At 34.0% G+C, this 249259-nt stretch overlaps 2 protein-coding genes across 9 annotated transcripts; both read left to right on the forward strand.

Moving 5' to 3' along the window:
• The first annotated feature begins 12650 nt into the window (after positions 1-12650).
• Positions 12651-230411, forward strand: LOC119640631. 8 transcript variants are annotated; one of them, XM_038038807.1, is made up of 4 exons: positions 14124-14529; positions 14632-14702; positions 153478-153573; positions 225196-230411. In XM_038038807.1, the coding sequence occupies exon 4, from the start codon at positions 226813-226815 to the stop codon at positions 229771-229773; it is 2961 nt and encodes a 986-aa protein (XP_037894735.1). In that variant the 5' UTR covers positions 14124-14529; positions 14632-14702; positions 153478-153573; positions 225196-226812; the 3' UTR covers positions 229774-230411. The 8 variants fall into 8 exon arrangements, 7 of the variants coding, with proteins under 7 accessions (XP_037894734.1, XP_037894735.1, XP_037894733.1 ...); XM_038038808.1 differs by lacking the exons at positions 14124-14529; positions 14632-14702 and adding exons at positions 107403-107622; positions 204471-204551; XM_038038806.1 differs by lacking the exons at positions 14124-14529; positions 14632-14702 and adding an exon at positions 12651-13276.
• LOC119640632 (E3 ubiquitin-protein ligase RNF220-like) lies at positions 180695-182555 on the forward strand. Its single transcript, XM_038038811.1, has 2 exons — positions 180695-181030; positions 181489-182555. Exon 2 carries the CDS (start codon positions 181756-181758, stop codon positions 182464-182466), a length of 711 nt encoding a protein of 236 aa, XP_037894739.1. The 5' UTR covers positions 180695-181030; positions 181489-181755; the 3' UTR covers positions 182467-182555.
• Positions 230412-249259: the final 18848 nt, after the last annotated feature.

Consider the following 249259-nt stretch of genomic DNA (forward strand, 5'->3'; position numbering starts at 1 on the left):
ATGGTCAGTGAGAAGAAATAGATAGTAGTGGCCGCAGACTGTGAGGACTATGTGCGACCGGTAGGTATTACGTCTTTATCAATCGCGCATTCAATATAGTTATGGCAGCACATCAATCGTAACTAATGTATAGTCTACCGCTTTAAGGATTGAAGCCTGGATATGCCTTTTCTTAACTTCAAAAAAATAAATAAATGTATGATGAAATTTAATTAAGCGCTCGTCTTGAATCGATATCGAGCACTCATCTAGAACCATTAACTCAAGGAGAAACGGAAAAGGAACCTCATCACGCCCTGCATAATTATTGTAAAAACACACTCTACTACTCTAATGTTTTTAAAATTTTTCTTCTTATTTTTACATTTTATGCTTTTTTATTTATTTATTGCCGTGGGTTCAAATCGCAAGTGCGGTAGAGTTTTTAATAAAGCCGGAAGCCTTAGACGCCAGTGCTTTAAGACTTTAATTTTAGAATTCAGTCTCTGGCTAAATTGATAATAATGACAATAGTAATACTAAAATAGTAATATTTTTTTTTTTTTTTTTTTCAAGTTTTTCAACGTCTAAGGCACATGCGCACACGTGTAACCGTCCAAACAGGATGAACGAGTAAAACGTTTGTTTTAAAGAAAAAAGAAAATAAATAAATGAAATAATTAATGCCCGCAAATGCGACTTAACTCAACCATATCTCATTCATTTATATCTTCACATAAATTAAAGCATAACGTAAATAATTAAAATATAAGAAAAAAAATTAACGGTCGTTGTTATGAAACATTACAGCTTTACTGTTCACACATACCACAACACATATACATAGATATGCAACTAAAAAAAAAAAAAAAAACCGGGAAACACAAAATAATAAAAATTTTAAAACTTTTTTTGCTTTAATCTAAAAATGTCATTGCGTTCTTCTGGTGTTCAAGACTTTAAATGCATGTGAGTAACGTATTTTAGATTTTTAGGTTTAAGTGTGTATCATTTGCTCGAATTACTCAATAAAAGAAAAAATAATACATAAAAATATTGTATATAGCTTTTATTGAACTTTCCGATACTCATAACTTGCTTACATATTGCACAGAGGAGTGACCCTTCTCCCGTCGAAATGTGAAGTAATTTTCTTTGAATATATGTTTCTTAACTTTTAACCCCCTTTCTTAAGATTTATTTATTTATACTTTAATGAAAGATAAGTAGGAGGTCCTGCCATTCCATGTATTTTATACGTTTCAATTCCATTCGGAGCATAGGGTTAGGCAATAAATTAAGAAAGAAAAAAAAGAGAGACAGCAAAAAAAGCCACGAAAAAATCCAATTGCTCCAAGCAAGTTATGCTTGGATTTAATAGATTTATATGCGACAGCTTAAATTCCGCTAAGTATAGCTTGAACTGCCTCTTATGCTACGCGTAAATAATGCAGCTAGGTTGAGGAAACCAGTTAGAATGGTCAATATCGGAGGAGTTTTTCTTCCGATTCTTGCTTTCCTATTCAAAGTTGAGTAAGTCGTGGTAAAAATTACTCCCCGACACAACTTAAATGTACTACGTTAAACCATCAAAAGATGCGATGAAGTTACATCTGACTTTATAAGGATTAATGAAAAATTTACAATTTTCATTCGCTGGATTATGTGAGTATATAAATAGATTCGGGTGAATATAATGAACCTCTGGGTGAACCTCATAAATCAGCAAATAAATATTGTTTTTCTTACACACCTTTGAAAATCACCAAGTTGACCTTTGAAGAGATCGAATTTCACTTATGTCTTGCAAGCTTTCATCTGATATGTATATGCAGTGATATTTGTCACTCGCTTAAGTTCTTTGTGTGAAAGCGCTTAATAACATTTATTTATTGTCAGTGTGTTTTTCCTTTTTTCTATGTTCATGTGCTTTGCTGAAATCAGCATTTGATTTAATGATTTGCATTTTTTTTTTTTTTTGGTTTCGTGGTGGTTATGCGTGTTTGCGGTTAAAGTTTTTTAGTTTAATTTAATTTCGTGTTAATTTTGCAAAACTTTTAATTTATACTTTTACAGCGATTACCTTCCGATATAGTAATTAATTTTATTATTCAAAGTATACGTAGGGGACACCACATTTTATAATCGCTACCGAAAAACGAGGGTGTAATGAGTTTGGTATTCTGGCAATCTTACGGCCACCAGTTAATGATATGTTAGTATAATTTATATATAGAAGTAGTAGTTACCTGGATTCGCCTTTCGTTGGATAGCCAGTGGGCGCAAAGTGCATAATAACGGCAAGCGAAAGCGAAAGTTTTAAAAAATTCTCCGATACCGCACATAAACTACTGGAACTAAGAAGAAGGGACCTGCGAGCGATTTTCGCCATAATTGCCTTAGGTGTCGCCTAAGAAGCATAGGTATCTTACCGATTAATGCAGATACTGCCGTAGCGAGACAAGCGAAACGTCCACTCAAATCCTATGTGAATGCGAAGTCATCTGCAGAATAGTACACCAAATGTTTGGTGAATACGCACACAATACTAATAATAACACCGGGATTCGTGAACACAAATTACTTAGTTTCCATTTGTATTTTGTGATTAGCATACAATCATTTATATATCTGCGCGTCCCTCCCCATTTTAAAGTTTCGAAGTTTACCATTTAAGCAAAGAATAGGACAAGTTGGGAAAGTATTCTGTATTTCAATTTTTTTTTTGTTTTTTTGCGACACACAACTCACTTTAGATGATTGCTACTTTGCGGTTACTTTACGACCATTAGCATTACTTCATTTCGCATGAGTGTCACAACATTGCGAAGTTGAGATTTCGAATTTATCTTATCAGTACGTTTAAGAATGCCTTTTCTTTAGAAGAGTACCGCTCATCTTAGCTGAGTGAACGTTGCACATCGGGTTGGTGAAGTGTTACAACATAGCCCAGGAAATTATTATTTTCATGGTCAGTTCTTGCATAATTGACAGCAATATGCCAATAGGTGTTCCAGTGCGAGCGAAGGAATCGAATTTGGCAAACTGAAGTTCTCTGAAAGGCGTCCTTGATGCAAGCGTTGGTATTTAGTTGAACTCTTTTTTGTATTTCAACGTTTACACTGCTTCAAATCACCTTAATCAACGAGAGTCTCTCATTCGAGCCCATATATATTTATATATACACACTGACTGTTAAATTGTAGACATCAAAGTTTTAATCATAAGTCATTTGTGATGGCTTTCTTATGCCTCTCTATCTTTATATAAAGCAATATTTTAAAGCGATACTTCTTTTAAAAGAATTTTTCATTAAACACACACTTTACAAAAAAGTACTCTTTCAGTAAAATGGAACGTCCTATACCACGTCAAAATATGGCGCTTAGTAAGTAAACTGATTGGAACAGAATAAGATTTCTCGAGCTTAGACCAAAACAATTTGCAGAATGAACACAAAAATACGTTTTAAAGTCAAAAAAATTGATTCAAAACAATTTATAATCGCCACTTTTGTGCATGAAGCCATTCTGAATAATGCATATATTCGCACAAATCTTGGTTTATACCAGAAATGATGTAGACATATATAAATTTATAAATTTATATTATTTGCATTTGTTATGATATTAATAGCAGACTTTATTTATACATAGCATATATTCATAACAAACTGTCGTCGACTCTCTCAATGCCCATTTGACAAATGCATCCCGTTAGCGTATATATTTTTGCTTTGTCCGTTTTATAGTAAAATAAAAATTGTGTATAATTTTCAGTGAAGTATGTAGTAGAAAGAAGCTTGTTGTCCAGACATATTTGGAAGCAAAATGAAATAAAAGCAAATTTATTTTTATTTTTATAAAAACACTAAAGGCTGCGATTGTTTGGATAGCGACGGCCGGAGAAGCACGTTGCACTCGCCATAAAGTCAATGCATTATTCAGTAGTACAGAATTCGACATCGGTTTAACTATGCCTATTGCCCATCCATTCATGTTTGTCTGCTTGTTCACTGAATAGTTGCGATCACAAAATTTAAGACAAAAGGATGAAATTTGAGATGGACAATCGTAGTTGTTGGGCACAGATCTGGTGCGGCAGGGATACAGCATTACAACTTTTAGTTCGTAAAAGATATCTTCCTCTAGGTACGACTGCAAATCGCGTATAGAGAGGTCAGTTCGATGATCTCACTGATGAACTCGCCTCACGTCCGGATTTAATAAAATATTTTTAAATTTTACTGAACTGGTCTGAGGTGGTGGGTATCGTATAGTCGCCTTAGAACGTGTACAATTTTTTTTATTTGTTTTGTTTAGATTGGTGGCGCGCAATAGCATTTAATAAAATGGAAAACTCGTGTTTATAGAAGCTTTTAATGAAGACAATCGAAACAATTGACACTAATTAAAAACGTATGTATATGCATTAGTTTTAACAAAAATTTATTTATTCATTAAGAAAAAATAATTAATATCTCTTACAACAACCAAAAATGCAATAAATCGGAGACACAAAAGCGAAATTAATTTTTGTTGATTACTGTTAAATAACTAAGCATACACACAACGTAATAAAGGTAACGGTTTAGTGTCATACTTATGCATAGTATCTCTCAACCTGTTACAAGTGCAATGGCTTTGTCAAGTTTTTGTTTTTAATTAAAGTTATAGTTATAAAGTTGTCGCCGCGACAACTAACTATGGAATCTGAATATGATTTACAAACCAACTCAATAGTGTATATATAATATATATATGTGTATCCAGCGAAAAAAAAATTAAACTAAGAATAACAGTTCGCTTATGCTTGTGTGTAGGAACGTGCAAATTAAATGTCTCTCTCAAACCTTAAAATATACCGCTTTAGTTGCTTGTTAATCCTAGTCGGACCACGCTGTGCCTCACTATACGTCACTTGCGAACTTTGAACTTAAATTTGATTATTTCCTATCGCATTCTCCAACATTTTTTTACTTCGCTTTAAGTTAACAAGTAACACTAAAAAAAAAAAAAACAATATTTATAAATTTGAAGTTTCTCGTGAAATCGAAGCTAAACTTCTTCACAGAATGTGTTTTATTATACCACGATGTGACTTATGGTCACTCAGTTAGAAAGGAATCGCATAATGTAATGACGCAATAGCGAACAAATTTTGGAAGAGAGACACGTTGAGCGTTGCACAATACTACATTTGATAATATTTTTACGAGCCATCAACTGAATCAAAGCTTATGCAGAACTTGCATTAAAAAATAAGTTTTGTTTCATCTCTTGAAGACTTTTGCTTTCTTATATAATGGAATTTGAAATCAAAAAATATATAGCTTGTATATAACATTCTATGTCCGAATAAATAAATAAATTTAAACTATAATAATATTTTAAATGTGCCCAAGGTTCCGACAAATGATGGAGGGTCACATCGTGATAAAAAAAATTAACATGATAAAGTAATAGTTGAATGTGAAATTGATTCATCGAACTGTTTAGCCACCACCCGTTGACTTAAAAACACAATTTAGACCCAATTCGGCTTTGCAACGCTCTGAAGTTTTACGAGCTTTGACATATTGAACACGCAATTGACGAGATACAAGTTTAGACAGAGAAAACTTTCATTATTTCAAATTTGTATCAGAAAAACTAACGAAACAAACAATAATTATGGCTCACTTTCATACCCTACAATAGTTGTGTTGTACAGGATATAGTAACCGTGGTGTATATAATACGCAGAAGGGCTTAAGATAGACCCACCTTTTATCATAGATCATAGACTGTCTGTCCGTCTGCCCGTCTTCTTTTCTTGTCTTCAACATCCAAGGCGAATTTTGTTGATATATATTAATCTAATTTAGTATACCGACGTGGTTTGACCTAAGGACGAGTGCTATTGAAATTAGCTTGGATTCGACCACATTTCATAGAAAATCGTATTTTGCAGAATCGTTATATGGCTAACTGTATTAGGAGAAATGGTTTAGGGTTTTTAATAGTGGCCCGTGCAAGGGACTTTTAAAAATGAATTCCTTAGTTGGCCGGTCACCCAATTTCCCCAAAGATGTTTAAATCCTAGGAGAGATGTAAGATAAGCAGATAGGAACGTTATATTCGTTGTGGAACGACTATCGATTATATCTTTATTAAAGCAATTATTAACTTTTCTTAGTGTTTTGTTTTTGTTGAGCTTGTTAACTGGCTTAAAGGATCTTATTTAGATCACTGCTGTATATGTCCCTATGTTATATACATTATACTAAGACGATATCTATCCATGTCAATTCGTGTTCAAGCTATAGATCGCAATTTTGACTTATTTTGATCAAATTTGGTACACTGATGTGTTTCGACCCAAGGGCAAGTGCTAGTGAAAACGGTATGGTGAGGTCCAATTCTTCGGTCGCTCCTCTTGTGAAGCCCTATTTCGAAAAGTTGTTATATGGAAAAAATTGCAATTGACCCGTAATGCTAGTTTGACATTAAAAAAAATTAACTATGATGAATTTTAAAATACGTACGCCAATTTATGAACAACCTCTCTTACGGGAAGTAAACCTTCATTTGGAAAGAAGTGTAATTTTTAGTACACAGTTCCATATAAAATCATTGTATAATTTTGTATTCTATGGCAAAAATATGAATTGTGTTGAACAATGTGGTGTAGGGTATTTAATTGCGGCCTAGCCCGACTATAATGTTTTCACTTGTGCTTTCTAAATAATTGTCTCCAAGCCTTAGAGTTTTCAATTACGAGCTGACACTTTGGTCTTACATTTTCGCCTGTTCCTTCAGTTGTCTCAAACACGAATGTTATTCGTCTATATATGTGTCGTATATCTGAAAAGTCACTGTTCAATTAATTAATTAATGGTTAGCCCTGTCCCACTATAGGGTTTTCACTTGTTTTTTATTTAACTTCAACCGACCGTAGGAAGTTTATTACTTCTGTCGGAAAGTGTGTACATAACGTATTCTTTACGGTTACCAATTCACCATTCATCATATTATACACATTTATTTGCCATCTGCGATCTACTGACCATTATCAACTATCGATGTATTTAACAAATGTATTTTAATTTGAGAAATTTGAGAAGAAAAAATTATTAAATATATTGTTATGCAATTTTTATAATCACTTAAGCATACTTCATAATATGTTATATAGCTAGTTGTTTGAGGTATAAACACAGATTGACTTAGCAAAAAAAAAAAATCCGATTAGCTTACGCGCGCAATGTTAATTGAAAAAGAAATTTCGTGATATCTTTGGAGAAATGGTTGAAAAATAGGGCAAATTTTTCTTAAATACGAAGCAATAGTAAATATATAATTCCCGTAATTTCATAGTTATAAGATTGAAAGCATCGGTATAATAATCAATCATAAAAAGCATTAAATGTAAATAATCAATCATAGCGTAGAAAATGTTATAAAGCATAAACCAAGTATTCTCTCTGCTTCATTGTATTAACATTTTGTGAATGAGAAAAAAGATCTTCAATAACGTTTTCCTTTGTAAGGAGGATTTTGTTAGGGTGCCGAGGGTTATCAACTGTCTTAAGATGGCCTTCCGACTCTATACGTTAGGAAAGCCTTAGAGAGTTCTTTTTCTTTCCTTTCATTCGCTTAACAATAGCAATAAATTATTTCCCTTTAATAGAATTTGAAACACACAATAAATGAAGTCATTTAACTACGTTCTCTTGTTAACCCGTCCTAGCTTCCCTGCAGTCTATAGCATATATTTATATGTAAGTAAAAGACTTTATATTACCTCATTATTCATTTAAGCAAGTCATTCATATGTTAGAGATTGCATTTGCATACATATGTACATACGTACGTAGATATGTATAGATTCTGTAGACAACAAAGCCTTCAATTTGCTACAAGGGCTGTCTGTATGCTCTGTATGTGAAGCAACTACATCATCATCAACGTCATTATGCAGAAAAACATCCATATGCATGGGCGCAAGGGCAAATCGAAATTTATTGAAAACTCAAGCATCCATATATGTGTGTGTATATATGTATATATATGTATATAAGTATATGTATATGCATATATTCTCTTTAATTTGTACATATATTAAATAAGCTTACCATGTAAGGACATATGTGAATATATTGGTTAACCCTTAACAGCCAGCACACTGCCAAAATCCAATTTCCTATTTTTTGTTGTGGTTTTCCATACGTCTTCTTTTCGCTTCTCACTTTAATTTTCTCTTTGCTCATTCGATTTTCTTTTACTCTATTTTATACATATATACGTGTATAAACATTTCTTCATCTTAACCACATTTGTTTTTCTTTTCTTTGCCTCGTTATAAGGCCAGCCTGAGGTAGGCATTAAGAAGATAAAATAAAAGACAACAACAACAATAACTATAAATTAAACCCAAGAACAAGAACGTATTTATGTACAGTTGGTGCAATACCTGAGTTACTCTACGTTGAAATCTTTAAACCTTCAGTGAGTAGCCTGAACTGAAAACAAAATTATTATAAAGACAGTCATGGTTTTCTGAAAACGTAGTTTTTCGAAATCTTATTTTCTTGAATGAAGCAAGATGCTATAAGAAAAAATTGGAAAATTTTCCTTGAAATTCTTTGTATACGTATTATCATATTGGTGTTGGTGGTTATAAACTTTACGAACGGTAAAAATTATTGGCTCACCTTCGGTTTTATTCTTTATAGGAAGCAATATACTTTTGTATACAATTCTGCCATAGAATATTTATGCAATCTCTTATAGCTGGGTATATATTTATATATGTTTATATGTATATATGCATATAGCATATAAGCAATTTTCGATTCCATTTACAATATGACCCCATTGCGGTTGTCATTGTTGCAACTAATTGTAAAACGACAAGGCATCGAAGGCGAAAGGCAAAATGGAAGAGTAAGAAAAAGAAAAATGGGGAAAAAGAAAAAAATTAAAAAGCTGAATACGAAATGAAAATGCATTAATAAATAGCCTTTGGCTTGCATGTGAACATCAACTAAGAAAATGTCGTTACTTCAAAAAAAAAAAAAAAAAGAACGAGGAACATTGGTTAAGATATGTTTGTTTTTATGTGGTATAAACAAATATGTTTTATAAGAAATTTATGTCAACCACAAGCCTACACCATTTTACATAAATATATATATTTATATATATATATATACATAAACATGGCCAGACAAAGAGGAATATTTTTCCTCTTTTTCTCGTATAACATTAAAGTAAGCATATGCCAAACGAAACGAATGCATACTTCCCAGCCTTGTGTGGCATTCGCTCACTATTGTGTAATAGCATTGTTTGTTCATCTTTGCACTTTTTTTTGTTTTTTAAACAAATTTACTTTTTTTTTTTTTTTTTTTTTTTTTTTTTTTTTTTTTGCATTATAAGATTTAAAAATTATTTTCAAAATTAATTTTGTTATGCCTTTTCGTAATTGGTGTGGTATGTGTAATATATAGAGTAACTTAAGATTGTAATGTTTATGAATGTGTGTGAACCTGCTACGTTAAAAACCTGAAGTTATATAGGCTTGTGCTTTTTTATTCTTCGTCTTATACGAACGTGAAAGTAACTACAAAACTTTTTAATGAGAAATTTTCCTTTTCTTCGCTTTTGATGAGGAATTTTGTCACGTTGTCAAGCACAAGCTCATGTTGACACAAGAAAAGTCTTTAATAAACTGCAATTTTGTGTCATGAAATCATATATGCATACATCTCATCAGTTATGAATTAGCATTCTGTGGGAAAAATAAGTGAAAGTAAGTTTCTTCTATTTCAATAAATTTCATCGCTTCATCGCTTTCATCATATATTCTTCGCATTTTCAGTAAAGTGTCGGACCTGCAGCGTTTATGGTTCATTTTGCATTCGCTCCAAATATTCCCCTTGAAAAGTGACATTTAGCTTTGTAAAGAATAAGAAGCACACAATGACAGACAGATATCATAAAAGGATAATGCTTGGTCGATGACATTGGTTGAGTTTTAAATAAAAAACTCTTTCTTAATAACAGGTTTGTAGTTTGGTGTATTACGGCACATCTCAATATATCATTTAAAATTTTATGCAAATGGCATATCTCTAGAATTCGTTTGACAGTTTGCCATCGTTATCATCTTGCTCTGGTTGCTGTTAATAAACGTCAACATTGTAAAAATAAAGATGATTCAAGTTTTGATTGTGTGACGACGTGAAGATTATAAATGATCACATCGCAACGAACAGCACAATGCTGTTAATAAACGGCACTTGAACACATACTTTTGTATAACCTCATAATCATTCATGATAATCACTTCACCTCAGATCCATAGCGAAGCGTCCCTCTATGTCAGTTTTATTTGGCATTGTTTTCATTTATTTATTTAGCTAATCGAACCGATAGTCTTAGCTGCTAGTGCTCACCTTATTTTCATCCAAGAATTTACTTAATATAATCTCAAATATTCCTTAACCCTTCTTGGCTTAAATGCTCAAAAATCGGGTAAATTGAAGGCAGTATTACATTTAGAGAAGTAGCGATAGCAGCTGCTTTTCTGAACTACTGAATGATAACATTACAAATTTATTTGTTTTATAAATGCTAAATTTTAATAATAATATTGCTAATCACAATAGCAAGACAAAAAAAGGCAAGAAGTATGAGCGGATATGATTTGAAAATGCCGAAGTGGCATAGAGACAATAGATTATATTGTTGCCGGATACTCAACACTAACCAATACGGAATATCTAAACAAACACAACCAAGTATGCAAAATAGTCCGTCAAACATTGGCGGAGAAACACAATATACAAATATTTTTAGTCCCCTGTTACAAATACCAGTCGGCGCCGGAGAAAGCTATCAGACAGACAGGTTATGACTGACTGACCAATCAACGCCAATAAGCTATATATGCTGTCGTACTAACTTGGCAGGACAAGACGATCGCCGTTATAGATTCTCTGCTTACACGAAACGTAAAAACAACTAGCTCCCATAAGTTTACCAAATATACGGAGCTGGCGCGAAAGACAACAGTTGTATGCAATGTAGGAAAAGGTAACCTAACCCTTATCGTGATGTCATGCCAAAAACTCCAATAAAAAGCCTAAAGCACTACAGAAAGCGGTAATGCTCTCCATAGCGAATTTTACGCGCTGATTTCTGCAACACTAATAAATAGAGTTGCCACAAGATAGAATAAATGAATCTCAGAAGCATTAAGATTCGAAATTGTAAACCAACTGACTTTGGGTGTAATACATGCGGCTATGTCCAAGCTGAGGAATGTAAAAACCCAATAGTAATAATATAATAATGCGATATTAACGGACTAATAGTAATAGTTATAAAGATGACTTAACTTAGCGAATTGGGGAAAGAAACGAAAAAAAACCAGAGTAAATCGTGGTAGCGTCTGTCTTCCTGGAATGACGTATCATAAGATTACAAAATTTCTCGGGTTAGTTATTGAAAATATAACTAATTGTGGATATTAACAAATTCAATTTGTTTTTGCTATGGATGTTTATCGTCGAAATGCACGGCATAAAGTTTATTTCTAGCCTTTGTTTTGTTGCTGAAAGCATTAAGGCGTACGTGCGTGCGTGCATATGATATGCGACAATTTCATTGCCAAATACAAATGAAAGTTGTTTGCAGTTGAAAAAGAAAACACTTCAGCTCTTTAGTTAAGGCTAAAGACTTTTGCAGGCGTACGCTCAGGACGGCATGGACAAATAAGAACATTAGAAAATCACGAACAACTAACACTTTTCGAATTAATATAGCAAAGCAGTGAAGATGGAAATGAGTGAGAAAAACAGCATTGTGGTGCAGGAGGAGAAGATGGTGGGACCGTTTGGTTCACAATTTTAATCTTTACACTTAAGGCACTAAAAAGGCATCGAGCATAAAGCCAACCCATGCTTACACAAAAGTATAAGTAAAAGTATAAGCATTGCATGCGTTCGTACGATTTTCTTTTCTTTCACTTAGCAATAAACAATGCAAAATAATAATGTCGTTTGTGTGAGAGCATATGCGAGGGAGTACCCTACAGAAATTTCTGTATATATGCTTATTTTTCAGTTAAATACGTTGAAAAGTGGAACAAACAGTTGGCAGGTGTAGTTAATTGAAAAACTTTTTCTTTAAGCTAATTAAAAGTTGTTTTTTCTTCCTCTTTTTTTTGTTATTTTCAATTAATGCGAAATAAGAAATAATTGTTGATGAAGTAAAAATTACATATGAATATAATTAAGTGGAGAGTAAGAGAGAGAGAACGGAAAAGGAAATAATGTAAATAAGTGCAGAAAATATTATCGCATTTAATTGTATGCGCTCGCAATTGTAGATTAATTATGTTTTTTTCTTTTTTTTTTTCTATAAAATGTTCATAAATTATGAAAGAAGCATAACTGTCTGCTAAGGAAACGAAGGCAATGATAACTTTTGCAGTTGACTCGGTGTGCTGTGAAACTGAACTAAAGTTGTTTAAAGTTGTTTCATATTGATGATGGTTTGAAATTAACAACAATTAAAATCGTTTAGGAAACGCAAACATTTTGTCTCCAAAACCAAAAGAAGATGTTAGTCTCCTGCATAGGACGGATCTTACATACCCTGCGCATGTACTCTAAGTCCTTGTTCTTTTTTTTCTTTGTTATTTACGTATATAACAGCTTATAAAGGAGTCTATTCATCAGAAAATATTTATCCGCGACACTAAGCTAAAAGAAGAGTAAATGAAGACACAATGCGCTAATCGAGCAGAGCCTTTCGCGAAACCCGATTAATTGATGAGTTGGCTAAGAGACTTACTCTCTCCCGTCTTTGAAACGTCTTTGCGCCTGTTGTTGTAGTACAGCATCTCCAATTTTTCGTTCAGTTAAGTAAAGATCGTCGAATTTCTTAAGCAACTTTTTTGGGAATCCTAAAAGCTATGTAGCTTTTTCCATCATTCTTTCGACATGTTGCGAACCGAAGGCAACATCTACATCTTTCAAAGTCGACATGTTATCAAGAACGCATTCACCAATATACTAATAAGCAGGTAACGTACCGTTGGTCGAGTGGCTATCTCGTTCAGATTTGTTTGCAAGGGTCTACTTCTCCAATGAAATCTAATGAATACAACATTTTAACTATCAACCTGCTTGTCACCCACTTGGAAACTGTGCAGTAGAAATATAAAGCATAACACGCACAATGTTAATTAAATGCGAAGAATGAAAGTGAGGAATGAGAATTACGCGCCTGCAACTAGCTATAAAGTAAGTAAGCCTTTTACACTTTTACGTATATTTATTTATTGATTTACTTAATTAAATTCCGCTACAGAACAAATCATTAGCCAATTGTAGGCTAAAAAATAACTTAATATGTAGTGTAACGAAGAAAAATAAATAAAAATAAATGTGAGGTCAACATATAATATACACCGAAATTTATTCAAGCCCTAAATTAAAATACTACGGTACATGTTGATGAATGAGTATGTGCTTATTTATAGATTATTAATAGTAACAAATGAGAAACAATCAAATACAGAGGAGCATTTTAATTCAATTTACTCGTATCTGGGCAAGACTCGAAAATTTTTAGCAATTAGTTATGCAACATAATGCTTTTGACCTTATTAACGGACCAAGCGGATAGACCAAGTAAGTGGTAATGATCGTTGAACATTTTACGGATTTCCCGAAACAGACTAAATAACCCATAATTGTACGGCATTGCGGTATCTGCAAGAGCACAAAATATTTTGAGACCCCATTGGATTGGATATTTTCTGAGACATAAATCAAAAACGGGAATAACGTATCTATGGATAATATGATATGTGATGTTCAAAATATCATGTAAGCAATCTCTGTCTAAAACATGGCATAAATATTTGGTAGCAACTTATTAAGTGTTCCACATTTAGCAAAATATTTTGCAATTGTATGAGGTGATCGTTACCAGTGATGTGTACTATGGTCATAAGTGGAATATAACATTTTTACTACTTTCAACGTTTCATTTTGTTATTTACTTAAAAAGGGTGAAGGGAGGGAGTAATAATATTTTAGTATTTATTTCCTATTGTTTTTCTATAATTTCTACATATATACGCTCCCTATTATACTCAGATTTTTCAATATTTTTTATGTTTATGAAACCATTCATTACTCTTTACTCAGTGTATTTCATTACTTTATTCACCCTCCATATGTGTTTTACCATAACGATTTTACTCACTATTTAACTCAATGTCCGTGAAATGTCCTTCACGGTAAGCCCTATGAATTTTCATGCATTGAAACAGAGGGAAAAGTTTTAATTTAATCTCTGCTTTTTATTGTTATTACTTATTTCATTTCATTTGTGTTTTGTGTATTGGCTGCCTTTACGGTTGCAAGTATGGCTGCCGCTGGTAAAGAGTTAGGTACACCAAAAGTATATATAGGAAGGAAGTCAATTGCAGATATGTTCCCTTTCCTTTTAACACACTATAAAAATGTACCTTCACTTTGGAAAATAAGTAAGTTTGTTCCGCACAATGATATTAAGTTTCAAAAGCAGTAGACAGATAGGCGTTTTTGGATTAATTTTCCTCTAAAATCTTATAAACTTGTCAATACAGATAATTGCTGGATTTACAGACAATTGGAGGATGTGCAATCAACCCCTTTTAGTGTCCAGAAAAGAAAACAGGTAAGAAAACTATATTCAAATCTTCATACTCTATTATGTTGGGTGGGCGTGGTTGGCTTTTCTATTTTTGCGGAGTAAAATTGCAAATTCATATCGTGTGTCTCAAGTTGTTATCTTCTTCTAACGTATAGGTGGGCCGACAGACATGTTTAGACCGATTCCTGTTTTGATAGTTATAAATAATAAATAAATAATAAATATGCTTTATGGGATCTCTGGAGGGTCTGGAGCGGGTGTTACAAACGTTTTGACAAAATGAATTTCGTTTACGTTAACTTGCATTGGGTGCCATTTATACCTTTAACGTATGTAGATTCCTAAAAAGGAGGCTGCATTTATTATGGTGAAATAGGCATTAGTCTGTGTTGCTACATCATCAACGTTTATGCTTTTTTCTTTAGCATTTCATTCTTCGAATTTTGGAACTAGTCGGAACAAGCAGTTAAATCGGGGCAATAGAGCAGGTGTTTCAGTAGCTTCCAATTCGGCTAAGCTTCTTTTATGGGTTGGACGGTTGTCTGATAGTGATTTGAACTTATAGCTCTTCCTAGTCATTGGTGCCGGGCATTGTGGTATCGATAACATCAAGAAAGTAAAGTTAATGCAGTGACAGATAGCAGCGTAGTCTTTAAGGCACCGCCAATTATTAATTAATTAACAGTATATGTCAAGATATATTCAGTCATGTTGAGGTAGTCTGATTGCTCGATATGTAGCCTTTGGCACACAGTTTCGTAAACACGAAATTGCTTTAATATACTTATTTTTTATGGCGCGAAGTATAACCATAAAAGCTTTAAATTCGTTTTTAATTATTATCCGTTGTTTAAATTATAAACTCAGAGTTTTAATAACACAAAAATTTAGCATTGGCCCAACTTTTAGGGCTTAAAGCAGAGTCCATTATTTGCAGTTAGGCCGTGGTTAATGTAAAAGCACTTAATTCTTTAGCGGGAACAGCTGAGCAACGCTTTCTTAAATTTAATGAATGAAAGAATTCGTTACTAAGTGAGCGGCAAGTATCATCTTTTCATTAAATGCGTAAAGGGAACTCTTTTCTATAAGTGCTTTGTCATGGATGGGTTACGTCAGGTTTCGCTTTATAAAAAGTATTTACAGCTTTCAAAAGATTTAAGGTTGCGATGTCGCACATTTAACCAATGTCATGGCTGACCGTGGGTTATAGACTTGCACTGCTTCGATTGTAAAGCAAAAGGATACGTGGTTAAGATAAAGAGTGATCGTGTTATAATGATGCTAACACTTGCAAGAAACGTTCTAAAAGAGGTTTTCAACACGCGCGGCGATGTGATTGTAATTTTGCCTGTGAAATAATTCATCAATGATCGGCAATTTGCGATTTACGAAATGTGTACGATTGCGTTTCATAAATATTTGATATAGAGTGGCTTCACAATAAGAAGCCCATAAGACTTTTTGGCTGCCAACACCGTTTCCATTAGATTAACAGGATGATCCCCACTTACCTGTACTTAATCAAGACATCCCCTTTTGTTCTTGAAGATCCATGAGATATTACTTCTTTCTGATGACATTTTTTTTCGCGGAGTAGATTTCAAATTAGCTCTTGAAAGTAAATGAAAATCATGTGAGATAATAAATGACCAAGTGGGTAAATACGATATCAACATCTTAGCATAGAAAACGCACGTGTATTGTAAAAAACTGATAAGAAACATTTAACAGGAAGTACTGCACTTGACTAGCTGTCCATTTTTCTGCCCGTCTGACGATTGGTAGGTGCCACGGCTTTAAAAGTCCTTCCCTTTTTGCCTCGGAACATTCCTCCACTCGTATTTTTCGCATTAGTGTGCGAACCAGCATTGCTTGATAAGAGCACGCCCTGTCAATGCACACAAGTGATAAACGAAAGGATTCATGTCTGGGGAAGCAGCCGCTTGGGCTAGCTTTTTCCAATTGAGTGCGTCCAACACGTCGTGAACCGGTTTTCAAACATAGATGGATGGACGGATGACAGGTGAAAAAGGGATCTCGAGTCTCTTTTCTTGACATTCTGCATGTTTTTTAACAATAAGCGGTTCATATGCGGGGATCCATCTACGAATTTTTGCACCTAAAGTTTTCAAAATAGATGCGGTTTTCGTGTTCAGTAACGATATGATTCAAAAAATCTTTTCTTCTGCACCGTTCCGGAAAAGAAGCAGTGTTGCGGGCGAATGCTTTTCTTTTTGCCACAAAGCTCGTCATGTTTAACGCTGTGCCAAACAATGTGGTTGCATGACACTGTATGTATCGCTGCGAGGTGCTAAACCTGGGTCAATTGTTAAAAAGAGAATAGAGCCAAAGTCGCTTTATGTCTGTAACGACATTGGCAATTAAGCCCATCTTGTTTACGTGATTGGTAATTTCAGTCGGGGTGTATTCTATTTTTCCTGCTTGTTATTTTTTGCGAAAATCTAAAAAATTTTGTACCGTCTATACAAATGATTTATATCCAGGATGTGATTATAAAAAACTTCTTCTCCAACATATGGTTTCTGATTCCTCTTTGATTGTGTTGGCGATAATGTTTTTAAAAAGTTGTTTTGATTGCCAGAATTTTTAATTCTAATCGGATTTGCATACAAATTCAAGTTTAATGGTGATTTTAATGGTTTTCTCTATTCTTCTTCTCGTCTCCGTATCTTACTTTTCTTCGTAAATATCTCTTTGAAAATTTAAAAACAAATTTCTTACAATTTTTTTATTCAACAAAAAAAAAAAAGAAAAAACATAAAATTGAAAGTTTGAAAATTATTTTTATGAAGGAATAGATTAAAATTTCTCTACCATTGTTCACGATGTCATCATCGGTCATCATTGAAATACTGACTTCTTTTGGATCTAATTTAATATTAATTGTTATGGTCCGGGGAGAAAAGACTTTTTAACTTATTCGTTTTTCCTTGAATTTTCATAAAAAACACATTCTAAGTAAATTAAAAAATTGGTTCGGCGATTAAATGAAAACCAAGTAAAAACCCTATAGTGAGTCACGGGTCAATCAATATCCTTCACCACCCCACAATTGTTCATGTCCCGACTTTTCAAAGCACGTCTTTATCGAAACATCTCGAAACTTGCGTCCTGCAGGTTGAACGTAAGAAAACAATCTAACAAGCTGTTGTTGTCGTTGCTCGGGTTCGAGAAGCAGATTAAAGAAAGAACTTATTTTCTTTTGCTAACTTTTCCACTACTTTTTCTCATTGCTAGCTGCACACTGCACCCCTTAACAAGCATTTGCGCATAGACGAAGAGCCTCAGCCTTGGTCAACGTGTATGAGGTTTTTCTTCAGATTAACCTACCATCCGCTTTTCTCTTGTTATGATTATGAATATATTCCAAAACTTTCCTATAACATATAGCTTTTGAAAAATGTTGTAAATGATCAAATTTTCGCCAGCGATGAGGATGCCAGTAAAGCCAAAAGAAATGTCAAGCGTTAAGATTTTAACGGTTAGCATATATTTTCAAGTAAATATTGAACTAAATGAAAAATACTTAAAGCAGCGAGAAAGTCATTAAATGCTTTTTTTTATTTATGTTTTTTCCTTAACTTGGCTACTAAATTCTCAACTTTGCCATGCTTGTTGTGATTGTAGAGACATATAAGCACACAGTGTTGTTTGTTTAAATGGCGTCTGTGTTGGCGATGTTGATTTTGGTGATTCTTTGTTCTCTGGTACTTCAAGGGCTGATATCGTGTCAGACCGACACTCATGCAAACACCAGCTCTTATATACACTTATTGTATTGAATTTCTTTTCGTGTATGCTTTCAAGAACACACATCCGTACTAATATGCGATCATATGTTTATATATTTGTGTGTAGTGCTCAGTTGTATACTTTTTGATTGAAAATTCAATTAAATGCTTCGATAATTGATTTTAACGTTTACAAGATGGAATAAAAATGCAATTATTTCGTTGAAAATCAAACTTTGTATTCTCTGGTCTTTTTTATTCTCTCGTTTCTCGCATCTATGTTCATCTGTACGTTGTTGTTATATTGTCATTCAACGCCCCTTAATAGTAATGTTGTCTGCATATGCGATATGTATGAGGACATCAGGTGTTTTGTCGAACTTTCTCATTTTATATCAGCTTCAATAAGTTTTTAAATGACTTTAAATAATTTGTTGTTTATTTATTAAAAGAATTGTTTCTTATATCAACTCAATCAATATTATTGTGTTAAGCATACTACATACAGCAATGTGCGTAATGTATGACTTGTATGCAAAATTAATTAAATCATTACAAAGTAAATAAATGATCAAAAAGATGAAAATTGATTAACTGTGCATATTAGACTTTCATGGTCATCATTATTATTATGCACGAGACTCACAATGAGTCGATGCAAGATTCCTGCCCGATGCTATTCTTACAACTGCTAAGGTCGCGTAGAGTGAGGCAGAAAGTCGAAATCAGGTATTTCTGAACCAGTTTTGTCGTCCAAGCTAAAAAGCCAATCCATCCACCCAGAGATATGCTCACAATAACAAGGAATTGGTTAAACTAAACCAAAAGAGCAAATATGTTTTTTATCCTTAGCTGACGATAACGATTTAAATATTTTATAAATATTTTCCAAAACCTTATAAGTTTTTTAAACTTGCATCTTGTGATTTGATTTTTATTATTATTATTATTATTATTATTAATTTCGCCAGAGAAATAAATTCTAAGACTAAACTCTTAAAAGCATTAGCATCTAAGGCTATCGGCTTTTATTAAAAACTCTACCGCACTTGAGATTCGAACCCACGACCATTGATTTGCTAGTCGAGATTCCTCGCCTTCGGCTACTCAGGCGGATGATTTGATTTTCACTCGTCGTTCTCATTATCGAAATATTGCTGCACGAAAAGCTAATATTATTGTATTCAGAATATAAACGCAATTGTCCTCAAAAGTATTCTCCAGAGACATTATAGGTCAATCAGATCTTCTCAGTCCTTTTATTCGCCAATATGTTGCTGGAATTTTCAAATGTGCGACATAGCTCCTCAGTAGTTACTCAATTAAGTTAATATGCCTGCAGACGTTCTCGCAATAGCGAAAACTTAATACAACCGCACAAAAGAAGCAAAAAATTGAGTGCCAGGTTCTGTTTAGTCAATAAAAAACTTGGCGGTTTCTGTTTGATTGGATGTTGTTTTCATCATTTTTCACTTGTAAGAAAAAAAATTGGAGGTATTAGCTCTCAGTTCATTTCAGTTCATGATTTTTCTCATGAATTCGCTCTCTTTTAATTTCCGGTTCTATGATGTTATTATTTTAGAAGCCAACTACTTTCAAAAGCTACACTATTCTTATTATAATATAATATATTTATTACAGTTTCCCTTTCGTTTGGTCCTTATTATCAATTTTACTTTCCCTTATGTTGGCTGAGCGTTCTATGGCACTGTTTAGAATGGATATCAGCCCGTCAGTACAAGAGGAGACATAAGTAACTCTCTGATTGCCTTTTAGTACCCATCAGCCGGAAGTTGCGTACTTTGTCCCCTTTCATCGCATGAGATCTGCTCTCCCCTTGCTGATGGACAAACACTGCTACCATAGACTACCCTTATATTGTAATGTGAGGTATTGTTTCGTCCAACATATGTTCCCCTTGCTTCGGGACTGCTATTGCCAGTCATAAACATTGGTTTCGAGAGGTGATATTTTATTCATAAGTGAGAGCTTTTGTCGTTCATTACTAATATTTTTAAGAAGTAATAAGTCTGGTCCCTGCTGTCGGATTCCTGGACTCATTATTTCGTGGATGCATTGTTTTTTTTATTTTTTTTGCTTGAGCTGACGGGCATTCAAAATTCTTTTGAAAACGAATTTTTTAAAATTGTGTTTAGTTTAGACATTACTAGTAATTTATTATTAAATATATATGTGTTTTTTTTACGTAATTGATTGTGTTTAAAACCTATTTCATGCATGGTTGACCAAAAATGTCTACCATTTTACTACTTTTAAGGTGATTATAAGTTATTATGATCATAGAAAATAGATTTAATTCTTCTTACATTTTAGCAATAAGTTTTTTCTCTTGCATTTTAAAAGTAGCCAGCAAAAGAAACTGTTTATTCTTATTAAAAAAATTGTATTTTATTTATTTTTTGAAACAAATGGCGGCAAATAAAAAGAGATTATGTATATTTGGACTGTGAAGTTGAGCGTTTTATGGTATGCTTGAAATACGCATAATTAATTAGATGGACGTGAGTGCATTATGAAGTGGACTCACTATAGTGCGACAACGACTTATATTCTTAGGATGACAATGCTGCACTGATGCTGACAATGCATACAAAATGTTTTACAAAGTTTAATTCAAACCCAAAGTTACACTTGAGACGCGTAGACTTACTTTTCGAAAAAACACTTTCAAATGTATTCCTTTTTTTGACTCGGAAGTCAAGTGTCTAAGATAATTAAATTATCACAAACAGTGAATATGTGGTAGACAAATGCTCTGCGCGCAACGCAATACATTCTTATAAATATATTATTTGAAATTATTTAATTTTTTTAATTCCTTCATTTTTATTTTATTAAAGGATCTTTCAAGGTCTCTTCAAATTGCGTTTGCTCCCTTGATATTAGCCGCTGTCCATGCTGTTTTCGAGATTTCAACTTTTCAAAGATCGTAATTTAATAGTAGACACTTCGTTAACATATTAAGTTAGGAAAATTGATTATCAAGATTCGTTTCACCAAAAGACAGAGTAGAGAACAACTGAAAGTCTTCTACACTTAATCAACTTTGCAGGGTGTTCTCACGCCTGTAGGCCGCAAATGCTTACTGAACGAAGGGTATACGAATATGTATGAGCGTGCCAGACCAATATCCGTCCCAATGTCATTGATTAGACGTTATTTTCAAAAAGTTAGTAATCTACTAAAAGTCAAAATTGAGTTGATGTGAGGATTAAAGCGAAACGAACTGGTGTGCAGCGTAATTTTCTTAGCCGGCCCCTAGAACGTGCGGGGACGAATAGTTTTTTCCATGACGAGTTGGCCTTAGGAATCATCTTTTATTAAAAGACTTTGCTAATATGCAAAGCTGCACTAAGCCGATTAGCAAAAATCTAGATGAGGGTACCACATATGCGCAATATAGCACGCACCAGATTAATGAATCGATTTAATGAAAACAAAACTTGTTGAGATGCGTTCTCAAAGGTAAATCCTTTTCTTATTACCAGGCAGAAAAACGTTTTCATTAATTATACCAATTTTTCTCAATAAATGCCTTTTTCAAGTGGAAGAGTCACTAAAACGCATGCAAATACCTATTGCATGTACATCTGTAAAGAATAATCTGTGCGAAATGTAAAAGAAACAATGTGTCTGTTCGCAGATAATAATTTTTTTTTTTTAAATACTTCCACAATATTCAGTCTAACAAAACATGAAAGCAATTTTAAAAATTCTCTTTGCGCGACTTATGGAGTATTTTGGAATTTGCATGTTTGAACGCGAATAAAATTCGTTTATGGTTGTATGGAATTAGATGTAAAATATTTAATCACTTATTTCTTAAATAACGTTGTTGCATGTACCTTACCCCGTTTATTATCAATAGTTAGACCAAATTATTAAACATAGTTATATAATTTTAAATAAGCTTTATTTTGCGCAGTTTAATTTATTGAAGAAGCTATTTAAAAAAAAAAGATAACTTTGTTGTGGAACATTTCGGCACGAATTGCTTGCATTTCCATCCGAGCAAGAGGATATCGGAATCAGAATAGCCCAATTCAATATTGTTGTAGAGTTGTTAGCACAACATCTTACGCAATGTTAAGAATTTTTGAGAGAAAATCTTCGATTTGCATGTAGGGCATATTATTTATTATAAATAGGCTTGCGACATTACGTCTTGATACTTTAAATAAACTGGGAAAGCGCAATGAAGTCCATCTAAAAGAGGCATCTAAGAGTTTGGCTTCCGAACACAACGAAAGGGCCGACTATTTAGCTACACAAAACCATTCTGCGCCGAGACTATGAAAAACTTTGTACCAGAATGAATGGAGAAAAAAGTCCGCAAACGATTGGAAGCACAATGCTAGATAACCATAAAGAAACAAAATTATAGGCTTCTGTAGAACAGCCCATACGTTACTAGAACGCCTGACGTACGACCGACAATCGATTAGTGGCATTAACATGGAATACTATACCTTTAGATATTTATTGCTTATGAATATATCAGACATCGGTTCGTGTAAATTCTGCGAAGACACGATCTATCGTCATTGAAACTATCTACCACATTCTGTGGGAATATACGGTTTTCTGCAGAATCGGAGATTACGGTGTTTGGCAAATAATTTATAACGCCAGATGCATTATTATTATTATTCTCCGGGCCAAATAAGATGGGAAATTTGCAAGAATCCTTGAACTTTAAGGCTTGAGCGGAACACAGTAAATCCTATACATTGTGGTACGGACTGTGTAAGAATAATAATAGCAAAACTTATAATAACATATAACGATGTGATGAAAACACTACTTACCCTAAACTAATCTAGTTAAACGCCTGGACAGCTTCTCATTGATCATGTACTCAAGTTCTTCTTTTCATTGCACGCAAAGAACAAATTTCCCATAAAATTTGCACCGTACGTTATGATTATGATGGAAGCCATTTCTATCATTAAAACGTGTTTTTATACAAAAACACAATATACCCTTACATTATACCGAGAACAATTGAACAACACATTTAAAAAGGTGTTTAAAAAAAGCCTGTTCTCGAAACACTGAGTACAATAACTTTATTTCGAATTTTTGTTTAAATTTTATATCTATATCTATATCTATCTTATCATTACACCACCGTCAGTCCAAAGAAAGAAATCGTTCCTGTATGGGATAAGTAGTTTAAACGCTAAAGTTATTAGTTATTGAGATAAGAAGTATTAAGTTCCATACGTTATCAGGTTGAGAACGTACGCATTCATTGTTATTTAAGCACTGAGTTTGCCAAATGACTCGTTTTTCATATTTGTTTTTCGATTCAGTCGTGCAACAGATCGTTTATAAAAGTTAGAGTTGGAAAATTTTGTGTCCCTCTGCGAAAGCTACGATCGCCCTAGGGATTCCGTGTTCGGAGTCCATTTAGCCCTGCGCATTTCCTAGGAAGGGGACACGGATAAAATAGCTAATATAGAAAACAGGTTCATAAGATTTCTGTTCTTAATTGACAGATCAACTTTAAAAAAGTCATGGCTTGTACATAATCATTCCGATAATAGGCGAAAAATTAAAACTCTAAAATTTTGACATATATTTTACGGTAAGGCTGCATAAGCATTACTGAGGATGATCTCAAATTTTAGTGAAAACTGAGCTTGATGAGTCAACAAATATAATCTCAATAAGCCGCACAAATGTCCTTACCTAAAACCTGATACAAAGATATCCTTGGTCTAACCAAAAGGACAAAGTACAACTCGTCTTCATTTAGCCAAATATTTTACAACTGTAAGGTACTGTGAGTAAGGTGGTGCGTAAAAAAAATTCGCTCTGAGAGGAACGCCACGCTCTTATTTCTTCTCAGTTAGTGTGTTTTTTTTTTTTATTTTAAATTTTTTATGGTTTTTAATTTTTAAAATTTCCTTTTTTTCAAAAGATTATTAAATTTTTTTATTAAAAGCAATTCATTTGACGCAACATTTGTGTATAATTAACTTGGGCATGCCTTCATAATCACCATAGAATAAAGTTGTAGTAATTTTGTAATAACACTTATGCCATCAAAAAATATTGATTACCTGCATTAAAACACACATACCTTAGAACATGGATGTATAGGTCTCCGATTAGCATAGAATTTGAAATTAATTGTATGTTGTTTATCTCTATACCATGTGCTTGCGTTTTCTATTACATTCGTCAAATTTCAAGAAGAAGCAAAGTGAATGGAATCGTTTACCCGTAATAAGCGTAGAGAGTTGTAATACAACTACACTTATTATGTTTTTCCCATAGACAAGCTCATATTCGCATTCGTATCGATTGTTCAATGAAATTTATAGATTTTCAAAAAAAATGGTCTGCGATCTATACGTTAGCTGTCTGAAATTTCGCAAAATCCTAAAATATGATGTCAACGTCACCGAAAACAAAAGCATGCACATTGTTGGGGAGAAATGGGATTTATTCATTTTATTTTGTGTACGTACTTGAGGTAGTCGATCTCCACGGTGAAATCGAGCATACTATCGTTGCTTACTCCTTGTTATCGTGTTGTACGGCCTACTTCGTAGTTCGTAGTTGTAAATGTTAGTGTTAAAAGTATGACTCTCAGTTTCCTTGTTGTTAGAAGTAAATTAGTAAAAATGTATGTCTCTTTGGGTTCTTATATATTTATTGTAGTCAAATGTCTGCATCATCTGCAATTTTATTCACGCGCGCTTCTTCCGTTGCTTATTAAAGATGATATTTACCTTATACTGGCTCTGAAACGAGATGGAGGACGTCCGAAAACCGCTGTAAAGGCAACGTAGATACGTTAGATTGTTTTTTTTTTTTTTTTTTTGCTGTTGTTCATAATGCTCATATTTAATATAATTTAATTTCTTCTCCTTCGCCGTTGAGAGCGAAGGCATATGCAAAGAAGAAGATGGAAAATGCTTTTCTGCTTGTAGATCATAAAGACCTCCATCGCTTGCCTTTCATTGCTACGGAAAAAACTTCACTCATAATTTACCAACGCGGTTAATTAAATTCAATTTTTCTCATCATCATTTTCTTACAATACCATGTGTCCTTCACGCAGCTTATATTAAAATGCAAATGGTAATTAAAAGGAAATAAAAAAGAGAAAGAAAATCACAAGAACAATAAATTCTGAAATAGAAAGCGCAAAAGTTTTATAAAAATTTTTACCGGCTATGAATGGTACAGCAAAGGAAAATAATGATCCTTTCATTTAAATGAAGACAAAATTAATACCAAATGTTTATTAAACAACACAAAACCCTGCTTGCTAAAGATCTGAAGTCACCATGCGAAAATAGACTACAGTCAAGTCAGCTATAGCGCGCTAATTTTATAACGCGGAGCAAAAATTACGACACCTCTCCTATAACGCGGTACTCTTATAATGCGGTTTCCGTTCAATAAGGTTTAATCAAATTAATTGGTTTAACAAGATGATAAAATTAATGATAATGAATCATTCCTCAACCTCTCGCGTATTGAAAAGTTTTAACAAGACCCAATCGCTTGGCGATCTAATAAAATAGCCGCAATGATTGGTTTTATGATAGTTTAATCCCGGTGGTGACAAACTATACCATATAAGAAAATCTGTACTTTTAAGTTCTACTGTTTCTTTCTACAACACGGGATAGAACAATCCAAATATAAAAATTGTTCTCCGTCATTTACACACATTTACACACTTTGAACTAAGAACTGATCGGAATTTCGAAAATATACTACGCACATCACGTGGAAGAAATTCTCCATTTTAGATTGTATTACAACCGTATCATTAGGTTGCGGGGAAATTAAACCATCAGAACTTAGCACATGTTGGAAAAGTCTTTTGCCTCAAATGATTCCAGCAAGAAACGATATTTTACTCCTACTTGCAGAAATACTAAACATAGCTTCTCGTTTAAGCGCCAAAGGCTTTGGAATAAACCATCAACATATAGAAGAACTACTTTAGGAGGAAATCTTAGATGAGGGAGATTTGATGGAATTAGTTGATGCATCTAAGTCAAATGCATTGGTAGCCGAAACTAGGGAAATCGAATGGGTGCGAAAACTGAATTTGTATGACTTAAAAAAAGGGTGAAATACGGTTAAAGAATTAGCACATATTTCAGCGGAAAGTTTAAAAGAGGGTTAAAAAACTGCTTAGATATTTGAGTATAGTTTAAAAAAAGCTAGGATTCGTCAGATGGGCAAGTCATTTGGCCTATTAAAAGACGAAGACTTAGGTTGCTCCTTTTGGAAAGCGAGAATATGTGATAAAAGCATGTAACACACATGAAATTTTGTTATCCAATTTTCATTTCCTTGGTTTTGCTAGAAAACAGATTTTTAGCTTAGCTCTAGTTTGATTTTTTTTATCATTTCCTTGTATGAACTCTTCGATTCAGTGAAGATAACTTTGTTGCTCTTAGCATATTACCTTTATTTTCGTATTTTTAAAATTTTTTCCACAACCGCAACTTAGCGCTCTGAGAACGTAATTTTACTTACTTACGAGTTTCTCTCGACGCCGTTCTCATATAACGTAACGTACGAACCAATGTGCACATTAAGTCTGAGTTAATCGCGCTAGGAGGGTTGATTAGAGCTTTAGCTGAATGGTCGAAGTATTGATTGATCGATCGTCCATGTCCTCAAGAAGTGGAAATTACCGGTAAAATATACTGTTTTTTTTGCAATTTTCAATGAGGATGAGCAACTTCAAGAACTTTTAGCTGTGATGACAAAGTTTCACCCAATATTATATCACTTGTTGAATATTTAATTAATACTAATGCGACCATAATGTAAAGTGTTCTTCCTTCCCGAATATAAATTTTTATGTTAAAAAACATAATATAATATGATGCGCCGAAAAGCGGAACCTTCGCTTCTGCGCTTGGTTCAAGTTAAAATAAATCTCACCTTGTGAACCAATCTCATCAAGAACGTTTGTCTCTTGCACCTTATGAACCAATGGGTCGTTCTGTTCCTTGGGAAAATATGCAAAGATTGCAAAGTTAGCCAAGAGATCATAAAACGTTGAATTTTGACTAGAAGATCATTAAGAATTTGCCAGAAATGTTTGCAGATATGGGAAAACATTAAGAGCAGCGCTAAGTATTAATTGTTCTAATGCCTTGAGTGTCTACATGTAGCAACAAATCGTGGCATTTCGAGCATATGACGTCTTTCTATTTCTCGCCTTGCAGGAGAATTATTTGCCCCCTTCTAAAACGCCAGCTAACAACTGCTTATTTGTGATTTGTCGTATCACGAAAATTGGTCCCAGTGAAGGAAAAAGTAAAAAGTATCGTGTAGAGGAATATTTTGAAAACGAAAACGTTTTTTCTTTTGCTACAGAGTTGATACAGGTTTTGTGTGCACACATGAATGCAGCACATGAAAAAAACGTAAACGAACAACTTTTTTTTAAACTTACTGATTATTCTTAAATTCACCACGCGGCAGTAAACAGTTGATTGTGATGTATTCAAGTGTCCGAGTATCGGATTTTGCATGTTCCTCTAAACTTGCCTCTAACAGACTGTCGCCAAGAGCGGAAGGACTTAAGAGCTATTTCATGCTTTAAAGTCATAAGCATCGTGTTGCTTATCAGATCTTCACCGTATATGCAAATTTTTCTAGCTGCCACCTTGGCACTATTGCCTTTTTCAAAATCCCATATCACGAATATGGATTTTTTTAAATTTATTTTAGGGATTACACACAGCAAACAGCTTAACAAAACGTGCACCACACAGGAAGGTCGCAAGACTAATTGAATCCTTAAGTTGTTAGCCTTATCTCGTCTATCTCGATTACGTAAAGTAGATACCTTCAATGGCTAGCTATTGCTAGGTCGAACACAGTTTAGAAAGACGGACGGGCGGACAGACAAGCGGAATAATCAAAAGTGGACCTGTCTACACCACTTTTCCGACCACTTCCCGTGTAACACCTTATTTTGGAAAGTCGTTGTATAAATGATTATATTAAGGGAAATTGTATAGGGTATTTAATGGTGCGCCCTGTTCCACCACAGTGGTTTAACTTCTTTTTCTATAGAATACTTAATAGTTTCAACAAATTTTTTATAGTTTTATTAGTTTGATTAATTACTGTTGCTCACTTAATGCAAGTAGTAAGTACTTCTGAACGCTTGGAAGGCAGCCTGAGTCTGTCGTAAATCGTGACATAATGACTATAGACGAAGAATTTATGTTGTTACAAGTTCAATTAGGACAATAGCAAAGTTAACAGTCAGTATAACTTACATAAGATGGTAAAAAAATTCCAAAAAGGTTACGTCGAATCTTTTGATACCTCCTCTTTCCTCCTCTTTTGTCGTAACAACAGAAAAAAAAAACAACTGATATCCTTCCCTCCTTTATTGAAAAGCCTTGGCTTGGTTTTAACTGCATTCGATTCTATTAGAAATTAACACATTTACAAACTTATATTCAAGCTCGAGAAGACTGTGAAAAGTCGATTCAGAAAGTTGCACGGAGTCGTGAAGAGAAAACTAAAAGCAGAACTAACCATTTCAAATCGTAAGCTATCTTTGTATATCTCTGGATAGGGCTCTTGACTGTGTATTAATCAATGTTACAAACGATTTAACAATTCTCATCTCCATGATGGAGTGCAGATATCTATTGCTTTATTAAATGCCATTTATAATAATTAAATAAATATTTTGAAACCATTTCTCATATTTATTGTTTTCTTTATTATTATAACCAATTTCTAACAATAATTGTGTAAAAACGGTTTGTTTTTTTTTTTTTTTTAGAATTTTAATTACATTTTACTAATTTGTTAAGGGATTTGTTGACATTAATATTGTTTTTAGTGAAACATAACATAAGCTTGTTATTTTTATTTACATGTTTTATTATAAACGTTGTCATTACCCAAACAGACAAATAACAGCTTAAACAAATTGACACAAAGCGTTGAACAATTTCAATGGAGTTAGTAAAACGGGGGTGGTTGCTAGGCAAAGGTAATGGTGTTTATTAGTGTATGGCTTATATACTAAATTAAATGCTTTTTGAAAACGGTTTCATTTACTATGATTTCAGAGAAATATTTAAAAGTTAATCAACGATTAAGCTGAGAGAGTTACCACTCTAAGAGCTGATCGCCTAACATGTCCTCTGCATGTTTCTAGAATTCTCCAAAAGACTTTTGGCCGCACGTATTCCTTGTTGAAAGGAAGGAAGGAAAGATCAAATATTTGCAACACATAAAAATACCATTGGAAGCTAAATAATGTCCACATTTCCCTGATCAATGGATAAAGGCTTTTAGATTAACCCGTCGAAGTACATCTTTTTCTTAAAGTCATGTACGTTATTTAATAGGTTTGCATAAATAAAGTAGATGACCTTAATTGCTTGTCACGAAAGTCACGTTGACACATAAATGTGATGTATGCACTTGACTACGCCGTTTTCTAAGAGACGGAGTAAGTTGTTCCATATGGCATAAACCGTGACCCCTTCATTTAAAAGTACTATCTATATACTAACTGGATCTGTAAAGACTATCACACTAAAGCACGAACATATTTTGATGATAAACGAAGAATACGACGCGATAACTAAAGGCGAAACAACTATGATTGAAAGAATAGGTAAACCATTAACATCGATGATAAAGCTGAATATCCATGGCGGCGCCGGTTTGGAGTCAGCTGGGATGGCGTGGTGTTTTATGATTTGTTCCAACTAAAGGAAACCACAACCAAGAAATGCCATTCATAATATCTGGTGTAACTGATATCATGAGTTTTCACTACGGAAATGTGCAGTTCCACATAGTGTAAATCCCAAGAACCGTTAGCTACGGTAACGCGAGTTGGGTTGTTCTCCACGCCGTTATCAGCAGGCACTACTCATTCGGATTAACAAAGATTACTATCGTTGATTGGGCAGGCACTACTCATTCAGATTAACACCAAGTTTACGATCGTTGATTTAGGGCTTCCACTTTTATAGCGATAACCAAAAATTGGGCCCTGTGGTAAATACCCTCAAAAATCCAATTGCGCTTCCCGCGCTGAATTCGTAATATTTCTTAAAGGTAAAAGTAGTACCAAACGAGGACTTCACAATGCTGCCGAAAAGCAAAAACGGCAGAAGCAAGCTTAAATACCTAATACCTATATAAAGTGAACTACAATTTGATGCAAATAGATTGCAATCTAAAAGACCAGGGAGTGCTGAAAATTATCGTTTGAATAATTGACATTAATTTTTTTTGATTATGAAAGTAGTTTTGAACTTTTGTGGTTTGGCTTTAGCTGATTCAAATCAAATATTCAATTCTCGGTTGTTGTGGACATGCAGATATATTTTACAAAAGTAGAGTCAACTCTTTCTTCTTCCACGAAAACAATCTCCAACCATTTATTTAAGAAGTATGGTCGACAGATAAAGAAATGGCCGGTCTTCGTGTCGACAGATCATCTTTATGCGCATTTAATGTCATCCGGTCACGTCGTATAGCCAACCTTGAAATAGAAGCAAATAAAAAGTTGACAGTTCACATTAAAATAACTACAGTTGATTAATATATATATATATATATATATATATATATATATGCTACGTTTCTATTATAGAAATATAAACGAGAAGGAAATTCCAAACAGTGAGAACTTTTTGCAACAGAAGAAAAAGGAAAGCAAATTGAAACATGGTGGGATTTTCATATTTATGGTATAAAATTGAAGGGTGCAACGTATGGTTTTTTGTGGCCCGCACCTTTACTTTCGTGAACTTTTTAAACTGCATTTGCTTTCATTCCTTCTTTTGCTACGTGTTTTTAGTGGCATAGCTAGCAGAAGTAAAACGAAACGCACAGAAATAGAGTAAGTAAGAGGAGGGAGAGACTAAAAAACACATTGACTTGAAGTATGCGCCTAAGGAATGGAAGATACTGAAGATAAGAATATTTGTCGCGTACGGAGAAACTGAAGAGTTTGAAAGGAAAAGAGCTTGAATAGCTTAGATAAGGAAAAGTGCTCGATTTCATGACAATGAATTCCTGATCACTCTGATATAGTAATGTAAACGAAGGAAAGAGATTTGAGCCCGTATCAACGTCTATAGTACACTACAGAGCTTTATTAATTATATCATGCAATGCAAGTACTTGGAATCGTTTACTAATATAAATAATATAAATAATTCTCAGCCAGTCTGTTTGCAATTGGATACAAATAATGGCTTTTAGATGCTCGTCATCGCATGTTATTATATCGCATAAAACAAAGTTAACAGGTTAGTGCGAACTTTGTAGCATTGCAGACGATTGCAGTTGGTATTTTCACTCAATCAGCAACTCTTGAATGTCCCTTGTTTTTCTTATGATAAATATATATTTATATTGCAGGTGCGACTCTGAATCGATTTAAGTTTGTTTGGCCTGTCCGTGCGTCTATATTCTTTTTGTTGTGTTCAGCATACAAGCCACAACTCTTGAGATATTTTGCCGGAATTTGATATGCTAGCGGATTTTGGCTCAAGGACGGACATTATTGAAAATAGCTCGGATCGGATCACTTCTTCGATCACCTCCCTCATTACGCCTTGGTCACATAAATAACTGTATTAAGCGAAGTGGGGTATTGTGAGAGTAGACTGTGGCTTACCATTGTGTTTTTACTTGTTTTTACATCTGAAGCCATGCCTTCGTTGTTTATGTGTACATCGGTTTTCCTAATTGTACTTTTGCAATGATAGAAGAGAATGCTGAATGCAATTTCTGCTGTTCGTTGTCATAATCAGAGAGTTGTTGCCTATAATTTCCGCAAACATTTTTACCGCCCAACGACTGACAATGCTTAGACGACATTCTTGATTAACAGCTTGGTGCGATGGAAGGTAGTGATAATGTAGTATATCAAAATAAGCACAAAGGCTAGGGCGGAATTACTTCTACACCTGACAGACACCCGGCGAGTATCAAGAGCAGAAATCGACCGATGCCAAATACACTTATAGTATACCATCAAATATTGCATCCTACGTTAGTATGTCAAATTCGCACTAAAACAGCAATTAGTTTCAACAGCAATCAAGTGATTTATGAAAAGCCACTAGGATATCAAATATATTGATGACTCACTCATACGCTCATAGCTAAGAAACTAATAAGTCCGAAATTAGTTATTTTGTATTCATTTTGCTCGAAGGTGTGAAAACATTTCGTTTGATTATTTTGGACATATTTAAAGTTAATAAGGACTCAACGTACATTTAATTGAAACTGATGCTTGTTTCAGCTCCCGCTTCAAAACATAAACAAAATAACGCCACAATGCGTTTTTTGGACGCGCGAACACAATTAGGTTAGGCATTATTATTATTATTTTTCTCCAAGTTATATGTAATATAAGTAACAACATTACTCTTGGGCAAGGTCGATAATTAAATACACTTCGCCTAGTACACGAAATCGTTTGTTTTGTTAACAATGTACCAAAAATTACACATTATTTTCATGCAAAAGCATACTTTTCATAAAAAGACGCATATTGGAGCATGTTCAAAACATCATTGGGTGAGGTCATACGATCCAAATTTGGTAACTTAATTTACTTCCCGAAAACCTAACCATTATACTCTCTCTTCACATAAGGGCTTGCTTTTCATGATAATCCTTATATTAGTTAGTGTCCAAAAAAATAGACCTACGTGATCCAAATTCCTTATTGTTAATTTTTTTGCTAAATTGCTGCTATGGACCGATTCTTGTCGTAAAATATCAAAAATAAAATCTAATTCTGAAGGAATTACTATTATAAGGAATCTTATATGGAGTGGGGTCCAAGAAATATGTCCATATGTTTGGTCCACTTAATTTTTATATTAAATTACTATTTTGATAAAATTTTCACCATAAAACGTGAACAATTATGCCTTTTTGGCAGGTAGGATTGTGAATATCCTCAGAATTCTTATATGCGATTGTATCCGTAAAATAGAGCTACGAGGTTCAAATTCGGTCAGGTTGATTTCTTTCTTAATTTACAATTGCCGAACAATTTTCGCCCTTAAATATTGAAAAATTAGACATTTTCATCTAATAAAGATTCAGATGATCTAGAAAGAGTTGAATGAAGGTGTTTCAAAAAATGGACCCAACAGAACCAAATTGTTCACATCAATTTAAAATGTTAAAATACTACCACTTAGCGACCTCTGTGGAGAAGTTTTGAAAATTGGGTTTTTTTTTATTATAACGATTTTTGAAAATAAGGTGATTTATGGGGAATAGTTGCAATATCTTCCACTTTTTAAAAAGCGTGAAAAGCGTATACTTGAATAAGTATTACTTGCTTATTGGTAATGACGTCGGCAACAAAAAAGCCCGAACTAAGAATCGCAGGGTGATAAGCAAATATGGAAGCTAACCATCCAGTGAAACCTTTATTCGGTATATAAAATAAGCACGAACCTTGGTCATAAACTTCACTGATTATAATGGAATGGAAGCTAGACGAACGCCATTACACGTTAGAGTTTCAAAAATTTTTGTATGGTTTTAGCAATTCCAATAGAAAAATGTTGACGAAGTGTTCTAAAGATGAGTCGGTCCATCCTGCCAAGCTTAATAGAAATCTGTCCCAAGTTCGAGGGAAACCCTTTCAGCAACACATTCTTTAAGGGCCAATTGAAGTCTAGATGACAAAAATGAAACTGATCTATAATACAATATCTTAAAAAATGTTTCGGCATCTTTTGAAATTCCCTCGAGGTTGTGAATAACAATGATCCGCTGCACAGTAATTTCTTGGTTATTAACTTTTGCGTTTATTCTTTGACTGTTCATCACTTGTTTATTTAATAGAAAGAAATTATTTGAATTTTAGCCCTAACTTCCTGGCAATCATTCAAGGTACATATGCTCGCATTCAATAATAAATATGAAGGAAAAGTCAGAAGAGCGACCACAAATAGTATCCTAAGCGCAAGTATGTGTGTGGTTGTGTGTGTGTGTGTGTGTATGTGTATGTGTTATTACTAAAAATACACACATGCTTCGAAAGCTTACTTCTGACCTTAATTGATATAAATTACATGAAAAGTGATTTTAGTTTCTTACACAAATTGGCAACAATACCGAGCATTTCAAATATTTATACATTTACGTATATGGCAGGATACGGAAAAAAATTTATGATAAAATGAAGGCAACTTGTCTAACAATTTTGGCAATAAATTTTCTATGCAAAAGTTTACTCGAATGCAAACATTCACACGTACCATCACTCAAGATTCATGTACATCATAAGTATTCGAGGTAAGGACACATAAAAGCACTTTGATATGCATTACTTTTTAAATAGCATCGAAATTGTCAATGTTGGCAAGAAAATTTTTCATGGAAAAGAGTTTGATTAGTTTACAATATATATATAATATTTATCTACATAAAAAATTGTGCTATGTGTATGGACATGCATACATATATAGAGATAGATGGTTGTTTTTTCATGCTTTCCTTTGTACGTTTCTTATAATGTAGATAAGTTATGGGAAAGAAAAGCAACGAAACATATTGTGAGTTCATAGTAAATTGACAAAATGCATAATGTATTTACAGTGAAAACTTACCCAAGCCATAGTTCCAACACAATTGACAATTGTGTAAGGCTAATCATGTGTATATTCGTTTTCCATTGTATGCTACATTGTATATGTACAAATAAATGATACAAATGCTTTACCATTGAAATAATTGTTTCACTTTATATTGCTTTTAAAAGTGTAGTGAACGACAAAAGAAGCATTTCTATATTATATATATATGTATATACATATATATATATATGTATACCTATCTTTATACTCAATTTACAAATCATTTGTAATTGAAAATATATGTATGTGCATAATAGCCTGTTTGTGTGCAATTTGTTTTGCCACTCTCTTGTTCATTCATTGTAAGCCTTTTCTAATAAAACTCAAATTCAATTGATATTAGTTTAGTGAGACGGACTAACGCTTTGCCTTACAATACGATTGAATTGGATAGACCGCCAAATTGTTAATATTGATGCATAGTTTAATATTTGTATGCAACTTCTGTTTTCATAATTTCCCTCACTTATGACAATTTTCACATTTTCGCAAAGAGTAACACTGCAAGCGAAATCCCGAAACAATGCCAATATACTAATAAAAGCTAAAACAAAAAAAAAAACGCTTTTGGAAAAGTCTCTAGTGGGTTTAATAAAGTAATATCCGATAGTCGTTCTACACTGATTATAGCTTGCCTACCTGCTTGTTTTATATCTCTCCTAGCGTTTAAATATCTTTGGGTAAATGTTTAACTGGCCAACTGAGAAATTCATTTTTGAAACTCCCTTACACCTTAGATAATGAAAACCAAGCGAATGTGACAAAACAAGTAAAAACCTTATATAAGCACAGACGGACCGACAACCTTGGATCAATTCAGTAAGTGAAGCTGAAGCGGTCGGTATAATCAAGTCCTTCTGGGTTTTGCACACGATCTCCATACACTCCTGCATATAATACATCGCAAGTGGTGCATGGCATAACTAAGAATTCATGTTTGGAAGAGGTTGTGTTATAGAATATTGTAAAAAATAATAAAAATCAAAACAGGAAAAAATGTTCTAGAAAAGACCAGAAAAAAAAAGAACTAAAACCTCTAGACACTAATATTGTATAAATTGGATATGCGTGGCTGGTTTTGTTTTAGTTTATGGGTAAAGAGCAAAAAACACGTAAAGCAAAAGTATTCTCAGTTTATTCTCATTATTGGTGCGTCTTTTGATCCATCATTTTCAAATCCTTTTGCAAATTTCATGTATGTGAACGGGGGTATGTCTACTACAGATATTACACCCTCGGTCATTAGGACAAATGAACAGACGGTTGTGAATTTGATGTTGGTCCAAAATGTATATACTTTATGGGGTCTCTCAAGCTTCCTTCTGGATGCTGCCAAAATAAACGAGGTTTGACAAGATGAATTTACTCCCATCCATCGGGGTATTATGCTAATAACTTACAGTGTTTGTGAAACTTCCCCACGTTTTGTAAACATAAGAAATAAGAAAGAAAAAAAGACACAAAAACTGTTATATCTGGGGACTTCAAAAAAAAATGCAAAAAAGCGGCATTGAACTTTGAAAAACAAAGGAAACTTGTTTTGCATAATTTGCGGAAAAACGAGAGAATTTGAAAAAAAATACGAGTAAGCAAAGAATAATTGGACTACCACAATAAAGCAACCAAACACAGTCAATATGCAAAATGTTTTTTGTTTGTCTTCGTATTAATTGAGATAAGATTAATTTTAAGTAGTTTTAGTAGATTAATACAAGCAATAAACCAAATTTGTGTGTAGATTAGTAGGTGGCTTACAAATGATGTTGCTGTAAGCCATAGGTGTTATGACGATGCGAAACAGTAATTTTTGACGCGCGTGTCATTAGCGTCTTTGCCCGTACAGACTTTCCAATGCATATCGTTATGTGTTTTATTTTAATCCTTTTATTTTTTTATTGTCATAAATGCAAATAAAGACAACATGAATATAGGGTTGAGAATCCACAACCTTATTAATCTTACATAGCTGTGGCACTATAAAAGAAATGTTGACCGAATATTGATGCACATTAATGATACGCAAGCTTTTATTTTAATTCAAATCTTCATAGTTCTTGTTAAATAGTATCCTATACAAATTTATTACTGAAGTCAAGTTGTTTATAGCGTTCGTAATCAAATACAATAAAAGTTCCTTATGCGCGGGGGATACGTTCCATAAAAATGCCGAGAATACAGAAACCGTGAATACGGAATAGTAATTTATATGAGATTAGAGGGAATACAGTCAAAATAAAAAACAATCAAAAATATACAAAAATTAATTAAATTGAAGTTATTGAACATTTTGCTTAATTATCTTAAGGCTTAGGCAGTGGTTTGAAGAATTTTGTAAGTTTCTCTTGCTTAGCAGTTTTTAAAAGCAGGAGTCGCATTAGCAATTCGCCTCTTAAAATTGCCTCTCAATGTTCATAAACAAATCGCCAAGCTCATTTGCCATTCTTAAACCCTCATGCGTCAAATTTCTTCCTGCATTCCATAACATTCATATCGGGATTACATTCCATATTATCCAATATGATTTTGAAGGTTCGTCTAATGTAATAGAGCTTAAAGGTCTGGATTATTCCTTGGCCCATAGATTGGAGGAAAGTCGGCGTGTTGGGAGGTAAAAATGGCGCTTTTATGTTTGGATGCATAGTTTCAAGTTCGCGGGGATGACCTGGTGCATTCTCCAAAACTAGAAGTGCTTTAAAGTTTAAATTCTGGTTTTTAAATAAGTTTCAAGTTCAGAAACAAAACCATTCCGGAACCAGTCACAAAAAATCCGTGAATAAAGAAATTTATACCCGCGAATATGAGAATTGGGTCGCATTTTTTAAACCGCGAATAGTGAAACCGCGAATAAAGGAAGCGCGAATAATGAACTTTGACTGTACACCCTTTCTCACTTAAATATCGGCTACAAAAAGGCGACAAAAGGTTTTGACAACCATATCTTGCGATCGATCGAGTATAACGCTCCAGAAAGTCCATGAGTTGTGCACAATATTTATTGGAAAATATTTTATCTATATCTTTTACTCTGCCCGCCTTACCTTTCGCTACTGAAGAGTGATTTAAGAGAACAAATCTGATGCCAAATTATTATTTTTTTTTTGCATTCCACTCTCTGGTTAAGCCTAAAATTCAACGAAATGATTACATGGATTCTTTCGTAATTTTCTTTGCGCTCCTTAACTTTCCAAACTTTGCTAATAGTTTTAAATTTATTCTGGCACTTTCTTTTATTCAAAATGTAAGCGCCCAATTTAAAAATCAAAAACGATCCAAATCAGGCCAAAAGTCCCTTCACAATGCTAGCTGGTAATCAAATTTTGCAATATGGGTTCATTGCATCTGTGTAGTTGAACGTACCGCGTTGTCTTGCTGGAGTGAAAATCATGTGAACAAAATATTTTGTATAAAGCACAATGCAAATGCATTAATTGAGTGCAGCGCGTTATAGGAAAATAGAATTACTTATGAGAGATGCTGTCAAACGTAATTAAATTACGTATTCAAATTTCTTATATCCGTCTAGTGCGTATCGAGGGTAACGAAAGTGCGCTACGTTTTGCAACCAAACACCATGCTTACACTGTATGATAAATACATTGCTAGAAAATTTAACAGAAGCTGATGAAGGACTCAGAAGGTTCTGATCGATGCAAAAAATGTCCGTTTTGCTCTAATTTGCATGTAGGCACCTTCCGGTGTAATAAAACGCCTGCACAAACTACAATCCACAGACGACATGCCTGTAACACCACCAACGAAGTAAGAGCGAAAGAAGAAAAAGGCAATCACCCTAAGGGCTGGTGAAAGCAATTCATTTATGCTCCTTCAGCTTAAGCTACATAAAATCGTTTAAAGCGTTTAAAGGGTTGATGAAAAAGCTCCCGAGTCATAAAAACTCAATATATTGGTTGAGCGACACGAAGCAATTAAGCGATATGTCTTTGTCTTCTTCGAATGTTAGCTGTTAAATGAAAATGTTGGATTGAACTTGTTTTCAATTTTTTTTTCATTTTGTGTAATTTTGGAATATATCAATAACACCTGCTTTAGTTCGCACTCACAAATCCCTCTTAAATATTGCTAGTTGCTATCTTCTATTGTGTCAATGAAATTGTTTCATTTCAAATATTGGGTTTTATTTTTATTCCTTTTGCATACTTAAAGGCAGCTGTTAACAGCATTGAACCAACAGCATCTTTTTCTCCTTCTCTTGATGTCTTGTTTCTCTCTTTTATGCAAATCAACGTCTCTTCTACATATATACGTAAAGAATGCTTTGTTGATTTTTCTAAATTGATTTTTAAATTTTTTGTTGTTTTTTCTTCTTTTTTTTTTGGTATCTTCGCTTGAACGTTTTTTAACTTTAGACATAAGTATGTAGTTTGAAATCAAATAAAATATATTTTAATGACAAGCTTTTTTGTTTAGTTTAAAATTGAGACAGCAAGGCGCTGATCTGCTTAATGTTCGGATCTTTTGAAGGAATACAAATGGGTTGCCAAGAGGCAAACTTCGATCAACTTATTGTATTTCACCAATAACCTCGAAACTACTTTCTTGCTAATCCTTTAAAATAGTATGACACTTAAATTAATCTAAACCTAAACCATGTTATGATCTAAAGAAGAAAAAAAAGTTTTATAGAGAGAAGAAAATAATAACAATTCTTAACCTCTTTCGATTTCCATCAAATTCTTAAACTTTATTCCATTTTTAATGCTTCGTTCTTTTCATTTGCTTATTCCTCTACATACATTTCTTGCTCTCTTTAAAAAAATGTATGGGTTAGACCACGCGAGGGGCTTAACTCGCCTTTTTCGATTAAAGAATTTTGCAAGATTTTTGGTCTCTTTATTCACGACAGTCTGGTTATTTTTATTCTCAACGAATTACAATAATTAAGATGTTAACCATTTATGTAGGTTTAGTTCTAACATAGGATAGCATGCTTGCATTGCTTGGCCATAACTTTACAAATTGCGACACGTCCGTCTGAAATCAGTGCTGAATTGCAGGCGCGGCCCAGATTTTACTTAACATGTTATGCGACTGAAGAATGTCAACTTGTTTGCTTCTATGAATGATGTATTAGTTAGAAGAAGACTTCGGCTTCTTTAGCTGACAAATTGTTTCCTGGCGGTTAGAGTTGTATAATCTTTGAATCATAGGCCAGCGAGCTTCATCCGCTAAAGTGTTTGAATGACTTATTCTGCAATGGTCAAGCTTTCCTCCTTGTATAGGCAATGCATAATTGGAGTCTTCGAAAACGTCATCCGAGACACTCTCATACGTTTTTTTCTTTTTCCTATATACTATATACGTAATTTTATTATTCATTAGTGGTCAGAAGCTTTGGTGGTTTTCATTTCCCTGCATAAAGTGAACAAAGCGTTTCTTCCATGCAAAGCTATTTTATCTTTACCGATAATATCGAATTCGGATTGGCGTTCTCCTCAACTTTGTCATTTATCCAAATTGAGGCTAATCCAAAACTAATGTTGATAATCGCAAACCCTTCTGGCATTCATTTATCATGACATTATGATTTTCCACCAAGCTAGACACCTCTTACGCAATCTTCGTTGTTTACTGTAGAAACACGCAACTCCCGCAAAGCATTGCAAACGCATCAGTTCTGTTAACCAAAAAAATATTTCGTAAGAAAAGAACTCAATTGTTAGTCCCATCTGTTGGAGATCCGCATCAAAAACTATACGAACACTAGTTGCAGCATGTAAAGTGAAGACATTTACGAAAAAATTTTTGCCAGTGAGTACATTCGACGATCTCTTCGTCGATCATATGGGGCTATGATCTTTATGCTTCCATCAGCGCGATGAGGGAGTCTACGAGCATTTTCAAGAGGTGTAAGGGATTGTTTGTCAATTCGTGGATCGAATTGAACTTTAACAAGGGGGCAATTGAGCTGTACTCGCAATAAAATATTCCAAGTTCGCTGCAGCAAACAACAACTTCTGACCAATTTGTAACCAACCTAAAAAGCACATTAGGGTCATGTAACAGTTTTGTCTTTATATCTGATTAGAAATAGACAGTTCCAGATAACAATTTAATCACCTTTGGGTTCAATCGCCAATAAAGTGTCATATTTATTGAAAGCGGTTGAAAGCGCAAGCGGTCTGAAATCAAAGCTACCGTCAAAACCAGTATTTTATTTCAAGTTCAATAACGCACACGTTGTTAACTTTAAACGTCCCTGTTAATAAGTTGAAATCTCTTCTGTTCCTTATAGTAGAATTGATAAGTCATTCCTATTATTCAAATACGAATACTACGGACTGTAAGCAAAATCAAGTAAAGGAAGATTTTTCCTCACAAAGCATCAAGTTTGACAGTAAGTACAACCATGTCGATAAAGTGGTGCGCCAATGATTATGGTCGGCTAAATTCTTTTTAATTGATATTAATATTAACCGTTTCTTTCAGTTCTTCTTTTAAAAATAATAAAAAAAAAAATCTTTATAATTACACTGCTCCACAAATTTAAACCTTTTGCTGAATCTAACGTCAAAGCTATGTTTTTTCCGCTGAACACGTCTTTCTGTTGGTTGCTACTTATTATCTTTAACTTTAACAAAAGAATATTACATGATTTACGCCAATCTTCGTACGTTTTTCGATATACCTCCCGTAGTTTAGGTCTTGCGCGTTTCGTTTCGTTATGCAGCAGCAGTTAGCGAGGACGTCCATTTCCCTTCCTATCCACTTTTTAAGATCTTAACGAATTCGCTCGCCGCGTCACTTAGTGCACCACTAATTATTGCTACCTTTCGATTAGAAGTCCAAGCAGTCTTTTCATTACCTTGAAGTATGGAATAGAACATTTGGACATCTTCCCCAAGGTTGCTGATTAGAGGGCCAACTAAAATTTTTTAATTAATATTCGCATCGCTGACTGCGGAAAATTTCTCTTAGGCTTCGCTTCTTTTGTTTAAAGCTGTAACACAGTTTTTTGTAAGGTCCATTTTTATATGAAGCCGAGCCAGAGTGACCTTATTTGAGGCTGCCAATAATACGTTGATGATTTTCTTTTTTCCTGCTTAAAGAGAGGCTCTGCCGAGTTTGACTGTCCCACGTGACAGGGCAAGTAGCAAATACTTCTTATTTATATATCATTATTGGCAAGCGATTTTTATGATCCTTACCTTTTCTGTTGATGGCGGCAGTTGAAAAAGATAAGGTGTACACTACTAGTAATCAGTGCATATCTGATTATGTGTATTAAGCGTTTTTATGAACCGAAACATCAATCAGGATAACAAAGTTATTAGATGCGTCCGTTTTGATTACAGATACATATAATCAGTAGACCTTTGCTGTGCGATGTCTTTTTTGTCCCACCATCTCTTAGTAATTTGGCCTTCGGTTTATAAAAATATAAAAACTCACAAAATCTGTATTCGTCTCAAAAGGCTATAGATTTCGGAGGAAATGAATGATACCACTACATTTCAACGGCTGAATATATAACGATATGTAGAAGGAAACTAAAACCTCAATCACACCTTTCTGTTTACCTATTCAAACGCTTTCACGTGCTTTTGACAAAGATTTTTATTTCAATATGACCATTCATTCAATTGGTGTCGTTTGTACGTGTGACACGATCACAGGCAGAAAGATTTTGAGCTAGAGAAAGAGATAGGAAGCGATCGCCTTTCCCGATTGAGCACTCATTGTGGCTACGATCAAGCGTCTACTACACAGAAGATTCCATCCGTCAACAGCAACTTGATAGTGCCGATTATTATCTATTCGGCTATGCGGTTGCCAAGGACCCGAATATTCCTTCGACTGTTCATTCACTAGCTGCCGTTAAGAACGTTTAAAGCAATCACAAATAGACTGCAATTTGAATTTTTTTGATATAATAGTTCCCACTGATATTTTTTATTTAAAACAACATCTCCTTAGGAAATTTTTTAGTTTTTCTAGACTTTATGTGGCAACTAAAACTGAAAGTGAAACACTTTGACTAAAATACAAAACAAGAATTATTGGATTGAAAATAGTGTGCCAAATTGCTCTGTAATACCTACGCTATAAAGAGAGTGCAGTCACTTTAATGGGTCTAGGGTCATCATTAAATACTGTGCGCTACCGCCCAGTTTTTCGAAAACGGTCGAAAAGTGATCCGATCCATACTGTTTTCAATAGTGTTCACAATATTCACAATAGTGTGTGTAGGCCAAAACACGTTATTGTATCAAATTTCATTCACATATTTTAAAAATTGCTTGTAGGTCTTGTAGGTTGAATCCAAGAAAACCAAACAGATTGACGGACAGACAAGTTTAGATCGATACCTAAGGTGATTCTGAACCAATCGAAAGGTAGATCTACCTTAAGTCCTACTGGGTGCTGCGTACGTTCGCAAAAACATAATACACCCTTTTACCACTAGTTTTATAGGATATAAAAATAATAATAGTACAAACGAACAAATAGTAACAATAAAGAAAAAAATAGCTTCAACAAATTTAGAGTAGCATTAATACTTCAATTCGTAAAGTTTTTATGGAAAAAGGCAAACATACATTTATGTACATAACTATACCACAGATGCTATTCAAGAACTTCTTGAACCAGAAAGTTATAGATGGAAATTGACCAATAATAAAATATTTTTCATAGCCACCTCCAGAAGATTAGGGTAAGTCATAGTCATTTACCACAAAAGTCCAGCAAAGATCTTACAAAATATTTGTGCTTTTCCCGTATTACATGTGTTTATCTGTAATATATTACAAGGGCTCGTCCGTCTGCTATCTTTAAAATTTTTAGGCGCATGAATTGAGCTAGCACTCCTGTGTGTGGTACGTATGTTAGAGTTCAAACGCAGACGTTACAAAGGTATCCAAGCAATAATCAAGAGTTAAAAAATCTCTAATTGACAGAATATTCTTGCACAAGCCCTCTACTACTACCCTATTTGTACTAAGAATATTCTTAGCGTAAATATGCGACGGGCTCTAACAAAAACTCGCCTTCAACTTTTTAAACCCTTTAAAAGGTTGTGATAACTGCAGCATTTAGAAGGTGCTGAGTAGTAGAAACTGTTGGTAAAACTAGCTGAAGCCATCATGTTTTCCTTTAATCGCTTATTATTAACAATAAAATAGTGTTGGAATATCGCCATTTAAGCTTAAGACAAATAAAATGGAACGCCGGAATAGACGCAAGAAATCCTTATTAATATTTCCCTTGTTACGCGAGAGTACAGTTTTGCGTGCAAACGATCTTCAGAGCAAAAACTCGATAATTGATCGTTTCGCACTTATCTTTTGCTTTATACGATTCCTTCTTTATCAAAAAGAATTTCAATTTAGCTCGTCTTGAAAACTGGGAAGAGCAGAAGCAAAAGAAACTCAGGAGCGTTCATAGTGACAAAAATGGATTATTTTCAATTAAGTCTTGATCTTGATCGAGATATGGGGATTCCTTTTTTTTTATTATTCCTCCTACTTTCCACAAGGTAGCGTATGCGCGTCGTAGAACTAACCATTATTTTATGCGACTACGAATTCAACGAATATATTCGAATGGGTTGGAGTGGAGTTTAAAGTTTTTAAAAAGTTATCCATATTATCAAAAGTATAATACATACCAACTTCGCAAGACTTCACTTCACAAATAAAGCTATAACAAAAATTGGAGAAAAAGGCAAAAGCAATGTATAAAGAGAAAAAAAAGAAAAAAGGAAAACAAGAAGCAGAAGAAAAAAAGACAACCACGTATGATATGTAATACACGAAAAACTTGAAAATAGATCATAACCAGAAACAAGTTATTGGTGAGAAAATTTCCCATGGCAATAGCCATGAATTTCGTACACAAACAAATGCACACTTACGTGGCCATGAAACATCATAATCATCTTTTCGCAACGGAGTACCAGCATCAACATCGGCATCGCAAGCAGCAGTGTCAATAGCAGTAGTTGTAGAGCGGTAGATAACAACATATATTACACGGGGGCATATGTGAACAGCAATTTCAACAGAAGAATCTAAAGAAATGAAATATAGCAAAAAAAAAAAAAAAAAAAAAAAGCCAAAGAGAACCAAACAATCTAACTTTTTTTTCTGCCGGCAAAGTACATAATATAAACTTTTGCACTATGCGAAATGCATGTTTGTTTGGAAATACATAATACATACGTACATATATACATACATACATACATACGTTTATATAAATATGACTGACTAGGTCTCTGAAAAACTTTAAAACTCTTATTTGGTGTAGACATACTTTATTTACTTATATATTTTTATACGTTTGGGTATATAATCATACATACATGTATGGAATACTCATGTGTCTTTAACTGCTTCATCTATGTAAGCTTTTTTTTAAAAAAAACCCAACACATATAGGCGCTATATTAAATTTATGTAATACTTGCAACGCTTCGCAGATCGCATAAAGCATATATAATGCAATCTTGATCGATTTTGGTTACACTATCTACTTATCAGACAGCCTCATTGCTATTAAGTTGGATTTAAGAATTGAAAGGTAACTATTCATTTTTCTTTATTACATTATGGTTTTCAACACTCCCCTGCTCACAGAATTAAGTTCGACTACAAATTTTTTTTAATTTGGCAGATCTTGTTGCAAAATCTTCTACATTGACTTCGAGCTTGACCACAATGGCCAAGAAAGTTCATTTATGCTTAGCAGGTAGTGCGATTATTTATGGGGGGTCCACTATCTATGTACATTATTTCCCAACGTTTCAGAGAGTATATGTCGTGTATTAATAATGCATTCATTTTAGTCTTGTTTTTGGGAAACTTTACTTTATCTTGTAAACAGGGAACGTAAGTGCCTGTGTATGATGAAATTTGACTTCATCATAAATGAAAGATTTTTCGCTGGATAGTGTTAGGGTACATTACTATCGGTTTAATCTTTCTTTGCTTTTGTTCCTGATTACTTTTCATCTTCTTCGACATGTGTAAGAATGCTGTGCATATTTTTTGTTGTTTTGCGTTATTTTACTCATATTTTATGTTAACTTAGATGTCCCGTTGCAATTTATGCACTTGTGACAACTGCGACAATAACATCCATGTGTAATATATGGGACTAAGCATTTTTTTCTATTGTTCTGAATTTTCTTACATTCTACCCTCTCTGTCTATTTCACCCTGACACTAGTACATCGCAATTTCAGTTGAGTTTTTTAGATTGTCTGTTTAACCATATATTTAAAAAATTTTTGTAGAATTTTTGTAGAAAGTTATTTACAAATTTTAAATAGATTCCTTTAGCCTTTACAAGGTTTTTCCTGTCTTACATTTTGGGCGCAATTTTCAAAGACGGAATTAAATTTTATAGTGGGAAAAAAAAGAAAATAAATAAGCAAGACAAAGCTATTCTCATTTTTCATGCTCCTTAACTCAGATCGTTTTATCACTACATTTAGGTCAGCCTAAGTCAAAGGAAACACTATCTCGCAGTCAGTCGTACTTGGTTAGTTCACAAGTAGGATAAGAACCGCGAAATAAAGAAGGATTAATTAGAGTAGAATTAGTGTCCCGTTTATTTCGCATTTTCATGAATTTTTATATTTTGAAGAAATTTCTTAGACCCGCAAACTTAAGTTAGCTTATAAGCATATCTAAAGAAATATGGACCAGCCCATCCATGAAATTTGAACAAACACTTGTGTAATTTCCAAATATTCAGCCAAATTTGCCACAAGCCTTCTATGGATTTGGCATATTTGTTGTAATTAAAATGTACATGCCAACTTAAACTGCGTATATCAACAATAGAACTTTACATACGTCCTAGGTTAAGGGATGAGGAGGATCCATACTTATACGTACCTTTATACACCTGAATGCTTCAACGTCGCGTAGTTTTCCAAGTAACTACGCAAGAAGTATAAATTAGGGCTAAAAGATGAAAGCTGGCTTCATTTTAGAATAGGTGCCGCTGAATACGCCCATAATAAGAATACAAAAGAAAAACACAAAATTGCACAATATTTTCGTCTTCAAGCAAAGTTAAATAATTTTTACAAACCGAGGTCTTGAAGAGAACCCAATGACATTTTCAGGAAAATATTTGTTTTAGTCATTTAACTTCTCGCGGTGCGCGTATAAGTCTGTGCCTGGATGTTTGCACAATCCAGAAGGGTTTGAGACGGATGCGCCTTTTGTGGTACGAGCCACTTTAGGCTCACTTTCTGAATCGATCTAAGCTCGTCTGTCCGACCGTCTACTTCGTTTTCTTGTGTTCAACGTACAAACCGCTGACGTGTTTTGGCCGAAGGACGAACGCTAGTGAAAATGGTTTGGAAAGAACCTTCTTTTCGATCATCTCCCACATAACGCTTCACTTTAAAAACTCATTATGTGAATAACCATAGGATAGAGCAGGTTATTTAATGTTGGGTGATGGCCTACTACAATCTTTTTACTTGTTTTTTTTTATATTCTAGAAAATTCAAAGCGTCAATAAAGCCTAAAAACAGATTTGTTTGTGTTTTCCTCCTTAAATCAAGTAAACGACACAAGATATTTAATGGCATATGGTTCGAACACTATTGGTAACAAAGCATATTTTATTTGCAGTAATTAAAATGAGCTTTAAATAGTACAATAATATAATATAAGGCAGTAGAATACGGGCACAACTGACTGAGAAATTCAGGTAGTTAAGCATTAAATACTCACAATAGTAGCAATGGCATCACAGGCAATACATTGCTGACTTTCATGGCTAATAGAATATTCGATGATCCAATCGCTAAGTATATTAATCGGCGTAGAGAGTACAAAATCGATTTAACTAAATTTTCTTGCTTCAAGCATTTAAGAGTTGAAATCTTGATTACCACTACAAAGTAGTTTTGCATAATATATACTCCAAACTATTCCATCCCGCAGCTGTCAGTTTATGCTTAAAAATCTGTTGACCGGCACGTAGGTTCGTGCAGAATCTCAAAGATTTGTTGTACATTCATGAGAATCATATCAAACATGTTACTTTGCACTTATCTTATGCTTACCTTTTAATTTTACTACGTATGCATATGCATTGCCGAAATTGTGCTAGGCGAGATGTGTTATGCTTTAGCAGTGTTTGCATGCTTCTGCATGATGAGTTAGTGCCGTAGGTTGTTTCAATTTGGTGGGGTATCCTGCGGCATATACCTTTAATGAAAGATAAATTTTCTTACTGCATTATGAACTAATTCGAAGACAACAAAAGCAATACCCGAAATAATCGTAACTTATCCTGCGTTCCAGGGACTACCAAAATGTCAAGAAAACTCGATACTGATGCCAGAGTGACAAACTTACGAGCCTTTAACGTACACAATAATAAGCTTGAGATTAAATTATTTCTTTTTTCTGTGTACTATTATTGCCCTGCACTACTTCATTTCCACTTTATTAATTTCAAGGTAATTTCAAGCCTATTCTACTTTATTTTATTTATTTGATATGCAAGCGGCGTATATTTATTGCAATAGTTGAAGTCAATAGCTATAACCCAATATAATGTAACTGCAGCTATAACCTAACCCAATTAACTAATAAACCAGTTTAGGATGACTTTAGAAATGATCTAATTTGTAATTACGTGCAGTGTAAGATGTTATGCTTAAGCAAAGGCTGTGTGTGCAAATACGTTTTAAGGGCTTTTTCTAACTTTGAAGCATTATGCAAACAAATTCGTTCAACGCATATTATTCAAAGCATTGTCCAGCGCTAGCTACAACTTTTCTTCATTTTTCAGGCAGTACACGTATTACACATTAAAACAAATATTAACCCTTTTGAAGCGACCCGATCTTTGGCTTTTTCATAAGAAGTGAAGTACTGCTCAGCCAAGGCAAGAGTCATCGACCGGAGCAAGTGTTAATCGGAAGTGGCAGCGTCTAACGAATACGCCAGATGGGTTAGGACATTTCAGGATAGAACTGCCAATATTTCGTGAAGGAGCTTTACTATTTGGGTTAAAACTCGCATTCATTATTCATCATTCATGAAGGCTTAGCAGCATCATCTTTCAAGTTAAGCAGGAAAAGTAAACTTTCGAATAAAATTCTGTTTTGTTGGCACAGAAGCTGCCATGGTCACAGCGTAGAGAAAGAAGATTTTTACGATTCACCGATCCGCCTGATTGGCCAAGTAGACAGACGGTCTCCACCAACAACTCAATCGTCGTGGGTTTGAATCTCAACTGCGACAGAGTTTGCAGTAAGGCCGATAGCCTTAGATGCTAATGCATGAATATAGTTACCAGATGATCCAAAGCGACGTAGTGCTCGTTACGTCATCCTTTGTAAAACCCTCAATACTTATTTGTACACAAGCAATTTTAATAACTATACCCATCACTGTACGATAGGGATATACTCATTCTATTTTTTTCTATAATGTATGTAACATCCAAAAGAAAACTTCAGACACCCTGCAGTAAGAGTAAATGTATTCTTGATCGGCGTGAAATTCGGAGTTGATTTAGCCATGTTTGTCCGTCTGCGTGTCGTTTGTGTTCGTCGCGCCCTCTTGTTCGCAAAAACGAAGAGATCGACTTCAAATTTGGTAGAAATATTCGAAGTTTCTGCATACACGTTGGTATAGAAAATGGGCGAAATTGGTCAGAGCAGAAGCGCGCAGCATCAACTGAACACAACTATATGTTTGAAAGTTGCATTCATTCCATGCATTTCAGTTGCATAATATTACATACCCATTGGGCACGCATCCACTAGGTTGCGGCCGCCTTCCAGCCCTTTCAGTTTCCTTCCTTCTTTCTGACTTTCATAGTTTTACTCGTACAAGTGGAATTTTCCCGAATACTTGGACATGTTGAAACAAGGAAAAGCCGTTTCTAATCAGTAAAATACCCATAGGACTAAAATTTATGAGGAAAATTAAAACTTGAAAGTATTGTCGTTAATGTTCTGTAGTGCATATGTGGCAGTAGTCGGCCTGAACTTTCATTGCAAAACTGGTTCCAAAGCCTTGCGTCTGTTAAAAGGAAAAGCCAAGATTTTCCGCCAAGCGATTATGAATTTCTTTAAATGTTTTCTTACAATCAGTGTTTTTTCTTGTTTTAAGAGATAAACAAATTTATTAAAGAAAGAACATTGATTTTTTTTATTGATTATTAAATTTAGAAGACGCCAGCCAATTAGATCTATGTGAAGGAGAAAATGCAAACAAAGTAGAAAGGAATTATCAATCAATGCTTAAAATGTCTATGGAATGTTGAAATGTCAATTTGATATACAACTCAATTGGCAATTCTTCACTTTCTTGGCAATGCTAACTACGTGTCTGCCGTTCTCCCACTTTCTTCAGCAATCAAAACAAATATGCTCAAAAGCTATTGTTATACTCTTCTTCTGCCACAATAACAACAGAAACGTTATTTAAAGAAACGCAAGAAATCTAAAATACAAGTCAACATTAACGATCAAATCAACAATGCAATCAATATCATTGTGAACAAATATGTCTGATGAAAATGTATTCAGAACAACAACAAAGAAGAAAAACAAAATCAAAACTTTGAAAAATTGACACAATCTTTTAATAAGAACTAGAAGGAATCAACGCGTTAGTGTGTCATAAAGGAATGTGGATGGAAAGTAAATAAATAAAAATAAATAAGCAAATAAAACCTGACTTGAGTTTATAATTTCTTTGTGTTTTGTTTTCGTTCGAAAATAAAAGTGCGTTAGTATCGTTTAATCTTTTAAAGGACGGACTTTAATCATTGCATACCTATTATATATTAGTTGTAAATAATTTCTTATTTTAGTGGTGGTTAAAGAGCAACGTCATGGTAATAGGCAATCGCTCTTTGACAATCGTCTCTGGATGGGAGGAAGGTTAATAAAATAATAAGATTCGAGAACGTCACTAAGTACGCAAGTATAAAATGGCCCTAAGAGGACGTGTAGCGTATAGCTTTGGCATCCGGCAGAAGCAGTTACTGCAAAACAAAAAGTCTTTTTGTAACAACGACTACCGCTTTTTCTTTACCCGAACGCCACAAAAGAAAGTCTTTCTTGAAGTGTATCTTAGCTCGCGATAAAAGTTGGATCTATTTTGAGAATCCTAAGCGCAAAAGTTCATGGGCATACCCTCCACATCGGCTGTAAGAATGGATCGCTTTGGCAGAATGACGACATTCTCTCTGTGCTTACAGGGACCAGAAAAGTATGGTCTGTTAATGGTTGTTTGCCTGAAGAAATGGTTAATACCAAACGCTATCAACAAAAAATTAGTCGCTCAGAACCCTTTACTATTCGAAAAGCGAGCGAAATATCAAAATAGGTGACATAAGACCACCCGGCCCTTCATCCATACAGCAAGCCCGGTTGATATGTTGGAAACACCCAGAAGGAAAGTGCAAGCCCATGCGTCTTACTCGCTAAACTCGAGCCCTTCTAATTACCGTTTGTTTGCATTGGTGAGTCGCACACTTGTTGAACAGCGGTTTTTCTTTCGTGGGTGGGAAAAATATATAGCTAGCGACGGGCAATACTTCGAATAGCATGGCATATATGTTTGAGAAATATGTAAGTACTTCAAAGAAACTTTTTGAAAAGTATGAGAAAATGACAATGTCGAGTCAGTTTTTGCGACGCGTTTGCGCTCAAAGAGGATCTTTGACGCGTGGCGTAACGGATGTAAATTTGGATCTAAAAGAAAGCTGTCTTATGTTAAGGGATGTAAATAACGTTTGACAAGAATTGTAACGCGTGCTGCGTTGACGAACCGGATGTCGAGAAATATTTATGTTAAAATTTCAAGTAACCCTAAGCTTCTATACGGTATTCAAAAGAGCGATTGCTTGAATCATTTGAAATTTTGCCATGCACCCTATTATCATTTTTCGTCACCCTTATCGATAGTGCCTGTAATTCAAACACAATCATCTACTCTTTCAAGCGTTCTTTTTGCTATTCTCTACCCTCTGTCTGCAGATGCACTATTATTAACGTTATCTGTATAAGATTCGTCTATAGTTTTGCTGCGGTGTTCGATAGTGTTTTTGTCAGTTGATAAACTTTTCTCATTGTCAATTTATGTTAAGTGTGCTCTTTTGTTTTTTCATTTATTTTTTAATCCAACAGAACAAACAGTCTTTGGATTGTGGCAAAGACATTCAATGATTTTACAATTATTTTATCTTTGTGTTAAGCTGAGTTAAGCGATGATTTGTATCGGTTTCCCTCTAGCAAAATGTTCGTCGAAAAATTCTTTGTGAAAGTTTATGAATTATGAGCATTTCAAATCTAGAACATATAAGAAAGTTATATAAGAGATTACCAAACATTTTATTTATGCAACACTTTAACGATAAGTTCACTGCACTAAATGAGGTGGAAAGTCCTCGAGTTCCTCTTATTATTAGGAGGGGTTAATAATTCCATGTTCACGCCATGATAAGTCATCCCCGCATCTTTAGAAAACTTTAGAGATTCGATGGTACGGCGGGTGTCCCGGAAACCAGATTGAAAATGCTCTAAAGCGATCAGAGAGCAATAAACCGGTTTGAAGGAGCTTTACCAACCAATATTTCTTTTTTATTTATACGTATATATCCGAAAGGAAAAATGAGAAAAACATTTGTGTACATCGAGGCAGTCAACGCACTCACAGAAGGTAGGCATCACAGAAGATAGCCATCAACCAATAGTTGAATGTCATCATGAAGACAGATTGGCATTGTTGAGTTTTGGATGCGAATCATTGGGTTTTGGGAGGGGAGTGGGGGAGTGATTTGAAGATCAAACGCAAACTCCGTGTGGCGACAAAGTTTCATTGATATTGGCAATGAAATTCTAGACGTTAATGTCCTCTAAGATTTTGTCAAATGGCTTTTGAATTCGCGGAAACTTTTCCGTCCACTTTACCATCGGTAGAGATGAGACAAACGTGACAACATGCTAGCAGATATAATTTAATTCTTTAAGTTTTCAGTAATGCAAGATGCATTTCGTAGTAAGTTTAATTCCATAAGATTATGCTTGCACAAGTGCCTAACCCATTTAATGATGTACTATTTGCCTTGGAGGACGGGCAGGGCTATGAAGTCATAGTAACTTTTAACGGAGAACGTTATCGTAACAGTTTTCACAATTCCCAGCATGGATATAAAGTCTTGTCTGTTAATTTGCTACACAAAATTTTGCCAATTCATGGTTACGTCATTTTATCAACACTAAAACAATTCAAGCACAAATAGAACAACATATGAAATGTACAAATACCGAAGAGACTAAGAAATCCGTAGAAATAATTGCCATTGTCTACCATTAGCAGGTGCCAACGTTCAATGATATCTTATGAAAATATTTTCTTTTATTTTTGCGTTGCAAATGAAATTCGAAAAGTGCAAGATGTCCTTGCAAACGTGAATATGAAAGTTAACAGCACCAAAATATTAAATGAAACAAATAAACGCAAATTGTATTTTTTGCATTAAAATTCGTTAAAGAGTTGCGAGAGTTAAAGGCAACGCAACGGTTCAACAAATTACAGTACTATAATCCGCACGCTTTAGTTTGACTGATCAGCTGGTTAACTGGCTACAACGTAATAAGGCCAATTAAGTTTGCTATTGTGGTCATAATTAATGTGTCATAACATTTTATTCATGAACATGTTCTTTGTATTGTGTTATTTTAAAAACAATTGCTTACGTACATCACTGTAAATTTTTACATTATTATTATGGAGGCGTTGGACAACATCATCTCTTCCTTTATTAATATGAATTTATTAATGAAATATTTATTTAACACAATTGAAAAAAAATAATGGAAAGCAGATACAACAACAGCAGGAACTTGCAATTGGTGATACCATAAATTTTCTGCTCAATGAAGCCATGTGTGTAGATTTTGAACTCAGAATTAAATTTTTAAGCTTTCCATGTGTTTTTCTCTAATCACAAACTTTACTGCAGCCCTGTTAAGTTACTTGCATTCTAATTCAACTATTCTGTGACGCATACGTTCTATAGCATTAATCATTTGCTGCTTGATGAGATGTTTAAATGAAAAAATCATTATCCATGCCGATGCAAATATGTTTGAATGTTTGAATAACAGGATCTTTAATGTAGTTAAAGTCATTTTTGTGCTGTGTTTTCGATGAGATTTTTTGTGCGACATTTTGGTGCAACTGTTTTGATGCTACTTTTTATGAATGATGAAATATGAATATTTTCCTTCTTTAGCGGAAGTAATCTATCTGATCGAATAGGTAATGAGTTTATCAATAACCTAACATTTGATAGAAAACGGACAAGAAAAGTAAACTTATGGCGGAGATCGAATTTAAGCACGAGTCCAACTTTGCAGCAATTTGCAGAGTTGTGAAGACGTTTGAAATTCCAAAAAGTGTTTTAATCGCGTATATCTAGTTTAGTTCATTACAAGTATACGCATGTTTTCGATTACAACGAATAGCATTGATTCATGTATGTTTGAAAGTTTTGATGAAAATTTGTCGATTTTCTGGAAAGCCACATTCCAAAGAAAGGGACAACCAAATACACATTCACGGGAAAAGGGGTTACCATAAAAATGTTAAGTATAGGTAGTTTGTAGAAGGAAGGAGAAGAATGAACAGTTTATTGGTGGAAGGCAAAGTGAGTCGAGCCAAGAGCGTTGAATCGCACAATCCGAATGGACAAGACCAAAGCGGGAATTGAGGCGTTGTAGATGTAAGTTTCTTTAAATAATTTGTATATAATTTGTCCTAAAAATCACTATTCAGCGGTACGCAATTCATTTCCAAAGGAGTTGACTAAAAACGAAAACCCACGAAAGACAGGTTCACTTTACAATATGTTTCTATGTGTTTGCTTGTTTTATCTGCCTTATGTATTTTGTTATATTTAGCTATTTACTTATATGCATTTAGTTATGTGTATCTCTTTTGCGCAAAATAATTTCTAAGTACCGCATGACACCCATGAATCCACTCTATTACCATTTGCAGTGAAAAAGCATCGCCGCTCGAGTAATGCAACCGTGTATAGGTGCTAACTGAACGAAAATCAAAACGAAGAATATATGAAATAACTAGCAAGATGAACAGTTAATTGAACAGTTAATTTAAACGATTTTTGAAAATAGTCTCGGATTTGCCTGATTGTGGCTGTAAATCCATATGTTTACGTGAGTTACTATTCTATTCCAATTTCTAGGACGAAAAATGCTTAACACTCCAGACAATTTTCGTATAAAACTGCGTAAGCCTGCTTTCTATATTAAAAAGCGTTCGTAATGAAGACAGTTGCTAAGGTATATTCTCCGGCGCGCCAGGCACTCCTGCCAGGACTATCTTTGTTTTCGAATCGTATGAAAGTTGTTGTAATCCATTGACCAGGTCCATGAATCCGTTATACTGATTCACCAAACGTAACACAGGACGTTATTATTTATTCATATTTCTCCTTGCGCTTATACCCTGTAGCGCAATTTTCTTTAGTTATGATGTGATATCAAAACCATTTTTAATTTCACTCAAACTTGAGTGTAATTCTATCTATAGTTAACCCACTTTTACAATAGCAGGTATCTAGGACCAAATTACCTTTCCTGTCTTGACAGTGGCTTCCATGATAAATAGGAACTAGGCATTCTATATTCACTTCGGCGGCCAGGCCGAGAAGAAAGATCAACAACTTCTTCTTCTTGTCAGAAACACCAACTTTGGGTGCTACTGTGCTTACTATGCCCGCAATCGAAATCAACGTTCCCCTGTCGTCTGCTCAGTCTTCACTGCTTGCCGGTGTAAATTTTACCAGCATTTCAAATAAAATACATATATTATTTGTATTAACCTTGGCCTGCGCGAGATCAATTGGCATTGATACCTGTAAATTGAAAATAACCATAAATATTTTATTTTTAAGCATTTTGTAAATGCAAAATAAAAACAACCAACATAATATAATATACAAATAGCAGTTTAATCGTGGATTATATAACAAAAAAAAAAAAAAAATGTAATTAATTCGTAAAATTAATATATATCATCAAAAACTTTATTTTCGGATAGTACTATATTGCACACTCACGATCCGACGATTACTCACTCGACTCGAAGTTCCATGTCTGCTTATTGGGAAAACCAATTAAATCGATCGGTATATTTTGTGAATCCTTACACTTACAAACATTAGGGGAGGAAGCATAAACAATGCTTGATTGATGAAGAATATGAAGTTACAAAGTGGACATGATCTGAAGCAAGCTTGGAAAACATCCACAATTTTTCAAATTTTCATCCGTATCTTTCGATCCCGTGAACATATTTCTGAAAAGCTACTACTCGAATATGCCCCAGAATCATCTGCATGTTCGGTACAAAAATTTTCCCGATTTGCTTGCAAACTCTGCCGCAATTAACGACAAAATTTTAATTGAAATTTATTTCCAATTTAGTCGTGGTAGGGAGGTCGGAATATTAATGTGCTTTAGATCGGATTGAAAATATTAGCGTTAATTGTTAACGTGTTAGTAATCCGATCCGGCAATTTTTAAACCGACCATGCGCGGCTTTTGGCGAACTTTTCGAAATGTCTTCACGAAATCGAAATATAAGAAAGTTGTCCATATTTTTTTGAGACTTTCCAAGTTTCTAATCTATTGCGGTTATATAGAGGAACAGGTCGCGTCAATCCCTAATAGCATATTTTTAGTCGAAGAAGGAGTATGCGCGCCAAATATGAGCTGGCAGGCATTTTATCCCTAAAGTGGCGGGGTTTTCGGACAAATACGTATAGGCAAAACATCCGCAATCTCGTCCCAGCTATTTGCCGGCGAAATGTTGTTTGAATGCGCCAGCACGCATAAAGTAAAGTTACGTAGTAAACTGCGTTAAAGCTAATTGGAAAAACCTATCGGTGTTTCATTAATAAATCCTATAATACCCGATAAAACTATGTTCACTCTGTATTCACAACAGACGCCGTGAGGGTAAGTGTATTAATTTATTCACATCATATTTCCAACAGAGAATGTAGACAACTGCATTAATTTATACACTAGGAACATAGCAAATGTCATACAATGTTCAATGCCCACAAGGTGCACAAACTGAATTTAATTAAAACCGGATATTATTAAAGGAAACAGTAGAGTCACCATATACAACATGTTCACTACATGAACACTCTTTAATGATGCGACCATAATCAGAGAAGACATTTTTGTGTTCAGATATTTGCTTACCTGCAGCGGAAGCATGCTGGGCTTATAATCCTATCTAATTCTATTTTTCTTTTACATAAAAAGAAAAAGGTTTATTTAAGCAAAAGCAAAAGGAACGGTTCATCGAAAAGGAAAAACATTGACTTAGCAAGCAATTGTAAACAAAAACGCAGCAATGCATTTGGTTTGCTAATGTGTGTTCTAACAACAATTCAATGTCATGGAATCTTGAGAACATGCTGACTATTTCAGAGTTATATCACAATTAAAATTTAATTAATATTTCTCAATAATGTTCAATACACCAAAAATAAATACAGCATTGATATAATAATCGTATACTCATTAAAATGCAGAGATTTCAGATTGGTTTCTGTAACTCTCTCTTCTCTTCTCTTTTGCTTCATAAAGCCGTTTTTCATTCAATTTTATTATAGTTTTGTCCGGTGCCCAGTGTCCAACGTTTATCCATGTTCACCATTTGTATATATTCTAAAGTAAACTATTGAAAATTTTGCAAAATTTGCCTAAGGCCTTTTTCACCAAAAAGTTGCACAAAATAACAAATGTTGCCCTTCTATAAACACGCATTGTTAAAGTACAACAAAAATGCTTTTAGAGAATTCCCAATTTTCGAAAAATACCCATATAAATCGATTTTTTTTTGCTTTTTTGTAAACTTCATGCATAATCTTCATATTCTACTCCCTACATTTGTTGGACAACGTATATTAAGCTTGCGCGGATGTACGTAATAGCCCGAAGAAATTAACATAGATGCCTGATTTTATATACCTCTCTTTGATCAAAACTCATTTTCTGAATCAATGCAAGCGTATCGGCCCATTCAGAATCTATGCATGAATTTTTGTGTTCAATCTACAGGTCGTGCTTTTTGAGATGTTTTGATGAATTCTGATAAACTTATGTGTCTTGTTAGCATATTTAATGGTCAGACTTGCCCGACTTTATGCCTACATTTTCCTTCCAATTTTCTTTCCCATTCAGTTAAATAAGTTAAAGAGCTTTATGTTGATGCCTACAAGGAAACTATAACTAAATTAAATTAGTAAGAGCTTTATAGTCGAACAGGGTCCACTTCCCTTAGTACAGTTATCCATGCACTTTCGTGATAGTACACTGCAAATTTTGTATAATTGTATACAAACGTGCTTTCCATGAAAGTCCCCACACTAGAGGGTACTGAAAACGTCCACTAACGTTGTTCACATTTAGCAAAGTTGTGAAATAATTTTCTCAATTTATTTAAATTTTCAAATGGCTCTTTCTCTGTCTGTCTCTCTCTCCTTCTCTCTCTCTCTCTCTCTCTCTCTCTCCCTCTCTCTATCTATCTATCTCTCTATCTATCTATCTATCTATCTATCTCTCTATCTCTCTATCTCTCTTGCTCCCTCTCTCTCTTCCTTCATAACAGACCACATATTAAACAATGTCGCCATGGAAGGGCTTGCTTCCACAAGAGCCTCTATGTGATTCAGATTGCCTGTAGTTAACTTACCAAGGGCGAATTTTCATTAAAAAATATTCGAATTTAATCTCTTTTGGCTTATAAAAGATGGGATTTCATTGGAACCCTTATAAGGGTTAGCATCCAAAAAGGAAATCAACATTCCCCATATTTGGTGAGTGTTATCCGACGTTATTATATTAAACGAATTTACATCAAGGAGCACCGAAAAATATGTCGTTTATTATATAAGGATTAAGTTTTCGTTGGAACGATTATATGGCAAAAAATTACCACGTGCGATCCAAAGCTTTCCCACCAATTGAAAAGTCCGAAATATTATCACAAGATGGAAAATAATGCAATCCAAACCGTCTTCAAAAAGGTTCGTCTCTGGGCCAAAGCATGTCAGTGTACCAAGTTCTATTAACAAAATGTTTTAATATATAGCCAGACATCAGACAGACGGACGGATTGACAAGCTTACATTGTTTTAAATCAATCGGGATAACAAAATGCGGTTCTATCTCAAGCGCTGTTGGGTGTCACATACATCCGCACAAACCTAATGAACCCTCGTAACACCAGAGGCTTGGGTGCAGAAATGTTGTTCGTACTGATTCGCATAAGCAGATGCCTACAAAATTTTGCTTTGCACGCTGCATGAGAGATTCATTTTTTTCTATATTTTCTGCAAATACTTATTTTAAGGACAAAAGTGTTTCGCAAATGACTTCCACGTGGATTTTGAACAAAACGAAACAAATGCTTTTACTTAAAACCCATCTTTAAAACCCACTTTTTGGTAAGCGAACCACTAGTAAAAGTTTTAATATTGCACGCCATGCCGAGCTAAGAAAATGCATTAATACTGAAAAAAAAACGCCGGTGTAAGAAAATGAAAAACTATCGGATGATCTAAACACTGATCTTAATCCGGCAAACAACTCAAATTTGATTCATCGAGATTTTGCAAGTGGCGACGACAATATAACTTTTTTTTCTTTTTGTGCTACGTAGCATAACTTATAAGCATCGTCAAATGACGCAACAAACAGCCAGTAAGAAGCGTACGCGAAGTCAGAATTAATCTTTTGGTTTGGTAACGTGTCAAGCGCGTATATCTTGAATCATTGGGAACTGCGAATAAGTATATGAATATAAGGTATGTAACCATGAAACCAGCATTTGTTCGTACATGGCCCTAAAGCCACATGTAGAAGACACATATGTCTGAAGTTGTTCTTTTATATATATCTTAATAATACGCTGGCAATAGAAGCCATATAAATTCACCAAATGGTGATATTTTGAGAGAAATATCCTCCAAAGTCTTAAGTAGAAAAAAGTATGACGTCCGCTATATATCTATAGAAACTTATATACAAAAAACCTGTTCGCAATATTTCATAGTCGGGAATCTTTCTTTGACAGGCGGACGGTTGAACATCTTAAACTCTGTGCTGACTTGAAAACTGTCGGTATGTGGCAATCGCAAAAATTGTCTATAAGGATTCTTTAATTGTTTTGTTTAAAATCAGGAGGCATATGCTAACAATATCAGTAGAATTGGATAAGGGCGTACAGTGAATTCAAATCGAGATATTACCAAATCGAGTTACGATAAAAATGTCTTACAGAATGTAAGGGACTAGCTGCAAATGGAAGTGTCGAAGCATTACGTGTTGAATTGTAACTATATGCAACATAATCGGTATCGGTTCATCACATAACACTAAGCGATAAATCGAAAAATTAAAAAACATATATGCCTCTCTTCGTCCCATTATTATGTCTCACGATTCGCTGGCAACAAAACTATTCATGATCATCTGGATTTCCCGTTTATCAACAATCTAGTTCTTTAATCGTATGGGATCTGTAGACAATATATTTTCAAGAGAATGAGAGGAAAACATTGAAAAGACGTTAGGTGCTGTATCTTCCATTTCGAAATTAGTTCACTTTTGTCCCCTACATTGTTTTTAATTAATTTTCTAAATGTGTATAGATTCGTTTTACTTACTTAAACATCAAATCTGTTATTTATTTTATTCTTCCTAACAGTTGTCACATACGGATGTGTGCAGCGTGCACAGCGACTTGAAACAAAATCCACCTTTTATTAAGCCAATCGGTTAGTAATGATTTACCGAATCTCCATTAAGTTAAAAGAAAAAATTGATTTTCTGCAAAATATCACAATTGTGTAGTCACTTAAGTGATTCAAAGAACTAACTCCTTCTATTTGCCAAAGAAGCAATTTACTCAAATAACTCGTCTCTAATAAAACTATCCGTATCATATTTAGAGTGTCCAACTGTTGAACGCCATTTAGGACCAAACACAGATCGACTAAATAATGAAGTTAACGTGACGCTAAAATACAAAGAACTGAGCAACAAGCATTCCTTCAAGGTCTTTTTTTGATCAACGCATTCGCAGAACGCCATTTAGTGATCTACTTGTCTATGCACGGTAGGTGAAACCTGTGAGATCAAAAAATTTCGTATAACAGGTTTAACATATGTTATTAAGTGAAGGTAATAAGAAAAATGGTTGAGTTCAATACTGAACTAACCAAAATTATACCATCGTTACATTAGAATTGCCATTGAACATTACTATTCGAAAACGTGAGGTGACGAGCTACCTTTCGCATATATATTATGTTTTCATCCATGACATTGATATGCTGTCTGAAATTACTGTTATCCGTCTATATATCTGTAAATATATTATGTTCATGTCAGATTATTAACACTTTAAGTTTGACATAATGTTAAACGGCCTTTGACGATTGATAGTTATGCAGCAGACAGAGCTTAAATTATTTGAATTTTTTCTGTCAATTATTGGCATCATTATATTTACCTTTAAAACATATATTCACAGTAAATATGTAAATAGATGTTATTTAGTAATTACGAATATTTATTTTTAACACACAAATATATAAAGAAATATTGATTTATTCATTGTCCATTTTATTCGTCATTAGTTAGTTAGCAATGAAGAGAGAATTGTTTTTCATTTGTTCACTAAGTACCTTTGAGTGATTATACACTTATGAAATTAATCAGATTTCATTTAATTAAATTTTGTAATTTTTCTGTTTACAAAGACATATTATTTGGCAATTTTCGTAGTCTAGAACTTATAAAGAACTTGTGATTCACACAAAAAAGTTTATATTATAATTGCAGCAATCATCTTAACAAAACCTAAGGATATAAATGCAGGAAACTTTATTAGTAAGAAGATTATTGATATTGAGTGAATTTCATGTACCTATCAATTAAATAGGCGCAGTCGGTGCAAATATTTGGCCTTAAAGAAACCTTTTTTGATATCTTGAGCTCAAACGCTTCAAGATGATCAGCTGTGTGTGCTGGGATAGCCCGAACGTTCCAATTGTTGACTTAAAACCTCCCCAAGATCAACGGATGTTTTTAAGACCTACATATTTATAGCAAATCCAAGGAAAAGTAGATTAGCGCATCTTCATCAAGAACACTTACAATACATTTCAAAGCTTTGCATGCGTCTTCCTCGAAACACTAGTTTCTCAGTTACCTCAGGCTACCTTTGAAACGAATCGAAAAGAAATATTTCCGTTAGAGGTGAGAAAACACTCGGCACGACTTTGACAGTAAATGAAATCGATTTTCCCTAATCGTGCACCGGAGCAATAAGTTTTTGGTAAACGCTAAATTTACTTAATAACTTAATACTTCATGAAAAAGCGCTTCGACTCAGATCTTTATGAATTTTTAAGTACTAAGAAGGACATCTTTTAAGTGTTTTCTTGTGTAGCACAGTAATTGAAAGTTAATAATCAGTAAACTCATGACTTCTACTTGATAGAAGGGAATCTAACGTATAACAAAGAATACTTAAGCAGAGGAGTTAATGGTAATCTCACAATTTCTTCGTTCGTTCTTCCACCGTAACTTAGAAAATTTTAATGCATTCGGCAGAAATATAGCAACCATTGTTATAGCTCGCTCCACGTTCTAGCGTTGTGATTAAGTATGAAAGCAGAAGCTGGTCTGCCCATCTTGCCTGTTTCCATCCTAAAGATGCGCTTGTAATAATTACAGTAGACAATAATAGCTTGGCTTAGGATAATAGAGAGATGACATTGATGATGAATGGCAAATGAACGGACATCTGAAGATAAAGCGCGTGCATACCTGTAAAGTAGGCTCAATATTTTTTCTTTTAATCTAAAATGATTGTTTTCACTTTCCCAACTGTTCACACTTACATTAGATGTATTTAATTAATGGGCTTGGAACACGAATGAAAATAGTAGCCACACTTGGCCCATACAATATTAAAAGCTCTAAAGTGTCGTGAGCGTTCAATGCAGTGATTTATTTATGAATGTACTGTTAATGCCATTTCTAATGGCAGGTAAATGGATTCGCGTTTAGTTCGTCGCTTTAAAATGAATTCCCCTAAGTAATCGCAAAACCGCAAATTTTTTTTATATCTTACGTGTAATTGCTGAAATAAGAACAAAAATCATTAAATTCGTTCATATTGTATGTAGAAATGTGCGTAGAAATTGATTTGTCCTTAATTTTTTGCATATTCCGATACGATGATTAAATTCATTCATTGTGCATATACATATAAAGCACCGAAGAGATGGTAAATATTCGAATCAAAACCTTTAAAATCCTCATTGTTATCATCTGTAATAGGTAAGCGAATGTGTGCGAGTGCTTTTCGTTCATGTTTATTCACTCCTTCGCTCACTCCCTTCACAAGGCGAGTAGTAATCACAAAAATTGCGTATGAATTTGTACATGAACGCTGCTTGGAACGAGCTAGGAATTGCAATATATGATAAAAGTGACACTAGAGTATAATTTCAATTGATGGCATTGTGTAGATAACACCAGGCGTACGTATAATGTAATACTAGTAGAAATATATTCACCATAAACTATTGTATAACTTTTTAAATGGTTGGTGCCTTTGCAAGAATACTCAGGCGCACAAATACAAATAGAGTCTTGCATATGTGTTCAATGACATGAGTTCGCACGTTAGACAATGTGGGAAAAGAGTACATCCAAGGAGAAAAGAAAAAAAACATAAAAAACCAAAGAAAGAGAACGTTGAAGAAGAAGAAGAAGAAGAAGAAGAAAGTAGAAATGTTGAAAAAGTTGTCATTTTCCTGCGGGAGATTTTCCTTTTCATGGTTTCACTCAGTTGGTGTCGGTTGATTCGTTATTTGGCTTTAAGCGTAAATGTCATTTTTGTGCGATTTTTATTTATCCATTTCTACTTTACTTTTTTCATTTTTTTTTTTAATGTGGCTTCTGTTACGGTGTGCATGCAGCATCTTGACAATAATGATGACGATAACGATGATGTGGTTTTTGTCCCCCGCAGCTAATGTGCTCTCACTGCAGCAGCATATTTGTCGCAGAATATATCTGTCTCGCTACAAACATGTGCAGATGTTTGGTATTTAACCTCGAGGGCATGTTTAATGAAATTGTGCACTCAATCGAGTGTAACGATGAGAAAAAGTCAGTGCAGCTACAACACACACAAAGCTTACGTAGCAAAAGCAAATCAATTTTTATCGAGAAAAAAAAATCCACACACACATGCAATCGCACAAAATGTATTTTGCTATATATTAACGTTACCTCACCTCAATAGCATTTGCAAACTCTCTTCAAAGCATAATGACACCCATACAAACATTGCCCACGTTGGCAATAGCTCCTATACTAATGCACTTATGCTGGTCCCTTTTAATTTTCACCATACGTTTATTCGATTTAATTTTTCGCCTGCTCTTTCCTCCTTCTCTGCGTAACCATCTTTTTTTTTTTTTTTTTTTTTTTTTTGTTACAACTGTTTGCTTTCCTTCACATCATTGACATCTAAACGCAATCCGAACGTCTACTGATGATGATAATGATGATGACAATAAATGCTAAACGCTGTTGTTGTCACAAACGCTTTTATATACACACACAACAATCCGACAAACTGTCCTGTCACTTGCTCGCATATTTCAATATTTATCATGTTAGTTGTGCATAGGATACGTTATGTATGTATTTTTGAATTCGCTAATATTTTTTTTTTCCAGTAGTTGCGGTTAATTCATTGCCTGATTTTAGGATGAATTTACTTCCTATGGTGCTATGTTGGTTGTGTGCACTCTATTATGGTTTTACTGATTTTGAGAACCGCATTTTTGCTGTTGCTGCTATGTTTCAGTATTTGCTTTAGCAATGGATTTTTTTATGATGTGTGCGCTGCTTCAATATGTCTGTCACAACTGTAGCATATGAAAATCTTCACAAAGTTCATAAACGGAGTTTTGAACCTCGCATGCTTGAGTGCTTGTTTACATGATGATGAGAATGCTCGTTAACTTCTATTTTTTTCAATATATTTGTGCTTTCGATTCCTGATGTGAAAAATGCACACAAACCCAGACACATAATCAAATGAAGTGTTCTTGTACGATTAAAATGTTCATAATTAGATGATTAAAATATATTTTGATTAGTTAGCAGGAGCACAAGTGTGGAAATTGCTTTTTCTCTCGTGAGTTAAGTTGGGCATGATTAGTAAATTCAAGAAAGAGCACTTGTATTACCTCCTATGTATATTGAACAGAATTTCTGAATAAACAAATAAAACTTTAAATGATTTCTAGATTAGCAGAAATTTTCAAGAATTTATTTAATTTCTTAGCAATCATCGTTTATTAGTGACTCATAGGAACGAAGCGAGAGAGATCCTCTAAAAGGGTGCTGCTGTGTCACCTGCTTTAAAAAAATTTGCAAAAAAATCTTTTTTTTTTTAAATGTTCCTAAGAAATTTGTGCCAAATATTTTCAATTTGTCTTTTGTCGCATTCGTCCGTAACACACACAAATTAAGAACGGATTGAATGGTTTCTCTGATCGAGTAATTGAAACAACTCTGGAGAGAAAAATCGACAGGAGTCGATTAGATGCTTGCGCTAAACTTAATGAATAGTAATAGTTGACACAGGTTATTTAAAGAGAAAGGAACCGTGGGACAAACGTTTTCCTAAACTAATTCCTTGTAAATGATAATATGACGATCGATTTTATAGATCGCCTTCTTATCTGGCCGCTTCTAAAAATGTTCGGAACTTATTACCTTTTTCAAGGCGATATTCACATTGGCTTTTTGGTGCTTGCCCACTTCTTACTGTCCCTGCTTCGGCCGGGGAAATCATGCGAGTCTTCGGACGTACCGAAGCACTCACCTTTTCGTGGCATCCGCAATAAATAGAAGCTTTTTCTTTAAAGTACTTTGTTTGAAGAACCTCTCAGTCATCGGAGGAGAAGCATTTAAGGTTAGCTATCTGTAACCTGGCGACATGTTTTTCTCTCGGAAGAGACGACTTTGGAAAACGTTCCGTTTCCGTTCTACGAAAAGAGGACATTTTTCTTCTCTGCTAAGGAGTCTATCAACCCTACTCAGTTCTGATGGTACAGCGAAGCATTAGGAGGGTGGGCCATAGTTGGAAGTGTGCGGTGTTGATAACGTCTTCTTAAACATTCTTTGTTGAGAAAGGATAGTGATTGGATATACATGTATGCATTTATATATATACATATATAAATATATTGATACGGAGAACAGGTTCACCAAAGAAAGATTGTTCTTAGTAACTACCAGACAACCGCCCCGACAATGCTCTCATACTGAACCGCTGCATACGGACTTTCGGAGAGTGTCTTGATGATTGCAGTTACTTTGAAGTTTCGTGAGAGCCTAAATGCAGAGATATTAAATAGATCTGGATGTTGATCAATGTTGTGAGTGAAATTGTTTGTACCTATTTGTTTCTCAGTGCCGATACCTCAAGATTATTATGGCCAACTTTTATGTACTCGCGTAAAACTGTGCAGGAAATTGTGCCTGCTGCATCAATAAGTCCTTCTTCGATCGCTTCTATTCCATACCTCCACATTTTCGCTTGTTTCTTTGTTTTTTCTTTTATCGTGTGTCAGCGTTACGATCAGAAAGAAGAGACGAAAAGAGAAAGACATAAGTGATGGCAATAGCTCTTTGGATGGTACTGACCGATTGAGCATTCACTACAGCTATGATCAAAGTAAATCGCATAGCGCTTGTGATTTAGACCGGCGAGCTCTGACTTGGCAGTCACGACTCTTACCTACTACGATGCTCATGTCATTTGACCCTCACTTAGAAAAAATATTTTCTCAACTATTCTTTTAATTCGCCGACGAACACAAGCTTCTATTCGTTACGACATGCATGGAAGGAAGAGCGAATCAAGGCATGGCATTTTGCTCTTCATGTTTTTCTAACGTACAGCTATTATATGTTATTTACGATATGAATGGACATATATTTGGCACAATATTCCTTTTAGTATTTGCATTGAAAAATGTGAAATTTGTGGACCAATTGATCAACGGAACAATTAGCATAATTTGCAGAATTTACATTTTATGAGCAAAATATTATATGTTACACGTATATGTAGGTGTGCGTGCATCTGCCTTTGTGCAAGCAGCATATAAAAGTACATAATATAGGCACTAGCTAAAAACGACAAATATAGATACGAATACAAGCACACAATTTTCACAATATCAATAACAATAATAATAATAATCGTAATAATAGCAAAAGTTTTATTTGTTTGGAAAAGAGCAAAATAAATAAGTAAAAAAATAGGAAAAGAGCGGTAAAGTATGCGCACGGAACAGAATGGAAACAAAAAAGAGAAACCTATGAAGATAATGCAGAAGGAAAAAGTTGTACACACATTTTGCATTTTTCTAATAACCACAACAACAATAACAATAAATAATAGCATCAACAACAATAATAATGCAAACATTACTAAAGAGTAAATAAATATTAAATATAAAAGCGGTAGAATTTGGTACAAAAATTTATCCATAAAGCAGATTGCATACATATATTTATAGAGTATAGAGCAAATTGCATAAATACATGTGTACATGTGTACATATACACAAGGGCTGAAAATCAACCTGAAAACAAACGCACTCACACACAAATTTTAGACATTTTCATAAAAGTATTTTATATTTCTGGTATCCAAAATATAACGAACGGACGCGTACATGCACACAAATACAGAGTGAAAAAGAAACAACAAATGTGTTAATATAAAAAGTTTTGCAATAAAGGAAACAATATTGTTGGCAGTAAATGTGACGGTGGCCATATGCCAATACACCTAAATGAGACTACTCTCACACACTAACACACCCATACATATATATATATATATTTGATATATATATACATATATACATAAATGTGTTTTGTTTTTCACTACTTTTGCATTTTACCACATTTTGCAATGTTGAACAGGAGGTATTAACTTTTTGGTTATATTGAAATTGAAAATGAAAAATAAATAAAAAAAAAAAAAGTACAACAAAATACATACTGTTGGCGTTGATTTTTATATAAAATGCACAGATTTTCAATGAGTATGCATTTTACACTTTCCCCTACCGTCTCTTATATTAAAATTGTTCACGTTGCGTACATTGAACCAAAAGAATACATTCAATGAATGAACAAAAACTAACAAAGAAACCATTAAGCGAACACTCTATTTTCTTCTTATGTACTCACACATGTGTCTACATAATATGGATAAGTCCATATATTCGCCAAAAGGGTATGCACACTTTATCATTACGTTTGTCGACTGAACAAAATATGTCTACGTTTTTGGATAATTATAAGGTACTAATCTGGCGTACCTATTTCCCCCTCCCGCTTTTAGCTAGGTCTGTCTAATCGCATATTAACGGCGTCGCAGCAGCTGAACGACTGCAACAAATGCCCAAAACGCAGACTAAAGACAATGAACACAAAAAAATGTTTATCAAGATTTCGCAACAATTTCAAGCGAAATTGATTTGAGGTGAGTACTTGAAGAACGCAAAGTTTAATTTGAAAGGTGCTTAAATCGCTCGGCTTTTCATGTCGGCATGAATATTAACATTTCTATCTTATCTCTGCATTTTGCTATAATTTGTAACAAAAATATTTTTATCTTCACCTTTGAAAACAAATGACTTTAGAAAACTTTTCAAATAAATGGCTCAATTAATGAAACGCTGGAGTGAATGTCAGGGGTATCCAAAATCCGTCGCATATTGAGTATATACAAAACATTCCTATTTGTTTCAAATATAATAATAAAAACAAAACTATACCAGAGAAAATAAAGGAGAACGTTATCACAGTAATGCTTTTAGGGCGTGCGATTGCTTTTTATAAATTAAGTAATTGCGTTTCGTGCAACTTTTACTTAAGTATTATGGGTGATAGAGTATCTCAATCTGATTTCTACCTGATTGCTTGGTGAATATATGGAAGCATTACATAAAAGAGAAGAGAGAAAAAGACAAATGCTAACTTTTTATATGGAATTTATTCTCAATGAAAAGTCTATTAGTGAAGAAATGAATGTAAAAAAAAAATCCCAGTTCCTCAGCCTGTTTGATAGATAGAACCACAAAAGCAAGAAGAAACGGATTATGTATACCAACAGATGTCTGGGCGCAAAAACAAATCTTTTAATAAAAAAAAAAAAAAAGAAAAGAAAAGTGAGTTTTCATTTTGAAAATCAGAGATGCAAAAATTTACGGATAGGCTCGGGGATACCATCAACTACTACCTCAGGACCAATTTGCTATGGTAAGATGACGTGTTTGATGGGTTTAGAAGAGTGTGATGTTTAATTAGCTATGAGAGTCTGATGAAATTGATATTTCCACCTACCAGAATAGCTCGAAAAACAATGCAAGGTAATTATTTATATGGCATCCGCCTCCATCCATACATGTACTCATTTGGAAGTGGTGGCCACTGCGGCTTACCGGACTCGGCTCCATCGGACTACTGCAAATTTGCGTCGATCGGACATGTACTCACTTAACACGGAATCATCTCTTAAGAAAATGTACGAAACTGGCTCGATGACAAGTTTGATTTAAAAAAGCAACAGTGGTTTTGGCGTAGCACCTGCAAGTTATCAGAAAGGTGGGCAATATTTCGAATAAAATTTTTTTTATGATTTTCGTGTATTACGTTGCCTTGTGTTGCTTCTTTCGAAATACACCCCACCCATTTTAATTTATCTCTTCAATGTTAATTTGTTCGATTTTTCCCTCAACATACTGATGTTGACAATTTTTTTATATTTTTTCAGTTCTTACAGGCAAATTCATACACACGTGACAATGCGGCATTTAAAAAATATACGGTTGTGTACTTCTTTATTTACTTAATTTGTTCTTTTCTTTATCTTATACTAATTAAAAATGAAGAACAGATCTCTTACTTTACTTAACTCTCTAGATTACCTCCCTTAGTTCGCAAAGACTCAAAATTGCTTGCAGTTCAAAATTTTTTTCTCTTTAGTTATGAATTAAAATGTGTTATGATCGCAATTTCGATGGTAATTGCCAGATACTACAAAGAAAGTAAAGAAGGTCATTAGCAAAAGAACTGATCTATACTGAATCGGTTCGTTTGCATTGATATGAAGTATACAATTAAGACTCCATAGATATGCCAGTTCTTCACTGCGGGAAAATTTTTTCTTTTTTTTAATCGCATGGTTAGGCGAGTATGCAAAGGATCGCGACTAAAAACTCAAAGGTCACGGGTTAAAATTTCAAGTGCAGTAGAGTTTTCAATATAAGCGAGCATATTATCTAAGTTATCTAGCGGCTTTTAAATCCATACTCTGTAAATATATAGTTACAAAATTTACAGTTAAAAAAAATTTATTTATATAAATATATTTATTTATATTTATTTATATAAATATATAAATAAATTTTCTGTAGCATTTAAGATGCAGGCTGCCGTCACCCCTTATCTCTTTTCCATCCAAGCCCATCGGCAATCCCTTGCATATGTCTAAAAGAAAATTGACATTTGTAAATACGTAAATTCCTCTTGTTGCTGTCATCAAATGATTACTAAGTATATAGTGGAGCATGGTAATTACATCAGTAACCCTTCAAATTATGCATATACCTCTCCCATACAACTCTCTTACGGAGCTATGTACATTCCGTTATAGCAACAATAATAATAATTATGAAAATAAAAACAACAAATGCGTAAGCAATACAAAAGCAATAAACAAAACGAACGAAATAATTAAGTGAATATTATAAAATACCGAAAGCTATCAGTATTCTGTAGCTTCTTTGTTAATATATTTTCTCGAAATGATCAAAAATGAAACAATTTTGTTGAATTTTTAGGAATGTCAAAGCAGATATTCTCCCTCCTCTTTCCCTACAACTCAGCGAGTCAACAACAGATGATTCATTGTACTGAGTAATAAATGCAAAATAGATATTATTTGAAACAATACAAAATAATTCCAACATTTTGGACAGGCCATCACAAAGGCTAACATTTTTAAAGGAAACGAGAAGACTTCCCAAGTCAAACTGTATAGCATGTGTTGTCACAAATTGACAGAAATTGTCAAAAATAAAAAACTGTTAGAACGTAATTTGCTAAACTTAGTTAAAGAAATACCTTAACGACATTGTTCTCGATAAATTTAGAGTCGCTTGAGAGTCGCTTAACTTTGATAACACTCGTCCTATCATTAGAAAAATTGTGCGTGTGATCACTCGTAAATAATGGACGAAAAAAACGCTCCAACATTTTTTGATCCACTCGAAAGTGATCGCGCTTTGAAAATAAGCAAAGGCTGTGAAAAAATTTGTAAATATATTCGCTTCAATGAATACGATCATATATGGGTGAAAAAGCTTTAAATCAGGCATACGATTGGGATGTCCCCACTATAGAAAATTCGATTTAAACATGGGCCGTGCAATGGTCGACCAGTTGCTAATACAGTCGCTGAAAAGCACTGAAGAAATGCGACGCATTTTCTTTAATGACAACCCCGTAGTGATGCCTTTTGCTTGATGGGATTGAAAGAGCAGAGAAGAATAGGATGCGATCTAGTGATTCCAATCTCCACCGTTGGCAATGAATGGGATTACAGGGCACTATTAAGGTAAGGCTCAAAAAGTTGATCAATACGAAACCGTGGACCCCATCGAACCAGGTTCACTTTTGATCATTCGGCTTAGTTGGCTAAGACGTTTGGTGACTTAATTTTTGGAAGAATATTATGTTAGTCCGAAAGAAAGAAGAATCTGAGGTCTCTCTGCGTCTTCTTCACCCTCCACCATTCCATCTCGCTGCCTAGCTATGTCCTCTTTTTTAAGTCAAAAGGAGTATTTTCCCTGATCTTGGTTTTGACTTTGTCAATAAAAAGGAGTTAAACGTTCAGCCAGCTTACGGTTTTGTCTAAATGCTTTCTAGGAATGAGTTAACCCCGAGTTTAGTGGAATACTTAAAGTTCTAAAAGTACTAAGAAAATTTAATTGCATTTCGTTTGAAAATATCATGATAATGATGATGTTCATAACAAAAATTTTAAATCGAATTCGCCCATAACCAATAAACACCGATGTTTTAAGGAGGCGGACCTTAAAATTTCCCTCAATCTAGAAGCTTCTGTTACATTTGCGTCATAAATTTTTTTCATACATTTCACATAATTCCTATCTCTCTACATATGTATATAGCGGTACGTTGAACATGTAAATTGTATATCACAGAGGTTTTTGCGGTTCCTTCTCCACTCAATAGAAGCTAGAAATAGGTATAAAAATATTCGATGCACACTGAGTATAAAAACGGTGTTCTTGCTTAATGAACTCGAGAGATCACCTTGTAATGATTTTTTATTAAATAATTTTCTTTTGTCTAATGAATTTCACTCGCTAAAAACTTTCATATTTAAACGGGAAAAAAAAAACAAACACACATTTACATAGACGAAGCGAATTCATTACTAACTACGCAATATATATATTGGCGGCATCTCATTATTTTCCTGGAAAATATTGTTTTCGTTCTTCTTTACACATGCAAAATTCATAATCAAAACAGTATTATTATTATTTACTTTGGCCATTGTTTACTCCGCCGTTGCTCGTGTTATCGTTGCTGTTCTTGTCGTTGTTGCTTTAGTTGCTGTTATTGTTGTTTGCAGTCATTAGCATTATGATGCTGTTTACTTCTGTGTGCACACATAACCAGTATATTGCTGCCAACAGTTTTGCACAGATTTACGGTTGTGAGTATTTTAAGGTTAAAGTTTTTCAATTATTTACCACTGAAGCCTCTGAGTGAGTACGTTCGGAATTGTAACATTTGATTGTATTCCGTTCTTGCGGAATATATAGTTCGAAGGAAGAACAACAAAAATATTTAGCAAAAATACAATGAAATCCTAATTGAAATTGCTTTTAAGAGCATTGCGAACAGTAGCGTCGGCGGGAGCGTTAGCGGGAATGGGAACAACAGCACACTTGAATCCTTATACGTATACATAAAGTACATGCAAAATTCCACGGAAAAAATCAAAATTATAATTTTATGAAATTTTCTTTCTTTCTTTTTTCTCTGGAACGAGATCATTTCAGTGAAAGCCAGAAATTAAAAAGTAAATATTTAGCGCTACCACGCGAATGAATAAATTTTACGAATAACATAAAAAAGAATACATTTTCTTTGCTCTTTTACATCCTACACCAATGATGTTGCAGAGTATATTAAGTTAAGTGCGGATGTTCTATGCAATACGCAGATGAACTTAAGATAGTTCCACCTTTCAGATTATATCTGATCAGAGTGCTTCTCTGAGCCGATTCACCCTTGTTCGTCCGTATCTCCGTCTGTCGACGTGCCCCTGTGGGTCTATGTTTTCCTATGTTCAATTTACAGGTGGCAATTTTTGAGATATTTAGACAAACCTTGATACACTGACGTACCTTAGGCAGCGAAAATGGTTCGCACCAGAATATTTTTGCGCGCCTTATCAAGTTATTATATGAAAAAAAAAATTGCATTTTTCAAATTTCATGACAGAACTCGTTGAGTATTAGTACTTGGACATATCAAAACAATGCGAAAAATTTAGATCGGATGTCGTGCAAGGACTCTTGTGAGAAATACTCTTTTATAACGCAGAAAGATACATGTAATTCGACATAAAATTAACTGTACTAAATTTGTACCCAATAAGTAAATTCTTTGGACTCTCCCCATATAAGGATACTCGTTAAAAATAAACCCTTCTCTAGCAACACAGTGTAATTTTTAGTGTGCTATGCTAAGAATAGATGAATAATAATGAAAAACAATGCAAGAAATTTAATTTTGCTAAAGTATGTAAGCGTACGTTGTTGTTCCCCTCCCAACATAAGGGCTAACATGAAAAATGTGCCTTCAAATGGAAATACCGCATAATATTTGGTATTTTATCACTAAAATAAATTAAGCATTATATTAGGTGATGTGATGGAGGGTATTGTCCTTGCAAGACTATGCTTTTTCTTCCTCATTATTACTAAATTAAAATGAAGTTTGTTTATCTAAACGAATTCTTGTTTCCTCGTTACACATATTAATTACATTAGGCTATTAACGATCAATTATTCATTCAGGTGTGTAAACACAAAAAAACATCGTTTTGCTGCAGCTTCTAGTTGATTGTAAACAGCGTTTGCTATTTCTTCAATTAATAACTATAACAACATATCCCTGATATAAGCCCTTGCTTTACATGTTTTGCTTAATTACTAATCTTTCCCACTGATCGTTAACTTCAAGTTATGTACGAGGGTTACCCAAAAAAAAAAAACAGCAGCAATGCGCTATGGTTAATCTCATCTTCCAGATTCTTATCCGTCTTACGCGCGCGCCCTTGCGCTTGCCCACCTCATTCAAAGGCACTCCGATATAGTCTTAGATCTTATTAACTGACTTTTGAGGCCATATAATTCGACTTGGCTGATCGTAGTGAATGCTGATCAACTGTCTCCTTAATTGCCTTTTTAATACTCTACAAAGACGCGCTCGTTTGAAATTCACGACGAATCACATACTTATGTTGCGTTATTAATTTAAGGAAAGCCCACAACTTAGTTCAGATCCCACAACAATCAATTATGGATATTCTGCCTTATATTTATTCAACAGGACCAACTGGGAGCATAATTAATTTTATTACATCCATGGTGAAAAACTGCTCTGTGTACAGTTTGATATCAAAAAAGCGATAAAAACTGATTTGTGTTCTTTACCATGTCAACTCTCGTCGAAGCTCTTAAAAAAACTATCGCAAGAAAATGTTTACGAATTAATCACAATTGTGGGATGACAAGAACTATCAACATAAAGAAAATAAAAAATAATATATATACAACAAAATATTATGAGTATGTGTACAAAGAAGTCAAGATTTTACAATGACAATATAACGTCATTTCCATCGCAATACATTTCGAGTTTACCTCGTAGTACGCTTTAAGGAAATGGGGGCAGAGAATTATATTAGCCGTGTGTGTATATGTATATGCGTGTTTGGCCATGTTTTTACGTATAAAGTATGGAAAACTTAAACAATAACAGAACAACTACAACAAACAAACCAATAAGTTAAAGTGATGACAATAGTTATCATTTATGTACAAGTGCCTAACCAAGTGTATAAAATATTCGGATGTATTATAACATATATATGTGTGCATGTGTAACAAGTATCCATGCCTATGCGTATGAACGAGTGTCAGTGAATGCGTGTATACAAAGTAACAAAAAGTTAGCAAGTTTGCCTAAATACATAAATAAAGATAAACTTAAGTAAGGATATCAACGTGTTGTTTTCGTATATAGTTAGAAAACTACAAGAAAATGTAAACAAGATTCTTTGCAAAGACTACAAAACTTGCTTCATATCTGCATCCTTTAGGTATGATTTACAAAGAAATCAATATACGTTTATGTATATACTTATCATTATATATATATATATATATATATATATATATATGTACATATATATATAAATATATGTATATATATGTATGTATACATTATTCCATACAAAAGAGGGTAAGCATTTAGGTATACTTGCTTGTCAAAGTTATTCTAAGCTGGCTGATAACGTTGACACATTGCATTAGCATTGAAGTAGCAAAGCAAAAGGCGCAAGGCCGTGCAAACAGATGTATGTATATATGTATTAAGACAACCGAAAAGTTTTGCTCGTTTCGATTACAACAAGGCTCAACAAATATTTTCCGCATATTTTCCTCCCCCCGAAGAGGATTCATGTTAGTATTAAGTGACACGCGATGTTTTACTCATGGCCATAGGTAAATTTCAACAATTTCTGAGACAACATGCGGAAGATGGTTTGAAAAATTTCTAATGCGTGAGTTTGATCTTCCTGGACGACCTCGTTTAATCGATAGCGCATCTGTCAAGATCATATTTGAGCAAAATCTTTTTTTTTAAAACAATATCGGAAATTGTGGAAAGGTTTGATTCAGTTCAACAATCCATTCGGGACACATTCGGAAAAAAGGATTTCCTTTTATTCTAAAAACGGACTGAACTTTCCGCCAGATCTATTGTATAGACAGGCTTATGTATTCTTACATATGTTCAGAGTTGAGCTTGGTGTAGAAGAAACAACTTTAGGTAATTTTGAAGGTTAGTGTATGTGAGCATGAATTGAGTGTCAAGTAAATAATTGTTTCTATTTATACAATTAAAAAGCTTAATACTTTCTCGACTGTACTAACAAGTCTATGTTTATTTACCGGAGTACATATTTTTCATTACACTTCTCCAAAAAAGATACATTGACATGTCGTTGCGTAACAATTTGTTAATTAATTTATCGTTAAAAGAAAACAAAAAAAACGAAGAAAATAATTTTCATTTATAATGTTTATTAATTATAATAAATGTGTAATAAAAGAGTGTATTTCTTTTCTTTTTTCTTCCCTTGGTCTTGTTTAACTCTCTATTCTAAGCTGCGCTAGAGTTTTAGGGCAAATTTACTAAATTACATCAAATTATGCATGTTTGATGTGCAGTGAACAAAATTTACTTTTAAAAGTTTCTCCCTTCCTTCCTTCCGTTTAAGAACAAACTTGTATAAACAAAGAGTTAACTAATACGCCATGGGGTTCTATTGTTTTTCAACGTTTGTTAAAGGAAATTTGACATCATAGTTGCAAAATCTAAATGACATAAATTGTGGCTTTGTTTACCTAATGAGAAAAAACAGATTAAGAAAACAAAAAATAAAAAACAAAAAAAATAAAAACAGAGGTTTTTGCAATTAAAACTTTTTAATAGAATTTGTTTTCTTGCAATTTTTGCTATGATTTAATTTAAATTAGATTAAGGTTTGAAAAAAATAAATAATAAACGTATATGATACGTAAGATATATTACATTTTTGATTCATTTAATTCAATTTATCTCATTTTATTTTCCTTTTGCTAACATTTCAAGAAACTACCAAAACACATCTAATTCAACTTATGAGAATTATTTTGACATCTAGGGTATGTCTGCTTCGTCTTTTTTCATAATATGGTGGATAGAGTAAACTATTTAATTTACTTTTGCAACATGTGTAATGTAAAATTCAAAACGAATGTCGTTTCACTAATTAAAATATTCTTATACCTATTCCTACGAAGCTAAAGACTTTGACGTTTGATTCCTGCTTTGAAAATAAAGCAATCATTTTGCTTCCTAAAGGAGGGTAATGGCTTTCGTTTCCTTGGCACGAAAGACATGAAGAATGCTCAAAATGTAAAGAATGTAAGAAGAAATGCAATCGCTTTTACAATTTTGATATACGTGCGCATACTCTGATGTCGTAAGCGTGGTGTGAAAACGTTTAGTTTGCTAAAAAAGACCTTACCGCTGAAAAGACCAACCCATCTACCAGCTATGGCACCAAAATTATTGCCAAACCCTCCGCGTTCTTTTACCTTTTTGTATTTTGTTTTTATTTATTATTATTAATTTAGCCCGAGAAATAAATTCTAAGACAAAAGGCTTAATGCACTAATCTAGCACCTAACGTTATTGGCATTATTGAAATCTCTACCGCACTTGAGATTTGAGATTTGACGTAATCGCATACTTCTTAACTATATTATGACTCTCTTTAAACGAAATCAGCCTTAACTTATTTAAATTAAATATTGGGAAGTGAGTTCAGTATTTTCGACATCGTCTGGATAGACAGGATAAGCAAACATAGTTGAGCTATCCTAAGATACTGATTAGTATTTCTAGCTTTTACAAATGAAAAAAGAGAAGAAAAAGAGAAGGGCTTAAAAAGCCCTAAATATTTTGTATGACAAATATTGTGAAATGAAAAATTTCCCGCACGTATTGCCGACTAACAGTTGGGTTTAAATTTTTCCGATGATTCCTAAGATAGCTTACCATACCCCAGTAATTAGTGCAATGTGCCTTTCGCTATTTATTATACAACATCCTTATAATCTCCTATATGTATATGCACACATTTGGATAGAAAAGCAAGTGCATGTTGTTTTGTGTCGGGGAAGTATTCTTTTCCCTTTTTCTCCTATTATATATTACTTTCATCATTTATTTAGAAAGTAGGAACATTTTCGTATTTAAAAATGGCTTTACAGTCACAAAAATAAAAAATATCGCTTGTTTTCAGGTGGACCGTAACATAGGTATACACAAAAGCTTATAAATAAAGCAAAATATTATAGTTAAAAGTAATCATTTTTATAGAAATAAATTGATCGTTTTTAAGGACAGCTTCGATCTTTGTAGGTACACCTCACAGGTCTCTGCTGGGAATATTTTTCCTTTAGTCCACCGCAAACATTCTCAACATGAATGAGGCTGGGAGTGTGACTTGGCCATTCAATTACATCCAAGATATGATCCAGGAATCGTGTTTTCACCACTTGGGATCATTTTCCTGCTTAAACTTTCAGAGCAGTAGCACGTTTGCTTCAGCGTACGGGAGCATTACAGTTTACAACTAGCTTTTGTTTCGTCGTCTCAAAGTATGTTTCTCCACTTTTTGTCGACTTGTGGCTTGCAACAATTTTTATGTGGTAAAGCAAAGTCTTTCCTCTTTTCCCAATTATTCTTCCCGATAGATCGGCATCTAATAAACGTCGACGAACAGTCCGGTGTGATACAACATTACCAATTTCAGTGCAAATTTCTCTAGACGGCTCGAAGAAATCTCTCTATGCTATATTTATAACGCGACTTTCGAAAGCAGGAGAAGTTTTTTTAATTGTTCCGCGACTCTCAATAATTTTTTTGCGGGATTAAACGACGCGTGACAAAGCTGTGTGGGCGACCTAGTGGTAAGGCAATAAATTTGCACGATTTTCCCTGATTTCGAAGCTGATTACTTAGCCATCCGTCTTTTTGACAATGATGTGCTCGACCTATCTATTATCATTGTAAACATTAACTCAGATTGGATTTTCTTCTCCCGACATGCTGTTTACCTTCACAATTCATTTTTATAGTACAAAACACACTTACACAACTTTAAAGAGCACGTACTTATTTCCCAGTCCAGCTGAAAAAGCTACTAAAGTAACATAGAAGCCCTCAACTTTTAGTTCCAAGAACTCATGTGAGCTCACATGGGATTCAGGGAATTAATTTTGAATAGTTCTGCCAAATGTAAATGTAAAAACCTTGCGTGAACTTTGTGGAAGCTGCCTTCTGTAATTTCTATGGCATAGAACTGCAAACTAGCCCTCGCGCCTATTTTTCTGTCCACATGCGTGTGTTCTCCTTATGATCAGCCAATATGATATTCTAATCTATAGAACTTCTTTTACAAGTATCACAAAGCAAAGGTTATTTCTAATTATTAAATGAGCATGAGTCCTGGAATTATAGTCCAAACGCCTATGTCAGTTTGCCATTTTATAATATAAGTGTGTCATCTAAAGGTGAGCCATCTAAAGCTCGATGTCTCTTGAGTAACAAACGAATTACGTCTCTCACGATGGTCTGCACTTCTGGACGGCTCGACTAGGAAGGAAGGCTATTTTCATCTCGCTCTTTCTTTCGTAGATTAGCGTTGCCGCTTGTTGTAATGACCGCACTCGAAGTCAGCTGATCCAGTTTAAAGGCGAGAACGCTATCAATTCTATAGCGTCTTTCTCATCTTCTCACCTACTCCAAAAAAAGAACAGACCTTTTAATAAGTTTGCAAGGTGACATATATATGTCGCCAGAATCCATATGATTTTTAGATAGAAATGTGTATAAATTTTGTAATATTTCGACAATTAGTTTATCGTTTCGCTTGAAGGTTGGTAATATGCAGATATCTGGGTCTGTGAATGGTGTTGCCATGTGTCTGTCGGATCGGAGTCCTATTGGATTATGCGTTACGTATTAAAACTTTAAAAAGACGTGCAGTTCCACAACAAGCTAGCGCCTTTCTTCCTTGCAATAAAAAAGAGATAAATGTAGATTTAACGAAAGCGAGAGATAACTTGATCGGCAGATGATCATTTTAAAATCTCTCTTTTTTCACTTGCACTGATGGCAAATGTTTACAGTTTATGCGGTCACCTGTTCAGCATGCCTTACAAACATTTCACCGAATTATTATAAGCAATCTTGTATACCCCGATTATTTACTTTAAACTACCCGCTTTTCTTTTAAAATTTCTCATGCCACGTGAAAAGTTTTAAGAAGTGATAAGTTTTAAGGACGATACATTTCTTTTCTTCTTCTTATATTAGAGAAAGTAATGGTCGTGGTAACGAGATATGTGGTTATAACAAAAAAAAAAAATCGCGCATGTATATGCGAAAAACGTATACAATTTTCAAGTCTAAACTCTTTAGCAAACCCTTGTTTATGTGCATGCTATAAATTTTATAGCAAAAGCGTAGTAAAACAATAGATAGAAAGAACCCTTAACGAAACTATTGCCCAAGAGTTGAGTTTATTTGTTTTCTTTCTTTTTTTTTTTTTTTTGGTTTCATTTGTTGTTTTAATCTTAGAGTTGGCCGACATTTTTTCTATACTTTCATCAGTAAGCATGAAGTGTGAGCTGTTAACCTTTTTCGTGTGTACGTGTATGTGTATTGAAATATAAATTTTTCACTATTTAACGTTAGATTTTATTTTAGTTTAAATTTTTGAAAAAGTTTGTTTTCTATAATATATATGAGTGTATGTATGTATATATATATGTGTGTGTGTGTGTGTGTGTGTGTGTGTGTCCGCGCGTTTGTATACACATCTCATGCGCTGCACTTTGCTCACAAAATGTGTTTTACCACTTTCGAAATTTGAACTTTCTTTTAGAAGAGTGTTTTATTAATGAAAATTTATGTTTTCCGTTCTTTTGCTTTTTATTAAGTGCGTGAACAATTAACAAAGCATTTCGTTAATTATTGCGGTTTGTTGTTTCTCTTTCTCAACTAGCGAAATGAAAGCTTTCAAGGTTTTATTAAAAACCTATTGTATTACGTTGAAACAAATTTAATTTTAAATTTTATTATACAAAATTACAAAAAAAAAAAAAAATTGTAAAAATATATTAAAAAACATATACATTAACATCATTTATTTTAAGAAATTTTCCCCCAAATAGATGTTCGATCGTTCCATAAGTTCTATTTGGTGAAAGTATTTAACTCCGGAACAACCGAGCTGCAAAGAAACAACATTTTGTTCTGATATTTTACTGCAATTGTAAATGTTTTTTAAACATTTCTCACTATTTCTGTTTATATTAAGATATCTTTAAAAATTGATAAACAATTTTTTCCATTTCCTATGGATATCGGCTTAGAGTTTCAATCCGAACTCGGAACTACGCCGGCTTCGAAGGTGGTTTTGTGCTAGAAGTAAAAAAAGTTTTCTTTCACTCTCTTATGTGTCTCCATGTCTATACGGATTTTGTTCTTTTCATTCTCTCTCTGTTTAACACAAGATTTAAATTTAAGAATCTACTTAATACAGCCGTTATTGTATTTTAGGTCAATTTTATGTATTAACAAATAAAGCAACACCACACTCGATGCCGACATTTTTCGAAATTGCATTACATTCCCAACTTTAATTTACAAGTGATAGTTGTTTTAGTGATGTTACTTTAGCAATTTTCAAAGCAATGGAAAATCTGAAAACAAAGCAATAGCTTGACAGGCGTTGTTTGAATTTTGATCCACCAAGACAAATGTCAAAGAAGTGGTTTGCTGCCTTTAAGTACGGCTCTACAATCGACGACAATGTTGAACACTCTGGTCTCCCGAATTCATAATTGATTCTAGAAAACATAGAAAGTGACCAAAATATGCTTGGAAGACCCAACAATAATGTTGCGAGAGTTATCTGGCACCTTAGTGATATCGGAAGGTAGTGTGTTTATTATTTTATCCGTGAAAAAACTCTGTTCGAAGTGAACGCCGCAAACAATCACTTGTCGATGATTCAAAGCATTGTTTGGAGCTGCTTAAGCGATGTAAAAAGGGGCGCTTTCATGCGACATGTGACAGTGGATGAAACGTGAATTCCCCGATTGTCATACTAAAATGTCCAAACGAAAACGTAAAAAGTATTATAGTCTGCTAAAATGTTTGAGTGTTTTATGATCAAGATAGAGCAACGTTATCGTTTATCGGAGAGAAGATATATTTTTGTGTTACTTTTAGTATTTTATTTTATTTTTATGATATTTATTACTATTTTATTCGAGGGGCATTCTTTTTGCATTTCGGCAGATGCGTTATTATTTCCAAAGCGCCAGGTAGATTAGGAAACCTGTAAGCATCGACGATAAAACTGCATAGCCTTGGCTTTCCCATTTGGAGTGCGTTGTGGCAATCAAGCAAACTAGAAAATTTTACTGAAAACAATTGTGGTAGTTGAGAGCCATGACAAGCCATACGGTAAAAGTTATTATGACGGGAATTTCCGACATGATAATGTTGCTCCTTCCGCTTAGCGGTATTTCCAAGTATTAACTTAATGTCTTAATGTCTCAAATAAGATGAAGTTGAAGAAACAGGCCTGTCTTGCGGATGGCTTCGAAACATCTGTTATTCTCTCCATAGCGTACGTTTACATTCTGCCTGAAAGATGGGATAAGTAAAATTAAAAATGAACAATGTATAAAATAAAATTTCTCTGTTCATTTTTTTAATGAACACTAAATTTAACAAGTTAAATAAATATGGGCAAACTTTGTTCATACTCCTTAATAGTTAATTTAAGAAACGGGTGTATAACGAGTGTGTTTCGCATTTTTGTAATTCATTGCCGACATTTATTTAATTCAATTTATTTACTAATTTGTCAGTGAATAAAACAAATGAAAACTGAAATTAAAAAAAAAACAAGTGCGCATATCATCATTAAGATATATATGTGCGTTTGTGCGTTAATCGTGAATGATAAATGCAGTCTAGACAACCGCGTTGCAACCTTTTGCATTTGTTACAGTCAATTGTTTCACGTAACGCATATAGTAATAACAAAAACGATTATTATACAACTGCTAAGGTTATCTTTCTTTCGCGTCACACACACAGTCACATTTGTTCTCTTCAGTAAAACACAATAGAGGTACCTAAGTTTGTGCGCACTAGTGTAACAGAGCTTAGCTTCGATAGCTTTTATTCGACTCTAATTTCCTGTATTCCAGTGACATGCGAGATAACTACGCTCCTTAGATTTATCAGAGATTCTATGTTTTTTGCCTTTTCTGTTACCCACCGCCGTTTAAAGAAGATATACGCATTGTGTGATAACTTTGATAGTAGATATAGGAGATTTCCCAAAGAGTCGAAGAAAGGCAAATTCTTTTTCTTCAAGCCCTCTCTTAATATATATCGACTGGACTCTTTTACACTATGAAACGCGGAAGCAAAGAGTAGGAAATAAAATTCATATTTTTATGTTAAACTTTCAAACCGCTCGCGTTTCTTTGGAGAAGGGTGAAATACAAATCATAAATCGCGCCGCCAGAATGAAGGTTAGGAATATGGAAAGATTTTTCTAGGTTCACATTCTTCACTTGTGCTCTGGATGGTTTCTCCTTTAAGGCGGAAAATGTCGGGAATACCTTTCAAAAGTCTGTTAACACATCGTTCAACAAATCCCAAGACTAACACATAGATGTCGTCCATAATAAAAAAAAGCAATTAATGTTTAGAAACGCTGCCTGTCATAACTGTACGTCATACCGATCATATGTTTGCAAGATACAGGAGTTTTGGTGGCGTTACTGTTATCACGTATTTTTGATAATGGAAAAATACGAATTTCGCATATGGATTAAATATGTGATGAGGAAAAACACCGCTCGAACGGGTGAAGACAATATATCCACTGTTGTCCATGAAAATTTTACCGTTAGAAAGTTGTTTTTCCAGCAAATACAGCGCATATTCACAGCGGAACATACGATCTGGGTCGCAAATCGATACTATAAGGCCGAAATTAGGGGTTTTAAAGCGTAACATGCTGGGCCACCCACCTTATTAGCCAGATTTGGTCTCCGGCAACTATTATCCGTTGGAAAATTTCAAAAGAATGCTTTAGAAGAAAAGTTTTCGATCAAATGCTGATGAAATGAATGATTGCGAAAAGTGCAGAGTAGAGTAGACAGAAAAGAGAACGAGGTATTAGAGAAGCATTGGAAGCATTGGTTATGCGACTTTTGAAGTAAACTAAACCGATGAATTAAGCCATGTTTTGATGAGCAAAAATATTTCTTATCCTACTTAGTCTTTCATTGATGTGTGACTGTGGTATTACCGAAAATGCGGCTCTTTTCTGATACGGCCGCGTCCCTCCGACACCTATTAAGAGTAACTACAAAATAGTATTCTACAATGTTTTGTTCATGTCGACCCCTAAACGCATTAAGTAACATTCCGTTCCAATGAAGGTCAAGATAAAGATGAAGAGTGCGTAAAATTCGACCCATTTTGAATCTAAATTTTTACTTGTCTGTTTTTGTTCGATTTCTTTAATGTGCAAATATTCGTTAGCTGAATTGTTCTGGTGTCATTTTTTTTTTTTTCCGCCTTCCTTTATGCAAAAGCAGAAGTCTTTTGCATGTGTTTATTTGCTTTGCTTTTTCCAATTTAGGCTCCCATCTGTGCATTTAGTATCGAGTGTGAGGCAACGACTTCAAGTTTACAGTTTAAATGCCAAATACTCATTCTTATGCTAGCTCAAATATTGAAATTTTCTTCGAATATCTACAATATACACAGTCACATGTGGCATCTTATGAAAAGAAAGGCATTATAAATCTGGAGGTAAATAGCACTATTTTCGATTCAATTTCAAATTGAAAACATAAACACAAGCCGTTGAATTTTTTTTTCTTTTTTTTTTTTGTTATGTATTGAAATAAGAAACAAAAAGGAGAAATTTATGGAGTAATATCTTTCAGGGTAAAGCTACTGCAGAAAAATAATATGAACTAAGATTTATATGTTGAGAAAATTTATTAAAGCAATCAAAGTAAAAATAAGAACAAATTTTCATTGAATTAATGGCGTTTTTAGTCTTTACAATAATTCTTCTTAAATAAATAAAATTCGATATTATGTTAAGTAAGCAGTGAAGAATTTCTAATAATGTAATATAAAATAATATGTAATAATGTAATGATGTAATATATAATAATATATATAAAGTAATATAACGTTATATTTGTGTAAGGAGGGATATCCACTCCGGATTGAAACTTTAATTAATTTTTTTTTTTCTGTTTGGATATTATTTCGTTTATAATAAGTTTATTTTAACAAATCAAGTTAATATTTAAAAGAAATTTTATTAAATATTTAAAATAATTTTAGATAATTCAGAGATAACACAAATGATGTTATGTAATATCTTCAAAAATAAGCCGCAGCTTGGTTACGAGTGTCCACATTTTTATAATAAGGCAGAGTTGGCGCCCCAATCGTTGCCAGGACTTTGACGTTGTCTGACGAATATGCTACAAGTTGGTATTTTTTTTTTTTTTTCTCTCTTTGGGAAGATAGACTTGAGACGAGGCGGACGAGTAACAAGCAAAAATTAACAAGACATTAATTTAAATAAAGTTTAATTACGAATATACTAAAATTAACCCTCAACTTTATTAAGCCCCAAACAAATAACTTCGAGATCATATTGGTTCTTCTTTGCACAGAAGAAAATGACAGACATTGTTATACAGCGCACAGAAATTGATAAAACGCGTTACGACGAAAACCAAACCACGATTATGTTTCGTGCCTGTGAGATGAAGCTCGTTTGCGTAACAGACTTTGTAAATAAGGATTATTGCTATCTTTAAGTGATTTAAGTGAAGTAGTGATCTGTGGGCTGAAAATGTCATTTTTAAAGATGAGTGGAGAGCGCTGGAGATACATGTGATAACTGACTTCGTGACAAAAATCAGATGAATTCTGCTTGGACGATACGTGGCTACGAGGAAATGTTTCAAAATGCCGTCCATTTCGTGACAAGATCAATTTGTTAGAAGAAGAGTTCAATGGTAGTCGAATCATAACAAATACCTACGCGAACATGCCACAAATATCTCGCGTTATAACTTTATTGTACATTTCACCTTAGGCTTGTGTTACAGGATTGGTTTACTTCAATAAACCGCGAACTCTTAACGACGTTGCGGTGATAGCTTTTATATAGCTTTTATAATATACAATATATACAAAGGCCATTATTTTTATATGAACATGGTTAATTACTGGGTCGGTTTAACTGCATTGTTAAATTCTTCTTTAATTTTTTTCATTTCAGTAATATTGCGCCTATCAGATTTTTATGACGCTTTTGCTTTGATTTTTATTGAGCTCATTAAATGCGTACATAAATGTTAGGCTTGGGTATCCAGTAACTTATAAAAGGCAAAAGTAAGTGTGAAAATGGTCCCACTTTATGTATCACCTTTCCTGATCCAAGTAATTATGTTTGTTTCGTTTGCAGGGTTGCCACACTCCTATTAGAAAATTATCCAACCCAAAAACAGTTCTTCTGTGCATAAGCGTTCTTACTATATGAGCATTACCTCTTTATAAGCATTTCTTGAAAATAACGTGCGTTTTGCGTGGAGTGTTTTTATGTGTTGGGTTTTCTGTTACATCTGGTTTTAGTCGGCCAATTGGAAAAGTAGTAATGGTCTTGCCTATGTTTATTTCGAAGTATTTGTTGTCTTTCAATTTCTCCATCCGTCGGGTGTTTCGACTGCGGATGATAAAGCGATGTAGTGGCTTTGTGGCTGATTAAAACTTTTGCAAGTTCCGTAAAAAGTCTGGAAACACATGGTGGGTCCTGATCGGGTGGGTAATCTGCAAGGCGTGAGATGTCATTGTTGAAAAAGATTGACACAGCTCTCGATACGAACAAAAGCTTAACGTTGAGTCTGATTTGAGTGCCTACGAATTATCTATTATTACAAATTTTATCTTTCACGTTCTGATAGAATAGAGCAAAAAATTAGCTTAAATATCACCATCAAAATAGGACAACCCTTGCTAAGTACCAGTGCTGTAGTGTATCTCTACCGGTAGCAGTTGTCGTCTTAACACGAGTTTTAACTTCCAGTTTAAAACATAACTAAACTATACTAACATATGGAAATTTATAAAATATTCAAATGATTACCAATTTCACCTGCCGGCACCATTTACTCTGTGACAACCGTTCCTTTACTATACCTACCCACGAGTTGAAGCGATTGAATATCATTTATCTCAATACGTAGTACTCGGAAATTACGCAATTTTATAGACACTTTAATGAGAGTTGCTGGAAGCATGAAAATGGAAGCTGATCGCAGCACAGAAGTAATAACTCACGACGAACACTACTTTACATATATACGGGATATAGAAAAATATTGGTGTCACGATCCTCAACTGGTATTATGCTTAATGCCAAACAACAATGCCTAAGCCAATTATTAAAACCCAAGCATAACGCAATCTAAAGCTCGTTGCTTCAGCAACATCTTTAAAAAGTATTTTTAACAAGGTTAGTGCATGTTTTTCTTTCGCAAGTGGAAATAATAGCATTTTCATGCAACTTAATTACGTTAAATTGGAAGTTTGCTCTTAATTGATTCAAGATTGCGTCAGCAGCGGCGGCTTTTGTTGTTACTATAACAGTAATAAATGCGCAGGTATACGTGCATATTGTGAAAATCTTATTTGCGATAAGAAATTGCTATTGTGTGTATTAAAGCTTAACAAAGGCCAAGAACACGCTTTGTACGGATTAGTGTATTCTCTGTATATAATATGAATGATGAGAATTAATTAATTAAAAGCGTATCATGCGCCAGAACAATGAGATTTTCTTTATACTAATAATAGTAGTAAAGCTCAATGAACAATAAAAAGAAAACAACAACAACAACAACAACAACAGCAACAATCGCGGCAGCAGTAACAGCAAAAGCAGTAAAGACGAGTACAGAAAACAATAAGGCACAACATCACATCCCTACACCGATAACCGCAACGAGATACGAATAAAAAAAAAAGTTTTTTTTTCCTTTCTTTCACTTTTTTTTTTTCTTGTTTAAAAAGTGTTGAATGTGCTTATTAAAAACAACAACAACAAAAAGGCAAGTAAAAATGCAAATTCAAATGCAGAAAAAAAAAAAAAAAACGGCAAGAAAAGGAAAAAAGAAGGAAATAACAAAAAAGTGTACAAAGCTTTTCAAAATCTCATGCACATCAACACTTGCTTTATTGCATGCCATGCATGTATGCATATACTCTTACATGCTCAGGCATGTGTTTGTGAAAAATGTTTGATTATGTAAAAATTTTGCACAAAGATTTTAATTATCTGCACAAAATTGCTTACTCTGCATAAAAAATTGTATGCAATGCCTGTAGAAACATGTAGAAAAGAGAACAAAAATGAGAAAAGGAAAACAAAACCAAACGGGGGAGCGAGCACAAGCAAGAAAGAAGGATAGAAATTAAAAAAAAAAAAAGAAAAAAACGAAAACAAAAAGGCATAACACACCATAATGTGTACAAGCAAGTAAACACATGTATAGTAAGCCTGTGTGCGTGATAATGTACACACAGTCAAATTTATATTGCAGGAGTTAAAAGTGCTGCTGTTGTTGTCCATAAAAGCGCTTTGAAATTCTGGTTGTTTCCTTTCTGCTGAAAGCAGAAAACAACGCAAATGAAACATCATGCACAGTCTTCGCCTTTTCCTCAGTCATTAAGAAAAATCACACAAATTCGTAGACAACATCAACAACAACAACATTTTAGCAAATTAATTGCAAAACAACTTCATTTGGCTTATGACTGTATGTCTGCATGTTATATGTACATGTATATGTATGTATATATATTTTTATACGTAAAGAATATAAACATTTAGTTTCTCTCCATATTTATTCACTGGCATTTCAACTGCGTTGTTTAGTCATGGTTGTCAGCTCTATTCGTGTCTTAATGCACGTTGTTACATATTCTGTTGTTATTATTGTTGTTGTTGTTTTTGCTTTCTATTGTTTTAAAGACTTTCTTCTTTTTTTTTTGCTCTCTCCTTACCGCGTTTATATGCATTTCGTGAAGCGAACGCCACATAATTTGAGACTACATGAGGGTGCCATGGCTCACTCGCATACATACTCGGAACAGAGCGTATTCATCTTGTCTTAATATTATTGTTAGGTTCGCATTTTTTTGTTTTCCTTTTTTTCATTTCTTTGCAATATGACGTATTTATCTATACGCACGGCTGTAGGTAAACACCAGTGGAGTATGGGGTTAACTATTTATAATATTCTGTAGGTTCGTTTTCCTTTACACTTTCTTCTTCATTATGTTGACAGTGTTGTTGTTCTCACTGGTTATTGTTGATGTCGTTCTGCCGTTCTCTTGGCTGTTGTTATTGTTATTATTAGTATAGCTAGAGAGACTTGCTATTCTTTCATTTTATATTCGCCGTCACTTTACTTTGCCACTCATATTGTGCTTGAGTTTTCTTTTCATTTCATTATTCTTCTTCTTCTTGTTGTTTCAAGTCAAGAGTATTTACTTTTTGCGGATTTCCTCTAACAGTTTTTGTGTTTATTATTCAGATGCCCGCGTTCTTTTGGCTTATGCAGTGCATACACAACATCAATTATTTTCTCATCCCACTAAATATTTAGGTTATTTTTATTATCTGTTCGAAGGAATGCTCGACAATTGGGAAGTTTTATCTTTTTGCGTTTTGATAAATTTTAATTTGGACAAAACTCATTAAGTGCAAAACCATTTATTTTATCGCGATTTAATATCTAGTTTATGAAATTTGGTGCGAAAAATGAAAGCCGTCCTAACTATAATCCATCCATCATAAGTATGTAATTGTGTCTCCATCGACTGCAGTAGCTCGAACTAATTCGTTATAAATTCTCTCTTAAGTTTTCTCTTTAATAGTCATTTACACTATTGTAAACAACACAATTCGAGATTCAGTTTATCTTGTTTGGATTGTTACGCTGCAGTTAGCTGGAGTTGGCTGGAGTCGGTTACAGAGCTTAATCTTTACTCTTGCGGACTTGGACATAAGTATGAGTGCCCGATAAGCTAAATCTTCGGAATTTCGATAAACCTTAAAATATAATTTCGATTTATTTAAATAAGCGCTTATGGCTGCTGTTAGACACATAATTGCTACGACTTCGTGATCCTGTTACTTTATATATGTACTTTTAGTTCTTTCGTAATTACACCCCACACTATTAGTGGTATATGGGTGCATTAAGTTTGTGCGGGTGTGTGCAACATCCAGAAGGATTTCAGACAGATCTACTTTTTATTGTATCGACTGGTTCAACCTACAATTCGCAATTTTTGCCTAAAGACGAACACTATTGAAAGCCGTACGGATCGAATCATTTTTTCAATCACTTCGCTTATAGCATCTTACAAGCAAGCCATTAATATGAATATCGGTATTAAGCTAAGTGATGCAGTGTATTTACCGGTAGGCCGTCTCGCACTATAGTGTTCTTACTTGTTTCGTCTTAGAGTTACGTTAACGGTTAACGGTTTATTTCGGTAAGCTATAAAACGTTAATGGCCTTATTTTCCTCGAAGTTTTTCAAATGGAATACAATATTTGTTTTTGCTCATTACTCATAACCTATAGCCGATAAATATACAGATATTTGAATGCATATTCTACGAGCAATGTTGCAGCATTTGCATTTGAAAATGGAAAAAATTGACCACGCCTACCCAATTTTATAGTGTGTCAAACTTTAATTGCCTTTTCAATACCTTTGTAACGCGCAGCAACAAGCTTCAAAAAACCCTGTGAAATGTATAAATTCTCGGCCAATTTTAAATTTGGAATTCAACTAAACGTGTTCGCCTGTTCGTCTGGCCATTTGTCCGTTTGCGCCCCTTTGTAGTATTCGTGGTTAGCGAATTTGAAGATATCGCCTGCGAACGCCTTTTGCCTTTTTTAGGATAACGTGATGAGTATAAAAGATTTACTCCCGAGCGAATTTAATTTTCTTATTTGCTTTATTTATGTTCACTTTTTCTCATCATATTGTTGCTCTTTCAATATCGTTTAATTATCAATTACTTTAGCAAATGTACGAACTAAGTACCATCTATAGCCATCTTTTAGCAAAAGCATGTGGGCTGCGTACGGTAGGCCAAGCTTCACGCAAGTATTGAGTATTCGTATTATTGGTGGTACAAGAGCAAATTTCTATGGAAAAATAAGGAAAAAATAAAAAAAATTGGTTAAGCAGAACTGAAGTTTTGCACATATCGGAAGTCGTGCATGAGGCGACTTTTATATAAAAAAAACCATTGTCTAAAATAAAAGAAAATCGTGTTGACATCTTTTACTTTTCGCTTTTATTTCAATTTTCATTTCAATAATTATGGGCGAAACGTTGACTTCGTAAAGGCAATTGATTTATGAATTTTATTAAGAAAATTTTTCAAATCAAATCTGAGACTAAGGAGCATCTGGTTGCCATAACTGAAGAAAAAATGGAAATATTTTCAATTGCTGTTTTTCCACAAATTTCGGACACGAACAAACAAACCTCAGACCAAGTTCGTTGTTTCGAACAAAGTTTAAATCGAGTTAAAAAGTTGCTTGCAAATGGTAAGCCTCTCATCCAACAACGATTCACTTTAAATGATAAAAAGATACATGTTGCACAGAAGTTTCACCTAATTTAAATTGAAAATTCCTTTACTTAGAACAATTAACTTGTAAACTATTATACAATTAAAAAAAAGCACCTTAAGTTCTTAACTATAGGCCCAACACATTATATTGACCTAAGATTCATACCTATTTACCACGAGAAAGTATAAAGGGGTAAAAAACTATAGTAGGCTATGGACACCATTAAATACCTTACAGTTATTCATATAATGACGTTTCAAAATAAGGCGTTACATAGAAAGTACCGAAAAAGTGGTCCGATCCGAACTATTTTCATCTCATGCAAAATATCTGCAAAATTGCGGCCTGTTTGGATTGAACACACGAAAACAAGTTACTAAGAGACGCTGATGGAGAGACAAGCGCAGACCGATCCAGAAAATGATTCTGATTCTGAAAATTGGATCTATTTCAAGTCCTGCTGGGTAATGCATATATCTGTGTAGACCGTATACATCTTTTTACCACGAAGGGTGTAGGGTATAGAAATATTAAATAAAAGAGACACTTCACAGCATTCATTCACTAATAATGTGCCCGTCGCCAAAGGATAAAGGTTATATTCATCTTGTCAAAACGATTGTAGCGCCCAGAGAGAAGCGTCAAAGATGCTACAAAGTAGCGGCAAAGACGCTATAAAGTAGCGTCTATATAATATCTACCTCCCAAAAATGAAGCCACCGGCTTCAAGGTTGGCGGAAACATTGGAAATTTTTACTCGCAAGTTGGTATTGAAAATGTGCCAAATCGATCCAAAGAGACGTCCACAGTACTTCGTAGGTAGACAACAACACTCTTTTTCAAACGGAGTGAAAAATGAATTTTTGTTCATTACTCATCAACGCTATAAATGTACAAGCATTTGTCAATATATCCCGCGGGTGATGCTGTACTATCTGTACAAAAATAGGAAAAATTGACCTATCCTAAGTTTATAACGCGCAGAGCGGGGTTGGAAAATCCCATAAAGTACATAAATTCTTAGCCAGTTTCGGGATGTACGTGTGTCTTTTCATTTGTCCATCTGTTCGTCTGTCTGTCTGCCACACAGTGTAGTATCTGTAGTACACATTCTGCTTTCGCAAGATAGAAGATATCACCTCCAAATTTGCGAAAGGCTTTCAAAATGGCCCAAATAGGTCAACGCAAACACTTGCAACGAACAACCAATGTTATAGGGTATGCAAATTTATATTTTTCCCATTTTTCAGTTTTTTACAGGATAACGTTGATAGGCACACAAGTTTCCGTAGCAAGCGAATGTAATTTACTTGTCATAAATTTTATATTTTTGTTATATTTCAAATGAATGCTACTGAATCCAATGTCTATTTGACTAATAATCCTTGTTGAGAGCCGTTGCTCATAGTAGCAAAACTACCGCATTTTGCATGAGAAGGAATTCCCTGTCAGCCCTGCCAAACACGAAGCAATGTCAATCCGCAATTTGGCAACCCTTGATCGACTTTGTCCACTTTGCACCATAACCTTTTTCCGTAACTACTCAGTTTGCTACTCAGCTCACATCACTCTTCATCAGTTTCTTTAGAAAGAGATCGATATCGTTTCGGTTTAGCAATCGGCTCATGAAATTTTTCATTGTTAGTTCAGGTGGAGCTTCTTCTTTTAGCCGGCCTTGTGAAAAACTTGCTCAAATTCGTTAGCAAAGTGGACTTTTCTAACAACGCCGCAAGAGGATATAGTTGAAGGTTTTCTTCAATTTTTCACAAATATTATTCACTTTCTCATTGCTTGGCCAATCGAGAATGCCGCACGTGTTTACCATTGAAAGAAATACAGCGGAAACGAACATCCGCTTTAGGTGATGTTAGTTTTAGTAAAGTATATACGCCGTAAATGCCACATAGTATATAGGATAGTAACAATGCCATGTCTAGCTCGAATATTTTTCCTCATATTCTTTCCTCCAAAGTTGTTTGCTAAAAAGTATCACTTTTGTGGCGTATGTCAAAGCCAGAATCTCTAATTTTACAGAGAAGTGGCACGAGAAGTTATAACTCTACGATCAAGTACACAATTAACGTCAAAATATTCATTACAGTCTTCCCTCAGCAGAAATACTAAGACATTTCGAAACCATCTCGCACTCAAGTGTTGTTTCGATAAAGACTAAGTATCCAAACCTTTTGCTTCGAAATGTGTCTAAATGAATGCAAACACTCTCTGAAGACATCTGCTGGTGGATGAAGAAAGCAAGAAGAGGCCGTCAACTGCCAATAGAGATTTAGCTAATCGAACGTCAACCCTAACATGCTATTCGCTTGATAATACTTTAAATAAATACTATTACAGTACCTCCTGCGGCGTATTAGAGAAGTTCAAAATTACTAGTTAACACATTACGATATTATAGCATAAATTCATTTGACACAAGCAATCTTTTCGGAGAGCTTCGGAAACAGCTTAAATTTTCAAGAAAAATTATTTCTTTCAGCTAATAAAACTTTTTCTCTAGATCTTAAAATATTGAAAACATCTATCTATGAAGACAATAAGAGGAAACTTAAGTTTCCCGTTAATTTTGATAATCAAAATTCTCTATTGAAAAATTGTAATAACTGTTTAATAATTAAACTGAGTGCTAACTAGAAACAAACATGTACAACATAACACATTTGCCGCTTTAAAATTTCTCTTAAACCAATTTCTCAATTTAATTGAATTATTTACATCCCTCTCGTCAACAATTAACAAACTTTTGTGGACAAACTGTCTCACCTAAAAGCAAGTACAGATTCCCTTGTGTGTATGTTCCTTCTCTGTTGCCTGCGTAAATTTATGTATAGATATATACCTATTTATAAATATATATATGTATATATATAGATAAATATATGTATAATTATATGTATGCATTCACATTTCCGTTACAATAACAACACTGTCAGCACTTTAACACTTTCTTCGAAGTGTTTACCTGCAATCTGACTGCGAAAATCACAAGCTGAAACAAGTTTACATGCTACTGATGATATTTTACATGTTATGCATGTTCTTGCAGCAAAACCAACCTGAGGCACGTTTTCTTCTAAGTTTGAGAGTGCGCGTAATGCGCGCGTGTGTTCGTGTGTATATGTTTTATTGTCGTTGTTGATTGCGTGTGTGCGCAAAAAGCAAGCCATAAAATCCAATAGCTAACTAGAGAAAAACGGAAGCCAGCAACACATGCCGCCGTAAACAGCTAAAAAAAAAGAGGAAAAGAAAACAAGATACAAACGCCTAACCACGTAGATATGTTATTTTTATCGTACTTCGTGTTATTTTTTTAACAAAGAGTATCACTAAAAAGGATATATTAAGTTTATTACAATACTATAGTCTATTAAGTCCATTCAAGTTAATATTAAATTCTAAGAATTCGCGACTCAAAGAATTCATTGGCATGAATTGTACAGCAACAGATCGTTTATTACGCATTAAGCTGAACTTCTGTTTAGTTTAAACAAACGTCGCAAACTGCTTTGTAATATATACAAAGTTAATATTGGTTTTATTTACTAAGACTGATTTTTTAAGAGATTTCTTGCTACTCCAAACATGGTTTAAGAGCAATGGCCTTACATTGCATTAGCATCAATCATTCAGCTTCAGTTCACCAAGACTTAAGTACATGTTCGAAATCATCGAGTGTATCATAGAGTTGTATTATATTTCTTGGTTATTACTTGCTGTAGAGCTACAAGAACATTACGAGCTATACATCTTTTTCAAGACAATTCAATTGTTTGCTTGGCTTGAGTCACATAGTAACTATTCCTATCTATCCCTTTCTGCAGTTCTTTTTGGGTCATCGCCTCATTTCACCTATAAGCCACAACCGCTGAGTGGTTGGTTATTAAAAAAAAAAAAAGAACAGAGTAACATTGACCAATAGAAAATAACTGCAACGGCTGGCTCCTGATGATTAAGAGGAAAACTCTTTGTAACAGACTCAAAACGAAGAATCCAACAAAAATTCGTATTTTTCGAGTTTTTTAACCAGAAACCCTAACCTTTTCAATCTTTGTCCAGGCATTGGTTATTAATTACCTCACCAACGTCTTGTCAGGCAGCGTTAGGTCGTCTTATCTCATACCCTGGCGGAGAATAGATAATAATACAAATGCATGGAAAAATTTCAATGTCACCCGCTGCTGTGCTTGAGTGAGTATAAAAGATTTTGACCGCTTCTTTTCGAGTTGGCAACGGATTTCGGTTAGCAACTCAATGGTCAATTGGTTCAAATTTCTGGAACGGTAGAGTTATCAATAAAGCCAATAGATATTTTGGAGACTAGTGCTTTAAGATTTTTTTTGCCTGTGGCTAAATTAATTACAGCAATAAAAATAATAATAAGCGTTTTTTTTGAAAATTTTTATTTGGTTCAAAGACAAAATAATAGAATAATGAAAAGAGATTCTCTTTGAAAAGTATTAAAAGCTGGTAACACCGGAGCCGTCCTGTTGGGTGAAAGCGTCCAATTTTCATTAAAAAGTGGCATTCTTCAATAAGAGAAGCGATCTTACCAAACATATCCTTTGCATTGCTATTTGTAATGTTGTTTTAAAGAATTGAATTGAAAAGAATCCGAATTGTTAACAGTATGTTGCATGCCATCTTGGAAAATGGCATCTTGAGAAAAACGCATTCAAAGTTTTGGACGTGTTACTGAAACATTTTTTTGTTGTAACAAATTTTGTATTAGTGTTTACTATAAGTCTTCAATCCCAAGATCATAAAAATGCTCTCGAAATTTCGAAAGGAAAAAAGTTTATTTCAAGTAATGAATATTTTCCACACATTTTAAATGGTTCAAAGCAAAAAAAAATTTTTTTTTTTTTAAATAACAGAATAGATGATAAAAGTAGGCAAATCCAAATGTCAAGAGAAAGCAAAACAAGCAAAAGAAAGATCCCAGTGTAGTATTGAAAGAGGGCCAAATGAACATGGAAACGTTTGGTATTTAGATGAAAACTCTCTCCTGTTCCACTTGGGATGTTAGCTGGGCGTAGTGCTTCATGATTTGTTTCAATCAAATGAAACCATTTCTAGAAGGTGCTACCAATAACTTGACGTGATATATTGAAAGTCATGATATCGTAAGCTTTCAGCATGAAGAAATTCGTTGCCATATGGCAAAAACTGCTCAGGAAAACTGCTCTTCGCTACGACTGACATGGACTATTTTGTAGATAGCGCTAAAAAGCCTATTGTACTTTCCGCACGGAAGTCACATTATTTCCAAAAGATAGCAGAAAGACAATATTTTAAATAAAAAATGTGTAGCCTCGAATGTGAAAAAAAAAAAAACGGCGGAAGCAAGATTATACGTCTAATATATTAATTGAATAATTCAAGTCGTAAAAAGGACTGAAAGATTGAGCGAAAAGGAATGTAAGCCTCGTTTTGCCAATATATCTGCGAAGAGTTGGTCAATCAAAATTCGTTTGAAGCCAACTAAAGCTTTCAAATTTTACTTTTTCCCTTTTGTCTCTTCTATGAAAGGGAAGAAAGGAAAAGCACAAATAAACACGTACACTGTCATATAGTATAGTATGCGCATACAGGCGCATAATCTATGTCTAGCTGTACTGCTTAAGTAGTATGTCGCAGGGATACCTTAAGATGGCGTTTAGTATGTTAAAGAAAGTTGGAAGTTAGATATTCCTTTTCCCCTTACTTTAAACTAAGATCGAGCGTAGTCTTAATAATTTATTCCGCGCTTGACGTTTTGCATGATGATGGCATCTGGCTAAGAAAAAGACATTATTCAAATATGTTTTATTATATAAGAAGAAGGAAAACCTTAAGGAGTATGTGACATTTGTATAATGCGCATATAGTATAGTACGTCTTGCGATTGTCTTAACAACCGAAAAGTAGTTGTTATGCATGCTTAAATGTTACTTTCAGCCAGTCTACTCTCCTTTTTTTTTTTCTCTTGTTTTTTATTATTTAAATATACAACAAACGCTTATAAACGTATAAACATATATACACAAACACACGAACATAGACGTACAAGCGCATGCATTTGTAGTGTATATGCAATAACTGTAAAGGTAATAAAAAGTTTTTTTACAATACTAGATAAGTATCTACTAGAAAATGTATACAAGCGTGTACACTTGTATGTATGTATGTATGTATGGTTTATATGGTATGCAAGCATGCATATATATCCCAATATGTGTATTACATATAATACGTGGAGACAAGAACGCACTACAAGACAAATGAGTTGACATTACACAGGTAAAATATTTTGCTGCGTGTCATGTGTTTTATAAAAATACCTATGTATGTTTGTTTTGTTTAATAAGTATGTGCGTGTGAAGAGTATATTCTATTTTATATTTATTTTATCTCTGGCAGGATTAACGGGTCTTCTTTCTACTCTTCTTATGCACCTTAATCGTGTGAGAGGGGGATATTTACTTACTTACTTGCTTATGGATAATGTAAGCATTCATGTGTGTTCAGTTAAATATTTGTATATATGTTTAATATTATGAATTTTCATACAATTCATATATTTTTTGCTTTTCGTTTATCATACATATATACAAACGGACGTAGTTAAATTATATAAAGTTTTTTATGTTTTGTTTTATAGCTCTTCGTTTCTCTCTTTGTTTCTGTTTTTTTTTTTTTTTTTTACAGTAATCATTATTTTATTGTAGTTTTCGTTTTTCTGTTTGTTATCATTGGATGTGGCTGCGTGCGTGTACGAAAGTTTTTCAACTTTGGCTTAATAGCGATTACCCTGCGTTCAGCATATCAATTGTGTTACTATGCTGTTGATGTACAAGTCCACGTGTGTACACGTTTGTGTTTATTTGTATATATATATATATATATATATATATATATATATATATATGTGTGTGTGTGTGTGTGTATGTGTGTGCAAGTGTAAACGTATACAACGTCCTGAATGCTTACGCTTTATGCGTAAGTCAGCAGGATTTTTTGTGTGAATAATTCTGATGTATATAAAGGGATTTATGTCACGTCATTCTCAAATACATTTTGATGAGAATTTAAAAGAAATTATTTCCAATTTTTTTTTCCTCTTTATTTTACATTTCGAAGAAAGAGACATGGTAAACGATTATAAGGCAAAGTTACTTCTTAATGACTTTGTTTTATAACAAGAAATTATTCACTAGGGGAACAAAGAAAACGCTGTATATCTTTATATAATTTAGAGATAAAATGGCCAGACAGAGTGCAGAGAGAAAGTAAAAGATATGCAAAAATAGAAACTGTAAGAGACATCTTCAATTTTAAGAAAGTTAAAAATTTAAGTTTTTGTGCAAAAAAATTGATTTTCTTCCTCTTCGTCTTTTTTGTTTGTGAATGAGCGATGATAGCAACAAAACGAGTATGCTTTTTATTATCCTATGAACTCGATGCCTACTTAAGCTTTCAACCTTATCGATGTAATTAGTGTAAGCATTGCTATAGAGTTTTCTAATATGGACACTAACAAGCAATTGTTGGTTGGCGAAATAAAAATTTCACTTTGCTTTCTTGCAAGAATTTTTACAGTATGGTATATACGCAATATATTAATGGGCTTTAAAATTAAATTCATGCAAGTACTTTTCATGAAAGTACTTTTCTAAATACATCTAGTCGATCTCAAGTAAATTCCTCTATTTTACTTTATTCGTTGCATCGTCGTAAATACGGTATGCTTTGAAAGGCATTTTCTCACTAAACTAGATTATAAATCGTATGCATATTCTAATCTTCCACTCTTCCTTCTGGTGCGAACCGATGTCTCCCCCACCAATATTTGCATGCCATATTTTACTGTCGCGATTATCGCAGGTTTACTTTCCGAACATTTTCTTATGTTCATGAGCATACCTTCTGCAGCGATTCGTGATTGTTGTTATTATCTATTCCTGGAAAAAAAATTCCAGAGTAACTGGCCTCTCTTCAGCCCCATTTGTGATCCATGGAAGCCTTTGTACAGAATAACTTCATTTAATCTATGCTACTCTTCCATGCTTGCGTTTTCACAGATTAACTTATAATTATGTCCAAAACTATGCAATGTAAAAAAAAACTACAAGAGACATAACCGAAATAATTAATGCACAGGCTTTCTTCTTTAGTATGCACCAATATTATAACCATCGTGTACATAATTCCAATTTCTTGTTGACTATTTACTTCACTATCACAATTATATCAATAATGCATGTCTCACAGAGGGCGTGTAGGGTCACATATAGATGGTGACAATATTGGTGAACACATAAAATTTTTGGATTTACTAGCTACAATTGTTTTAGGGTCGCTAGTTTTGTTTTCATAATACAAAGGAAAAATCTGAATTTTGAATGCAGATCTTTCGTGTGACTTATGATAAGAAACGGTTCATGAATTATTTTGCAGTTCAATTATTCAAAGTTACTTAACGCTCTTCAAAGGACTTTTTGCTTTGGATGTGACCAATCATTCACGTTATATCGTCTTTCCGTGCAACACGGTAATGGTCAGAACGGGATAAGGAAAGAGAACGAATTAACTGGGTGGTGGCCGCAGCGTGGTGGGTGTGTTGGCAAACAGTGAGTGTCATGCCGTCACCGACTGAGCACTCATTGTTGGTGCTACGAAAGTGCGCGGTACCATATTGAGATTTGAATCCGATAGTATTGTCTTCGTAGTTGCCATTCTTATCTACTCTGAGAATTTTCCCTTTGTGGGTATGTGCTTTTTAATAAATAATATACTACGCTAGCTTAGCAAAGTTACGCTAATGCGCTTTGCTAAGAACTTTGTCGGCCCAACTGAGTTCAAGAGTACGATTTTCATCGATTCGCTTTTTTTCAAATACAGAGAACAGAAATATTTCATTGTTCCTTTCGGTTCAATACATTTCAGTTTTCTTTTATTATTATAATTGTTTCATTGTCGATCTCTGTCGAAAGCCTCTGTTCTCAGCAATCGAGTCATTTTCATGCTGCGGCAATTTTAATATCACTCCCTTGATATAAATTTTGTGTTTTGCGCATACTTTGCGTTCATTTCGTTCGAAGAAATGAAAACGCCAATAATGACAAGCAAACATAAAATAGCGGTTAGAATTCTGTCTATCAACGCATACTTTCCAACTGCATTCGCTATGCAAGTACTATAATAACTTTATTTTATCAATCAGAAGAAATCGATATTTTCTGTGGTCTCGCTTTTCGTTTGCCTGCTTATGCACGTCTATGTGAATGTGCTTTGTTGCGCGTATGCTTTTGTGTGTGTGTGTGTGTGTGTGTGTGTGCGTATATATGTTTGCCGTGATTAATACTGCTTCATTTTGTCGGATGCTTCTGGTTTCTTCCTTACTATAGATTGCCGTTTGTTTTTTTTCCTTTGCTTTACCTTTGACCAACCAAAGGTTAACTTTTATGCCGCATCCTAAATACATATGTTCCGGATTCGATTGCTTTTACTCTTCTACTGCTTTGTTAACTTTTTTCGTTATTGTGTTTTTTTTTACAGTTTGGGTGAAAATGTCATTGATTGCTGGATAAAAAACGCAAATGTTTTTTTATGCTAAGTGAGGATGAAGTATGAACGAAACAAAGAGTAATAAGGCAAATGAAGTGACAGTCTTCATGCTTCATAAGGGTGAAGACTAATTAGATTTAACAAACTTAACTGTAAAATACCGAAACTCAAAAAAGAAAAAATATATAAGTGAATAAAAAAGAGTCAACACCTATTCACTTTCTACACAATATTTTAAAATATTAATAATCGTATAATATGTTGCCATTTAGTTTTGTAAAGTTTGTTGTTTTTCATTTTCCTCATTTTATTTGCTTGACATTCTTATCTTTTGTTGTCCATACCCATGCGAGTCAATGCATTTATGTGTGTTTGCGTAATACATGTGTGAGCTTATTGATACATAAATAGTCAAAATAAAATTTTACACACATTTCTCTTACATATCTACATACATATATAGTAAGAAACTCACATACACTCTTCCGATGATTATAATTTTATTCCTCTTGCTCACATATTTTACAATTCTTCCTCTTGGTCATACAATTTACAATTCTTCCTCTTGCTCATATAACTTTATGGGAGAAAGTTCCACAATTGTAAGACAGGCAGGCGCGATAAATCAAAGAGATAGGTCCTAGTTATAGAAATTTTTTTGTGCATACAGAGCGAGAGAGAGAGAGTGAGCGTGAGAGAGAGGATGACAGGGGGAGAGATGGAAAAAAAGAGAGAATTATTGAAGAAGACTGAAAGAATGAGGCAATTAATTGGGAGAATCAACGATTTGTTATATAACAGTTTTGAGAAATAACTAATTGAGGAAAGTGGGAAACATTATATGATATAACACAAAAACATATTAATTTATTTAGAGATAAAAACACAAGACGATCTACATTAGTCTAGATTCCTTTATATAATATAAATTTATGAAGTATCTAGAGGACTATCAAGGAAATATTTAACTTTATTAAAGCGACTAGAGTACCCCACTAGCCTACCCTTAAAAAAAAAAAGCCGAGAATCAGTTGCTAGCGCTTATCCTAATCTTAGTTGTAAAGTTTATTACTTTGGTGTAAATAAATTATGTTAATAATAATAATAATAATAATATTAATATAAACGTTAAAGTAGTTGTTTAAAGAAAATTCAGTAATGATATCGCGTAAGGATTTCTTGTGCTAAATAGCTTCGCCAGGCAGCAAGAAGACCTTTGTAATTATCGAGTTGATGAAATTTTATCATTTTCTACTGATTGCTTTCAAAATTGGATTTTCTCGGAAATAGATACCGGGTATAGAGTAGTAAATGCTTTAGACGAATGCTATTAAAAATGGTTTCGGCTGGTCCACCATTTCAATCACTCCCCTTCTTTATACGAATAATTGCGGGGTGGTTTAGTTAAATTCTTTTATTTGTTTTTAAAGTGTATTTAAATAGTTTAAATAAAAAAAATATTCAATCAAAAAAGTTCCTTGCCATTACTGTCTTTTCGTATAGCCAGGGCGGTCTTCGTTTCAATTAAAGTCCCCGAAATAATGTCAATTAAGACTATTTGCATATATGAAAACATACTGCTACTATAATCTCACCATTTGGAAAATAGTGGTTGAAAACAAGTAAACTCTTATACTCATCACCTGGCATTGAGAAACCAACGGCTGAATAGATTCGAGGTATAATTTTAACAGAGACATGTACCAAATTTTCCATGAGTGCGAGTATTGAAAAACAAAAGCAAATGAAACTTTTAACATAACCTTGAAAACTGATGGTAAGTGTGTTTTCCCTAATAGCATAACGCGAGCCATAACATTAAAAAAAAGAAAATAAATGAAAATGAAATGGAAAACTCTGAGAGCACAAAATGCAAGTACTAAGGCAAGATGAGTGTAAGTTTCTCTCAAGTAGGCGAGAGTTCTGATGATTTTATGTGAAGGGTTTTTCAAAAAATTATTTTCTAATGTATTAACCGTTTATTTTTGAAACGTATTCTCTTGAATGTCGCATATCAAACATACGCATATAAACACTATAGATGGTTATTGATTCTAAGCGGAAGTTGAAAAGTTAAACTAAAAAACCACATTTATTTAGTAGCTTCGTCGTAGCTTAGGTTTTCAGGTAACCTTAACCGTTTTCACTCTTACCTCCCATTTACCAACAATTCCTTAAGGAGTGGCAACCCTAATAATTTTTTTTTTTTTTTTTTTGGTCAATAGATGCTTCGAACCTTTTAGAACATATGGAAAGAAACTCATCACCCACAAATAATTGCTTCCTTGAAATGTTGTTCTTTTTCTGGAAGAGACAAGCCGCTTGCTATGCTAATATATCTGTCGATATTTATGTCCAGTTGAAAACGTTTCCAAACACAGATACATCAATGTAGCTTCACTGAAACAACTGCTGGATGGATGTGAAGCTGAGAACGATTTGAGAGTTTTCAATACTTTTGCCCAAAAATTAAAAGTTTAGGGTAAAGTTTTTGAAGTTGTTTGTTGTGAGTTCGTCCATTTTAATACCTTTGATTCTCTCTTTGGTAGGCACTTTCTAGCTTAAAATCATGAAGGAAAGAAAATGAGGACGAATATTTGATTACGTAATGGCTTTTGCATAGTTTATAACAAATTATAAATCCTTCAACGCGTTTATATCCAAACACGTTTTTTTTAATGAACGTTGGTAAAACTCCTACAATTTGCAATCTTTTACAGTATCTTTAAAACGACATTCTCTGGAGGAATACGTAATAAGTTATATTCAAAATTTTTTAATTTATTCCTCTAGCTATAGACATGTAGATTTAATAATATTTCCCGTTTTATTTTTATACCCATCGTTTTCGTGCAGTCTGCCAAATGTTCATCAAATTTTGGATCGATGCCCTCCTGTACCTTTTGCCGACCGACCGTCTGTGTAATGTCTATTGTAAACACACGCAATGCCAAGCCACATAGAAGTGAAGTATACTTGCTGATGCAAACTTGAGCAAATATGCACAAAATTTTAAGAATTCGTCTTGGGGCATAAGATCATTGTTGTCTTTCAGAAAGCTAATTTTTGTGGTATTGCCTTAGATGATATCTTAGACAGTCAAGAATTGCATAAGAAGACGATTGTGGGTGTGAGATATGTTTAAATGATCAAAAGATTTGACTTTTCGGGCATAATTGCTTGGCAAGATATACATGCAAATGAAACTTTGAATGCGTTTTTTCCGCGACATGATTGCTGAGAAGGGCAAGCGATATCAATGAAATAATTTTCTCTTCTTCCGAATTTTTTACAATATCTTGAAAACAACATTACTTGGATATTTTCCTTTTTTTTTGGTCGAAATGGTCAAATGGATTCCACATTCCTCACGAGAGGTCCCAGTGCTGCCATTTCATAATTTTTTTTCTAGTGCTTAAGACTGCGCTTAATAACATCCTTCACTATTCTATTATCTTTCTTTTCGCTCAAAATAAACGTGGTTTGTTGTTTTGTAATAAAGTGGTTTTACCTCTTAATTTAAGTGCCGTTGAGGACTCCGAGATCTAGCCGAAGCTTAGAAGTGCAGAAGAGTGTTCATGTGTATAGGTCTGTTCAGGAACTAACTAGTCTATTTTAAGCAATCTTTAATGGGCATCTGAACAGTTACGTCATCCCATCGTGGGCGGCTTTATAGTTTATATCATTTTACGATGTTATTTCTATACCTAGCATCGAGGCGTATTCATTCGAACAAAACCATTACAATCTGCGAAGCAAGCTTCCGGCACCCAATAAAGTGCACGTATTTGTGGTCAGTATTCAAATTCTAAATCGATCTAAACACATTTTTCTGTCAGTCTGTGTAATGTAGTAAACACAACCATTTGCACACAAACATAAGTTCTAATTAAAAAAATACATTCATTAGCAATCGGCGTAAAAAAATCCATTTTTGCCAATCTTCATTACAATGATATTTATATAACTAAGTTCTATTCAAGTAAAATCTAATTATAATTTATATATAATAAAGGTCCAAATTGTACTAGAAAGGCTTAAAAATAAATAAAACGTTTAATCAACTCTGTGTTTCTCTCTTGTCTCTGGCTCTCTTGCTCATCATCATTTTAGTACTGATAAGAAGAGTCTCGCGAGAGAAAGAAGAGAGAGAGAGAGAGAGAGAAAAAGAGAGAACGGTATAACAGCATAACCATTTCGAAAACTTTGATACGTAATAACAATGTTTAACAATTGCTCTCTCGAAAGTATATCCTCTCGATTTCTTTATTTGCTGAGGCATGTCTCTCTCCGGGTGTTTCAGTTGAATGTCATGTGCTTGAATAGTGTGATGATTATCTATTTAGTACTTTAGTATTCTTGGATGGGACGGAAAGAAATTAAATAACAACGGTCAAAAAATCAGTAGAATGCACGGAATGATTTGAAATCTAGTCTTTTAATGTCGTTCGCGTGTAAAACAACACGTTTTTTGCCAAGTCGTGTATATTTGCAGAATGAATTCATATTATAAAAAAAGAGATATAATTAAGAGAAATATTAATTTACAATAATTTTAAAATATATTAAAAAAAAAAGGAAAGAATTAAAAAAAAAAAAAATAGAGTGAAAGTTTAAAGATAATTGAAAAAAAAAAAAAACCAATGTTTTTGTGCGGTTCTTGCGGAAAGTGTTGTCTTATGTGGAAAGTGGTTTAAAATATTGCGGTCAAAATTCTTCTTTTTATTTCGTTTTGTTTTTATTTATAAGAAAATCAACGACTATATCCCGTATAGACAACTTTTTTGTGTCACTTGCCAAAAGCCATTAATACTATCCTTAAGTATATATATTATCCCTGTGCATGAATACCTAGGCGTACGTGGTTGGATGTATGTACATTTTACTCAGCATGTGTGTTATGGGTGTGCATTGTGCAATTTATGTCAATATGAAAGGCATTGCACGGATGCGTTGAAAGGTTTTTTTGTACTTTTACTCTTAACACATAACAGTTAAAGCAACAAAAACTACGTAAAACCGAATAGTACGTTTGCGGCAACAGCTACTGTTGACGATGACTACGTTGATCATGATGATGATGATGATGACGATGATGATGATGATGATGATGATGATGACGGTTGTTTGATGTTTGCAAGTGTGCGGTCTACATAATAAAAGTTTAAGTGCACGGGCGTATGACAGTTTTAAGCGATACACAAAATGCAAAACTTATGTTTATGTGTCGTTATGACGTATATTAATGGTTGCAGAACCCACGGGAAAGCTTCTGTGTGAACAAACGTAAAGTGTTTTAAAGACGCTTTCTTTAGCGAGAATATTCAACCACAATAATTGTAACACAACAAAAAACACAACAAATGTGCTCTATCCATACCAGTGACCGGTTCACATAAAGATACAAAATTTAACAAGAGAAAAAAATTTCTTTTTTAAAATTGTAAAATCTCTCTTCATGACTTCAATGTATAAATTTGAAAAAACTATATATGTATATATATACGCATATGCATATACATATAATAACTTAATATGCTTCATATGCATTCCACATGAATACTAGCATGGAATTATTTAACAGTTTTGCTATGTTTTATATTAGAAAGCAACAAAGTAAGCAAAATGATACGTCAAAAACATACGAACAGAAGCTTAACCCGACTGAAATCGAATAAGTTTTAATTAAACCAACTAATAAATTATAAACTTCGCTCGCATCGACTACATGTGTAACCAAAAATAACAAAACGACATAATACAAAATATTCCGGAAAGAGGATACAAAAACTTTTTTTTACAATTTTTTCAATCTATCTAACGAGTCGCCAGCAAAAAAGAATAAATAAATAAATAAAACAGAGCACATAAACCATTACATGTTTTTTTACTTTTGTACTCGTTTTTATATACACGCATACACACGTAGCGGCATGCGAGTGGGATTTAAAAATATGTCATACTTGCCGCACTTTTGCTGATTTTTGAAACAATGTATGCTCACTTTTTTTTTCACAAGGATAAGTAAAACGTTCAACAAAAAAACCAAAGTACAAACGAGGCATTATTTGTGGTAAGTTATAACGGGATTCTATTGCTATTGCTATTGCCATTGTTTATAGTCTACCCTACGTGAGCCTGAAGTATACTAAGGCATATCGATAAAATGTTGCACCATCTATTGGACCAAGACTAACTAACTAACTAAAGTTCATCGCTAAAAGAACCGACAAAGAGCCAGCACTACTTCTTATGTAATTTCTATGAATTCGTTTGAAATTCTCTCCCACAACTTCATAGCTTTTAACTTCTATCTTCTATCTATGCTGACTTTTAACTTTTTCTATGTTTATAACCAGAGAAACTATTTCCTTTATTTATATACGTCTGTCTTTAGCTATTCGCTCTTGTCCGAACTCTACTATATTTTTGCGGTGGAGGGTAAGACTAGCTTCGTTGTCAACTTTCTTTTGTTTCGCTTTTTTTTTTTTTTTTATTCATATTCGTTTTATTCGTGTTGACATACTTTTAATTAGATTTATTTATATACATAGGTTTTTTATTTCTCTTTCATTCTCCGCACAATAACGCATAAAAAAATTGTTTTTTTTTTTTAATCTCCCTATAGAGTATTCCAGCGTTATGGTTTGTTTTGTATAGTAATGTATTGTGCACCGTGGTATATACATAAGACAGGAAATAAAATTTTGAAAAGATACATATGTACGCCTGTATATTCAAACTAATTTTGAATTCTGTTTTGCGGTGATTTTTGCACAGGAAGTCTATTTGGCCGATCCTGAATTGTTGAAAGAGTCGAGATAAAAACGCCAGGAGGCAATTAATTTTTTCCAACTAAGGCTAATATTCCAACATTATCGAAGTTTTTGTATTCGTCCTGAATAAAAACCTTTTATTAATCTACTACTAGTGCTGGGCGGGGAGCTAAAGATAGATAGTAGTAAAGCTTAAGTTATTTCGTAGAAATTATACGAATCGTTTATGTTATCGATAAATATGATCGCCAAATAAAGTGAAGACTGTACTAGAAGATTCTTACTGAAAGGAAGGACCACTTTTGGATATACGTTTTGAAGAAGCTACTTACATATTACTATTCAAAACTCGCGGTTTTCTTCTGGTAGACGATTGCGCACAGCAAAAGCTGTGCTTGGTGAATGCTTCGCCTTACTTTTATCCGCTTCTGTTTATTGCGGATCGATTACCTTGACTAATACCCTCCCTGGACTTTGAAATTTAGTTTTCAATTTAGGATGACAAATAAAATTTGAAGTTCTTCTCCAAGGCAACGAAAAGACTTTAAAATTGGCCTCACTATTGAAGATAACCTAGTAGTTAGCGATGAAGAGCAAACAATAGAAAAAAAAATTTTTAAGATTTACTTGTAATTTCATTTGACAGCAATTGATATTGATCAGAAATATATAAAATTTTCGAAGTTTCTCGTGGGTTTTTTTATAAGTTGCGAATATTTGCGAAATCCATCTCTTGAAGAACATATCTTCCGTCCTCGAAATAAGAAATTAAATTACGAGTGGTTTAAGATCAGTCTTCTACGATCCGATTTTCGATGATTATATTGAAGATGTGTTATTTGAAGGCATCTTCGTACTCACATGAAGCCGTCTCATTGCGTTTTCTGAAACTGAAATTACTACTAATCAAAGCTTCGGAGCAGGAGTACGAATTATCAAAACCAATTTCTTCGGGACAGAGGCTGTAATTATTCAATTCAACGAGTAAACGACAAACAATCTGACCTAATTTTTACGGATAGAAGCAATGGTAAACTTTTCAGAATAAATTTTTTTTTTTTTACTATATATATAGTACTTTATTATATTATAGCACAACATTTGGAAGGAAATAAAATGAAGACAAACTTGGAATGGCAGTTTTATGATCTTGAAATTGTTAGTTACTAGAAAGAAATAACAAACAAAAAAATTTTATTAATACAAATATGTCCACCGTACAATGTAAAGCTTTTTCCTCGTAAGACAATTTTTCAAAAAAATTCCCGATTCAATTTTCATTCAAATTTTTTATGTTTTCGAAATAAATTTTTAAGGAAAACAACGAACAGGTTTTTCAATAAGTTAATTTAAAGATTATTCATGAACTGAAGAACGTCCTTCCTTCCTTCCTTGAAAATGGAACCTCTTCATTCAAATACTCGAAAATTATTAGATTTTCAAAAATTTATGCAAAGGGAGAATGGTTTAGGTGCCGTAAATTTTTAAAATTGTTTTTTATATATAAATTTGTGATTAATAATCCTTGAGCAATATTATTCAAGACTCTTGCTTTGGGCTGTGACAGTCGCTCGCCCTCTTACATATAATTGTAAACCTCAATATGAATAACAATTTTGACTACAGAAAACTTTTGTTAGTAATTTGTAAAAGAGCAGACGTCAGGGAACCACTCTTAACCTTACATAAAAGTACTATCGGAGCTATGCCAATGTATTCCTTGTCCTCCCTGTATTCCTTAACCTTATATAATAAGATTATTCTCACGATAATTAATTCAAGGAATACATCGCCCATTTTGAATAGAACGATTCCACGACTCCATTGAATTTATTCTATTACATGTCTCGCATTTCAAAGTTCTTACGGAATTGACAGAGATTACTACGATATCCTAGCCTACTGAATTCATCGTTAATCTTACTTGTATGACAATTCACATTGGGCCTTTTTTATTTCTATTCATACAATGCTTTTGAAAATAATGATTGTTCTGAGAAGTGGTCGAAGAAGTGACCAGAACCAAACTATTTCAATAGGGTTCATGCTTGGGATAAAGCATGTCATCAAAATGCCTTAATGCATGAATACAAGACGGACGGGTGGAGAGACAAGATTCTGAATCAATCGGTATATGAAAATGTGGGCCTATCTCAAGTCGTTCTTTGCATTGTGTACTTCCGTACATACTTAATATAGACTTGTACCACAAGTGGTGTAGGGTACAATAAATAACCCATCTTGGAAAACTTGGATATAAACTTTTGTAAATTTTCAATTTTTTAAATCAAATCATTGGCGATTCAGTAGCCCGATTCGTCTTTATAAGATCTTTAACAGATAGAAATTTTTTTGTTTGCTTCACAACTATTCCTGACCACTTCTCAATTGGTTCTAACTTTTTGATCCTTCTGTAAGAAATTCCTTAGATTAGATGTGGACACGGGACAGTTGGGCTAACCACTTTCAGTGGGATACTTTGCTTTGCTACTGAGAGTACGACTAGCAAGCAGTGGTTTACAAAATCGAACAGACACACAGGTAAACAAATCTACTCCAGATTAACTTAAATCAGATCCTCCTGGCTGCTACAGTACCTTTGACGAGTAGAGTGTCGAAAGACTTAGAAATAAGGTAATCAAATTAGAAATTCATATAAATTGGACGGATTTTTTATACATTTTACTAAGTAAATTCAATTTTTTTTTTTATTTTTATACTGACTCCCAACATATCCTACTGAAATATCGCTTGTTTATAGTATTCGAATGATGAAAATGAAAAATTTTAACGTTATTCAGCAGTCTATAGTTCTTTTCTAGGTTATCTCCAAGCATAAACTTATGACAACAGCCATATATTGGTACTGGTCGCTGAAAGTAGTCACTTCAGCTTTGAAATTATTGTTACTATCATAATTTTTATAATTTATTTAGATTAAAAAAATAAATTCTAGGACCAGGGTGAGCACTAGAAAGCAAGACTATCGGCTCCCCCTGTTTAAAGGATGAGATAATTTGTTAACATAGTCACTCTAATAAAGTTAAATATTTTATTGATATTAAGTTTCTGTTAAGCTGCTCATAGGGTTGAAAGTTTTGGAAACGAGTCTTTCAATATTGGAAATATTTTGGCATAAACAAAGCAACACCTGTTTAAATGTACAGTTTTGTCCACGACTGTAAATGAGAGGAGCAGATTGTTCAAAGATATTTTGATGTATTCCAACACTACGACCAAATGGTTTGATGATCATTTCTTCGACGTTGATTGTATATAGGGCTGGAATGAGGTTAGAATTAATATGGGAGTAGAATTAATATGGGAGTGAATGATAGCACTGTCGATTTTTTTGAAAGTAAATTTAACGTATAGCGCAAAATTACAACTGAGAAATCTATATTTCTTTCTTGGTATATTTGGTGGCCGTTACTTGGAGAATAAATTTCTAATATGTAAGTCGAGTTCAGTAGGTGGGATTTATTTATTGTTTTGTTTTCTTTTAAATTTATTACAACCAATTTGCGCTCAATTTTCAGTTGAGCACAATTCGTAAAGTCTTGCTAGACGCATTAGCAAGGTACAGCCCATATTGCACACACAATTGTTCATTACCTATCGTCACAAAAAGACTGAAATAGGTAAGCGTGTTCATGAAAATAGCACACATGTGGATTAATTATTACAACAATATTTGCGCTGATATTTATGTAATCGATTAAATATTATTGTCGATGAATCTTGCAGTTAATTGTGGATACGCTTCACGGAAGAAGGTAGACAAGAGAATGTAGAAAAAATGCCGCATCTATGGTAAGAACATAAAATGCAGTAATGTATACATCTCGCACTCAGATTCTGATTGTAGAAACTTTATCATATGTGGTTTTTATTTTAATTTCAAGTCAAATCAGACGTCGCTGTAAACTGCGTCACATATGAAGATATAGTAGAGTTTCACTTGCCGTAACCAAAGCACCGCATATTTAATGATAGCAACTTTTGCAAACTTACAAATAATACAAAAGAGCATACAAACTATTGCCTCATTTCTATGGATAAATTACGTTATTTTCAATAAAATTCGATTATATATAATCAGTGATTATAATTAGTCAACGCGCAAAGTTGTTTTCAGTACATGGTTCGTGTTACCCGAAACCCTTTTTTCTTAGTTTTTTTGAGTTTAGTAAAAGATTACTCTCTAACACTTATTAACACATCTTCGTTGGAAAATTTTTTGAAGGGCGTATCGCTGTACGGTCGCTTCCTTTACACTTCCCATAATTTTAATAAAATGGTTTTTTAATTGGGTGAGATTAAATTGAAACTATTTCAGATTAAATTCCTTTCTAACCACGAACGTTTGCGACAATATGCGGCAATCGCTAATTAACAAAATTTATTTGTTGTCAATGCTTATTGTAATTGTGGGGTTTCAGTTACGTATTTAACTTTAAATGCCACATTCCTTAGTTCTGTTATAAAAAGAAATTTAATTTGGCTTTCAGTGTTAAAGACCGCATTCGTTTTCAGGTCGCAAAACTTCTTGTAAAGATTCTGATACCTGATCGTGCCTTTTTCCTTGCAGCATTAATCTCTGAAGATGGTATATATATATTTTCAGGCATTCTAATGATAACGGCGGTAGAATACTTCTTTAAGTAATTTCACTTACCTGGAACAATTTCTTAACGAATGAAATATTTCCCGCTTATCTGCAAATCAGTTGTACTTGTCCTTTAGCGGTGAGCTATATCGATCTGTAAAATTAACATTTCTTGGGGGATTTTCTCTGTTTTTTAAATTCAACTCGCGATCGGGTCTAATTATAGAAGATAACTGTCAAACGAAACAAAATGCTTGCTTCCCGCTTAAAAGTCTTGAGGTTTCATATTCAGGTGATCAATCAGTTCATTTGCATAAACTCTCCAGCTCAAAATAAAGGCATCATTACTACTTTCAAAAAGAAACAAAAGAATTTCGAAACTCGTGAGGCGTTAAACTTTTCATATTAAACAAATTTTTCTTCCAAAGACGGCAATTTCCAACTTGTAGCGTGGGTTGCAAAACCTCTTTTATAATCTTTCCATTCACCATTGGGTAACTGAACAAGCAATTTGTTCTATAGATAGTGTAGTTGATAGAGTCTTAAATATGGGTGAAACTGCTGTTGCCGTGAGTAATACTACCCATCTGCTACGCAAGATGGGTGAAATATTCTAATGAACGATATTTAAAATCGATTCAAATGTAATTTAATTTAACTAAATTTTTCTTTCTTGAATCTGTGAATTTTTTTTTGGAATGTAAAGATTTGTAAATTAAGGTAGGGCTTAAAAAACACAGCTTACCAGATTTTCATGCACATTCATTACGCCAGGTCGTTTGCAATACCAAAAAGATAGCTTCAAGCAGTTCCTTAAGTGCATATATTATCGAACAGCATCAAATTTTAAATCATTCCAAGAATGTCTGTCCGTCCGTCCATCTATTATAAACACACTCCCGGCCCTAAAAACGATGGTATTGAATTCATATGTGTCTGAAGCCTTAGAAGTTCGTGCTCGCACGTTGCTACTGAAAATGAGTCAAATTGGTCGAAGCGACTGACTCAGCCGATAAAAAGTTTCCACATACATTCTGTGGTTGTTTCTGCAGTGCTTTTTCACGTATGATAGATCCGACTGTAATTGAGTGCGACATTTCTAATTGTTTATTATGATAAAAGGGAAAGCTCTCGAGCAACTACATTGTACATTGGAATGGTAGGAGTTTTGATTGTTAATTTAAGCTTAATTTTCTGGACGCGAATTGTAAACCAACTGTCATTCTATAATAGTCAATATTATACCTCTCGTACTAGCAGACAGCAAAAATCTGCTTTGTACCGCGAAATTGAAAAAAGCTTTAGTTCGCTTATGTGAAATTGGAATGGGCGTGATATTTGGATAATGCGAAGGAAGGTGGCGTCAGGTATTTACGTTCAAGATAACACTTACAACGAGCAAAAATAACACTTACATATATTGCGAAAGACCTTTGCGGTCGAAGTGTTGCTCAGTGTGTAAGAAGACATGGGAAAATTGAAATGAGTTTAGTCTTATATGCGTATATGGTTAATGTAGACAGGCATTACGTGGCATTGCTCACTGTAAGATACATGTTTTTTTCTATAGAATAACTTAACGTTCTAAAAATACGCGGTAGTAAGTGGTAGTAAGGTAGGATATATTCTTAGTAACACACGTACAAGAAAATTCCGGAATGCTCTCTTTCCCATGTTTAATCTCACGGTATTAAAATTAACATCGACATAGACCAAGTATATCAGAAAGTTAAAGTTAGGTTGATCGATCAACCGCACTGCGCATCTTTCTAACAACCTACTGGCGGTGTTCTTTTCCAACACTAAACGCTACTCGCTTATTTCCTTCTTCCCTATCTATAATCCTTGATAGGGCCTCCTCTCCCCACAGTCAACAAAAGAGGCTGCAATTACTCATACGTTATAAGAAAGAAAAGCAATCTTTTCAAGGTTTCACTTTACAACTTATATAGCCGTAGTGGTATACAATAGTCTCGTCAGCTTTTCGTAATTATGTACACAAATGATTTTTATGTTGCATGAGTTGTTATTTTCTGTTTTTTGTTTTTTTTTTATCAAAATTTGTAAAGAATTTCTTTTCCAAGTCATGTCTATAGTGTTTGTCTTAAGTTAACATTATATTCAGCAATAATTTTATAAAATATAATGGACAACTTTGCGTATCTGCTTGAAAGCACACATGTCTACGATGTTCTTATAGATGTAATGTTTAACCCAAAAATCTCATTTATTGAGATAAATAAGCATTCAAAAGTTAAATATTTTCGTTATCGAATATTCTTTATATGTTTTTTTTATTATTATTATTATTATTGCTGTTCGGCTGTTAAAGTGAAAAAATTTCATAAAAATCTGAAGGCAATCAGATATTTTTTCTTTTTCTTTTTTTTCCTTAAATATAATTTCAACATTTTTCCGTATGCAGATGTGTATAAATATTAAGATAACCTTAAAAAAGTTTCCGAGTTAATGGAATTTTCATCCTATGTGTGCTTATAGATACAAATAAAGTTTTCCTTTTTATTTATTTTGTTGCCCATCTCCTCCATATTCAGTCTCTTTAATTTAAGACAAATGTTGTGAGCAATAAAAACAGAAATCATTTACGAGTGCACACATTTGAGACAAAGATAACATGTGTATACACGTTTGTGTTTATATATAAATGTACGAATGAGAATAAGTATGAATGATTGTTTTCATACATATGTATGTATATGATATGTGCATATATGTAAATTAATGTTCGTTTGTGTGTATTCATGTAAAACTTTTCTGTGTGTGTTTATTTACTCATAAAATATGTTAAATTCATTTTGTGATTTTATTTTTATTTTGTTTTTCCTTTCATTCTCTTTTTCACTCTCCGTACTGCTAGCACTTTTTCACTTCTTCGTTCTTTTGTTCTGTAGAATAGTTTTATTTAATGTCGTCGCTTAACGTTATGTGTATATGTGCCTATAAGTAAATATAAAAATTTAAATATCACGCTATAGGGAACATGCACAAAAGAGACAGCAGATGAAGGAGACTGAAAGCGAGAGAAACGTCGTTTTAATTGTCCTTTTATTTTTTGTTGTTGCTTTATTACATAAATTTGCAGAAATTGCTGCATGCAATTTTTAGGGTCTAACATACCGGGCGTATGAGTGCGCAAGTTGATTTAAAAAAACTATTTAACCATACTCTAAAATGGAAGTTTCTCTCAAAACGCTTGAAAAAAAATGTAGGGGTCTCTACGTATAGTCAGTGCCATGATGATCGCATTTCTTAAAGGTTTATTTTAATATATTGAGCGTATGTGAATTAAGTTTCCATGACTGCATACATCTTGGGAATCCATGAAATAATTGTATTTTTTTGATTCTATTCCATTTTTTATTTTATTGCCTTTGTCTTTTCAGATTTTGTTAATTGAATTGTTCTTCTTATTGTCGTTAATACACAAAACAAACAAAGTGAAAAAGAGAGAGATGTTAGATATTCAGTTAATGCCGAACCCTGTGAACATTACACTAACTTTATACGGCATGTTTATGAATTTTTCAAAAATCTGAATCCTAGAATCTAGTCCACGCTTTACATCGTTAACCATCAGGCATCCACCAGGCATCCAGACAGTCATTAGCGCATTAAAGAAGAAAAAACAATGTTTGCTTTTTTGATTTTTATGTGGAAATAAATCAAACGCTTAACTTTAGTTTATACTGGTTCCGTTATGATGATGTACTCTTATGTTTCTTTTGTTTATTTTAAATTTTCTGCGGTTACGATCCGCTCTGTGCTTTAACCCTAATAATGTGACATTATCACTCGGCCCCTACGACCTCGTCTTGTTTCGTGTGATTACAATTCACGACACTTTATATATTTCTTAATTTTATATATGCTGAAATTATGTCTGATTAAATAATCGGTTATCGATTTTTCTTCGGTCAATTTTTATTCTTTCACCCAGTCGCAATTCATTGAAATGCATTTCCTCCTCACAGATTTATTTTATTCTTATTTTACGGTAGCTTAATCCGAACAGCTAGCACATATACCAATGGATTTCACATTTAAACAACCAGGCGGTTCGCACACCCATGATTTGTTACCATCAAAACTCCAAACCTAAAAGCAAATCGGAGAAGGAATCCCGACATCTTCTTCAATTCAAGCCAGCAATTGCCAGCAGTTGCCAGTCGTTTAAACTCATATTTGAAGACGGCTGTTCGGTCTCCAAGAGTGATACGTTGTTCTCTCAAGATAGCCTTGCCGTCTGTAAAATGCTTAACATCGTAGTATGGGACCAATACGAACTAAAAAATGCATTGTCTTTTCCTTACGATTAGTCACTCAGGTGAGCAGGTATGGTTACAGGAAGAGTGGGGTGAAGAAAGGGAGAAGCATTTGTGACGTTCGATTTGAATACGGAGGTATCACGTTCGGTAAAAAGGACAGGTCGCATTACTTCGATGCTTGAGAGTATCGAGAATTCTCGACACACTTTCCTCGTCCGTGATCGCTTGAGCCTTTCGTTTTCCTTGGAAGCTCCCGCCCTTATGTTGGCTAATTGTAGTCATGTAAATGGTAGGGATGTCGACTGCAGCGAAGTATTTTTCGCATCACTTTATAAAACCTAAGCCCCTCATTGCTTCTTTCAAAAATTTGCACACATGTTCTGTCCAACGAACATTCTCATGCCCAGAGCATCTAGGGTTGCCGATTCTTCTACGTTGACAGCACAAATATGGTAGAGCAAGTAGTGACCAGAAAGAAATAATTTTCCTTTTACATGTAATTTTGAATATCGCGAAAGATTTCGTATTAATAGCAATTATTTTACCATCAAGTTCGCTGATGTACTTAAATTTATAAAGAAATTCCGTTTACTTTAGATAAGGACCGATTAAATTAATTCAGAACCGTGTGTGCATACAGAAATGCATGCTTCCCACTCTCATATTGTTACAGGCGATGTAATTAACCAAACATATTCTCTAGTAGTGCAATTGTTAACATTGTTATTGTTTAAATAAGTACAAATGTGCGGTACTTTTTTTTAAGGATGTTTTATTTTATGTTTTTCAATTTTAATTTTTTGTTTTTCCTTTTTTTTAATATTTCTACAACATATTTAATATGCATTTTGTTCTTTACTTTGTTCTCCATTCTTCGCCTTATACCCGTACCCATTATAACATTTCGTCTACACACATACGTGTAAATTTTATATGCTCTATATGCAATGGCACAGCAAAAGCATTTCTCTAGAGAACATATGTACGTATGTACGTATATGTATATGAAAGAGTGCATGCAATGAAATAATATGAATGTTGCTAGGGTAGAAAACTAGGTCTCAATTGTAGCCGGCTGCACTAGTCGTCATATTGAAGTATGTAAAGTTAATGATACTGTTTAGAATTTCCATTAATTGTATATGAACAAAAGGCAGTATCCGGGAATCTAGTTACGGTAAATATTGCACTTAGATTCGAACTTAGAAGAGCAGATCCTGTCTTCAAAACAATACAAGATAAATATTTTTAGTATTAATGTTAACATTATTTTTGCATTAAGCGCCAACACAATATAACTTAACCCATTCCCGGAAGGTACAAATTTCAGCGTGCATCGCAGTGAAAGGCAATGCTATGTATATTTACGTCCGCGAATGTGTTAAAGAAGTTGAAATTCAATTGAGTGGAATTTTCACTAATTTCGTTACAATGATAGAGCAAAAGTTCTCAACAGATCCAATCTTCTAAAATGCGCGACTTTTTGGAAAGCGCAACATTTTATTGTAGTTATTAACAGATTCGACCAATCTACATGTAACATCGGTCTCTTTTATGCTTTTTACTATCGAGAGCGCATATAGAACATAACTGTATATGCAGTTCTAGTTTTTTCATTTGAAAAATGGGAAAAACTACACGAACACAAATACTTTTATGCTTGTTCGTTGTATTTGAATGTGTTCGGCTTTTGTTTTTTTTTTTTTCTTTTTTTACATTCTCGCTGATATGGAATGAGAAATATTAATTTTTTATATTCGCTGTAAATTAGTGAAAAGAAAGAGAGGGAGAACAAAAAAAAGAAATTAAGAATAAAGAAATGATAAAGTTTGTTATTTTCAACTAGTTTTTATGTGCATTAATTTAAGAAAATGGTTTCAACAAATTCCTTGCATTCGACATTTATTCTACTTGAATATTTCTTTTTCTTTCTTTATTCAAAGGAGGACATATACTCGTTATGACATTCAATTTGAAGATTCCGCGACTATCTCCCATCCTATTTGTCTGTTTTCCGCTGTAAAACGATCGACAAAACGTGCACAGACAAAACGTAATGGTAGTTGAGTATGAGCTTGAATAAGTCGTCATTTCATAATTAGAGATGAAGCTTACATTTATAATTTTCTATTATAATTGTCTTGAATTACAATACAGAAAATAGACTGCGCTCAAACCGCATGATTATCTCCAGAACTGCCAATGTTAACAAGATTCAAAAAATTATGGCAGCAGTTACTTTCTTTTATAACTTACAAAAAACACGAAATGATTAGTGCTACTTTTAGATCAAAATAATCTACTAACTTTTTACAAAAGGAATTAACAAAATGTAAGCGAATACGGTAACGCAATGCCTCAATTCAACAAGTCTCCATATATATCGCATTCTAGACGTTACAACCTTGATCATATTCCCCGCATTCTAGTCTCTACGATTTTACGGCAAAACTTACTTCTTTTATTTGATACCCATATCGCGGGCGTCCACCATATTCATTTTAAAATTAACCCATTTTTAGGCGGAAAATATATCTTCATTGGATGAGTGTACAAAATAGTTTTAAACGATTTTTCTTGTTTCCCTGATATGCTTGATAAGTAAGCATAAAAACCTGAGAAAGGTGAAGAAAATTAAATTTAATAACTCGTTATTTTGTGTAGGCACGGCCGTTTGGTTCCATTTTTGAAACTAGAGAGTAAAGTGTCTCGTGAAGAAAATGTGGAAAGTTTGTTCTAACTTTAATAATTTTCAAACAACGAGCAAAAATCCAAAAAATTTTCTAGAAAAAATTGAGTTGCGTTCAGTTCACGCTCCACTGCGCGCTTCTGCTCTGACCATTTTGGCACATATTCTATATCAACTTGGGTGCAGAAACTTCCAAGGTACATACCACGCCATCCCCACAGACGGACAACTATGGCTAAATCAACTCTGGGCTTCACGCTGGTCAAGAATATATATACTTTATAGCGTCTCTGAAGCTTCCTTTTGGGTTTTATATATATCATGGGGAAAAACAAAATGAGCATACCCCCATCTTACGGTGGTGTGTATAAAAGCAACAGTCGTAGATAACCTTTTAAAGTAGCTGTGAAAAAATCATTAAGGATGGAATGGACGAATTGAAGAATCGTCCAAAAACCCTACGCTCAGGGAGGAATACAACCAACAATAAATTATTCTTATACCTACATAAGAGTACTCATTAATGAAACGATAGAGTTGAATAATTTTTCGTGCGATATTCACTTATGTGACCTTTTTCGTGCGATGCGTTTTCTGTGACTTTTTTTATCTCTACGATTTGTTTCATTCGACTTTTTTATACGACGAGGCATAAATGCAAGAAAAATTTCAACGAAAATGATTTTATTGAAATGAAAATGGGAGGGACAGATTTATTTTAGCAGAGATAAACACTCCGAAAGCAATTCGAAATTTCAAAAAGAGCATCAATCACATCGATAACTGCCTATCGCGATCTTTACAAGCACCTGATTAAACGAGCGTCGCGGCAAAAAATACTGACCGCATGGTAGCAGCAAATAAATTAACCCTATTATCGTCAAGTGACGAGAGCGATTACGAACTAGTTCACGGCATGAAGGTGAGAGTTTTGAACTGCGGCGAGTCATGTGCAATTATGTACGATATTTACTCATTTTGAAAAGCACTTTCTCGCACTTATCCTGAAACTCTAACATACTTTCTAAGAAAGACTTTTTTATGCGATCTCTTTCCATCGTAGAAAATCAATTTTCTTTCAAATGTGAAAAATTATTCATTGCGGGTGTTTGCGAAGCTTCTGGCAAATACAATTATTTTTCCGTCCATATCCACTCCACAAAAGCAAAGTTCAACTTTATGTCACATCAATCAATAAGTTTCTGGTCTGGCATACTGTTGACACACTCTTATGATTTCTACATTCTATGTTCAAACACCACGTGTGAAAATGTTATGACATTGAGACCATTAGTTTACAAGTTACAGTGATTTTAGTGACACGACTTTTTAATTTTTTTTCACGGTTTGACGCTTTGACTGCCGACTTAACTATGGTGCGTTGTGATGAACCAATATTAAATCCGTAAACAGCGCGAAACACCACTGCAAGTAATAGACACGTTGTTCTCAAAAGTGACCAGACGCGAATCAATCACTTCTAACGGTGCTTTTTCAGGCACAACTGTTCTTTAAAGTATATATATAGGTAGGTATATATTTAACTGACAGTTATGCGTTGATTTTGAAAACGAAGCGTTTAAAGTTTGATGCCTTTCGGGGATCGCACACTAAACAAACTATTAAACTTTGATACCTTAACTAAGGAATTATAAATTATATACGGCGATTGGCTGAAAACAATTCAATCTACGTAAGAAGAACCCATTCTTTTTTTGCAAAATTCGACATCATTCATCAACGTGGTTTCTTTGAAGATCTTGAAAATCTTTGTAATACTAACCCATTTACACAATGGGCAACTAGCATATAACAGTCAAATATGGTAAATGTATTATTAGTAGATATCGTTATCAAATGTTAAATTACAATCAATAATATATTTAGTAGTAAAGAAAACATTCTTGCTTAGTTGCACTTCTTTACGTAGTTGCATTTTCGGTTCGGTTTTCTCTCAGTCAATCGAGGGAAAATCAATTCCGCTTCTCTTTGAATTTCGGGAACAGTTCCAATTAAGACGAATCTAAATCAGGCGAATAGCTGGGTACGAATTAGACTTTTCCGGAAATGTCTACAAGATCAAATAAACGCAATGTAGAAATGTGCGTAAATATGATAGAAAAACCGATAGTAGTCTGCTAATAATTATGGAGAATGGAATCACGTAAAGGGTAGTAAAACAGTCTTTGTTATTAATTTGGTTCGCCTGATGGATTTCGAGTATGTCGACCCCCACGGCAATGTATTTGTATTCAAGTTTCCCTAAAAAATGTAAAAAAAAAGTAAAGAAACGGACGATTATCCGATAATCTATAAATGCAATAATATATTTTTGCCCTTTGATTCACCCCTTTATTCGATAAAAAGATTTGATAAAAGTTAACCTTTGGTGAACTTAATGAAAATATTCATACTTTTTTCTCTCTAGGCTCTCTGCCATTGCAACATGTTTCTAACATTTCGAATTTTATGATAATTACTTGATTCACTTATCAATTAAATTATATCTACGTTTAAACTCTTGCCCTAGATTACATGGATACATACATATATACATATGCATGTGTATAAAATAATCTGTGATATGGCAGATTCATAAAACTGAATACAATATATAAAATATAAGAGACACAAAAAATTAAATTTCAATTTCATTTAAATTTAAAGTTAGAGATGTGTTTCCCATTTTACAAACCTTAATATATACATGCTTTGCGTGCAAGCATTTCTATAAAATTTTTCCTTTATTATTGTGGAACAAAAATTTTCAATTATATATATTGTAGTTTTATTGGAGAGGCAAAAAAAGGAAAAAGAAAAAAGTTAAAAAAGGAAGAGAAAACCGAGGAAATTGCGGTTTCCTACCATTAGATCGAAAGACAAGGAGAAAAAGTTTGCTTTTAAAAAGGAATTAAAAGTCAAGTTCCTTTCTTCAATAAGGAAATGCTTTTTACTAACTATATAAATATATATATATATATATATATATATATATACATATATATTAAAAGCAGGAAAGTTTTTCTTCTCAATAACCATTGTATGTATTTAACTAAATGCGTTCATTGGGTTAAATGAAATTCTTTTTGCAAACATTAATTTAAAATCCTTTTGATAATATAAGCGTTAAACAAAAGTTGGAAATAGTATTACGCAATTATAAGAGAAAAATATATATATGAAAGATTTTTACAAATTGTATACATTTGAAAACATTGTTTACATCGAACCGCGTAGATTTGGTTGTTGTGCCCATTACATAGGGTTTTAGTGAGAGTGACGCGCAGATAATTGTTTTAAATTTTCATAAATTCTATAAAAAATTCCTTCTGATCCCCAACTACGATTAAGTTGCATTCATTTTGATCGATCAATCGATTGAAGGCTTCATTAGGGTCATCACATATTACCTAAAACGTCTGCGTGACTTTCATGCCGAGGAACGTTAGTGTTATTTATCTTAAGTGACTACTTAGAATGACAACTGATCTAACAGGAATTTCATCAAATTGAAACGAGTTGAAAAGCATTTTTAAGAATCTGACAAGAAGGTAAGAGAGTAGCCATTTAAATGAGGCGTGGGAAAAAAGCTTAAGCCACATAATTTTCATAATAATTTGTAGCTAACCCTGTCAAAAGTCTTGCTAAATGTGACACTTACGTTTGTAAGCTTTTAGGGGCAGACTTGATAACTGAATTTCTGGGGGTTTCTGAAAATTTAGAAATGCATGTTACATAGCTTATAAGAAGAGTCAAAACAGGATCAAGTGATTTGCTTAATGCGCTAAGTTTAGCAATGACTATGTAGTCTTCAGTATAAAATTATAAAACAAAAGCCCACCAAAAGTCTACCAAGCAGTAGGTCTAAGAGTTTCGATGGGAAACGCTTAAAGATAAATGCGACAGTACAGTGCACAGTTTTTAAGAATACAAGACAAGTCCGCTCGGTCGTTTGATGAATTTAGACTTTGTATTATCCCATCGTCAGGCACCGATAAGCGGGACATGGATTAAAATTAGTAAGAAATTAGCGAAAAGGCTTAAAATTACAAAAACATGGGACGTGTCGAAACGATCAAAACGCCTAAACGAGAGAAAAGAGTTGACAAATTTTTGGATTCTATTGGACGTTTGCAAGTGCACCTACTTTCATAAGAGGTGGATTCGAATTAATATGTGATACTCGGTTGTAGAAGAGCATGTCTTCACTCGTTCCAATTAGCATTGGATGAACTAGTTAGGTTACAACGATGAGACTGATGTGAATAAAGAGGTTAAGAGAACAATGATGAGAATTCTCAGGCAAAACAAACAACAACGTTAAGGAGCGCGGGCTGTCGTTCTGACGTCTCTCTTTCTTGGGAAGCTCTTTGACAAGATCCACTTGCATGATTTTGACGGAAGAAATACTGTTAGACTGAAATGAAAAGAATTTCATTTGAATGCCGTTATATGCGGACTTAGTATTTAATGTTTAATGTGATTAACGGTGTTCGCCTGTTCCGGGGCAACGGCTGCATACAAATGCCTTGAATTCAAAACGAGCGGTTTCTTTAAGGAAAATTCCTAAAGTAACGTCCTCTGGTGAGCTGAGTAAATAAAGCGTAAATGGGTAGAAGATCTCATGAATGTTGTAGTCTTTAAATGCAAAAGTGCTTTATGACGTATTAATGACTTTCTCACTGATTGCATGTTTACGAATCTCTGGTGCCAGAAGTGAACCCTAGCGCTATTTATGACCTACCCTTACATGATACACAAACAAGCACTACCGCAGCTACGCAATTTTTGTAATTTCATTTTTCGATTCTAAAAGACTTAACAAAGAAATGCCTAATTTTTGAAAAGGCCTTCTAATCTCAATGAATATTACCTTCACTTCATGTGCTTGTACGTGTTATTGAGGCGTATTTATATCCTGCATATTACTCGTTGAATTTCCTCCGAAATTGCTCTCTCCTAAGCTTATCAGAACGGTTCAATCTCAAATAGACTGTAGGGAGAGCAAAGTAGGAAGAGAATGCACAAGAAGAGGAGTAAAGTGAGTACAAAGCGACAGTATACCAAACTGTTCTTCCTGCTTTGTCTATGAATAAGAAATTTTTCTATTATGTGTTAACTTTTATGTAATCTACACCACACGTTTATTGGTTGGATTCTGTTCCTCTCCCTCGACGATACTCCTCAGCTAAGTTGAACTAATATTATCAGCTTATAAGAAGGTTTTCTATCTGTTTTTCAGAATAATTGAAAATTTAAAGTTTTGCAAAATTTTTTCTCTTGAAAAGTTAACTAACTAAACCTGATAAATTTATGAAAAAGCGTGCAAGCGTAAATAATAACGATAATAAAATATTATTAAAATTAAACATTAAAGTACACTTTTATTTATGTAACTTTTTCTCAACCTCAATATATTAAAAATAAATTGCAATTTATTATTAATGTATTTTAAATAGAAAAAAAAAAAAAATTCAAATTAAGCTTAAGTCGCTTATACTATGTACTTCACATGTCAGGTTACTTTGTGTAAAAGTTTTACATAGACAATTCATGCCGCATTATCCGGCCTTTTTTTTTAGAAGTGCACAATAAAGTTTATGTGAACATGCGAATGCCTATGGGTGAATGCCAAAGACATTAAACGAAATATAATTCCTTTCATTAGACCGCAATCTAGGGAAATAATTGCTGTGACCTCAGAATATAAGCGAGACCTTACCTGGGGATAGATTCGACTACAGGGATAATTTGCTCTTTGTTGCATATAGAACGACGAAGTTAATATATCCTGCCATAATATATATGTATATATATATATATATATATATATATAGGTTATATATATCTCGCGGGAAAAACACAAAATTTCATTAAATTTTTTTTTGAATTTCTACAATAATTTAAATGTTTTTATAACGCAATCAGCCCTTCAATTAAAGGTAAATTAAAAGTAAATAAAATCTTAACGAATCACAAAAACATGTGTTCATCACAATCATTAAGGCACAAAATGATGTTATAAGTTAAAATTTTGTAAAAATTGTTTTAAAAAAAGCTTTTAATGAATATATGAGCAGCTGTTCTATTTTTTTGTGTTTTTATTATTTAAATAGATTTTTAAAAAATGTTGTTTTTGAACAGTAGAACAACCGACAATTTGCTTATAACTATTTTTATCAAAGGGGATCATTTTGAAGCCCTTTTGGAAATATGTTGGAATCAAAATTTCATCGTTAATTGTCGACATAATAATAAGCCGATTGGGACCATTTTTATATCGATCATGCCGGTGGCAAACATTTCGTTAGAAGTTTTTGCAAAATATATTAAATATGAATAAATGTCAGCATTATTTTGGAAGTGGTTTCAGCTTCTTTTACATTTTGGGTATTCATATGAACAGAACGCAGCCATTTTTTAACTGTAGGTTTGTAATCGATCAAGAATTACGTATGACATATTCCAGCTTTTTATCTGAATTTTTAAGGAAATTTCACGAAGAATTGGAATCAAAATGATTCATTTTGACAGAACTAGGTATATGTCGTCGGTATCTAGAAGACTAGAGTAAACAGTCAAGACATTGATTATGTATTGGTAAGGATCTCTTCGTATAAGTAAAAGTTACCAAAGAATTTTGAAACACGACCTGTGATATAAGTATTTTTTTGAAGTGAGTATATCAAAAAGATTCAAAATAGCCTACTCGGTTGTTCTAGTGTTAAATTATAACTAAAAAAATGATCAGATTAAAAGTTAAACTGATTTCAGTTAATATTTGATAATAAAAACCATCTTCTTGACTAGAGCTAGAAATTTTTTGTTTTTCAATTTTTTCTATAAAAATTGAGTTTTTCGCGCATTGCGAATAAAGCTATTTTGACAAGCACACAGAGAAAAGTAAGAAATATTTTTTAAAAATCTATCTATCTTTGTTGTTATAATATTTCATATATAACATAACATTGTTTTACATAATAAGTGTTCGGAAGATTTTTGTTGTTTCATTCTGCCAACCATAAGGTTGTTATACCCTACAATATTTGTGCTTCCACGGCGTAATGAGTTTTTGTGGATGTGCGCAGTAGATTACGATTTCTGAGATATTTTCATAAAATTTTCGCCACAGACTTAATTCGATCCCAGAACGAACGCTGTTGAAAATGGTTTGGATCGGACCACATTTTTGACAACTTGCCTTATTTTCAAAAGTTATTATATGAATAACTACAGAGTCGTGAAGGGTATTTAATGGTGGACCGTGGCCCAATACAGTGTTTGTCCTTGTTTTTATAAATTACTTCGTAACTGGCGGAAATTTTCCAGTTGAACTTAAGTATTAGTTGCTGTATATGTAACTAGAACTCGCGTCATTGGTTTTCCCGCAACTGGATGATGAGTGTACCAAACAGGCAGTTTAATTCTTATTAAAAACGGCCCTAAACAAATGATGGTTATTTCATTGTTTTGGTTAAGATATTCTTCAATCATAATATTTGCATAAAATTTTTAGTTTTTTCGTTTCCGAGATCATATGTTATGCTAACAACATTCAGCGCATAGTTTGTTGTACATGCTCAGTATTCGTATGCAATAAATTATCATATTTGTAAGTTTGATATCTCCCTTCCGCCCTCGCTTTAGCGTGTGGATTGTACATGGTTACATTGATAACGATTTTATTTATGGTAAACACATGCGTATGTTTATTTATTTTCTTTTTTAGTAGTTTAGTAGTTAACCGCTTAACAGCTTAAACGTTTATATATTTTTTTTTAATGCAGCTTGCATTGGTAGGTGGCGGCTTTGCCGAATTTTGTTTAAATTCGATATTTGTGGTGAAATGTAAGTCCTTTGTGTTTCTTAACGCTCTACGGGTCGATAGCCTATTGCTAGATTGTAACGCTTACAAACTGACATTCGGCTGCCATTGTTATAAGCAAACATTTTTTATTTAGCATTGCGGCGCAACCAGTTATTATTATTATTGTATGGAATTTTATCCGGGCCTAAGAAAAGCGGAGAGATTCCACGCAACAGCAGCGTCGTAAAGCCAGGGAAAAACTGCGGATGAGTGGTCGGGTAGTAAAATGGTAATGACGAAAATCGCTGCAATATTTTCAGAAAATCAATAGTGAAGAGTGATATAAAAAGATCGTTGAGGGCGTCGCAAAAAATTTTAAATTCTCTAACAAATTGATTTTCCGAACATCGTTGTACAAGTGCTTGAAACTTTAAACCGGTACCGCTTTCTCGAAATATGAATTTACAAAATGATACGCAGCAAAACTGGAGCAATCTTTTTCGTTTTTATGCTCAATCTTTTTACAATATATCTAAGATCGTCTCCTGCAGTGAAATACAGAAGGGTTCTTTGTAAGCTATAAATCATAATTTATTTGTAATCACAAAGGCTCGCTTCTTTTTGGTGGCAAACTGATTTTTTTGACTCACCCGAACATCATTCTCTTCGCGTTTCAGTGTGTAGCTAGATAAGCTGAATAGCAGACGCCCTTAAATTAAAAAGACCTTACGCGAAAAAATGGGTTATTTTTCAATATTGTTCGAAAGTAATTTTTTTTTTTAATGTCCCTTAATAATCTCATCTAAGTTTATCATTTTCTTCTACTTAAAAAAAAAACATCAAAAAACGTTTTCCTCAGGTTGTCCGCCTTAAGGCTAGTATGATGTTCTCGTAAAATAGCGGACTTGAATTACGCAACAATAAAAGCTTTAATATTTGATCAAAAAAGTACAGAGTGTACATTAAATGTGATTGAAACGATTTTACTTTAGCTGCACTTACCATGCATGTGTATATTTATTGCATGTAAGTCGCCCACACTCAGATCCATATCTTTTATTCTGTACCTTCCTGTACTTCTAGTTAGGAAAGCAAGGAAAGGTATGCAAAACTTTAAATCTCTAAAGAAAGGTCATTGGTTTGGCAATGTATTTCGAAATGAAGAAGGACATTGTTGGTCGAGCTTTGCTAAGATATGTCTATGGCAAGATATGAAAATTGTTGTCCAGATTAGGGGGAATACATTGCCATATAAAAATTGTGGGATAGAGAAAAAGTTCGTTTCACTTCGTGAACTTTTCATGCAATGAAAAAGGACAAAGCCAGGGGGTAAAAATTAATACAGAATTCATTGAAGTCGTCTTAAACGATGATAAAGGTACCCAAACAGCTTTTACTTTCTGCGCAGAGAAGGAAAAGTTGCTGTTTTGTTTTTTTGTAATTATTTTTAACAAGGCAGATACACTTTATTTCTTTATCTAAAACGCCAGGTGGAAAGTAATCGGGCTGAGGGATGCGACTCTTAGTCACTTATGACAATCATGGGAATAATTAATATGTTGTCGTTCCCGCTTATAGTATAAGATAAAATTTTATATGCAGACTACAAATTTTTCGACTTCGATTTATATAAAAAAAAAACCCTCAAAAGAGAGAGAGAGAGAGTTGTCAAGTTTGCATAAACTTTGCTTGAGTTCTTAGCTCGTAAAGACATTATCAAATGTGAAACTGCAGTTGCTGCTCTGAAATGGTATGCACGGTTTCTCAACGCATCTCTGTTCCAAATTCCGTTCCCAACTGTTTTCTCTCTGTCCAAGATACCCGATTCCTTCCGGACTTAGTGAATAAGGGTCATATCATGGTATAATGACACACATTTCGTGAAAAGGGATGATTTTGATGTTGCGACCGATTCCAAATTTACAAATACTTTTTTTGTAGCGTTAATTGTGAATTTAGAATAAAATAAAAGGTTTTTCAAAATTCAATACGAGATAATTAAAAAACTTTTATGCAAAGTTCAAACGGGCCTGGAAGGCCGATCGCCGTTGACTTGGAGTTAATGTCAATGTGTTTTTTTTTTCTTTGTCTCTTTTCATACATAACAGTTTGTATCATGAAAGTCAATAACCCTGATTGTGTAGTGAGCATAATATGTCACCTTTTACTTGTCAATTTTTTCTTTATTTAGTACCTTGTTTACTCTAAAACTAGTCCACGCTGCAAATTTGTTTTCTGTCAATGTCTCGTGTAAGATATAAACATACGAAAACGGAAATAAATATATTTCGCTGATTTTTGGTTTTATTAGCATTTATTTACTCACAGTTTGCAAACTAGTTTTTAGCGTAAATATCTGCAAATTTTTGGTAAACAACATCGAATAATTTAATAACTAGTATCGTTTCTGCTCTATTTTATCATCAATTGAAACTGATTCCGCGAGATAACAAATTGGCGTTGCTACTACTCTTGTTTCCGCCCCTTGACTGGCTGAAATTCATTTACCTCCTTAGACTTGTTCCTTCCCACACATTGTATATTTTGTATTCGATTTTCTTGGAGCTTTCTACTCACCCACACAATTAACTGTAGGCCTTTCTCATGTAGCACAAGCTGTATACTAAATTCTCAGATCCTGGTGACGTCTAGAAGTAAGGACTACACGCACATTAACAGTAACTTTCTGCTGAAATTATAAAGTCAAATTATACATCAATTCGATTTGTATAGCTGTACATCAGGTTTCAAAAGAAAAGATTCAAATTGAAATTAACACATAAAACGAAAACTTCAAAACTTCAAGAGGCAATCTATCATTAGAACCCTATAGTTTGTAATGTTATGGCCCTACACAGTTGAAGAAAGAGGTAAGTTAAACAATGATATTATCGAACGTTAGCAAAAGCCAGTTTTTTTCCTCCCCTTCGTAACAAATTGCTCATGTTGTGTTGAGCTTGAAACTTTTCTTTGTTTTACTCTCCACATCAACCTTGAAGATCAGCTAATGTGGTGCTGAATAACTAAATGTGGTAATTACTTTGTGCAGTCGCCAACAAGACGCTGCGAAAGCGTAATGAAAGTATTGTTCTAAATCGTATTTGTCCTTAAATCTTTATGTAGGAAAGACATTTAATCTTTAATATCTTATGATGAGAGCATAGTTTGTAATGATGTATATATAAATATGATAATAGTAGTTTGATAAAAAAATTAAGCGAAATATATTAGCACTACGTAGCTCTACTATTTTAGCCCTACGGTATACGGGAACTCCCTTGTTTCGTCATAACCGTAGCAAATGAGGACCTTTTCGCTCTACTTTTTGCGCCCGACGCGATATAACATCTTCCATGAACAGGATGCTTTCCCACAAAAGCAAGGTATAATTTTTGATATTTTATCACAAACGCAAATAAGAAATTGTATTAAGCGAAGCGTCATAAGCTATTTAATCGTCAATCTCAACTGATTGCATCGTTCTCGCTTCTTTCTCTCCATCACCAGTACACTATAAATCATAAAATTGGTTGAGAGCGTATTTGCCGACTTGAAGTACACTGAGAGGTTTGTGCCAAACATTGACTATTCCATTTTCGTTTTTCCGAACACTAAACATAAAAGCATTGCAATGCGTCTAATGCTTACTTGTAGCTGTCACAAAGTGATACATAAAGTTTTTATCTTTTCTCTGGATTCTTATCGATCATAGAACGAAATGCAGAAACATATTGAAAGATTCCCATAGAAATAATTATTTCTTTACTATTGCAATCAAACTTTTTCAACTTTAATTGAAATTTACTTCTTTTCATATCAGAAATCAATCTATACTCAAGTTCTTTTCCAAAATAAAATATTTCGGGTATAAAAGTAGATTATTAAAAACATAAAAAAATACAAATAAAAATATCATAAAAATATCAAAAATCACTTTATGAACTTAAAGACAAAAGAATTTGATTTTTGCCAATTCACAAAAGCACATACACACATGGACATGTTGCAACCTTGAATGTGTTGAGTATTCTTGAACGATTTCAGTATATGTTTTGTTTTGTAATATTGTGCTGATGACGTTGATGAAGATTGAATACCTAAATCTCTTTCTCTTCGTCTTACGCATACAATCTTACGCACACTTTCTCAAGTGTGCTTTTGTAAGTACCATGTACCACGGTTGCGTGCTAGTCACTACAAAATGAGACACAAATAGTCTGTGGCTTGTCAGTCTTAAGTGTAAACTTTTCCTTTATTATGCTGTTCAAAGTTTCCTGCGTAGAGCGTTGGTGTACATACAAGAGAGATCTTGAGGAGTAGTTCTTCTTCCTCAATTCTAGTATTTTTCCTTCTTAATTTTATAAAAACTAACACTTACTTGTATATATTTTTTTCAGTTTAAAATTCTGACTTTGACAGTAAGAAAATTTTAAATCATTTAAAGTTTTACCATAATTTGGTTCGGTTATCTTGGAAGAAAGTTTTAAAAGAAATATCAACTGTATTAAAATGCTTTAGTCTTGTGGATGAGGTTGTATAGAGTTTGAGTTTATTCAAAAAAAAAAAAGAAAAAAAAGTTCTTTAAAATTAATTTATTTTCGAAGTAAAGAATAATAAAACAACAACTCTGTTATAAAATCCTAACAATTCTAACTCTTACTTCATATTCATTTGAATCAAATGATAAATAATGGCTCTTGTTACTCGTACTTGACACTGGCAGACAGGCAACAAAACCAAAACAACCAACACCAAACATATATCAACATAAGCCGGTAAAACGAAAGACTTCATTTAAATCATAATACTGATGGCTTCAGTTTAATGTATATGACACATAAGGACTATTGCACGCGTACATATACTGTGTATACGAATGTATAAGCATATGTATGCTTAATATAATAATACATTTGAAAGGAGTACTAAAGGAGAAGAAAGAAGAAAAAAAAAAAAAAAAACAAAATGAAAAGATTGGAATCCCTTTATGCAAACGAATTAAATTCATTTTCATACCCACTCGTACACATACATATGTAAAGACATAGAGACTTTTCTTTCTTTCTTAATAATATTATAGGGAAAGGAATATCATATGCATTGTAAAGAGAGCGTAAAAATTTAGTCAATCGTACATAATTTTTCAAAGCCTTGACACATGAATTTCCTTTTTCTCTAGGCTGAACTGTATTGCATTCTATGCGTTTTATGTTCATTTATATCTATTCAAAGTTATGCTTATATCGTATGTGTGTACTGATTAAAATTTCAAGAAGTTCTTGACGTTGGCAGTGTTTTGTTAGCAATGTCGACGAAGATGCTGGCGGTGGTACGTTTAAGGACTTTGTACATCATAAGGTTTGCAAGCACATGTATACGTAAAAATTATGTTTGCAAATTTTAACAAAAAAAAATAAAAATAAAAATTTTTCAGAAGAATTTTGATTCAAGCAAAAGCTTTTTACACAATGAACTCCTTCATTAAATCGCCCACAAAAAAGGAAAATAAATAAAGAAAAATGTCATGTTAATGAAAGTAAGTTAATAATTTTGCAAAGAAGAAAATGACTTGTGTTTTTCTTCTTATTATTTTTATATTATAAAATTTTGCTATTGAGATATTGAATAAGTGCTCGATGTTTTCAGACAGTGGCTGTAAGTAGGACTATAACTCCAACTTTTCCATTTGAATGTATTGTTTTTAAGCTTTTCATAACGGGATAAGTTATCCCGGAAAGTTTGTACAACATAGTTTCTGAAATCTCTGAATAGATTGTTCGGGAACCGTAATCTTTTCTGCTTAAGTTTATTTCAAGGCTAGTGTTGATGATTCGTTATTGATGATGAACAATTGTTGCGTTACAATATGGGAAACCCAGAATACAGTAAATAATAAGACAAGGCGAAACTTCAACATCGACAATAAAGGTGAATACTCGTGAAGGGTCCATTTGCGGAGTCATCTTGGTCTGCAAGCGTAACGAAAAACAGATCCAATATGCCAAAAGACGTGATATCGAGATTTTTCATCGGGAAGAAACGTTAACAGCATAGAATTGCACAATACGGGATTGTCCCCGCTGCATGCATTAAACCCTAGTCATTCAATCGGTGTCTTATTATCTGCTTGAGCAGGGCTTCCGTAAGCGAAAAAAGTATCCTGCACGGGATTTATAATCTGCCTAAGATTTTGTCCAAGCCTTGCTTAGCAATAAGTGATAGATAGCATACTAACCACAGCAGATATAACGATAAAAATTTGTATTTACAGTTTGTGGACGGTCTTATAGCACCTGTGCAAAAATGGAGTAAATCGGCCAAGCCCGTTCAATATTAAAGCACACTGAAACTTCATTCGTTAGTCAACACGTTTGGAGCATCTAGAGGCTTCAAAAATTCTGTAAAGTCGGCTTGTTATTGATCAATGTCTAGTTTGAACAGTCCTAAGCCCGCTTGTTAAAGCGTCCGTCCATCCGTTTGTTACTTTCCGTTGCAAACATACAGATGAAAGTATCTGCTTCAGACACACGCTATAAATTGACACACAAAGACAAAAAATCAGCCACGCCCATACAACATTGTAGAGTACGGAAATTTCGCTTTTTCTTTTTTTTTGAGCGCTCTTTTGACTAACGCTCCTGTTTATATAGGATTCGGTCACAGCCGAAAATATTATAGTTTTCTTATTTTTATTTATATATTCTTAAGAGATATAAATGTTTTACTTGAATTTATTCAACTCCGTTTATATACCTTCCCTGCTTATTAAAACGTGTAAAGTGTCTGCGCTATATAACATGTGATATAAAAGAAACTTAACATACGCTTTACTTTGAGTGAGTCGCAAGGTGGAAAACAAATTTTATCTCAGCCAGTTTCATATGAGTACATACAAGAGTTTGTGGCGCCGATATATCGACCGGCATGCTAAAAACAATTAATTCTCTTAGCTCTTTTATTTATTTATTTAGTTATTTATTCTTTCGTAGCTACGTTGAGCCTAATTAAGCGAAATGTTAAACTGAAAGGCTTAAGACTGCGACATTATGAAGAGAAGACCGATCAGAAGAACCGGGAAAGTTCAAAGTAGACAGTTTACGATATCTTTGGCATAAAGTGCTAGCGAGCAAATCTAAGTCTAAGTAATTAACTACATAAACAACTACTATAAAGTATGGTCTACCGTAATGAGATTTGAACCCGCGATTCTTATCCCTTCGGGTGTGCGGTGCTCCAAAGCGCGTGTTAACCCAAAAGTTAAAACGCCAGTTTGCAGCGATCGCCATACATAAAATGCGGAAAGACGATACGTTCTATTCGCTAAGCGTTTTTATTTAGCACCAACGTCAAAGATTGTGTTAAAAGCAGCCTAGTGTGCGTTTGGTGAAAATAAGCGCGTACTACATTGTATTGTCCTCGTAATTAAAGGTGTGCGAGAAATTTCAGCACGATTCGATATATAAAGGTGTATCAAATGTCAATTGACAGCTTCGATAGCATATCGAAACCGCTTCTTCGTATAGATAGTAAAATTCACTGTATCTCGTTGCATTCTCATCGGTGCTAACTAAGGGTAAGAAAGTGTTCGAAGTATCGATTGGAAGTTTCCACGCAAGTTGAATAAAAACTTATTGAACTGCACTTTTTCCACCCTGCAGTGAACTCTTTAAAATTAGTGATTGATAGAAATGATGTGGAATCCGCATGTAATGATGTGCGCATTTCTGATACGAATTTTGCAAATGATTTAAAATCATTTTCGCGACGATATGTTGAAGGGTTCAAAATTTGCATCAAACTTTGTGAAAAATTAACTTGAATTTCGGCGAAGTTGCACTTAGTTGCACTTAAATAATTTTCTGAAAATGAGAAAGGATTCGAACGATTCTCTAAACTTCATGGGTAAAATTAAACACAATTTTGAATGGAGTTAGATTTTCGAGAGTAGTTTCGATAGTATATAGATTTGGTAGTTTTTTAGTGCTATGAAGACTTACATAATCTTACTTGCAATATTTCAAAGAAGTGTAAGACTACCGTAGAGTAGTTACCTATTTTTAGAGACATTACTATCTATAACTCAACATGTACGGTTGTAGCATGTACGAATGAATGTATCGAATCCTTAACTTTCTGCTTTCTGTCGTCCTCGCTTGCATAATCTACAGAGACGTTTTTAGAAATTCCTTCCTTTCAATACAAAATTTTTTGTACGATTACCAGTTTATCTGGTTGCGTGGTTATAGGTTATGATAGTTTGTTGAATAAATCCAGTATTCGGTTTTTCGTTTTGTTATTTTCTTTCTTAGAATGCTTTTGGCTCATCAACAAATGTGTGTGTTTCAGCATTGAGTTTCATCCGACAACTTCCGGTGCTTTTATGCAATTTAGCTTACAGCTTGTTGTCTTTTACTCTGGCAGTGTGGGCCTTGTAGTGTTTTAATCAATTGCTTGGTTTTACTTAATTGTGTTGTAAAACTTTATGGTACAGAATATGCTAAGTTTGTGCGAATGTATGGGAAACCGAGAACCACTTCCTCTTTTTTCAACCTTTTATAGCGTCAACCGATTCAGAATCATTTTCTGAGTTGATGTGACATGGTTGGGAGATATTGTATCGCTTAATTTCTGCAAAAGTGACAGATCTTATCTTCTCATGCCTTGCATCACTTGGGTATGGAGGATATTCAGTTTGCGAGGATATATTCAAAAACCAGAAGAACTTGGACCAGACCAGCTTTTTATTACAGCGGTCAAAATGCCTATTTACTAAATTGATTTGATAAAAATTTGGAACAGAGGACCAATTTTTTTAATCTCGTCTTATATAACCGTTCCTACGAGATGAAGGCCTTGATAATTACACAGTTTTCATCAAGAAGATGTGTTGAATATAAAGTCCTTTTACCATAAAGATTCAGTTTCCATGGCAACGGTTATACAGTAAGGGTTCAAAAATTGTCCCATCCGACACCAGTTTAGAACATTGAAACACTAGGCGGTTCTTCTCGCGAAATACTAAAAATTACATGATTACATAATGACTGAATAGACAGTAGTCGCAAACCTTATCGTTAACGTTAGAAATAAGACAAATAAGTTTGCTAAATTTGAACCAAGCGAACTAATATTTTTGGCCTGTCACCATGTAGGATGTCACATCAGAAATATGCTTTTAATTGCTTATTTAAACTACAATTTTCGATATTGTTACGATAATCGCTTTTCTCGATACGGTTCTTATCACTGGATCGCGGATATACTTTTTAAGAGAAACACACTTCAACGTTTTCACTACAAGACTCTTTTATTTACAATCAATTTGTTTAACTGTATACATTTTAGTATGGCAATACCTTGGACTTCTCCAATCTAATATTCTTTTTCGACTCAAACGTTCTTGTTCGACTGACCCTGCCTTCCGCATATAGTCTATTTATATACATTTCTACGAGCATATTACTATTACCTAAGTTCGTAGCTTCATTTTTAATCCGTTAACCTGCTTTTCCGCTAATCGCTTTCCTCGGCCGGCAGCTGCATGGCTTTTCGCTCTTTAGGGAATTTATTATTTGGGAAAATCAATTAGCTGGTATGAACTGGATTTAGGATTTCCGTACCAATATGTTATTATGAAAATAAATGAAGTAGTGTGGGATGCTCCACGGACGGCTTTGCCAAACTCCAATGTTTTCACTTGTTTCAATAGGTATTATAATAAAGTTACTTTTCTTCCCGTCCACAGGTGCATGAAATTCGTTTTATTCACATTGCTTATTTATATAAATTGTTGATGTGTGTGAAAAGGATGTCGATTTATTCATATGTACTCGTCTGTTTGTCTTGCACCACGACTGCGATCTATAAAATCATAGCTTATTTTAAATTTTCACGGTTACATACCGAATAAGCTGGTGATTCCTCTATTTGAACGAATCGAACGATCACAACAAGCAAATAAAGCTGTACTAAGTCTTTTGCTTGCTTCTTACTAGGTGGACTATAAAGCAAAAAATATACATGCTCTTATTTATCTTTAATTGGTATGCTAACCTAAACCCATTTGTTCGTGTTTGGGTGTATTGTTCGTTTTTCGCCTCTGGCTATTAAGCCCAAAATCGCAAGCAGCAACGAGATAGAGAGTTGAAAATTTATACTCAAACTAAAACCACGACAAATAGTTGCGAATTGAATTTTATGTATTTATTTATTCATTACTGACTGCAATATGCATTCAGCCGTCGTAAACTACGAAATTATAGAGAAGATTACAGAACCGAGAGCACAGTACAGATCCAACTAAACAGTTTCAGTTTTAAAGCACATTTCTTTTTTCGCAAATTTTTAGTAATACACAAGCGAACGTAAGACTTAAAGCTTCAACACTGACATTACAGCGAAGGCAACCAATTAGAAGCAAGCAACAAGACTACAGTAAACACTACATAATTAAAAAAAGCGGACATAACTATAAGTAGTATACATAGCTACTTACGATTCAAACTCGCGGCCACCGATTTGGCAATCACGAGCCTTATCAGCTCGACTATGCGATAGCTCGCTACATATCAATAATCACGGATAGGCCTGGTCTGGCCAAAAGTGTGCCTGAAGCAAAGTATCTAGAACCATTTGAAAAGCTATTGCGCACCTAAATTGGCGCGTTCACACTCAAAGAAGTGAAAATTTTCATGTCTAAGTTGGAAGGGGTGAGTATCGAACGTGTGCTGCCAGGCGAATACACTTTCTAGCTTGTTTTTTTCGTAACCTTTACGACACTTAAAACACCGATGTCTTCCTCTCGCTCTGTTTTGATGCCGCTTCTGTTCGTTTGCGCATTTTGCAGGATTTCGCATCATCCAATAGGGAATAGAGAACATCACACAATTATTCAATTTTCCCAAAAAAAAGAAAAAACGTGGTGATTGAAGCCTTTAGGTTTTTTCGAATCGATTGCATTTTTCATTTATTTCATTAACTATATATAAAGTGTTTATTTTGTTAATTATTTACTTTGTTGCATGTTGAGAGTTTTCCATTAAAGTAAACAATTTCCGCTAAAGTGAATTTGACCTTATTCCGATAGAAAAAAAGTGAAAAAGAAAAATGCACACACAAAAAAATTATTAAACAAACGGTAGAGCGGTGAAGCAAAACCTAAGCAAATAAATAATAAATAAAATGAAATGAAATGAAATTGAATTGGTTTGTTTTCTTTTGTTTATTTTTTTCCATTAGAAGGTCAGAGAAAATTTGATTTACTAATAAATACCATCGATTGAAAAGCGTACTAACAAGAATAAATGAAAGTCCCTTTTGTTTACATTTATTGTACTATGTATTTATTCTCCAACTATAATAATAACGACCAAGTATTAAGAGGATTACAAAACTTTATTTTACATCCCTCCGTGTAAGAAGAATTAAAGTATTGGCCTTATACGCCAACGAAAATTGAAGCTTTAAATTGTACAAATCCACAAACGGCTGTCTTTTGGATAATGCTTTTATGTGCATTTTATTTGATTTTCTCTCACTAATCGCTTACCTTATTGCCATCTTGGCTTGATGCCATAATGACTTTTTCCTCTCTGTTTCTTCTTCTTCTTTTATACATTATTATTTTACACCTACTTATGTATGCATATGTAAGTGAACGTGTTCATGAGCATATTATAACGCATATATTATATACAGTACATACATGGTAATGTGTGTTAATGCAGCGATTATTCTTAGACGATAATCTTGTATTTCCCTTCGTTTCTCGTCACTTCGTCTAAGTGCTACGAGTTTCCTTTGCGTTTATGTACCAATTGGCTTCAAATATATATTTATGTTTGCATTTAATGCTTGATTGCATTCTGAGCCAATTTCTTGAGTGGTTTTTTGGTTTAAGAATTAAGTAATTTTGTTGAAAATTTAAATCTCTCTATCACTACAATTACAATTTAATGGAAAAACATTTCTTTTTTTCACACGACTAAACGAAAACTAGCTTATAACAGTATAGCGTATTTTTGCCTAAGCTCATAATTACAATATATGTAGTTTACATTAATTATGAATACGAAAATAATACCATTTTTTATGTTTCGCCTTTTTACAAAAGCCTAATTTGAATATAAACTTTCCTATAATTCCATTAGATTAATTTTTGCATAGAATGCAAACTACATTTTAAGCCCGAGGGTGTACTAATTTTGTCAATTTGCTTGTAACAAGTAAAAGAAGACCTCAAGACCTCAGAAAAGTATAACAAATTGCTGACATACTCCAAAGTATTTCAATTTTGTAACACTTACGGTTCGATAATTCTAGTTCGACGACCCGTCCTCCTATGCGTGGATTCGCCATCTCTCCGCAATATCACTTCTATTCACAGCTTTGAGTTTAGTTACAAGCACTCACTTCTGCACTTTCCTTCGAATATTTTCAATCTTTCCTGCCGCCCGGTATTCTGTCTGTCCTTCTTTTTGCATTACATTATCAGTGGATATTTTCTTTTCGCCCCATTCCTTCGACGTTTCACTTTCCAGTTTCCCACTGTTGCAATCACCCACAATTATTAAGTCTCCTTCTCTTCATTTCTCTCTGTGCATATTTATCGGGTCGTATTACCTATCCATCTATTCATCTCCCCAGCTATTCTGTCTTCGACTTCTCTTTTTCCGATTCATTTTCAATTCTTTTATTCGTCAAGATTGCCGTCTTTCGATTCTTTATTTATCTCTTCCAGTTCTTCGTTCCCATTTCAGATCATATGGTCGTAATTGCTACTTCTCCCATACTTCTTTTTATTCCGTCTTCTGTTTACCACATGGATATATTTTCGTCAGTACGTGTTTTAGTGCAAACGTTCTCCCATACAAATGTCTTTCCCCGACTACGGCTTTCCCTTCATATATCTCTGCGTACGTAAGTCTTCTCTTAGATGTTTCTTCCCGTATAAAAGTCTTTCCATGCGTTTCTCTTATCATCTCTTTGCTTTTTGTTGTTCTTGTTTATTTGGGTTCTTATAACTGTCAGGACCCCCTTCTTGATCAATAGAAAAATATATCTCGGCAAAATACTAAATCTCCCGAGAAAGTTTAACCTGGGCTTTTGATAAAATGTTATGAAATTTTCTTATACTGACTCGAGGTATCCGTACGATTGATGAAGAATGAAAATGTATTAACTTCGTTATAAGAGACATATGTATCCTCGATCTTTCCGCTACGATTTTCATTAAAACTTTCAAAATCGCTTCAAAAAGAAAGATGGTATTGTTAGCAACGGAACTTAAAATCAAGAACGTTTCGTTCAATAACACATCATATATCCGCGTAAGTGGCCGAGTAGGCGGAGGATTCAGACTAACAATTCAGTGATCGGGGATTTAATTTTCATGTGCAGCAGAGTTTCCAATAATGCCGATAGCCCAGAACATATTTCTCTGGATAAATTAATAATGATGTAATAGTAGTAACTTATCGTACAATCCCAATCTCGCTATCACTTTGTGATAGTGAACAGAGTTAAAAATTGAAAATATCTGTTTCAAAAATTTGTAATAAATTGATCTAAAAATGATTCTATTTCCATGATTTGGAGAACTTCCTCTTCGCTCTTTGGGCTTCTTCACAGCAATGAAAAGTTAGAGTTTAAAAATTAGAATAAACTCTCATGATTTGGGAAAATTTTCCTTCTATACATAACATTTATTCGTACAATCTTAGGCAATCTAATAGCCTGGAATGAGCCTCTTTCTGCCTTTAAAATTGTATGATGAATCTTCTTCGCAAAGAGGCTGTCCACTGAACCCTAAGAATGAACTAAGAATGACCTAAGCCGTATTCATATATTTACTTACTGAAAATGGTTGCTATTAAACTTTCACTCTGTAGCGATTACAATTTTCTGTCGTTTTTTTGTTCGCATAATATAATATATGAGAAAAATTAAAACAAAAAAAAGGTTCTGCATGACTTCTGGCACAGGCAACAAATTTTTTTTATTAAAAATTCACATGAAATATAAATTAAATAGCATATAACGTATGTGTATTACACAGAATTGTTCTAAAAACCTATAAATGCAAATTCATATTTCTATGTCAGTTTGCATATGTTTATGTATTAAATAATTCAATTTTTCTAATGTATACGAATTGCACAAAACTATGGCTAAAATATGATAGCAGTTGCGAAATGTAAACAAAAGAAGAAAAATAAAAAATGAAAAAAAGCCTCAACAACAATAAAATCAACTAATCGAACAGCATCCGTGCTTACATACTGGGCTGGGCTGGGCTGGGCCGGTCTGGCTGGGCTTATGCCTTAAATGATATTTAAGGAACAACAAAAATATGCTTTTCATATAAGAAATTTCTTGAATTTAAATGCTTCTGAATATTTAAATGATCATTTACTTTATTATATTATGTATGTATATATCTGTGTACATATCGAAGTAATGATGTGCGGGTGTGCATGAATGTGTAAAATATGTCAGTAATTTCGAATAAATGAAGCGTGTAAAAGCATAATTTATTTATAATCCTTAAAGCAAAGAATAATATGCGCATTATTAAATATGTAGAATGGATATGAATTGCATTTTTTCTGTTTTATTTTCTTTTTTTTGGCGAACATAAAAAGTTTATATTAGAAATGCCAAGTTGAAATTTGCCATTTCATTAAAAATTGTTTCAATTGTTTGCCAGCGTAGATCGTCCTCGGGGCGGATGTCGTGTAAAAGTCTTTGAATTGTACCCAAAACCTTTGTGCCCTTCAGGCGAAAGTCTAAGAAAACTTTAGTGAATGATCCGATGAAATTTCATTTCTCGATTGTGCGGACATTCATTTTTAATTCAACAATCTGAAGATCGCATTTATACTTGCCATTTATAACGTAGTTTTTTTAAGCCAATCACCGAGAAGTTTTGTCTTTTGTCGCCACTACATTTTGCGAATCTTCAATAAACAACAAAGCCATACGTTACCTTATATAAACTGACGGTAGTTCTACTGTTAAAAATTTTAAGTTGCTCAAAAAATTTTTTTTATATATGGACCTTCAAAGAAACTATTTGACATTTACAAATACAATGACAAATTAAGATACTTCCAACTTTCAGTTGCAAGAATGAAAAACTTTGTCTTTAGTAAGTTTGTTTAAAATTTCTCAATAACCATAAAAACTTATCTATGTACCTGCACATAAGCAAAGATTTATTGATATCATAAGTGTGTTGTTGTGTGAGGAAAACTGAAACCGTGTAGTAAATCGCTCTACATAAAAATGCTCACATCCACAAAAATTTATAAATCGTCGGGAAATGCGATTCGTTTTGATGAGAAATAAACTGACAATTGTTAAAACAATTGACAAAAATAATAACAATTATTTGGCAATTATGATATATGTAAACTATTATGTAAAAAAATACAAAAGAAATAAGACAATTATACTTAGACAATGGCCGACCATTAAATCGGTTCTCTTAATACATTTATGTATTTAGCTGTTTTGATCGATTCATAAAACGATTCTTAATCGGCCGATATAATAAAAGAAAGAAGACTTAATATTTTCTAGCTTATGAGTGAGACAAGACATAATAAAAACAAGCAAAAAAATTGCACTTGGATGTGGCGAAAGCCCTTTACCGACCACCACCTTTGCCTTGAGAGAAAACTACCAAAAAAACAAAAAAAAACAAAATGATAGTTTGATAGTTTACAATATTGGATAGTCATGACCGATTTTTGTTTTTTCATACTTACATTGTGTACGGGCAAAATTTTCATCGGTCAATTTTGCTGTTGCAACAATCAATTTTCTTGCTTTTGACAATAGAAGTGTTTTTAGCCTGCGTTACACATGACTTTTGCCGATATAACACTTTTTCAGTGCAACGACTTCCATTACTACTGTGTCCAAGAGTTCTTCTATTCGCTTTAGCTTACCTTTTGGATTTTAAAAAGCTTATCACAAAGGTAATGAGAACAACGTGTCCTTTGTATTGCATACAAAATATCGTTATTATGAATACAATTATAACTTATAACTAGTCGACCTACTACTCTGCACTATCCCGTACTGAAGTTCTTAGACAATCAGTTCAATTTTATCGAAATTTTCATGCACAACACGGAAACCTACTAATCTCTCTACCTTTTTTACATATTGTGACGTAACCCGCCATTTTTTATTCAACTCCCTTTCAGATTAATTTCGTACCGTTGAATACGATTTTTAGGATAGTGTAGATTTTACTTACAATTCTTAGGAGATCTATTTACAAGTTATTTACAGCAACTTAAATTTACAACGCCCTAACTCTCGTTCTGGTCTTGCCCGTTCGAATATCGTAATTTAAATCGCTTGACTCGGCGCTCTCAATTAACTCGACTCGCTTCTCGACTGACTTTGTCTTCCGTTAATATTATGCGTATAGACCCTTTCACAAGCAAATTATTATTACCTAATTTCATCGCGACATTTTTCATCCGTCAATACATTTTTCCCTTTTTTATAAGCTACGAACTTTCCCTAATGTAAATCCGTACAAAGGCTAAATGTCGCACGTCTAGATCGTCTCAGAATTCAAACAGACATATCTAGATCCATATCGACTGAAACTGTAATATTCATCAAGGATACATACAATTTATAGCGTCTCCGAAGCTCGCTTTTGACAAAATTAGTGTCGCCCAGCTCTCCTTCCCCTAGCCATAATCTTCATTGGTGAGCATAATAAACAACATTTGCGTGAAGACGTATGAATCAATAATGATTTGATAAAAACATAGAACATATTTTAAAGAGCTTTTTTGCTTTGTTACAAAGAAATTTCATTTGAGTTTCACTTTTCGTTCAAAAGTTTTTAAACGAATTTCTTTGTGTGTTCCGTGAAGCATTTTCTACCTACTCAGTCAATGTCACGCATAATGTCGGGCGTTAATGTGCATTAAAATTTGCTTTGGTAAACTTGGTGGGATGTGTGCATGCATTTAATGAATTTTTTTTTTTTTTTTTGGCAATATTGTGCTCTTCGGGAAATGTTTTATTTTATCTTTAGCAATAGCATGACGTTTATTTTATATGCATACGATGATGGCAAAGAATGTGTGGTTTGAAATGTTTGAGCATACGTGGGTTCTGGCAAATTTTTGCGTGTGTGTGTGTGTAATTGTAATTTACCACTTCAGACGCAAAGCGACACATTTTGTTGAAAATTTATTTGCTGAGCATCAATTTCACTACACCACCCACAAACTCTAAGTGAAAACTGAAAATATTCATTCGGCCCACATGTACGCATAGAGATGCTATGACATTTATTTACTTAAATATGCACAAACATTTTCTGCATGACTGCATGTGAGTTTGTTTGTTTGCTTGTGTGTGCGCACGCGTTTATGTACGTACATACGTATGCATGATTTAATGTTTTCTCTCTGTTACAACGAGTTCTCCTTGACATGAATTTTTAAGTTATTGTTAAATCATACAACACCAAACGAACATAAAGGCGTGTAAAGTTTTATGGGCATCCACTCTTACCTGTAAATATGTGAAGTTTAAAAAAAAACATAGATAAAAAAGGAAACTATCATTATTTTTAAAATTTTTGTAGATTTGCATAATCGGCGATATATGCTAAACGCCATCTAGCCGCTACCGTCGCTCGTGTAATAAAGTTTATTATGGTAAGGAGTAGAAAAAGTGTTGTTTTTACGATAAGTATAAAATTGTTTAGTAATGGATTGTTCAAAAAGTGTTGAGCTTTTGAAAATCAAAATGGAGTAGAATTCATTCTTATCAGAGCTGAATTTAATAACGATGTACGCGCCATTTCTTATACAATAATCGATAAAGATGGAAACGCCTTCTCCAAAATCCAGCTCATTTAAGAAGTTTTATAAAGTTTGAAACAAATACTGATTTAACAACGTCGCGTTATGGAGTAGATACACTATTTACAGTGATTACTTACCTTTGAGACGAATATACTAGTTACAATACTTACTAACCTACGCAGTGGATACTGCTGAAGCTATTTATTCACGTATAAAGCGAATATATTACATACACTATCTACCTACCTATAAGGCGAATACACTAATTACACTACTTACTTATCTACTGGACACAATACGTAGACTATTTACTTACCTATAAGACGGATACGTTACGGATACACAACTTATACCACTTACTTGTCTATAACTACTACTTACACTACTTACTTACGTTTTTGGTAAGTTTGAAACTGAAGCGATCTAGGGCCGTCTCTTTTAAATTTCTATACACAATCGCCAGAGTTGTTGGCAGAGTTGCGAGTTTCTCACCTAACGTAATTTACCACCTTTTTAGATTGTGGTGGACTTTCACTCACGATCGATGGTTCCTCTTCCTTTTACCTCCCCTGCACAACCCTGACCAAAAAGCATCGGATTCTTATTGTTACAGAACAGATTCAAAAACAGAAATTTAATCCAATAAATTTTTTAAAGTCTTATCATCGGTAACAAGTTTTCGAGACTTTCCTTGCAGCCTTCTATTTTCAAAGTTTATATAACTATTTGGCGATGCATATTTAAATCTTTTGGCGATGCCAAACCATCTTACTTTTCGGTCTGACCTAAATATACTCGACTTGGCCGCAGATAATACCCTTTCCATATGACCAATTATTTGCTCCGATTAATAATCAAGTGACAATCAGCACAAGTTTCTTTTTCTTCCTCTCTTTCTCACTATTCCGCGCAATACCATTCAAGTGAATGAATGAAATGAAAAGCTTTTCCCACATCTATGGCTGGAAGTAACAGCTATCACATGACTCTTGGCCTAAATTAGTGCAATCTGTACTCTCTGCCATCTAAATCACTATGGCGTTTTCCTAAGGAAAGTTCTAATACTTCGTAGACTATCTAGCATTTTGTTATGTGTGCCTGAAAATGTAATGCGTATACAAATATATTTATGGTACATAAGATTTATAAACATTTTTATTGACAGTTATATCAAAGGTGAAGCTTCCAAGTGTTGTTTGCTTGTGGCAAATGTGTTATTTACTGCTGCGAAAGACACCCTCAACAAGGATACGTCGCATTGAAAAGCATAAATTTCCAACGTTTTACGAGCTCATAAGTGTTATACCTCCATTCAGAGCATTGTAAATCCTTTCATATTCAGAGGCACTCAAAACATCTCTTCTGTTTTAAATGGCTAAAGTTATAACAGTTGTGCCATAAAAATCTTATATAAACGATTATTATCATTGTAGTCTTTTTCTACGATTTAAAATATATATTAATCACGATTGAAAAAAAGAGAAACAGTATGCCAAACTATTTACTTGATATTCATTTACGGCTAAATAAAAAATATCAGTAAATCGTCTTAGAATTACATTTAAATGACAAATAAAAATGTTTTACGTGCTACGGCGCAAGTGCGCTCTAGTTGATGAAAAACGAATTATTAAAAGACGGTATACTTCTGGATAGAAAGTTTCGACACTACTTCATCTTTATATGTAGGTAGATGTTCGAGTGCGAGCTCTTGGGGCGAATTAGCTCCTCTTTCGCGGCTCCTCAAATTTCACATTTTAACTGAAGGCAGATTACAGACTGTAGTCGCGATTTCGAAAGATCAGAATGTAGGGGGATAAATCGATATATGCACCTTTCATTCTGATTGTGAGTAGCTCTACATGACTAACGAGTTGTTCTGCACCTTACAAACAGTAGAAAGATGTGCATATTCGATGCCGGATGCAAAATTCACAAAATTTTGCACTTTTATCATAGTCTTCCGGATGACCTTATCCTTATCGCATTTGCATCAAAATCTTATTCGGCATCGTCAAGAGGCCCCACGGACTATTTTAGGTTTCTACCCATTTCTTTTCTGTTTTCTTTCTTTTTTTTTTTTTTGCTTACGTAATCATGCGTGACATCATTTTCTAACTTGATTTGCAGACCCAAACAAACAGCGTAATTGCTAAGTTGCGAACTTCTGCTTGAATTTTTAGGTTAGTTGCAGCAAAGAGGGAGGTAAATGGACGAAAGGAGATGTGCAAAGAAGAGCATAAAAGGAAGGAAATTTGCGCTGGCTGTGATGCGTGTTTGTGAATGACTGAAGCAATAAATTTAAAATTGTTTTTTTTTGATTTGCTTGCTGAACATATCATGAAAAATATCTGCAGTTTGAGCATTCAATTTCCGTTCATCGATTATTTTGTCAGAAAAATACGATTAAGTTCATATTTGATTATAGGTCTTGATAACATTATGTTTCTCTTTCTTACCCAAAAACGGAAATAAATCATAAAACCACTAACTCTTTACTATAGTTTTATTACTCTATTAAACTAAAGATTATTTTCAAAAACGTTTAAATAAACAGTGGGACTTGGCAAATTTTTCAAGAAATACTGCCTCTTGGAAAGATGAAAGTTATAATTATCTGATCCACAATGATCTCACCACAAAGATTGAACTTTGAGACATTTGTTATTGGACATTGTTATATATAAATAAATGATGTCAAATTAGAATTAATATAAGGAAAAACAATTAAGAATATTATAATCTGGCGAGACGGCCGTTAAATACCCTACGCCACATTGTCTTACACAATTTTTATTTTTATTAGAGAACGCAAAAATTATATCTTCTTTCTATATATGTGCGTATTTATGGGAAAGCGGGCTTAAAAAGCAACCTAATGTAATACAAGTTTAATCCCTACATAGGGCAGGATCCAAAAAACGGCGTAGACGGTTCAAATTTTATGGAGCTTATTTTTGTATGAAATTACTATTGTGGGTAAATTTCCATCAACACATATTAAAACTTGGACCTTTCGGCTCTACAAAGAATTAATTCCGTGAAAATGCTTATTAAGGTAGGATCTAAAAAATAGGCCGCAATCATCCAAATTTGGTACAGTTAGTTTTTTTATATTAAATTACTATTGTGAAATAATTTTCATCATGAAGCATTAAAAATTACACTTTTTTGTTATTTGAACTTATGTTTCCGTTATATGAGGGGGGAGTTCAAAAATTGTCCCAGTCGATCCAAAGTTTTCATACAAATTTAGAATACAAATTTTTTTCCATATAACGACTTTTCAGGATAGGGAGTTACATGGGGAAATCAGACAGACAGAGAGGATTAGATCAATTCATTCATATTTGCTGTGTTCTGCAGCTGTAAATAGCTTAAGTTCAACACAATCAATTAGTTTTTTCAAAATAAATATTTTTGTTGTAACTACACTAATTAAGTTCCTAATGTTAGTTATGCTCGATTTTAAATGCTTCAAGGGTTTGTGTGGCGTTGTTATGTGGTAGTAAAGAATATATTCTAACGCTCGTTTTAGAGAGAAAATTAAGATGAATTATTTTATTATTATTATAAAAAAAACCTTTATGTGTGTTTCCATCATGAGGCAGTTATCGAGTTTAAGCTAATGTGACTGCCTAATAATTACTTAGTCTTCAATCTATATTTGAGAAGCAATAGAAAACCTATAGCCATAATATTTGCTCCACTGCCGCTTAGTTATCCATTCAATGATTTTCAAAAGAAGGTATTATGTAGCAAATGGTTGCAAAGGTGGTTCGAGTCGTATCATTTGCAATAGCGTTCTTCCTTGGACCAAATTTCATCGAAATATATCAAAAATTGCGGTGGTTTCCACAAGAAAAGTAGTCGGAAAGACGGACAGATAAGCAGACAATCTTCAATTGATTCAGAAAATTGTTCTGAATTGAACGATATATTAAAACGAGGATCTATCTCTAGTCCTTCAGGATATTGTCTAAGTAATAGACTCATCTTAGAAGCGTCCACATTATAGAGCAGATAATAAATAACACTGGGATGTGATGAATTTATTTTTAAATTATTAAAGGTTTTTAGAACAATTCGATGTGAATTGCTGTCGACTAGAATTTCTGCTTTAGAATCTAGACTAAGTAACGGATATAAGTACTTTTTATTTCTTTGTTTGGCAAACAATAGCAATATTGTAGAACAATGCACATTTAACTATTGTCTGATAGCAACAATATGTATTTCAACAGCAGATTTGATATATCAGCATTTGCTTTTGCCTCATATAACATATATGTATTGCACTTTCCCCCGTTTGTATTCATAGTTTCTACCTTTGTATAAGGTATAGTAATCTTCTAAGTTCTTTTGTAACGCCTAGAGTTAGTTATAAGACACAGTTGCCGTAAGGTAAATGTATTCCGGATAATCGCCAAATTCCAACTCGAGTTTGGATGATGTATCTCCCTCCGTCCAAGTCGGTGCTGGAGTCCAGTTAATATTATTGCGAAATTGGAAATTTAGCACTTCAATTGAGATCTCGACTTGCTTTGCTCTACTCCGAATTTTCAATAAATTTCCAACCACAAATCAATCAAGAGAAGGGGCAGGATTTTCAATCTTTAGAGGAGATAAAAAAGTTTGCCTACATATGAAAGAGTTATGATTGATACTAAATTCCACGGATCTTAGATTGTTTTTATAGGCTTTTATGTTGATATAGATTTAAAATTCGTTGCTTCAGTGTGCCTAATCCGCATGATGTTGTTTGGATACTATATTTCAACAAGCGATAAACGCAAACTGTGCAGTAATTTATGGCGAAAGTTGTACTAAATTGCGTGATCGTTTTTTAGTCGAAATTATCCACTTATGCTACAATTTTCAAAACTGCGGTTATAGGGTTTAATGTTACCTTATGTGCACTGCAAAGACTAAGTGAAAAAAATAGTGCGCTAGTTCGACTATGATGTGCTACCATTTGTTATCTATCTCCGTGTGGAACCAACTCGCCGGTCCGTTTTACGCATTAAGTCTTTATGTCCCCGATATTTATCTCTCCTTCTTATCATACATTTAACGTTGCTAATTGAAATTCTCAACCCTACAGTCAGTTCATTTCACTGAGGTTTCCTTCCGCAAAACGGAGACAGCGCACCTCTCGCAATATAACGAATTTTTTTTTCGCTTATCTTACGAGTACAGGTCGTAATTTTGCGCTTGCAAACTAAATCCAGAGTTTTGTGAAAATACTTTAGGAACCATAGTTCCATTTTTTGAAACGCTGATTTAACACAAAGATGTCGATTTTAATTTCTTTTTCGCAACATCCTAATGCGGATATCATGGAGAATCTTAGTTTGAAGCTATACCCAAAGTTACATAAAAATTTAAGCAGACAACGATATCGTAAACCTGGACAATATGATACCGGAAAAAGGTATTCAAAGTTTCCAGTTTAAAATACGTAGAGATGTACAGTTCACTTGCTATCTGCGAAGGCTTGCACCGTACAATACTTCTATGGGCACGGCAGGATTGTGTTTAGAATTTTTTGAATCAGTAGTAGTTTTTTATAGTGAGCAAATTATTCAAAACACAAAACACTTATAATAATAGCGCTATCTTCGTGAAAGCGATTCTCTCGATCGATTAGAATTTCGCACTCCCTTCACGCTATTCTATTTTATATGATTTCCGGATAAGTGAAAAACAATTGTTTATGATCCTTAATAAGGTATTCATGATATATATGTATATTAATACAAAGTTATTGACTGAAAAGTATTCATATACATTTCCATTGACAATTTTGCAATCAAAATATATTTACTGAAAACTACATTTTCATGCAAATCATGCAAGCACCCGTAAAGTGACACGACCAATGGTGTTGAAATTAATGTCACATTAATGTTATGTTTAGTTAGCAGAAAGTGCATTATAAGTAAATATCTAAAATATGGATTGTGCAAATATTTCGCATAAATATATTTCTGACTGTATTGGCCAACAAAAAAAAACAACTAACAAAATTATGTTCGGTCATTGGCGAATCTTTTATGCCCATCACAATTAACTAATTTTTTTTTTTTTTTTTTTGTTTTTAAAATAAGAGTTCATGGCGCAAAGGGTGGTGTGGGTGCTGTGGGCGTGTCGTGTGAAAACTTTAGGCGTCTTCCAAATTCTTTTGTAAATTTGTAGGCGATATATTTATTTTCGCTAACCGGAGAATATTTACTACAAATCCCACACAGTTGCGCGGACAGACAGATGAACCGACGGACATGTTTAGGTGCATTCCAAATTTGAAACTGATTAAGAATTTAGTTTGTGGAGTTTTTGAAGCTTGTTTCTGGTCCTTTCTAAAGTATTGAAAAAAATGATAAATTTTCATACAGTATAATAATGGGTACAGTATAATATTGAGTAAGCGTGGTCAATTTTTTTCATAAGGTGGTACAGCATCGCTCTTAGAATATGCGTTCAAATGATTGCATATTTATTTGCTATAGTTTATGAGTAATAAGCAAAAAGACCAATTTTTCATTCTCTTTGAAAAACGGAAGTGTTCTCAGCTTACATGGTACTGTGGGTCTGCCCTCCTACCGGTTTGACCCATTTTCTTCACCAACGTTCGTGCATGAACTTCAGGAGAAGGTTTACAACAAACACCGCACAGACTCACAGATGGACAAGTTTAAATCGATGTAGAATTTAACACTCATCAAGAATGTTCACACTGGGCGTTGCAAACGTTTTGACGAATGACCCCTCATTCGTCGGTGATGGGTATAAAAACGATAAAGTGCATAATATACTAAAGCATTTGGATGGCTACCATTGCATATCTATGTAGCAAGTCTGTATTACGAGTATCTCGAACGAGATAGGAAAAGAGAAGGAAAAAGCAAATAATCTGTATTTTATATTGTGAATAATTTATTTATTGAATTTAAATGTTTCATGGTATGAAAACCTACCCCAGAACTACGATTGAGGGAGTATAAAGATTAAATAAATATTTGAGATATAAAGTTTCGTTGCTCCTCAATTTTGATAGTTTAGATAGCCTGCCCTTGTTGACTGAAATATCACAAAATCAAAGACAACAAGTAAGAAAGTTATATTCCGAATCCCGCACATCCAACACTATGCTTTTCGCATTTTACTCCCCAAGTTCTTTTATTTGATACCCACATCGCTGGTATTAGTAAGAAAAATTAATCGCTGTGTCTACCGAATTCACTTCGAAATAAAACCATTTTAAGGCAGAAAATATACCTTCGTTTGAGAAATGTTCAAAATAGTTCTGAACATTCTGTCTTGTTTGCCTTGTAAGTATAAAACCCCAAAAAAAGTAAAAAAAAAAAAAAAATTTAATTACTCGTAACTGTGTGTGCGCGGATGACGGATTTTTCCCATTTTCACACATAAAGAGCAGACTGTTTCGTAAAGTAAGTGTGGAAAATTGCATCCAACTAACTTTTATAATTTCCGAGAAATGAGCACAATGATCCAAAATTTTTTGCTAAGAAAAACGGAATTGCTTTCAGTTTACGCTCCACTGCGGGCTTCTGGTTTCACCAATTTCACCCAGTTTTTAATACCAACCTGTGTTGAAAGACTTTTAATGTTTCTACTAAACTTGAAGTCGATAGAAGAGTGCCAACAACAAACACCACACAGACACACAAATGTACAGACGGACAGACATGCTTAAATTAAGTCAAAATTTACAGCTGATCAAGAATATGTATGCTTTGTAGGGTGTCTGAAGCTTCCTTTTGAGCATTACATAAATTACGAAAAAAAAGAAAATGAGTATACTCACCTCTTACAGTGGTGGGTATAACAAACAATTTTATATTTTTATTATTAATAATTCTATTTTTTTATTAAAATAATTATTTTCCAGGATCCATGGAAAACTCCGGGTAAATAACCGATCCCATCTTGCTGAATAAAATGCAGTTAACAAAAATCTTTGCGCTTATGGTTCATCGTCCAGATGGTAAGTATTTTATATTGGCTTCAAAGCAAGCATGCCTCACTGAAGAATGAATATCTACCCGTTTCCCATTTCAAAAATAAGCGCCGTATGCACTACAAGGTATATGCTTGCTTCCTTAACGGAAAATGCCGAAGCCTGTCGAACAAAACAAGACTTACGTTAGTCATAAAATTATTATATTTCCATGACGTAGTAAATACCCGGGAATAGCTAAGTAGGTAAGAATCGCTATAGCCAAGTTAGTGTTCACGAGTTCAAATCTCAAATGCGGTACAATGTGCTTTGATCGCAGCTACAGTGGGTGGTCAACCGGTAAAGCACTTACCAGTAGAACACACATCCAACCGACAGGGGCCAACACGCTCATATCTCTTTCTCTTTCCTCACTTCTTTCGGACGTTCAGCATATTACACGTATATGTTACACGTATCATTCCTACACTTGTGCACAGGTGTATTCAGGATATGACTAGTCGTACTGCTCGCCTTTGGAGAAACCTATCAACAGTGGTGCACTATACCTCATGCCGACATTTTCAATTCGAACGTTCACATAGACTTACTCCCTTTCCTCACCTCTCTTTCCAGTTCAGGCCATTTTCAAACTATTTTTCAAATTTGTAGACAATCTCTTCTTTTTTGCGAACGGAAGAATGTGTACCATAGATACTGCACAATTCGACCGATGAACAGATGGACATGTCTACATGCATGCCGAAGTTGAAAAAGACCCAGAATTTAAATACCTTAGTGAGTTTTTGAAGCTTGCTTTTGCGCCTGATGCAGGTATTGAAAAAATTGAAATTTAATACACTATGACATTGGGTTGGCATGGTCGATTATATCCATCTTCGTTCAGGTATTATAGCATCGCCCATATGCGTTAAAATTTTTGTGTATTTATGTGCAATTGTTCATAAGCAATAAGCAAAAAAAAACAATTTTTATTATTTTTGAAACACAGAGATGTTCTCAGTTTACGTGGCGCTGTGGCGTGTCCTTGGACTCGTTTAGCTCCTTACCAATGCCAGCCCGCGGTGAAGAACCTCCAATGTTTCTGTCAAATTTGAAGTCGAAAGCTTCATTATTGCGGCCAGGACGATGTTTACAACAGACATTACACAGACGGACTGGCTTAAATCCATATAGAATTTCTTGGTGATCAAGGATATATGGACTTTACGGGGCCTCTGATAGAAAGATCAGTATAGAAACTGTGAAGACTTTTGCTCTTCGCATCTTTTGCTTGTTATTCATAAAATACAACACACTTCATACGAATTTCCACTGGGCCGTGCCCACACAATATTATAGAATATCAAAATTTAGTTCGCCTCATCTTTCTTAGGATCATGGTGATGGGTATAATAGATTCGGCCACGACCGAATATAATTTTGTTACTTGTTTTTTTTATTATTTTTTTTATTATTTATTTTTATATATTTTGTTATGTAAATATACCCCGTAACGACAAATTTATTTAACTGTGTTCATGTGTCTATGTATTGATGTCTCATCACAAAACCATAGACAACACAAAACGGACAAATACTGCTATATGCTTTCTTTCCATGGACCGAGTATATTGAAAGTAATGCATCTCCATTCAAGGCTACTGATGCTCAGTTTGGCAAAAATATATACTTGGACGTTCAGAAGGATAATGATTCTTAGTGATCGGTTTACATGTGTAATTCAAAACCATTTGCTTTTGATAAAGGGCTTCAAAAATTCGACGATTCGATAAACTTATGAAATGTTTTTTTCGCAATTTGCGACATAGTGTATTTATAAGTAAATGCATGTGTGTAGTTCGATTAAAACTTTAGTAATAATTTCAAATACCAAATAAATATAAATTAAAAATTATTTTTAATGAATTTTCATATTTAAATTCTTTACTTTAAAAAGCAGCTTTTTTCTTATAGTAATAAAAACTTTTAGAAATCGTTTAAACTAATGTGTTGTATACCGTTTTATGTACATAACGAACGCATGGCACTCACACTTTGATTTCATATTTACATATATAATTTCTCTCTCTATGTGTTACATGTAAATTTGCATGATAAACGCAAAACGGTTAGCTGGCATATAAAAAAAAAAAAAAAAAATGAAAAATAAATAAATAAAGAATAATAGGGAAAATTTTTAGTTAAAATGATTTAACATAAAAAAGTTTGTTAGGTAATCGTTACGCTTGACGTTAGGAAAATATTTACATATACCGAGAAAACTCTGTATTTGTTCAAGTACCCTTAAACACACACACACATACACACGCAAGCATGCACATACGGATATACGAACTCATAAGTACACACACACACATACTTAAACGCAAATACACACACGCTAATACGCTTTTATATTAAGTTGCTATATAAGTATAGCGAATGCTGTCATTTGGTGCTGTTATTTGGTGGCTAATATACGCTGCAAAGTGTATTCTTTATTTTAATGATATTTTTTCTTCCCCACTTTACACTCGTTCTCGAGCATTCGTACATACATATAGGTATATATATATATATATATATAACAACGTCGAACTAGAGGAATGCTTAGATTGTTTGGTAACTAAAAGGGAAAAGTAAGCACTATATTAAAGCTAGTTAAGTGCGGCGTTAAGAATAATAATGTTATTGGCAGAAAGAGAGAGAGAGAGAGAGAGAGAGAGAGACAGAGAGAGAGAGAGAGATAGAGGAGGCGGTATTATAACATGGCAATGATGCTTGGCTTGACGCTTGCTGCTAGGGATCGGTGGTGATGCTTAGTTGGTTCGTTGCTTGCTTGCCTGCTTGGTTGCTTGCTGTTGGGTGCCGTAATAATTTTGTTCAAAGTGTTTAGATGAGGTTTAACAAAGCATTTTTATAATATATGCTACGGTATGTGCTGGTTTATTTAAACATAAAGATAAAACTTTAGTATAGTGTATATTTTGGTAACTCACACAAAATATAATGCATTCACATAAAGGGAATATTTTTCTTCTTTTTTTTCCATTTATTACATAAAGCACTTTGTAGTGAAAGTGTTATAGTTTTAAATGGGAAAAGTTCTTGTTTTTCTTATATATTTTTTTTTAAATTTAGGAAAAATATTGTAAATGATTCGCTTTTTTAATATCAAAACACTACTTACTACAAATGTTAAAAAACTAATAATTTTTCATACATTTTTGCAAATAAAGTTTTGGATAAGTAAAGAAACGGCAAAATTTTCTTAATTAACTAATTAACTAACTAATATTCTTCGTAATTATTATCAAACGACGTGTATCAAATTCGCACCGTATAGAAACCGCTGTGAAGCATCCACTTGCTACACCTTACAACATGTTTCATGTTACTTCATTTGTTAGTTCCTTGAATAAAATTTATTTTTTGCCAGTCGCAGGCAATGGCTAACGTTCTCATTAGTGTAGCTGTCAAATTTTCTTTCTGCGTTATTCTTTGTTAGTACGACTGACCATTAGAAATCTCATCGCTGGAAAAATATCAAAAAAAGGATCAAATGTCAAATTTTAAGTCAGAAGGTTATCGAGCAGAAAACATTCATTAAATACCATGCGATGACCTTGAAAGAAAAAAGAGAAGCAGAAAAAGTATTCGCTTTGATCGCGTCTTTTCATGCTTAACAAGGTTGTCGTGCAGGGGAAACTGCTCAATAAAATGAAATGATTGTATCTATGAGTTTGTGATGAAGAAAAGAAAATTTTCAATAAAATTTATGTGATTACATCTGCAGACAAAATATTCTTTGTCCAAAAATTTATTATAATGTTTAAAAAACTGTTTTAGACTGTTCGTATATTTATATATAGCTTTTTTTTTTGTTTTGTGGTAATTGCGAGAAAAACACTTTGAGCAATTTTACCGGTTATCGAGCATAAAAAAAGGCGTTTTCGCTAGCGCCCTTCAAAGAAATCTTTGAGACAAAACGCTGTAGGTTGTACCCAAGAAAACGAGACGGACAGACATGCTTTAATCAGATCAGAAAGTGACTGTGAATCGATCGGTATAAAAATGTTGCATTTATCCGCACAAACTTGGTACACCCTCGTACTGCAAATGGTGCAAAGTATAAAGAGAGACTACTGCAGAAGGTGGGGGTTACAAACCCTCCTACCCATTTGCCCAGCGTTTATCATTATCTGGCGACAGAATGATATGGAATTTTAGTTCGCACCGCTTTGACTGCGTTGAACACTCTTTTTATACAGCTGCAAACTATATAAGCTGAATTATTACATAATATAACGTCTTTTCACATTAAATAAAACAAGCTAATTATGGTCTAAATGAGTCCTAGTTCCTCGAGTTCATTTCAGACAGAGAGAAATATGTTCCTGTGTAGAGAAGCATATAGCATTTTGTGTGTACTTGATGCGAACTGAAATCAAAATGCCTTTGCAGAAGTTGCGGATTCATGTTCTGGCGAACCTTTTCTTAACTTAGACGTTGTTAGCTTGAAGTTTATCTGCAACTTTTATAATTTAGATAAACAGTTCTTACATGAAAACTTCAGTGTTGTTACAATTTAAAAGGACTAATAAGTAAGAAATGACTTACAGCTAATTTAATACTGAGAACAATGCCAACAAATAAATCAAAGTTTGCAAGTGGAAGCATAAGCATAAGTACGCAACGGCACAAATGCCGCGGAGTAGCCAACTTGATGAAATTAAACTGCTTGTAAAAACGTACGGCTCATAACCCAACTATTAAAGACGACTGGGCCCTCTCAAGGAGAACTCATGGAATGCAAAACCTTACGAAAAAAGGGCTTATCGACATCAAGCGTAGATGAAACAAGAAATGAGTTCCAATATTCTGGAAATTTAATATTTTTGGATGCTATATAATTATATTAATATAGCAAAAAAAAAAAAACGGGAAACAAAACGTTAATTATTTATTCATACTTGCTAGGAAGACGTGTGAAGCTAGATAAAAAGATTTGTGCATAATCTGCATATAGCTACAGCTTGCGAACGCTGTTTGTATGATGTTATGCGTGTTTGCAAAATAAATTCAATGAGTGTATGTATCGTAAACATTTTTATGACTTCTTAAAAGCGTTTTATAAAATGTAAGTTTGTTTGTTCGATCTGGTTTTGCTCAAGTATGCACAATAAATCAAGCAATTTGATGAGAATTTTCTTTCTCTGTTTTCCACTTCATTTTATGTATGTTTGCGTATATCACATTTAAAATTCAGTTTAAATTTCACTTTATCTAATGTTCTCTTACATAATGCAACTTAAAGTGCTTGCCAATAGGAGCACAGATTCTAAAGTTGCGGCATGGACTATGGAAAAAGCAAGTATTATTTGTAGTCTGTCTATATGACCTTAGGTTATATATGAACTTATTCTTTCTTTCTATTTCTTCTTTATAAAAATTTTCTTACAGTTCGTTAGTAAGATGATGTGCATATAATGGAAGGGCTTTTAGTTGGTTCATTTTTTGCCTCCACTTCTTCTTTTTCTTCTTCAGTTAAAGTAAACTAGTTTTATATTAAATTATTTGCGAAGAGTTTTATTTTTTTATAAATTTTCAAACATTTTTCAATTTATTTAATTCTCACTTCTCATCCATCCATTCAAGTCTTTTACTTACTTGGTTACCGATTCATACTTTCAGACGTTTTATGCTGCAGATGCCATTGCTATTACTAATGCCATGCCATTCCTGTTGTGTCACGAAGTTCATATATTTCCTTAGTTTTTTCTTTCTTTATTTTTTCCCCCTTTTTCGCTATCTATGTTGCGATATTTTATCTCGTTTTTCTTTTTTTTTTTTACTCTTCTTCTTTTTATATTATAATATAATAATTGGCATTTTTAACATTGGTGGACGTAAACGAAAAACGTGATTTAATTTCATAAGTATTTATTTTTTGGTATTTTTTATATTTTTCCTTAAGTGGTTATAAAAATTTATTCAGCATAAAGGAAAATTGTTGAGTATTCAGCATTAAGTAATTGCTGTCGAAAGCTCCACAAATTATGAGAAACAGTTAAGAAGTCACGAGATTTTTATACAAACACGCCTATGAACAACATTTAATTTCATTTAAGAGGCCACTGCTTGGAAGCTTTAAGAACGAGAACGATATAAAAAATAGATTTAATAGCGTAGGGCTTAAATCTTAAATTTATCTACTTATTATATTTGAAACAAAAGATATTGATCGATCGATCACAGGGCCATACACTGGGCTTTTTGTGGCCTTCTTTCCTTCCTTCATTTGCAATTAAGCGCCTTGCAATAAGAAAAACGGAAAGAAAAAGCATGCGTAGGGGATACGCATAAATAATCATTCATTTAGAACATTTTTACATATTGAAAGCCAAACCATTAATCAGGAAATTTGTATTTCCTTTAATAAATTTTTAGGTTTTTCTTGTCATAATTTCAAAAAAAGATAAACTGCAAGTGATGGTCAACCATATTATGTGCTTCGAAACAAGGATTTTGCTTATGATTAAGGAAAAACTTTTTCATACGCATCTCAGCTGGTCGATGCTCAAAACTCTTCGCTTTCTCACAGACATTTACAGAAAACGAGAAAAGAGCTATAAGGGTGAACCGTGACTTACTATGGCCCACCCTGAATCACCCCTACATTTATACATCTAATGACTTTTCAAAATAAGACGTTGCATGGGCGGTTGAAGAAAAGGATTTATCCGAAACATTTTCAATAGCATTTGTCCTTCAACCAAGACACGTCCTCCAAATATCTCAAAAACTACGATCTGCACGTTGCACACAACAAAACAACGAGGACAGACGGACACACCAACTTAGTTCGCTATAACTAATGATTGGTCTTTCTCAAGTCCTTTTGAGCGTTGCCTACATCCACACGTAAATCTAATATACCCTTTTACCACAAGTGATGTACGGTGTGCTGGATAAATTTTAGTCATAAAGAGCGAACAAAAAATGTTCGTTTAATCACTAGAAAAAAAGGTACAACGTTTGTAAATAAATTTAGATGCTAGTGCTTTTAAGAGTTTAGTCTTAGAATTTATTTCTCTGGCGAAATTAATAATAATAATAATAATAATAATAATAATAAATTTAATTTATGTTGATGTACAGTAATACAAACAATAAATAGGAGAGAAATTTTGGGGAGATACATAAGAACTGTCAATGTCATATTAATCTTTATCCCAATTTTCTTGGCTTATCATAAAAAAAACCGCCTGTTGACACATGAACTATTGCATCAATTCATATATATAAAACGTGTTATGTATCCAAAGGTACATTTAAAAATGTACGAACCGTTAATATTCCACGCGGTCTAAGTCCATTCAATTTAAAATCGCAATATTTAAGAGCTTTTCAATACACTTTGTACATATTTACAGCTATAATACTTGCCTGCGCAGCAACATTCCGTGAATCCTGTTAAAAATTTCCATCTATGAAAAAATGAATAACTGGCAATAATCCTGAACTTGTCTACCAATTCTCCTCTACTCAAACGTGGCGTAACATGCGAAGGTGAACTTACTACAAACAGGAATTCCCAGTTATCTGATAATACTCTCATAAGCCAACTCGGTATAAACATTACTGCATTACTTTTCATAACGTAGATGAATTAATGTTTAACTTTTGGATCGCGGATTTTTATTTGTATATTTTCCTTCGTGGTATATTCTGTAAAAAAACCATAATATTTTTTCTCGTTCCCCTTTATTAACGACGTGGAATAAAAATGTAACCTATGATCGCTTATTATTTTTCTTTTTTTTCGTCTTTGTTGAAAGGCGCATTTATAGCCAGCCACCTCCCTCTCCCGTCCTCTCATTCCGACGAAATACAAACACGATAATAAAAGGCAAGCGAAGATGACAGCACAAGCCAGATCAAGGCGGCTAATATTTTCTGAACTGGTTTTACAATGTACGCTGACATGGCATCGCTAGAAGTGAAGCAAGCACTTAAAACAAAACTGACTGACGGCGAGAGAGACTGTCATAGCTTTTGTCTTTAATAATGTAATTTTTCAATGAGATTTAAAAATAGTAATTTTGCTGACTCCTGCGTATCTGTCTCCTTCTGTTCTTGAGATTATTTTTGAAAATCGAAATATATAGTGCAAAAATGATCCCGATTCCATTGGTTATTTAAGGTACTTATGAACGCTTTTTTAATAAAACTTCAGTAAAGCTTCATCTGTTCATAGCATACTTTGACACTAGTTTGCTATTAAAGTCAAGCAAAGCTGAAAATTTGAAGGCTGAAGATAGAAAGGCTTTACCAAAAAAATTGGCAAGACTGCTTTCTTCAAGAATTGGCTAGGAATACGATGATTGAAGCCAGGCTTTAAAACCCCTCCTATCAACTAACAGGCAAGATTGCTTGCTTCAAAAACTGGCAGGAAATTTGAAGATTGGACACACTATTATGAAGAGGGGCAACGTCAAGGTCCAGCAGCATTAAAAAACCGCCAAGATCGCTTATTTCAAAAGCAAAGCCCAATGCATTCGAAACTCATAATGGCAATAATACAGCGACTGGAATATGTGAAAAGTTCAAACGGGGGAATATACATAAACTAAATAATGGACACATACCGCACACAGTCTTTTTACCACTTAATATTTTGACTGCAGTTTTAAAGTAAAGACGGCAATCATCAAGCCTGGAATTCACGCAATGGAAGCTTGTACCCACCACAGATCGAACTTTAATGAAACCGGGGGTAGGAGAAGTGGGATTTGTTGTCCAACCATCTGACTATTACAAGCGGAATGACAACGTTTTCACACACTATCGCCGTACATTTATATGTTTGCACATATCATTAATTGTTTACATGAAAAAGAGAAAAGTAAAAGATATGAGTGCTAAAAAGTAGTAAAAACATACATTTTATGAAAATAAAGACCAAGTGTAACAACAACCATAATGTTTCGAGTAAAATCAGTATATACGGCACCGCAAACAACAATCGCGTGCGCGTACGTACTGCTGTTCAATTTCTCTTTTTATATTGTGCTCTCGTAATTTGCACTTGAATCGTAGAATTTTATACAGATTATCCGGCGCTTTTACTACTGCGATGAATTGAATTAATGGATTTTTTTCTTGTTTTGACTCTACACAAATATATTGGCAGAGGCGTTTGCATGTATCTTTCTTTATTGGTGCATTCATTCGACGGCTGTAATATTAACTTATTAAAATTCCAAGTACATATATAGGCTAAAACGAACACACCATTAACTGTCATGGGATGTGACAATGTTACGTGCTTGAAATGCACGCGTGTGCGTGCTTTATTATGCTACACTATTAGATAAAAGTTTTCTATACAGTTGTCAGAAGGTAATAAATTTATTGTCCACCGCACGTATTTGTGCGTTTGTAACCATAAGACATTAGGAAAAAGAAATCTCTGTTAAGGATTGTTCCACTTAAAGCAGTTTTTGGTTTTTCTTTTTCACTCGGAAAAGAAAGTTTTGCGATTTCTTTTAATTAGCGACGAAGGCTCATTATTAACGAAAGCACAAAGATATGGTTTCTGCTACACACATGCACTGTAGAAGTGGGTTTTATTAGTAAATATTATCTAATTGGACATTAAGAGAAACCTTATACCATATCAACCATGCATAGTGAAGGTCAAAATTCATCTCAGAGCACGAGCGGGTGTTTGGAAAAAGGTAAACGCTAATGGTTCTATACATGCATGCATGCCACACATGGTTATGAATAAATAAGTGAAAAAGCAAACAAAATTGCGGTACAACATGTTTTATATAAATAATTGCTTTAGCAGGCACAAAAAATGCCACTGCCTTTCGTTCCGGTGATGAATTTCACGGCATAAAATATATTAAAATGATTTAAATTTTATGAGTTGATCATAAAAATGAGATGAAGACTTAAAAATTGGGAAAAGATCGAAATCATTTTAGGGCAATCATCTTCCATCTGTATGTACGTGTTTTCTTCCGAAACTATTCTCGTCACACTTACGCCACTCACGAAAATCAAATTTTTCTATTGTTTTACAAAAGCAAACTACAAGCGTCAATGGATCCGCAATTACGTGCAACATTCTCTGCGGCAAAAATGGAAAAAGTGAGATGGTGTAAGCGCCCCTCGTTTCTTCCAGTTTTGTGCATAAAGTAAATACAAAAAATTTCAATCCATATCAGAAAGCAACAGACACAACAGAGGTTGTGAAGAAAGAAAAAGAAAAGAAAAGTTTGTCGCGTATTCAAAAATGATCTCATCAATTTGCACGCACAATTCACACTAATGAAAACGCATTGAACAAAGAGAGAAACAGTAAACGCCGAAAACCCAGGCAGGTGTTTGGAAATAACGCTTCGAACACTTATATAATTGTTAAGTCTTTAAAACTGTATAAAAGAACAAAGGAATACCAAAGCTTCTGCACAAAAAGTAAAAAATACGACCATAGCACGCTCGCAGAGTTGCCAAACTCTGGTAGATTTCTGTTCCAACACCCTACTATACCAATAAGGCATATAAGGCATTGTTCGTGTATTTTTACATGTAGTTTTTCATACTACACTTGCGATGTGTGGGCATACAAAGTTTGTGCGGATGTCTGCAATATACAGAAGAACTTGGGGTAGACCCACCTTCTTTTATGCCGATCGATTCAGAGTTCGTTTCGGAGTCGACGTACACTTGTCTGCCCGTCTGCCTATCTTGTATTATTGAGTTCAACCCACATAGCGCAAGTTTCGAGATATTTTGATGAAATGGACTGCACCCAAGCCTCTTGGCTGAGAGAAGAACACTATAGAAAATGGCTAGGATCGTGCCACTTTTTCAGCCACTTCCCATATAATTCCTTAATTTGAAAAGTCGTTGTAGGAATAACGGCATTATGCGAATTGGTGTAGGATATTTATAGGTGCTCCGTATCCCGTTATAGTATATTTATATTCAAACCGATTTTTATGCGATCTTTTTTTGTGCGGTTGAAGTGTAGCCATAACAAATAGTTTTCGCAATACAATCGAAAAATAAAAGAACGCAAAAAAAAAGGTTGAGTGCACTTGTTGTAGATGGGTCCGTCTTTTACAGAGAAAATTTCAAGCTATTGAAATTCCCGATCTGAACGATAGAAAGAAAGTCGAAAACATTTGCAACATACCGCGCACACGAAGAATTTGTCGTCCGGCATTGAGGAAAATATGACTGAAACAACAAAGTTTTCATTGTCGCGTAAGTACGGATAAGAGAAAATGAAAAGAAAGGCAAAATGAAGTAAAAGAAGAAAGAACACAATGAAACAAATAAAATATAATTACATATATCAGAGTCACGTGCTACTGAAACATCACAACAATGGATTGATTCGAGTAAGAACAATCTTTATTACAATATAGAGATCGAAACGAACGAATCTAAGAACAGCAAAGTATAGCCGAGTTGACTAATATATATGTGTGCAATGTGGATATAAAAATATATATATAAACTAAATATTTCAATCAGAAGGATATTTAAAATATAATCGAATGAAAGAGAAAAAGAACCGACCGCTTGTGTATCAAGTAATCCTTTACATATTCATTGCTAGCTGTCCTAATCAGGAGTGCATCGTTGCCAATAAAATCAGGATGAACCGATAGTTCACAAAAATGTATTTATGTATATATGCATGCAGATCGGCCAGTATGTATTTCTTATTAAACTTCGACATTTCTGTTTACTTTCTCTCTTCACAATCGTTTGCTATTAAAAGCTTTGAAATTCTCTAAAACGGCTATAGTATTTTGGATCTTGACATTCACATCCCTGACCCTATGCTATTTATTATTATATTATGATTTTCCACACAAAGCTATATTAAGTTCGTGCCGATACCAAAACGACTTGAGATGCACTCACCTGTTATTATAATCATGGATTTAGAACCACTTTCCGATTTGATTTAAGTGGGTTTGTCCGTCTTAGGTGAAGGTTATTTAATATGAGCCGCGACTCACTACAGTACTTTTAATGTGCGGTTATTGAATGTACGAACCTTGATTCTGAGCACGATAATTAAGATTAACTAATGTACGGGTTCAACATACGAACAAATTTTTGAGAGCGAATATTTCTTGCTATAAGTTTTGTTACTAATGCGCTAGAGAGCTCATTAAAAAGCATTTTTGCTGGAACGGAAAGAAAAGTGATCGAATAATAATATTGGAAGAAGTTGGTAAGCACCTATCTAAGAAATTTAAAGAAATAGATTGCTTTTAAAAAATATTAAAAATTGCCAGCACCGCGCATCAAGGCACATCTAGTTGGCGAGGTTCTGTCGCAGGCAGCGTAACTGATACAAAGTTGAAGGTAAAAAAATAAAACCGAATAATACAACCTACCCGCGCATAGCTGGTGAAATACGTAGGACATAGGAAAAAAATTAAAATCTGTGAAGTTGTACTGCATGCCATTTTTAAAAATCGGACATCGAAAGGTTTCGAAGGTATTACAGACTCCTTTCCTATCGCAACAAGTAAGAAAATTAGAATCGGCCGCAACCGAATCTTTTGTACCGTTATTCCAAGAAACGCTGAAAAAAAAAACAAATCTTCCATAATTTAAAATATTGTGTGAATCTGGCTGATTTATGCTTTGTTGTGGAATAGTAGTGTAAATGTATCTTGTGGCTAATGTTTTTGTAACCACCATTGTAAGATGTGTGCATACTCATTTGGCTTTTTTTCATAATATATGTAACACCCAGTAGAAAGCTTCAGACACCCTACAAAGCACATATTAGCTTGGGGAAAAAGAAATCCATTATTTTTTCGGTAGATGGCTGCACTGATAGATTTGCCGTAAAGTATCGATCAAACAATTTCCGATACTGTACATTTACATACTGTACATTTCGCAGTAAAAAAAATTCTTTTGCTGTTTTTTGTTTGGTGCATTCAGTTGGGAGTTACAGCGTGTTAAATATGGAAGTGAACAAAGAGAAAATTCGGTACATTTTACAGTTTTTCTTTGACAAAGGCGAAAATGCAAGCCAGGCGGCTAAAATTGTGAATGGTGTTTATGGTTCCGATACTGTAACAGCCAATTATGGGCAATTTTGGTTTCGTAGATTCCGTTCAGGAATTTTTGATGTTAAAGATGCACCTCGCACAGGTAGGCCGGTCGTCGAAAATGTCGATAAAATCGGAGAAATGATCGAAGTTGACCGGCATGTTAGCAGTCGTAACATCGCCAAGGAGCTAAAAATCGACCATAAAACAGTTTTAAACCATTTACACAAAGCTGGATTAAAAAAGAAGCTCGATGTTTGGGTGCCACACCAATTAACAGAAAAAAACATGATGGATCGAATTTCCATCTGCGAAGCCTTGGCCAAACGGAATGAGATAGACCCATTTCTTAAACGGATGGTGACTGGAGATGAGAAATGGATCACATACGATAACCCTGTGCGAAAACGATCGTGGTCAAAGAGCGGTGAAGCACCTCAAACGGTGGTCAAACCAGGACTAACGGCCAGGAAGGCTTTGCTATGCATTTGGTGGGACGGGAAGGGGATTATTTATTATGAGTTGGTTCCATATAGCCAAACGCTAAATTCTGATCTCTACTGTCAACAACTGGACCGTTTGAAGATAGCGATTGACCAGAAACGGCCAGAATTGGCCAACAGGAGAGGTGTAGTGTTCCACCAGGACAATGCTAGGCCACACATATCTACAGTGACTCGCCAGAAACTTCGTGAGCTTGGTTGGGAAGTTTTAATGCATCCGCCATACAGTCCGGACTTGGCACTAAGCGATTATCATCTTTTTCTTGCATTGCAAAATTTCTTTAATGATAAAAAATTGGAATCTAGGGAGGATTGTGAAAATCGACTACTAGAGTTTTTTGCAAATAGAGACCAGGACTTCTATGAGAGAGGCATTTTGAAGTTACCTTTAAAATGGCAAAAAATCATACAACAAAACGGTGCATATTTGACCCAAATCGGACAATCCGAAGCATGTTAAATAAACTCCTGAAGTTCATATAAAAATAATGGATTTCTTTTTCCCCACACTGTCATGCCCACACAAAGTTACAAATGATTAAATTATGTTTTTTTCACTTTTTTGAAGTTTTACACTTATATGCCATAAGGGAAACAAGACAGAATGCTTAGAACGATTTTGAACATTTCTCAAATGAAGTTGTATTACCTGCCTAAAAATGGGTTAATTCTGAAATGAATTCGGTAGACACCGCAAGCAGGTTTATCTTAATAATACCAGCGATATGGGTATTAAATAAAAGAACTTTGGAAGTAGAATGCGAAAAGCATAGTGGTGGGTAAGCGAAATACTGCCCCCGCCGAATATAACTTTCTTACTAACTTGCTTATTCTCTTGTTTCAATAGAAAGTGAATATACACAGAATCATACTGAATGATTTTAACTAATTCGACAGCATTCTTGAGCAACATAACAAGCTTCTTTAAATCAATGTAGAGATTCCTTAAAAACCATTAATGACATTTCAAGCACTTGAGCGCGGCAATGGAGATGAATATCAATGTGTGATTAGGACAAAGCAATTACTCTATTTCTCATTTCTCCAAAGTAACGTAATTTAATAAAAGCAACTTGCACAGCTTGTCCATAAAATTACACTCAATTACATTATTTTAAAAGTGGAATAATAACGACATTAAAAAAAAAACACTATTATTCTCTTTACAAAAAAAAAAAAAGAAAAGAATACCAAGAACTTAATAAAAACATGTCATAAGTTACACCGAGACATATGTAAGTATTTACCTTTTATTTGCAACAAAGTAAAATTCGCACGAGACCCGCGGACAATGCTTTGGTTTATTGCTATTTATTTATTATTTATTTATGTATTGTTTTTTTTTTTTTTGGTGGATTCCGTGTACCTAGGCATAGAAGTTTTGACTGTGAACAACAGAGTTCACAACCAAGGACAGAGCGTATTATACAAGCGAAAAAAACAAAATATTTTATCTAAAACAATGGTTGTTGTGTGTATGAATGAACTAAGCCTAGGCACTGTGTGCGGGTTTGGAGAATTAAAACCATTTACTACAATGGCAATAAAGTGTACAGTACAAGTATCCTTACATATACAGATACATGTACACATTTTATCATAAAATTTGCCACTTAGTATTTGTATATCTGGTCGTCTGCCTGCCTGAGTGCCTGTTTGTCCGTCCATGTAATTCTGGGCATTTGTAATTCTGTTCTTTCATATATAAATTGCGGTTAAATTTTGCTGACAAATTTTTGGTCATTAGTTTAAATTACGCTAAAGTTTTGCGGTTTGCGGTAAATGTGGCAGCAACAGTATGTGTTTTCAGGCAGTTTAAGCCGATTACAGTCTAGTCGCTCCAGGCATCGGAATGCTCGTATTGGGCGCTATGTGTAAGCTTACATTAAACTAATAATGATTTAATAGGGACATAGAACCTACAAAACGACATTCGTTTATTGATTTAACATTTTGCTCATGTTCTTGATGTTGTTGCGGTGTTTTGTAGACAAAAAATGTCAGATCAAATATTTGCAGGTAATATGTAAAAACACTATTAATAGAATAGCAATAATAAATAAATACGAACCAAGTTTATGTTTGTTTTTTGGCTGAAAGTTTTTTAGCTGCAAATAATTAAGTTTTGATAAAACATTTTTCTATAATAACAGACCTTTCGTTGTATAATTAACTTTTTTTTCACTTGTATGCATAAGTTGATCAAAAGAAGTGCTTGGTTTTTAATTTCTAGGGCATTCCTAGAAACAAAAGTTTTAAGCGCTTTCATTTAATAACTTGTTAGCGGTAGGAACTAGGTAAGACGACGGGCTCAACTCTACTGTAAACTTTTTAGAAAAAACAATTTTTTTTAGTACCTTTTATTAGATATTATTTTTTAGAATTTCGATCCTCTTGAATATCTTTTAGAATTTTAGAATTTTTTTTATTAGTTTTATAGATGCTTTCGAACCTCCAGAATATATTAAAGAAATTTTTTTTTAAATTTCGCTCTTCTTCCCCAAACATTGCGAAAATGCTGCTGTGTCAAATAAAGCCTTGCTGACAAGTTACAATCTAAAGGTTCACATGGCTGACTTGGAGAATAAGCAAACAAGAAAACGGATCCAAAGAGTTGTAACTCTCATCTACAATCACACATAGGACACGAAATGGATTATAAAGAGTTTAACTAGTGAGATCGTGGGTTAGACGAAACGAACGCGCTTCAGAACCCTAGACGAAACGTTGAAAAAATATGATCCAACAATGCCAGGTGGGAAAAAAAAGCAACCTTCATTAACTTAATCACAAGTGACACGTTCAGCATTTTCCTCCCATTCCGAAGGGACAGTTAATTAATGAGCTTCAATCTATTCACATATGTAGGTAGCGCCACTGGCGGATCCCAAGCCCAGCTGCGCAATGCAAAAAGTAAAAATTGACGTTGGTAGGGCTCGATAAATTCCACGTAGTGTCCATAGCTTAGTATCCACACCACAATTGGATATTCTAGGAATGGTCGAAACAAGGGCGTATACAAGCTTCTCGCAATACACAGATCACCAAAGTCTTTAGAACATCTTTTAATGAAACACAGAAGAGATTTATTTACAGGGGTTTGCATATGAAAGTTGAACCTGAGCTTGGAGTCAAGGATGATTCCTAAGTCGTTACGGCACGATGTACTCTCCAGAACGTTGTTACGAATTACGCGTGACGTAGTCAGCGAGCCTACTCACGACAATGGTAATTTCTTACATTGCCGTTCACTTACGACCAGGTGAACATTTCGAACAGAGATAAAACAATGGGCCCAATATGGTTTCCCTGAGGAACACCAGACAACGCAGAAATTGCGCGAGAAAGCCACGAATTAAACAGTGGCCTTTGAGAACGATTCTGGAGATAACTCCGTCAGCATGAAACTATTTTATTAACAATGCCCAGACCTTTTGACTTGAAGATCAAGAGATTATGCATTGTCATGTCAAATGCTTTCGGAAAAGCAACGTAATTACGTCAGTCTGCTAGTACCCTTCGACCGCAAGCACCGACAAGTGGGTAGGCGTGGACCTTCCTTTCGATAAAACAATATTTGCGCGGAGAGATTAACGACGCAATCGCTTAAGTCAGTTGCTTAGTACCTAAGTCATCAAACAGCTTTGTCGACACAGTAACCTTAACAATTCCTTCGTAATTCGCAATCATATTCCTTGAGCCACTCTTGTAAATAGGAGTAAGTCCTTCTGACTACTGTTTGCTTGTATCGATGGCAAGCAGATTTTCACCTCTTACGAAAATGTCGGAAAATGCCTGTCGTGGCATTCACAAATCATCAGACAGCGGGAAGAAATATACACCTAGCCACCACCAACGCAACATCTTGAATAATATATTATTTACCATTTTCTTGGAACAATTGTATTCGTCCTGAACAAAAATTACGGTTTCATGTTTGCTTACCCAGTAAAAAAAATTTAATCATCGGAAATGGTTATAGCGGTGTTGAACTCACACACTCCCTATACATTGAAATGAAGAAAACTTTTTCCTAATTTTGGGCACATCAACTAGCCGATTAGAAGCATTTCTGTATGGAGTTCATGGATGACCTTAATAGATTTTTAAATTAATTTTTACAATGGATTTTAAGTTTTACGAACCTTTCACAAAAATACTTTTCATAAAAATCTGAAGCTACGGTAGGGCAATTCTTCTAGTTTTCATTGACAGCTCAAATTGCTAAAGCTTCCCATTTCATTATAGAGCAGTGCAGGCGAAAAAAAGTTGTGTGTTTCAAGTGCATTTCACACGCTTTTGAGCTTTTACGCGATAACGTAACCCGTCACCGATTGAGATCGAACCGTTGCACGTTTGCACCCGAAATCGTAAAAAGGATCCTAATGATTACGCTCGCAAAGGTTTGTTTTTCGAAGTCCACTTTCTACCCGTAACCTTATAGCGCTGGTTATTGACGATAAACCAACGCGGCGATACCGTCATATTCAATACCAAGGGATGGCTCTTGGGATACGCTTTCGCAAGGTGCAGGTAGTTAATATCATCGACATTTTATTTTAATAAGATGACTCAACAACTTTATTTAAAAAAATAAAAAATAAAAAACATTCGAAACTTTTCATTTGGTAGATGTTTTGGCTTTACATCTAAGCGAGGGGATGAATACTTAATGTTAAAAAGACTTAAAAAACTGATATGGTCCGTTATCGGAAATACAGACATATTCATGGCGTCTCTAAAACAAGTTTCCAGACTTACGAAGCTAAAGTACGAAAATTAGTAGAACAGCAATTGATGAAATAGTAAACAATGCTTTATGAACAACTGCCAGAAAAATGTGGTATTTCAGGGGAAAAGAACGGGAGAAAGGGGAGAAGTAAATGCTCCAATTCAAAACTAAGCAATCATGTAGAAATGGGGTAAGAATAAGAAAAACAACAATGCTGTGAAAATTTTCTTGTTTTTTTTGTTTCTATCAAAACAATTTTGGATATTGTTTTTGTTATTCTAGCGGTTCGGTGCCGGTTGCTATATAAACAAAAGTTCTCAATGGTTTTGTATTTATTCAAACTTAGAAAGCTTAAGTGAGCAATGAATGGAATGAGTTGCGAATGCTACGGGTAAGGAAAAAGGAAAAATAGAAAAATAACACGCACAGAACAATTATTGGAATTTCCCGTATTATTACTTTGTTTTTTGCGCTTTCAAACACTAACAATTCTGCGCCAGTCACATACGCAGAGCGTACGTATAGACTATCGCTTGTCTACTCAAGCATGTAGAGGATAACGAGCAAGGGGGAATACTACGGAGCTGATAGGCAAGATGTTACCAACTAATGATAACGTAACACGTCAGAAATTGTTGTAAAGCATAAAGGCAAGAAAGAACATTAGAGACTACCATAAAACGTATATAAGTCCCATAAAAGAAATTTAATTAAGTACTTTAAAGTGTATGTAGGAAAAACAACTAAGAAATAAAATCACAAAAACCATCCTTACTCGTTGCGAATGGAAATTATTAATCTTGCAGGATTTATGAGAGCTGAAAGAATAAAAATAAAATAAAAATTTTAATTTTAAAATTTGTTTTTTGCCGTTGTTTTGCATTAGCTTTGCAATAATTTCAATTGGAATAGAAGCAAGGAGAAAAGAAATGCTCTTTCAACTGAATCCTGATTACCCAGCAGCTTTAGGAAATTTCTCACATGAAATTACCTACAATGTTCATGTGCGCACACCTTGGGGCTTTCGATTCATAAAACTTAATCAATGTAAATCGAATTACGAATTGTTTAACCCTTCTAGGGTAGCATATAAAAATTTGAACGACGTTTAATGTCTTATCTCGATATCGGATGCCATACAAAGCTTGAAAAAGCCCGCTTTGCTCTTTGACGCCGATGGCGATGTCAGACCTTAGCAACCCATGCAACTAATTGCCATATATCGCAGTTAACTACACATAGGAACAATCAATTTTCTATCGTAACCCCCTTAGCAGCGACCAGAAAGACATTGGTAAGCAGATATTTCTGGATTAATAAAATGGCAAAACCATTATAGCTCCACTCTTCGATGATTGTTACGTCGATTTATGTATGCAGGCGTTACCCCACGTAACATGGCATTTTCAAAAGGTGGTTCCGATACAACACTGTACAAAATTTGCGAATATTACAGCACGGTTTTGGCACAATACAAGTTCAAAAAATTAAATACGTGTTTAATTGAATTGATTTTTGCTTTTACCAAGGCAAGACCCGAATTGAATAGAAAGCACAGCAATTTTCTTTTTAGTGATATTTTTATTGAAGCAAAGTAGACATAGATAGGGTAAAAAGCGGTTATATGTGAAAAGGCAAATCGGGCAAATGGCTTCCACCACTTTACTGGCACATACGCACTCCTTTATCGAAATTCTGATCACTAAAACGGCCCACTTCAATACCAAGCTACGTGTAGAAACTTGCGATGTTTCTGTCAAATTTGAAGTCCATAACTTAGTTTTTGCGGTCAAGAAAATGCTTACAACAAATATTAAAAGGCGGACAGACGTACATGTTTAGATCGAGTCAAAATTTGGTGCTAATCAAGAATATATATACTTTGAGGGGTCTCTAAAGCTTCCTTTTTTTTTATTTATTTATTTATTTATTCTACTTATACTAGAAACTCAACTAAACAAATAACAGTCGAGTTCAATTGGCTCTTAATGCAAAACTTATATTAATTAATAATAAAATTTAGTGTAAGTATAATAAAACAAATAAGAAGAACAAAAAGGAAAAAGAAAAAAAAGCATGTACGCTATCAGCATAGGGCCACACTTGTCATTGATATAATAATGAGTGTCCCAAGATTTATGCAAAATTTAATTGGCCGGCATTTTTGTGTGCATTACACGAGATAGCAACGCGTTTTCATTGTTGAACAATATTTAAAAATAATGAAAGTTTGGTCAAACCTCTTTGAAAGTGAGGCTAGTCAAGCTGAAACACGATATTGGGTTATAATAACCCAGATTTTTCTGCTTAAATTTGATGGTATTGATGTGACTGTGTGTGTGACTGTCGAAGGACACGCTTACAGAACTATGCGAACACGTCTGTTTTTCGAAACTAATAATTGGTTTTTTTCTTTTCCCCCCTTTCAAGTACGTCAGACAAATCTACAAAAATTTGAAGGTACGTCCTATGGACAATGCTATAGCATCTGTACAAAAATGGGCAAAATCAGCCTACCCAATATTATAGTGTATCAAAATTTAATTTTTGTTTTAATGCCTACATAACGCGCACAAACAAGCTTACAATAAACCCACAGTGCATATAAATTCTTGATCAGTTTCAAATTTGGAACGCATCTAAGCATATCCGTCTTTTCGTTTGCCCATTTATCCGTCTGCCCAACTGAGTATTACCTATGGTATTGACCTAAACTTTTCAAAGGGCAAGCCTATAACGTCTGCTCGTTTATTCAATTAAAACTTTTATTTCGAAAATAGAAGAAATCGGCCGCGCCCACTCCATATTGTAGAGCATGAAAATTTAGTTCTTTTACTTTTTTGTGTGTTTTAAGATATTAGTGATGGGTGTGAACAATTCGGTCACGACCAAATACAATTTTTTTTTTGTTTGCATATTGTTTTGTGTGATAATTAGACAGTTACGGTCGATAGTTGAACTTGACTTGAAAATTTTTTCATTTGTTTTCCAGCTTGAGAAAATATTTCTTGATTTCAAGAAAATTTATGATGATGGAAGAAATTCCAAAAAATCGTGTTATATAATAAGTACTGCGCAAAAAAAGTTAAGGAAACTAAAAAAAGTCGCAAAATTAATTAACTATGTCTTAAGTTTATATACGCGCCTTATGAACCTACCTGCCATCCTTCCAGGTTAAGGTAAACTTTTCTCTAACTGGCCAACTTTCAATTTTCCCATTTCCCAGTGAATAGTTGGAATAGTAACTTTTTCCAGCGGCAATTATAAAAACTAATACTGCAAGGAAACTCATGCTATTTTTTACAGACTAAACGATATCTTCTTAAAAGTTCACAATTACCATAATCTCTCTGTATAAGTTACTTACTTGAATTTTACCAACAAGCGATAATTTTCGTAGAAAAACTCATTCCCACCAGCACAATCACAAATTGATCTGAATATTCGTAAATGTATTAGTTTGATTGCCTCTATATTGCCTTCAACATGCTTTTTTTTCTCTCCCTCTTTTTTTTTTTTTGCTGCACAAAGCAATTCCATGAACGAAGGGAGCAAAAAAAAAAAAAAAATTACATAAACTTTCCATCTGGTTTCACTCGGTTTTGTAAAAGCCAATGAAACATCACCAATGTTTACAACACGCCTTCACGCCAAAGGGCATAAACGTAATAAGTCACATACAGGCAGAATAAGCAAACATGGACACATTGATATTATCTGCTGCGTGCGTGTGGTTAGTACCGTTCCCCATTTCGCCACGGTAACCCCCTAGCTTTTAGTGATATTTTTCTTTATCCGGTTTAAAGTTAATCCCTGACGTAAATATTTTATAAAGAAATATTTATACCAAAAAGCAATAAACAAGCACCAGACAGACGCCCAGGCGGTTTGTCAGATATACAGACGAGTTCAAACTGAGTCATTTATTTACTGACAAGAATGCGGAAATCTTATGGTTTTAAATACCACATGTGTAAGGAGCAGTTGATACATATGCATCCACGAAAATTTTTAAGAATAACAATTATTTATGGATTAATTGCTTTGCCTGACTGCTAGTGACTTATGTGCATCTACAGAGAGCTTATAATCTTTACCAACTATTCAGATTGCATATAGACCGAGGGACAGTTGCCGAAACTTCTATATTCAATCTTGAGATTACTAAATAAACACTTCTAAAATCAGTTTCATTTTCTGAATCAGTCCAAGTTTTTTTTTGTCTGTCTGTCCGTCTAGCTATCGCATTTTCAACTTATAGATCGCATTTTTTGAGATATTTTGATGAAATTTGCTACACCAAAGTGTGTTGACCCAAGGACGAACACTCTTGACATTGGTTTGGATCGGATGATTTTCTCGACCTGTTCCCACATAACGTCTCATTTTGAAAAGTGATTGAAAACAAATTGATATTTGATTTCTTTCTTTTTTCGTTTTATGGGAAGCGAACCAGCGACTGTAGGGCACCTAATAATTGATCAAATCAAACTCCGTCCGTTTTCTTCTTGAAAGTGTTGTGTTTGTTTATTAAGAACTTGTGAGGAGCTCTACATAAGAACGTTGAGCATTACTTTAAGTACAAAGCACTTAATCCCCTTCTTTACAGGATAGATACGTTTCCAAAAAAAGATATTGGTTATATGGAAAAATAGCAAAATCGTTCCAGACCTAAGAAAGCTCCCGAAAAGTGCAATAAACAATATTAAGAAATTCTTGTTAGGGTTTACTTAAGAATTTATTTCCTCGTCGCACATTTTAATTCATTAAACGTAATTTAAAAAATAAATTATAGCTTGAAAAACCAAACTAAATTGCGTAAAAATACATTACGTCTTCACTCCATTCATAACTCAGAGAATTTCACGCATATACGCATACAATCGGCATAATCTAACTGAACTGTAAACAAAGCAACAATCATAAAAAATCGTGTAAAGAGAGAATTAGGCGCTATTTATTTTTTTTTTTTTAGATGTGGATTGAGCGAAGGGTAATCCAATGAGACTGCGAAAGGATGTCACTTATACGCGTGGATTCGCAGAAATTATATTTAATAGGTAACATAAGCATATCAGGCAAGAAAAGCTTAGCTTAACTTTCTATTACGCTCTCTCGCAATTGAGAAATCATGTTTTAGAAGAAGAAAAAGAAACCATTGCAGATTCTTTCGCTTTCGCTATGTTCTTTCGGCTATGTTAGCGTTCTTTCTTTTTTTTTGTTTTCCTTTTACTTCCTGCTAAATTACCTATTTTGTTAGAATATATTTGTAAAAATTTTTTAAATTCTTCCGAGATTGTCGAGCGCGTAGCATAACGGAAGAAAGAATACGAACACTGTTCGTTTCTTCGTAGACAATAAAGCGATCAAGTTAGACTAAGAACTGGCGGGAACGACGGATGAACAAATACGCAATGTGCTGTAGCTAGGAAAAGACAATAAGCAAGAAAAATTAAAAAGTATACATTCAAGTGATCAAACCCCTCATCTATCCAATTGCGGAGAAAGAAGACTTTGGCTAATGATTCACATGAAAAATATAAATCTTACACGCAGCCCATGTTCTATACTTAGCCTGCCTGCAACAAGAGAAGAATGGGATCCTCCGTTTCGTATTTGGGCGACTTTTTTCATTCATTGCAAAGATTCGTTCTTTTGCAGAATCTGTAAATAAAAGACGAGGACTATAGCATCTTTGATGCGCTGTAATGGATGTGAATTGTATACCCTTAGTAAAGGCTAGATATGTTTCGATAGAAACTAAATGCAGTGATCAAATAGTGATAGCTTATGTATGTATTTTAAAATTCAAGGCAAGTGCGCTTTACTAAACCAGACTAATTGTTATACAAACAATATGTGCACTTATAGGATATATCATTTTAATATTTTTTATTTTTACTTTTCTTGTCATCTTATTCATCGATATTTATGTTGATTTCTTAATTTTTACCTCCCAAACCCCACATATGTTGTCCACGCCTACATTGACCTTGGTTTACTCATTTGTAACTCTCAAGTGATATAAGCAAGCGTAAAAAGGAATCAAAGCAATTGCACCGTGTCTTGTAGCAGTGATGCAGTACACCGTAACAAGTATGACATATAGCTTGCATTGCCCCAGTTCAGTAACCTCATGTGAATTTAAAAAGTGACCGCATGACTAGATTTTCTGTTCACAAATATTAATGATGATTAGGAAACCGATTATTCTTTGTGCAAAGATTGTGTAAATTTCGTAAACTAATAATAGTTAGTAATTGGCTATACTTTCAAGCAATCCTGTTTTCTACTTTTCTACAAACTTGTTCTTAAATTGTTTTTTTTCAGCAATTAGCTAGAATCGCCGATAAGCACGCTTTCAGCTACCGAATATCTTTTAATGAAATAGTTTTCGTTTGTTGCATAGTATAGACGTTACGTAGCTCACTCTTGTTTTAACCATATATTGTACACTGTACTCGAGCTTCAATGCACATGTCATGTCTTAAGCCTGCTATAATGCGTATTAAGTCTACAAATGCTTTGTAACAGATATTTACCTATCACACGATCAAATAGATTAGAATAGTTTTAATACTGATCTAGAAAATATGCGTAGGGAGTTGTGTTTTCGTGAATGTTACGCTTAGAAAGAATCGCGCCTTATTGATTTAGCATATAATTTGTGCAATCTATGCAATTCCATGACATAAGTCAAAGATATCCCAATTCTTCCTCTTGTTCATTTTAGTAGAGGGAGGTTTAAATGCTATGCTGGTTATGGGAATTCCAAAAGAAGTGAAAGAATAATTACTTTTACTAGTATTAATATGTGCATAATTTACAGCTGTTTTTAAACGATATAAACAGGCGTTCTTCAAAACTGTTTATTATAGCAAACGAAACATAAAAATTGAACAGTAACACTTTTAAATGATTAAACTAGAGCCTGGTCACCATCTACCTTTTGAGCTTTTTGAGACGACGAACGATGGTTGAATGGGCCACATTGAAGTTGTTGGCCATCATTCGAGGTGTCAAGCTTTCCTCTCCTTCCACGGCCACCAAAGGTGAGTGGTCGTCAAAATCCAATGGTCGACCTCTTCTTGGCTTATCTTCCAAGCTAGTGTTGCCAGGTTTGAAACAGCTAAACCGGTCTCTGCATGGACTTTCGACTGGACTGGATTGTGCCCTCACCGAAAAGTTCGTTGAGATCGCGAAATGACTGCGCAGCTTTCCATCCTGTCCCAAAATGATACCGTATAATATGACGAATAAGAGAATGACTATTGACACGTTTTTTGTAACCTAAAAGTAGTTTTCATTTCTAAATTTATGAAACATTGTACATTTTTAACAAAATGTAGCACGTCAAAGAAACGCCTGATAATTATTCATCAACCTATTTGTTTTGTAAGTGTTATGCTTTCCTATCAAAAGTAAGTAATATATTTTCGTTGAAATGTCATCAAATTGAGAGATGTATGGCATCATTACATCACCTCGTGCTTCGATAACTATTATTTCATTACTTTCTATTGATACATATGTACATACTTATAAGTATTTAATATTTATCTTTATTTTTAACGAACAAAAATATAAGTAAACGAAACTGAAGATGGTAACAGTAATACGAACGTAGGAAATTTTCAATTTCAGTTTCTGTTCTCAAACAAGAAACTTGCTAATACTTCGGCAAACGTTAAGTTTAGTTTTTTAAAGGTATTAACGAATGTTATTTTTAAGCAGGCATTTTCTTTAATAAAAATTGTATTCTTTACATATCTCCCTGATGTATGTTTCCTGTGATTTGTAAAGTTTCAACACGAAACTTGTATTATTAATTGCAATTGCCACAGTATATATCAAAAATGTCACTTTTATAATATTTATGAAGGAAGCTGCAAAAGTAGACACTTTATGCCAATAGTCATAAAGGCGAATGTAGGCAAAATGTTAATATTACACCCGCCCAACGTCAACCTAACATGTCAGCTAAAATGTCAGGCAATGTAACATTTTGTGATTATCAATGACAGATAGTAAATGTCAAGCGTTCATGTGCACACATGTTTGTATATGCTGCACACTTGCAACCATATAAATAAATATATTATATGAAAAGTGTTAAAACGTGCACATGTTGCCAACAGCAACACCATCTTAGTGTTACTTGACGTTGAGAATTTCTCGGAGATAATTTTTCAACGCAACGCTGCTTGTAGCTGGCATCTCCTCTCCCCATCATCATTATCTCTCCTTTGTTATCATTGTTTTCGTTATGCATATACATTAATGATTTTCTTAACATAGTCGAGTTAAAAATATTCTTGTGTCTACGACAAGTTGTTAAATTGTTTTTCACACTTTCTTATGGCGCTCAGTAAACAGCGCGTACAAATATGTGTGTTCCCCTTGTGATATTTCAAAGGCGTTGCCAATGTCGTTCAAGAAATTGCTTCCAAACTAACGAAAGCAAAAACGAATGCTAAAGATGTGCACTACATCACTCATTTACTGTGTACACACCCGCGAAACAAAAAATAAAAACAAGAAAATGAGATAAGGGGGAAAGAAATATTAAAACAGCCACATTAATCATTACTGGGACGGCGTGTATTCTGTGATATGATTAGACACCAAAAACTAAATGGTTGAACTAAAACGATACAACTGAGAGACCACAGGGAAAGAGATTCACTAGATATTGCGGCATTTTTTGCGATCAAAAACCGCAACCCCTATGATTTTTTTGTGGATAGTGTGCTAGGAAGAAAAAAAAACAAGTGTTTTAATTTAATGTGAAAAGAGCAATCATTGGAAAATATTTGTGCTGCGTCAGATGAAACATAAATTTGAAAACTTTAAACTTGATTAACTTTCTAACTAAGCATATATAAAAAAATGCATCTAAAAATGAGCATTTTTCTAAGGAAATTTCTTGAATAGTCCAACATTCGGGCACTTTTCTATCTGATCACTTGTGAATGCCTTGGTATATAAATAATTTTATAAAGTTGTGCAAGAAAACGTTTGATATTCCGAAGGAAACCAGCAGAACATATTGAAAATCATCAAAATATACTTAAGATCCGGTAAAAAGGGTTTTGCATCGTGAGAGAAGAAACTCGTATTCCGGCACATTTGTAAAGAAAACAGAATTGCACCTTCTCGAGGTAAGTTTCTTCAACTTATTCGTTCCTTTAATAGAATTAATGGACCTAATAGGCTTGTTGTGAGTATGAAGTGAATAAATACACAAGTGTATTTACTGAGTTGTCTAGGAGAGTATGGCGTCACAACGCTTACTATAGACAGCATTATGGCTCATGTGAGCTACATGAAAGGGAATGGATGCTACACCGGTAGGCCAAAACGATAAAAGTTCCGACATTTATAACCCATTGTGGATCGTAAAGGATTCCGTAATTAAATGCTAGGTTCTTCAATAAAAAAGCGTGAGGCAGTAGAAGATACGTTAGAGCTTGACATTAGAATCCCTTTACCAAAATATGAAACTATTAATGAAAGAGAACAATTCTCTTTATTTTTAAATGAACGATTTTTTTTCTATACATAATTTTAATTTAATTTCAATGACGCCGTAACGCGTTTTCTCTTGTTCCCACTCCAGGCGTTTCTGATACTCTATTCCCTCTTCATTGGCAGCATTCTATCAAAGACAACGCTGTCAATCATTTAAAAAGGTTTGATCTTGGGAATGAAACATTGCGGTAAATTCTGCATTCAATTGGTTAACACATTTTCTTTAAAAAAAAAAGTAAAAAACATTGAATCGTCGCAATCACTTTCGTCTGCGCATACTTCGATTGGAGCCGAGACGAAAACGGCAGAATAAAAAGATTTAGTGCGAGCTTTTATTAGAAAGTTCATATCTATAATGCCTTTGTCAAAAAAACCCCAAAAAAATGCCGATAGTAAAGCAGACGGCCGACAAAATCCCGTTACTGTTTCTACAAGCGAAAATCTCCCGGAAGAGCAAACGCAGGAAAACGTAAGCCCGTCATCTATAGTGGCAACTGGAGCCGGCGTCGAATTGGGTATACCAACTATTGATCTTTCGGAGACCCCACCACGTGCTTTGGGATTTGGTCGTCAAAATGGCAACGATGAAATTTTTCAAATTATTGATTTAAGCCAGACACCACCTGATGACGATGTAATTTTAGTATCCGAAATTAATGACATAGTTGATATACGTACCCCAGTTAGATTACAGCGTAGAAGCAATTCAATCTCAACTGTATCAGGGCAAGAACAAATTAACTCCTCAACTGCGCAAGCATCAAACAATAACGTGCAAAGGGCAACCCGTCGACGACGTTCAGTAGACGATAAAAGCTCAATTGGAAAATTTTCATCGCTTCATGTTCCTCGTTCACCATTTTCAGTAACTGGCGAAAAATTGGACAGCCCTGCTCGATTTGCGTGCCCTATTTGCCTGGAATCAACGGTGAACCAACCAACGTCCACACGTTGCGGTCATGTTTACTGTCAAAGCTGCATTCGTGAAGCAGTGAAATTTAACCGCCTATGTCCTATGTGCAACGCTCCAGTTGCGCCAAGAGAGCTGCGCCGCATTTACTTGTAAAATTGCCTTTTTTTCGCCTTAATTCTTTCTACTTATATATGGAGTTTATTTTAAATATTGGTTAGAACCACCACTTTTACCACTTTTTTTTATATTCTGAGCATCTATACGCTTTCAGCCATACTTGTACGTATATTTCAAACAGTTTTCTTTCATTTTGATATATACATATATTCATTGTAATATTGGAAACTGCAGACGCAAATAAATAATTCATTGGAGGCCACAGTTGAAACACTTCAAGAGCCTGCAAAGAACGATGGAAATCATCTTTGTTCACTTATAAAAAAAGTTGTATAATGTTAAGATCCTGTATGATTATAAGTGCAAACTTTGTCTTGAAAAATAAATTAGTCTCAAGCTTGTCATTGCACCGTCTCAGAGTTAGGTAAAAAATTCAACTAACAGGACCTTTATGAAAGTTATCATGTTTTAAGCAAATAAATGCGGTGTTAAGAAGGAGAGATTTTTAATTGCATCAAAAAAAAAGGAAATACCCATCTTTCAAGCGGTAGTAACAAGAAATACTCTCAATAATTGCAATTTTTTGCCACCGCACCTCACTGATATATTCACTTACGAGAAGAGTTAGAAAAACAAAAATCATTAACCGCCTCATCTGCAAAGTTGTGAGTCAAACTCATAGCGTAAATTACAACATTGCGAACAGGCATTATTCATTTAATTACGAGATGGAAGCGGTTCGTTTCAAAGAATGACTTGAATTTGAGTCATTCCAAAAGGAAAACCTCCTCTTTTGGAATAGATGAAAAGTCGCAACTTATTCAATTTCTTCCATTTCGTTCCGCGTGGTTAGAAGAAAAATAAGGAGCTTATGAAACCTTAGTTTTTTTTATCTGCAAAACGTGGACATCATAAAATTGCCCACATGTACACACCACATTGATACACATGTACCAATACCATTCAGAGGTGCTTGGCACCCTTTTTTTTACACCTTAGAGTTGCATCAGAGAAAACGAATACATGTTACAACGGTAGCTTACGCTCGAAAAGCTTTCAGTGCAAACCTTCCGCGTTGTCATGACCAGCTCTGGAATGTGGATTGCTAAAGCAGGAGACGTGTTCCACAAATAGGAAAGGAGCCACTACGTCTTATGTGTACATATAACTGTTCAAAATAAAACAGTATGTGAAATGAGCATCCACCGTACTTAGACGATTAAAATAATGCGTGACTGTTGAAGCTCCACGTTGTTCTGCACGCCGAAACATAAGTGAAAGTTACACACAATGGCAAATAGGGTTGAGCCCCATACAATGCTAACTACCAAAAAGAACCGATCTCTTTATGAAAGAATGAATATGAAAATGATACGGAAAAAGCAATTGCATTTCTGATACTCCAGTCCATTGGAAGCGTTCTATTAAAGGCGACAGTTTCAACTAGTTGGCACATTTGGTTTAATCTCGTAGTCACAAAATCTTCGCATCACGAATTATCGCTTCCTCTGTTCCCGTTTCAACTGCCCGAGTGTCAGTAAATGCCATATATGCCGATGGACTAAACGGTGCAACGAAAAGCGACATCCACGCCTACGATTATGTTTACTGTTAAGGTTGCTGTCATCAGCTAGTGGGATATAACTACCAACTCCCTTTTTGTGCAAATATTTATTCATTTACAAATTTTTTTTTTTTTTTGTTTCCATAAGTCGCTGATAGCAGTGAATGTAAAAAAAGTAGTGATGTGTATATTGCGGTATGATGCTATTTCGAATAGTGGGTCAATTTGAAAGGCAATACTTTCCAAAAGTTTCCTTCCCTTTACAATTAATTAGCTTACATCTACTAGTTACCCACTTTCCAATAAACTTTGGAATAAAGCTATTCCTGCTGATCCAGAAAATCCGCTGAACCGGACTGCTAGTTGAAGGTAAGCTCCTTGGATTATATTTCTTTTCGTTGACCTGTCCATCTATTTCATTCTGTATAGTGGTCCCTTCAGGGAGGGCATACGCTATAAATTACGCTGCGTTCACTATCCCCAGCAGGTTGAAGTCAGCAGTGAATACGGCCATAATAGAACGATTGTCTCCAGTGTGCCAGTCGAGCTCGCCCAAAAGTAAAGCATATGGTTACGATTGGCAGAATATGGGCTTATTACGGATAATAAGCCATATGGGCTTATTATATCCATTAGATGTGGAAAATGAAACTCTTTAAGGCAGATTTCCGCTTCTTCGTGGAACATTGCAAACAGTTTTTCACCGACTACTTTATTCAAAAACCATATCAACATTTTATTTGGACTTCGATAACCCACCAATGCAAACGAACGATTTCGTGAACAGATTGTTCCTATCCGAATAAATACTCCCAGTGCATAAAGGACTCTATAACCGCAACTGTCACAACTCGGGTGAAATTAATATCATGACTCCAAGAACGAGCGTTTTCTGTACCTAATTCCCACAGATAGTTGTCTTTTATTCCCAAATCTGCTAACGTTTTTACTACGTTCAATATCAAGGACTCCCGGTAATCTCCAGCAGTGAACTTGGACTCACGATAACAAGTCAAAATTGCTAAAGACAACCAGGATTTTGCTGTTGAATCAAGAGAATTGCTAGTTTGTTTGATTTTATCTGCTATCTCCTCCTCCACAAATAGTGATTCCATATGAGATCCAAGCATCGGCGTTGGTCTACTTAATTGATTTCAATATACGATAAATAAATTCATCAAACTTGTTGTCAGTGATCGGGATGTAAGTCCGGCCCACACTCCTTTTGTATTATTTGTTTTGTTAAGAATAGCGAACGTTTCACTGCATTCGAAACTTGAGGTGTGATATTGTTTTCAAACTCCCGCCAATACAAGGGATCTTCTTTTAACTCCTCGAATAAGTGAACGTAAATTGGATCATAAATAGTTTTACGTCCCACTTGAACTGGTTCTTTCTGATCTTTCTTAAGGATTGGGCCCAACGGATAATCGGTTATTGCTAGCATTTCCCATTTTAATTCATTAGTCTACATGGTAAGTCTGATAATAAATTGGCATATTTTAAAAAGTTGAATGGCAAAATTATAGAGTAAACAAGTGACCAAAGTATGGACTTTTTGCATTGGCACACGACTACCAGATTCAAATTTTCGATTTGACTTTTCAACACGTCATATCTTGCTTTATTTAAGTACATCTACTATACGGTTTAAATGTTAGTTAAAATCTTGCCATGCGGGTCTGACAACAGCGATAGGGTTTACTTTTTTCCTAGATTTGGTATTTTTATTTTTTACAAATTAATACTTTTCTAGTGTATTGAAATTTCCAGATGCTAGAAAATCGCCAGACATTATATACGTAAGGATGCGCATGATCCGAGCAACTTCTCATCGTACACAAGTCAATCGGTGTATAAAGATTTTATTGATCTTTAACATATGGGATTATTACTCTATTCCACAAGAAAATAAACTGATTTAGATTAATTGGAACGACTAATGCACAAATCAGAAATAATATCTTTATGTGTTTTTTAATTATATTCACATTATAACGCGATTTCTGTTTAGTTCCATTTATGGTTCCTAATTCCCCCAATCAAATTTCCAAACTTAAATGATTACCTTTATACCGTTGCTTTTCTATTTGTAGTGGATTAGTGCTTAATAGTAGGCCCCATCGCAATATGCAATTACTCTGAAAAGTAGAAATATCATGAAAAGTAAGTGCAAACATTGCAATTATGCGAATCGGACAATAAAATATGCGATATTAAAATTCCTGTTATATACCACAGCCAAAAATATAGTAAAGATTGACAAGTCAAGAAAGTCGAAACTACACAGACTAACCTTCTCTAACTTGTGAATATTTTTCGCAAATTAACTTAATTTTCTCTCTCTCTCTAAAAAAATTTTAACATTAGTTTTTGATTTCCAAGTAAATACATAAAATGTTTATAAGCCATGTTCTCTAAATGCATTAAACTTGGCAGATTTTCTACTTGTTTATTTTGATCATTAGTCGTTTCATCTCTTACTTGACCTACATCCAAATTTCCGGATTCAATTGTTCAATTCGGCCAATCGTAACTTTTAATAAAGGTTTTCGAAGGCGATATTATTCGGGAATTGAATTTGCTTTACATTTTGCTATTGAATTTTGAAGTGAACTTATCGTCATGTCAAGAGTCGCGGCGTGGTTGCTTAGCAATGAATTCTCATTGCTCAATTTCTGTAATTTGCACACTAGATCGCTAGATTCTTTAATTTGCATAGATCGCGACTTGAAGAGTAGAAAAATGTACAGTGAAACGAAGCAAACGAAATAAGGTGTACAATAGAAACGCTAATAACCAAAAAGATGCTGGAATAATCCCTAAATATCGTGTCGGGCTTCTTTTGCTCGATATGTTTCCCTTGCTTACATGCTGACTTTCACGGCTCAGTTGTTAATTCACCGAAAATTGAAAACCAATCGTTTACTCGAATGCAGCCCTAGAATAAGTGAAAAATGATTGCGTGAAAAGACAAAAAAAAAAAATATATATACCGAGGGATGGATTTATATATACTCAAGCATGAAAATATTTCATTAATATTTCATAATGATACGGGAATAAATGTTGAGTTTATTTATACAAATTTAAGCGATTCCTTCGAAATTCTTTTAATTATTTGTTTTAGCCTCCAAGGAGAGAAAACTTTCAATGTTGAAGCAGTTGCCTCGCCAGTGACAGTAATTAAAAAAACACAAATCAGTGCGTTTTCAAGTAAGAAAATAAGAAAACACTTTAATTTATCAAAATAAATTTCCTTTGAAATTCTCGCGTTGTTTTCTTTTATTCTTTCGTCCCCCAAACACGAAACATGTGTGTACTTGCCGTCTCTTCTGATTAACATTTTACGCGTGTTTTCAAGATATGCGTTTTTGATCTCTTGCGCTTTTAATTGTCTATACGACAGTAAAAATAAAAATACAGCTATAGCGACAACCGTAAACAACAACATCTGTTTGGCAATTTAAGTTCATTTTTAAACGTTTATGTTCTTTTTCTTTCATATTAACAAAAACAGAACATAGTGCATGTACGTTTAAATACAAAATATATATATATGTATATAAAATATTTAGGGGAGAGGAAAGTAAGAATTAAAAGCGGGAGAGGAAACGAATAAGGAGAAAAATAAGAAGAAGAGAATTTAATAAAGCCAATTTACAGACAAAGTGCATAAATATGTACGTATTTATTCGTTAATTAGTTGAATTTCCATATACAACTAATTTTATTTGACGGCGTTCGGATGATATGCAATTTTAACGGCAGCGAAAGCAACGGAAGATTACCCAAAGGTTTAAAAGGCAAGGTAAAAGCAACGTATTTGTCTGCAAATGTATATAAATATATCTACATATACATAGATATATTTAAAAATATAAAAATATATGGTGAGAGAAAGAGAGAAGAAAAGAACAGAGCAAGCAAGGAGATAGTTACAGGCATATAACAACTCATACTCGTTCAAATTGAAATTTTTCATTTCATTTTTATTTGTTTTTACATGCACTTTTCATTTCTCGTTGTTTCCACTTTTAATGCTTTTATATCAACACACAAACAAATTTTTTCTGCATGCATAATTGCATGAGGAGTTTTCTTTACATTTTTGTGAACATTTCTTCATTTTAGAGAACTGTTATGTTTCGCATATGTGTATACATATGCATATATATATACGTATATATATTGTTTATTCTGCCTGTTTTCAGTTGTGTTTGAGGTTATGCTTCAGATTTTATGACAAATAAAATTTAGTTTTTATTTAAGTGTGTTCTACTTAAGTTGTAGAATTCAGAGTTTGTGAAATCTAATTGATTCTTCCCGTTCTATGTTCATACCTATCAATGTGTGCATAAATGAATTTGAATATTTTTTCAAAGAATAGTAAATAAAGTGTTTCAGTAATTTTACGTGTGCGACGTGAGTGACGAAAGAAAACAAACAACGTGCAAAAAGTCTTAAAAAGAGATTATCGGCGGATTTTAAGGTAATTTCTACAACATCATAAAGGGGTCATCTTTTCTATTCAATTTTTGCTTTACGAAGATTTTTTTATTAAAAGCGAGATGCTGCCCAATCAACGCTTAGTTATTCGCTGTGCATTACATCAATAAACAGGTTTCGAAAATTGTGGGCTATAAACGTAAGAAGTTCATTATCGCCAAGAATCGATGAATTGCGATGTTTTTTTATTTTAAAATCGTCAAAAAGGAGGTTATTTTATGGGTTCAAACAAATTTATATTTGAAACTCATTGATTTGGAAAGTCTCGAAAGCCGTTTTCTAACCTCAACTCCTTGTTGTAGAATAGCTGCAAAAGCATTCATTTCAAACTTAAATGATATCCTAGATAAATATCTCAGAAATGTTAAGCAAACACGTAAACATCGCCTCTGACTAGAAATTGTTGGTTGTGACTCAACGCCCAGAGCGTTCAATAACATGTTCGGCAGTTAAAAACTGCAAGCAAGCGCGTCGCATTATACACACATCACTTTTGGCAAATGCTATAATATTTTGCGCATTTATGAAACACAGAAAAACTAACATTTTGCTAGGACAATTTAAACATTTCTGTCAGTCTGTCCTTCTTAATAATCCCATATCATACTTGTTCTCGCATACTTTGTTCTCTTAACTGCTAATATTTTAGATTACCGAAATGTAACTTCATTACGACAGAAATTATATTGCTGTCATAATTATGTATTTAACGTTAAAAGGACGCATATTTAATGAATAAAGTTTGGTATTTTTACGAACGCGTCGACATAAGAGAGTAAATTACATCTGTCATTTCGTATATGGCTCTCATAAAAGCGCATAATAAATTCTAAAATATGCAAAATACAATGTTGAAAAAGAGTTGAATGTAAATTGCGATATAAAATTAATATAAAAGCTTACATTGGCTAGGGGGAGTTCCCAGGATGATAAAAGAAAACACAAAAGGCAGGTTATGGTCGCAATCAAAATAAAACGGTCGAAAAAGATTGATTAGATAAGATGGAGTAATAATGGCAATAAGAAATTTCTTAATTCACACGAAAGCCGTACGGAGAAAACTTTGAATTAGTCTGAACCGACTATAATAAGTTTAGGTGCTGATAATTTGAACTGGCGTTGCAAGATACGTTTCATTTTCAAATTGATTGAAACTAGTGGATAAACTTTGAAATGCAGTCGAAGCTTGATATGTAGTCAAAATAATTTGAAACTGTATTCCAACCAAATTTTCTTTAAGTGTCTTCATTGGTCGAATAATACGAAGGTCAGATAACTGCATAAAGCAAATTTAAAGCACCGATATGGCCAATTGGTTAAATAAGCAATTGCTGTAATCAGGAATTAATTAAGTCTGTAAGCATTAATAAGTTTTGCAATTGTAAATATGTCGGGCGTGATATTTTCATGCAGAAAATATTCTTATCTTTGCTGGTTTAAAAGAAGATAGAGATTTTTTCACTAAAGATTGGACATGTCAATAGTCCAGAGGGTAAGTCTGTAAGAGCAAATTATATACCCGATAAAAAATACGCATGCACTCACAAACACATCGCATCATTTAATACAACAGTCTTGCATACACCTTGAACAGCGTTGTATACTTGCAATGCAAACTTTGAAAGTTAGGACTTGATATATGATGTGAAAAGATTTCACTTGATGTGAAAAGATGTCACAACCAAATAAATAATTCTGCTCATCCGCCTGCATTTTTCAATAAACACGATAACCTCACAAGCTAGTGCTAGTGCTAGACGGTTATGTGGGGATATTGTTGGTTCTAACGTAGATTTGAAATCTGGCGCAGCACGGAGAGCTAAATTCGCGAAACGAGCAGCTTCGAAGAATGATTATCGTGAGGCTGGGTGTAATAAGCTAGGTGCAGGCAGACAGGTTGAAATAGCCACTGGTGGTGGCCCAGGCTCCGTTATTGTCAGTAAGGGTTGGGGAAAACCGGTTGTTTCTCAGGACGCTGGTACTGTCTCTGTATCCGTGTTAGTCGCCAATGAGCTGATGGAGAATTTTGTGTGTACCGTGAAGATTCTACCAAACCCGTTGTTTTGGTTTCTCACCAGATGGTGGTGATATCTGCAAGGAAATCTATTTTTATATGGCGATTGTCGTCATAAAGCCCCAACGAAGCGATTGCAAAGTATTTAAATAATAAGGTCTCGAAAGAAGATCTGACGAAATGTAGTTTTTTTTTTTTTAGTTTAGTTCCGCAGGTCAGAGAGATATTGCTTCGGGGGGTCCGTTTGAACGGAGTATGTCGGCAAAATGTTGGCCTCAGGGAGTGTTCATTGCGGTTAACCATTGCTTAGCCTTATCTATGGGTACTGTTTCTCGTCTACAGCTGTTGGGTTTGGAGGCGTTAAAATACCTGTAATGTATACATTGCATGTCTCACATTCCTGTAGCGTCTGATATCGCAATTTGCTTAGAGCATTTGTCTTTGATCAAAAATAATACTTGTCGCCTGAAACCCAGTGATAAATTGATAGTGCTAGGCGATTTAATCCGCCCTATGTTTCGTGGGTCCTCAACGACGGCCCTAGTTGTTATATTCCCTTTTCATATCCATTAATAAAAACTCTTTCGATGTTGTCCTTGGGTTAGGTTTTTGTGAGCTTAACTTACCTTTGATGCGAATAATAAGCTGCTTGACTTAGTTTTTTACTGGGATACCAATATATCAAGATCTCGAACTGGTCCCTTTGTTTCACCTGAAGATGTGTATTATCTGTCGTTGTTGCTGGCTGTAAATTATCTAGCTGGCAGCGGACTTTGTAATCGGGTAATTAGTGATCTGCTAAAACGACTTACGTGAAACTTAGGAACTTGCTCGATGGTTTTGACTGAAACTTACGCAATGAAGATATTGATGATTCGTTATCCTTTATTTACAGTCAGCTTTTGCCCGCAATTTCCCCCTCGGTGCCGTTTAAATCTTGTCACATCTCGCTTTCTCTTAATTGGCTCCTAAATGCATATAAATAACGGATGGTCCCTAATAAAAAATAGGCTATTTAAAAAATTTAGTCGTAGTGGTTCGAGCTGTGATTATATGTTATACTCTAGCGCTAGATGAGATTATAGTGCCCTGAAAGCAACTTGCTATTCCAATTTTATTAATGAAACCAGGCGCAAACTTCGTAAAAATCTTAAAGACTTATTTAAATTTGTAAACTCCAAATGAAAGATAAGAAGATCTGCTTCCGTTATGAGCTTGGGAAATTTCGTATCATCCGAGGCGTCTGTAATACTTGACCTATCTTAAGGTTGGTCTATCATTGTTCACATATTTCGCCCGATAGTTACCCGCTTTTGATAGGTTCGTTTGATATTTTTCCGTCTATGGTCTTCTGCGAAGAACAAATGTTTATAGCGCAGTCAACTTTGAAATTTTCTAACTACCCTCGCACTATTAGTTTTTCATCTGCTATTCTCCAACAGTGTGCTAATTTGCTATGTTTTCTTCTTACACATATTTTTAATGTTTGTTTGAAAAAAGGTCACTTCCCATCGGTTTCGAAGATTGGTTTTATTTTTCCTTTTTCTAAAAGTGGTTGGGGAAACTTATTAACAATTATAGGGGACTTGGCAAACTTAGTCCACATCCCAAATTATTGACAACAAATCACTGACAACAAAAACGCTTACTACGATTTTAGGGTCAATTACATCGCGCCGTCAAAACAGTTTTTTCAAATCAACTACCACTAATCTGCGAAGTTTAGTAGTTCAATCTACAAAGCACTTTCCGGTCGCAGACAAGGAGACACTATCTTCACGAACTTTTCCAAAGCTTTTGACGGAGTTAATCATAGGCTGTTAGTCTGTAAATTACATCGCCTTCGTTTTTCGACTACTATGATTGCCTGGTTCAGTAGCTATTTCTTTGGGCTCCTCAAAGCATTCATCTTGACAAGCTTTTATTTATTTTATATGTGCATGATTTTCCTGAGTGCATTCAACATTCCCGTGCTTTAATGTCTGCAAACGACATTAAACTTTCCCTCTCCTTTGACTCAATACATGGTACTATACTTCTTCAGTCTGATCTTGAGAACTCGTATTTATGGTGTGCAATTAATACCGTGGTGGTGAAATCAAAAAAATGTAAGAGGATGTCTTTTGCGTTGTGCAATACATTGCCATCTTAATACCGTACTGACGGTTGTCAATGCCAGTATGTGATTACATACTGGAAAATGTTTGGAATTATAAAGACTTAGGAGTTGTTTTCAAATCAAAACTGAAGTTTGATATTCATATAAAAGTTTCAGTTAACGAAGCTAGCTCCCTTCTAGGGTCTATAAAAAGGTGGTCTAAAGGATTCAAAGACCTATATATTACAAAGTGGTTGTATACTTCTTTGCTAGTCAGGCTAACTCCTGAATACTCGTCGGGAGTTTGGCTTGCTAATTTTAGATGCAATGTTGATCTCTTGGAGTCTGTTCGACGGGACTTCCTGATGTTTACTTTGCGAGATTGGGGATGGGATCTTACTCTTAATCTTCTTCCACATTGTATTAATAGATTGAAGCTCACTTGCTTGTTAGAACTTATTAATTATGAATATTCACATCGCCATTAGGATCTCAAGGCACTTTGTGTTCTTGCAACTAGCACAATGCCGAACCAATTATTAGTTGTTTAATCCGTTTCGGGGAATGTGTAAAATGTTCAACGATCTGTCCGTTTTGTCCGCTAATAAGGCTAAAAGCATTATATTACATAACTAACTGCTGAACTTTTTCGAGTCTTGTACAATGCACGTAAGTTGAATCAAAATACTCTTTTATATTGGATACTGTTTCTCATTTGCCCCTATTAGCAATGTATAAGTAAGAAAATATTCGTTCATCAATGTATATCCGTCTCTTACTTTAGGGCTTAGTTGAATGCCAGTGTATATTACATGTTGATCTTATGTTTACTTTTATTTTTTTTTACATTCGGCTAATAACTTGTTCTGTCATCACATATACACATATATAGTTAATATGTCCAATCATGCTTTGCATCGAACGGTGTTCAAGATGTATAATGTTCAAATGCATCCGGACGTATGTACGTGTGTATGTATGCATTAGAAAACAATGAAGAATATGCTTAAATAAGCTTTAAATCAAACCTTTTGGTTAAAATTCTGGATCGTCTTATCTTTCCATCGCACGTTGAGTGAAAGCTTACTATTACAGAAGATGAGGTGCAAAGCGGGACGCCACGATTATAATAGGCAAAAAACCTTGACTTAGAGTCTCTAGAACATAACATTAGTGTAATAACGGGAGTATGTAAGACAACAAATAGGAAGACAATTTTTTTTGCTTCTTTTACAAATTTTTTTGATAGAAAAAAAATTGGAATCAAGAGACATACTCATTCACCACACTCCAACAAAAAAAAAACAGCTAAGGAGGAAAAGAAAAAAAGTTTGGCCTGAGGGTTTGTGTGTGCGGTTTCTGGTCTAAAAATAGAAAAAAAATCGATGTTTGTTTCAAAAATTTTAAAAAGCCAAAATCTCTTTTGCGATTTGTTTGTGTAAAGAGCTGTTAATATTTTGGATTAAAAGAAAAAAAAACCAAACAGGTAATCCTTTGGTGAAAGCCACACGAGCAATGTTAGCACAAAAGTGCTTAAATTCATCGCACTATCTCACTCACTCAAAGAGAGGATAAATTTTTGAAAGCAATTTTCGAAATTTTTCCTAAAGTAAATGTTATTCTTCAAGACATTACAGAAGTAGAATGCGATTGCCAACTACACTGAGTCCTTTATCAAATCAACTGAAAACCAGTAAAAGCAACGTACGGCGATAGATCAAACACTCAATCTCATCGAAAAACGAGCCTGATAATGTGAAAATTAATAAAAATTTTTTTCTGTGCTTGATAATACCAAATAAACAGGAAATGAATGCATGTGTTCGGTAGATTCTGGCGAGGTTTTATTTTTAATTTTATTAAGTTGTTTATATAATTGTAAATTATTTGTTTTATTCTTAAAAATTGACATAAAAAAAAATTGTTCGTTGACTCTAATAAAGTGATTGTTGCAAATATCTAAATATTGTAGTAAGTAATTAATTTTCTTCTCTTAATGTAATCATTATTTTATAGACATAAGTTTATTAATTGATAAAATTGAACTAATTATTTAGATATTTACATAGAATTTTTTATTTATTTTTTAATTGATCAATTTCCAATTTTGAATGAACCTAAGCAGTTCGTCTGTCCATCTGTATGTCTGTTCAACTGTGTAGTACCTGGACTAAACATTGCCCCGTTCGTAAAAATGAAGAACTTTCTTCCGTTCCTTTTTTCGCATTCTTAGGATCACGGTGATGGTGATGAGTATAAAATATTCAGTTAAGACCGAATTTCGTTTTCTTACCTCTTTATTTTCAAAGCGTTTAGTAATTGTCGATGTATGTTATCAGGTTTCTGTCCGTCCGTCCGTGTTGGATTCTTGTCTTCAATGTGCAGGACGCAATTTTTTATGCATTTGATGAAATTTATTACGCCGACGTATTTTGGACCATAATGGTTTGGGTTAGGATGCTTTTGCGACTACTTTTCACCTAACCCTTTATTTTGAAAAATCATTATACTAACGAAATCATTGCACGAAAGTTATTACATAAAACCGCTTTTTATTACACTGGTCGATTCAGAAAGCGATTCTGCTTGTCTGTGGATCTATACGTACTCTTGTGTTCCACCTACAGATCTTAATTCGGTGATCGTTTTGAGATAATAGCAAAGCAGGAATGAAGCTGTTCAACATAGTTCAGATTGGACCACTTCCCATATTTTGAAAAGTCGTTGTTGAATAACTATCATATTATTACAAAAATCCCACGTGATGATGATGAATTTTCATGGAAACTGGTCAATTTTCGAAGAAATCAAAATTCCAAAGAAAAGGTAAACCAAATACACACTCCTGACAGACCTGACTTATGCAGCTGATGATTGTTGAAGGGATTAACAGCGTTTAGCGGAAAGAGGGATTAACACAAAAATGTTGTGGTGAACTTTGGGATTGGTAACTTACTTTTAAAAAGATGTATAAGCAGATTATTTCCTGCCGGCAAAGCCAGTCGAGTCAAGAGAATTGAATTGCATTATTCAAACGGACAAGATCGGACAAGAATTATTGTAAATACAAGAGCCTGTATATAATTTTTAGATAGATTGCTTAAGAGTTGTAAATGAAAAATGCTGTCCTAAAAATTACAAACCAGTGGTACAAACTTATTTTCAAAAGGAGTTGAATAGAAAACGTAAAGTCACAAAAGGGCAGTTTCACGTTACAATCTATTAAACGAAAGGGTGTTGGGAATTTAACGGTAGGCTGTGCACCACTGTAATGGTTTCGCTTGTTAAACGTATTTTTGACCACTTTCCAAATTATCAGAGCATCGAGTCCCGATGGACGGATGATGGATTTCCCAGAATCAACACGATACCTTGTAAGGTAAATATATTAGTCAGTCGAATATCCACTTTTGCCAATAAAACATTTTTTTTGCTTATTTATGTTCAGTTTACTTTCCAATTTGATTTTTCCGAATAATAAAATCTAATTAAGTTTTACTTTTCCATCTTGAGGCAAATCTAGTTATGCTTTATAAAATTGCTTTACGAAGAAGTAAAAAAAAAAAAATCTCGCTAATACATATAATAATAGAAAGCTAACGAACGTGGCCGCAAAATGAAGATGTATGTTAAAAAATACTTTCCAAACATTTTTTCTTTTTGTATTTTCACAAATTAACCGGGTTTCTTCTCCCTATCGTTGGTTTACAAAATTCACTTTGATTATGATCTCATGCAGATAATTTCCATTATTCCATATTGATTTTCTTCGATTTTGTTTTGTTAACTTATTCTTTTGATGATTAATTGTATGCTTGGGAAAAGAAAACCTTAAAAATCCAAGGACACATAAATCCAGTTTAGCAAAGAATTAAAAAAGCCATTCTGGGTTGATGTCCAGAAAAAAAGAAGATTAAAACTAAAGCAAAGAAACAAAAAAAAAAAAAAGAATTTGTTCGAGGAAAATATTTCGGTTTTTTTTTTTTTTTGATTTTGCTGCCTTTCCAAAATTACAACGTTAGGGTGTAACTTTTAAATAAATACTAAGACAAAATTCGATTTATTGTTCTGAGATAAATGGTTATAATTTGAATTTTCTAATAATAGTCATTAAATAATAAGGGAGTATGTTGGAATATTAGTATCGTTGAGAGGGGGAGAGAGAATGTATGTTTCGTCATTTCATATAAAGAAGAAACAGAGCCATATGAGGACTTCTAATAGTGTAGCAACAAAAAGGGGTCGATCTCCCAATCCGCAAAACCACAATATGAGGCGATGGGCATCTAAGATCCAGCTCAAGACGCATGAAATTATGTTTCTTTCTTTATATTACACTATTTGCTCTGGGCTGTCTTTGCTTTTTCTGTTCGTCTGTCTTTCGTTTTTCGACGCCCCATACATCTTGGCAGACCTCTTGGAGGAATGTGTGTGCGGAATTAAGGTTATAAGTTTTGAAAAGATTGTAATGTCTTTAGAAAAGTAATGGGGAGAAAGTAGGCTAAAAGTTGTTCAAATCCGATCAATAAATATAAACTATTTGTCGAATTTGAAATTGCTATAAAAAGAAACTTTCCAAACTCGGCATGAATAGCTTAGCACGTAAGCATCGCGACCATCGAACCATCAAGTCTTCGCGGGTTAAAATCTCATATGCACTGGAATCAAGTAAGCATAACTGTAGTCAGTGGTTGGTTGGTAAAGACGTAACGTTTTCCGTTTGGGCACACCGTCTGTTTCTTTCGGTTTCCCGGCTTCTTTCTGACCATCACAGTGTGTTGCAGGTATAGGGGGCTGCCACAGCAAAATAGTCTTCCTCCGATTGTTTTTGTTCGTTGGCTGCTCCTTGATTTATGGAACCATATGTTCTTACATATCACTGTATAAAATCTGGTTTTCTGTTTGCTGTCACAAACCAATAGAATAAGGGTTTAAATCATGGAATCGAGCAGTGCTCATTCTCGTTTCGATTTAATAAAGCACTTCTTCTTTAGATGGAATTACTTACCATAAAGTAGAGCAAATTGCTCATTTAACTTACATGTGCAGCATGCGTGTACATCGAAGACATAACTGAGCTGACGCGGGAACTCATTAACTAATGTGAAACTATGCAAAACAAAAAAAAAATAAAAAAAACAAGAATTATATTAAATTTTACTTGAAAATTTGATTCCGCTTCTTCTCAAGACTCAACTAACTTTAGCTTTAACATTAATAGCTAAAAACGAAGAGAGATATGTAAAAAGTAAAAAAAATTAAAGGAAAAGGAGGAGAAAACCAAGCGGTTTTCTGCTTTTTGCTCTACTTTGATCACAAACAACTCTAATTAAATCAGTTGATATGGACGGCTTTCGACATGCAACTTAATGAGGCAAACTTTTAGTTGATGAGCTAAATGTGCCAGAGAAAACGCCTAATTATCAGTCAAGCCAGAAACAAAATGAAATTGTAATCAAGCAATAGAAGTGAACGAAGACGAACACAAAAAAGAAGAAAAAAAGGAAATTGCCGTGTACCAGCAGCAGCATAAATTCTTGCGTTAATGTTAATATTAATGACAATTTCGTGAACAGAAAATGTAAGAGTATAAGAGCAAACGTTGAAATCAGAAAGGCGTTGTGTAGACAGTTTCCTAATAAACTCACTTTATGGTTAACACCTTAGGGTTGGTTAGAAAACAAAACCTATTAAAATCCTTATAAAAGTTCCATAAATTTACTGTGAATGAAAATTACCCACAATTTTGTAAGAAATTGTGGATACGCAGGAAAAGAAAAAAAGAAGATGCCATTGCGGAAGATGGTTAACTAGCTGAGCACAGAGACTCTCTAATCATATATCAAAAACTTCTTAGTGGCATTCTGCAGTATTATTTAATTATAATACAGTTAATTAAATTAGGTAAGGGTGACTTAATTCTATTTACGGTACGTGCAAATGAGTGCTAACAAGTAATAAAGTGTTTTGGGGATGTCGATAAGAGATATGCCTTCTTGGGCATTATAATCCCGAATCAAAGATTTCATAAAGTACCTAACGCATCAAACAATACCTCTGTAGAGTTATTGAGGAATTCCGATGGTTATTAAACAGTACCAACCTTCAAGCGAAAAGCATCAAAATTTCAAGTTATTCTGAGCATTAGGTTACTAGTTACAGATGTGCTATTTTTTTTTTTTTTTTTCTATATATATAACACAATCACTTGGGGAATGTCCTCTATTCGAGGGGTGGGAAAGAACTGAGGAAAAAGAAAGAGATGGGGAGATGGTCGCCGCAGCCCAGTGGGTATCTCTGCCCAATCGAAAAGCGAACTCTGGCTTGGTAGTTGCGATTCTTATTTCGTGCAGAGTAACGCTATTTATATAATTTTCAAAGCTGTAAACCCGACGGCTGTATACCATTCTACGAACTTATTAAGCGATGTATTCTATTTTGAGTAGCGTGCAATGTGCGATCGGCATAGCGAGATCCTTCCGTTTGCCCATGAAATGTTGGCTAAGATTTCAAGATTTAGCAGAGCAAGCTTTAACTGGGTAATCGTGCGTTAAATTTAAGTTATGCCGTGACAGAAGAAATATTCCATGAACCATAGTTCACCAACAAAAATCGCTACAATAGCTGAAAAACTAACAAATAGTAAAAAAACTTAAATTATTGTCAATAATTTATAAATTAAATATAAAAATGAATTATAAAAGTATGGACAAAATCAGCAAAATGGCACGTTTCATTTATCGAAAACTTATATTTATAGCTTGCGGGCTTCATCCTATTAATGCAACACCCAAAATGAGGCTTCAAGTATATATGTTCTTAATTAGCGTGAAATTCTGAATTGATTGACCCATGTCTGTCCGTCCGTCCGTGTGTCTGTGTGCTGTGTGTTGTTGGCACTCTTCTGGTCGCAAAAATGAAGATATCGATTACAAAGGTGCTAGAAACAATAGAAGTTTCCGCACACAGGTTGGTATTGAAAATGAGTGAAATTGGGCAGAGTAGAAACGCACAGTGGAGAGTAAATTGAACGCAACTCGCTTTTTTTAACAAAAACTTTTGGATTTTTGCTTATTACTAGGAAATTACTACAGTTACAAAGGTGAAATTTTTCACATTTACTTTACGGAAAAATGGGAAAATCGACGATACCCACAACAAATTACAAGTGATTAAATATTTTTTTTTTTTTTTTTTTTTTAAAGTGAGTGGCCGAGTAGGCAAGAGTCTCGACTAGCGATTCAATGGTTGGGGGTTCAAATCTCAAGGGCGGTAGGGTTTTTAATAAAAGCCTTAGATGTGCGTGCTTTAAGACTTTTAGTCTTAGAATTTATTCTCTGGCTAAATTTATAATAATAATAATAATAAAAATAATATTTTTTTTTACTTTTTTCAAGTATTATGCTTATTTATCACAAAGCAAACAAGACAGAAAGTTTAACACTATTTTGTACATTCCTCAAATAAAGTTATATTATATGCCTAGAAATGGGTTAATTCTAAAATGAATTCCGTAGAGAGCGCGATTACTTTTTTCTTAATAATCAAATAAAAGAACTAGGAGTAGAATGCTTGTGGGGGGTGGATATGCGAAACTCGGCTTCCGCCGAATATAACTTTCTTACTTGTTTGTAGTTTAATTAAAACTTTTTTTCCTTTTGCTTCTAATTGCTTTTTATTGAATTTTCCTAAAATTAGACATAAAAATTGTTTGCGAAAATAAATTTAAAACCGTTTATCAAAGTAAAGGCAAACGTGAACATGATATGGAGAGAAATAAACGTAATACTAAATAAAGTTACATTTTTTAATCGCGTTATTCATCCTCTTATTTTTTGAGGTTTCATTGGATTTTTTAAGTGCTTCGAGGATTTAAATTTAGTTATTGTTGCTGTTAGCGCTCTTTCTCCACATACTCTTAATACTGTCACGTTGCCACGTTACTCAATTTGTGTTGATTTACGTTTGCAGTATACCCATCCACAATGAAGGTTTACAAGCTAAGTCCATACGTTAAACGAAACAGGAATTCAAGTATAAGCACGTATTCTTGACCAGCATAAGATTTTGAATGGATTCATTTATTTCTCTATTTTTTGGCATTTTTTTTTATTATTTATTTGTTTGCGTCTGTAGCATTTCGTTCTTAAACGTTTTCGATGGAGGTATCTCACTGCTGTGAACAAAGTTTCAGTGAAATTGTATAAAAAAACCAAAAATGCATAATATGACATAATTGGATAGATATTCAATGTTCTAAGGGGGCAGCCATGTTTCGTGTTAATATGCGTGCCATATTAAAAAGTGGTAATAAAATGCTGGCGACATTTTATTAAAAGAGAAAAATGGCATTTTTTTCGTATGTCATATTTTTGATTATATTTTGCAAGTTGTATGTGTGAGCGTGCAAATAAATTAAACAACTTTTTCCTATCCCTAGAAAGCTTAGCTCGTAGAGAAGATCAGGCTAGTGGACGATTTGAAAAAAGTAAATACCTTATAGTCAGGCAAGCGCGAATGTTCAATAATATAAAAAAATATACCTCGTTTTCACGTGAAAGCACACTTTCAGTGGGAGACGGCTCACGTATTTCAAATTCGCTCTTTTAAGTCAAATTGCTTCAAAATATTGAACAATTTTCAATCTAAAATTAAAAATTCGATTTCTTTTCAATATGAAGAGGCAATTTCTGTAGGGATGATTATAGAGAGAGGCGTTAAAAAAGTTGGATCATCCGTTTCAAGTCTTTCAGATCAATTTAATATGCCAAAACACAATTATTAAGCGATTTTCGTCGAGAAATTTTGTAATATAAATTGAAATTTTTTTCTTTTTTAAGAAGTTTTCCAAAATGAGGGGGCGGGAAAAATGGCCCACTTTAATCCAGTTGCACTAGGCTTCCTTCTTGCGTCAAAACATACCATAACTGCGATCTATGTGTGGAACACAAAATATATTGACACTGATTAGATAGCCTGACGAACGGCGGGATAGCCGGGGGTAAATCAATTCAGAAAATGATTTTGAATAGATGTGCATAATAATAAGTGGTAGGTTTTGTGTTACACTCGAAAAAACTTAATATACCGTGCAACACAAGCTGTGAAGAGTATCAATATATTGATGCGAATAATACAGGCAGCGTCATTCAGTCTCACGTATTAAGGTACTTAAATGTGAATTGAATAAATGTATGGGTTAACAGCTTCTGTAATCAATTAAAGATTTTTAATTTGAATCTCCTTTCAGAACTTGAGAATTCAAACAAACATTTGCTGGAATGTAGAAATTCGGTCCAAGAATTGACGAAAAGGAGAGAAAAACAAAAAACCGTACCAATTAAAAGAAAAAGTTCCAAAAAATTTTGTTAATAACAAGTTGTAACAAAACACTACATAATGGCATTTTGAAATTCTCGTACGAGTCAATGTTTTTTCTTACTCTCTTTTACTCATGCATCGTGAATTTCTTTTGACGGTTGGAGTTCTAGTTTTAAGGGACTTTTATACCATCACCTAAGAATGAGTGGTTTATTCATTTTATAAATTATATATATTTATGATCAGCATCAAATCTTGTATCGATTTAAGCCTTCCCGTCTGCCCTTCTCTCCGTTTGCGTATTGTCCGTTGTAAACATTCTGCCGGCGGCAAAACTGAAGCTATCACCTCCAAATTTGGCAGAAACATTGGAAGTCCCTGCACGCAGGCTGTTATTGAAAATGGGCCAAATCGATCGAAGAACTCGGCTACAGTACTAAGCATGGTGAGAACACATTTGGTTTTCAAAAGGAATAAAAAATTTGTTTTTCCTCATTACTCCTAAATTACGGCAAATAAATGTAAAAAAATTTGAACGTATATTCCATGGGCGATGCTGTCGTACCTGTATAAAAACGGGGAAAATTGACCACGCTTACCCAATATTATAGTGTATGGAAGCTTCATTATTTTTCAGTACCTGTTTTCTTTTTCCTAAGTCTTTTTTCGGGTAACAGTGATGGGTATAAAAGATTTGGTCACAACCGAATATGATTTTTTTACTTGTTTCTTATTAAGGTCTTCCTGTCCGAAGATAGGCTTTACCGTAATATTAATTTCGAGTTATTGAATGAAACATGAAATTACGTGAGTTTCTTGAAAGGCAACCAAATTTGATCGAGTTTTGCTATTTTGCAGGAACATTTCAAGAGATTATTATTTATAAAATGTTAAGAATATTTACGGACAATAATAAACTTATTCAAAACTACTTTATTTAAAGAAGAAAAAAACACTGTAAACAAAGTTTTATTCAACATTTTGTAAATAATTTTTTGTTTTATTTACTTCATTTAGAAAAATAGATAAAATTTAATTTGCGATAAAATAGAGAAAAAGTTCCCCTTCGTTCAGTCCTTTATAGGTGTTTTGTTACTGGTTTTAAATTTTCATATCTAAGCCTCTTGGCATTCTTTCTATTTCTTTATGGTGTACATAAACTTACACATATTACAGTATTCAATGCCAAGCACATAAGTTTCTATTGTTTAGCATTATCCTCCAGTACGACAGTAAACAACAATACAGACTGTGTTGATGCACAGCAGTGGCTAGAAATGGCTACAAATTGCGCTTAGATATGGAGACTAAAATCTACTTTACGTATGACTTGTATACGAAAGCATGAGCACGAGGCATACACTGTACATATGCATTTTCAAATAAAACCTTACGTTGTTGATTGCGTTGTACGTACATAACAAATACTTAGACTTGCAATTAAGAACTTTTTTACTTCAGCATATAAATAAGAATGTTTCGTGTTACTATCCGTAAACCCAAGTGTAGGAAATTACAAAAGAAAATTAGAGGTAATTTAGAGTGTCTTTAGGCGCAATTTTATAGAACTTTTTTTTGTAATTGTTGATAGTCGAGAAAATGTATCTTAAACTATTGCAGATAAGTGAAAAGTTAAAGTAAACACACATGCAGAAAAGACGTTTGGATAATGATTCTTACAAATTATTACCAGGGATTTATACTTGAATGTGTTGCTGTTGTTGTGTACTGAAAACACGAAAGGCTGAAAACAATAAACAGAAATCTCCTTTAAATCTCTTTTATATATATACATATATATATATATATATATATATTTACTAAGTCTTGTAAATTGAAGTGTTTAAAAAAATATTTCCCTGTCATTGTAGAAGTCAATGCCACGATGACAGACAACAATATCTTCTGACTGTAATAGGATTATAAGTAACGCTAAGAAGAGGTGAAAATTTTGCAGACATAAAACAAAGCTTAAAAAATGTAAATCAAAATACAACATAAACTGGCAAATGTGTGTGTTAAACGATACCTTAAGTCCTTTCCAGTTTTAATTGCTCTATAATTATAATTTTAATCTTTTTCTTCGGCACAGAGCAACATTGCTGCTAAGTAGGCATTAAAGTATAATTTTACATAATCTCCAGCCCTCGAAACGCGCTTAGATAGGTAATGGCTTCTCTCATAATAGATTTCCCACCCCACCGCTTTAAGCATGACGAAATCAAACTTACGTTCTTTGTTTCTTCTTGAAATTACTTTTACTTTGCCTTATAAGTAGTGCTGTGTAATTATTCTCCGTTAAAACCTGTAACGTTGGCTGGTTATGTTGTAAAGGTAAACGAACTCAAATTTTTGCCTACTTAAGTCTGCTTTCCTGCGACTTTTCTGCCTTTTTATTTTCCTACTTAAGCATAGATTGCATAATAATTATGGATATTATACGTATAACTTGCTTCAGTTTACATAATTATTACATACATTATCGAAGAATGGAGAGTATACTAAATTTATAAGTCTCTCTGTTATACTCACAGAAATATTTATCGTTTGTTGAGATAACCGTCGCCACCTATCAATCTGTTTGTCTGCCTCCCGAGCTGCGAAAATTCAAACAGGTGAGTGGTTTTTATTGGGTATCAAAAATTCGCCCAAAGTCGAATCTGATTTTCTTGTCTGTGATATATTATCTTCTTCTCACTCTTCCTCTTTCCATACTATGCGCTGCTCGACGCAATTATTTGTACTAGGAATTGTGTTTTTGCTTGTTTTATGTACAGCAGTTTAACTTACAGACCTTAAGGCCGTAGATAGATAGATAGATAAATAGATAGGTTTCGTATGTAGAAAAGTTGTGGATTTTGTCAGTGTCTGCGGGAAACATAAGTAAGGCGCATTTTGCATTTCAACAAGTTTAACTTGTAACTGGTAATCCTTTATAAAATATGCCATAAATTGTAATTATTTGCTTCGATCATTTTGTATGATAATGGTATAATTTCATACATACATACACGCCCACACACACAGTCACGTACCCACGTGTGTGCCATGGAACGGCTTACATCCATTACATACCAATCCTAAAGAGCTTTCTATGCATGTTTAAAATTCTAACAAAGGGAAATTTTAATCTTTGCTATAAATTTCATAAATGCACTGCATATATAATTATAAATAAATATTTGCATTTAAGAATATTTGAGATTCAAGTGCACGCACACATACGCTTACACGCACTCGCCCACAATCCGGTAATGCAAAATTTCGAAACATGTTATCCAACATTAACTTCTTATGTCAAGATGTTAATACATTTTGAGAAATATTATATTAAAATTTGAAAGCATATTTCAGTACAAAACACAAGAAACTGTTGAAAATGCGTGATTGTTTAAGCAAAGATCGTTGGATTTTAATTATAATATGTGTTCCTAGAGTTTGTTTAAAAATTAAATGCCAAAGGCTAAAATTTATTCAAGACAAGTAAAAACGCGCATAGATGGGTACGCCCAACCCCTGAATGTGTGCAGTGATCGAAAAAGTTGTCCGATCCCAACCACTTTCAATGGCAGTCATCTTAGGCTAAAACACGTCAATATGTCAAAAATTGTAGTTTTTAGGTTGAATACAAGAAAACTAGAGAGACAGACGGACATATGAACAGACTGATACACTAAAAGAGGGATAAAGTCCTTCTTGGTGTTGAATACATTCGCATAAATTTTATATATCTTTTAAGCACAGTTGGTGTTGGTTGTGCTATAACAAACGGAAAAAATTATTAACCTTTATCATCTTTAGATGAATCTCGAAGTCTTTTATTATCTACGGACGTGCTAGTTTTCTAAATTTTAGATTTAATTTTTTCACAGCCTCCTTGAAAATTCCTAATGACAAAATGAAGTTTCTTATGCGTAATGCATATGCCTTTAAATTGTGATACTTTATACACAAATATGACAATGACGATGGTCAGGTAATAAAGAATATATACATGCAATAGAACTGTTGCTGGGTTAGAAAGAAAATTATTATATTACCTTCAGCAAATTAATAAAATAATAATAAGTGAGTAAAAACATTATAGCGAAGCAAGGGCGACCATTCGATATCCTTGCCTCCTTTGCAAACAAAGCTCTTCATTCATTTTTCGGACAAAATCATACCCGTTCCCATGTGGAAACATACTTTTCATGAATTGACATAGTCCAATAGCTAGTGTATTGTAATATTAAACTAATCAATATCAAAATATTAGTAACGTTTAGCGATTTTTGTCTAGAAATTTTAAAAATTGCAAATTTGTTTCGTATAATAAGTTTACCAAAATAATGAGTGTTCGTGAAAATGATCCGATGCCATTCACTTTCAACAGAGTTCGATCTTGGGCCAAAACATACTCGTACAGGCGCAGGCGAAAGTCCAGGCAAGCTTAGATCGATTCTGTTTATGATCCGGAATAGATCGATACAGTAAAGGCTGCGTTTATCTTATATCCTTTTGCGTGTTACATACATCCACAAAAATTGTACTCCAGGATGTAGGGTATAAAAATTGTTTCTGTTAGTATACTCGGCATACGTATATAATTATGATGCATTTGTCCGAAATTAATATTTGCATTTAAAATATTTTCAAAATTTGAATTTTTATGCTGATTTTACAGGCAGCGCAGTTGAGAGTAAAAGATTTTACCAACTTCATTATCCTGTGGAACATATAGTCAGTCGCCTTAATGACGGATTTTCTATTTTGAAATAAGCTTAAGAAGTTATTAGACGAAATAAAAATTTAAAAAATGTACTCAGTTGTATTAAGTTTGGACAAATTCCGATTAAGTTTCGTCATTCTTTCTTATAAGCTACCGATACCCATTCAGCAGCATTTATGGTATAACTTTGTAGGGTCGCCACAACGCGTCCATAGTGGACATAATACCAAAGTGATTATATATTATATACTGTTAATACTCTCCTAAATAGAGAACGTATGTTAAGCAAACAGACATTACTAATCCGGTTTAGTTTCTCTCCTTAAGCACCTTTACAAAATATGCGCTTAATTTGATCAGAAATCAGCGGCATTTTTGATTTTGTTAAGGACTATTCATTTGCCTTAAATTGGTGTTGTCTATTTTGGTATTACATCGTTTTGCCGCCATTAATGGAACACAATTGTCTTGAGCTGTGTTTGTAACTCAACTCTTGAGTAACTCTGGCGGTTCGGTAAAAGTCACAACGAGACACATCTAAGAAACAGTATGTGCGCGATATCGCAACAGCAGTGATATGGACTACAAGTGGTTATAAAAAGGTTTGAAGTTTAAGAGCGATGCACGCAGGCCTGGCATTCATATTTCTTGACTGAGGGCTCTTCAGATGAATGAAACAATTTTCAAAAATTTTCCTTTAACGAAATCAATTTTCAATCAATTCACATAAATATTTTGTGCATTCATCTTATAATGTCATTATTCATTTGCATAGGAGAGTACCATTGCCTCCAGTACTCCGATTTTTCGGTACCTTTGTCGCATTAGAAAATACATTTTTCGATATATTAGGGCAGCTATGTACATTTCTGGTCTAACCTCCAAGTCAACTGAACTCGTTGGCTTGGCTTTGGGGTTTTCGAGGTCGTAGAAATTGAGGCACAAGACGAAAAAGCTGTTATCGGAATTCAGGATTTAAAGTTGGCATGACTGATGAGCAGAGAAAGCGAGAAAATAGCAAAAAAAAAAAAGAAGAAAGAAATGTTCAAAAAAAGTCTATTATTTTAACAAACATGCTAAACACAGTCTGATGATAAGCGAAATTGTAACAGATGAGGAAAGAAGACCTTGTATGACTATAAAAGTTTGAAGCTTTACAGGAACATTTTTATAAAGCTCCTGCCTTGAGTCAATGTTTTTAATTATGGTGGGGATGGAAGGCTTAGCTAGCGTTTGTTCGGCCTTTTAAAATAGGGCCGACTTTTCCAATTCACTGTGAAGTAATAAAGGGTAGAGAGTGAGTGTATAAGCAACGTCTTTTTTGTTTATAAGGATTAAGTTAAATAATCCTTTTGGAATCGGGCGGAGATTTTGTTGAATTCAGGTTGCCTTGAATTAAGCCATACACATATATACACAACTATAAATTATGGGTGTCAGACGATTCGGTGCAATCTGTTGATAATTTAATGCAGAATAACGGAAATTATTGCATTCGTTGAGTATCTGCTAACGAATATTTTATTCTATTATGTGTGTATCTTTCTGTGTTTCTGGCTTATCTTAAAAATTATTGCTATCATCCTCCCTGTGCGTCAACTCTCCAAAATCTTGGTTACTTGACGCTATCTCGTTTATTATTTTAAGTTGTTTGCTTGGAATAAAGACTTCTTTGTGCTTGTGCATGTGTGTGCGTGTTCGAGCGTTTTGTTGCTATTGTTGTTCGTGTTCTAAATCTCAGTAATTTATGTTTTGTTTACCTCTTAAGTAATTTCCTGCAATATGCTACACTTTGATTTATATTCTATTGCGTTCTGTTTGTAAACATATGTATATAAACGCATCTATGTAGACGTGAGATTGTATGAGTGCTTTTCCGTTTCCCCTATATTTAATTTAAAGTGCGTAACACATGAAATCAGAAAATCACAAAAGCTTTAAATTAGACAAGAGATTTCGAAGATTTGCTGTTTGCAAAGCAATACCACTGCTGCAACTTACTTCGCATCTTTTGATATCTTAATCTTGAGTTAAGCAACTGGATCGAAGATTATTTTGCTTCTCAAGTCGCAGTTAGCTTTACTTCCAAAGTTGTTGCTGAAGTTTGTAAAAGACCTCTCTCTGTCGTTTTTCCTGCTTTAAGTAGGTAACGTCAATTTTTTTAAACAATTTTTTATTTTTTTTATTGCTTATAACTTATTAGAAAACGAAACCCAATTTATTTGGCTTAGATTTTATTGCGAATGTAAGAAAAATACTAACGAAGAAAATAACGTTTGCTCAACAATCTTTTCTCTTATTATTGCATTTTCATGTATACCATCAAAGAACGAAGTTCAACCCATTTTATCATTATTTTATTCGCATCATTCAGAAATACGCATTAGAGACCATTCGACCATATGTCTCGTTTGGCAATTTGATTGCTTACGGTCATAAAACTGAGGTTTGTTTACTTAGTTTAAGCTCGCCGCCGAAGCTGAAGTGGTCATTTATCTAAAATATTTATCAGCGGTTTGTAAAAGGTCGGCACAAACCAAAAGTCTTATTCCGAACAGTATCGTATAGACGTCACAAGTCGCTAAGTAGTCAAAAAAAATTTTTTTTCCTGGTATTTGTGACTTGTAAACTCAACAAAATAAATGTTGACGAGCTTGCTATTATGATTAGTGACCGGTCACAACGCCAGAATACGGCTGTTAGTCTCAAACGATCTACTAACTCTCATTCCAATAACAAGAAGTGGTCATGATTGCTCTTTATTGCTCATACTATTTCATATTATTTTAAAATTAAAATATAATTTGTATTACGGTATAATAGATCATATTGTATTGTATTGATTCCAAGGTATTCTTAACATTTAGGTCACATTAAAAGTTATCTCATATCCTCTTTGTGCGTCCTTTGCCATGATACTATTCAAAAGATAGTTCCGTTTATAGGCACAAAAATCAGGGAAGTCGTCTTTAACTATGGACATCACTGCGAATAGAACATTTTGTACTTAATGTCAAATTTTTAACGAAATATTTTCTTGCCCTGGTGGTTGTGGAAAGTTTGTCTCAATTCTAGATATTCTTCTTGCTTTCTTGTTTACTTTCGTGATGCATCATTCGTGCCAAACTCTATGAGCCATCTTACGAACTTATGGACTGATGTGCCATACATATACACTCATATTTAAAAATTTCTGTACTCAAAAAAAGCATATATATCTATATATATAGATTGGATCGAATTCCATTCACAACTACTCTCTGTGTAATGCGCCTTTGAATAAACTCCTCGCAGTCCCTTTATATTCGATTTTAAAAATTCAAGTATGGACACATAAACCATCAATTCGGTTCAGAACTTTACCTTTAATAAATATAAAGTACAGAGTATATCCTACAAAAAATTTAGGCCACGTATTTCTGGCTTGATAAACTTAATATACTTTCTCTAGTGGTAAATATAAAAATCTAACTCAGCATAAGTAGGAAAATAAACAGAGGTCCATAAAAAGACAACAAATAAAAACCAAAAGCAAAAAAAAAAGAAAATGAAATGAAATTTAATAGGGAAAGAAAAACAAAAACTTCCCCCCCAATGGAAAAAAGAGTTAACTTCAAAGATAATACTGTCAACGTTTTTAAACGACAATAGAGATAATATTCGTAGCAATGACAATCAGAATTATATAAAGGGGGAGACGGAGGAGGCTGCAGAAGATAATAGCAAGATATTTCAACGATAGACAATAGAAGCCGGGTAAACGGAGATATTCTCGTTATCAGGCAAAACAAAAAAAGACAAATTGTGTCAATTTTGCTTGAGCTTTTGTTACCGCAATAAACAACGAGTTTTTTGGATGGATAGGGGAGATAAAATTGACAAAGTATTAGGTTAAATTGGTAGAGAGCAAAAAAAAAAAAAAATAAAAATAAAAATAAAAAAGAAAATATGTTAAAGCTAACAGATATGTTAGATATAACTTTTATTTAACTTGGCTTATAACTTTAGCGAGGGTAGACTAATGGTCGTTATTATAAAAAGGTTTGTTATATTCAACAATTCAAAGGAATAGTTACAAATCGTGTCTTGTCAAATCTTGTTGTTCGCAAAATGTATCTCTCTACCAAAAATATTTACGAACTTTTTCCGAAATGTACACCTTTTCGGCGAAATAATTAAAACAATGTGAACAAAAAGTAGGGTGCAATTCGCATTTAAATTTCACCGGTACTACGAAATAATGAATCCCTCTTTTCTTTTTTTTTTTTTTTCTTTTGAGTTGACATTACTATCTGCTTTTCCCTTTTGTTCTCCGAGTCGGCAAATCAACAACAGAAGATAGCTTACTGTATTAACTAGAAATGTTCTATTGCGAAAACGAAGTTCCTTGTTTGAACATTAATTAAGTTATTTGTGTCTGCTTGTGCCTGGAGTTGCATGTCAGTTTATTCAATTCAATAAAAACGAGTTGTTGTGGTTGTGAGATAATGATGACTGACTGGCAGGAAGTGGTGAAACGCATCATCGCGAGCGAAGAGTTATAGGCATACTAACCGACCAATCGAGCAAAAATCGTGCAAAAGTTGTGAACCAATGCACCATCCAAAGATCGCTCCAAAATCAATACCTTATCCATCCGTATCATCGCGGTCTTGTATCTTATACCTTTACTCCGGCAAGACGAGGCGGTAATAAGGGATATTTGGGTGGTGTAAACGGGATAAACGCGATGAAATTTAGAAATAAAAATGGCGCTATCTCGAGTCTTTCTGGGTATCGCATAAATTCGCACAAATTTAAGGTGCCCTTGTCTCACAAGCGGTGTAGGTTTTCAAAATAAAAAAGAACGTGTGCGATACTGGAAATGTTTAGACTCGTTATAGACACGATATCTGGAATGTACTCAAACAATTCAAGGCATATTTGATAAAACAATGCTTCTGCTGAACTGCAAGCCGTAATTATGTACAAAGGCAAAGACGAGTACAAAATGCACTTCTAAAAAGTAATGAACGCTGCCACTCTCCAAGTTGAAGTTGATGGAATAGCCGCACGCTGCTTTCAAAAAAGAGGGCAGTCAGTGCCAGAGATGTAATAAATGTAAGTTAGCTTACTGTCTTGATGTGTTTTCCGCTCCAGCGGATTTCACCTCCACAATTTCCTAAATAAAAACCTTGTTTTTATTGTTCTTCTCAGAGCTGAAGAGGTTTCATTTGAAAGGAGGTTCTGAACCCGGAGTTTGTAGTTGTAAAGGAAACAATAGCGTATACACAAAGAAAAATTGTTTGTTTGTGGCTTTATATAAATTGTATTCATTACGAGAATCTCTGTTTCAAAACCACTCAACAATCACTACACCATCCCATGCTGTTCCCTTCGCACCAACATAAAATTTCTTTTAATTAACATTTCGATAATAAATAAATTCTAAAACGATTAGTTGATTTTAAATATTTAAATCTTCATATATTTTGTGCTGATGTGTGGGTGTATACCTCGTTTGCTTTTTATGCTTCTATTTTGCGATGACTGTGTTCCCAATTCATTGCCTCCCTTCTTCGCTCGCTGAATAACATTTCTGTCAGTTAAGCCACCAAATAATAATAAGCGTCTTACTGGTCTTGTAGTTGAATATTATTACAGGGACTTTGGAAACATAATTAGGTTTTACGAGACGATAGCGATGAATACTAATTATGATAACCGATGAACGTAACAATCATTGTACCCTACACATGTTGTAGGTGGTACAAAGGTATATTAAGTTCGTGTGGATGTATGGAACACCTAGAAGGACTTGAGATACATTCGCTTTTTACTACACCTGACGGTTCGGGATCTTTTTTCAAGTTCTGTGTGTAAGCTTATTTATTTGTCTTGGTTTCTTGTATTCAACTTCCATGCGGCCATTTTTGAGATATTTTGATGAAATGATGATACATTGCGCTTATTTGGCCCAAGGATGAATGTTATTGAAAATGCAGCGCGCAAACAGACCCCTTTTTCGACCACTTCCCACGTAACATCTTTTCAAAATAAGTCGTTATATGAATAACTGCATTAAGCAAGTTTGTGCAGAGTAATTAATTAATGGAGGGAAGTGATCCACTATAAAGGTTCTATTTGTTTCCTTTTGAATTTTTTCTCATCTTTAGCATCTTTTTTATTAGTATTTTCTTTTATAAATTTGTGTGCGTATAATAAAAAAATACTCGATGCACAGTGAAGAGTGGATCGCCAATTTGAAGCGTGTTTTCAAGGACGCTACAAACCGTTCTATCAGAAATCCATAGAAACGTTAGAGAAGCGTTGGATGAGTGGATTTTTGCTGAAAAAGATTAATCAAATTTGGCTGGGTTATATATTACATATCTATACATGATGTAGATTTTTCGTATCAAGGAAAATTCCTTGGTCTTCTCTATTTCAAGATCAAAATTTGCCTGTCAATGTGCTTTCTTCTTTTAATTTTTACTTCAAATCTCTGGAGATCTCAGATATATTTTTTTACTCAAAAGACGAGGGCATCTACGACAGCAAGCATAAATGCGGATACCTAATCTGCATAAATGCCGTTATTGACTTATGAAGGTGAGTTCTTCGTAGTAACAATAAAGAGCCTGAATGAGCTGATGTCGAAACTACCATGGCAAATATTTAATTTTAAAAAATAGTCTGTGCAACACTTCTTTTGATGTATTTTCAAGTATTCCTGGTAATTACGATCCGTTCAGGTTAATATTTTTAATTGCGTGAGTAATTTTTATTAATATTAACTGTTTTTTAACTTCTTTTTTAAGTTGTAACTTTTTGTGAACTTTTAAAGTGTAGCGCATTCATACGTAAGTCTCTTCTAAATTGCGCTTAAACGCTACTTGATTTCATTTTGTAAAATCATTAAAAGCGAATTGTATTTTGAGCAATTTTATGAAATACAATTAGAATACAATGCGAGAATAATTCTATTCCTTTGTCAATTATAGAATTTTAATCAATCATTTTATGCTGACAAAAAACACAATGACGTTACGAAATGCCGTTCACACTGTATGGCAACCAACAACAACAACAACAACAACAACAGCAGCAACAAAAAGTCCAAGTTTCAAATGTTTGCATATATGAAAGAGTATATGACAGATTTGAAATTGATTATATATCATTTGAAGAGTATATCAAAATATGACAGAAAAACTAATCTGAATATTTTTTGCATATAGAGATTTTTTTTGTATCTGTGCATTTGCATTTTTTTTTTATTTTGTTTTGTTTTTATTTTTTGCTTTAAAATACTGTTGTTGATGTTATGATAGCAGGCCGCATATGTGCATGCGCTGAGTTAACTAATTGCGTCAAGCGTTGGTGTGTTTTTGTTTTTCCCCCTGATCTTAAATTGAAATTGATAAAGGGATTTACAACCTTCGAGATGATGAGAGTCAACATATTATCATCACCGTCGTATATATAAACATATAAACATAAAAAGCGATGGCGTATGAAATTTTATGAGTGATAAAATTATGACATTTTTTATTTCGATTTCTGGTGGAGTAAAAATAAATTTTCCATAAAATTTTTCTTTCATGCAACTAAGCATTCTACAGGGCTTGGGCAAGCGTGGATGGAATAAAGAAATTAAGGATAAAAAACATTCACGAGAGTTTCAACAACCATCACGCTTCTTACTAATTCAATCGTTGTTATATCGTTTTGGCAACTGCACTCATTTTAGTGGGTAATATGTTTAGAATACGTCACTTTTATCACACGCGTTGTATTTCTGTTTCTTATCACAACCTTTCCTAACTGAATAATGTTAACAATCTTTAGATTCTTGAGTTGATTGTTGTAAAAATCAAAGGGTTGATAAATTTTTGAACACAACTCTTCAAAATTTTTAAAAAACTAATAACGAAACTAATAGCGAGAGTCGATGTTTCACCTGTTGGCGTCATAAAATAAAAAGTGTTCATGAAAATTGCGATATCCAAAAGTATCCAGTAACAAGTAAATGCATAGCGCAGGTATGTTTGACTGTACACTTAAAAGAGACACAATAGCGATAACTGTATGAAAAAAAAAAATGTAAACGGTGAAGACATTTGAAATAAAAAATATGATACAATATTATGCAGCAACTTTCACTATATAGCGTCGAAGTAAATCGTGCCTACGCACGAACAGCCTAGAAGCCCTTAGCGCAATTGTTGCTACTAACAATGACCCTCCTCCGATACTACGCATTTCAAGGAACCTTAAGTCGAAATCCTAATAGATAGGAACTCATGTGTGCCTTTCCATGTTTGTATTCCAACTAGCGGGCTAGTGGACCCTGCAAGTACAACCGTGACAGGCTTAAATAAAAGAAATAAATTATATTCTGTTGTGACTAAAAACACTAAAAATAAAGAAAAAAAACTAAATCTTCTTACTCTGTAATATTGAATGGGCGTGACTAATTTTTCTTATTTTCATAGAATAAAAGTGGAAATTTATATCGCGTATCTGGTGTAGTTTATGAGTAACGAGTAAAAAACGCGGAAAGTAGAAGTGCTTCTAGTTTTAGTTGTATTGTGGGTGTGTACTTTGATCAGTTTGGTCTATTTCCAAATTTCTTTGCAACTTTTTGGCGATGACTTTATTTTGGCGAATGGAAGAATGTTTACTATGGATGCTAGATGGTTGAACAACAAGTCGTCAGATGAACACACGCATAGAGGTACACGTTTAGATGCATTCCCAATTTCACACCTAGGGTTTTTGAAGCTTTGTTCTGGGCTGTATAAAAGTTATGCAAAAAAGTAAAATGTTGGCAACCTATAATCGTGGGTAGGCGACGCCGATTATTCCAATTTTTAGCTCAAGTATTATAATAACGTCCGTAGACAGTACATTTAAATTTTCATAGGTCTGCTGTAGTAGTAAGCAAAAAACCAATTTTTTTCAACTTTAGAACGTAGTTTATGTAGGCGAATTCTTCGATCGATTTGGACGATTTTCAATACAAATCTGCCTTTGAGAACGTTTAGTATTTCTGCCATATGTAACCGATAGCTTTATTTTTCTGGCCAAGGGAATCTTCACACGTGACATGAACCAAACAGACAGAGTAACATGTTTAAATCGATTGAGAGCTTTCTGTTGATCATAAATATTTACACTTCGTGGTGTCCCTGAAAACTCCATCTGGTTGTTGCAAACGTTTTGATAAATTTAATAGGCCTATAATAAAGTATATGAACGAATTTTTTAATTGCATTAGAATTCTTGGTTGTTACCTGGGAGTTTCTAATGCATTGTGAAAAATGTTGAAGAAAATTAATTAGCTCTACGTTAACGATAAAAAAAAGTAATACAAGTCAAATTAGCTTTAAAGTCATCGTTTCATGTACATGATTTCTGTAGATAGTCAGACAGCTAGCAGGTCATAAACTCATATGATTAAAACGATTAAAAGTATTTATAATTTATGATAGCATATATATTTACAGTTATAACAATTAATTATGAAAGCAGGAAAATTAATTTGCTTAATTAAAAAGTTTTATTTATTAAAAAATAAGCCAGAGTGAAATTGTACATACCTTTCGGCATGCATCATAGATTTGTGAATGTTGATTAAAAATTTTCTTAAAAACACGCTCTGTATTTATTCTATAGCGGTTAGTAGCCACAATAAATTTTTGATTAATTTTTAATATTAAATTACAGCAAAGATTTCATTTTCGTCTTAATCATCTTTACAAATAGTTCGGATTAAATTAGGTTTATAAGATTATGTCAAAAATATTTAAGCTTATATACACATATACATAAAAAGACTTTTTGTTTTTGCTATAAATTTTAAATCCTATGTGTCCGGTCCAGACATTATTCTCGGAGGATGTTAATTGGTTTACATTAGTGTGTGGTTGATTTATTGCTTAATTTCATAACTAATTCATATAATGTGTCTTGTGTATTATTATTTTTTCCTTTATTCTCACATTTATTGACACTTACATCTCCGTTATGTGAATTGATTAACTATTTCGTATAATGTTTGTTTTCTTAAATATTTAAAGAATTTTATAAATTTTATGCGTTTAAAAGCATACATATCATCACACGTTGCGTTATGTATGTTATGCGTTTATGCAATTGATGATAAAATCTTTTTCCAATTTTGTATTCGCCAATACATTTTGTGTACATATGATCCAATAATACTCATATAATTATATTTTATTTATCTTGCAGTTGTCACATTGTCATCATGTTTATTTGCTTGTTTATTAGAGTTGTTCATTTGGGAATTACATGCACAAGCAGACAGACAAACAGATACATATAATAATATATGTATTTCTGAGTTTGTGGACATTGTTAATGCCATAGTTTTGTTATTGTATTTCATATTATTAATGATAATATTGAAATAACGATATTATGCGAATGTTTGCTCATAACATGTATATAATTATGCTTTCACTCACACATATGTGCTTTCGAATACATTATACCCGCGTTTTTTATATTTATCACCGAACGATGAGGAGTATATCCATTTTGTCAAAACGTTTGCAACGCTCAGAAGGAAGCATCACACACCCCACAAAGCATATACGTTCTTGATCAGTATCAAATTCTAAATCGATTTAACCTTGTTCTTCTGTCCAGCCGTGCAAGGTCTGCTGAAAACATTCTCTTGACCGCAAAATTGAAGCTATCCACTTGATATTTCGCAAAAACATTGAAAGTTCTTGCACGCAGGTGGGTATTGAAAATGGGCGAAAGGGGTCAGAGGGCACTCCCGCAGCGCCACGTAAATATACAAAAATATGACTCATATTCTGTGGGTGATGCAGTAACATTCGTTCACAAAAATGAGAAAAATTGACTACGTCTACTAAATATTATATTTTATGAAAATTTAATTGTTTTTTCAATGCCTTTATAATGCGCACTGACTGACTGACTGACTGTTTGTAATGTCAGTCAGTATATCAGTCAATATGTCAGTCTGGGTATATCTGCCTAACCTTGAAATGACGTTTCAAACACGTTCTTAGGATATTCGAGCTAATCTTTTATAGTTTTTATTACATTGTCTAAACTAACTTCGAAAATAGACTGGACTTGGTTTCGCCTTGATGTCAAAGGTTAATTGGTATTGTAAAAGTTTCATATTAACTTCTACAATCACACTAAACAGGCGAAAATTTCGGCTGGAGTGACTACCAAACTAACTAATGAAGAGAAGGGTTTGCACGAGGACTAAAAGGGAAGAATATTTTCAATCTTTGGTTAAAAATGGTTTTAGTGCAACTGCGTATTGTAACATAAAATTGCATAAACTCGGAGCACAATGATGGTTAGCTTGTTCATAAGCGATGAGGTCAGAAAACTCAATGCAATGTTTGCAGACGAAAATAAAGATGATTTTATTTTAGGAACTCTGGGGTTACACACAAAAATTGACTCTTAAACTAATTGAGCTTTCATGCAATCTAAAGATAAATACTTTTTCAACTATTTGGTTTACAGTGCTCTTGCGTATGACACAATTATCGAAGCGAAGTGCTGAAATGTAACACATTATTGAATGTAATTGTGCTATGTTTGAATTGCGTAATATGATAAAGTTTTCCAATGCTGTGCTTGCATTACTACCAGGGCAGCAAAATTTGTTTTACTGATATCTAAAACGTGAACTTTGATTTGCAAGTGATGAAATGATAATCAAAAAAATAATTGCATAGATTTTAATCCCTTTAAGAGTACATGTTTAAGAAAAATGTTCAAACCTGTTATGGCTGTTACGGCAGTTTTACTGAAGTAATGCAAAACAAAGAGGCGAGAAGACAGTTCTTTCTCCGGAGGTCGTAGTAGCGCAGTCCTACAAGACTTTACTGATTGTGTTTAGTAATAGTATTACGCTGTTTGCAATAAGCAGGCTTTCCTAAAATTCATGCAAGATAGTGCGAAATATTGACTTAACTTCCTGGATAGTCTTTTTCAAAAAATTTAGAAAGATTTAGTCAAATAAGTGATCTTGAATTTGCTGTTCATCCAAAGCAGTTTGAACGGTGTGAAGTTATAATCAAATATAACTAGCACAGACTCAAACCAATCTTTGACTTTGTCGGAAAGAAATATTTGCAAGCGATATAAACAGGTCAAAGAAGAAAAGAGAACGGGTTGAAGACGACAAGCGTCGCTGACGACCATTAACATCTATCGACGAAAGTCACGTCCGATCAATCAAAGATTCGGTGCTCAATAACCACCGATTCACAATTAGGGACATCGCTGACGCTGATGGTCTTTCAAACGGATTAGTCAACAACATTTTAAATTAAAAATAAAATTGTTACGGAAATCCCAAATCCTGCTCATTAAGTAATAAACTTCCTAAAGCGGCAAAAAGTAAATGCACATTCGCAGCGCGTCATGCAGCCGCCGGCCGAGGAAAACGAGTACCAGAAAAGCAGATAAAAATCTAGTGCACATTCGCAGGCACCTCATGCAGCTGCAGGCCGATGAAAACGATTAGCGGAATTTGGGTATAGTAATATGCTTGTAAAAATTTATATAATTAGAATATTTATGGAAGCGAGAGTTAGTCATTTGAGAGAACATTTGAGTTTAGAGTACGGCCAAGATAAATTGTGAATAATCCTACATATGAGGAATATAATTGCAAATAAACACTCCTAATGGAATGTAATTGTAAAGACAAGAACTTTGAAGTGTATTTCTCTTGAACACAATATCCATGGTCTAGTGATACGGACGGTATCTAGAAAAAGCGAATTTTATAACAATATTATTTTGCGTTTGAAACGCGTCAAATCTCGATTGGTACTAATAATAAACAATTTGTGCGTTGGTTCTTCGAGACCATTTCGTTCAAAATTCAACCCATATCGTTCCGCAACCACCTTATTCACCGCGTTTGGTGCAATGTGACCTCTAGCTTTTTCCTAAACTCCAATAACAACATTGTGACTGGATTGAAGAAATACAGATGGAATCGCAGAAAGCTTTGAAGGCCATTACGGAAATCGACTACAGCAACTGCTTCGAGAATTGGCATAAAAACATTGTATCTGAGGGAGTTTCTTTCGAAAGTGACGAAATAGATTTGGACTAATAAAGAGATTTAAAAAAAATACAATAAAATTGGTCTTCATTTTTGTTCTCAGTAGTATATTTCCGTTAATTGCATTTACAATGCTTTCGTTCCCTGTGTTTTTCACATATTGCTGCTTAAGCTGATCGCGTAATTACTTCTACAAAGACTAATGAGTTTACTTTTAAAATCGTGTTTGTATCAGAATTCCACGCTTTTTACTAATCACTTTCTTAAATGTACTTTATCCGTGGAAATAATAGAGTCTTCATAGCTCCTCGGTATATAGGCTTTCCGAAAAGATCTTGCGGTCTAAAAACTATGATTTCATTTCATGCTGTCCTGTGACTGCACATATGTGTACATAAACAGTGTTTGTATATAATTATTACATACTATCAGATTATGTATATGTATCAGCTCGTAGACCGATTGGTTAACAACTTTCTTAATTATTTAAGACATAGCCTGTCGATCTTGTTTAAACGAACGAATGTTTCAAGGGAAAAAGTTGTCCACTTGACAAACCACAAATTATGTAATATTAATACTCTATAATTACATATATTATAATGGGATTATTAGCTACCTACAACTGATTTGCTCATTAATACGATAGCCTGCGCGCGTATAACCAGCAAGAGGTTCGCCTGTAGTTCCATAAAAAGCTGAGATCATAGTAGGACAATAGAAATGTGTAAAATTAAAGCATGGTAGAGAGCATACGAAGCATTGAGACTTGCATTGAGGTAAATCTTGCGTGTCGTACACCAAGTTGCAACCTATTCTATTAAGTGGGAGCATAGTCGGAAATTCAATCAGGATTGTACCATGCTCTTTTTAAGGATTGAGTCATTGGGTCATTACATAAAGGCATCCGCTCTAAGTTTCAACTTGCTCGGTCAGTTGTTGCGAGTGTCTCAATCGCAAATCGGAAAGAGAAATACATACATAATTACCTCGACTTAGAATTCTATACCGATCTACAAGGAATATATACAGCGTATAGAGCACCTAAAGCGCATTTTTACAATGAGAAAAACAAATTTGCTGTACCGGCATTCTACGTTAGTTTATACAATATATGAAGTGCTGTTACCGCTAGAACGTTTATTAATTTCAATTTTCAAAACGTACGGAAACAATTTCACGCTTGAGCAGTGAAAAGTGCTATTTTTTTTAAACGCGTACTTGATGCCAGAGAAAATATACGCGTTCGAAAAGTTTTTCTCATGCATTCTTCAAATGCAAACGTGTAAATACATACATACATGAAAGTTTTAAATTTTCTTAAGAACAAACAGCGTTTGTCTAACTGTAATGCGATATGAATTCTTATAAAACCCTTATTAATTTTTTATCTCAATTTGAGTTAAAAGTGCATTTTAAAATATTTGGAAATAGTTAAAATAAAATTTATATCCTCCACAATCTCGACAAGATAATCTTTCTTAAATGCAATTTAAAACTATTTCCCATGAAGACATGAAAAAATAACCACTGCTTTAAATTGAGAAAGTTAGAAAACTATTTTCGTGGTTAATTTCTCGAGTTAAAAGTGTACTTGTCGCGGGAGACTCGAAAACATCAAAACTCCTATACTGTCGAAGAGACGTGCAATCGTTAGTGCCGCGCTGTACTGAAGCAATGTTGCTCATCCGTAAATAATGAACGTAAACTGTATTACCACAAACGCTGTACTTTCTTACAAGTTTATGCATTAAATTTCACGATTTCATAGTAACTCTATGTGTTTAAAAGCAACGTAGTAGACGTTTTTTATGTAAATTTTATATTGTTTTAAATTTCCACAAAAATACAATATAAAAGGTGAAAACTTTAGAGAAAGACATGGCCGATCTTTAAACACTTCCCAATACTTCATATAATAATGACTTTTCAAAATAAGACGTTATACGAAAAGAGAGCGGGAAAGCGGACCGATCTGAACAATTTTCAAAAGCGTTCGTTGTGGGCCCAAAACATAGCGGTGTACCAAATGTCATCAAAATGTCTTAAAAATTCGGATCTGTAGATTCAACATAAGAATTCGTTAATAGACCTTAGAGGGATAGACGGACAAAGAAGCGCAAATTTATTTTTTGAATCCATCGGTACAATTAAAGGTGAGTTTCTTCCTAGTCCTTCCGGGTGCTGCACGCACATTGCCTATACCACAAGTAGCGTGTGGTATGAAAATCAAAGAAAAAATCACAACGAAATTATATAATAGCTGAAAGAGAAAAAATGCTTCTTTTGATTTTCTTTTTTTTTTCAAAGGGCTTTGTTAGAAATTTATGACAAAATTGCAATCTAAAGCGGAAGCACAAGCTACTTAAAATACAGCGTTATACGGCAGTATAACGTAAGTAAATATGAATTTGTCGTGATATCCAAGCTGTTACTGAAGAAAAGTCAACGTATCCTGTCCATACGCTTACTTAAGAGAACGGAATAAGATAATAGAGAAATAGTCATATGCTATGAGAAAAAATTTTTAATTTGAAAAATACTTTTGTTCCGGGAAATGAAAATAGGAGGAAAATGCTAACGCCAGGCAAAAATTCCACGCCGTAATCGTGTTCTTGACAGACAAACAGAGTACAAAGAAACACTAATTATCGATCGTCACTTGTTCTTCGATCACCATCTTAATGCTTGATAAAATAAGACACCACATGCGCACGCAGAGATACCTTATGTAATAAAGGAGGAGAATTATGTCCAAAATAAACTAAATTTTGCACATAAGATTTTATCTTTGAATTAATTTGAAAAAAAAAAAATTCAGTTGTAAAAGTTTTGTGGTTTCCTTATAAAAGGTGTCAAGAAAGTTGTCGCGTTTTCAAGGATTCAGGCTTATCGCCTTTTGAAAAATTTAAAATCTATATATAGATACATATGTACATATATACACATACATGCATACACATATATAAGGCAGAACGCGTAGTAGACTAGAAGGACAAACGTACGTAATGGTAGGTAAACCTACTGCAGAGACTGACTAGTGTCACCCGCTACGTAATGGACGACTGTCTGAGTTATGGCGGGTGAGCACATATTTATTTAGCGCCTCTAGTGTTTTTTTTTCTTTCTGTGATTTGTGCTCTCTGACACGTCGTTTTATTTATTATTAAGTGTTTCTCAATAACAGAATTATGCTAGTGCAAAGTAGTAGTTGTAATACCACGCTAGATCTGTATCAATTTACCTTTCTATCAACATTTTACTCTATCGCTTTACTCTATTGACTTTAAAAGATTTCGTCAAATTGTCGCTTTGGCAAACAGCTTTTCTGCTCTACTTGCCTTTTTATTTATCTGGTAATCGTAGAATATTATCCGAATCGAAAAACATTTAAAAACCCACGCCGTTATTAATCAAAGAGTTGTTGTGAAATTTCAAAACTAAGATAATCCAGTTGACTTACTGACTTGAAAATAATTTTAATTCTCCATTTCCATTCGTCTTCTTTACTTCCGGGCGAATGTAACTGTTTTGTTTTTCAACATGACAACGGACTTGGGAAATAACTCACTCAGAGGCATCGACATGAAATATTTATGAGGTAGATTTGTCCTAAGGTAAACAGAGGTTTCTTTAAGGGTAAAAAATGGCGGACATGAACTATTCGGCTTAACCTCAATGAAGCGTTTCTCAGCTCAGAATAAAATATTAAAAATATTTCACTTCAATTAGTACTTAACATAAAGCATTTTTTTTTTAATAGAAACTTAACAAGTAGCAAATTTTTACCAAGCGATTGTTTGTTGCACTATATCTGTACACATGTGTATGTTTTTTCTTATCTATTTTTAAGGCAAGTAGAAACTTTCAAAAATTGAAATGTATTTTTCTTTTCCTAGAAATTATAAATTTTTCTATAAGTGGTTGTAGGGAACGCTGGCGATAAAACGGAATTTGAACAAACATAAATAAAAAACAATTCTTATAATAAAGCCTTAAACTCTTAAGCCTTAAAGGAAAATTTTACAAAGAAAAGGCAGAAAAATGTCTTTCAAAATATACGTAAGTTGAACTCTATGTGTACACAGGGCACAGCACAATAGGAAAGAGATAAAGAAATAAATTTTTTTCATTTTTTAATAACTAAAATATTAGTAACTGCAGCAATATGGACTAAAATACGAACCCTTTGCGCTTGCCTACGTTGTCGAGTTTATCATCACTTAGATTTATTTAGAAAATCCTTGTGTTCGAGTAGGAAATTTTTCTTCTTCTTCTCTGGCAGAATGCTTTTAACATATTTTGTAAGCATTTGAAAGATTGGGAGATAATCTCTATCTCGAGCACTTTTCTGGCAAAATGGAAGAAAATGTTGCCCTCACTGTAGGATGAATAAATATATAAAACGTTTTGGAACTCGGTCACTTTAAAACTAACGTTTTTCATCGCGAAGATATGCTCCTTTCAAATAAGATCAGGGTCCTTCGTATCATGTATTCCTCTACGACTGCGCTATTAGCATCCTGCCTGGATTTATTCTTGTTATTTAACGAATTCATTTATAAAACGCCTTATGGAGATATTCCCTTGCTGCAATTGCACTCACTCACGTTATGATTCCATTCATTTTACTACATTAAATCATGGAATACTCTATTTTTGCTTTACTTTGCCAAAATTTTATGGTCATTCAATTAATTGGACAGTACGTATGCCATTCGTCGCTGTTCTGCGCAGTGTTGTCTATAATGTTATTCCACTTCTCATCTCTCTTGCCTGAAAATATTTTATAGCTTGTTTAGTTGTAAGATATTCTCTATCGGCCGATAACTTGTATTCGTAGTTCGGTAAATAAATAAGTAAATGGATAAATGAGTAAATAGACTGAACTTCATAAAATTAATACCTCGAAATTGATGACTTTTAGGCTGAAATCAAAAAACAAAAAAGTGGACAGACGGACAGAGAAGCTCCGATTGAATTGAAAAGTGATTCTGAATTGATCGGCGTAATAAAAGGTGAATCTATCTCAAGTATTTCTGGGTGTTGCATGCATTCGCACAAACTTAATACATTCTTGCCACACAGTAGTACTGCAGATTTCTAGTATCGCGTCCGTCCGGAAAGTTTTCAATTTGCGTTATTGAGATGATTCGCGTTGCAAAGATTAACCAATGTCAGCCACACTGAAAGTATGCACGGTTTACAATACCACTTCATACTCCATTTAATCCTTGACTTTCTTACCCTTTTGGAAAATCACCATTTAATAAAATGAATATTAATTTTTAGTAATCCGTTGTAAATAACCGAACCACTTATATAACTGCTAGTGCATATATATATATATATATATATATATTTGTAATATGTCGATATGTATACGTATGAAAGTGTATTTAGATTTCTTTTCAGTGATATATTTTTAACTTCTTTATTAACTTTTTTCATTCTTTATTTGCAGTTAAAACCCTTAATGGACTTAATGAAAGACTATAAATGATGGCGTGTCAACATAGTACCGAGAGTGAAAGAGACACCGATGTTGAAGCTTGAATGTATAACAAATGGCAAGAAAGGAAATCAAATGTGTACGCAGATAACGACAGCAAAAAGAATCACATAAACAAACAGATACTTCATCAGAGTACAGGACATAAAACTAAGTGAAAATTAGAAAAAAACAAAAAAAGAAGGGAAAACGAAAACAAAAAATACACAAAATAATAAAACAAATAAGAAAAGAAAGAATATAAAAGAAAAAAAAAATCAGGAATTTTTTTCTTGCATTCTTCTATTAGGTAGAGGAAGAAAGAGCGATAGAAAAAAAACTACAAAAGCAATAAAAGTAATCCAGAATATGAATTGAAAAAGAATGAACGTAAAGGCAGAAAAAAGAAAGCACGACAGAGAAAAACATCAAAACAAATTTTAAGACTTACGGGCGCCTCGCAAATGACTGAGTGACAGAAGTGCGGTAATGGTAAATTGGAAAATAAAAAAAAGAAAGGAATGCAAGGCAATCTGGGTTGTACGTGTTGCCAGTGAACAGTTAAAAGCACCGCTATAAGGAAAAACGAAGCATAAGAAATAAATAGAAGGAAAAAAACAATGATTACAGAAATCACAGAATACATAGCAGTACGAAAGTTGAAATGACAGCAGCACAAGGAAACCAACATCGAGTTGTACGAAACGACTGTTATTTGTTATAAAGGCTTTCTTCACTTGCTTTAGTTTTTGTTGTTGTTGTTGTCTTTGAAATATTTCATGCACATTTATAAAAGTATAACATTCGATAGCCAAAGTACTTAGATAAGCGCAATATCAAAAGCAATATCAGTCATTCAAGCAGAAAAAGAAATATGTAGAAAAACGAGAAAAAGAACGAAAACGTCCAGCATTCCAGATGACAGCGCGCTCTGATTGTCAAATGAATCTATTTAAATCTATAGATAAAAAGCCTTAAGGGATTTACACAAATGATACGCGCTGAAGAGTGAGAAAACGTAGAAGAGCATTAGAAGACTAATCGAGAGCCTCGTCACAAAAATATTCGCATAAACTAGATTGAAATTGATAGGTGGCAGCAAGGAAGGAAAAAACAAACAACATTTAAAAAAAGGAAAAAAAAGGAGAACAAGCAAAACTCGTAACATTTATGTCGCCGTGAACGCCTACCTAATTGTTAGAAGATTTTTTATACAACCCTATATAGATGGCGCTTTTGGTGTTAATACTAAACACCTCCACCGATACCACCAATATTAAAGACACCATAATCATCATCGATATCCATCGATTATATAAAGGAAATTTCAAAGGAACGGATAAAATTTGACAAACAGAAAGAAGCGAAGGAAAATTGGAAGACATATATATTTCCACATTTTCACTAAAGAAATTTTAAAATAGAAAAAGAAAGAAAGTTAAAAGCAATTATTTATGTAAGATAATTTAAGCGATTAGACTTAAATTAGAAGCAAAAATTGCACTTAAAATTGTTAAGAACGGCTAACTAACAGCATCCTAAGCCAAGCAGTAAACAGTAGATTTTGCATCCACCACCGCTTGACTAAACATGATTCTTGCAGCCTACCTGGCTTCGCTGTCAGCACTTTTTCTATTAAGAACATTTTCGATAGCCTGTCCGGCGGAAGTTTGCGTTTGCAAATGGAAAGGTGGTAAGCAGACAGTGGAATGTGGCGCGCAATCTTTGCCTAACATACCGGAGGGCATGGATCCCGGCACACAGGTTCTCAATTTTTCGGGTAACGCATTGCAAGTCTTACAAAGTGAAAGGTTTCTACGTATGGATCTATTAAATTTACAAAAAATCTACTTATCGCGTAATCAGCTGATACGTATACATGAAAAGGCTTTCCGTGGCCTAACAAACCTGGTAGAACTTGATTTGTCAGAGAATGCTTTGCAGCAAATACCCACGGAAACCTTTCAAGACTATAGCTCGCTAATGCGTCTAAGCTTGAGCGGGAATCCGATACGTGAACTAAAGTTAGCCGCTTTTCGGTATTTGTCATTCCTTACAACTTTGGAGTTGAGTAACTGTCAAATAGAACGTGTCGAAAATGAGGCATTTATTGGGATGGACAATTTGGAATGGCTGCGTTTAGATGGCAACCGCATCAGTTACATACAGGGAAACCACATATTGCCTAAGTCATTGCATGGGATCAGCTTACAAAGTAACCGTTGGACATGCGATTGTCGTTTGCTGGACGTGCATGCTTGGCTAACTACTTATAATACTCCACAATCAGAAGATCCAAAATGCGTGGAACCAACTCGGCTCAAGAGTCAAGTGATAAAAAATCTCAAGCGTGAAGAATTTGCTTGTTTGCCGGAAGTGACGCCTCAATCAACTTACAATGAAGTTTCTGAAGGTCGAAATTTAAGTATTTCTTGTGTCGTGCGTGCAATACCTGAGCCGAAGGTAATATGGTTGTTTAATGGCCAAGTTATGAGTAATGACAGCCTATTGGATAACCCGCATTTGTATTACTACGTAGATGATTCGGCGGGAATTTCTGAAGAGAAACGCAGCGAGATATTCATTTATAATGTAGGAATAGAGGACAATGGCACATTTTCCTGTGTTGGTCAGAACATTGCTGGTACCACCTTTAGCAATTATACCATAAGAGTGATAATTAAGGAACCGCCGATAGTCAATGAAGTATCATTTCCACAAAATTATCTTAACTATATAGTAGCCAGTAGTGCTGGTGGGGGCATTATTTTTGCGGTTTTATTGTGCACTGTGATTATCAAATGCAAGCAACGTGATGCACCTCGAAAACGAAAGAAATGTAACCCGTCTGCGGTTACATCCGTTAACGGTAACAACACCACATCGTCTGATGGCGGCAGTAGCAACGATACCGGCCTTATGAAGTGTTCATCGATTATAAATGACGGTGATAGTATAAATGCTGGCTCTGGTTTAATATTGAGTGCTTGTGACAGTATGACGCCCACTAAGTTGGGCAAAGAGAATGGCGTCATATTAGGCAATCAAATGAAACAGAACATCATGTTATATGCACCGTTGGAGGGCAGCAACCAAACATTGCAATTAAGTGTAAATATTGCTAACGCGGCAACACCTCCGCCTACGCTGCCGGCTTCCCTAATGGTAAATCCGGCCATTAGTAATACTTTGGCATATTGTTCTCCACCCGCTTCTTTGCGTAATGCATACGCAGAGAAAAATCCCGATCTGATTAATGACACTGAAAACGGTGTGAAACATAAACTGAAGACATCCACAAGCCTCGACGCAACCGCAACAGCATACGATGTGGGCAATGATTGCTCAGCACCTGTACAATATGATCGATTTTATCAATTGGCGCCACATTTTGGTTCACAGATTATGCGTCCAAATACTAGTAGCGGTAATTCAAGATTTGGCGCAATGACTACTCTTCCACGGGGTATGCAATTGAAAACCGTCATGAATAGTTTACCAGCGCATGCAATAGATGTACATCTTAATCCGGTTTGTTTTTTGGGGCAAGATGGTTTCGCCTACGATTTTAACAATAAGCATTTGCAGCAAATCCCGCCCGCCCATCATCATCTAATTCAACAACAGCAGGCTTCATCGCCACAACAGCAACATTCACAACAACAAACGCAGTCACAGCAAAATTTTTATCGCACCTTACCTCACAACCGAGTCCATAAGCAACAACAGCAACAGCAATACGCCGCTTCGGCCACTAATGGCATGCGATATAGTCTGGAGGCTGAATTTTTGCAACAGCATTCGTCTAACACGCCAAGTTATGACAAGCTCACGATGCCCAATGTACGTTTCACTGCCGAGGGATATCCTCAGCAAGCACAGCAATTGGGGCAGTATCCATCACCCCCTGAAGGCTACAAAAGCGCCAATTCACCTACAAATGCTTTAAACGATAATACGGTGACAAAAAGTTTACAACAATGGCCACCTTGTTTACCTGGTTATCACGCTCAAAGCGGTAGCATTCGCTATCCTACTTTAATCACGGGAGCTGGGAACTTGCCTTTAAGTCCCCAACAATTAGAATCAGTAGCAAATACTACTGCTGGCGTGAACATACAAACACTCAATAGCGGCACTTTGTCGTCGGAATCATCGCCAATTCAAACAACGTTGTCATTGTCACAACAACAGACACAGTCGAAAACAAATGCTGCAATGCCAACGGCGCAAACAATAACAAAGGCAACAGCAACAACAACAACTATAAACGCTTCAACACAAAGTGAGGGTAGAAAACCAATGCGCTGTGCGGCTGCCCAGGCTGATTCGACCACTATACCTGAATGCGATGAAACCGATATATCGCCCACCTCTGCAAGCAACGTAACAATAGCAGCTTTAAAGAGTGCTGATGATGATATACTCACAAACGCCACGACTGCAACACTAACAGAACACACAACAAAAACTCGTCATTTAAATGGTCCTTTAGCTGATAGTCCGGACGAGGGTTATGTGGGAGATTCACATGAAAGTTCTGATATATGACAACAACAACACCAACAGCAGCAACGGTGTTTGAAAGCAAAGAACTTGATAACAACAGCACCGAAAAACGCAAAAAACAATGCAAACATTAACGCCATTAGCAGCCCCAAAGCCGTCAACAAGAATCTCACCCTTGCAACCAAGCCCTGCAAAGCAACGTCAGCCAATTTAAATTCAAATTCAGCAAAAATATTAAACGATGATTCGGTAGCTCTGTAAAATACGTTGAAAACTAAAGAAATCTGAAAAAAATTAGAGAAAAGTTCTTGAAAAATATTATAAAAGCATTAACATATTGAAAAATGTTCTTATATGGATTTTATTTACACTTTCTTCCAATACTTGATACTGAGAAATTTTTGCTGAAATCCTTTAAAGGCAAAATTCGGCAATAACTAAAGAAAAACTGGGTTTTGTAAGAGGCAAGCTCTGAAAGCCTCATGAGCTTATTATTGATCTATTAAGCGCCTAAGAATTGCAGGAGAAAGAAAAAAAGGAGAAAAAAGAAAATTCGAAATGTTAACACTTCCGTATTAAGAAAACTAAAGATTGAACAAACACTTAAAAAAAAAAAAGAATCCTTGCTATAAGATTAAAATTAATCCAGTTTCCCTTAAGTTAATGAATAAGAAATTGTATAGGCTTCGATAAGAAAAAAACGGATATAAAAAAATTTGAAAAAAAAATTACTAAGAATAAGAAAGAGTATGTAAGTGATTAGATCACCTAGGCTACGAAAGATGTAGGCAAAATTGTAATTGAAGAAAAGATTAAAAGAAGCAACTGAAAATAAAAAAAGAAAACAAATAATGAAAACGTAGTTATTCTCTTTTAGTAGCACCGTAATGTAATCAATAAAATGTATACCATTCGATTAAGAAAAGAAGTGAAATTATTTCCATCAGGTTGTAAATATAAACATAGAAGAAAGAAAAGCAAAGCAAAAAAAAAAAAAAACACGCATAAAGTCATTCATACATACATTCATATATTTACATTTAACCTCTAAGGCATCAATCATGGAAAATCCAAATATCTGAGCGTAATTTGTAATAAAACTAATCAGCATCGATTCGCCCACAGTTTGTTTCTTTTCTCTACCAACAAATTTTGTTTAAACATTAGCGTATGTTAGCTATTGATTATTATGAAAATTGCCAAATCAAGACTCTAAACATATTTAGGTTATGAGGTTTCCTTGGGGTGCTTTGTTTTTATTTGTTATCGTAATTGAAGCAATTTCTGCAGGTTTGCCTTCAGCCAATCAATAATTTCATAAAAATGAAAATAAATATGACTTATAGAGTGTCCTAAAATTCACGCACGAAGTAATTTTTATCGAAAACACAAGTTTATTGTTTTATAAAGTATGCACTACAGAGTTATATAAACGGAAAGGCATATCGAGTATGTGGAACAAACACTTATCGGTATTCCATAACGCAATTTAACGAAGTCTAATTGCCGTGCATGGGTCGGCGGGTTTAAGTGTTTGAGTTTGTAAGCGTGAGGATGCAAATCTTTTGTGAAAATAGGCTGTGAAAAGCTTCGAATTATTGATCACGGTGTGGAATTGTTATCCTTGAACTCTTAGCAACGTTCGTACGAAGTGCTTCGACGAGTGCCGCAAATCTTTCGTGAGAGCCATCCGCATAAAATTTCACGAAATGCTCAACTTTTGACCACGGTGCGAGATTGAACCCTTAGCAATCCTCATACGAACACTTTCGATGTTTTGCGTCGAAGGACGAGTAGAGTGTTTAAGATCACTAACCGACTAAGTCTTCCTAAAAGCGTTTAATTAATCCCCTGATAGTTGCCGCAGTTGAATCACTCTTCCACACGAAAATGTTCTCTTCTAGGAATGGTCGGTAGAGAATTTCACGCAATATCTAGTGCTTTTGTAATCTCCTGGACTTTTAGCAACATTTTCATGCACTACTACAACGTTGAGCAGAGAGTTTAAGATCACTACTCGATTCCGTTTTCCTAAGATTTTTTCATTAGTCTCTTCACTATCGCACCATCTTGCATAAATTTTAGATCACCCTGTACATTTTTCATAACTACCGGCATGTTGATTTAGTCCATTGTACGGATAGGAATTTTTAATTGGTTTACTTATTAAGCATTCGCATTACATCTAGAAAGAGAACAAATTTTTAATCTAAGTTGCATAAATTTTCAATGCTATACGTAAGGGATTAAGTAATTGTGTAAAATATGTAAGAAAGTTAAATAAAAGGATGAAAAACACAAAAAAAAAAGAAGAAAAATTTCTTAAGTCGAAACACACTGAAATCTAATTAAAGGCGAAAAGTATTGAATAAAATCAATAAAAAAATTTAATAAAAACCAAATAAACAAAATTTTACTTCACTAGAAGAAAATATGTAAGTCGGCGAGGTTCATTAATAAAAGTTTTTATGTTCAAGCTTAAACCAGGTTATGGATTTGCTCGACGACAATATACTTTAACGAACTACTTTCTATCTCTCTCTCTCTCTCTCTCTCTCTCTCTCTCTCTCTCTCTCTCTCCCTCTCTCTCTCTCTGTCTTTCTCTCTCTAAAACTTTAGAAGAAGAACGCTAATTACATTCGTCCATGGGCATATTTTCTATACCCCATTGTTCTTATGTTAACACTTAGCCGACCGATCGTCTAGGTCTACCCTTATATATATAAAGTTTCTTTTTTGTGTAGAATTATTCACACTTACTTCAGATAGCGAATTTCAGCGGTGGAAACTGTCCAGGTCTCTTTGGGGCGCGAGATCGTCTAAGTGGCGGAAAAGATGAGATCGCCTATGGAATATGGATAATAATTTTATTGTTTTTGTTTCTCACCAATGAGGAAAACCGGATTTTTTCGCCTTTGAAAGCAAAGATGTTTTTAATTTGTATTGTACTAAGAGCACGTCCTGAACACGGGCTTATTTTCAATACAAAGCTGACCCTGCTAACGTGCTTGCTAATTTTGAAGCCGATATTGTAATTTTGGAAGTAAAGACGTATGGACAGAAAAATGCAAAAATATATGACTAAAGAGATATTTTTGACCAGGTCTACAGGAAATAAGTACAGAGGTCACGCTCTTGTATTATACTCGCACTTTTTAATAGCTTTGAATTTCAAGCCACACTCCCAAAGGCTTTACTCTTCATTATGGATGAACGTTGTCATCGTCGTCATGTTTCTTGCCAGAAACAGCCGGTAAAAACAAAAGGAAGTTTCAGAGACACTGTAAAGTATATAATAGTCTTGATCAGTGTAAAATTCTGAGTTGATTTTGTCTGTCCGTTTGTGTGTTGGTGGCACGCCCCTCGTCGCAAAAATGAAGTTATCGTCTTTAAATTTGGTACAAACATTGGCAGTTTCTGCACGCGGGTTGGTATTGAAAATGGGAAAAATTGGTGGAAGGACACAATTACATCGTTTCCCTTAAATTAAATTGATTGTAAAACTCTAAATGAACCAATTATCCGATCAAGCTAGTTTTTTGACATTGTAATGGTTTGGAAAGACCGTCCTTAGTACCGTGACCTCTTTTATGTAAACTTCACTGTTCAATAGAAAACTTCATCTAGACGTAAAATTTATGCACATTACTTACAAATACACAAATGAATTTTTCAATGGTATAGTGTTCTTAGTAGATGAAGTATGAATGTGAGAAGATGATTTGCCCATTTCAACACACGAATATTCATTTGGACTTGTTCTTGTTAAACTTGCACAACTGTCACTAACATCTGGCGAAAGTGTCACGTCATTCGGTTTGTTAGTCTGTAAATTAGAGCGTCACATGTAATTGCTTCAAATCGTTGTCGGTAAGTTTTCAAAATGAGAAAATTTATTTAACAAAGTGTTTCTATTGAATTCTAGTAAAAAAAATTAAATTGTTTGAAAATGTTCAGAAATTGTTATTGCAATCAAAAAATATTACAGTTCAACGTTTACAAGCAATGTAAAGGTTTTCGAAGCGGTAACGAAACAGTTGAAGACGGACCGCAACCGTGAAGGCGATCAACCTTAAGCACTGACGAAGTAAATTAGGTCAGCCAAGCAAGCGAACTTCGTTTGCTTTATTTTTGCAACGTATTGAATGACAATTCAGGTTGGTTGGTGTATTTTTTTGTTCCTAGAGATTGGCTATGCAGGTGGAAAACGATCTAGTTCGCCGGAGTAGTGTTAATTTAAAAAAAAAACGTATCCGGGCTACGTCAGTGCCGAATGATTTCATTTGCGTGTACTCTCTAGTTTAAAATTTATAATTAAAATACAGCAAAAAAAGGTATAAACAGTCTCACAGTTGGCCTAAGCCAATCCTATTCCCAACCAACCCTAACGTCTTCCTTCGGAAATTTCTTCAAATCGTTAGGAAAAGATTCAATTAAAAAAAAAAAATGCAAAGAAAATTATTTTAATATAAAAGCAATAGAAATAAATTTGAATTTTTTTTTTGCTTTGTTAAGTTTTAATTAATTAAAGATTAATATAATTATAATTGCAAGAAAATTATTTTAATTTAAAAGCAATATAAATTAATTAGAATTATTTTTTTGTTCTCTCAAATAGTAATTAATTTAATGATTAATATAATTAATATAATTAAAAGAATATTATTTTAATTTAAAAGCAATATAAATAAATTTGGATTTTTTTTTGTTAAATTATAAAAAATAACACAACGTCATCACTCACCTGGTGTTTTCCACGAAAAATGCTCTTTCTTTTACGTTCACGCCTTTTCTCTTTTTGTTTTAACAAAAAGCGTTTAAAAAATAGACAACCGTAGGCGCAGGCCATCAACATATATAAAATATTACATAATCATTTATTCTCGTTGGATCCTATAAAATTTGACAAAATCTATAAAAGATATTCGTATCGCTTGATGTAAGCAAATTCTTAAGCAATGCTATGGGGGTGCGTATATAAGCTTGTAACAGTTGCCAAATTATGGCTATATGCGAATGAAACCGAAACTAAACAGCAATTGACTTCAAGGTGTTTCAAGGTAAACCAATTCTAAAAGAACTGTTCGCTCTCGAAGCATTATGAAACAAATTCTTTCAAAGGAATTTGTGCTGTGCACTTTGGTGAGTCACGACTATGTGAACTATTCGCATCTCTTCTAACAACCGCCTATTTAAATACTCAAAAAGTCAAATTAGTCGATTATCCACCGTGTAGGCTTGGCTTGGCATTCACATATGTCATTTTGTAGCCGAACCTGAAAGTTATATTACGTGGACAGGGACTTTCATCATCACCACCAGAAACCGTGGATGTCATGGAATAGAAAAAATAACAAAAGCTTGGAATTATAAACAATTACTCACGTTGGAGAGACGAATCTATTAAGACTTAAACACAAATATTGTTGGAGAAAATGTTATAATTTGAATAACTTATTTTTAATAATGTCTGTCAATAGACGAGGAATTAAATGAATTCATAGTCCCTTGAAAGAGTCTTCAATGCAAATCTTTCTTGTTTTTTTTAAGTATTTTTTTACATTCATTCGCAAAATTGTTAAACACGTCATCATCAACTTTGCATTAAATAGAAATAAAAAGTATTTTTAGTTTTTTTGAAGCTGTCCGCCACAGATTTATTAATATTTTTTTATCAACATTTTGTGTGAATATTGTTTTTGATGTCACAACACACGACACTCCATTTTTCCTCGAAAGCTGGTTGCCTTTCAAATTAAGCTCAGTAGAATGCATTAAGGACTTTATGAAAGAGAAAATGTATAACGAAATGACGAAAATGAACATAGAGCGAGAGTCTGGTGAAGATAAAGTGCAATATTTAAGTTTATTGTGAACCGGATAATAGAAATCATTTCCTCACTTTCTTACCCCTCATGAATTTTTTTCTTGTTTTTATCTCTTTCTGGCTATTTACTCTTTACATTATTACTACTGGTGCTGATATAGTTGTGTTTTGTGCTTAGTTAGTAATCCAAATTGCTACTCAATTTGAGCATTATATAAGTAAATTTTGTTTGTATGCATATATAAGTGAATATATATATGCATGCACGCCTGTGGCCATAAATATAATATAAGGCTACGGTCGCAAGTATATGAAACGATAAAAATAAATCTATTTTATTGTTTAGAAAATTTTGCATATTCATTGTATGTGCGTCTCTACGTGTTAATGTGTGTGGCTGTGATGGTAGCAAGCGCGCATGATAATGCCTGTTGGTTAGCAATAAAAGCTGCTCATTGTGCAGCATCATCATAAGCATCGTCATCAACATTTATAGTAACTGCTTACTCTCAACGTTTAGTGGTGTCGTTACCATTGTTCTTGTTTTTTTTCTACACTAAATTTTTAAAAGAAGACAAAAGATTTCCTCATAAAAAGTATGATAACAAAAAAAAAAGAAGTAGAAAAAGAAGCGGATTTGTACTTACGATATTTATTTATTTTGTAAGATTTGAAAATCTCTGTTTTTTCCTCCTTTTTGTGTGGAAAAACCTTTTCAAATATAATACGAAAATTGGAGAGCATCTTTGCTTTGCTTTCCCTTTTGGCATACTTGTGGAAACCTAATATGCCTTTTTTGCATTTATTCCGAGAAAATCACTTTGTGTAATTTAGTTTCTTTATTTATCCTTCATTATTGTCTGATGTGAATGCAACGTTTCCATTAATCTGATCAGTTTTCATTTTTTATCTGTCTCGCTCTCTCTCTCTCTCTCTCTCTCTCTCTCATCTCTTTCTTCTCATCTTTTCTTACCATTTTCCTTTTTTTCTTCTTCGCGTTTTCCTTTTTTTTTTTCCTTTTATTTGCAATTTTCCATTAACGTTGCATGAAATTCGACCAGCACAATCTTTGCAGTATCGACTGCACAGGCGACAATAAGGATATTCTTTCATTCCTTTGTCAATGTTGAACAGTTGAATAATTTCGATTTTAATGCATTTCAAAGCGGCACCAAAATTGAAGCTACTTTTTGTGTTGTTAAAATCTTTCGCAGATATTCAGTTTATAATAGGACGAAAAGAAAGTAATTCCGTCCTTCTAATGTGATATACAAATCAGCAGGAATAGTCAAATGTTGTTTTACACTTCGCTAACTCTCATTTTTTGTGGCATTAAAAGGACACTTTTGAACATATTCCTTAATGGCAGGGCAGTAATTGTTAATGGCTCCTTTTGTTTATTACTAAAAGTTCTTATTAGTTAACCTACAACTGGATTACTTATATGCGTTTACGCTTCTCTATTTCAATATGTATCAAGGTTATATTTAGGTTATCTTACTTATTTAACTTGACTAGGTTATTACAAAAAACTATGTGATTAAAATTGCATTAAAGTACGTTGTAACTGGACTGCATAAATTAATTTAAAAATAAAACGAGTAAAATAATGAGAATAAAATACGTAGCAGTAATACTATAAATTTAAAAATTTTATTTCTTATTGTATTATACATTTAATCCATCGTTTTCAAGGACAGTTTGGCATCTTTTCTGCATATTTTCTATTCCCCTCTTCTAGAAATCCGCGGTTCATGAAGCAGAATACGGGCACGAGTACTTCTTAATAAGCTAGGCTCATGGGTTGATATTGCTTTGCATAGATCCATTGCTTGAAGCTTTTTGTGTTGGTATTGTTACGGAAATTCCACATCTAGTTTCATTCCAACTAATTGATTTTCCGAGAAAATAAAAAAAGAGGAGAAGGACAAACCAAGTGCAAACTCATGGCGCCGACAAAAAATATTAGCGGAAAACAAATCAATTACGATAAGTTGCTTACATCAGTGGAATATTTGCAGAGAATGAGTTGGTCGGAAAAGAAAATTGGAGTCGAAAAGAAATTTTAAGTTAAGAATGTCGTCAAACTTGGTAAACTGTAAATAATCCTACCCTTAAAGAAATTGATTATAAATAAAACCACGATCTCGTGATGCGAACCGCATCAAGAAAAGAATTTCGTAGCAGTATAAAGTCTTTTTCATCTCTGCTGACGATTCTGCTAAGAAATGGATTCGTTTGAATAGCAATGAAGTGCTCAGATAATTGATGCGGTTCTCATATTCCGTACCTAGATATCTTTCCAATTTCGTTTAAGCGGCTTCGAATTGTTGACCTTGTACTTTTCGGTAATTCTTGTGTACTTCATTTTCGATCAACTTCCGCCACGTATTTTAACGTGTCATTATCAAATTCACAAGCGCTCGTCCACTTCGAAGCCGAAGTAGACCTTCTAAACCAACGTCGGTTCCTGTTGACCTTCAGCCCATAAGCATCGCAAGTTTTCTTCGTTGTTATCGTTACATTGAATCCGGCATAAAATAAAAACAAAATGCAACAGGGATTATGATTTTAGGAAGATGCACACGTTGCCACTTCATCACAGGATTGTAAAAAGTCTATGCTTTGGATATGTATTCTACACAAGTTACGTTACCGAAAACAATGGAAGCATACCCGCTTCGACACAGAACTACAGACAACACAAATCCTTTGCACCCATGCACACATCTAATATTTACTTTTATTAAAAAGTCTAGACAAATATCCAGCTTATGTTCTATAAAAAGTTGTGTCTATAGTTTACTCGTAGAATTTATTTCTGTTCGAGGTAAATTATGATAATAATAATCTGATTATCGGTGCATTGTTAAATTTTCGGTTAGCTGCACTAAGTAACAGTTCTCCTTCACTATTGCGGAACGAAACAAGTTTTCAGATTTGGGTGCTAGTTTAAATTATCACATTATTGAAAATAGTTTTAAATATTAAAAGATATTGCAATGGGATGCAAAACAATATAAATTTTAAACAGAGTTCCGCGATAAAAATATAACGGAGAGAGGATTTGTCTTGACTTGTTCATGCAATTTCTTGAGGTATAAACCATTTACGTATAAACCATCTTTGCGTTTTTTTTTTTTTTTTGGTCGATAGGTAATACCTTTTTGGTGCTGCTAACTGCCGTTAACAGGTCTTTTGTTGAGGGCATTGACAATAAAATTTCTTCAGTAAGCGAGTGCAGTTGAAGTTGCGCGTTTCTATCACTCAGAGCCGAGTCACTGTAGCGTTCGTCCCATATTGTGGTAATTAACTATTACTGCACTAAATGTAGCTTTTCAAATCTTGCAGAACCACAAAATCAAATTTTTTTAACTTGTTTATGAGTGCCGGTTATTTTCACCAGTTTTTCCACTATTTGCCGTAATCATGTCGTCGGATCCTTCCAAATACCATATTGAGTGAATACACGAGGGTTGTTCGCCATGCCAAACAAGAAGTGTTCACGACTTTCTTTTTCCGGATCTTAAAAAAAATTAAAAATTAGTTTTTGTTACACTGTTATTTTGTGTCGCTTTGTCTCTGTATTTCCCGTTTCACCTTAGTCAAACCGGTTTTTTGCTATGTTGTGCCTGTTTTGTGGAGTATTTACTTATTCTCCAATCATGTATTTTATATTTTTCAGGTCAGTTTCATCAGATGTTTCAAAATCAGGTTTGAATAGAAAAGTGAATACACAACGATTCTGACACACGGGCTGCATATTCTGATCAGCAATGTTCACCATGTTTTGCAATATCTCGGATTATGTATCGTTAAGATGAAGCTATTCATCTAAGCTAAGGCGGAACGGATTTCTTGGCCAAAATGCTGTCTCACACTGCATTGACTTTTCATGTCTCTCGATGCTCAGAACCCAAAATTTATAAAAGCGATTTTATCGTTTTCGTAAGAGTCTTTTACAGATTTCGGTGGTATGTTGCAAACCTAAGAAATCGGAAAATTCCTCGCTTCGATAAGTTCGTGCAATTTTAGTGTAAAAGTCTTGCTACCCATTGCTCACAATATTTTTTTGACTATTTATGTTTTCCTACTCCTTGATGCTGGTCATAATTGAACACGTACCTGTAAAATTACGCAACTGACCGTCGGAAGATGTTAAAAAGGTAACGTCATAGCTTTAAGGGAATCCAATTGGCAACTTGTCTATGTGTAAATCCCGAAAATACTTTCTTTCCATTCCGATATAACAAGTCAGTTTGTTATCTTCATTCCTATGAGAATTTTTCCGCCTTTTGTATTCAATTTTCTTTGCTGCTTAATTTTTTTTAATTCCCAAGTAATGCTCAACAAATTTATCAAACGACAATAGAAATGCATTAATTTTATAAATAGCCAGACAAGATAAAACCCATATCTCATTATGACGTTGCACTTCTTCTTCGGTGTGTGTAGTTAACGTTTAAATAGAAAACAATAGAAAAACAGTTGATATAAAAATTTATAATAATTAAGGGGAAATGAAAGAATAATGATGACTAAAGAGATAAAGAGCGTACATGGCTGAAACAAAAGCCACGACCACAACGGATTTAATAAAACGTAATTATGTTTATGTTTATATAACACACACATAACTATGATTACAATGAAATGATGTGTATGAGTATGTACACCAGGAACTGTACAATAACCTCATCCGCTTATAGAAAGAAGAAACGACGGAAAATAAAAGCCAAGGATACGTTAAAATCATGCAATACATATATATATAAATATATATATATATATACATGTATATATGCATGTCCATATAAGTATAAGAGCAGAGATCAGCAAATGAGAACAGAAACAGCATGAGAAATAACAGCAGATGAATTTGCGGTTATTGTGATAAGCATAAGAAGAAGTATAAGCTTTATGGATGCGAACGAGAGACAGTGCAGTATGCCTTCCTTCCACAATATAAAGACTTGAAAATAGTGTGGATGCACCCATCATTGCTAAGTGCATGAGTTGGTTTATTTCCATTTTGGGCTATGTGAGTGCTCGTTGCGTTTTTGTTAACAACTAGCTTGGCATTATTCATAACACTTTACAATAATTTCATTATAAACTCAATTGGGTCACATAGCGTAGACCAGTGTGCTTAAGCAAGCGTTAAGTATTAAGAGAATATAGGCATAAAATAGGAAAATGCACCTATGTATATGCATAAATGAATGCGAATACTTACCTAGACACTTAAAAAGATAGAGGAGGAAGAAAGTGGCACCTTAAACCCATACACATACACATGTTTACATATATATTTATTGTACATACGTTTTCAGTTCTTAATGATTGCCATCACCAGCAAGAGATTGTAGAAACTGCAGCAACATAATTTTCCAAAGATAAATTTTCCACTTTAACAAAGACTCACCGGTCTCAAGTTTATATGTACATACACAGCCATACACTCATGCTTCTTGTGCAAGTCAAATGCAATAGCACTCGGGCGAACATAAATGAATTGCCTGTGCACACAATACGTGTCACTTATGCCAACAGTGGCCAGTTGTATTTTATGCTTGTATATAGTTGTACGGTTAAGACAACAGCCATTGTATAGTTGTACATAGCAGTCATCCTTAGATAAATTCAGATGATTGCCTGCTGCACAATAAGCTATATTCTCTTTAGTAGACAGATATACGGTACAGGTGTTTGCTTGGCTTATAAACTGTATGTAGTAGAAACCCCATGCATGTATACGCATAAATATGTATACAAAAGGAGAGAAAAAAGAAAAAGTTAATTCACGCATAAAGCCGGCCTATAATAATGCTAGTGAAAAGTAATTGATTTTTTTCTTTTTTTTTTTTTTAAATTGTAATAATGTTTAAAGCCATGCATTATTCTATGTTATCTAAAGAATTGCATTAACATCTTAATGAGATGCTGCCTCCTCATGGTGGAGGTTAAGTGATGAGATTATAGATATCAATTAAAAACCATTTAAGATGACTTTGAAGATATACCAACGAATTAAAGGAAACGACATTACTTTACATGAGTTTTATATGCAAAAGTTATTATTACTACATGAAGTCGTCATTCTTTTTATTTTTTTTTTTGTATTTCCTATCTTACAGGAAACACCAAAATGCGAAGCATTATTAAGTTCGATTTCCGAGATGTTTTTTGTAAGAACATTTATCTTTTCCTAAGTTCTCTACTCGCACTTACCGAATTTGTTCAAATCTCACCTATCACACGGAGACCGATCGGAATTGGCGACTTCTAAACGGACACTTTTTCAACTTCTTAATCTGACGACACTGGTAAATTGCCTTATCTTACGTCCACAATAAATATTAGCTCGCTTGTTCTCCTAGTTTCCTAATTTCTATTTCAACAGAAAAAAAATCTCTATTTTAGTTTCGCTTACTGACTTACTTATTGCACTTAGTATATATATTTTTCGGTACGTTTTATAAGCTCCAACTAACGGGTGGAACCAAAGTGTATTTTGAATTTAGAGTTCACACATTTCAAATCGATGTAATATACTCATATTTGATATGTAACTGTCTTTTGTTTCTATGCAGTGGTCTAGAATACAAATCCGATATGCGAACAAGAGATTTTAAGTGATAGAAAACGAAGAACAAAAAAAAACTTCACATCAGTTGATATTGATTCAAGTTTTGCAAGCAAAAGTTCGCCAGAGCTGAATTTCCTGTGCAATAATAATGCCATCCAGCCTTTTAATAACGCACCAACAACTAATTAATCGTTTGCGCTTGTTCTACGTGTGCTTGATAGTTTCGCCGGCTTACTTTTTAACAATAAAAATTTTCAATATTCCATTAGTATCGCTGGTCGACCATTTTCACCTTATGGTTTTAGCAGCCAAACAACTTCAACTAATAGCATAAATAAAAGCTTAAGAGGCATTTTTTATTAATTGGTTGTTCTCTTGCAGCATTGAGAATACGCTACACTTGACATGATTTGCGTTTTTTTTAACGACGAATTGAAAATTAATTTGTGGTAAAATGGATCTACGACGCGCATACTCAGTCTGAACTTTATATAAAAAGAAAAGAAAGAGAGTATATCAGTGACTACCTTATGCATTTCTTTAAATAACAATTATTCGTTGTATACCATGGAACCATTTTACGGGACTTTCCGTATTCGCTGTAGTGCAGTGCAACTGAATCAACCTCTTCGCTTACCTATGACGTAATATGATCGAGGTAAAACTGCAAATAATTTCATCCATTAATTCTGTCATTTTCATTCAATGTTTCGAACCTTCTTTCTCTCTCTTCTTTGTTTTAATTGATTAGGTTTCGTTTATTTTACTTCTATTCTTGGCTTTCGCTTTTCCTGCGATTAACTAAGAGGGCGGCATATATAAAACCGGAATTTTGATGTATTATTATTATTATTATTATTATTTTAATTTTAGACTAATGAATTGAATTCTTAGACTAAAAAAAGAGACATTGAGCACTAGCAACACAGGCTATCGGCTCTAATTTAAAAAAATGGATATTAGATAATAAGCTTAGTAGTATTAATAAAGTAAAATATTGAATTGATATTCTGTCCTGAAGAAGACTTCTTCAGGATCCATTGGTGAATTTTGATGTAGAAACCACGCAAGTATTATAGTAATGTTAGACAACATATTTTATTCCAAATACTGCCTCACATGCGCCAAAGACGAGGTTTGACAGTAACTGCATTGACGTCGGGAACTATCTGTGTGTAAATTCCTGTCTATTTATTTATGTTTGCAAGCGTCGCTTTTCTAGCCTTTGGCCCTCCACTTTCCTATTTTTCTGTTTTCTTTGTCTACATTTCTTCTATGCTCTTCTTTTGATATTCATCTATTATAATTTCGCCTTTTTACTTGGAGGATTTTTGTCTGCTGAACTTTCCGTTGTGCCTGGCGCTCTGTGCCGTTGACTGTTGGATTAGCTTTGTGTATGTTCAACTCATTATGCATTCATTTATTTTGTTCCCGTTCGAGTTTTTGGCTTTTCATCCTTACGCGTACTAGCCTTATTCTTTTATTCGTTTGGATTTCTGTCCGTCTGTTCATATATCCCACTCTTGCTTTATCTATTCGCTCTTTTATCTTTCGCATTTCTCCATCCTCTTTTTAATCTGTTCGTCATCCATCCACTTTGGCTACCATCAATTTGGAGCCATCAATCGCTTATGCTAAGGATTAGACCAGAATTTAATTTGATGCACATTCTTTTAATTGTCCTTCGTACATCAAGTTTGTAAACAGTGCAAATTTAATTAGAAATACAACCAAGAGAAAGGCAAAATGTTAAATCAAATCCAAAAGTGAGAAAAAGAGCTTAAAAATACTTTCACTACTGACAAGCAACATGAAACATGTAGCCGTCTGGATTTTGATATGGATTCCTCTTTCAGTAATCAATTAGATCATGATGTTAGAAAAGCCGTTAAATTTTGGCAATAGATGCCGCTATTAGATTTTCCTAAAGAATTCGTTTCTTCTTAGCTTTGAACTTGGGCTCGTAATAGTCTATATTCTTCCACTTTACGTAACCATTTATTCTGATATAGTACACGAATGCAAATTTGATTTGGAACACAATGCGTGTCAAGGATAATGTGAAGGCATTTTTAAAAAACTTACAATGACAGCTTAACGTGTTCTATATGGTTTTCCTTTCTTTTATGTTCTTCTCTCTAAGTTCTCTCTGTAAGGATTTCACTTTGCTCTTACTTTAATGCCAAACAATCTATTTACAAGTCACTTAGTTTTTATGTGCCCATTAATTATGTAGTTCGCATGTACTTTTAATCTTTTCAATAGTTTCTTTATTACTTCGTATGCCATTTTAGAGGGGGTGCGCGTCTAAGCAAAAGACCTTGAGAATATACATTTTTCTTTGTTTTTACATTCACCGTAGAAGGATGGCAGTATACTTAATGTGTCCTTCCTTTTGTGACATTCAGAAACTATTAAATTATTTCGTATTGTCCGTTTGCGTTCTTTTGTTCTGCTTGGTTACCCCTACACTTACTCGTCCCTGTGTAAAGGTTTTCGAAGTTTGCGAATTGAAGATGGAAAATACATAAATTTTTTTGTTTGACATTTTTACTTCAAGGTCTTCAAGTATCGACAATGAAGCTTCTTGTACAAGCATTGATCAGAATGATTTTTAATCTTTCAAGACAGACTTTCCTATGCTCATCAAAACATTCTTTAAGCGTATATTTGAGTTGATGGGTATCTAAAATTTCGCTAAATATTACTACGTTGTTGGCTTAGTTCTTTTTCTCTATGGAATTTCATAGAGAGCAATGTTTGGCATTAACATTGTTATGACATTTTTTGTTTGTTTTTTTATTTTTTTTATTTTTTTTATATCTTTAGTAAATATAAATGATATGAGGGTCTGAGATGTGTGAGGACGCAAAGCCGTGCCAGTATTTCAAGAATTTTTTTTCATATACACGCATTCATATATATTTCTATATGTTTTTGTTTTGTTTTTAATCCTTAGATTTATTACACGTTTTATTATCTTATTTGTAGCACTTTGTTAGAATAGCAGCGCTTGGAGTACATGTGGGTTGAGAGACTGGGAATTGTGAGTAATTTTTGCCATTTAAGGTTTGCAGACGTTATTCTAAATTCATCTTCTTGAACGATTGCAGTGAAAGCAGAAACCGCTCGCATATTTATATTCTTTTAATTTTCTTCTTCGCAACACAATATATTGTTATATATATATATATATATATATTTTTTTTTTACAAATGCACATAAAAACATAAAATATCTTTCTGTTTTACGCGTTTTTCTATTATATCTCATTTTAGATTAGGTTCATATCACTGGATTGTGAAGGGCATAGACTTTAATTAACGACTTACTTACAGAAACTATATTTTTTGCATTTTCCAGCACTTTCGCGTGCACTTGATCGAGTTCTTTGTTCGGGAATTAATTCTTAACTTCCTTTCCCTTACGCAAATTTTTCTCTTGTAAGCGATTTGCCATAGTATCTAGTTACAAATGACAAACTTCTTTCTATGTTTGTTAAGCAGTTGATTGATCGCCATAATTGACGTGATGAAAACTTCTAGGGGATTTTAATACTACGAGGTGCATTCCAAAAAAAAGACTTGTTATTTTTTTTAATAATATTTATGTATTCAACGATATCTATTTTGTCCCCTTCAAAGTAGTCCTCTTTAGATATAATGCACTTGCGCCAGATCCTTTTCCAACTCTTCTGGGCCGTGTTAATTCTGGGAGCAGAAAGACGTCGCAAAAAGCCGAGTCCAGTGAACACCGCGGCTTCGGTATGATTACAGTGTTGTCTTTGGGAAAAAAATTACAAACAAGTCATGACGTTTGAGCTGAAGCATTGTCCGAAAAAGTTGCGTGATACGAGCGAACCCATATGCCGACATTCTTAACAACTTCTCTAATAGTGGTCCTCTGTGAAGACTTTGAACCGCATTTTCTTTTGTAAGTAGTTTTGCCGAATGCTACAGTTGATATTTGAAATTAATTTTTTTTTCATACAAAAGTTATTATTATTATTATTATTACTATTTTAATTTTAGACTAATGAAATGAATTCTTAGACTAAAAAAATGACATTGAGCACTAGCAACACAGGCTATCGGCTCTAATTAAAAAAAAAGAATAATAAAATGTACATTAGCTAATGAGCTTAGCAGTATTAATAAAGTAATGTATAGAATTGATATTCTGTTCTGAAGCTGATTGTAGAATGTTCAAAGGGTTAATCGTTCCAAATGCAATACTTCTAGCCAAGGAAAAGTTGATGCTGTTGCAGAGAATGTGCTTTACAGTAAGAGTTTGTCCACAACAGCAGATTGGGGAAGAAGACTTCTTCAGGATCCATTGGTGAGTTGCAATTGTATGACCAAGGCGAATTCTCGAGAATGTTTGGATCTTGGTTTTCTCAACATTTGTTGGATACAGAAGTGGAGTTAATTGAGGGTTAATGCAAGAGTAGTGTTGATGATGGTATTGTAAATTTCCTTCTGCAATTTTCTCTTTAACTTTTCTTCCAATGTATCTTTGAAGATCCAACTTTTCCATGACATCATCCATAATTAGAGGAGCAGAAGCAGCATACTTTGCCGCTCGATCAGCCTGCTCATTTCCCAGTAAACCGATGTGACTTGGTACCCATAACATTTTAATTTTTCCGTCGAGTGTAGTAATTATATTCCTTAATTTGTTGATGGTACTCCATCTCGAAGTCGAAGGGTTCCGGGTTGCTAGTAATACAGACAAACTGTCAGTAACAATGACGGTTTTGAGTTTGTTTTTATGGGCAAGGTTGGCAGCGTGAAGGATAGCTCTGGCTTCGGTTATGAAAGTTGAAGTACTTTCGTGAAATATGTGGTTGAGAAGAACCCGTCCTGTAGCATCTACCACCGCACAGGCAGGAGGCAGACCAGGAGATTTTGAGCCGTCTGTGTACAAAAGATTTCAACCAGTACTCTCCAATACTTGGGTTTTTTGAGCTATTAGATTCCTGAAGACGTAATTTGGAGTATCTTCTTTCTTGTGCATAGACGGTGAGATGTCAAAAGAGCAGTCTTTCAAAATCCAGGGAGGTTCAACACCGAAAGAGCGGGAAATTTTTAAGGGAATGTTCAATTCCTTTGCGATGCACAAACAATGGTCAATTGCAGATGGTGACTTTGGAATTTTCTTCGCAATAATAATCTTTCTTACGTCATCACCGAGAATGGATTTGTTTGAATTAAGAAGCTTAGGGACTATTTTAGCTTTTAACTCATACAGTCTATTTTTTAAAGTTGGGAGACCAGTTTCAATTATAATATTATTTATGGGCGTCGTCCGAAAAGCATAACAACTTGCTCTGACGGCTTGGTGATAGACCGGTTTAAGGATGTTGATATTAGATTTGCAGCTATTGCCATAAATTATCAAAGCATAGTCAATCTTGCTTAACACAAGCATTTTCGTAAGATAAGCAATAGTGTTAATATGCGCATGGCTTCTCCAAGCAACGTACTGTATGAAATTTACCCTTGTTAAAAGGGAGTTTTCTAACCGAAGACAGCGTGCTTTCCAGCGATAATAGTTGGAAAACGTGAGCCCGAGAACGTGGACCGTCTGCACATTTAGTACTGGTAAGTCGCTAACATGCATCAGTAGATTTCCTGTATCGCACATTTGTTTTTGACAAATGTGCATTTTTTTTTTGATTTTTGTATAGTAATTTTAGCTCCTGACGAGTTTGCCCATGTGGAGATCTCTCGTGCAATAGATTCGAGGATGTTGATTGCTTTCGTGCTGTCTTTTTCTTTTGTATAAATGTATACATCGTCCGCGTAGAGACAATGTTCCACTCTTGGTACACGGCAAAGAATTTTGCTAATTTCGTTGAAAGCGATCTGGAAAAGCGTGACAGAGAGAGGAGATCCTTGCGGAATGCCATTCTTTAGCAGAAAGAAATCAGAAAGATGATTGTTGATTCTAACTTTGAACCGCCGATGCGACATGAAAGATTTGATGTAGTTGAAGAATTTGGGTCCAACATTCCATGATTTCAAGAGTCTTAAGATAACATGAAGACCAACTCTGTCAAATGCTTTTTCGAAATCAATTGAGAGAATTGTTACGTGATTTCGTTCGGAAATTGCTTTGCTTGTGAAATAATCAATATGTAACAGAGCGTCGATGCACCCTCTACCCCGCTTGAAACCAACTTGTTGCTTTGTTATCAGGTTCTTGGACTCAAAAAACCAAGATAATCTAGATGCCATAATCTTCTCTAAAACCTTAGAGAGGCAAGATAAAAGAGAAATTGGGCGATAATCTGATGCGATGGAGACATTTTTTGACTTTGGAATTGGAACAACTGTTGCCAGTTTGCACATGTAGGGTATATGGCCAGTCATAAATACCGTATTATATAGGTCCAGTAATTTCTTTTTACTAGACTTAGACATAGCACTGATCATTTGGTATGAGATGCGGTCTAGACCAGGTGTCTTCCCCTTCAAATTGGAGAGACAACTTCCAAGTTCTGAGGTAGATACGCAATTTTCCAGGAACATGGCACATCTATCGATATTATTTGAAAGAGATATTGGAGTCCTTTTATTTTCGATGAAAGCACTGGAGAAGTTGCTGTCAGAGGAGTATTCACACCACACTTTTCCAAGGTAATTAGAAATCTCATCTGCGTCAGTTAAAGTTCCATTGGGAGTGCAGATGGCAGAAATTTCGTTCAGGGTTGAAGTCCCATTAAGTCTGTTGATTTTTTCCAGATATATTTCTTTCATTAATGTATTTCTGTGAATTCGTCTTGAGAAAAGTTCGAAACTAAGTGCCTTTGATTTCCGTAATTCCTTCCTGAATAGAGGATTGGCCTTTTTGTATGATAACAAGTGATTCTGATCAGGACATCTCTTAAAGCGGTGCCATAGATCCATTTTATTTTTTCTCAAAAACGAAAGCGTGTTGTTCCACAAAGGAACCCTAGCTCGTTTAAAAGAGGTGTTGGATTGAGGAATAGAAAGATGAGCAGCCGTGCGAATCGTTTTAGACATAATAGCAGTATCATGGTTGCAGTTCCCGTTAAATTGCTTTGAACTCAAAAATGACTCCACCTGTTTGGAGTAATTGACCCAATC

Source organism: Glossina fuscipes, unplaced genomic scaffold (genome assembly GCF_014805625.2).
Source record: "Glossina fuscipes isolate IAEA_lab_2018 unplaced genomic scaffold, Yale_Gfus_2 121, whole genome shotgun sequence".
Lineage (NCBI taxonomy): Eukaryota > Metazoa > Arthropoda > Insecta > Diptera > Glossinidae > Glossina > Glossina fuscipes.

Excerpts from the sequence above, each read along its gene's own strand:
- LOC119640631 (XM_038038806.1), top strand. The coding sequence starts at position 226,813 with ATGATTCTTGCAGCCTACCTGGCTTCGCTGTCAGCACTTTTTCTATTA.
- LOC119640632 (XM_038038811.1), top strand. The coding sequence starts at position 181,756 with ATGCCTTTGTCAAAAAAACCCCAAAAAAATGCCGATAGTAAAGCAGAC.